Source organism: Chironomus tepperi, unplaced genomic scaffold (genome assembly GCF_022539635.2).
Source record: "Chironomus tepperi strain 1889 unplaced genomic scaffold, CSIRO-AGI_Ctep_v1 contig_223, whole genome shotgun sequence".
NCBI classification, from domain to species: Eukaryota; Metazoa; Arthropoda; class Insecta; order Diptera; family Chironomidae; genus Chironomus; species Chironomus tepperi.
Genome location: NW_027226345.1, coordinates 1,785,568 through 2,073,925, shown reverse-complemented (window position 1 = coordinate 2,073,925; position 288,358 = coordinate 1,785,568). Strand labels below are relative to the sequence as shown.

Below are 288,358 nucleotides of genomic sequence, written 5' to 3'. Positions count from 1 at the left end.
CGACTACGGTGCCTAATAGCGGTCTCATTGCCTGTTAGCGTTTGCTGGCGATTGCTGGGGATTTTTGAGAATCTCAACTTCCCTACCCCCCTAACCTATACTTGTTTTATAAACAAAAAATGACACCCAACACCCCAACCCCTTCTTCAGATGGGTGTCATATAGAGCAGACTATTGCATTGATAGTGCATCCTTCTGCATTTTTATAAGTAAGTAAGTAAGTATAATTTTATTACCACAGAGGTATTTAGATTAAAATCAAGGTAAAATTACATTTGTATCGCTAGCGAGCTAGTTTTAGAATTTTGAGCAATAATTGATATCAGTCCTAAATCCTTGTTGAATAATTTTAAATTTAAAATGCTGAATTCAAATTTTTATTAAGTAAATAAAATACAAGAATTTCAATTGATTCCACTTTTACAATCCATTTCTGTTGAAATTATTTTAAAAACGTTTATAATGGACTTCAATTTTTCATCCATTTCTTCACGATCTGTCACAAAGTTCTCAAAACTTTCTTGTAGTTCCTCTCCTTTTCTTGACATAGTTTGCATATTAGCGTCGAGTCTCTGGATTTCAGAAGTTAGCTCATTTATTTGAAGTTGTAGGTTGGATATAGTTAAGATGAATGCTTGATTTTGTCTGCCTAGAACTTCTATTTGTGTTGTCAGATCTTTTATAACGTTTTCAAGCTTTTGATTGCCTTTTTCTAATTCAGAAATTCTTTCATTTTGATCGATATTAGTGTCTTTTAATTCCTGATTGTCTTCAGTGAGATTGGTGATTTGGGAATGTAGAAATTTATTATCATCTAACAGCAGCTGAATATTTGTCGAGAAATTGTAATTTACAATCGTCACTTCCTGGAGTTTGGTATTGAGTCCTTCAACATTGAATTCAAGGTTTATGACTCGAGCTTTAAGGATACCTGGAAAAATGGGAAATTTAGTTTAATTCTTGGTAACTGGACTAGTCAGACTTAGGACGGACGAACAACTCAGATGATAGAATTTGTCAATTTTGTCATACTTCAGTCAACTTTTTGGCACTTCAGTCACAAATTTTGTCACTTTTGTCAGTTTTCACCTAAGTTGCGGATCTCCTGTCCAACTAGTCATCAGTTAGGTCGTCATAAGCTATGCTAAACATAATTCAACGATATAGCTTTTTGACCTAGTTTAATACCCAAATAGCCAACAGATTACGAAACTAAAGCTCGAAATCTACTCGACTCCATATAAAGTTCAAGTCGACTTCCAGCTCTAAACAAAACTACATCAAACATAAACAATTCTTACGTGTAATCAGCTTCTGATAATTTTCAAAACATTTCTTCAAATCAGCCCTCATTGACACCCTAGACAGCGTATTGTCATAAATATTTTTACTGATACAGACATTATCAGTCATAAAAATAGAAATAAGTCCTGTGTCATCGATAAACTGCTCATCGAATGCAAAAATTTCATTTCCATACAAATTAATTGTTGTCAATTTAGGTTGGACACCGAATGATTCGCAATGAATTACTTGTAGCTTGTTGTTGCTTAATAAAATATTTGATGTGCTTTTTAGTGGCTTGAAAATGTCTTGAGGAAGTTCGGCTATTTTATTTGTGGCTAAATTTAGTGTCTGTAAATTGCCAAGCATTTGAAACCATCCGAATTTGAGGTTAGAGATTTGATTCCAACACAATGACAGTGATTTGAGGTTAAGTAAATTTTTGAAGATATTTTCTGGCAGGTCTGTGATTAAATTTGAACAAAAGTCTAGACTTTGAAGCTTTGATTGATTTTTGAACAGATTTTCATGCAAAGTTGTCATTTTATTTCCGGAAAATTCGATAAATTGTAGCTCTAGATTCTCAGCAAATGCCTGCTCGTGTATCTCACTAATCTCATTATTTTCCAGATTAATTCTTTGTATTTTACTGCAACTTTTGAATGAATTAATGCCAACCTTCTTAATTCCAATTCTATTATAAGAAATTGTTGCAACATTCTTGAATTTTTCACAAAGTATTGACGGAACATTCGTCGACACTGAATTGGAACTGACATAAATTGTGATATTTTTAACATCCTCATCTTTATAGCTTCCGGAATGAGTTCCATTTACTCCTACAAATCCGTCAAAACCATTTGGATTAGAGATGGTCAAATAGCAGGTATAGAATGACCCAGATAGATAATAATTGCAGCTAAGCTTCTCATTTTGTGATAGTGCTGCTTGAAAATTTAAAATGATTAAAGTGAAGAAAATAATTTTTGACTTCATTTCTATTTCAAGTTTAGAGTTTAACTGAATGAGATTGGGATTAAAAATTGTTATTTTTTGCAATTATCAGTTTTCAATTATCATTCGGAAACAAGTAAAGCTATTGTCTATACCGGATATAGATATGGTGGTTGAAATATAAGTCATCTAGGCCCGAGCGACACAAATGAGGAAGGCCTCAATACAGAGCTTTAAAAATTTCAGACAAAACTCTTTTATTATAGAATCCTACTCTATGTGGGAGTCACTACCATGCTTCAATGACCAAAGGTCACCATATTAACTCCCATTTAGTGTTACATGACAGTGAATGCCAAATAGATTCGGGTTCAATTTGGTGTTAATGAACATTTTTTTATGAAACCTTTAAATTCTTAGTGGCGGTATCTTCTTCATTTGCAGAGCTCGAAGTCGATATAGTTATAGTCGACTCGACTCGACTAAACTCAAATGTACTGGACCTTAAGTCAACTCGAGTCGATTCGATTTTTTTTTTTTTTTTGAGACGACTCGAGTCGACTCGCTCTGTTCATTTGTATTGCTTGCCAAAAAGTGTTCCTATTATTGAAAAAAATTGAATACATAGTGACATTTGGAATCCAGATAAAACTCTAAAATCTAATAAAAATCACAATTTTGACTACTTCAGTAAAGACACGATAAAGTAGATTGTTGCTCGGGTTTACAAATTATGATCACTTGAACAACCACTTTTAGATAACTTTTGGTGGTTTCCCTTTTAAATTTGGTCTTACTTCTAGTTTTAAGATTATCATCTTTATACTTTCTTCGATAAATTTAATCAGGATTATAAAATTAATAGCACAGAAAGATTAAAATGTCGAGAGTCTTGGTTATTAATAGATAGATTAACTTTATTGTGAAAATGACATTTTGATAGCAAAATCCCACCAAAAACTCATCTAAATCCATACCAAAATTCTATATAAATAGAAATAAAATTTAAAATTGGAATGAAAAGTTGTTTTTTCATTAAAAATCATTCAATCTAGTTGATAACATTTAAATAGAACACAAACAGTCTCTGCATGTCTTTTAAGCTTTCAATCAACTTTTTCTAAGAATCTATCTCCATACCGACTGAGATAAAATAAATATATATTCAAGTGCAGAACCATCTGAACTTTTTTCTTTCAATTCTAATTTATTTTTTAAAGAATTGCAAAGGTTTCCGCAGACGACACGACATTGTCAACTTTCTCAGTATGAGTTCAGAAAAAAAACTCTTTTTAATCTTGTTATTTCGGAACTGAATACGTGAAATCTATCTGAATGAGGTTTGGATGTTGTCGTGATTCTTTTAGGGATTCATGCAGAATTACGATGAATTTTCTTGAAGTTTTAAATTAATTTGTCTTGAACTACGACTTGTGATTTTCGTTTTTGCATAGACTTCCTCCATATCGAGTTTTTGACAGTCGTTTGTGCATGAGCAATTGCATTAGATGCTTTCATTCTTTCAGATTCTTATTTTTTAGGTCGGAGCAAGCAAAAAAATCAAATTTCTAGTTTCAAAACTACAAATTCATAGTTCAGAATCAGCAAAATTCATTAAATTCTTAATATTTTCATCAACTCACCTTCCCAAAATACATCAAAAAGCTCAACCAAAATCAAGTAAGCTCTACAGACACCAAAAAAGGTTAAAAAAATCACACGGATTAAATTCAATGCAATATTTTATTTCATCTTATTCACGAGCATATTTCTCGCATTCAAATTGAAAGTATTTATTACTCAATGAGAAATATTCAGCCTGCAATGTGAATTATGAGGTGGGATTTGACTCTATATATATACTTTTTTTTCTCGCTATATTCACATTCTTTCTTACTCGGTTGAATGAGAGATTTATTGAAATTTCTTTAATATGATGGAAGCATTTATCAACAAATCATTCTGCCTCATGCCATGAACAGTTAAAGGCATAAAATGAGGCAATTGCTTATCCTATTCGCTATTTTACTTTTGGTTGTGATGGTGAATTTTTTGGATGGTTTTGGGTGCAGTTTTTATGGCTGATGTTTAGTTAGGGAGGGACAGAGTTGGCAGGACTTCATTTTAGAGTCCGAATCCAGTTGAGTCCAGATTCTGCCAGAGTCGGACTTTGGGTTTCGATTGGAGTACAGTGAAATCCGACTCTCAAAGTCCTGTCAACTCTAGTATAGGTTAATCCTTAAAAGACCTAATTTATGGAAAATTCCCACAATACCTTCACATATGCGTCACATACCCATCACCCATTATTACTCCTTAACTTTTCCTGTTTCTTCATTTATTCACATTTCACCATTATTCATTGCCACTGCCTATAGCTTCTTCTTTCCTACTATTGATGCTCATTTCGTACTTTTACTCATTCATTCTTGCCATATACAAGCGCAAAAGAAGGAGGAATAAGAAAGTTACCGATGAAATGAGACAGATAATGGAAGAAAATGATGGAATGAAGAAGAATGAAAAAAAAATTCAAAAGAGGAGAAGAAAAATAAACTTTTTCAATCATTTTGAAGGGAATACCATAAAATGCACATGGATAAATCTGTTTCTTTTCAAAAATTTGTTTTCATTTCATGTGTGTATCAGGAATGTATGATGAGATTTTACTAGAAAAGAGGTAGTAGGAACAATTTGTTGATTTTTATGGCTACACTTAATGTTTCTGACCCTGTAGAGTATACTTGAAGAGAGAACACGAGTAGCTACCTCAAGTCGATTTTCTTGCTTAACTCCAGTCGCTTGAGTAGTTAGTCTAAGTTAAGTAGCTGCATTATGAGCGACTAGCACACATGAAGCTTCATGTTAGACATCATAAAAGTCGACCGCTCAAGTTTTTTAATCCAAAGATCTCCAGAGTACCAATTTCATCTTCATCTGGTACATCAAGCAGTTAAAGACTCTAAGTCCTCTAAAAGATTGCAAAATCCAGGTCAATAATTCAAGAAAATTTTGTGTCAAACCTCCCTCATGAGCTCCAGCATCTGTCATCCTTCAACCTCTTGAAATGTCAATAATTCAATTTCCGCTAAATTATCTAACCCCATCCACCATCAATCCATTCCCAAAAATCATCATCTCAAACAATGAAAATTATATTATCAGAAAAGTAAGCACGAGGAGCACAACAACAAAAAAAAAGGGAAGATCAAGTCAATTTCTTTTCCATTTTCTGTTCGCTTCAACATCAGAATAAATAAAAATAAGGTTGAAACCTCAATACAGCACAATACAGCATATCTTTCAAACGATAGAGCTTTATGTACACAAAGCATCAGTTGGAAGGAAGAAGAAGAAGAATGACGGCAATGAGAGAAGCAAAAAAAAAGTTGGAACTGAATCGGATTTTATTTATTGAATTAATAGCGAATGCTATAAAAATAAATAAAAGGTCGATTGATTATTTCGTATCTTTGATGCTTCTTAACTTCTTCGCTTATTTCTTCTTCTTATTTCTCTTGTGCTGTTCTATTCCATCCCCCTTATTGTGTAGTTCTCACAATATCATGAGCTATGGATGAAGGTGAAATAGAAGAATAAAAGAAGAAAGATTGCGCAATTTTCAATCTTTAAATTGCTAAAGTTTGCCACGAGAAATATTTTCAGATTTTTTTACGTGATTTGTAGCGCGATTTTCGCGTTGGAAATGATTTTTTGGGATTTTTTGGGAGTTTCGGTTGGACATGATTTGCAGTTTTCTAGATTTTGATGCATAATTCTGCAAAATTGCCATTTTTAGTCAAATTGACCATCAAATAGAAATTAGGACGATCCTCAACTCAAAATCAAGCATCAATGCACCAATAAATCACAAAAACATCCCCCAATAAACCCGCTACCCCACCCCCAATCTCCACTCGCAAATAAACTTTCCACTCACACTCTTCCTTTTTCTTCTTTATTTTTATAAAGACATAAAAGGTAATTTACATTATATTCAGGTCGATTTAAATGAGATGTAAAGCTGACAAAAGAGAATTGCTTTTTTCTTATTTCTTTAATGCCTCATTGCAATAAATTTCATTAGAATTAATTTTTCACAAAAAATGATTTATGGATTTAAATTTTTGTGTTGAATTGTTCCACTTTTTGTTTCAGAATATTTTGGAGCAACAAACTTTTTAGGCGAAGAATCATCTACGTCGTCTGGTGGAAATTTCCATGAGTGAGCAATATGGTTAATGTTTAATTTCTGATCGATGTTTAGATAGACTACAAATGGTCAATGCTGTAAATAGTGGGCATACACTTCGTAAAAGGAATGCATGAGAATATGTCAATGCTGGGATTGAATCACAAGTTTGTGACACCGTCCTTGTTTGGTATCCGCAAGTATAAAGATATCCTGAAGCTCCAAAAGCTACTCAATGCAGATCAGAGAAGAAAGTATATCAGCCTTAAGTGCAGACAAAGGCTTTGTTCAAATTTGGTAACAGAGTCAGCAACAGAATCAGATGGAAAGCATTTTGTTGCAAGTAAAGATACACATACAAGCACGGTTACAGTAAGTAGCCCCAACAGACAAATAAACCGCTTATAGGTACCATTGTGGTATTTCTGTACCAAGGAAGTATACTTTTTGCCTGTTAGGTTAAGTTAGTAAGTATAATAAAAATTCCAATTGTGTACTTACATGCATGTTAACTTTACTAAAGCCCATCAGGTTTTAAAGTATGCATTCAACTGTTTGACAAATTGGCAAGCGGTTGCAAGCGATAAAACTAGTTTTAGGCGGCATCTGAGGGATCACAATAGATCTATACGGCCAGCGAAATAAGAAAGTATGCAACTGTATATCTCCATATCTTACAAAAACCACTCCCACAACAAATCTTCAAAAAGCTTTAAAGCTCCCAAACAACCAAAAATCCACTCCATAATCCAGTCACACTCCAATTCTTCAATTGCATCATTTTTCATCAATATTTATCCCTTAATGAACTTCCAGAACAGCATCCAGAGAGCGAAACAGAATCAGAAAAAGCGTGAATGAAAAATCTCTATTTAGGCATCTGTCCATTGCAGACATCTACATTCTCATGAACTCCAGAAAAGAAATTCATTCAATTTGCGAATACAAATTCTAGTTAAAGTTGACCCAGCACAAGCATTTATCATAACAGTGCTTTAAGAAATGAAAAATTGAGAAAATGCGAGGGATTTCATCGTTCATAAAATGAAACGGAAATTGCTACGAATGTCAACGTCTTAAAAAGTCCGCACGCTTACAGTCCGCATTCGCCAGTTTCCTTATCTAAAAGAAAATTTAATATTTGTGCTGAATTTTCTATTTAAGGAAAAATTGGGTCATGGATTGATTTTGGGTTGTTCGATTGACAAAATATAATGATTCAGCGTTCTATTTGATGAATTGAGTGGCTGATATTTCTTATCTATAAGGATATAGACTTCTAATTTTGTATGATTCGTTTGGGAACAATGAAATGTTGATCCTAATTTTGAGTACTGAATTTAGGGATTGTTTTGTGAGGAATTAAATTGGATTATTAAGTTTTTATCAATTTTAGTTAGAGGATGTTCCGTTCTGAGGGGTGAGGAGGGGACGGAGAAGGGTTAAATCTGATTGATGCAATGGAAATTCCGAGAATGCTCTTGTTCATTTTTGACAGAAATTGGACAAAAGGTAGTTATTTTGTAACGTAATGATTGAATGGTCCTTAATGAGTGTATCAAGGGGTATCAAGAAGGGGTTCTTGTCAAGGACTTGCTCACTTCTTCGGAAGGCTTCATGATGTAGAATAGGTGGACAATAAAGAGATAGTGTCACACTTGGAATTGGAAATTGGCAAGCGGTAGCCAGCGACAGTGCCAGCTTCAGGAACTGACTGAGGGAGGCCATGGATCACACTTGATCAGTACGGCCAGCGAAGTAAGTAAGAAAGTTTGTATATTAAGACTTAAAATAGTCCAAAAGAACCTCAAAAGTGCCAAACTTAGAAATGTCCCGATTTTTCTCAAAAGTGTCCCGATATTTTGCTAAGCATGATTTTTTTTTTTTTATCTCCATGCAGTCAACTTTCCGGATTTTTAGGTCTTACAGATCTATTGTAATCCATGGCCTCTCCATTTAGAAATCAACCTCTTATCCAAGTCGATTATTATTCTCAGAAAAATCCATATTTTAGTACAATTCATCATGCAACAATTTGAAAATTTGAATTTAAAAATTACGTTAAATTTTGATTTTGGTTGTTATGTGCAAATTCTGTGAACCCCTCTCGAGCTATATCCATACCGAACCATCAGTTACTAATCAACTTATCCATTTTCAATCGAAATATCCTTCTTGTTATTCCATGAATTCATCAACATCCCCCTCAAAAAGCCTTATTAAATTAAAACAAATCACAAAGTCAATAAGTCATCTTCTAGAAAATTCCTTAATTTCCTTAATTTCTCGTCTCAAATCTCCAGCAACAATTTTTTTTCAGATTTAATAACATCGAAATAACTTCAAAGTGAACTCGAGCAGAGCCTAAAAATTCATAGAAACTCATTCATAAATAAATTGTAAGGCATTTAGGCAGCAGGAAAAAAATATTAAATTTTATAAGCATTACTGCCTTCCCATTTTTACCGTTTACTGTTGAATGTGAAATGAAAATTATTACTTTTTATGAATTTCAAAAGGAAATGAAAAATGAATGAAGATGGAAAAGAAAGGAGGAACGAAAAAAATTGAGAAAATGACTTTAAGGATGTTTAGTGAAGTGAAACGCGAGGAAAATTTATTTGAAGGTAGTTATGAGGGATGTTTTAATAATTTTCAATGGTATTTAATGGACCTTCAAAGGAACTTGGAAACTTTTTTTTCTTTACAAATAAATTATCTGATGAAATTATGCCTTAAAATTTGGCGAGTGGAAAATTGGATTGAGCATGGTTGGATGTCTTAGGAGATAAAGAGAGTTATGGATGATAAAGGAATTTGAGGAAAAAGGGATGAAGAATCCACCTTTATGTAAGTCTCAGCGACTATCTCTTACTTAATATAACCATGGTTCTATGAAGCACAATTCAGGATTCAAATAAAGGTTTGCCATAAAATTCTGTTGCTGGATCTTTTACGAATTCGCAGTTCTCACTTAAACAGCTGTAGCTATATCGTGTTTAGAGTCCGGATCATCTAGCAGAAAATATGCATTCAATCAAATTCATGGAATTTGTGAAATTCATGGATTTTTTGGTCGAATCGATGGATTCCATGGAAATTATGGATTAATTTAGCTGGGGGTGAGACACAAGCTAGCTATACTGCTCTTGGCTGGAATCCACAAGGGAAAAAGTTTTCAAGAGCAACATGGCGTAGGACGATAATGAAGGAATGCCAGTTAGATGTCAAAACAGAGAATCTGTACAAGCTTTGTGATACAGCCAACAGAGTCAGATGGAAAGCATTTTATAACAACCTAGGCTCCAAGTCGTAGAATGGTCTTTTTGGATGTTTCCTTCTCTTTTGTTATAAATTCTTCATCAAATTAGATTTTCATTATTTAAGCTATCACGTATCCCGAGCTATGCTTCATTTCGACTACCGTCCTAATGAGGCTTAAAGCCTAATGACCGCACAATTTAATTATCATATGTCGAAAAATTAAAGATCACAAAGATGGTCATTTGATCGTTGTCAAGGATGCTATGCTGTTATACCAGCATCATCATATTGAGTCGCTTAGGATAATAAAGGTAATTCTTGTTCAATCAATTCCATTTCCATCACAAACATTCTTTTTATAGATATACAAAATACATCTAACTCACTATGTCATACTCATTATAAATATATATATCAGGATTCGTTTCCATTCTATGAAGGTTTGTGTCATGAACAGATCCTTGCAATATTTTGAAAAAAGGCATCGAAAATTGTACAATTTTCTTTGAGATGCACAGTTGACTTTTACAATTTTCTTGTGCAAGTTTCTTGTATGCAAGCTACTCAAATTGCTATAAATGGATTTTTCAGATTTTTCTCTAAATTCCATTGAGACTTTTCCGCTTCCTTGCTTTGAGTAGCACTAGATGAAAATCTTTTGAATATTAAGTTTATTGTAAAGCACATTTTATTTTAACTGACTTGTTTTGGAGCTTTAAAAGACTCAAAATTTTAATTTTTATTATAACTACATTCCATATCTTGCAAACTTCCTTCACTGCTGAATGTTCTTGCAATTACTGGTCGTTCCATGATCCTATTTGCGAAGTGTTGTATGCTTATACATTTAATAAATAGGCAGAGACTAAAATGTATGAAAAAAAAAACTATTTGAAATAAGCATCCTGATCTTCTCTGTAAATAGGTGGCCAGGTTGGACATATGCCAATAGCACATGGAGATGCATGACTTCCAACAATTATAGAAACAGCTAATAAGAAAATTGTTGATAAAAACTTCATTTTGATTGATTTGTTTTGATAAACTGAATTTTATTTGGAAAAACTGCTCATTTTATATTTAAAAAAATTTTAATTGATTTGTAATGGTCAACAATATAAACTTGTTATTAATCACAGATTATGCAATTTGTCGGCAAATTTCAGACTTAATCAATTCGTAACCCTTGAATGGAATTTGAAAAATTTTAAAAGAATTGTGTTGAAAATTACGCTCAGTTCAGCTTTTAACACAATATTTTTGCAGTTAAACAAGCCACCAGCTTAATAAAATGTCATTTCAACCTAAATCTCTCATCTCCAATGGCAACAAAATCACATGCATAGTATTTCTCTCTAATTCTCTCAATTATTTCCCCTCTCTCGAATGTTTCACAATAGTGCGCTAACCAATGTAAACAAAAGTTTATCAAACAAAAAATAGTTCTGAATTTCATCAATTTTTCTAAATTAAAAATCAGTCAAGTAGCAACAACATGAGCGATAAGATTATTATAATTCATCCTGGATCGCTTTATTTGCGGATCGGTAAGGCAAGTGATTTAAATCCTGAAAACATTCTTAATTGCATTGCAAGAAAACGCAAAAGTAATGACCCAAAACATGTTCATATGGATACATTGTTGCCACCGCCAGTCATTAAGACTAAGGAGCTGTCAGCTGAAATGGATGAAAGCAGGATAAGTGTTTCACATTTATTACAAAGTTCATATCAATCGGATGGACGAAAAAGGTACGGAATCTCACCGCAGCAATTGGCGCAATTTAATAAGAGAAGTTTACCGGAAATCATCAATAGTTCACAACAGACTTACTGGCTGACACCAAAAAGTAATGTGAATTATATCATTGGAGCTGATATATTGAGATTAAGTCCAAATAGCAACTTTAATGTTCATTTTCCAATAAGACGCGGAGAGCTGAATATTCATAAAAATGTTGGTGGAAGTTTAACAGCTGCTCTTGAGCATGTCAAGTGCATTTGGGAATTTGCTATTAAGAATTTTCTGGACATCAATCTGAAAGAATTAAATGAATATAAAGCAGTTCTTATCATTTCGGATATTTACAATCGAAAAAGAGTTAAAATGATGGCGGAACTCCTCTTTGAGATGGGATTTAAGTCTATAATACTAAGTAAGTGCTAAATAATTTACTCTAATGAATTTTATTATTAATAAATGACTTTATTTTAGTTCAAGAGCATGTTGCAGCTTCATTCGGTTCAGGTCTCAATTGTACATGTGTTGTGGACATCGGCGATCAAAAAATATCAATTTCCTGCGTAGAAGATGCAATTTCACATCCAAACACAAGAGTATCACTCAAATTTGGAGGAAGTGACGTAACAATGACTTTTTTTTGGCTCCTCCAAAAATGCTCATTTCCATATAAAGAATGTCAGACACAAAATTTTCAAGATGCAGCTCTACTAAATCATTTAAAGGAACAATATTGTCACATTGATCTTGACATTTGTGGATCACAAGAGAAAAGCTTCATAATTAATCGTCCTGATCAGTCACCTGTCCGTTATGTCCTTCAAGTTGCTGATGAACTGCTCATTGCACCATTATCACTATTTTATACAGACTTACTGAAATTCACATTAGGAACAACAAATCGTGACAAAATCATTCAAATTCAAAAGACACTTGGACAGGATTTTGACTCTGAGGATTGCTTTAATGCTGAATTTTTAAGGGAAACTGGAAGGAGAAATGCCAAGGATCAAATTGAAACGACATTTAATATTAATGATGTTAGTAATGCTGATGCGGAGGAAGATGCTGAAGTCGATGACTTAATTAAGTTCAATGCAAATGACTTCCAAACAACAAATGGACAAATTATTGGACTCGATAGTGCCATTTTACAGAGCATAGAACATTTATCGAATGATGACCTAAAGAAGAAAATGTATAACTGCATATTGCTTACTGGCGGTGGTTCCAAAGTTCCAGGACTTGCTAAATGGCTACAAAATAAAATTCGACAATCAATTCCACCAAATTATCGAACGGAAAATGTTGATATAGTAAATACAGTTAAGGATGTTGATCCAGCAAATGTGTCGTGGCGTGGAGCATGTCTTTTGACGTCATTAGAGACAGCTGAAGAATTGTGGATTACAAGAGAAGATTGGCAGAGCTATGGAGTTAGAATATTAAGGGAAAAAGTTCCATTTATTTGGTAATTTTGGATATAGATGTACAAATTCGGCATTGACTATCAGCAGAGTATTGAATGAATTGGAACTGGAAGGAACGAATAATAAAAAATTAAAGTTTATAATTTAAAATTTGTAATTTTATTTTGCACAATTCTGTTTAAGACTATAAGAACTCATTCACGCGTGGAAGTTTCAAAAATGCAGAATTTTCTTCAATGTGCTCCAATATTAAAGTTGCAAAGTCCCAAATAACATGGTTCATAATCTTCGATATTAAAACTTGAGTAAATAATAACTAGCAATAGAATGGCTTTCAAAATTTTCATTTTTTTGTGCTGTTGTTTTCAGGAAATTCTATATATGGTTTTAAGGAATCGTCAAATGAAACACTTTTAAGTCGATTTTTATGTATTTATACTTGTTGCTAGAAAATTAGTCATTGACAGCCATAAAAACAACTGACAACCAGAAAATTACTCAAAATTGTTTATTAACAATGAATTTTTGATTTCGATACGATGAGCAGTTTATGATGTCCGTTTGGATGTTTTGCTTTCCTCAACTCAGTACGCTACATGACCTAGGGTATATCAATGTCCAGCCACAATTTGTGTGTCGCGAATCACTCACAAGTACCAATTTGTGTGACTAGAACAGCGAAAAAGCACCAGAATCCGCCTAGATTTTCCCTGGGATCGAACTTTGGACCTTTGAGTCGATTGCTCGACTTCCCAACTAACTTAATAATTTTTAGTGAAAATTTTGTATAAAAGCAAACTTTTAGAAAATATAAATTTAGTTGAAGTTAAACATTCTCACTGAAAAGAAGTCAAAAACTTTAAAAAGGAAATCATGAATTGTAAAATTTTGTCATTTGTAGTCGTAATTTTCTTCATGGCTTACGTTGCACAACAAAATAGAAAAATATGTAAGAAATTATTAATATTTAATGATTTAAATTTCATTTATTTTTCTTATTTTTAGTTTGTAATCCACCGATTCTACCTTGCGATTATTTATAAGACATTTTAATTATTCTTTTACTTTTTTTTTAATTTTGACAAATTTATTGTTTCTTTTAAATTTTACATAAAACAAAATTAATTTTTTCCTAATTTCTAAGTTAATTTTGAATTATCTTTAATTTAAATGTTGAAAAAATATCATTTTCTTAATATTTTAAATTAATTCATTTTAAAAAATTTGACATGAAAAAATAAAATTGAAATTAAATTTTCTTTACTTAATAAATTTTCTTTAATTTTTCCAGTTTCTTCGCTAGTATTTATTAGGTATAAAAGTAATTAATTTTCAGATGTTAAGAATCAGTTTAAAATCATAATTAAAAGCGATTAGATCTAAAACTAAACTTTAACAATGAAATTGAACATTTTTGCATTTTTTGTTGCACTTTATGCATAATTAATGGAGTTGTATCAAACCCACAACGACCAGGTCCATGTACGTAAAAAGCAAACATTTTAAACCAAAATTCAAATTTATTTTTTTTTTTAAAAAAATATATAATTTTAGGGTGTCGTCCGCCAGTCAAACTGTGCTAAGAAAATGATCTGGAAAGTGCAGAAAATACTGAATATACTTAGATACAGCAATGCATTAGAATAAATTCTTAAAAATTTATAACACGGATTTTAATAATGAAAAATAAACTTTAAAGTTTAAATGGAATCAAAGTTGCAAAACTGGCAAACCTGTAACAGACAAAAATTAAGCAATTGTACGTTGTTAAAAACCATACAAATTATCAAAAAATTGTACGGTTTTTGCCTATGACAGGTGCCTGTTTGGCAACTTTAAAGGATAAAACTAAAAACTTGACAAAAAAAAATCGTCTTTTATTTAAAATTTGAGTATACTGAATTTCTTCACCCGGTACTAAGAATAATTAAAGATTAAATTTGTAGTTTTAACTTTTTTGCACAACTGTATTTCAGGCTATAACAAACCTAGAGTGTGGCTTTCTCAAAAACGACAGTTATTTTTGTTTTTTTAAATAAATTATTTTGTCTCTAAAATTCGAATTTTTTTTGTCCGTTGTTTATACTTTTATTTGTAACGTAAATTTTTATTTCAATAAGTTTAGTTCGATTTCTTCGGCAATCAAATTTAGAAGAATTCGATCTTTAAGACGGCCACACTCTGAACAAACCTTTCACGCGTGGAAGTTTCAAAAATGCAGAATTTTATTAAATTTTAAAGCACAATTTATTAGTTTTTTTATAGTATAAATTTCTTATTTGACAACACGGAATTTCTTCATCCAGTTTCAGCAAGGTTGACCCCATACACATGGTTCTTCATCGTTGATTTTACGATTTACGTAAATAATAACTATCAATAAAATGGCTTTCAAAATTTTCATTTTTTTGTGCTGTTGTTTTCAGGAAAACTAAATATGGTTTTGAGGAATACTCAAATGAAACACTTTTAAGTCGGTATTATTGTATTTATACTTGTTGCCAGTAAATTAGTCTCTGACAGCCATAAAGATTAACAAATATTTTTGAAATTTTCCTATAAAAGTCTGAAATTTAAAAAAATTAATTTAGTTTTAATCCACTGTGCTTTAACGATAATTCATAAAAATGTTTAATAAAAAATTGTGCATGATCGTTGTTATTTTTTGCATTATAGGAGCTGCTTTCATTTATAGTCCAGGTTAGAAATCTTGCTTTTGATAAAAGCCACAATTTATTAATTTTTTTAAAATCCGATTTTAACAGAATGCGCCAGATTGCATCCATTTTATAAATGCTAAATCTAAAGTGTTTTAAAAATAAATGGAAATGAAGGGCAATCAAATAAAAAATTGAAGCTTTATTATCACAAAAACCTTTTTTTTTAACATTTATTAACAAAAAAAAATCTTCACACATTTTTTGATTAACACAGATATAAATACAGCCAGTTAGAATTATTAATAAGTCCAAATTCCAGATATGTTGATTAAAAACAGTTTAAAGTTAAATGCACAGCTTTAATACCACCACGACTACATTCATTTCTTCTGAAAGCCAACAAGAAGTGAGTCACACTTGAGGGTAATGTGCATTTCAATTTCTGGCTCCTTGCCACTTGGAATCACTGTGAATTGTCTCAAAATGTTGATAATGTTGGTTTTGATACTCGTCATTGCAAACTTTTGACCCTGTTGGAAGTATGAAAATTGGAATTTAAATGAAATTTCAGCATAATATCCAGCAGACAAAGAGCATGCTCTAAAGAGCACAGTAAGCATGCTCAACTAAAGCAAGCTCTTGAAAGTATGAGCTTTGGTTGTTAGGGAACAGAAATAATACTTACAATGCAGTTCCTTTGACCCTGAAAATAGAAAATATGAAATAATTTACAATTTTTGATCCAAAAATGAAAGTTCATAGGAACTTGTCGGAAGCTTAGGTACACATGAATCCCGAGCGGCAAATGAAGCAAGCTTTTGAAGAAAGTGTGGCTTTCTCAAAAACGACCGTTAATTTTTTCAAAAAAATATTCAAATTTTTTTTTTACCGTTACTCTTATTTTTCTTCGTAACGGAAATTTATATTTTAAAATAAGTTGAGTTTGAAATGTTCGAATTTTTCGACAATCTAATGTCGAATAATTTGAATTTGAGACGGCCACACCCTGCTTTTGAATTTCCAGGAAAAACTCAAGAAATTGTACAATTTTATAGACAAAAAACGCAAATTTGAGCACTTTCCACAATTCTCAAATGAATATCCGACAATTAATACTTACAGCACTAAATGGAATAAATGCAAATGCCGGCAATTCTTTCAAAAACCTTTCAGGAATAAACTCATCTGGATTCTCAAACACATTTGGATTACGGAAAGCACTGAACAAAGCAATATTGTAATTGGCATTTGCAGGCGCAATGAAATCACCAAAATCAACTTCCTCATACAATCGTCTTGAAATTACTGGTGCTGGTGGGTACATCCTTAAAGTCTCTTTGATCACCAATTCTAGGTACTTGAATTCACTCAGACTCTTGAATGTCAATTTTTCATCTCCAAGCACTTCCTCAATTTCTTTATTTAATCTTTGTTGGACTTCTGGATGTTTTGCAATCATGTGAAGTGTGAAGCATATTGCATTAGTTGTTGTGTCATGTCCAGCAAATGTGAATGTGTCAACTTCTTCCTGAATGTCTTCATTGCTTAAAGGTTTACCGTCAATTGTGGATTGAAGCAAAACATCAAGTAAGCACATTTTCTTCCTAAGTCCAAAATCTTCGTCGTCTAAATTTTTTAAATCTTCTGACTTTTTAGTCATCAAAAGCTTTCGACGTTCTTCGATGATTTTTGTTGTGAAATTTTTAAGGATTTTGACTAATTCGTCTTGTTTACGTTTAGAACTTGTAAGATTGAACAGGAAGTCAAGTCTCTGCCATGGCTGAACAAATCTAGTTGCTACAACAACACCAATTTCCTTAACAGCATTCAAATATTCAGAATCTTTAGCTTTAAGCTCAAATCCCATTGCAGTTTCAACCAATGCATTGAGGACTGAGGAAGTGATGACCGGAAAAATATTAAAAGGATGTCCATTTGTTTCCGTTTTGATTTTCTCAATCAACTTTGAGTTCTGTTTTTGAAAAACGTCAAAGAACTGCTCCAAAATTTTAAAATGGAAGGTTGGTGTGATGATTCGGCGACGGTTGAACCACTTCTGTCCCTTACTGAACAACAGACCATCTCCAACTGCTGCATGCAAAAAACTGTATTGTGAACTTTTTGCTATGCATTTTGGATTTGTTGTTATAGCTTCAATTATTTTGTAGTCATCGACAAAGAGTTCCAAGGCAGGTCCAACCCAGATTTGAACAATATTTCTTTTTTGTGTTGAATATGTTGCAAACATATTTTGAACAAAACCAAACATATCTGTGGAAGATATTGAATGTTAATAATCAGGGTAGGTTAATAATCAGCAACAGAGTCAGATGGAAGGCCTTTTGTAGCAACCTAGGCTCCAAGTCGGAGCATGGTTCCAGTAAGTAAGTAATTAGGGCAGTGATTCATGGACAGAGTTGTAAAACAAGAATTTGAACGGATTAGGTCTATCACAGGTGCCTGTTTTGCAACTCTGCTTTTGGATTGGTTTGTGTCACAGATGATGTGGAAGTTCATACAATATTTGTGATGATTCATTTACTAAATTACACGCAAATTGTGTATAGTCAAATTAATACAAATCATATGATTACTAGTTGTATCATTGTAGACGAGAATCGCTATCTCTATTATCAAATAGATTGTTGCATATCATGAAGTTATTTAGGTTAATATCACATTGAACTGAACTTGTTGATAGTAAGTGATCATGGATGTATCTAGGAGAGGTCAACCCACCCCCTCTCCTTATCTAAATAAATCTGGATATGCGGAAGAATCTGATCGATACTAATAGGCTTTCTCAAAATCCTGGTCCCGATAATTTTCGGAATCTGGATTGAAATTAGTCGGGAAATCCCGATCCCTATAGCGAGAATTATTATTGAATTGTGTGTGTCCTGAGATGTATCCAAGAGAGGCAAAGGTCAACCCACCCCCTCCTATCAGTTAAAATAATCTAGACTCTTGATATCGAATGATATTTATGACAAGCAATAGCATTCAGCTTTTTAATTAAATTAGCCCATTGTTTACAAAGTATAATCTTTAAGTATTTTTAATTCACTGTAGGGAGTGCTTATCTTATCAGATAAGAATTATGAAAGAGTTATCAGAATTCATTCAAAAAAAATTCTAATCGCAACAAAATCACACGATTGCACAATAAATCAAAGTACAAAGATTATGTAATTTAATTTAATTAAATTAAAATTCCCAGAATTCATTCAGTCTTTTTTGATTAATTCGAAAATAATTGACTGTTGTGATGTCCAAAATCATACAAAGTCAAATCTTAATGAGTTTTTAAATTCGTATGGTCGTCCAAATTTGTGTATAATTAATTCTTTTTATTATTTGAATGCACATGAATCTAAATTGCTTAGAAACATTGCCCGAAAATCATAAATCAACAACAAATCCAGATCCAGATTCGGTTTAAATTTGGGACTATCCCAAAATCATACTGGGCTACATTTTGGATCGACTTTGGTCATTCAGATTAACCCGGAAAGCACAATGGTCGAAATTCCAACTTAGAACCTGCGTGACACTGGTATCAGGTCGCGAATCACACAAATCGAGTTGGTGTGACTTGAACAGCGAAAAAGCATCCGAATCCGTCTAGACTTCCCCTGGGATTGAACCCGGGTCGTTATAGAACTGTAGTCCGATGCTCTAACTACTTGACCAATGCCGCTTTTTCGCTGCTAACTGGTATCAGCCCAGTTTCTATTAAATTCGGTCACAAACCAGAGTCAAGTCTTCCATGGGCAGGATTTTCAATCATTTCTACAGTATGTCCCTTCCGATAAATATATATGCGTATCTAGGGAAACTTTGGGTTTCACATCCTTCTTCAAGCCACACCAAAACAAACTTTTAACTCTGCATCACAACTCAAATTAAAACACATCCAATTATCAGGTCTGCAAGCCATATATACTTACCCTTAGCTGACACTCCAACAAATTTGTAGGACCCTCCAATTAATGGAAGCCTTAGTGGGCCATTAAATTGCTTTGATAGCTCAAGATTTCTTTTATTCACAAGTAAGTGATCAAGAATAAATATAAACACGACAAATAACACGACATACATGAACAACATGTTTGAGCCGAATGAAGTTCAGAATGAATTTAAAAAAATATCAATTACAGTACTAAGCCCGGTAGATAAAGAGTTTAATTTATTGTAGTTTTGATAAAAATAGGTGCCAAAAATATTCCTTAAAAAGTTTTTCAAGTTTAAGGAACACACAAATAATTGAACTTGACAGAATGCCGGTCAGAACTGAAATGTTCACGATATCTAATGCTTTGCACAATTGCTCATTGTTTAGTTTGAATGTTTTGATTATTCACTGAAACATTCTATTTCAATTGACCCTTGCTCATATCTCATTATAACGTCATATTCACGCAACTTAGTAATTAACGTAACAAATGAATGAATTCAAAGCATTTAAACCAGTGGTGAACGGCCGATATGAAGAGAAAAGGTTTTAGATCTATCTCGAATTCTTATCACAAAACCTAAAAAAATAGATAAAATTCTAATATTTATTTGGGCTGACTATCTCCTTGGATATTCAAAGCAATGTCTGTTATTTTAGGCTATTATTGGCGGAAGCTAGCGTAGGCTTCGTAGGCGGAAGATAGCGAAATTGGTAGACAATAGAGCCAGCTTTAGGATTTTTTCCAAAAGTGTGGAAATCCTCTATCCACCCTATTATTTTCTGGTTTGATCTGTTTACCTTTTTCATCCAATTCTTTACAAAAACAAAATTCAAACTCAATTTCAGTATGATTCGATATTTTTCTAAAGTTTGATAGTTGTTGTTGGTCAATAAAGTTTGAGAGTCACTGGAATAACACAACACATAGCACTATAGTTATAAAGCTTTATTTTATTATTTTTATAAAAATTTACACATTTTCTTCACAAAATCAAAAATTTTATTCTGCGGTGTTATAAAATTCATCGGTGCAATATCCATGAAGTTCCAACTCCTTAATAACCCGTTTATTAGCCTTAGCATGATCAATCCATGGTTTATATGAATAATCTTCCATTACGCCTCCATATCTCTTTGGTAAGTTACTTGGATCAATGTGTTTATGAAGTGATTTATAGTTAGTTCCATGTAGATAAAGTTTCGATCTCATAGCATCATTGAGGAATGGTTTGAAAAATGCAAACGCTACGTCAAAGAACCAACCTTGATTGACGATATGAATTGCCGTTGTACGGTAAGGAAATGAAGTCTTGAAGAGAAGAAAAAAAGACACCATAAAAAATTTATAAATTCAAGGTCAGCTATTAATACTTACAACCATCATTGCGATCATTTTTTGTGCTATTGTCGGCGACATATGAAGCGTATGATTTAATCCGAAACCTTCCATATCAAAAATTCCAACACCGCCGTTGACTTGAGCACGTGGTTCCATAATTCCAACTTCGAGGCAAATTAAGGTAGCTTTGAAAAGCTCATCGACAGGAATTTTTGATGGTTTCCAATTTCCGAACTGTAAGAAAATGGAATTTTAGATTTTAGGAAGGATTAGACAATTTGGAGCTGAGTTGGTGAGTGATTGGCATGGATTCATGGACGATATGAAGATTTTGGAACATTTCATAGACTGACTCCAATATTTGAAACAGGCACACGGGCAAACTCGTAGATCCCTTCCAGTTTAGTGCCGGCAATGTCTCCATGTTGTGCCAAACGTTCACCAACTCAATAAGGAGGACTCAAATCATGCAAAAAGTTTGAAAAGCACACTTACCCTAAAGATCATCATCCTCTTCTTTGTCTGATCAAGATACGGTGTTATAGTCATAATATCTTCTTCGCCAAGAACTTCCAAGGACAGTGGATGCACTTTGTCAATCCAATGCATGTTATTTCCTCTAAAATGTGTATACCGGCTCAACTATTTCAAGGTTTAATGACAGATTAGTGACTGTTGATTTATTAATGGCTATTGTCTTACCAATTTGTAAGCATTTTCGACCTTCCAAAATCGCGCACGAAGAAACCGTATGAGAAATTCATCGTCCATACGATGGGGATTGCAATCACCTTTTTCAAATATCAAATCTTTAAATTGTTGCATTAACTCGCAGACTCGGTCTGAATCTTCTCCAATATTTCTGGCATTTTCCACGAGATCATCGGGAAAATCGAGCTCTAATGTATGGGAAACTATCACAGACTCTGGCATTTTGATAACTTAAAAGAAAACTGAAATTTTAAGAGAATTTTTATTAGTGGTTTTATGGATTGAGTGATGGAAATAGGAAGTAATAAATTGTAAAGAAGCTGTATCACATGTAGAAGAATTTTGAAAGCCATAAAACAAATTTACGTCACATTTTGCATTTATATAATTTTCAGTATTTTTTGGAGATTCCCGAATGTATGTGTCATCGGAATTGCCAAAAAATATGCAAATTTTGGCAAAAATATATGTGATAAATGAACGCGCCAAATTTAAAATTTGATATTATGACATTTAATTCTAGAATTTTGGGAAGTCCAATTTGTGAGAAGTAGAAGATTTGCTTCATTCATTTGACTAACAATTCATCATAAAATTGTTTAACAAAACATAAAACCATTCATTCTTAATTATTTTAAATGAGACAACGACCTTGCAAAAAGTATTCAAAAGCAGCTAGTCCAAAAAAAATCTCAATCAAATCTAATTCACATTTAATTACCTAACTCAAATTGCTTAACATTTCATTACCAAAATTTAGTGTTTCACATTAAGGGAATGTTCGGAAGTTATGTAGCATTAAAAAGTCTTTGAGCCCCCTACCCTTCCCTCAAAACCTAAAATTCCGATCATACAAGGAGCCTGCTCATGAGTATACTCACAAAATTAAGCATGCTCAACTATAAATATTGAGTATACTCATTGTCTGTTAGGGATTGTAAACTTCCCGAAGCATGACGTAATTTACAGTCGTTCCCACAGACACCAAAAAAAAAAAAAGATTTAACAATACATCTAACGGCTACGCATGAAAGATCTTTACAGAATCATGATTTGCACAAAAAATATATATTTTTGGTCAGGCATCAAATAAACTTGAAACTGAGTATTAAAGAGACACTTAAAAGCTGTAATTTATTTCGAATCATATTGGGCACGCAGAGCTCTTCAGAGTTAGCTTCAATCTTCATTTAATTATATTCCAGAATAGCACATATTGGTTGATCGAAGAAAAATCCGACATCAAACAGGCGTGACTCTGGCTTGGAGTTGGGTTCGATTTAAATTGTCACTTGCCGGATGGGTGCTGGATTTTGCATCGATTAACCGACTTGTTCTATTTTGGATTGTTAACTAAGTGAACAAAAGAACTCCTAAAAAGAAGCTGTATTGACAATGGGGTCAATAAGGTCATAGATCACAGTTGATCTGTACAGTCATCGAACAACAGCAACAACTAAGTGAATAACCCATATCTATTGAAAAGAACCTCTAATATAATTCAAATGTTCAAATATTCCCTGTCCCTCTTTCATTTAACAATCTAGCCTCAGAACTAACAAACTTCATTCATGTACATATGACCTCTAAAGATATATAGCCAAAATTTTTTAAGACCTTTGATTTACCCTTTTCAAAACGTTGAACAAACTCATTATTTATCAATGAGGAAGACAGCAAAATAATTTTTAAGGCAACGAATCTAAATCACATTTCAAGTTCGATAAACTCATTATATCAATGTTTACATTTTTGCAAGACAAAATTACGCAATTTTTGTGTTTACTTCTGATATCATACACACATGCTATTGTCGCATGTACGCCGATTGGTCTCGACATTGACAGTGAAAAAAATCACAATACGTAGAGGTTGAAATAGAAATAATGAAAAATTTAATACATCTGTACTGAATGTTTAATTTGACCTTCATTGCGTGCCTTTGCTCTTGTTGAATTATTCTTCAGGCTATTGATTAATAGTTTTTTGGAAATAATGGATAGTGACTAAGGTGATTTTTTGGAAATTGGTGGTAAATAAGACACATAACTATGATTTGATTTTTTTGGAAAAATTGTTATGGTTGGCATGACTGGTTATTAGGTGATCATCCAATTAATGACACAAAATATGATGAATTGAAGCTTTGGGGGCCTAACAGAATTTCCGATTAAAATCTTAAATTTCAGACCATGCCCTTAAAGCAAAAGGCATCAAAATGACCGAAAATCCGACCCAGCCCGACCAGCATGACTTTGGGTCCACGACAGATACTCCTAAATTCACAAAAAGTCACGCTAACTTGAGACAAGATTTTCGACCACACCGCGTTCCTTCCGGTCTCATTATACACCTCATTATACTTCTTTTCCACTACATGACTCACATCCGATGAAAAAACATTTAAGGTTATGGATTAAAATTCACTTTTTACTTCCAAAAACTCAACAGGTGTGAAAGATCAAATGTAATTAAATCTTTTAATTCAGTTCAGTGTCCGAATTACAATATAATGCAAAAAAAATCAATCGAAAATTAAATTTGAAATGGTTTGTAGCCAAGGATAAATATTAGAAATAATTGGTTTTGTGAATTAAGAAGGCTTTTAAGAAGAAGTTTAGAGAGCTTTTATCCTGGCGTGATTGGTGTTTCAAAATAATTGCGTTATTTTTAGTTTCGGTGAATTAAGTTGAATATTTGGCAATGAGTAGCAATATTTTTGGTAAATAACAGCAAATGTTGCATTAGAATGTCTATACCCGAGCAACATTTACGGCTCTACCAAATTGCAACCGCTCTAATGTGGCATTTGCTGCTAAATAGATTCAACTTTCATTAAGTGTTAGTAAAACAACTTCGGCGGAGTCTTAAAAACTCCTTTGTACAGCCATCTCCATTTGTGTATCTCGGGATCCTTCAAGGACAATACTTTTAAGCTCATAATTTTATTCAATAATAATTGGAAACACAAACGATTTGCTTATTTAAAATAATTTGCAGATTTTAAAATTTAATTTTTTGACAGACACCAACTTGACATCATTTTAAGTCAAAATGTTATTAATCATTGAGCTGAAGTCATTCAATCATTTCTGAAGTCATTCAAATTAATGAATTTTTAAATGAAAATGTCAAGTGATCCTGAATGAAGAATTGTCAGACCAACTTATAATTGTTTTGAATCTTATATTCTGGATATTAAGCTGGTCAAAGTCAGATAAGTAATGAATAATGTGATTTAAATCCCGTTTTATTGAAGTTTGTAGTCTTCAAGAGTTCTTTAATTGGCCATTTTAAGAAAAACGTCTGCGTAATAGTCTAAATTAGCCGCAAACCCGAGAAGCACTTGGTAATTGATCGTTTCCAAATCCGAAAACCAGGTATTCATGACGTTAAAACTGAATAGTGCTTTCTCCTAATCTCGTTCTCGAAGAATTTTTGGGATTCGGGACAGAAAACTGGGACCAGTCCAGGTTTCAATATCGAGAAAGCATAAACCGAATCCAAGTCAGAGTCATGGCGACTTTCGATCGGATATTTCATCGATTAACCGATTTATGCTACTCGAGGAGATTCCATAACCAGCTTCTACTCTAATTATTTTCAACAAATCACAGGAATGAGTACATAAAGTCTTATAATATCATTTGTAAATGACTACATATTAAGGCCGCATCTTCATTAATGAACAAATATTCACAAATAAATTTGTTAACACAAAAACTTCACATTCAAATACGCTTTTAAGCAATTTCATCTTGCATTTTTCAATATTTCACAACAATTCAATTTGCTTACATATCTTAAGCACTGCCGAAAAAAACTCCAATCAACTCTTAAACATTACAAAATCTTTTATATTTCTTTTGCGTAGTTTTTGGGGGAATTTTCGTTAGTGACGTCAATTAAATTTGAAATTTGGATTTTTTGCAATCAAAAAATTGAAGGAAGTGCCACAAAGCTCTAGATTTGCTCTAGACTTGCCCAAAACACATGACGTCATTTCCAAAATACTCAATTTCATTTCATTTAAAACTAATGAAATTGCCGAATTTATTTTTTTTGTAATTTATTTATTTTACACTCTCATGCACAACATTTCGCAATGTCTAGTCAATTTGGTCATGCTGAATTACCTTATATCTGTTAAAACCTATTAATAGCTGATTAATAATAACTTGATCACTTAGTAATATTCTAATGAGCTTAATTAATTCAACATTTAAAAAATCCTCGCGGTATTGACAGCTAGTTTTGATCTACGACAACAATGTTCTAAGCAGGAACGAGAAAATAAAAATTATTCAGCGATGTAGATTAACTGCGTCTTGCTTATTAGGCAGTCGAAAACTAACTACAAATAATTTTAATGTGCGCAATGTTAGAGGAACAAGAAATGAAGAAAAAAATAATAATGAGTAATGATCATTTGAGGTCTTTATGTGGATGTTTGGCGAGAGCAGATGCTTTGGATTGAAGGTTGAGAGAATTTCGTACTTCTCACGAATTATTTTCACTTTCAATTACTAGAAAAACTCCCGGTGTGGCTTTTCTTATTGCTCAGTTACTTTGTTATCAGGTTGTGAAGAGAATAATTCTGAATAATTGTGAAAATGGGGTGAGTTGATTAGAGTTTTTAAGATTTGAATTTTGATTTTGGATTTTTGAAATTTGTGATTTTTCTGGTGGGGTAAGTAATATAAAGAATCCAAATGAAAAGTCCTGTTATGATAATTATTAGGAAAAATTAGAAGATCAAACTCAATTTGTGAAAGAATTTATTGAACGTTAAATTTCAGTTTGTGTGTAGATATTTACCTAAAAGATTTTTAAGAAAATTTGTACATTCTCTTTAAAAGTTTGTAAATTTAAATTTGAAAAAGTGAAAATTTGGATTTTGAAAATTTTAAAATCAGTTTGAATTTCAATTAATTTTAAATTTTTTGGGTCATTTTATGACTTTTAAGCTAAATGTTCTCGAGACCAAAAGCAAGTGATTTGTCAATATTTCAAACAATTCCATTGTAATCTCGGTCATGATTCCGGTTTCGGTCGAAATCGAGACTTTGAGAAGCCTAATTTTAAACTTTATTACTTTAACAAATTAGTTTAAAACTTATGTTAATTTTCAATAATTTTTAAAAATTTAATTTTTTTCTTTTTGTAAATTCAAATTTTTTTAAAGTTTTAAAATTTGTTTTAAATTTGAAAATCTACATTTTTCAAGTTTAAAAAATTTTTTGAAATTTTTGAAATTTGATTTTAAATTTGAATTTTTTTTATTCTTTTAAAAACTTTAATTTTTGAAAATTCGAAGTTAAAAATGTAGATTTTAATGATATCAAATAATCGAAATAAATCTTTAGATTTAAAATAAGTTGAAACTCTTGAAACAAAAATTTATAAAATAAATAACTTAATTTAATTATCCCAAAAAAATGCAAGCAAACACCTGTCAACACAATTTGTCATCACCTTTAGTAAGTAAACTATTAAAAGATACTAAAAGGCTAACCATTACTTCCCCGCAACCCGATAAATATCCATTAAAAGCTATCACACAATAATCTTCAAGAGCTTGTACAAATACCACAAAACAATAATTTCTTCTGCTTGTTATTATTGTTTCAGTAGAAGCGCATTGAATATTTATATTATAAGACCTTCAATTATTTGTCTTCAAATACACTTTTATGACACTCTCCGAAATTGAATGAGAACAAAAAGGTTAAACACAACACATACAACTGAATGGATAAACCTCTTGCTAATATAGAGGATAAAATAATGAATTTACTGTTATAAAATTATGGGAGCAATTTTTAAAACAGACGTTGCTAACTTCTTTGTTTGATCAGTTCATTGGCAAATTCCGTGCCACAAACAACAACTTTTTTTTGCATTGTATAATAACTGACTTTCAGAATGAGTTATAAGGCTGTAAAGACAGCATCCAGGTTATTTTATGTGCATTGAACTTTTCACAAAATGATTTAGTGATGTAATGAAAGTTAAAGGCTTTTGTACTTAACTTGAGAATTCTGGTAGAAAGCTATGGGCCAATGGGCATTTAAATTAGTGATTTTATCCAAAATCTTTAATTTAACATTCTCTTCATCCACTTTCATCCTCTTTCATCCAAGTTCATACAATCTTTCATCCGGATGAAACGAATGTCAATGTCGTGGACATTAAATAGATGTCCCAAAATGTTTAAGATTAACATATCAAGCGGTTGAGGTAACTAACATAATAATTCTGAATAATAGAACTCGAACCAACTTCCAACGATTTTCGGTTAATTGCTTCATTCACTGAGCTATCGCGAGTCACTCAACCAAATGCCAAAGTGACATTTATGATTTATATGATTTCTGTATGGCGAAGTTCCGTTTAGTTCCTGACGCTTGTAAGGGCAGAATGGTAGAGTTGTTGTGTTATCCATTTAGATTTGAGTTAGAGGAGGTGTTAAGATGACGATTTTTCACGTTACTTAATTGATGAACTGTCCCTTTCCCTTTTTACCCTTAATTTCGATTGACACATCATTGCAAGATTCTTATTCTAACAAGTTCGAAGAAAGTTTAAATTCTAGGAAGAGTTTGACTCTAATTGAGTAAATGTATTAAAAACATTTCACATGTCAATTCAACTTGTCCACACAAATTCCCATAATACGACAAATCTATATCAAAACATCTCGCTTATATGAATAATGAATAATAATATGTAATTAAGTAATTTATACTTATCAAATATCTCCTGTCAATAATTGCTAAATACAACTTGATATTTACGTAATAATATTTTAAATAATTAAAAACCTTTTTAAAAAGAATCATTGAGAATAAAAGTCGAGTTGATTCAATGTACCGACTCCCTATACAAAATAATTTATGACGTGCATGAAAGAAAATAAAATCACAAAGAGCAATCTAGAAAAGAACGCGAAAAGAATTATTTATAATAAAATTGCAGAAATTATAAGTTCAATCAATTGATCGTGTGCTATACGAGGAGTTATTTAATATCATGCCGGAAAGAATTTTCATTTGAAGGTTGACAAGTTTAGAATTTATTCTAACTTAAATACTTCTATTGCGCCTATGCATTCATTATTCTTAGCATTTGAAAAATAAAGTTTAAATTATACGGTTTTGAGCAGTGAATTCAATTCCGAACAGACACTGGGATGACGTCATTTGTCAGGAATTGGGAAATTTGGCGCTTAAGAAAGGCGTGACTAAAAAATTCAAGTCATTTTACGTGCATATTTGATGAGCACAGAAACTTGCTCATGGCAAGTCTAGCGTAAAATGAAGATGATATTGCTAGAAATTCGCAAAGATTAAGGCATAAAATTGAATTATTGCGGATATTTTGAGTTCTGGTTTTTGGTAAATTTGAGATAAATTAACACTGCAAACTTCATTTTTGATCCCAAAAATGGATTTTTCATCCTTTAAGTATGCTCTCCCGAAATTCCCGGAATTTTCTGATCTCGATATTGAAAAAGCATACCGCTAAGAACCCTGAACGTCGCGACGTATTAGAACTAAATTGTAGTCCTTAGTGTCAACTTTTGAAATATATTACATGCATTGTCAACAGCACTATATCTGCAGCTATTGAAAAATCGACATCTGGTAGGATTCGAACCTAAAACCTTCACATCAATTATGCTTGAGATTGAATTCATTATTATGCCTATCCAGTCAACCATAGATTGCTAATTCTCACTCCGACAAGAATGCCTACATATGAATAACTACCCAAAGTTCCCATCACACTTTCATGTTAACATCCTCGATCCTATCTTTGTAAATACTACTTAAAATAGCCACACAATAGCTCATATCATCCAGTAGCTCTTTGAGTAATGAACAAAAGCTTTTAAATAATTTATTAATTTCAAAAGCAATATCGACATTTATTCTATACAATTACTGTATACTTTGTAGTTATTTATAGACTATTAAGCTACATTAAAGTCCATATATACGTACATAAACAAATCCTCTTCTTGATCTTCGAATTGCGCGATTTAAATACTGCTTATCAGCAATTTAATTATATGGTCATGAACTGATTCTGTTTTCAAACAACGAATGAATGTTTGGGAGATTGTTTCTGCTTCTCAAAATTGATGATTACTATTGCAATAGTAATCCATAAAATAATAGAATTAAATAATGCAAATTTGCATATTAGAGATGAGAATTCCTTTAGAATGTTATTTGAATGATTCAGAATAATTAAATTGGAGAATTGAAGTTTTCATGGCATAATTAGAGCTGGAAGTCGACCCGGAATTTGCGTGAAGTTGAGTCAATTCAGATTTTGTATGGAGTCGACTCGACTCTGATTTTGTATGGAGCCGAATCGACCAGAATTAACTTTTCAATACAAAATCTGAGTCGACTTCGAGCTCTGGATATAACCCTGGCAGCAAAAGACGTAGAAATGGCAGAAATTAGGTTTCAAGCTGACTTTACTCTGGCTTGAGGCTGAATTTCATTGATTCTTGAACATGTTTTTAGTCGTTTCTACATCATTAGTCTTTCAGATAAGTCAAACAACCAGAATGATTCCGGTATAGAGACAGATTTGGCAAATTCCAGCCCCATGCTAGAGTCACACTTGCCTAGGGATACTATAATACTATGATCCTATTTCCCGACTTTTTTACATCATGTATCTCACAAGTTTATCACAAGCAGCATCCGTCAACACAGAAAATACTGCGTTTTAACTAACAAAACCAGATTCTTAATTAATGCAATAATTAAAGTAATTTCATACTCTATTCTAGAACCCACTAAACACTTTGCATATTTACAACACGGTAACTTCCTAATAAGCACTTGCACTTATTATTAGGAAATCTAATCAGTAGCTCCAATTTTCAATCAAGCTTATTTTTAATAATTAATCAACATGTGTGCAAATTTCATGCACGAAATGCTCAATTGTACCTCAAATATTTTTTTCAGTCATTAAAATCTACAAATTGTGTCATTAAAGCAAATCTTCCAACTCAATATGATTGTGCACGAACAAAAATAAATATTTATAGAGCATCAGCCACAGTAAAAGCACATAAACTTTTATTTTATTGTTTAACAATATTTATCACATGCACTAGCTTCCCGTGATTCATTCCACATGCGAATCTAATGAGGAATTAAAAGAAATAGAACAAAAATAATAAAAAAAATCTTCTTACGTCTATCGAGTGTTGTTTGCAGTAAATCTAAACACCGACTGACTGTACGATCATGTCGTTAGAACATTTTTAATGAGCTTGAAAAGCAAAAGCATTTCCTCTACAGCGATAAAGAAGAAAATAAAGTCTGAGATTATTTAAAATAGCTCATGGATTTTGCCGATGTGTAGCAAGCTCGACTTGCAAAAATGTAGATTATATCAGTGTATGTTATTAAATTTGTTGTTCTGAATTGAAGCATCATGCAAAACGTGTTGAAACAGCATATCAAGATAGGCGATAAATTCACTATAAATTATTTTTGTTTTGATTTAAAAAATGAATCGTTAAAATTCAAAAATGAGCTTTTGATGTAAAAAAAGCTTTTTGAGAGCTTTTGTGAATTTAAAAAAAATAAAACCGTTAATTTTTGGTGAAGTTTACTTAAGTCTTTATTTTACATTAAAATATACTCAAAATTAGCAAAATGTGCAACGATTTTGATCCTGTCCAACCAAATATTTCTTGCTGATTCCGCAATCTTTCAAAATATCTGTAATTTCTGAATTCGTCTCATATGGTGGATATTGAAGTCTTGTAAAGGCATATGCATAGGCTAGATATATTAAATATAAAAAAATTTATCGTTTCACGATTCACACAAGAAGAATTAAGAATATCTTACAGCCAGATCCATCTAATGAATAAAATCCACATTCATTGCACGTAATCAAGATCCAATAATCTACATATTAAGAAGAAAAGTCTGTTTAAAATTCATCATGATAATTAAGATTAAAATTAATGTTACCGTCGCTCAAAGCAATTGTATTGTAAGCGAATGGAAGAAAGACTGCAAAAATTTTTAGAATTAGATGGTTAATTTGGTAGAAGGAAGTTTGTGGGTTGATGATCTAGTTTTTGAATTCTTAGAATTTTGAGTAAAATTGAGCTTTTTGAATAAATTTGAGATTTTTGAACAAATTTAGACTTTTTGAAAATTTTTGAAATTTTGAATCTTTTTAAGCTTTATAAACAAATTTAAACTTTTTGAACAATTTTGAACTTTTTGAATGAATCTGAGCAATTTGATCTAATTTGAACTTTTTTAACAAATTTAAGCTTTTTGAACAAATTTAAACTTTTTGAAGAAATTTGAACTTTTGGAATAAATCTGAGCTTTAAATTTTTTTACACTTTTTCACTGAATCTAAGCTTTTTGAGCAAAACTAAACTTTTTGAGCAATTTTGAACTTTTTGAATGAATCTGAGCTTTTTGAACAAATTTGAGGTTTTTTGGACAATTTTGAACTTTTTGAATAAGTCAAAGGTTTTTGAAATTTTTCAATATATTTGAGCTTTTTGTCCAAATTTTGACCATTCCAATAATTTTCCTAATCATCAAAAAACTACATCAACGTCCACAACTCAAAACATATTTCAGACATACGATCTGTGTAGTAAATATTTGTAGCACCATCCTTAGTATACTCAATCGCTCCAAATGTCTCCCTTGGCTCATTTGTGCTGCATTAAATAAATAATTCAAGTCCATTTGAAATGATAAAAATTTCATATAATTTGTAAAATTTATCAAGAGACACACTCAACTTACTTGTTATTAAATTCATGTTTCACAAAATAAAGATGATCTTCTTCCAATTCTGTGACATTGATGAAAGTGCATTTCATCTCTTCTTCAAAAAAGCGTGGAATACTCGCGTGTAAATACCAAATTCCAGCGAGCTTTAAAAGGATGTTAAAAAAATAAAAATAATATTTGACTTTATTGTTATTTACTCAATGGAAGAAGTTGAAGCAATGTTTGATTGTGAGATGAAGGTTTTTCATGGGTATGTCCAGAAGGGGCCCAAGTCTAGTTTAATCAGTATGAATCCTTCTGGAGATTGAAACTTGAGGCTTCTACGAATAATGTCAAGCAACATCCCTGATTCTGCCCACTTCTTCACATTTTGTCACACAGACGTAATTTAGAACACAGCCAGCGATATAATTAGCTTCACACATCAACCAGGATAGAACATGGATTATCTGTACCAAGTACAGAAACTCAAAATTTCATCCAGAACAAAACAATCTTTTATCCGAACAAAAAATGCCACATAGATGAAATTTAGTGTTAATGTCTGGATCTCTACGGCCAACGAAGTAAATAACTGAGTGTGACATCACTCAACAATGACCCCCTTAATATCCCCCCGACAATTTTAAAACGGAAATAAGTTATAAATAACAAGAAAACAAACAAACAACAAACAAAAACCCATCACAGTAGTGACAGGATAGAAAACAAAAACGAAGACATCAAGTAAGAATCTTCCGAACGTGCAATAAAATATTGACACAATTTTCTGTCCCCCCAATGGAATTACATGGATGGAAAATTAATGTCTCTGACACTCTACACGTGACACAAACAGTTAATTCATCTTACCTTATCATTTGACATTCGAACATTTGTAGCACTACAAGATTCTGGACATTCATCTTGTACAAGTGGCTGTTGGGCTACGGAAATGCCGAAAATTAGAAATCCGATTGCTAAAAATACACAAAGCGAATTCATAATTTCTACTTTTTTGACACTAGATTTTTGATTGAATATTTAAAACGTCTATGCTGAATTTCCAAACAACTGACTGAGTTTATTGTGACTGCATCAAAATTTATACAAAAAAGTAAATCGAATAAATAAAAATAAATAAAATATTAATGGTATCGATTCCGTTCGAGATGTAGATGTAATCGTGATGTGACTATAAAAAGTCAGTCATAAGAATATAAAATATGTTCATCAAGGGCACCCTTCTTGCTGTGCTTTTGTGAAAAAATTCCTCAATCCAACTTTATCAAGAGCGCCGTAAGCTGTTTGTAGAATTTCCTCCGACGGATGTTGTTCCCGTGTCAATAGCCATGAATTTTCAGTATGTCCATAACGACCAAATTCACGGCACGACCACAAAATTGCATAACTTGTGTAATCAGTGTTTAATATGTTAATTGTAGCATTAAATCTCTGGATGATGTCAGGAAGCACTTCAAAATTCAAATAACTCGGCAACAAGTCATACCGAACTGTAAAAACACCGACATTTTCACCTTGCGTTAATTTAAATTTTCCCGTCAATGTTTCGCGCCGTTGTGTCCTAGAAAGCAAAAAAGTATCGGAATGTCAAGTGCCACTTGCGCTTCATCAAAAAATTTCATTTACTCACAATCGATTTGTGTACTCGTTATTGACATAAATTTTTCCATTATCAAATCGGTCGAATGTTACAGATATGCAACTTGCGATATAATCTCGTACTGTATAGAATCGCTCGACCTCAAACCATTGTCCCATAAATTTCAACTTTTGAAAATCTCTCATTGGTTTGAACTGATTTCTACATCTAAATTATATGTGCGAGAATTAAGCCTTTTATAGCCAATTGAGTAGAATAATAAATGAACCTTACCTTCCAAATGCCGGCACCTGTCCATCAACCTTCAAAATGACAATCAAAAAAATTATAGAAATTATTTTCGCACTCATAACGAGGTGAGAAATTGCGCGTGTCACCAAAAGCCCAGATAAAATCCAACTGATACAACAGCATCATGTGGAAGTATCTCTCAATGTTGAGAAATTAATTCCGATGTCTAGTTTTTAGAGGATTTTTGAATGAAGAGTGGTATGAAGGGCAGTTTGGTTGGGTTGAGTAGTTGACGCGGGAGACTCACCAGAAGCACATGGTGGACAAATAGGGATAAATCCAGCTAGGCTGATAAACTCTGAATTGAGGTTAGATTAAGTAAAATCCAGGCTCAGAACAGACGCATGCCGACCTGTGATTCAAATTTCTTGATTTTTTTACCCCGTGTGCCATACATGCCATACATTAATTACTGAAAGCTAGATGGTAGCTTGATTAGTTAGTTGATTGACTAGTAATCCAGACAAGATGGACTACACGATACTGCACAAAAATGTCAGAATTTCGAAAATTTTCTTGTCATTATCTGCATATAACTGCAACATTAGGCCCACTTTCCTAGCTTATTCTTGAAAAATTAGTTCCAGATTGCTACAATCATAAATAACACCTAACTACCTGTATAACTAGATAGCTAATGGACCATATTCCCTGACTAGATAACAAGTAGGTCACCATCCGCAACAACTGGCCTAGTCATGAGAAACATCACACTAATAAATGCGTCTTAGTCACTAAACCAGTAGCACGTTGACTATATTTTAATTTCTATACACATTCACGAATAATATGATTAGAGAAGAAACGGTACAAGTTGTAAAAAATATTTTTTTTTTACACATCTATGATAAACTTTCAATATTTCTCTTCCTCCTTTCTTCTTCTCTTTTCATGTTCATAGATCGAAATTGTTGCTGATGTTGTTGCAAACTCAAGTTTCTCGTGTTTTTGTTTTTTTGTTGTTTTTTGCTTTCTTTTGTCTTAACAAATCTAATAGCGTGAGCGTGTAAAGAATAAATGATGAAGAAAAGAAACACACACGATAAGATTGTGAGTAGGGGTCCGAATGACGGATATCCGTACCGTCCGTTACCGGTAATTACCGGTAATATCCATTACCGTTACCGTTCATTTCTATGGATTATCCAGCGGTAACAGATTTTTAACGAATTTTTTAAAAATTCGTATATTAAGACTGCAGTTTATTTTTTTGTTAAGGGTAAAAAAGTTATTTTTAGAAATTTTTAATTTTTTAAAACTTTTAATGCTTATTACTCTTCGCAGTTTTGTTTAAATTTGTTGGAAAGTGTTTTAAAATAACATATATTGAGGATATTTCCAAAAGAATTTTTAGACTTGTCAATTCCAAGATTTAAATAGATAATTTTCAAAGTCAAATGTAATATTTGGTCACATTTTTTCACAGTGAGCATTGGATATATTTTACAACTTTTATTTGCTTACTGTTGAAAAAAAATACCAAAAAATTACATCTGACTTTTTAGGTACTTATTTAGTTATGAAAAACTAGTTATTTAGAGCATGCGGCTGAAACGAAAACTGACCAAATTTCGGTTAATTTTCAAATTTTTTCTTTTGGAAATTTTAAACTGCATGAAGTCCAATAGTCAAAAGTTTTAATGCAATATCTCTTCTATACAAACCATCCTCTAAAATCATTTACAAATGTCTTTTCTCAAAAATACCAAAAAAGTGACCAAAAATAAAAAAATTTTACCCTAAATATTCGGATATTTATAGTCGGAATATACGGATATTACCGGTAATCCCGGTAATTACCGGTAAATATCCGTTACCGTCAAATCCCGATTACCGGTAATTTTCGGACCCCTAATTGTGAGGTATGAGAATGTTACGACAATAAGAGTAGATGAATGAGACGCATTTTAATGGTGATGTTATGGAAATTTTAGCTGTGCTGTTTGGAGTTGTTGAGGCAAGGGACAAACAAGACGCATCTGAAGAAGAAGTTTATGCAAATTTTATTAGGTTGGAGATATTTACATGAACTAGAACTCATGTAGTAGATTTGATGGGTATTTTGATACTGAATTTTAAATTTTCTTTTTGTAGAACTTCGAATGAACTGTTTTGGTTCAAAAGTTGCGTTAGAACCTACTCCGTCTTTGTTTTAAGGGTAGGGTTCGATTAAGAATCGCTTGCCTGCATTTTAGATGAACAGGTCTGCAGTTATTGGCTGTATCTTGAAACTCTTCCAATTCTGCAAGCCTATAGTTTGAAACTAACCTTATTTCAAGTTAAATTGAAGAATTTTCAATTAAAAAGGAGAATTTGAACCTGGATACACCTTTTTTTTTTTTTTTTTTTTTTTTTTTTTTTTTTTGTTTTATTGACTTATTCATATTTAATTTTTCAATTGTGTTATGAATTAATTTACATTTGTGAAGTTCTCTACTATTTAATATTATTTTCATTACAATATAGTTCAAAAAAATGTTCTCTTATTCGATTTTTGATTATTCCAATGGAATTGAACCGTTTAATTTCTTGTGGAAGTGTATTAAACATATTAAAACCTCGAATAAAGAAATTACAATTGCTGAGTGCAGTGTTACAATTTCTTACGACAAAATTTTCACGATGACGAGTTTGATATAGGTGTATTTGATTCGCTCTTCCTATTTCAATATTGCACTTAAGGAGATTTTTTGATATTTTAAATACTTGTAGGCATGTGCTTACATTACAAAGGACTGATACTGGAAGAATTTTTATGTTATATAGTTCACTTCTACTGCTGAACCAATTTTTCTTTAAAACTATCCGTAGTGCTTTCCTTTGACATACTTCAATTGAATGCATTAAATTTTGTGCAAGAGGTGACCATATATGACTCATGTAGTTGAGGTGACATTGTATATGTGCATAATACATCATCAAAAGGGTTTGATTTGATAATAGGTGTCTTATTCTTTTCAAGGCGTACATAAATGAAGTGATTTTTTTTTGTATTGATTCTATATGACATTTAAATGAAAGCGTTTCATCGATTTCTAATCCAAGTATTTTAGTGCATTCGACACGATTGATTATACTATTTCTGAATTTAATGTTCAATGCTTGTTCAGTAAATGTTTCAAAACGCATTCTATTGTGGAACAGTAGATAATTTGTTTTTGTTATGTTTGGTGCTAGAATGTGATTATCTAACCATTCACTTATTAAATTTAGGTCGTTTTCCATGATATCTTTTAATAGTTGTGGATTAGGGGCATGATTAATCAGCGACATGTCATCACAATAGAGGTATAGATTACCAGACAATGGAAGATCAAAAACGTTATTTACGTAGATATTAAAGAAAAGGCCTGAGATGACGCTGCCTTGTGGCGTGCCAAAAAGTATTGTTAAAAAAGTGCTTAATTTGTTCCCGATTTTAGTAGCTTGCCTTCTTTCTTTTAGATATGATATTATTAGGTTCAAAAAGTTTGTGCTTAATTTTAGCTTCTTTAGTTTCATTAGTAAGATTTCGTGATTTATGCAATCATATGCTTTACTCAGATCTATGCATGTCAGCGAGACTGCTTTTTTTGTGTCTAAATGTGTATAAATCGGATCTAATATATGTGAGATAGCTACTTCTGTATTAGATCGTTTGGTGTATCCAAACTGGTTGGGATTAATTATATTGTTTGCATAAGTATGTTCTTCTAATCTTCTTAACATTACGTACTCGAACAACTTTCCAAAGATGGGATTAATTGTAATTGGACGGTAATTATTAGGGTTAGTCTTATCGCCTTTTTTGTGAATGGGTGTTATTAAGCCTACTTTTAGGCAATCTGGGAAATCTCCTAAGAATAAATGTTTATTTATTAGGGTTGTTAGGCTTGTTAGGAGTGCATTCTTGTGCAATTTAACAAAATTGTTACTGATGCCATAGATATCACATGCATTTGATGCAGCTAAATTGTCGATTATGAGTTTTATCTCGTCTTCTGTTACTTGTGGGCAGCTAAATTCTGTGTTAATATTATATCGTTCTTTTTCATGTATTTGTTTAAGGTGTTGACCTTAGAGTATGATGATGTATCAAACAAGTAGCTTGCAACAAGTATGGACATTACTGAAAATGCTGAATTCTTGGACATTAAGAAGATTTAATGGAAATTAAAAATTATCAGATTATATCGTAAAATCGCATATTTTTAGAATTTCAAATGTTAATGTCTTTCAAGTTGGTTCCTATCATGTATCTGACCCTTGATGTTTACTAAACTGTCAAAAATTGACCCTTTTGCATTGAATCTATGCTTTCTCGATACCGGGACCGGGACCGGGAAATCCCGGGACTGTCCCGTCCCGGTCCCGTCCCGAGTCCCGAAAAACTTCCGGGACTGGTCCCGCGGGACCAAATATTAAAAAAATTCTTATTAATTCCTAACAAAATAAAAAGAATAAAAATAAAAGACTTTTAATTTTTAATCAAAACTTTAAAATCAAAATAAATTAAATAATTTTATCAAAAAATATGAAAAATATGGAACAGTAAATACGAATTTTGAGTGTTTCTGAGTTAAAAATTTAAAATTTTTTATGATCTTTTGATTTTTGTTCTGAAATGTAAACAAATAATAAAAGCCCAAATCAAACAAACCCTTTTAAATAAACTATCGAGACCTATCGATTTCCAGCTAATTTGAGGTTTTTCAAAAATTTAAAGGTTCAATGATTTTTTTAAAAATTAGAGATTATTTCTCATAACTAAGATTTGTTTCTTCATAATCGTATAAACGGTGAATATGATAATTAAACTCAGAATTTTTTAGTATTATTCTATTTTAAAATCATTTAAAACTAGTCAGGTTCAAGAATTCTGAAAATTTTAATCCATCTTTCAATTTTTGACAATAGATATTAAGCTTAAAAACACTGAAAAAACATTAAAATATTGCACTTTTTAGTACATACTTTTTTCGGGACAGTCCCGGGATTTCCCGGTCCCGTCCCGATCCCGTCCCGGTCCCGGAAAAGTTTCGGGACCGGGATTTCGGGAAAGCATAATTGAATCTAACTTAGTTTCCTACGGTAGCAGATATTTCTCAGAATTCACACCAAAAACTCCAACTGAACTTCCATAACTCAACTCTACAACATGTCGTATCCTAAAAAAACTCATCCATATCAATTTAAACACATGTATGCATTATCTAAGCTGAACACATAGAATCACAAGAACAACATAAATGAAAAATTTCTGATGATGTATGCTTCCATAAACGAGAAAAAGGCTTGATAAACTTTCTCATTATTTGACGCCTTTCCAAAGAAAAAAAATTTATTCATTTCTTTTTCTGTTGAGTTATTTTAGCGAGCGACTGAATGAAGTAGCAAAAAGCAAGAAGACAAAACAAAGTCTTTGATAAACAATTTAATGGATAAAGTTTCTTAATAAAAATTCTTCGAAAGTGAAAAGCATGAGGAAATGTTGAATGTTTTTATGCGAGCTGTGGAAACAATTAGAGTGAAAGAAAATTCAAGGAAATTTAAGTCATAATTTTGGTTAATGATGATGTGATTTGCGTGAATATCAAGGAATTCTGAATTTAATTATTAATCGTTTGCTTTGAGATTTGGATGTTGATGCAGAAGAGAAACTGATAGATTTTGGAAGATATGAAGGCAATTCTGGTAGTGGAAGAGTATGGATCCTACTTGAACATTGTTGACTTTATCAAGGACATAGGCATTTTGTAGAAAATTTGAGATGGTACAACAGATCATCGATCGTAGTGTCTTTGCTATAAGCGAACCCTACATTATATTGTATTCTTAGGATCCTGCGGTCGAGTTAACAGATAACTGATTTGAAGTCTGTAGATACAGTTAGTTTGCAATGCTATGGACAGATTGTGGCCGAAAGAGCACAAACGGATTATTCGATAGGGCGACCTTCTGCTGTATTTTTACCGGGAAACTGCTGTACTTTTCACTCTTGCTGTTGTTTCCCGACAAAGCTCGATAGTGTCAAACTTAGAATTGTTCCAATTTTTCCCAAAAGAGCGAAAATCATCTGGTCATTATCGCACCGGGATCGAGACTGGACCGGAACGGGAATTTCCCGGAATTTCAGGACCCGATCCCGGCATCGAGAAAGCATCCTGGGTATTCTATTGATCCTATTAATCCTATATTATCCAAAATTCAATATCAGACTAGATTGAATCTGACATGATGTCGAATATAAGTCGAATCTGGCAACAAGTCAGAATCACAACGGGATGAAGGGCTGAATTTTGGATCAATTAACAGAATTGAGCTCTTCGAGTTGATGATATGACAACATGCTCACAAGCTGTCGACACTGCGATTCTGTTCAAATACTCCAATATTCTAACATAACAATTCAACGCTAAGTATTGCTTTAAAGCGAGATAAAGAGCTCTTCAAAATTAAATTTTAAAGAAGATGTTAAGCTATAGACGTGTAATCTGTTAATGTCTTAGCATTGAAACTTTTTTTTATGTACATATTCTTTCACTCACAATATTTGCACATACATAAAGGAAATTTTTCATGGAAATTGATTCGGGTATGAACAATATTTGACATAAAATGTTATCGTATTTTTCCGCTCACTAAGGCAATTCTTTGTTGCGTACATCTTTAAAATACAATGACTTGACAATGGAGATAACATATAGAACAATATAAATGAGCGTCTGACATTCTATTACATAAAATATAGATAAATTCAATTCTGAATGAAGCAATTTACACTAACAATTTCATTCAACATATAATCCCAAAATAAATGCAAGCTATGCACAGCAACAGAACATAAAGTTGATAGAGATATAAATTTCTATTAACATTTCTTATCGTTACTAAAGTACTTTTTATTATTACAAAACTTGTTTTAAACTCACAATGAGGAATACAAACAAAAAATTATTTTCTTAATTTACTATTGGGGGTTGTTCATTTATGATGTCTATAAATTGAGATTTTATGGCTGGTTCTGGATTATATTGTCAAAATTTCAGTAAATTAGGTTAGTGGCGACTCTCAAAAGGTCTTGACACCAACCCTGCTGGATGTCATTAGTGTCTTGGACAAAGAGTTTGCCAAGAACTACAGTCCTTTACTTTAGATGAGCAGACATGCAATTCTTGACTGTCCAAGGCTGTAGGCCTACATTTCCAGACAATTTAGATAGGCAAGCCTTCAGTTTTCGACTGTCCAGGACTCCAGACCCACGTTTTATGTCCTCTAGACCTGCAATATTAGAACCCAACTTAAACATCATAAGCAAACAAACCCCAAAACTTAAAATAAATCAAACAGTCGCTTCTGTGCTGTTGAATTCTGTCTTCTCTTCTGGAATAATTGTCACATTCTCGGTAACATTTTCAGTCTTTTCATTGTTTTCATTTTTTGTAGCCGGGTCAATTGCTTCTTGAATTGGAGGTAAAGTCTCGCAGTTTTCTTGGTCGCTCTTGACGAAAAATGATCGATTCATTTTGTATTTGTCTAAAACGCCATAAGCTGCTTGTAAAATTTCTCCTCGTGGATTTCGCTGACGGGACATTAACTAAAGAAGATTATGAGAAATAATGGAATGCTTAATTATTGAGGATGAATTAAATTACGGAAGTATAAAACTTTGTTTCTAAATATATCTCTAACGAGTATCCATTAAACTTGATAATTTGTATAATGTAAGTTTACAGCAAACTTATTTTTAGATTCACTCAAATGAAGTTTTAACGACGATTGAATTATAGGATTGTAAATGATGTGATAATGGATGTTATGTAAACATTTGTAAATTTTTATTAAGCACGAATGATTTTTATTAATAAAAGGGAATTGGGAAGTGAAATGGTTGTAGGTAAATGACGTCTTAAACTGTATTTATAAACAATTCGGACCTTATCCTTGAGCTACACATACAAAAATGGTTATACCCGAATATCACAAGTCAGTTAATCGATTAAGTATCAGTTAAGAGTCAGGCGTGGCACTTACCTGATGCCGACATCAGAGTGGTGTCATCCTGGCATAGTACTGGATATAAACTGAATCCAGAAGTAAATCAGAGTCATTCCGACCTTAAATATGGATTCTTGATCGATTAACCAACTTGGACTTTTCAGAACAGTAAGTAAGTAGATAATTCAATTGAGCTAGGTCAGCTACTAAGCCGCCGTCAAACAACGTCCAATTAGACATCTGTTCTTGCCTTCCACACACCTTCCACTTAAATTTCAATCCTATTTCATGTCAACCACTTATAATTCCCCATAAAATATCTAATTTACTCACCCAAGCACTTTCAGTATGTCCTAACGCAGTAACATTACTGCACGACCAAATGACTGCATAATTCTTATAGTCAGTATCAAGCACAACTAAGATAATTTAATAACACACACAAAAAAAAGTTGCAATGTCAGCACATGTCAATTAACATCATCGTAGTAAGCTTACCGAGAGATGCATCATAGTTTAATCATAGTTTAAAACGATTCATATCTGACATTAAATCTGCCTTCGCCTCCCTTTCCAGTGATTGAGAATTTACCCGATATGATACGTTGAACGTTGTTACTGCAAGAAATAAAGTTGATGGTAATTTTTCTGATAGATATTAAGGAACAGTAAAGTTATGTTTTACATCCGATTTGTGTAATAATTTTTGACATAAATTTTTCCATCAGCTCGTCTCTCATAATCAGCCGATATGCACTTTGAAACGACTTCTGTTACCGTAAAATATCGTTCAATTTCATACCATGAACCCAAAAATTTCTCTTTATCAAAATCAGGCATTGCGTCATATTCTGGACATCGTCCAAAACTTGGTATCTGTGCATTTATACAGCATAGCTTTAAAATGGTGAACAAAATCAACAAAATTTTCACAATCATTCTTAACCTATCCCAATGTCAATGATATTATGCACTTAAGAAGTTTGTTTCTGTCTTCACGGACTATCGATTACACCTTACAATGGAACTGATCGAATGCGACTAAAGTAAATTAATGAAATCATCATCGAATTTATACTTTCGAATTAATGTGTTTCACAGCTTGTTGTAGAATTAACGGTAAAAATTCTTTGCCAGGTCGCATTACAAGAATATTGTTCTTTGGCGCTTTAATATTATACACATTGTGTAATCATATCAAGCGTATTTAGATGTTTACACAATTCTTCTGTTTTTCTTTTCCACTTTTTTGTTTATAATGTGTTAGCATGAAGATTGGCTGAGTGGTTAGGGCGGTTTGTACGTATTATATATATTTGTTGAATTTGGATTATCTTATTATTGGATTGGTTTTGTGGAATTTTAGATCATTTGTTTAAGGAAACCGCAAGATTTTGAACAATTTCTCAATCTATTAAATGAGTAAATCAACCAGTTTTTGAACCCTTTAGGTTATTAATACTCAAAATCCTCAAAACATTATCTCAAAAACTTAGTGATGGAGTAATTTAAGGATTTAGTCCAATCAATCATCTACTAACATCGAAGAGAATCTCAAGACATGCAAAATTAACCATTCATAAGCCACCTATCCATCCAATTGTGATGACAGAATCATGGAATATGACTGCTGCAGACGAGCATTCAATTGATGTCATTAAAAGGAGGATACTTGGAGTCATTTTGGGACCCAAAGAAGATGGAGAACATTATAAAATTAGATTTATGTATTAAAAGACCTCCAGAAGCTCCATCAATTAAGATCTTTAAATCTTACTTTTTAAATTGTATATTCCGAACTAGTAGAATATTATGACGGGTATAGTTGTCTTTAGACATTCCCTACGAGCGACAATGGGCCTTCGTGCCTAAGTAAGTAAGCAAATGGTAAAAGAACTCGCGGACGACCTAAGAACTTGTCAATAGAAACAGTAATTCACCTGGTATTGGAAATTTAGAGACGGAAGCTAGGGATAGAGCCATCTGAGAGAGACCGTTGATCACAATTGATCTGTATGACCAGCGAGCGGCACGCTACGAAAAAAATCTAATCGTTTTGGATCAACTCGACGATATAGCGATGTCCTAGTTACAATATTGTGCAGCTCATATTTCAATCTCTAATCTTGGTCATTGTGACTGTAAGATACAACTTCGCCACATTTTTGGCATCATCCGATCATAAACCTTTCAAACTACCATCTCACTTCATTCCAGACCTCATTCCGTATTCTTGTATGATATTGATACATTGATAGATTTCAATTCCGTACATATCTCAACATTTACTGTGGACTGTTTATGTAAATTGTAAGAATAAACATTTTATGTTATTCCTTTCTGTCCGTGGTTCATGTTCAACATTCGGTATCTTTAATTCCAATCAACATTATCTATTGCAAACATTTCGTCCTTGATATTCTTATTCTTCTTCTTACTCCATTCCATGAATGAGCAAGTAACAATAATGATAGACAGAAGGAACGTGATATGCAATTTAAATGGAAATCATGAGAAATAGAATATTCTTTATGTTATAGCCGTAACAATGCAGACCAAAATGAAATGGCAAAAAAATTTAAATTTATGCCACTTTACGTTATCATATCCAAATTGAGTTGTTTTGCCGGCTCATGCGACATCTGTGAGCATTTTCATGAGCGAGAAATTGAGAACTGGAAGTTCAACATTTACCGAATGGAATGGAAAATCCTTCCAGTCGGCACGAGAGAATTGGAAATTAAGGAATAAAAAGAAATAATTTCCACAATTTTGAAAAATGATTGCGAAGCAAATGAGACACTTGGTTCCATTTTCACAGTGTTTTGCCTTAAAGCATCGAGAAAACTTTGAAATTCAATTAATATAATGGTTCAATTAAAGATTTTTAGTGCGAAAATTGTGATCAAATAGCCAATACCTGCTTTATCATCTTGTTTTTAATTATCTTAGTGCCATAATGGTGAAGTTCTGTCCAAATTCTTTTAATTTAATGTGATAAAAATCAAAATAAACAAAAATTTTGTTCCTTAAAAGCGGAAAACTTGAAAAAAGTGAAAAAATTGTGAAAGTTTTTTGCCGTGTATAAAAAAAATTGCGTGTCAGGTTTTTGTAAGGCAAGCAAAGAAAAGAAAGGGAATTTAAATGATGGGCTTTAAATCAGCTTCAAGGACATTTAGAAGACATCATACGGATGAGAGGTTTCCCGACACCAGGTATGCAACTTTTATTTATATTTCATCGCTCTTTGAGCTTATCAAATATTTACACAATCGACAATTGCAAATATTATTAATGAAAAGTCCCATTTGGTGTTAATATGGAAGTGCAAAAAAGGTAAAATTGATGATTGTTAATCGATAAATACAACAAGGAACAAAAAATATTCCATTACATTTATGTTGTAGATAAAGTTCTTCATAAATTTACCGCATATCTGCTTTGAGAAATCATTTTGTCAAATGCCTATGGCACAACACATTAAAGTGTTTAGAGCAATAAGTAGCAGAATTTGCAAGTAATTTGCGGCTTTAAAACGTATTTTGTTTACAAAAAATTTTGAAAAAATGTTCTGAAAAGTTTTGGGACTCACCGTAGATAAAACGCTAAATTGTAGGATAAACAGACAGACATGTTGACATACAGACACACAAATGGATATATTAATAGAAATAGAGATGAAGGAACAGACTGTTGAATGAGTATACAGACAGATGGATAAATAATAATTAAATTAGTGACCGGACATACGACAAATGCTACTTTTTTGGATAAAATCTTCATTATTCTCTAATATAGCTAGAATATAATAATGTATCCTGAATGGGACTCGGACCCATGTTTTATGATTTTCAATCAAATGTTCCTTAAGAGTATTTTGAGACCGAAACCAAGACTTGGCAATCTTGGTCCAGTCTTGGTCCAATCTTTGTCCAGTCTTGATCCAGTCTTGGTCCAATCCTGGTCACGAGATTTGTCGAAATCGAGACTTCGAAGAGTTTTCTTGTAGTCTCGTTCTCGGTCCCGGTACCGGTCTTGATCTTGGTATCAATCTCTAAGTTTCGTCGAACCCAATAATTAAAGACTCCCTAAAGCTTCAACAGGAATCTCATTCAAACATAGGCAGACAAAGATACACATTTACAGACAAACCGGCTAAAGAACGAATAGACAAACTGACAGACTAGACTAGTTATGGCTAAGCTAATAAAATGACAGACATTAGGACAGCCAAGCAGACAATTAGATATAAAAACTCATATTCCCTACAAAAAATACACACAACAAACTATGTATGTTTATAAATTCCCATAAATTCTTAATTCATTTAAAGCTAGGTAGCAACACGTATAGAATGTCGGAAGTAGATTATAGAGCATGAAAAAGAAACCAAAAGTATTTTTTGTGCACATTTAAAAATTCATTCCACGTGTCATTTCATATATAGATTTAGACACTAGATACATATACAATCAAAAAAATAATTCATTGTAGTTTTTTGCACGTCAAAATTTCACTTGTTTTTCGCTTGTTTATTATCTTAATGCTGTTACACACTCGTTCCACCCACGTATACAATAAAATTTCATTTATCAGAGTTATTGACAAGCTTTTTGCATATAATTTAGTCTCAAAAAAAATTTTTCACCCATTTATACAGTTCAGAGTTGTTGTCTAAACCTTGTTGAATGTGCGAAGAAAAAGAAATGAAAAAAAAATCAGAAATAAATGGCTTCGTTTATTGCTGTGTGCAATTATGTTTGACGTCTATAACAATAGCTTTGGTATGTGCTGCAATTATGTATTAAAAATGCATGCGAAAAGGATTATTATGGCTTGAGCTTCTACATTGAGGAAGCCTACGGAAATTTTAATAATTTTCCGTCCTCGTGATGGAAATTTTCCGGAGCATTTATTGTATTTTGCAGGAAGTATTTGGATATTTCCTGAGTGTATTACTTTTAATTGGAACAATTCATTTGATAGACGTGGATTATTGTACAACAAATTGGTATACGGTCTATTAAGGATTGTGGATAAATTGTTGATAGAAATAAATGAGTTATAAATAAACTAAGAAGCCACAATATGTGTAGGAGGAGTAAAAGAAGTCATTTAGACACTTGCAATGTCGACTTGTTGACGGCAAGACGTAGAGTTATCCAGATGGCATCGTGATGAGTGTTTTTGTATCGAAACCGATATTTCTCATTATCGATCTCAAGATTTGTCGAAACTGAGACTTCGAACAATTCCCTTTCAGTCTTAATCTCGGTTCCAGTTTGGGTTTCGATCTCGATAATTCGTCAAAACTAGGGTTTGACAAAATTGGGTTATATATACGCATATATCTGTATACAGTTTTGTCGAACCCTAGTCAAAATCGAGACTTCAGGAATCCCTAATATCCTTTACTTACTCTTAACATTCTCAGCTAATAAATTATCCAAAACTTTCTACCAACCCAGTCTTCACACTTTAAATACAACAATACATAGCTCACTAAATGTATAGAATACATACACAGAAACAATTAGCAATACGACAGCTTGTCCTTAGAGACATATTCAAAATACCAACGTGAGAGCAGCTTTTAATAGTTTGCAAGCATTCCCATAGTGCCAACTTAAACATTAATCAAAATTTTTATGAAATTAAGTGACAATTTTTACCACAAAGGCTGAACTACTCAATCAAATAATATCTACAGAATTTCATACTATTGCATGGTTATCATCTTAACATCACAGTGCTTATGACCATTTGCATTTTATATTGAGGATTTTATCTGTGGCTATTAGGTAGAATTTAGTCAATTACGCGAAAAACCATTTAAATATACCAAGAAATTGTGTATTTATCACGATGACCTAAATGCGCAATTATTCTAAAAATCGATAATAATTATAGCAAGGCTGATTAAAAGTGATTGATTAGTGCTATAACTTTAACTATATATACCAAGATAACAACTCTGAAAATTCCATGTTTTTTAACGTATTCATAGTATCACATATGGAAAAACACTTTTCATATCCATTCATCCATAGTTCCTTTCTTCATACCATTTCTCCTTTTCATACAAATCAGATTTAATCATCATCAAGATGAAAATAACAAAAAAATGGCACTCGAAATCAATCAACATCCAAATAGCGTGCGTCTATGTGTATGTTTATCTATCTCTGTTTCACAATTTTGATTGAATTTGATTCAGCAGTTTGATAAGTTGTTGTATGCTTGTAGAAAAAATAACAAGAATAACAAAACTTAAATATAGTCGAGAGAATGAAAACTAAAATCACCAACAGTAGCGAAAATTGTGAGAATATTACAGCAATTCTTTTGAATTGAAGTTAATTGATATGAGTTAAGTTCTACACTTCTCCCTTATTTTTTATAAATTTGCTTAATTGCTCTCCATTGAAATCTGTCATCAAGTGTATGCATATTTTTCATAATTCTATGGGAACTGTACATAAATGATGTAAGTCATAAGTATGAGTTTAAGTGCGTTTGTGGGTAGGGAGGGTTAGTGTCGTCTAGATCCGTGATTTGGAATTCAATTCGTGAAGTTCCATGCAATTAAAATGATATACTGGATATTCAGTCTTCAATAACACACGAATATGGGGGACTAAGCAAATTTAGGAAACCCTCTTCACAAGGGAGTACCCAAGAGTGTAGGGCCATGAGTATGCTTTCCCGAAATCCCGGTCCCGAAACTTTTCCGGGACCGGGACGGGATCGGGACGGGACCGGGACGGGATCGGGACGGGACCGGGAAATCCCGGGACTGTCCCGAAAAAAGTATGTACTAAAAAGTGCAATATTTTAATGTTTTTTCAGTGTTTTTAAGCTTAATATCTATTGTCAAAAATTGAAAGATGGATTAAAATTTTCAGAATTCTTGAACCTGACTAGTTTTAAATGATTTTAAAATAGAATAATACTAAAAAATTCTGAGTTTAATTATCATATTCACCGTTTATACGATTATGAAGAAACAAATCTTAGTTATGAGAAATAATCTCTAATTTTTAAAAAAATCATTGAACCTTTAAATTTTTGAAAAACCTCAAATTAGCTGGAAATCGATAGGTCTCGATAGTTTATTTAAAAGGGTTTGTTTGATTTGGGCTTTTATTATTTGTTTACATTTCAGAACAAAAATCAAAAGATCATAAAAAATTTTAAATTTTTAACTCAGAAACACTCAAAATTCGTATTTACTGTTCCATATTTTTCATATTTTTTGATAAAATTATTTAATTTATTTTGATTTTAAAGTTTTGATTAAAAATTAAAAGTCTTTTATTTTTATTCTTTTTATTTTGTTAGGAATTAATAAGAATTTTTTTAATATTTGGTCCCGCGGGACCAGTCCCGGAAGTTTTTCGGGACTCGGGACGGGACCGGGACGGGACAGTCCCGGGATTTCCCGGTCCCGGTCCCGGTATCGAGAAAGCATAGCCATGAGTTCAGGAGCATTGTCAAGGACGAGGGGCGAAGGCTGAGTAGAGTATACCTACCTCACTTCCCATCCATTTTCAATTGTATAAGGTTATTCGAAAAAAAAAGTCCTAGACCACCTCCCTACCACACCTCCCTAACCTTCTTCTCAAAAAATATCAGAATACTCCTCTAAGTGATTTTGTATCCAAATCCCACCCCCTCTAAACCTCTCTTCTGGAAATATTGGACCTCACCCTTGCCTCCCCATCCCATAAAAATTAAACATCACTTTCAAACTCCTCCACAACAGCGAAAATTGTTGACTAATGAATGAAACCATAAATAATCTTCATTTGAAAGGTTATGCGCTAGACTCTAGTCATTAAAAATATTATGATGTGTTTTGTTGTTTTAATGGACTTGAATTTATACAAGGCGATTATGTGTCTCCTCGGAAAAGCGTAAGCCTCAACCTTGGGAAAATTAATAAGAAGAAAACATTTCAGTTTTTTATTATTATTCAGTGTTGAAGTCATGAAAATATCAAATTAGACGAAACTTTCAACCCAAAAAATGAAAGTTTGAATAACTTAGCATTCATTTTATGTTCTACGACTGAAACTTTTTCTTCATCCTTCAAGTCTATTCATAAACTGTGATGGGATATTAGAAAATAAAACTGTCTGTGAATAAAAGGATTGTCGGAAATCCTAATGTACTGTGAGATTGTGTTTTGTTGACTAGATGAACGATTTTGAGTTTTAAGAGCATATTTTGTGATGCGAATGGGAATTTGTGGAATTTATGGTGGATTTTGAGGGATTTAAAGTGTGGGAAATAAAGTTATTTTGGATTTTAAAGTTTTGAGGCTTTGGGATATGATAGGCAAGGACTTAATGTACATACCAGATCTTAAAACAAATCAGCACTAGTTGCCACATTATATAACAATTGGCGGCCAAAATTGCATCCACCTGGTAATTTTTATGGCACTTAACATGAAAATTTCTAATTGAATGTCATGAATAATTTGTGTCGATCGGCCAATTTTATATGGAATAGAGTCAAGTTGACTTCTGCATGATCTAAAAAGGTCATTCATATTCATAGTTGTTCTTAGACTTTCGTTGTTTAATTTCTGTTTGAAGCTTTAATATTTCTAAGGTTCAAGGGAAAGAAAGTAAATTTTCCCACAGCAAATCCCGAGTTGGACTGTAACTTACGTCCTATGACTTCCGGTTGCACTCATATCTTCCTTCTTCCATTGAGCTAAAGGGGATTATTAAGAATCGTAGCAAGAAGCACGATTATACCTTCTTTCTCTATCCAATAGTCATTACACAACTCTTATCATTATATTAAACCATAATCTTAAAGTTCATATCTAACTCGAACCAGGAAGTAAAATGTTTCCAATAATAAAGAATAATCATCCCCCACAAAATAATATCCTTCCTTTTTTACAAGTATTAACACTTCCTTCTATGAAATATGGCATAATACACAATCATTAAGAATAATCTTCTTATCACAAAACAAGTGACTCCCTTTTTTCAACTCCCTGTCATTAATTCTATTATCATTAAGCTCCCATCTCTTGGTATAGAAATAGACAAAACATTCCAAAGATAGACATGAGTTACAATTGCTTGGAAGTTTATTTTGGGATATATAATTTAAAATCTAGTATAATTGTGCTTTCTTCGTCTCGACGATAAAACAATGACGTATGAAGCACTCATTACGTAACAAGTGAAAATAAGCAATTTTAACTAGAGTATGAGTAATTTCATTGTTTACATTTGAAGCTTGTCTGGTGTATCGAAAATTTGTGTAGACTCCATAGACTAACTAAAAATGGTAATCAGTTTTGACCGCAACCATTAAAAATCACGCAACAATCCAAAATGTGGTCAAGTTATGGATAATGGAATTGTTTGAAAATTTGACTGTATGCTCGATGCAACTCGTGTGGCTTATTTTGAATTTGAATTCGATATTGAAAAGGTGAAATTTGATATTGTTTTATTTTAGATTTTTGATGAAGTCAATGATGTAAATATTTAGATGAAAAATTATTTTGGGATTTCGCAATTATTTGATAAAAACCAAGATGCAAACTGAATGTGGAATATTGAAAATATTTTGGAATAATTGCAAAATACGTACAATCTCGTGTATGCAATGTGTATCTGAACAATTGTGTTATTATGGCAACTATTGCGAATGAATGATTAACTCTTGCGGATCCATTTAGTCATACAAACCTTAATTCAACAATTTAAAATCTGTCGTCATATGCTCCGAAGGCTATCTAGAACAGCACAGTTCCGCGTATGCCGATCAAAGACGAAATTGTACTTGCTGATTTCGACCGAATTTTTAAGGTTTCTCTGCTTTAAAAATGTCTTTTTTATAAATTTGCTTTAAAAATTATCAAATTAAGCTAAAAAGCAATATCAAAATGTCAAGAAGCTTTCATTTATCAAGTGACTCTCAATTGAGATTCTGAAAAATGTTTTTCACATTTTATCCTCAATAAAAGTGTTGTTGAAAGCTTCAAACATCAAAAGCAGCACAAAATAATTTGATATCTTAATCAAGCTTTTAAGAATTCTCGCAATTCATTGCCACAAAACATTCTCTTCACAGAAAAAATCTTCAATGAGTTTCGTCATTGATTACCAACGCAATAGTATCTATGAGAACATCCTCGCCAAACATTTAATTTATATTCAGCATGAATGCGGATAAATACTGATTAATCTTATAAAGAATAAGAAAAGAAAATGTTGATGAATGAATCGACGAAAATGGTGAGGAAAAATCTCATTGAGATTTATTCTTTGTAATTTAAGAAAGAGAGAGAGTTTCTATTAAATTACTGATTGGTCAGGCAGAAAAGCATAGTAGATGAAGAATCAAATGGTTTGGTGGAGAACAGGGATGGATTCTGGGAGATGAGGTAATTAGGGACAACCTCTTGAGAATTCAATGTGTTCAAGTGGTCCTGCAATGTGCATGATGCACAAAAGAAACCCTAAATTGATTCAAGAATCTGTTCAGGTTGAGACTAAGAGTTCCAAGTGTCGAGACCGAGACTGAGACTACCTGGAAAATCAATTTTTCAGTTAATCGGTCTCGAGAATTTGTTGTTATCAATCCAATCTGTGATACAACAGAAGATAGAGAACGTTTGGACATTACGTAACGCTAAGAATAGCCCAATCTATCCATCGTAACCAATCGATGAACTCCGTAACATAGTTGCATCCTCTCCTTCCCTAAGCGTTATGTAATATCCAATCATATCAATGAAGATACATAACTCCAATATCAGATGTAACATGAACATCCAAAAATCTCATTTAATTTAGAAATAAATTGTTGATTACAACTCCAAACTCCTAAATCACTTGCTACACAACTGCTTCCCTCCACACTCTTAAACATGACTCTAATAAAGAACCACAAAAAAATCTAAAAGCTGTAAATTTTCCATCTTAATTTCTTCATTCACAATTGTATACGATTTCGATTAATTAATATTAATTGATATTCTGAGTAGCTTGAAACAGCATAGAACCAGTTGGTCCATAAATTCATCCCAAATAAAGACTTATAAATGATTTAATGTACCATATCTAAATCATTGTTTTATTTTATGACATATTTTTCTACATCTGCATCCATAATACGTCATAGTCAATCTATTAAAAGCATTTAAGAGTTATTCAAATGTAAAATAATTGTTTGTGCCCATATGATGCATTATTAATAATAATAAACAATATAGCATGTATAGCCATTCAATCAATTACTGTAGAATAAATTTTTTTAAATATGAATAAATATTGTGATGATGACTATGGGAATTATTTTACATGCTGTTATGCAATGACGTAAACAATTTCACTCTACTGCTCTACATTTTGTCTTAAATGAATTGCATTTTAAAATTATTCTGTATTATTATTTATTTGCTTATTGTTCCTATCGTCTAGTGGAGATGATGACGATGATTAAAAAAATGTGATATATTGGATAATACTCTAAACAAATACATGTGCTTATGCTCATCCCTTTTAGATGTTTGCTATGTATTTAGCTTCGATTGTTTGTTATAGCTTGAAATCTGTTGACTGTTTGAAATTGATGGATGGTTTGTCATGATGTGAATTCTTAAATGTGTTTGATGAACTTCTGGATGTATCTTGGCTATGTTAAGTCTAGAAATTTATAGAATTTTCCGGAATTTTTGAAAATCTTATTTGTTTCAGGAAGTTAAAGTTATTGATTATGTAAGAAGGTCAATAACACATTTATCGAGTGTACAAAAATTAGTCATCAACTAGACATTAATTTGCCTTTACCTAATAATATCATATTTATATGGAATAAGCTTTACTTTATGAGCAATTAAGTATATTGCTGGAGGCATTCGAAAGCATAAGTCCTTAGTAATCTGATAAATTGAATAATTATAGACACTTAGCTCGAGCTTTAGCCAAAGACACTGAGCTGATTAACCACGTGTTTATTCGCAGTAAACACAAGTCGGTAAATCGATCCAAAATTCTCCAGGCCTGGCAAGTGTGACCTTGGTATTTTGCCGGACATTTTTTCCACACTCTGACTGTTAGGATTTTTGATAATTTTTGATCATTTTATGAATATTTTGAGCATTTTGATCAGTTTTACACTCTTGGTATAGAAGAATCATCTACATTAGAGCGTAGACAAGGAGGGTCAATTCCCACATTTGAACAAAAATTTACAAAAATGAAACATCGAATAGTCTTTTTCGTCAACAAAATTTTGGATTTTACCGTTAATACAACAATGTGGCAATGCACTAGGGAACACATTGTGCTGTTTGGGAAAAACATAGTATATTTCGAGAAATGACTATCAAATCCCCCTTTCTGTCTATGCCTTTCTAACAATTCAAGAATATACTTCCATAAAATAATAAAAACACAACCTAAAGAACCCCATTTAAGAATTTTTAATAAAAGTCCCAAGTATGCGCTGCAATAAAATCCTGATGTGAGTATCATTTCTGAATAAAAAAGGTACATATATATAAACCCAATATCTGAAAAGTCGATTTACAGAAATAATATAAAAAAGTTGTTGAAATGATCTTGGTATTATTCTCTCAAGTTATATCTTTTACGAAACTTCATTTATGCTACTTCCTTTTCATACCATTCAAGTGACAAAGCTTTTTATTCATAAAAATCTCCAATATCTCTTCCATCCAGTTTCCAATATCAACATTCTAGCACCCTTTTGATCGATAAAAAAGTCAAAATCTGAATTTTATTATATTTTGTTTTCTTCTTGACCCATTTTCAGTTCTCTTACATCTGAATGCTTACAAATGTTGTTTTCTTCTTTCCCATAATCGCTGCATTCTCTCTTTCTCTCTCTCTTACTGCTTGCCCTTCCTTTTATCTCTTTAGATCTAATGCATGCATAGAATTTTTGAGATAAAGTCATATGTACATATCATGTTGTATATCTCTTTATTAAGGGGTGTCCATATGAGTTGGATTATTATCAGGAAATTAAAAATTCCATTGGGAGATTCCTTTGTGAATTTTGGAATAATAAAATAGATGATAAGATAGATGGGTTATTTATGGTTGTTTGTATTTAAGGTGAAATTTTTTTAGGGTGCTTATCTTCTTTCTAAATGTTCAAGTTTTACAAAAAATGGTTCGAAATTTTCCAAAAAAAAAAAGTCCGCTATAATCAATTGGTGATAACGCTAATGGTGATTGTGGGTTGGAAATAGAATTTTATGCTGCCCGGGGTTAAAAATGATATTTAAATAATATAAGACAGTTTTAAAAGTGAAGAATCTGCAATGAAAATTTGGAATAACAGTAAATATTATGGTTTATTGAAGCCAAGATTTCGACGAATTTTTGAATCCGAGATCGGAAACGGGACTGAGCACGCGATTTCAATGAGAATTTTTGAATACTGAGAAGTCTTGGTCTTATTCTTGAGAAACCTTAGATAATGTACGTCCAACTGAGAGGTTCCAACTAAGAATAATAGCTAAAAAGATCGTAATTAGAACTAGAAACCCCTCCCCTTAACCTAAGTCACTACAAAAGGCTTTCCATCTGAATATATTGTTGGCCACATCCCAAAGCTTATACAAACTATTGATGACTTATTTGAATTATTCTGTAATGTTCATCATTCTTAGCTGTAATATTCATTACCCTTCTTCGTTGATGACACCTTAAGCTGACTCAATTGATTGCTACAACTTACCACATTATTGTTTGCAAAATCAAATTCACTCAAACAATCACAAAATTACCATAATCACAAAAAGCTTCAATATCCACCCACTTTCCTCTAGCATTTAATTTTAAATTTATTTTGCACAATTAAGATTCTTATAAAACAAATTTTGGACACCCCAAAATTCACATCCATATAGCCTCTCAGGCTTATTTCTCATCATCCCATAAGCAGCACAATAAAAATCTTTAGAAGATAATATGAGAATTATTCAAGGACCCATCCAAGAATTCTCATTGTTAAGCCAAATAATGCGAAAAAAAAAATATTTTGTGTATGTAAATACAAAGTACGAAGCATGTATTGTACTTATCATATTCATCTTCAATACAACAATCTCATCTATTCATTACGACAGAAGCATGAAAAGCACCATTCAAGTTTCATTTGAAAAGGAAGAGAAAAGCAGGCACTTTTCGATGAAAAACTGTGCATTAATGTCTTTTTTTTCTCTTTCTCATCCAATTTCACCGCCTCGAAAAAAAAGAGAGAGTCACACACAAAAAAAAATTGAATATTTTTTCCCTTAGCCTTTCCAATTTCACATACTATATCAAAAATCATTTGAGCAATCTACTGAGAATGATTCGCCGAAAATATAAAAGCATACAACACACAAACTCTGCTGTATGTTTTTCTTTCCCTTCTCGCTCACAAATTTCATTTTTTTTTTCATATTCATGAGTTGAGTAGAATTTTTTTGTGTTTTCAGTAGTCGGCCGATGCTGCGTGCGTTTGGATGTGAAAATTCACAAATTTTCATATCATTTTTTTTTATTTTTCGTGAGTTTTTCGCACATTTTTCTCTCGGAAAATTTTTGTGTCTTCCATCTGCATCGGAGGATGAAAGTTTAAAGTATATATAACAAGTTGTTGGAATTAGGGTATCATGTGTTCAATATACACTAGTGTTTAAGGGTAACAGACAGAAGTGTAACTTTTTGATGTGACATTTGTTGATTGAATTTATGTGAGCTGAAGTGAATCAGTAGCATATTGGCTCAGTTATTAGGTACTGGATTGCTTTAAAACTAACTCAGCGGTCGTGGGTTCGAGTCTCACTAGTAGGAAATTATTGTTTTTCACTAGTTCGAATTGAATTCTATAAGAAACTAAGCTCACAGAATCTTAATTTCAAAAGTATAGACAGCAATATCTTAAAGTGCTTATCAATAGCCCTCCATATCCAATGAAAATAGTTAAAATACCAAATAATTAAAATACAGAGAAGCAAAGTCTTCTAAAAAGGTGATATAAGTCCCTTCAGTGACAAAATCAACAGATTATTGATAAAGTATATTTTATAAGGAACTCCTGTATTGAGTTAAGTTTGCTCCTAGAGTCTTCAATACAAATATTGAATTGTATGTCATTGAAGAGGGATCATGTCCAGAAATCAATACAATTTAACATACTTCAAAGCAGAGTGGCAAAACAGGCAAAATATGTACAATTTCTTGATAATTTGAATGGTTTTTCTTACAAAACCGTAAAAATTATCAAGAAATTTTACGGTTTTTGCCAGCCATAGGTGCCTGTTTTGCAACTCTGCTTCGAAGTCGACTTGAATTCGCTCTGGTTCACTATAAACCCCACTTAAAATGTGAATGTAGAGGCTTCTGTTAGCACTTGTGAAGTATAACATTTCATACAATTTTCAATCTGTTCTTAGCGAATTATGGTGAAATTAGACTTCGATGTAATTTAATTCCGATACTAAAAACCCTATTTGTCACTTAATGTCGATAGTGTGCTCGAAGCATGACCAAGAAACACAAAGAAGACAACAGCAGCCAAATGAAATCCTCACAGAGCTAATTTGAATTCAAAACTCATTCTAGCTTCTTAATAGCTATTGCACCATAACTTGTTTTACTCAAGATGGGACCATAGTCCTTTCTGAAGTAGATTTGAGCACAATTTAGAATCACACACTCAAAAATTACACTTCCCTCTGTTACAATCACTAACTAAGTTGCAAAAAATAGTTGACCCTCAAGTTCTCCAACCAAAAACAAAATAGCACCGAGAGAGAAAAATAATTATGACACAAAGTAAAAAAAAACTTTTAATTAAGAAAGAGGAACAAAAAGTTTATCGTCTCATATAATCAGTTAATAACAAGCACATTATAATTATTGTTGTTTGAGTGTTAATCAATTGACTCTGATAAGTGAATTTAAGCACCAAAAAATATTTTCTTTGCTTTAATTGTGGATAAAAAAATAAGTGTGAATTTTTTTTTTTTTTTTGTGTCTGCCTGAACAAAAATAAGTGAAAAAAAAAATTCTCTCTAAATAAAATCTGAATATCTATTTTCGGAAACCTTTACATTTTTCTCATCATCATCGGTGTGCTATTAAGACACATTTATACTATTTTTTTTTGTTTAATAAGTACTATGAGAAATTCTCCTCAGTTTTAGTGAGCGGAGAATTCTCATAAAAAATTATTATTTTTTTTTTATTTATTCAATGCACATTCGAATCTCTTTGTGACAGCAGGTCTTGTTGACTTTTTTTAATTTTTTAGAGTTGAAAGAAAGTTTTTTTTTAAAAATTCATCAAAATAGAGAGAATTTATTGTGTGGAAACACTACACAGTTTAGCAGAACATAAAGTGAATTTATTGTGTGCATGCAAAGAGCACTTGTTGCTGCACAAAAAAAAAGTAAACAGTATAAAATTGAGTGACAAACTGCAATGAATTATTGATGATAGAATAAGTAGACACAAATTGTACTAAATTGTATTGAAAAAACCAATAATTTAGAATAATGGGACTTTTCAAGCGACTTGGATTCTCGGGACGTGCCTCAACGTCCAATGACGACGTCCCACCAGAACAACCGCAACGTAAAAAATCGATAATATCTCTTATCCCTTTAAGTGAAGTGACGGAGGCATCGTTGAAAGTTTTTCGACAACTTCCAGCAGCCATCAGACATGATCCGTCAATGATATCCTTCCAACAAGAAAATGAACGATGGAAAGGTGATTAACACAAAAATCTATATATTTTTTTTTTGTTTTCTCCCTCATTTTTATGACTTCATTGTTCTACTTTTATTACTCCCCTGACTTACATTCCTGGTTTATTTAAACATTAAATTTTCATTTAAAGCTACACACGTATAGCTTTGGCTTTAAGTTTGTATTAAACATTTTCCTGCTGTGATGTCGACTAGTTAAGGCATTGACATTATAAGCTGAATTTATTTGTACGATAAGGATAATTTAATCGGTGAGGTGTGTTATGGAGTTTTAAGTAATTAATCCCGAGTTACGAAAAGCAGTCGTCAACAGAGTTCGTGGTCGATTCCGATTTTATCTGGAGTCGAGTCGATTTGAGTCGGCTTTTTGATATAAAATATAAGTCGAGTCGACTTAAGTCGACTTTTCCATACAAAATCTTAGTCGACATGGAGCTTTGGATCGTCAGGACATCGCTATATTGCCTCATTGACAGCAAGACGTAATGGGTCTGTGATGGTTGATTTTGATCCATTTTTATGTTAGTAAATAAAATTTGCCAAACAGCATTCTTTAGGACCAAAGATATTTATTTTAGTCGAGGTGTCTTAAAGGATGCAAAATTTCGGTTTCTTTACTCAAACTTTGTATCTAAAGCCTTAGAATAATAAAACTTTAATCATAGATTTCAACCCAATCCTCAATAAATACGCTTCAATTTTATGTTATTTCGCTGTTTAGTCATAAAATCTTCAAGTGAAAGTCGTTAACTTAGATACACATCAGGAGTGTATCCAGGAGAAGTATTTGACACCAAAACATTTTTTTTGGCAAAATTCTTCAATTTGATTAGGTTTTTCGTTACCAAACTCAGAATTCCTTTACTTATTCCCCTTCTTTTTCTTCTTCTTTTCCTTCTTCCCCTTCCTTCCGTTCCTCCCCATTCTCCCGTTCTTACATTCCCCTTCTTCATCCCCTTCCTCCTCCGACACACATCATCTCACTATGGGACAGAAATGAAATTTTTTTCCAAAAATTATTTTCTTCGCTTAAATTATTGTCCCTAATATCCCATTTATGGAACTGCTTACGAAATTGGATAATTCGATTCCACTGCGGAGAAATGGCTCTTCAAAGTTTGGTTCAAGTGTCCTTTCTCATCAAACTCAAACGATCATCACCAGTCACTGGTTTGATAAAAACTTTTGAAATTTCTTTTGTTTGATAGCTATGTATAGGAGCTTAATTATAAGATAGAAAAAATTATCCTGCCTTGATTCCCTTAGGGGAATTTTTGAATTTTCTCAGAAAATCACATGCATGTTGTGTTTCCGTTTGTCTGAGCCTCAACCAGTGCAACTATGGATTCTAAAAATATTTTTATATTATAGATATGGATATAATCTACAACTTTCATGAACATACTATATAATTTTACTGCAGTTTTGGTGATGAAAAAAATTATTTTCTTCAAAAAAATCGCAATTTTTGGACATAAGTTGCTGTAGCTTTTCAGGAAGACCCATAGTAGTGGAATTTTATTGCATATTTAGATAGCTCTTACTTTATACTATTTAAAAATGCAGTTAGTTGGAAGTCGGTATATCGGACACTTTCGAGCAATTTGGCTTTGAAGTGATAGTGGAACGGATCGACGAAAATGAAAAATTTGAATAACTTTTTTATGGTGTAATAAAAATTTGTGTTATTCATGTAGATTTATAGATCTTATCAAGACGCGTATTTTGAGTATAAATATGTTATGGTTTTGTCAAGTTTTCTGAATAAAATGTTAAATTTTCAATTTTGACCAAAATTTTTCAAAAAAAATCACTTTTTTCAAAAATTCAATGAAACTTGCTGGAATCTTTTTTAAATGTTCTATTTTCATATCGTAATCAACTTTTGTTCAGCAACTTGTCTCAAATTCACCTAATTGAGGTTGAAATTTGTCAAAAACCGATTTTTAGTGCATTTTTTGGGATTTTTTCATACAAATGCTATTATTTCTTATCAAATATCAATTTTTAACATTATATTATTGATTACCTTTATTTTTTTAAGGATGATCTTTCATTTTCCGGACAGAAACTTATAGGTTATTGAGTAAAAATGTTCAAAAAATGGGTTTAAGTAGTTCAAGCAAGGAGTCAAAAATTTTCAAATTCACTTTTTTGCAACTAAAATTATTCAGAAGATTTCCAAACTTTCAGAAACTATAGATTATGATCAAAATTTACTAAATTATTCCAAATTTGGGCTAGTTTACGTTTTAAAATAAGCTTTTTCATCAAGGCTCCCGCAGATTATAATCTTCAATAATCTTTGTATGAAGATTATTAAAGATTATAATCTTTGTATGAAGATTATTAAAGATTATAATCTTTGTATGAAGATTATTAAAGATTATAATCTTTGTATGGAAGATTATAATCTTTGAAAATTTTGTATGAAGATTATAATCTTTAATAATCTTTGTATGGAGATTATAATCTTTTCCATACAAATCCTTTTAAAGATTATAATCTTCAACTTTAATGTCATATTAAGTTTTTAACTCTTACGAAAGTGTAATTTACATTAAACTATCGAAAAAAGCAGAATTTTGCCTTAGTATTCATAAATAGGATGAAAACCTATTCGGAAAAGTCGAATTTTACTTCAGTATTCTTATTTGGGATGGAAAACCTTAGAAAAACCCATCAAAAATGCCAAATTTTGTCTTGATTTCCTTATTTAGGGTGGAAAAATCCACAATAAAATTAAATGTGGCCTCAGTTTTTTAATTAAGGATGAAAAACTCCTCAGTAAAGCCGGATTAGGCCTCAGTTTTCTTATTTGAGGTTAAAAATTCATCAGTAAAGCTGAATTTGGCCATGGTTTTCTCATTTAGGATGAAAAACTCCTCAGTAAAGCCGAATTTGGCCTCGGTTTTCTAATTTGGGATGAAAAACCTATTAAAAATGCCAAATTATGCCTCGGTTTTCTTATTTAGAGTGAAAAATTCTTCAGAAAAGCCGAATTTGGCCTCGGTTTTCTAATTTGAGGTGAAAAACTCAACGAATTTTGGGTAGGATTCCTTATTTAGAGTGGAAAACTCCTCAGTAAAGCCAAATTGGTGTGTAAAACCATACAGAAAAGACAGATTTCTCTTAAGTTTGCTTAAACAAGGCAGAAAAACCCTCGAAAATCTCAATTTTGCTTCAATTTTCTTAAATCCAGGGTGAAATATTCCAAAAAATAAAATTATTCATATCAATTTTCATTGCAATTGAGTGAAAACCTAGTTTGAAACTTGATGCACAGTCCACAGTTAACTAAAAGCGCAGAAAATAATTAATTTCTTATTAAATGTTAATTTTCCTTATAGTTACAACTAAATTCATTGTATTAGAAGATTATAATCTTCTATATGAAGATTATTTTCAAGATTATAATCTTTGTATGAAGATTATTAAAGATTATAATCTTTGTATGAAGATTGTTTGGGATTATAATCTTTGTATGAAGATTATTTCGGATTATAATCTTTGTATGGAAGATTATAATCTTGAAAATCATTTTGTATGAAGATTATAATCTGCGGGAGCCTTGTTTTTCATCTGATTTTAAAAACTGAAATAACTAAATTTTAAAACAGTTTTTCTATAGATATTCCTATCACAGATGCTATAAAATTTTTAATTTTGCTTTAAAAATGATATTTCTGATAATAATAAATATTTTCCTTCAAGCAAATAACAGTAAAATCGCTTCAAATCAACTCTAAATTTTGTGAAAATTTTTAAATAAATATTTAATTAAATATGATACATAAATCCTAATCTGCATTATTAGATGAAACTTTTTTATTGGAAAAACTATTGCAATTACTAAATACGTCTAAAAACTATCAAAACATGAGGTTATGTGATAAAAAAATTGAATTAAAACTATGACTGACACTTTCTATGAAATTGGAAGAAAAAGCTTATTTTAAAACGTAAACTAGCCCAAATTTGGAATAATTTATTAAATTTTGATCATAATCTATAGTTCCTGAAAGTTTGGAAATCTTCTGAATAATTTTAGTTGCAAAAAAGTGAATTTGAAAATTTTTGTCTCCTTGCTTGAACTACTTAAACCCATTTTTTGAACATTTTTACTCAATAACCTATAAGTTTCTGTCCGGAAAATGAAAGATCATCCTTAAAAAAATAAAGGTAATCAATAATATAATGTTAAAAATTGATATTTGATAAGAAATAATAGCATTTGTATGAAAAAATCCCAAAAAATGCACTAAAAATCGGTTTTTGACAAATTTCAACCTCAATTAGGTGAATTTGAGACAAGTTGCTGAACAAAAGTTGATTACGATATGAAAATAGAACATTTAAAAAAGATTCCAGCAAGTTTCATTGAATTTTTGAAAAAAAGTGATTTTTTTTGAAAAATTTTGGTCAAAATTGAAAATTTAACATTTCACTCAGAAAACTTGACCAAACCATAACATATTTATACTCAAAATACGCGTCTTGATGAGATCTATTAATCTACAGTAATAACACAAATTTTTATTACACTATAAAAAAGTTATTCAATTTTTTCATTTTCGTCGATCCATTTCACTATCACTTCAAAGCCAAATTGCTCGAAAGTGTCCGATATACTGACTTCTAACTAACTGCATTTTTAAATAGTATAAAGTAAGAGCTATCTAAATATGCAATAAAATTCCACTACTATGGGTCTTCCTGAAAAGCTACAGCAACTTATGTCCAAAAATTGCGATTTTTTTGAAGAAAATAATTTTTTCATCACCAAAACTGCAGTAAAATTATATAGTATGTTCATGAAAGTTGTAGATTATATCCATATCTATAATATAAAAATATTTTTAGAATCCATAGTTGCACTGGTTGAGGCTCAGACAAACGGAAACACAACATGCATGTGATTTTCTGAGAAAATTCAAAAATTCCCCTAAGGGAATCAAGGCAGGATAATTTTTTCTATCTTATAATTAAGCTCCTATACATAGCTATCAAACAAAAGAAATTTCAAAAGTTTTTATCAAACCAGTGACTGGTGATGATCGTTTGAGTTTGATGAGAAAGGACACTTGAACCAAACTTTGAAGAGCCATTTCTCCGCAGTGGAATCGAATTATCCAATTTCGTAAGCAGTTCCATAAATGGGATATTAGGGACAATAATTTAAGCGAAGAAAATAATTTTTGGAAAAAAATTTCATTTCTGTCCCATAGTGCATCTCCTCTCTCTCCTCAATTCATCCCATGTATGTATGTAAATCCCATAGTTTCAGCAACATTAAAGTTAAACTTCAATTTTTTTATTGCATAAAAACTCAGTATGCGAAAGATAACATACTGTTGATGTCTGATTTTCATAATATTTGCGATAACCAACAGACTGAATCGACATCAATAATCGAGACATTCACTTGAGATTCATATTAAAGCTCTCGACGGTTTTATTCAATTGTATCACACAGAAAACATCTAAAGAGATCTCAAATTAGTCGCAAAATCGTTCATATCTGACCTGAGATTTGACTTTTAAGGGTGATGTTTGCTGTAGAATTTCAATATTTATTCAGCCATATTTCAAGTGGAAGCTTCGCAATTAAAACATAAAATAATTGAGTTTTCAAAAGTGCTTCGAGGCAGTGGCAATGCAATTAAATTCTTAAGAATTCTTATGCTCATTAAATTTTCCTGCTCCAAAAAAGTTAAGTAAAGTCAATGTCACATATTTAACATAGAATACGACATTACATGCATAAATAAATAGAATAAAAATGAACCACATGAAATACTTTAAATGCTTGAGAAACTTTTGAGGTAAATACCGAAGAAAATGACGAAAAAGACAAAAAAATTTTTGATGGTTTTGTTGGGGTTTATGTGTGGTTTGGAAAGGTGAACTTATTTTGGGGATATTAAGAATTTTTGTTGTAGTAATGTCAGAAAAAGTAGGGAAAAGCTTTTTTGCAGAATTATATGAATTTTTTGGATAACTAAAGAAAGAAGCTTCTGAAATATTTTTATCTTTTCGTAGCTAAGTCCATATTTAGAAAGAAAAATATAAGAATGAACACCTCAGGCATAACATCTCATTGTTATAACTCCATGTTAAAAGTTTCTTTTATTTTTTATCAGATTTTACAAACTTTTCTCGAGATTGAAACTCAAACTCCCTTAGAGATATCATCAGTAATTATGTAGCGTAAAGAATCGATTTTTTGGCTTCCCTTCCCTCCCCTTTCTGATCCAAAATCTCAAGGCATATCAAAATCTCAACCCTAAGCACCTACCACCTTAAAAACATTACGTAAGAATTAACCCAAGTTGCACAATACGGCTAAGCGTAAAGTAACGTACACTTATTACGTTACAGAATAACAAACTTTTTTCAATAATGAACAATGGAATTCCTGGAATTTCAATTCATTGTTTAAATAAAACTTACCCCTCCTGAACGTAATAAGTGAACGGTCCCTAATTGTAACCGTAATTTTCGCCCTAAAAAATGGGTCAAAATCAACCAATTTTTTTCCAACGTGCCGTCAGGGCAACTTCTTAGCTTAAAGTTAATACTGTGTACGGTTTACGTCATGAGAACATTCTCTCGCAAAGAACTCTTCAACGTCGATTGTTATCGAGCTTCCATACATTCCGTATACAAATGCGAAACCGTATAAATGCCCTAGCGAACACGATGTGCTCTTCAAATGAACGATTCCTTACTTACATTGAAAAATTCTCATAAAAAAGCTCCTTCAAATCCTTATTAATTTTCACATAACCCTCATAATTCACCTCCAACCATCCATACCCCAGTAAGCCGAAAACAGGAAGTTAAAAAATGATCGAAAAGACATTTTTTCTCAATGAAAAAAATTTTGCTAATATTTTCTCGCCTTAAACTTAATACATGCCAAAGCTCTAAAACATTAAAGATGATATTTTATGGCTTAAATTGTAATTTTTTCCTTACACATTCTTTGATAGTAAGCCACACATTGTATTATGCTACCAAGCATAGAAAAATCGTCGGATATTAAGTAATGTCGTAAATAAAGATTCGCATATGAGAGTCTCTTCCTTATCCTTAGTTTTATTTTCATTCTTATCGATTATATGATGTCATAAAATCATGATCCCTTTTTGATATTCTTGAATTTGTTGCCATTTTTTATGTTATTCCTACATGATTACTATTATTATTCTTTCTGCTTCCAAAAAATATTCAACTATAACTATAAAATAAAATAAAAAGCAGCTGAGCATGGCGATGTATATGTCGATGGAGCACGCAATAGTTCAGAACCAGTCGAACCTCGTTTTCCAGTTGCTAAAAAGCCAGATGATGTGGATAAAATTGAAGATTTAGAGGACTCTGACTCGGATAATGGTGAATTCATAACAATTAAAGTGACCAATAGTGAAGGCAAAACGGAATCTCAGGAAGTTGATCACATTAAAGAGCACTTTAAGCCTAGGTATTGTTGACACATTTTTCTATATTTCTGTGCATGTCAGTAATGATAATTAATTTAGAGAGGAGCCAAAAGAATCAAAAGAAGTCAAGGAAAGTGTCCATTTCCAAGTACCAGCCCCGCGGCAAGGCACTCCACCAAAGGACGAAGAACATCATGAAGACACACATCCGTTCCATAAATATGGCAAATCAGGCTTATTAGTTTTCGTATGGATATTAATGGTCTTCTTCTTGGCACGAACGCCCGAGAAAAAGATTGAAAAACGGCAACTATCGATTCCAATTGACAATGCAAGAATTTACAATTTCCCAGTTTTACCAACCGGATCAAGGATTAATGTGACACTCGAAGGAGCATTTTTACCGGAAGTCCTCGAACAGCATCAAAGACGTCAAACATTATTGAATCGAAGGAAAAACACTGGAGATTACATTGAGAAAGAAAAGGACAAAGACAATTATTTGAGAGTTTATTTGCGTACGGACATAACACATAAGCCATTGACACAACAAAGGATATACGCTATACAACCACCAACTGAATTTGACTTTGCAAATTCAACTCGATTGCCAATAATGTTTGATATTGGTGAGGATAATTTGGACGATTTGGAAGATTCACAGGAACAAATTCAGCTTGTAATTGAAAGTAACTTCACAAAGACACCATTGGACAAGAAACAAGAAATGCCGTTGATATTCAGTTACGATGTTGATCCAATTAATAAACAACTTGGAGTAATTTTTGCCGCATTTGTTCTCATATTTCTATACGCATTAATTATTTGGGAAGTAAGTATGTTTTACTTTATTGTTCCCATAAATGCTAGTCATTTGTTAGACTTTTCGTTCCAAATTGTGGACCGTACATATGAATTAACATGTGCTGTTGAAACACACAAAAGGGTTATCAATCAATTAAGACAATTAATTGAAATTAGTTATTAAGTATACATTGTAGCTACACATATGAAAATAGACAGTGCTAAAATCATGTATAATTTATCATGAAACCCTATGGGCGTTATGGAAACAATTTATCTAGAATTCTAAATCAAAAGTAATAAATGAATGGGGTCTGAAAATAAATGTAACATATGTAGCATAACTCATTAAAATTCTAAACTTTTTTCCTGCAAGTTCATGCACGATTGGGTGGAAAATCAAAATTCATTGCTAAAGGAACTCGAAAATAGGATGAAATTCTTTCACATTCCAATGAGTAACATGCTTTTTAGAAGAAAAAAATCGATTTGATTGATTTTTTGTAATTGAGATTTAAAGGAATAAAGCTGAAGTTTGGAATGTTTTTTTATAGATTTTCGGAAACGATGCATTAAATTAAGTGATTGGCTGAGTTGTCAGGGTTCAAAATGAGTGGAGACAAAGTTCAAAATGGATATAGGCAGGTTTCAAACGAGTAAAGATAGGATTTATGGGGTTAAAATACCAGATTAAAAGAAGTAATCTATAATTAATAAATTGAGGCTTGACCAGAATTTAGACCAAATTTGGTACATTTGATACCAAATTTGATTTTTCGGTAAATAGTACGAGTCGGTTAATCGATTCCAAATCCGGAAACATGGCATTGTCAAGCCGACTTGTTGCCGGATTTGGGATCGATTAACCAAATCCGGCACCAAGGTAACTTGACTTTGGCATTATTCCGGATTTAAATTGAATCCGGCACAAAGTCTGAGTCACGCATATCTAGGACCAGAATAACCGGGTTGTGCTATTCGAGAGGCAATCTCAAACAACAAAACGTACTTACTAAGTCCACGCTACGTAGTTGTATTATAGGGAAGACGTTAGAATTAGAAAAATAAGTCGAAACTAGCTGCCACGGTACCGTCCGGGCAACGTTGCGTCTTTCCATTAATATGGCATCGTACCGGTGTCCTAGCGAACATGTTCTGCACACGTTATTCGCATGTTGCGTATGATTAATCCTGGTATTTTTGTCTAGTCTACACCCACAATGACAATGATACCAACCCTGTCTATAACTTTTTCTTAACATTCGCAATCAAATTGTCAAAGCAAAAATTATTTCAAATCTCATTAAAAAAATAACGACCATCTAAGTATCTCTACCATCTCTAAGAATCTCCCTAAAAAATGAATAAATTTCCCAAACGCAAGCAGTAAAGCGATATAATCTTTACGACAAACAATTAAAAGTCTCCCATTTCAACCCACAGAAAAGCTAACAAATTTCTACATTTATGACAAATAATGTAAACATTATTACAACATAATGAAATTTAGCACAGATAATAAAGTCAATATACCTTCCATTCAGGTTGTTCATAGAACATTTGCAGCAATGATAGCAAGTACATTATCAATTGCTCTTCTTGCCGCACTTAATGATCGTCCTACACATCAAGAAATAATCGGATGGATTGACGTTGAGACGATATTGCTTTTATTTTCCATGATGATACTTGTTGCCATTCTCACTGAAACAGGTGTTTTTGATCATCTTGCAGTTTATGCATATAAGGTATGTGGATTTATATCAGATGTCTTTTTTATGACATCCATAATACTGACAAATGAATTTTTCTATCCACAGATAACAAATGGTAAAATTTGGCCATTAATTCACTGCTTATGTATCATCACATGTCTAATTTCGATGCTGTTGGATAATGTAACAACTGTTCTTCTTATGGCACCAATAACAATCACATTGTGTGAGGATTTGGACTTAAATCCCGTGCCAGTGTTAATGGCAATTGTTGTTCATGCAAATATTGGCGGTACAACGACACCTGTTGGTGATCCACCGAATATTATAGTAAGTTTGGTCAATAATTATGTCCAGGGTGTGGCAGTCTCAAATTCGAATTTTTCGAAATTATATTTTCGAAAAATTCGAACATTTCAAACTTAATTTTAAAATAAAAATTTACGTTACGAAGAAAAGTTAAATTAACGGTCAAAAAAAATTTGAATTTAACCGAAAAAAAATTACCAGTCGTTTTGAGACAGCCAAACTCTGATTATGTCCATTTTTATGAACAAATAATTAATTAAATATTTTATTTCATTTTCTCTTTGTTTAAACCTTTATAGAGTAAGTAAACATCAAGTCACATTGACATTGTCAAAAATATTGATTTATTTAATTTTTTTCTCATTTCACAGTGTGAGTAAACATCATCAAGCATAAAAGATTCGAATATTAAGTCACATTAATTAACAAAATCTTGTATTAATCACATTTTTTCTCTCTTTTTTTCTCATTTAGTGTATGTATAAAAAGAAATTATAAGCTGAATGGATAAGTATTGCATGAGAATCAGTATTGTGAAAATGTGATAGGTCCGTGAATCTTACGACGTCTGAATTAGGAATCGTTAACAGAGTTGCAAAACAGGATCTTGTCACAGGCAAAAATCGTACAATTCCTTGATGATTTGTATTGTTTTGTGAGAAAACTTTACAATTCTTAAGGAATTGAACGGCTTTGTCTGTGACAGGTACCTATTTTTGAATACGTTGGCATTGGACATGGTAGGGTCTTACCATCCCTAGGCTGATTGTGGGGCTTCCATCCTTTGGATAAGGTGCTTTGGATAGGCTTTAACTATATCCTTTAATGCACTTATCCCGGCAAATAGCTCGGTCGCCAGCGGTGTATTTAGGGAATGTCAGGAGATGATCTACACTTGATATTTGGTCAGCTTCAGAGTTAGACTTCAACTTCTCTAATTCCCCCAATTCCCCCAATCATCAACCTTCTACAACTCAATTTTTCGCTTTGTTCAGAGCTGATGATGGCCTTCTGATAGTTTATACTCATACTTTAATCGATTATCTATCAATATTTTATCAGTTCATAATTCCAAAACTGTAATTCGTTTGTGTATTCACGTCTATCAGTCTGTGAATCATTTTTTCTTATCACATTATCGATTAATTGATAATTTTTGGTATTGAACTTCTTGAGTGGAATTCATAAAGGTCGTCAATGGGAATTTAATGTTGTTGCTATAGGAGCTTGAACTTTGTTCGATGGTAATCGAAATTATCGCTGAATGACGAAAGTTTAGGATGACAATTTGGTGGTATCAGGTATTTTAGTAATACTTGAAGTCATTAAAAGTTTTTTTATAAGATAAAAAAGGTAGCTAGGTGATGAATTTGACCCATTTGTGAGTCGCGAATACACATACCGAAATACTATGACTAGAAACAGCAAAAAAACACCCAAATCCGAACAGTCTTTCCCTGGGATCGAACTCGGATTGTTAGGGTCGGTAGGCCGACAATCTAACCACTGCGTCACTGTTGCCGCCAACTTACGTAATGCAATACACTCAATTTAATATACCCAATCAAAGCTTACCAAGCACACTATACTCAATTTAGTATACTCAATACAAAGCCCACCTAATGCAGTATACTCAATTTAGTGTACCCAATACAGTATACAGTATACAATTTAGTATACCGATTGCAAGACTTTCCTAGTAAAGTGTACACAATTTAGTATACAAAATTGAGTATTATAAGACAATTAGTGTACAAAATTGAATAATTTAGTATTCTACGTAAAACAATGTGAGAAAGTATTGTAATTTCAAGCATATTCAATCGCATTCTCATTTAAAGCACCTTAAAGAAAACGGATCTCCACATTTATCACACAAATACAATATCTCATGCCATTTATTATCATCACAAAAATATAATATTCCATTATAATACAAGACTTTATTTTCTCCTCGAATGTAGACATCGAATCCAACCATCCTTGAAAGTGTAAGTTTATTTTTATTTTCTTTACTAAATAAAGAAACTTCCATTTCTCACAATAATAAGTAAACAATTTCATTTCTCAACGTAATATAGGGTGTAACGTTTATAAGCTTCACTCTCCACATGCTAATCGGCGTCATTATTCTTACTATCACGACAAATCTTCATCTTCGTCTCAATTATAAAGATATTAATACATTATTCATTCACGAACCAAAGGAAATAAAAGTTTTAAAACGTAATATTGTCGTTTGGGAGCGTACAGCTGCATCAATATCGCCATTCTCAAAGGACGCAAATATGGTCCGAGAAACCCTCATTAAGAAGGTTAAAATACTAAAACATGAGTTGAAGAAGAAAATGGCAAAAGGTGGAATAGGTGTGGCACGTTACAGATCAACCTTGGAGGAAATGGAAAAGGCATATCCACTAAGGAAAAAAGGATTATTAATTAAGTCGGGAATTGCATTGACCTTCATCATTGTACTGTTTATGGTCGAATCGTTTCCACAAATTCATCGTTTATCACTTGGATGGTCAGCATTACTTGGCGTTACACTTCTTCTAATCATAAGTAATCGTGATGATATGGACGCCATTTTACATCGTGTTGAATTCTCAACACTATTATTCTTTGCTGCAATGTTTGTTCTTATGGAAGCTGTTGAACGTATGGGATTTATAACATGGATTGGATCTGGATGTGAAGATATTATTAAATCTGTATCTAAAGAGTATCGTTTGGCTGTTGCTATTATTATCATTTTATGGGTATCGGCAATAACATCAGCATTCGTTGATTCCATACCCGTTACACAAATGATGGTGAAAATTGTAATCTCGTTGGCAGCAAGAATAAATCTACCATTGCAACCACTCGTGTGGGCATTGGCCTTTGGTCCGTCATTGGGCGGAAATGGAACTGTGGTTGGTGCGTCGGCGAACGTTATATGTGCTGGTATAGCTGAACAGCATGGATACAAAATGAATTTCATGGAATTTTTCAAGTAAATATTTTGAGGATTTGCGTTGATTTATGATAATATCGTGTTTGGGCTTCAAATTTTGCGTGGCATTCAACTTCTTATTCTTAGCATAAAAGGATATTCTCGCATTTTCGTGATTAATGCGTTTCTAGTATTTTCTCAACCAAAAAAAAATCAATAAGGAAAATATTTTCATGGGGAAAATTGTCGGCCATATTTTATGCTCAGTTATATCCTTTAGTTCCGAGTAGTTTTCTATTAGTTTTCTATCCAAATATTTTTCCATTAAATTGATAATACAATGGGAAATAATAGGAAAATATATTTAATAAAAGAGGGATAAAATGTGCCTGTTGTTCAATATCTTGGATGAATAGTTTTTTGTATTATTTCTGTTGATGGGTTAACAACATGACTCGTTGTGACTAGGAAGAAGACAAAGTTGCTTTTGAATAAAGTGATTCTTGAAAAAGTATGCCCAATATTAGTAATCTTTCAAAATTTTACTATTATACTTGAAAAGTTTGAAATTTGAGACTGCATTTTAGTTTACTCCAAGTTTACTCTCATCGGTGAAAAAGCATCAGTAGCCTAAATGGAAGGGTGTTGGTCACACGTACCAAAGTTTCTGGGTTCAACTGCACGTCATGTCTAATTTTAGAAGCGTTTGTGTGCAGTTTTGAGGCACATAATGCATTGGGTTTCTGGAAGCGTTTCAAAAACTACTCTGGAAGTGGAAGTTTTTCAAAAAGTACTCATTTTGCAGTTTTTCAGAAACCCTAATATTGTGTCTCCACTGCTGGGTATACAAGGATAAACTAGTATCTGGTGGATTTCTTTACGAAATCTTGCATACACGAATTGTAACTGAGTACATTGCAGGGTACATCAGGTCTTTAGACGTATTCGTGTCTTCGCAATGTGTTACCTTTCAAAATAGGTTTCTAAAAGGACATGTACTAGGGCACTATACAGTGTACAATACTGTATTAAAGGAGGTCTAACTTCAAACTTTGACTTATCCCCCTAGTTGTAAAGAACTCAAAGAAAACAGAGCCAAAAAGTTTTAATTTCTTTCTTTCTTTTGCCAAGCTTCTTCACATCTTTTTTTTCCAAATATTCAACAAAATTTGACATGACTAAAGAAAGCTATTAATGCAAAACCCCAACACAACATATTCTCTCATAAATCAAAGCATATTTTCATCTCTTTTGTACTATCCACAGATTCATTTTTCTCATTTTCTTTTTCTTTTTCTTCCCCAACAGATTCGGTTTTCCATTAATGATTGGAAGTATTGTCATAACGACAGGATATCTACTATTTGCTCATTGTTTATTTACTTGGCATTAAGAATATAAAACACATATTTTATTTTGTTCTGGATATGAATCATAATTCTATTTTTTGACATTTAGATCAATCTACATACTTAAAATGTTTTTTATTAAAAATTTATCTGAATTTTATTTTTTGGTATTTGCAATGAAATTGCAATAAATATTAAAATATGATGAATATATTTCTTATACATTGAATTATTGTACTGTGTGTTTGAATACAAAAAACTTAAGAAAAATTGTAAATAAATAAAATGAAATTCTACAAAAACGAATAAAAATCAAATAAAAAACAAAAAAATGTTTTGGAGTTTGAATGCCTTTCAAAAACAGATGGCTGTGTCTCTATGTTGATAATAAATACAATTTTTAGTGTATGATTATGTACAATAGCCCTTTAGATAAAAACATTTTTTTGCATGTCATTGCACGTAAACAACACATTTATCATAGCCTTCAGTACCTTTAGCATAGTTAATATATCATATTGTTGCTATTCAATTCAATTGCTTTTAGTGCATTTATGTACATATGCTTGAAGTATAAGAGCTTGAAGTAGAGGTGTAGCTAGGTTAGAAGGGTGTCTGATGTGGTCATTGTAATAGAATCCAGGGTCCAGGGTCAGACATTGTTGCGGTGTGGTCCAAAATGTTTTGGGACACCACCAGGCTACGACACCCCTTAGCCGATACCCCACACTACATACACATGGCATTTCCAACGTTTTGAGCTTTTTCACAATTTTTACAATTTTTCCATGTAATTAAATCTTAAAAATACGATTTCTACGATAATACCTCACCCTTGACTAGTCCTGACTCATACAGAATGACACAAAACAAATTGCACCCCAAACCCACCTCTAACTACATCTTCAACTTCCCTACCACTGCTTGTGCTAATGAAATTTTAATTATTCAACGTGTTCCTTGCATGAAATCTACTTCTCCGACTAGTTATAATTTTCACATTTATTATGTCAAAAGCAGAAGCTGAGAAATAAGTTTTTTCTTGAGCACATCACATCACACTAACATATTTTCATATTATGTAACTTTTACATGAAGCAGTTTGTTGAGCAGAACTTGAGATTTTGATATAATTTTTCATTTAATATTATTAAATTCTCAATTTGTTTCAAGACAACATGTGGAGGGTAAAAGCATTAAGATGAAAATTTACACTGATTCCTTTTACTGGAGGGAGAACAACTTGTTACATTTTATGGTTTTCGCTTTTCAAAGATGAGTTCATTATTTTCGTGTTTTTAACTGAATCACTGGCTCAACATGTGTCAATGAAGCTCAAGTGAATGGGGGGTTTGGAGTCGTGTTTAAGTGACTTTAATGGAGATTTAGCATTTTAGGGGAGAAATAATGTGAGGGTGCTTGGGTCAATAAAATGAATCCAAGTTAAGGATTCTCGAGGACGAGACCAAGACTTCCCAGTTTCGGTCTCAATTCCGGTCTCAGTTCCGATCTCCGTTCCGGTCTAGGTTCCGGCTCCAGTTTCGGTTCCGGCTCCGGTCTCGGTTCCGGCTTCGATTTCGGTTCCGACTCCGGTCTCGGTCCCGGCTCCGGTCTCGGTTCCGGCTCCTGTCTCGGTTCTGGCTCCGATCTCGGTTCCGACTCCGGTCTCGGTTCCGACTCCGGTCTCGGTTCCGACTCCGGTCTCGGTTCCGGCTCCTGTCTCGGTTCTGGCTCCGATCTCGGTTCCGGTCTCATTTTCGGCTCCGATCTCAGTTCCGGCGCCTGTTTCGGTTCCTGCGCCTGTTTCGGTTCCGGTGCCTGTTTCGGTTCCGGTTCCGGTCTCGGTCTTGGTTTCTATTCCGGTTTTGGTCTCGATTCCAGTTTTGATCTTGGTCTCAAAAAGTCATCGTGCAACCGTAATCCAAATATCGTAAAATCGTTGAGTACTAGTAGATACTTCAAGTCAGACATATGACCTACCCCAATTCAAAATATTGAATCTCAACAGTCTATTAATGCCTAATCCCTGAATTCAGATCGAACAATTCAATGACTTTCAACAACAGATCCATCGATGATTTAATGATTTAAAGCGGTACTTAATTCAATAATGTTCATTCAGATCATAATAATGTGGCAACACGTGCTGACAAAAATAAATAAATTGGCATTTCCGACATAATTTCTTCTTGGGCATTTCTAAAATCGACATTTTAAAAATTTTTAGAATGTTTGAAAACTTTGAGTCATTCAATTTTGAAGTTATGAATGAATAACTACTTAATGTCATACTTAAAGCTATAACTTGAACATTTATATTACATAAAAACATTAATCATAAGTTTTATGCTGAAGATCCATAATCTATTCAATAATTTTCCTCAACCAACAAGAATGAACGACTAAATACACAATTCAGATCATTAATCAAAGTTATGATAATCATTCAGTGGTCGAAGATTAAGCAGTAACAGGTTCTCATAAGTTTCATGTTTTATATCAAGTATACTAGTTGAGTTTGTTTAGATTTTGCCATATGTCCAATCATTTATCACTAACATTGAGTCATAGAATCCAAATTACTTTTCCATTGACTCGAGAATGAACTCCGAGATATTCTCAAACTGATAAACTTTGGATCTTAAAACAGTGTTTTTTGTCGACATATTTGAAGTTGTTTATAGATGATGTCGATCTTTTTTAGGGGCTGGAATGTTCACTAAAAGGAGAATTTGTAATGAGCACACAGAAGATGACGATTAGACTTGAAAATAGGGATCGTTCACTTATTACGTTTAAGGGGGAGGGAGGAGGGAAGAGTGGGGAGCTCTGGTCCAGTTCCAGATGTTGAGATAGCCTAGGATGGGGGAAGAATGTCAAGATTACCTGTCCTGTATCATTTTTTGATAGACATCACTTATGAACAAACCCCTTTACCGAAATTCAAGAATTTCAACAAGTTTCACATGAACAGATTGGCAAGTGTGTTATCAGATTACTAAGTCTCTTTCATCTCTTTATGCTTAGCATGTACAACTGTGCCAATATGCAAAAAAAAATAATATCTTTAATATTCCTACTTTCACCGGCTATTTTTGGAGACTATATTTTTTGTGGGATAATACAAATGAATAATTATTTGTTTTGATTCGCGAGTGTAAAAAGAGGATGCAGAGTTGGGAAGAAGGAGAATGTTATGTGGAGACTTAAATCGAATTTTTGGAAACAAAATCAGAGTCGACTTCAAAGTCTGGTTTTTGTCATAGGTGTGTAACTGGTCAGATTATTATTAATTTTTGATCAGTTTTGAGTAATTTGTTGAAGGGTTCTGCATCCTTTGTATCTATAGGACATCCTAACAGACACTAAGCATACCCATACTCCCCTATATGAACGTATACATGAGTATACTCAATCAATATAATTGAGCATACTCAGTTTTGTGATTATACTAATGAGCAAGCTCCTAGGCTGTTCGGGACAGTGCTATGTCTATTTACACAACTCATTCCACTACCTGAATGTCATAAGCCAACAACCTCTAATTAATCTTTATAACTAGATCACAAATTCAATTCATCCTCATTTCTCATAAAGAATGTTTTTGATTAAAGAATATTAAATTGACAAAATGACAAAAAGCTACGAATTAGCTTCATTTCTGTATCTTCACCCAATTTATATGTGAATACATCATCTTGTTTACTCACATGTTGTCAATAAATGCATCAATACGACACAACTACACAAAGTGCTGACATTCGTCCATCTGCATAAATTTCAATTTTGATGACACATTCAATGAATATTGACTGCCAAAATTTCACAATTTTTATGTCCCTAAAATAATAAAAAGTTTTATTGACTGCACAGACATTCAGGACATAAAAAAACTTAAAAAGAAAATTATAAAAAATATAAAAAAATTCATTAATTACTCACAAAAGTATTTAAGGATAATAAGCACCCAATTATAGGTTGTCACTGACTAGTTCATCCACACTGAATGTGCATGTAGCACAATTGAAGTGTAAAATATAATTCTGAGCGAGAAATTTCATGTTAAATATCTGAATATAAATATTTTTCTTCTTCCATCGCTTTTAAAATACAAAAAAAAATAATTTTTTTGGAGAGCAACGCCGTGAGAGAAAGATACAGATGCCATAGCCTGTACACTTTCAAGCATACAAGGCGCTTGTGAGATTGTTTTTGATTCCTAGAGTGATTTTTGTCTTCATGACTTTCAGTCTTTTGACTGAGATCAGTTCGAATGTAGCTAGACAATCTCTTTCGATAAAAAAAAGTATTTTTTTCGGTAGCATTCTTGCGTGGGTGAAAGAATCAGCAGTTTTATTATCATCAATTAAGTTTTGTGGAGAAAAAAAAAACATTCAAAATATTATGTACGCACGTGAACTAGATGTGCGACTAGATATAGACATAATTATAGTTTCCTCAATCGTGTAATTTCCTTTTGAACAAAAAATAATTAATTTCGGGATTTATGCCAAAAAAATATTTTACAATTTTATTTAATCGACGCCGACAAAATTATTGTTTTTGAATACTTTGATGTAAATGTAAATTGATTGTGAACGACCTTCAACAATAAAACCAGCCGATTGCAGTGAACATTTTTTCGCATTTCATTCTTTCCGTTTGTAACGCACACAAAAGAGAGAAATAAAGCTATCAAGAAGAAATTTATACATAAAAAATTTAAGAAAAAAAGTTTTGAAACTCAGTAATTAAAAAAAGTGAGAAAGGACGATGAAATTAGAGTTTTTTTCAAGTTTTTTTTAATATTATTTAAAGCAGTGTTGTTGATTTGATGTTTCTGTGGTCTGGACAAGTGCTTGAAGTCGACTTGAATTTTGTATGGAGTCGAGTCAACAATTCCAAAAAAAATCTGAGTCGACTTCAAGCTTTGATCTGGGACTTAAACCAACTGTCCAAAACAATGGTAAAGATATCCTTAATCACATGAGAAATCACATGGACCTCAAATATATTCTAAATTTAAACACAATTTTGAATTGGAGTAATTCAAACCTCAAGAGTAGAACAAACTGTATTAAGTTGACTGTATTAAGTCTAGCAATAAACTTGAAATAATATAGAAAATTCCGCAAATGTCGAGTTTATAACTAAAGATAAGTTCGATTAATTGCAGACTATAACACTCATTAATAAACTAAACAAACTTTTACACTTGAGATTGTCGCGAAAAATTATAGAAAAGAATTCTTTCCTGACTCAAGTGAGCGTTTCCAAGTTAACAAGCTTAGAAGACCCAAAAGAGACCTCAGCGCTCGAAGATGGTTCGAATTTTTAATAGAACTATGTCAATTTTTTTTATAAAAAATCGGAGTCGGTTTCGAATTCTACTTGGATATATGAGCGCGGTTAAGAAACGCGGTTAATGTAAATTAGGTGTCACTGAGATAAACACTTCCCGGTCTAAGATTCAAAATTGGTCGAGAAACACAAATTGTTTGGCAGTACACCGAAAGCTTGACTCAGATTTAGTGTGGAAAAGTCGAGTTCAAGCTCTGAATACACCTAAAGATTTTGGACAGGGTTTGATTCATGTATCGCGAATCAAACAAATGAAGAGCTTTGTTCTAGTAACCTTAAAACCACAACATATTCATTCTTGTTATTCAAACATCATGTCCAGCCAAAACATTTAACAAAACAACACTGAATTGAATATTAGAAAAAATTTGAAATAAATTATTAATGTACAACCTTAATACAGAACATTTTTTACGGTTTTGACGAGTAAATACGATAAATTTATGAGAAATATGACATTTTTTAAAATAGAAAAACTTTTTCCTATTCATTAGTTTTCCTCATCATTGAGAAAACTCAATTGAAATACATTTTAAATACCAAGTAAGTAAATAAAGAAAAAAGAAAAAAAAAACTTTTTTCATTCCACAAACAAAAAGAGCGAATGAAATTCTTTATTTTTTTCATTAAGTGAGCACTTTGAAATTCCTATAAAATAAATCAACCTTCATTATTCGAGTAGAAAAATCAGTGAACTGAAATTTGTAAGAATAATATAAACACACCAAAAAGAAAATAAGAATCATGGGACTTTTCAAAAGAAAACAAATTGACCCCACAACATCATCTACAGCCACTACAACTACACATGCTACACATGATGATACTGAAAAAAGAAGTCGCAAAAAATCTGTATTAAATTATGTTTTTCCTAAAAGTAGGGTGAGTGAGGCAACTCTGCAAGTTTTCCGTCAATTACCAGGTAAGATCCACATTAGAATTTAAAGTTGGTTTAGATTTTGTATGAAAAAGTTGACACTACTAGTCACAGCTTCATACAAAAGTTGAATCGACTTTGAGCTTTCATCCACACTATATGAATAGCCAGAGCTCGAAGTCGACTCGAATTTTGTATGGAAAAGTTGAATTGAATCGTCTCGACTTCATTCAAAATACAAGTTGATTTCAAACTGAGTGAATAGCTATTTATGTTCTTCTTACGTTCCAATTGAGCAATTATCTCAACTTAAATACTTCATTAATACATATTCAGTTATTTTAATTTCGTCTTGTTGTTTTCTGGTCTTTGTTACAGGTGAAATTCGACATGATCCGTCTATGATAAATTTTCAAAGAGAAGCAGAGCGATGGAACGGTAAGCGACATTTATAAATAATTTTCTTATGTTTTGTTTGGATTTTTAAGACGGGGTTGGGAACTTTTGAGTTTAGTTTATTATTCTGTACTTAAAATTGTGGCCATAGTCAATTTTCCCCTTAGCTTATGGTTTCAAAAATTATAAATTGAATTGTGTAAAAGAACTATATTCACAGTGTACCCTAAGGGACTAAAAGACCGATTTTAGGTATTGTAGTGGCACATCTGTTCCATTATGTAATGTAGGCAGTATAGGGGTATTCCATTACTAAACATTCAACTTTTATGACTGATCAGGGACGTATCTAAGCAGGCGGTAAGGTCTCGGATGTCAACATCACACTTCATCCATGTCTTGTTGGACAAAATTCTCCAATTTATTAGAATTTTCGAGGCAAAAATTTGAAATCCTCGGGGTAGCCCGATGATAAATGACTATCCCGGTTTCAAAATTTTCAAAATTTAACTAATCACGGAAGTAATTGTCTATTTTTTTATGAACAACAATTTGAATTAATTCAATACTTTACAATTTAGCACTTGACTTCATGTAAAATATTACATTTTTATGTCATAAAATGTCATCAATTTCCCAAGCAGATTCCCATTACATTCTCAATGTTGATGACAAATTCCTTTAAAATTCAATTACATAGTTGCATTTGGCGGTATTCCATATTGAATTGATGTCAGAGAGATTCTTAAAACTTGATCCTCATTAAACTACGTCAAATCCAATCTCATTGCCACTCATTGCAATTTTTCCATAACATTTAAAAATTGTTTAAAGTCAATAAATCTCTTATTAGTCTGCCAAATGTCGACTCAATGTCTAGATAATTTTTTATATTTATATTTTGATGCATGAAAATGCTATTTATAATTCTTTGAATTTTCTTCTCGCTTTTCTTAATGACTTTTCATTCTGTGCGAAACTTTATTTATCACAGCTGATGCATGTTGGGGTTATTCACTTATGATGTTGAATATTTTGGTGATATCAAGCTTAAATATCCTATTTTGGGGATTTTACGTCAATGGTTGACGTCATTCACGAATAATCCCCACATCAACTGAAAAAAATCCCCCAAAAACACAAAAAGCCTCAATTTGAGCATACAACAATATTATTGTACGCATATGATTCTCAATAGAAGAGAAAAGAAGCATGTAGGAGATTAAGTGTGAAAGAGAATCATATATTTCATACCAATTGGCCTTTTGTGTCTTAATTTGACACATCAAATGTTCCATTTTATTCCACAATTTACACAATTTCGATTGTCAACTGAATTAATTTGATTATCATTTCTTATTATTCATTCTATCTAACACAAACTGACACATTTGATGATATTACAGCTGAACACGCAGATTCGACATCGGGACGCTCGGTGAAGTTTCATGATGAAATCGAAATGACAGACAATAAGCCAAAAATGCATGTAAAATATGAAGATTACAGACATTCAGATGATGAATCTGATGATGCGCAATTTATTACGATTAAAGTGACAAATATTGACAGTCATCCAGTAGACGATGATGCTGAACGAACCGACTGTTCACTCACAGAAATCGATGATTTAAAACCCAGTCCTACAACTCATAAGAAAACTGTATCAATAGCTGATTCACCACCAACATCAGCTGCTGATCATCATGAACACTTCTCAAGTCATCATCCAAAAGTTGAGAGTCCATTCCATGAATTTGGAAAAATATTTTTCCTCGTATTTATCTGGATTTTAATGACATTATTTCTTATGTCAACACCGGAAAAGAAGATCGAAAGACGACAACTTGTTATTCCAGTCGATGAACCAAAATTCTATAATTTACCACGATTACCAAACGGAACACTTATGTCAATAACAATTCAAGCTCCATTTTTACCAAATCAAAGAGAATTTACGAGTAGATGGAAAAATCGGAGTGTTGAAGATCCGCGACAACGTGACAATTCACTTACCATATTTTTACGTACTGATTCCGATAAAATCCTCACACCAAATAAGACATTTTACCTTTATAAGCCCGGCGAAATTGATTCGGTGAATGCAACAAATATTGAATTTACATTTGACATTACGGAAGATAATCTTGAAGATTTGCATGATGATGACATTATACAGGCAGTTATAGTCAGCAACTTTTCGAAATCATCAAAAGACGAGAAACAGGAAGTTCCAATTATGTTTAGTGTCGACTTTACACCAATCAATAAACAAATTGGCGTGCTTTTTGCAACGTTTACACTTATTCTGCTTTATGTCTCTATCATCTGGGAGGTGAGTTAATTTTTGTGTGATTTTGCAGAGTTGGCTTTGTGACTACTAAGTTGTCATCTAGATGATGTCATTGAACTCCTGGTGAGGCAGTTTATTTTAAAGTTCTCAGCATGAATGTTGTATGAGAGTGTCTACCACATGGAGTTTTGACAATTTTTGGCAATTACCAGAGAAAATCATGATTATTCCAGACTATGTAAATCTGTTTGACTTGATGTGACTAAATGTTATCTCGAGCAGCATAATGAGAAAAGCAGCATTTTCAGCGTAAAAGGGTCGAAATTAGCCTTTATGGTGCTGTCGGGACAGTTTCGCATTCTGCCGGTGTCGTAGCTTAAACGGTGTCGTAGCGAACACGGTGTTCTAGCCAGCACGGTGTGCTGTTCGGGTTCGATTCTTATTTGTGACAATTTTCAAAATGCCACGAGATTTTTCTTAACACTGTCTGTATCTCGTGCTTTTTAAATTAGTTGCACACTTCAGGGCTCTTTATCATCCTAAGGCTTCACCATGCCATTCCTCAATATCCCAACCCAAAGGCTTCATTATACCATACCCCTTAATAACTTCAGCATGAGTATTTTATAGTAAATACGAAAACCTTGCAGCAAAATATTTGCAATACGATGCTTTAATTAACTTCCATATGGTAGCACTAAAATACCGTAGCGTAAAATGAAAATTGGACCTTTTCCAAAAATGAACTTTTAAGAGTCCTCGCCGCAATCCTTTTAAAGTATATAAAATAATAAAGTTTCACGATTTACAACCCGACATTGTTTTTATTCATCCGTACATTTCGATGATTTGATGATTTTCGGAGAAGGTTCGAAAATGTTTAAAATTTATTTTTGTTCATTTAGTGAGCTATGAATCTTAAAAGAATAGCCCCTTACAGAAGTGCTAAAAGCCCTTTAAGAACAGATACAAAGGATGGAATAATCAAAAGCCTTCATGAATATTTTAAGTGCCCTTTTCTACTGAATTCTCTTTTTAAATCAACAGATTGTCCACAGGACATTTGCAGCAATGATTGCCAGCACTTTATCACTAGCATTACTTGCTGCTCTTAATGATCGTCCGACACATGAAGAAATTATGGGATGGATTGATGTTGAAACAATTCTTTTATTATTCGCAATGATGATACTTGTTGCAATCCTCACTGAAACAGGTGTATTCGACCATCTTGCGGTATATGCTTACAGGGTAAATATATCCTCTTTATACAATCCGATTTAGATTATTTTACCTCAAGATATTTCCTCAAATACCTTTTTCTTTTTGTACATAAATTTAGGTAACAAATGGACAAATTTGGCCTCTCATCCATTGCCTTTGCATTATAACTTCATTAATATCGATGCTTTTGGATAATGTAACAACTGTTCTTCTGATGGCTCCAATTACAATAACATTATGTGAAGATATGGATCTTAATCCGGTTCCAATTTTAATGGCAATTGTTATACATGCAAATATTGGAGGATGTGCTACACCAATTGGAGATCCACCAAATATTATAGTAAGTAAATGTTTATTTTAAGTTTGAGGAATAGGAGGGGAATAGGAGGGGTATAGTTGGGGAATAGGAAGGAAAGGAGGGATAGGAGGGATAGGAGGGATAGGAGGGATAGGAGGGATAGGAGGGATAGGAGGGATAGGAGGGATAGGAGGGATAGGAGGGATAGAAGGATTTATACAACTTTCATACTCATTTTAAATTCCAAATTTCCGTTAATGAGTCAAAGCATTAAAAACAATTCATAAATTCCTTCCTTAATTGTTTCAAAGCTAAGAAGTTAATTGTTCGTGAGGAAAGGCTCTTAATTTTGATAAATTAGCATAATCACGAATAAGGCAGACCATAAAAAATTGCGATTCTGAACTTTGTGTTTTCAATTTTTTATGTCTGCAAAAAAATTCTTTTCTTTGCTACTTTTTGACCCTCAAAATCTTCATTACTTTAATAAAATTTCATTCCTTTCTTTTTTTCATTTCAGAGTATGAAATTCTTTTCATGTAAGATGAATAATTCATGTCATAAATTTATTTTTTGTTCTTTTTTCTCTTCCTTCTTTTTGATGAATTTTCATCGCAGTGTAAGTAACCTCAAAGGAAATTTCATACTCGAGCATACTTTTTTCATAATTCTTTATTACTCTAATATATCTTTACAGTGTGAGTACATCCATATTCAAGATGAACGTGTATAAGTATCAGCAAATTAACACAATTAAACTCAATTAACTCTTTTAATTCATCATATGATAAACTTTAAAACTAATTGATATCACTTTGTCATGTTAATTTGACCATTTAAGGTTTTGTGGGGTGTTCTCGGAAGGCACTGGAAATGATGATGATACTTTTTTCTCATTTCTCATTATTTAATCATTAAATTGATTTTATTTATAGACAGTTGGGTCAGGATGTGTTTTTTGGGTCTTATTAAGGAAGTGCAAAAACCTCTGGGATAGAGTTTTGTAGAAAAATTTGTGCAAACATCCCTAAAGCTTTCTATTGATATAATAGAATTATGTCCTTCCTAGAAAAGTATCTAACTCCATACCTGGACGTGCATTTTATGTTCATCCTTTTACTTTCGATGTTTTGAAGATTAATGAATTATTGAATGAATTTACAATTTTTATTCCTGGGAGTTTTCAAGGTACTTTATTTTGAAAACTTTGTATATTACCGAGAATCCCTTGCCGAACGACAAAAATAAAGAAGGGTCCACCATGGAGCTTTTTAGGCTCTGCTAAAGCTCTTTTATTAGCATCAAATCGAAGCAGCTCCTTTTGACATCCATGCGGATGCATATGGCTCTGTAAGAACACCCTTTCATGGAGCTTTTAAAGCTCCGTTTAAGTCCTTTTATCAAGATCAAATGGACTAAATTTGACAGGGTGGCCAGAGAATTTTCACAAAGTATCAGGACACTTTTGGAAAAAAAAGCCGTAGCCTTCTTCATTTATGTCACTCGGTTTTGAATTATGTAAAAAAAATTCATAATCTTGTGAGTTTATTCCATTCAATGCAGTGATTGATTGAGAATATTAATCAAAAAAGGATTAGCGAAAGTTTGAGCTTTTCCAAGAAAATATTGCAATTAGGAAAAGTAGGAAGAAAAGTTAAAGAATTTACAGGCACAATTTTTATCACAATTTTCATCGAAAATTTTGAATTTGATTAATTTAATGTCAATGATTTGCTTAAAATTCTAAAAGCTTTTTTTAATTCAGGAAATTACTTTAGACTTGAAGCTATAGAAGGTAGAAAATATTACGTGGCATTAAAACAGCGTTCTGAGAATTAATTTTTCACATAATTAGCATTATTATTTAAAATTTCTGTTCTTTTATACTTCAATTTTTGGAATATAAAATCAATAATACACGAAAAATTAGGGTTGAATGCTTTTTGTGTCCTCAATTCCTAAATAGTTTCCTAGAACCAAACTCAAACTAGAATTTTTGAAAATTCTCAGATACTTGAAACTAACTTAAATAGACAAGGAATAGCACAAAATTGAAAATGCTCAATTATTCACTAGAAAGTACAAAGTTTCTTTTATGGCACTATGACGGGTACTTTTGACTCATTTTTGAGGCAAGAAATGGGATTCGCCACATTGTGCCGATCAGGTTTACTCATGAGTACACTAATTTAGATAAAAATGCTCATTGACTGTTAGGGACGAATATATTTAAATCCTGTAAAGCTTCTTTAAAAGATGCTCAATAAAATCCTAACATAAGTAGCTTCAAAAAGTGAATAATTTAAAGTCTAACAACACAAGCTTTTGTAAGCATCGCTAAGAACATTCCTCATAGGAGTAACATGACATCTGCTTCAGCTGTGAACACGAGCAACTAAATCCACGAAGAAGTCATGCCAAAACTTTCTTAAAGAAAAATTCTTACATATTTTAAGACTCCTGCTCTACATGAAGCACTTCCATAACTCGACTATTTTTCATCACATATTAACTTTAAATAATTTATCATCTTTTTTTCAGACAACAAATCCCGTTTTATTAGGTCAAGTAAGTATAAAATAAAAAATCTCAGCTAAATTATTCCATTACTTAATGTAATTCACACATGATAAATTTTTTCATTAGGGAGTGAATTTCTTGAATTTTACACTTCACATGTTAGTTGGCACTGTTATTATTACAATTACAACAAATATACATCTGCGCTTTATCTACAACAACATCAACATTCTATTTATTCATGAGCCGAAGGATGTTAAAGTAAGTTAAAGGCAATGTGTTGACACTTGGGATTGAAAAATTCTGAATTATTTGGAAATTCTGAATTGGTTTGAAGGGATGGACCTTATGATGGATGATGAAATGGAGAAAAATGATATCAGTGGTCTAAATAGTAGAGTGTTGGCCTTACGTGCCAAAGGTCTTGGGTTCAATCCTAGGTCATGGCTAATTTTTAAAAGCTTTTTTTCTATATTCCGTTCTAATTGAAAAGCTCGGTTCATGTGTTGGGTGAAGTTTTGAGGCATTTGGTACGAATTGTCAATGGGTACATTTCAGGGAACATTAGGTTTTATGACGTGTTCGTGTCCTTGTAAAGTGCTGAGATTGCAAGTGATTCGAATTCAACTGTAATCTCTAGGTCTAAAAGGTGTGGTAATTACTTTGCTTACTTTCATGGCTAAGCCGTACGAGGGCCCACTGTAGTGCATAGGGAAAGGGTGTGGTACAATAGTCATTCACCACCACAGTGTCTCCATGTCATAAGACTTGAACCCCTCATCAGAGCCCTTTTTCTTCTTCCTTTCTATAGCGTTTGCTTATAGAGAATAAGAGAGTGATGCCCAAATCATCAAATTCCCATAATTCCCTCAAAAATAAATCTCCAAGTGTCAACACCTTGACTCCGCAACGTATATAATGCAATATCATTAACGCGAAATAAATGAATTTATCATCTTCTTTTATTGCTGCTTTTTTATCACGGAAAAACCATATAAATGAAAATATTTATGTACATGTACATTAGATGCTTAAGAAGAACATACTGACATGGGAAAGAGCATTACGCAACTCGATATCACCATTTAGCAAGGATGCTGACTTGGTGAGACAAACTCTCGTGAAAAAGATTAAGGGTCTGCGACAGGAGTTGAAAAGAAAAATGTCAAAAGGTGTTGTGGAAACGACACGTTATCGCTCAACCCTTGAGGAAATGGAGAAGGCATATCCAATAAGAAAGAAAGGATTATTAATAAAGGCAGGAATTGCTTTAATATTCATCTTGGTGCTATTTTTTGTTCAATCAATTCCCGAAATTCATCGATTATCATTAGGATGGTCAGCACTTATTGGAATTCTATTTCTATTGATTATTAGTAATCGTGATGATATGGAAGCAATATTACATCGCGTTGAATGGCCAACATTACTTTTCTTTGCCGCAATGTTTGTCCTTATGGAAGCAGTCGAACGTATGGGATTCATCGCATGGATTGGATCAGGAACTGAGAGCTTAATTAAGGGCGTATCCAAAGATTATCGTCTAGCTGTAGCAATAATCATTATTTTATGGGTATCAGCATTAACATCAGCCTTCGTCGAGTCATTACCCGTGACACAAATGATGGTCAAAATTGTGATATCATTAGCTGCTAATCCGAAACTTGGATTGCCTTTACATCCCCTCGTATGGGCGATGGCGTTTGGCCCGGCATTGGGTGGCAATGGGACATTAGTTGGAGCATCTGCTAATATTATTTGTGCTGGTATTGCGGAACAGCATGGATATCGAATGACATTTATGGACTTTTTGAAGTAAGTTGGGGGTTTTGGGGGAGTTGTTCACAAATGACGTCTTCATCACTTTCTGGATGGAAAATTTACTGGTTGAGTTTTTGACCAGAAAAATGTTAGGCGTCATTCGTGAATGACTCCCTTGTATTTCAAAATCTCTTCAAACTTATTTAATTCCTTTTGTCACTTTCCACAGATTTGGCTTTCCAATAATGCTGACAACAGTGCTCTTCACAAACCTTTACATATTTTTATTCACATTATAAAAGAATTCCTAAATAATAATTTTAATAATTAGTAAAGTAAAGCAATTTAATAGTTTAATGATGATGTAAGTCAAGAACTAAGTTTCTATATGGTAATTATGTCAAAAAAATATTTAATCGGAAGGCGTCCTTGAGTGAAATTTCCTGATGTTTAAAATATAATTTTCTTGATAAATTTTGATGAAAATTGCTTCTGGCAAGCTGATTTTCCTGCTGTTTATGAGAGTATTGTTTAGAATTGTTAAGCATTGCCGTGTAGGAAAATTTAGAGTTTGTTTTAAATCAGTGCTGTCCAAGCTTATTTGAATCTTGGCACATCATGATGGTAAGACATGACCAAAACCGCATACTGTCCATGGACTTTTCGAAAATATCAGTAGCAGCCCATTAGCGGGCCTATTAGTGGGCGGTCCTCATGAGTAGGTCCAGTAGTCATCAACCTCCATTAGTCGCCAACCCCCATTAGTCGTCATCCCCCATTAGTCGTCAACCCCTCTTAGTCGACGATCCCTAATAGTCGATGACCCCCATTAGTCGTCGACCCCGATTAGTTGACAACCCCAAGTAGTCGTCAACCCTCATTAGTCGTCAACCCCCAATAGTCGATAACCCTCATTAGTCAACTATCCATTAGTGGACCGCAACCCACAGTTTATACAGCACTGCTTTAAATAATAAAAATAAAAATTCTCATTTTATAACATAATTTTAAACGAGAAAATTTTGTAACTCGAGGGCAGCCAAGAACGAAGTAATTTGATACCATCAAAAGAAAAATAACAGAATATAACCGACGCGACGAGAACTTGATGGATGGGTTTTACGACAAGAAAAAATACAATAAAATAAAATTGACAGGAAAAATTTTTACAATTTGAAAATAAATTCAGCGGAAAACTTTTTATGAAGCACGACTGAGATTGTCCTCGATTTTTTCATGAAAAATTTATAAAGGCCTTCTTATTGAGCATATGATGAATAACCGGCGGACCAAAAAATAATAATGTTTAGCATTCCGAATTTCAATGATAAAGTGAAATATTTATCAGGTTCCTAAAAATCTGACATGTGTGACATTAGAACGTAGTCGTTATTTTACCCATTTCCATTCAAAATGCCATATAGAAACAGATTCTTGGAGATAATTATCGATGAATAATATAAAATAAAAATTATTTCATGTTGAATATGAATACAATAAGTATATTGAATTTAAGAAGCAATTCGAATGTTAATTATATAGTAAATATAGTCGATCAAAAAAAAACCAATTGGTGCACGCTCTGTCACAATAATCTCAAAAAAATTCTAATAAAAACGTCAATAAAGTCAATGCGAAATTAATGCAATTAGAGGTCAATGTCTTTTATTTTGATCTATATTGAAGTTTTCAGGAGATTCTTTTCAGAAGGTTGTTTGTCTTGCAGAGAGTTGCCTGCTTATTTTTAAGCATTATGATGGTGTTTAAGGTTTATATAGACGCATCACTGAGCATGGTTGTAGTACGTAAGTAAAATGTTACATGATCACCTGCTAATGTTACAGCTAAACAACGGATTAAACACTTTGAAATGCAGCTGATCGTATTTTACGCCGTAAAAATGAGTCGAAATCAGCCGTGACGGTACTTTCAGGACAATATGCGTGACGATATCATAGCTATGCTTTCCCGATATCGGGACCGGGATCAGGTTGAAAAAATATCCCGTCCAGGAAGACTTTCGGGACTGTGGAATCAAGAAAGCTTGTGCTTTTCGCAGAGCTTTTCGAGTTCGTGACTCTTAAAGATGTCCACATAAAGCATTGTTTGGACATCATTGCTTTCATCAAAGACATTTTAAAGAAACTTATACAACAGATCATTCATTTCAGTGCCCATTTTTCTATCAACAACCTACATTCTATTCTATTCAATTCCACAACTTTCTATGACAATCTATGAAAATCGAGATCATTTTGAATTTTGTATCCTCAAATGGTATTTTTGCACCCACTTAAATAACCATACAGTTCATAGATTCAAATGTTCTAGAAAAGTATTTTTAGAAAAGAAACAAAAAGATGCATTAAATTGGCTTTTAATGATTGCATGAATACACATATTCGAGTGCTTAACAAGAACAAAATCTGAGATATTGAGCTATATGAAGACAGCTCTGTCAGTGAATATGGACTCCTGTTGCTAAGTGAATAGACCGGTAAAATGAAACTTTCAAAAATTGTGAGGGTAAAGATTTGATTCCTTCTGAAGTCTCAATAATGTTTAAATATCCTACAATGATTAAATATCCTAAACATACTTACTTACTTATTTCGTTGGCTATACAGATCAATTGTGATTCATGGCCTCCCTCAAATGATGCCTAAATCTGGCTCTATCGCTGGCTTCTGTCTGACAATTACCAATACAAAACGCAATACTCTTTCTATCGAAAGCTTCCTTCTTCTAAGAGTTCTTTGATATTCCACGAGCTCTTTTATCATCTACAAGTCTTCAATAACATAATTCCTTTCTCAGCTTGTTGATCTCTCACAATAATCGCACGGAATTCAGCATTCCGACCAAAGTCCACAGCAACACCGACCCCATCTGGCGGAAACCGAGCGTAAATTATCGATTTTTCCTTAACGAGCACATTTTTCATTCTCAACTTCAATTTTCCAATTTCCACGCATGTCTTCGGGAAAAAAATATTCCACGAACAATTTTCGCATTTTCTACCAACCAAATACAACATTTTCCTGTCTCTCATATTCAGTTGCTCTGTGTAATGCGGATAGTCTAGAAGAAAATAAAAAGTAATATGAAGTTTATTTACACAAAACAATTTTTTTTCGTCTGGAAGCTCAACTGAAGGGAGCTATAAGTGAACTATAGATGAAATTGACACAAAATATCTTTAAATCTTTAATGAATCGATTGAAATAATTTATGTGATATAAATCAATTTTTTAAAATACCAAATATTGTCTTTCCTGTTAACGTGATAAAATATTTAAAAAGGAACACAGTGTATATGTGAGAAAATGACTAGTATCCGTGTGAAAAATGACTTTCTCTATGACAAATGCTTCTTTATACTCTTAAAAAATCGAATATGGAAAAAATATTCCTATAGAACATTCATACAGTCGCTTTAGTGAAATATGAAAAAGAAGTGAAGGTGTAAAGGCCATAAGGAAATTCTTTTGTGTCTGTGTGCATGAAGTGATGAGAGAAATAATTAAGATTATCGAAAAAAAAAAATAAGAATTTCAGATTGAGATTTTTTGTGTCTACAATCATCATAATAGACACGCTATCAGTTGCATTCGATGTTTTATGCCTGCGCGAAATAATTCGTTAGTGCCATAAAAAAGTAAGAATATTAAAATGTTATTAAAATTGTCCCAGGAAGGACTTTACACGTGGAAATAGCTTCACTGTATGATTTGCTGTAATTTTCCACTGAATCGTGTGCTTAGTGAAAATTAAATTTAACACATAGTGAAATTAAAAATCACATTTTAATTATCCACATGACCATGAATTGCTATTTAAAAAAATCAATCCTGTTACACATGCAAAAACGTGTCTGAATCGACTTGAATGTGATGACATTTTAACTTACAATTGCAACAAATTATTCAGCTGCAAATTTGATAAAACTCGACAGTCGTTAATGTAACAATCAATAACAATTTTGTTGTATTTTTATTTGAAAAATCACACGAAAAAAGCTCCGAAAATCATTTATCATCATTCGTAAAGCCAAAAATTCTTGTCGAGTTCATTTCCAATAAAAGTAAAGAATATAAAAGAATATATCAGTTCCCCAACTACAATCATCATTTAACGTCATATCATCAACCGCATCAATACATTAAAAACATTTTTTTCGCCACTTTCGTATCAGATTACGGCATTTACTTTTATTCTTTTACTATAAGTCTCTCTCTCTCACTCTCCCGTACACAAGCTCCTTTTTTACCATACATAACTTTATTTTTTGGTGAAAAAAAAACTAAATGTGTTGATGTGTAAGTAAGGGAGAGCTTAGTGAGTTCAAAATAAAGATAAACTTTTTGCCGCATATGAGCATCATTCATTCATCATTTGAGGCATCATGTCGAAATTTTTACTGCCACCATCAAACTCATCACGATCACGCATCGCATTCGTTCAAGTAGAATCAGATGAATCAAATGCAATTAGCATTGAGACCCTAAAGTAAGTTCAAAATTTATTTTATTGGATATTAGTTGTAGTTCATTGATATTTAATTGTCTGCAAAATTTATATGTCATCACTAAATTTTATTGCATTTAAGCATATTGTGGGGTTGGTTTGGATGTTATGTAACGTTTTGGAATTGGCAACAAGCTAGTGAAAATCGTGAATGGCCTCATGGCCAAGTGCATGGCCTCATGACCAAGTACATAGCCTCATGACCAAGTGCATTGCCTCATGACCAAGAACATGGCCTCATGACCAAGCACATGGCCTCATGACCAAGCACATGACCTCATGACCATGCGCATGGCCTCATGACCAAGTGCATGGCCTCATGACCAAGTTCATGGCCTCATGACCAAGTGCATGGCCTCATGACCAAGTTCATGGCCTCATGACCAAGTGCATGGCCTAATGACCAAGTTCATGGCCTCATGACCAAGCGCATTGCCTCATGACCAAGTGCATGGCTTCATAACCAAGCATGGCCTCATGACCAAGTCAGAGTCACGCCAGCCTGGGATCAGATTTTTGATCGAGTAACCAAGGTGAGCTACTCGGGTCCTTACTTGGGTCTTCTTACTAAATTACCCTTCTCTAATATCCATAACAAAATTTTCTTAAAAATTGGTCTCAAATTAAAGTAATCAGATCACCCATACCCTCGACTCACCCATATTCCTCTCTCCACTACTCAGCGTTACAAAACATCAAAACGACCCCTCACATACCAAAAATTTATCCCGGAGATAAGGCAAGAAATTGAATAATATTGATTTTTCCTTCTTATGCTTTAATTTCATTACATACATGCTACATAATTTCGTAATATGCTCACAGTCATCACAGACATTCATGTCATATGTCAAACAACTATTGGCATGATTGAAAATGAACAAAAAAATAACAAATCGTAAACTTTTGTGGTTTCTATTTACTTCTCCCATTTTAACTTTTCATTGGCGAATAAGATACATAAAAAAGTTTGTCAGTATCATGAAAATGGAGTTATTTAAAGATGATGTTGACTCAATCATGAGCTTCTTGTTTTTGAAAAAAGTAAGAATCCTTGACTTGAGATAGAATAATTTTGTAATTTTCATTACAATATAATAATATTATTAGTAAAGTAGCTGAATAAAATGAAAATTCTTGGAAAATTGATTGAATGAACAGCTATGAGGGTGGAAATGTTTAAGAACAACAGCTCAGGCTCTAAATGAATCTTGCCCGAGCGACACAGAAGACTGCTTTTAGGTACCGTAGTGGTATTCCGAAGCACGAAAACATTCCCATTGCCTGTTAGGAGAGCTTTTAAAGCTCCGACAATACTCGTTTATTAACATTAAAAGGAAGCAGCCTTCGGATGACATCCAATTGGCCTTAAAAGCTACATAATGGAACCTTCTTCATTTGTGTCGCTCTAGTTACGATGTCATGTCCAAAACACAAGGACAACCTAGCTATTCATGACATAAAAGTATGAACAAATTCCTTATTTTCAATCAGACTTCTCTGATCAATCTTTAAATCATATCAAGTGAGAACATTTTTGTAAAACTTTATCAAATTTTAATCAAAAACTTTTTTACATTTTCTAAGCAAATCAAATCTGTAGATTGTCTCAATGTAACAAAAGATGACTACATCTCACATCTCAGTCTATCTATAAAAATAACAAAAATATCTTGTTTTTTTAAAAAAAATCACTAATTAAATTTTCAACATACGAAACTATAAAAATGTGCCATAATGAAATTTTCAATGGGGCATCACCAAAGTAACTAAATAAACTCATCTATGTCATTGCATTGTTCTGCTTTACTTTGCATTGCATTGTAATTTAATTTTTTATTTTTTTTTTTTCACTAACGAGAGAAATATTTAATTAACTTCCTCCTCCTACCTACTTGATGATTTGATTATGACTAGAAATTTAACATTAATTAAAGATGATAGAATAATTAAATTTGAAAAATAACGAAAACACACAAGCCGATTGTCGGATGAGAATCACAAATTACTTTGTTAATTTAAATTTTTTTGCGGGGGTCATTTGCAAGTGATGTTATAGCCTGGAAAGTAGAAATTGGCATGAACAACACAAGTTTAAAATCTGAACAACAAACAATTCAAAATCTGGTACCTGGGCAGTGTGACTCTGGCATGGTGCTGAAATCTTCCAATGAAATCCGACACCTAATCTGAGACACGCCAGTGTGGAGCCGGATTTTGGATCAACTCATAATTGATTCCCGGAAAGCACACAACAAAAATATGGTCAAAAATTTGATCACAAGCCGACTTGAATCTGACATGAGACCGAATTTTATCGAATCTGGGCTTGACCTAGAGCCACATTACCGTAGAGCTGGATTTTCGGCCATTTGTAAGACTTCCAAGAATTTCAGATAGACATCATTTAAGGACAATTTCAGACAAATTTAATAATATTTTTTTTACCCACAAAAATTTCATTCAAAAATGGATTTGCATAATGATTCATTTCCTCATCTTGGGTGAGTTTAAAGGGAAAAAATATTATAAATTTACATATTTTTGTGTCACTTATTTATGACATTAAAGGAAGACAGAAGTAAATGTGATTAAGAGAGACAATTTGAAGAATTTCCAAGAATATCTTACAATAGCAAGACACTTAAGCCTTAAATAATATTTCAATTAAAATAAATTAAAAACTTTTATAGATGCGAAATGAAAAATAAAAATATTTAATTTCATTACTTAACTTCCGTGTCATCACTTCCTTCATGTGTAAAATTATCTAATTGACATTGAACTTAATAATGAAAAATAAAAAACAATTTCTTAGATTTTAAATATATGATAAATGTTGACGAGATGAAGTTTGTTAATAATTAACAGTTTGGGGCATTAAAAACTGACTTTACTACTCATATATGGCGTCATAAAACTGTCAGCAGTAGAAGGGCGCAGAAGCCGATCGCTATCTTTAATTGTTCCCATCAAAAGTGCATAAACATGTTACAATTCTCTATATAAATGAAGCTATATACACGTGTGGCTATAGTTACATCATGTGAACTTGTTACTTTCATTATTAAATTTTAGTCATCCTTTTAATACAAAATTTAAATTTATTTAAAATGCAAAAAAAATCATTATTTTTTAAATTTTAATGTTCTTTCCCACAAAACCCTCCGTACAGCAGTATGAAAATGAATAGGAAATGATTTTATTGGATATAATGAATATTAGCAACATGTGTTCCCTTCAACTACAGCAAAATGAATGTAGATAGGTAGGGATATACAATTTATTAGGAAATAATTCAACTGAGTTGTCTGCAGAATTAATTAAATAAAGTAAGGATTTCCCAGTATTACCTTCGGAATTGGTTTAAAAATGGCATAAGAAGGAGAAGACAGAACATCTTTTCTGATTAAATTCTATTTTAGTTGTTCTTGTGAAAATTTCTTCTTGTTGATGAGGATGAGCATTAGTTAGAAAATGTAGTTAAGATATTTTGTTGAGAATGTAGGCAGAGCCGTTGCCATAAATTTACCTTTTGTATGGAAAATTTAGGGGGATTTTTTGGGATTTTTTTACAAAAGAATTAAAGAACATAAAGAGCACTTTAACGAATTTTTTCAAGTAAACGTCCAAAACTGCAAGTCTGAAGTCCACCTACAGTTTTGGGCGAACTATTAGATACAGCCGAAAACTGCAGAATTTATAAAATTGACCTATGCTCCACATCTGAGCAAGGTTCCAATAAGTAAATAAGTCCGGTCGAAAAGTCAGTCATTTGTGTTACCTAATAAGTAAACGACCCCATACCCACCCATACAAATAACACAAAAAGCTAAATAATATCAAAATGCCATTCTTAAATTTTATCTTCTGACTCATATCCTTAAGACTAAAATAACAACATAATGCTTTTCAATATAACACTCAAAAGAATATGGATTTTAGCAGCAAAATCTCATCCCACACATAGAAATTCTAAAAGTTCTAAAATCCAAACTCAATGACAATATATTTCTTTGCAACATTGTTAGAAAATATTGGGAAAAAATTCACGATACTGTGGGTTAAAGAACTTATTTCAATAGCAATTTAAAGAGCATTCGAAACAAAGATTTGAATACAAAAAAAATTCACGAACAATGAATGATAAAAAAAAAGATTTTTAATAATCGTAAACACTAAAGGTCTTCGAACTAAATTTATGAAGTAGAAAATATTCTTTATTACCCAAAATGCAACAAAAGGTTTACAGTCATGAGTAGTAACAAAAAAGCGTTAAATTTGAAAATACCGCAAAATTTATCAGTGTTGCTATGCTGGATAAGTCATAAAAAATCTGAATGTAAGCTGGTTGGAGCAATTGTTGCCTTGATCTCTTTGAGTAATCCACAAGTATTTAGATCTGAGATTGATAATTCTCTTAATTTCTAGTTATTTGTCAACTAGGGCTTATTATCTAGTCTAAATGCCAACATTTTCTCAATCAGTTATACTGAATCAATGAGATTTTAGGCGAATAGTGATTATATCTAGAAGTGTTAACTGAAGTAGATTCAGTCTAGTTCCAAAACAGGTGTGGCTGAAGTACGTCGGCATGATATCGCAAATCGAAATAAAAAGTAGTCTATAATTTAGTCATAATATCGTCAAATTTCGTCAACCCATTCCCGAATTTCGTCAAGGCTTCCTTGCCGAGTTACAGCATGTCCAATTTTGGACAAAAATACCGACGTACTTCAGCTTGCATATTTTTCAAAACGAATATTATATAGCATGTTATATATCAAAACGCATCTATTAATTTCGTCAAATTTCGTCAATTAAAAATTTTTAAAATCGGAAGTGATCTCCAGGACCTACAGCCTGTTTAAGCTGTACCTGAAGGTAAAATTGTAAATGATAAAATCAAATTATTAATAATTTTACAAAATTTGATTTGTTAAGTTATTCTAGAAAATTTTTTTTACAGCACTTTTAGAAAATTTAGTTCCTGTCTATTACTTTTAACCGACATAAGCAATTTATATAAGGATCAAAAATAAGATATTTTATAAAATTCGTAATTCTTGATGAAAATAGATGTGTTTAGACATATAACATGTCATACACGAAATTTTTCAAATTTAGGCTTCTCTACAGCATTTTAATGGACATAAGCTATTTGAGGACGGTCCAATCTAAAAACTTTTTGTTTATTTGAAATCCTTATGAAATTTAGATATGATTAGACATATAAAATGTCATACAAAAAAACTTTTTGACTTGACTGTACCTTCAGGTACAGCTTAAACAGGCTGTAGGTCCTGCAGATCACTTCCGATTTTAAAAATTTTTAATTGACGAAATTTGACGAAATTAATAGATGCGTTTTGATATATAACATGCTATATAATATTCGTTTTGAAAAATATGCAAGCTGAAGTACGTCGGTATTTTTGTCCAAAATTGGACATGCTGTAACTCGGCAAGGAAGCCTTGACGAAATTCGGGAATGGGTTGACGAAATTTGACGATATTATGACTAAATTATAGACTACTTTTTATTTCGATTTGGGATATCACGCCGACGTACTTCAGCCACACCAAAACAGTTGCTTGGCTAACCAAGGTCTAGGTATGGCATTGTCCAGATTTGTATGCAATATTTGAGAATATTTTCAAGATTAGAGCGAATTGTATTTCTGTTATAAGTAAATCTAACTTAAAATGTATCTAAGATAATGCGAATGTTCGAAAAGTAACGCTAAACAGCTTTTAGATGCTACCACGGCAATGTTTTGGAACAAAATCATGAGCCAAAATGTGTGCACTGTGCCAAAACGGTAAACCTTTCCGTTTTCTTACTTTGACATCAGTTTTTTCTATTGTTCTGTGTAAGGGATGAAGCTTAAAATCATAAAACAAGTTAAGAACAAACTGTTGGAATGGAAAACCATATAAATTTTTTTAAGCCTTTAGGATTTAACTTTAGTGAATTCACGCGAAAGTTAATTAAGTTTACAAACTATAATTGTTTATTTCCATAGCAATTCTCGTGTATATTGTAAATAATTTCTCAAACACTTAATTAATAAAAGATTTATAACTTTACTCAAAAGTCGTAAATCTGTAAAATATTATCGAGTCTATAAACAGATGCTTTAAATATATTTAAGTACCCAAACAAACTTTGAAAACCAGAAAAATTCAACCACAAAAAAAAGTTCAATATTTGCAGTCAATTCCTAACAATCCAAGCAGTAAAAAGTTGTTCTTTATGATCCGATTTGAATTAAATAAATAGTTCAAATTCCACAAGAGCACTAACCGAAAGCTTATAGCTTCTTCTTCTTCTTGTTCCATTTAACGACTTCCAATCCATTATTATTCAGCTTTGTGTGAAATTGAAACAAAAGCTTCCAGATTTTTAGTTCATGTATCTTTTTCTGAAATTTATAGTCATCACTGTATGTTAACCGAGCAGTACATTCCTGTTTTCGTTCTTAGGGTAGCCATTCCCTATATTAGGCTATTCTTGAGGTCGAACCACATTTTTCGCCGTGTCGTCGTGGGTTAAAATCAGTTGAAATCAGCCGTCACGATGCTGTCAGATCAGATTTGCGTCTTATCATCAATGACCCGACATACCAGTGCCCTGATGAACACACTGTACTGTTCGGATACTCACTTGGTTACTGTAGCCATGCTGCTAAGTGGAACTTTGGTTAAAATAACATTCTGTTCGAATACGGCACCATCATAGCATTCCCACGTCTCTATGACAATACAGTGATGCTTTAATGCTGAAGCACATGGATGTACAACCATTTTTGAGCCACGGCACATCTTATCCTATGAAGAAGAATCGCTGCAAACTTGAAATTCTACACGACGAACTTTTATTGCTTCATGGAATACCAATGTGACGCAGCATATAGATTGTCCACCACTGCTCGTGCGAAAACTGTTGTGCAGCTCAAGAGACAGTCATTAATGCTTCAAATCTTCTTTTGTCTCAGTCGAATTAGAAATAAAATTTATGTTCAATTGTCGCAAAATAATAATGGCAATAAATAATTTTAAATTGTTTTAAAATGAACACAAATCAGATGTCTATGGCACTTTACTATGTGAAAAGCGTTGAACTATTAACAGAATGTAAAAAATATGAAATTTTATTTCATAAAAATTATTTCACAAAAGGATTTTTCTCTTTTATTTAATATTTTCATGAATGACATACAAGCATGTCACTTTACTTTGAGAAATAACTCATTTTTGTGTATATGCAAATAAGTATCATATGACAACTGATGCCGTTATATTATTTTCTTCTCTCTTTCATGTTCTGTACGAGTACAAAATTTTATTTATTTATATTTTTTTGCTAAACATTTCATTTAATTTCATTGCCAAGAGTACAAACAGGTGTTTTTGTTGGCGATTATGAGTGACTCTCATTTATTCGATACGCGTGCCTTATACTTTATTGTCTGTATGTTCAAGGAAATTGTATATTGTGATTAATTTTTTTGTAGTTTTAAATTTATTTTTCGCTATTTTGGGAGCTCATTATGAGTTATAATAAGGTATCGCGAGGATATTAGTATGGCTCGTGGGACTAAAAGGTGAATTTAATTTTAATACCATAACCTCTAACTAGTTGCGCAGCATGAAATTCAAACTAAACTCAAAATTTTAAATAAGCTTTATGAGTCCATTATTGGAAAAAGCTCAGTAAGAAGAAGTGGCTCGGCGGCGGAATGGTTTAGTACTTCGGTACCTAATTATTGTAATACCACCCTGTGATTATGGGTTCGAGACTCGACTGGGAAGTTTTTCACTAATTCCTTTTCGATTCATATGTAGTGGAAATGTGACTCACACAAAGGGATTTCAATACCGAATATCGGGGTTCCGGAATTTCACATAATTTTCAATTCTGTAATTTCGGGATTGAAATTTTGAACCTGTATTGAAATCTCAACTCACAGCCTTTCTTTCTAATCTACAGATAGTTCGATGACTTATCAAAGAAGTAGTTCTGATCCAGTTTTAAACTGTAGGTGTACTAAGTGTAGAGGTCAGATGCACGTTCATTCGTCAAACATTTAATAGCTGCAAATCGTCCTAACACAGCTCTGGACCCCAATGATATAAAAAGCTAAAAGTTTTTCATGTAAGAAGCTCATGTCTGTAGTCCCGGATACCCTATATCTGGTACACAAAACGATTTTATATCCAACAACCATAATGTCAAGCTTTTCCACCACCAAAATCTTATCCTCGCCATTCTCATTTCAATATTTCATCCCAAACTCAATATGTTCTCTCCCAACAACTCTGAAGAGCAAAAGTTTCCGTTATTTAGTCCAAAATTTTGAATTTGAATTCATTTTGTGTACGAAAAAATTTACACACACATATACAAATCAAAATTTTTGTCTTTTGTTTTTCCAACTTTTTCAAAGTAATCAACAAGAATTGTGTATCATAATTAAAATTTTAGTAATCTTTAAAAATATTTCTTGAAATTAGAAGACATTTTAATTCATTATTGACACAATTTACAGCAAAAAAACTCAATTTAATTCTGATTGGTCAATTGTGTAAACATTACTAATACATGCAAACACTCACACAACAATAACAAAGATAATTTGTTTTTAATTAATTTTACTACTTTTCTCTTTAGTTTTGTCAATTATTATTCACTTTTCAATTAGAAATACCATTTTTATTTATGTTTGCATAGTTCATAAGTTGATTTATTGCTTAGAAATCATGTATTTTTAAGATTTTGTATAAAGAATTTTAACGGACTCGATGTACTAAAATAAGGAATAAAAAAATTCCTTATTTCAAATTTTAGAACAAAATAAGGAAAACCGTTACGCCTTCAGAGTTGTTGGGTTCTCTCTTCTACTTCATATTTATTATCCATGAATGCTCACAATACCCAAAAATCTGCGTTTATATCCAAAAATAAATATGAAAGCTTACACAACCTTAAAGATTATGAAAAAACTTCTTTTCCCCTTTGGTACCAACAACATAGCTGAATTCTTATTCTTTAAAAAAATCGATCGCCTCTTAGCATTGTTTCTTCTTCCTTTATCATGCGTATGCTTTGCAGCTATTGAGACTTTTAACGTGAAAAAGGGGATTTTTTGTCTTTTTTTCGAAAAAAGTTTTCCGTTTCATTTTGCCAAATCTCAATTTCATCTTCTCGCATGTATCTGTAAAAGGTTGAATTGAGAGTCAAATAAAAGTTGAAATTTAATTCTTATGGGTGCCTTTACCTGTCTCCAAAGCACTCAACCGAAATGATAATTTCTATTGTAAATAAAATGACAACAGAAAAAAAGAAGCAAAAAATTTCTTCCATTCCATAAAGTCTTGATTTACAGGAGGTAAAATTGAAATGAAACATAGGAAAATTCTGTCAATATTTGATGCGAAAATTATGAAACAAATTCAAGGTGACATGTTTGAACGAATGGATAAACGAACATACTTGTAACAATAGTAATAATTATGTGTGTCATGCCATCGGGTTTTAATCGAAAAAATTCCCAAAACTTTGATATCGATAATTTATGTGGAAGGGCCTTTTTAAGGCTGCAAAGGATAAAAACACATGTCAAAGATGTCAGTTTAATGCTTTCCATAAATTTTAAGCTATTTTCGATTGTTCATGAGACTTTTTACGGAACTTTGCACTTTTTTGCGTCTTTTATGGAACATTAGATGTGATGTAAGGCTTTAGACAAGTTTGGAAAAGTTTTGATCGGATTGTGGATAAGTTTGAAGCTTTTTGGGGCTGTTTGAACTTTTTGAGCAGATGATTTACTTAATCTTTAAGTTTTGGCAGCTATAATAATAAAGGAATTTAATGTTTCTATCTAGAAAAGTAGCACAAGTCGGTTGATCAATCCAAAATCCAACAGCAAACCGAAGTGGACTCAAATCGAATCCTGCCAAATGTCAGAGTCACGCCGGCGCCTCGGACCGAATTTTTTATCATTTAGCCGACTTGTCCTTTTTAAGTATCCCCTATCAAGAAGTTTTCCGGGTCCAAATATTAAATTATTTCCAAATCCTTTAAAATACCTCACTTTTCATCAGAACGACACAATATTCCAATTCCAAAACTTTTCTACTACATAAAGTCCCTTAAAAATTCTGCTTCCATTCTAGAACCCTACAAAATTAATGTGATAATATAGCAGTCATGCATGAGCGCATGTATGAAACATAAAAATTGAACCACAAAACCCTCATGTGGCAGGAAACTTTAGCATGCTTTCATATTAATTTTTCACATTTTTTACGTGTAAAAACCCATTTTTTATTCTCGGTCATTATTCATAAATTTGCGTGCTGAAGGTTGCACTTTTTTGTTTATGTTTCTATTTCGGACTAATACAATTAGATATTTTTCCTTTCTGGTAATAAAGTACTACACGTGTGAAGTGTAGAGGTTCTTGAAGTCGAGATCGAAACGGAGACATGGAACCGAAACAAGTACCGGACCGAAAACGGAATAGGAACCAAGATCGTTACCGGAACCAATACCGGGGCCGGAACCGAGGCCCGAACCGAGGCCGGGACCGGAACTAAGACCGGTACCGAAACCGAGATTGGGACCGGGACTGGGACCAAATTCCAAGGGAATTCTTCTCGAAAAATCTCGAGACCTAGACCGGAAAGTCTTGATGATATCTCAATAACGCTTAATGCAAAATAAGTTTCTTACATGAAAAACTAAATATATCCCATTTTTCTAAATTTCCTTGAATTGAAAAACCATTTCCACATTCTATGCTTCGCAACTCATAAGAAGATAAACTTTAATTCACTAAGAATTTCCCAAAATGAGTGAAATAAATTGAGCATGATTTTAAAAATCTCTTTTTCAAAGCCTTACTGATAAGTCTTTTAACATACGAGATGTAAAAGAAAAAATTTAAAATGCAAAGTGGCACGCATATAACATGAGAAAATGTAAAGCACGCAAAATATCAAACATTTTCCTGGAAGATTCGCATTTAAATTTTTGACATGTGCAAAGATTCTTTAAGAAATCGTTTGGGTATTTTGACAAATATTCTCGAGGAAGGGTTCGAGATTTTGTAGCTTGAATGTCATTGATCATTTCTAGTGTCACTTAGTATTCCTACAGCTCCATACGTCTTGTTCCCATATCAAATTGATATGCAAATTTTGGGAATTTATCTCATCTTGTGTGACTTAAAACTCATAAATCGAAGATATTAAGTACACAATTCTATCGGAACCGGAAACATTTAATCCATAACCCTTTCATTACATGCAATAAAATTAATATTCAAACCTGATATTTCCGTTTATAATTGTCAAGTTCATAATATAAATTAGCTACGATAAATCTAAATAATTACCATAAGTACACTCGTAATTATATTATGTTTACTTTGTTAGACGGAGATCTCGTCCATAAATAATTTAGGTAAACAATAGCACCGACCTTGACGTATGAAAACAAAAAATAATTATTGGCATAATTTTACTTAAAACAATTCTATTATTTTCATTTGCATGAAAATTCTAAGCTAATGTGTGATGATGACAGCAATGTGACTTTGGTGGTTTGATGGTGTCAAGTTAGGTTTGGTGATGATTTTTTCTAGATTCATTAGATTACAGAATAATGAAGAGTCATTCTGGTGGAAAGTGTCATCCAGAGTTCTTTTTTGTCATTAACGAAATAATTAAAAGTTAAGGCTGTGTCACTAGATTTATTTGTAAATTTTGGTTGGAAAAATGTTGAGTTAGAAGATAAAGTTAGACATTAGAATATGAGGGATGGTCAAGAGAGTTGTTTCTAATTATCCAAAGTAGAAAGAGGCTGGAGATCTCTATTTAATATATGAGGACATTAAAGGTTGTCAAAAGGGTTGTTTTTGACCATCCTAAGCAGAAGAAAGCAGGAGATCTCTATGTCAAATATTAGGACATGAGGGGTTGTCAGGGTTGTTGATTCTGGTCGTCCTAAGCAGAAGGAGGTTGAGGTTCTCTATTCCAAATACCAAAGGAGGCTTATCGATCCAAAATCCGGCATCAGACTGGTATGATTTTGATAAGATTCCGGAATTCCGGCGAAACCGGCACTAAGTCAGAGTCATGCAGGGTTTTTTGACAGATCAACTGATTTGTGCTGTTTTGGGTCAATAATCAGTTGAATGAGATAGGAATCGTACTCACATCCTTAGAAAAGATAGTCAATTGAGTATTTGCAGTTCTCAAGCTCCGTAGCTAACATCCTAACCTATATCCAAACTAAATGTCAAAAACAAAAACAGTCAATTTTACGTATAGACATATTTTATTTATAGACATCATCAATAAGTACCTTCAATACGTAAACCTTTACGAATATTCCCAAATATTCTTAAATATGAATGTCTTGTTGCTTTCACAAAAATACATCCATATTTTATGAATTTAGTAAAATAATTGGTCCTGAAATTGAAGCCTTATTAACTTCATTTCATAACAGAAATCCCATGGTGCTTTGCGTTATTAAACAACATGCTGTGTCTATTCCCAGAGTTTTGTTAAAGACAAAAAAAAATATTCCTACGACTTTCAGATGCTTATTAAGATTTAAAGCTCGTATCGATGACTCTTAATAAAAATATCTATTTTTTTATTGTTAATGAAGTATTTTACGACTATCAAGTACGTCTACATGCATTAAGTATCAAGTATATCATGTGAGGAGTTGATTTCCTTAATTTTTCTATAAAATTGATTTTATTTTTCCTTAATTAATATTGATCATCAAATGCATACAGATGCATGATAAATTGTTGCACATAAAAATGCATCAAGTGTCCTCTGAAATGAATCAAACAAATGGCGGCATTGAGGATGTTTTTTAATTATTCTCATGGTAGTTTCTCTTAAACGTCATGCGGATTCCGCTGACAATGATACATATGTATTTACAATAAAATAACATGAATACTATAAAAATACATTACTTTAACGCCTTTAAGTGGGAGCCGATTGCTACTGGAGACATGATTCCTATTATATTTATTTATGTCTTGTTCTTCGACTGAAGAATTACCATTGAAATTAAATAAATTTATTCTTTGAGAATATTAAGTTCTATAGAACTGAATAAATTGGATGAAATTTCTTGAAAGATATTGTAGTCTGTTTTATGGTGTGATTAGAATTGATATCGTGAGTCGAGTGGTTCGGTGGTGGAATAGTTGAGTGCTTTGGTATCTAATTGTTGCCATATTGACCTTGGAATTAGAGGTTTGAAACTCGGGATGAGAAATATTTCAGTTGTTCATTTACTAATCATATGTAGGTGTTTCAAATACACAACCACAGAGGCTCACATCCTTCCTTTGTAGGATACAGGGAGTAATACTATCAAAGTAGTAGTTCTAATCTTACTAGAAACTGTAAGTATAAATATTGATGGGCATTAGTTTTTCATAGCATACGGTTCATGGTAGTTCCAAAATTTCTTGGTTACACACTCGTGTGCCGCGGCACTCAGGTTGTCCACCACTGCTTTAAACTCTGAGTCGAAAATAACCAGTAGTTCTAGATCTTAATGATCTGGTAACAACTAATGAGTTTTATATCTATTATTCGATAGCATTTAAGGATAATCAATTAAAGTTCTTCCTGAATTTAATGGTTTAATATTCTAACACTCAGTAATTACGATGTCAACTTAGCCCCTTATCCAACCCTGCATTATCAATACCGAGATTAGACAGATTATTTATCAAAAGCTTCCAATCTGTCCTAATCCTTCCATACATCCATAAAAATAAATTTTCTTATTCTGCATCCTTAAATAAAAAGCCTTTTTTACGATTCTAGGAATAAAATTCGATATATTTATTTTTCTTCGCGGAACATCGCAAAGCTCTAGCGTGGGTTTATAACTTAAATGCATTTGGGGTTAAAAGATCTTGAAACAAATTTCGTGCTTTGATTTGTTAGGACGCAAAGCCGCAACATGAAATGTTTATCAATGAACAAATATTAATTTTGCGTGTGCGTAGGAAGCTTTCGTGGGTGCGTGTATTAAATTATCGCACGAAAATACGCAAAAAATATTCATTAAGTCTTAATCAATTATTTTAATAAAAACCAATTTTGCCACAACTTAGAAAACTTGAAAAATTCTTTTGAGTCAATGAACTAAGACAACAAAGTGTTTGATTTAGGAAAAGTGATGAGTAAAGAGATGCTTTTGGATATTAAGGAAGAAGAAAAACTTCTGAAATTCACACTTTGTTTATTTTTTGGAATAACTCTTTTTCTTTGTGAAATTAGGAATTCAAATAAGCAATAAAGAAGGAAGTTGAAAGTTGTTGAATATAATATCAATTAATAAATTGTAAAAATCGTAAATCTAACAACTTGAAATTTTTAAAAAATTGCGTTTTTAACAATTTTTTTTTTAATTTTTAAAATTCTTATTTTTTACAATTTTTCCAAAATTTTTCTAAAGCTTTTTTTTTTTTTAAGTTTTTAAAAATTTAAATTTTTACAATTTTTTATAATTTTTTAATTTTTTTTATAAAATCTCAATTTTTCAAAATTTTAGAAACTTTAAAAGTCTCATTTTTCAACATTTTTAAAATTTTAAAAAATTCTAAAAATATAATTTTTTTAAATTTTTTCAAAATTATTAAAGTTTTTTCAAAAATCTTATTTTGTATAATTTTTTTTAAACATTCAATTGCTTTTTATGTAAATTTATTCCATCTTCAAGTAAAAGTGAATTGACATTGAAGTTGATGAAAAGTAAAAAGTTTTGTTTTTAATTATTATAAAAGAAATGAGAACACTTTTAATGGAAAATTACTCTCAAAATGGACACATTTTCATGTAAATTTAGCTAATTAATTTTTATTGATAATAAAACATTCTCCCTTATTTTTATTTCTTATTTAAAATGAACATTAAGTGGCTTTAATTAATTCACAGTGAACTCCAAACCAAAAAAAAATATAAATAAATTGTGAAATTATACTTAATTCTTCAAGAAATATCTTTAATAAAAATACATATATACATCATACAGCACAATAACGTCACATGACAATTTATTTAAAATTGAAATCAATTTAATAATGATAAATTTGAATGACAAAAGTGTGTCCATTAATCAAACAAAAGCCATCTTTCATCACAATAGGCTTTATAAATTGGAAATTGTGCACACACTAAAAAAAATAAAGTTTTCATGGATTTGTTCATGATTCGAGCATTCGAAAATGTAATAAAAGATGCTTTTAAATCTCAAAAAAATATACGACAAAATTGAAAATTTTGAAATATTTATTTTTGTGGCCTTCTTATCAATTTTTTACTGCTTGTTACGCATGCACTTTAATCAATAAATATGATATATACGAAGATTATCATGTGAGAACTTTGTAATGCATAGTCTCATCTTGTTTAGTTATTTTCCTTCACGTGACGAATCGTGATAAGAAAATCCACAACTGTCTAATCATTCGGAAGTGCCGATGTAAACAAAAAATCCAGTTATTATGATGTCGACTGATAATTTATAAACGATAATTGATTGGTTCTTAATTGCTCTATCGTAAAGTTATTAGGAGTTTATTTTAAGTCGTGTGTAATCCATCAAAAATATGATAGAAGAGATTAAGTGCTAAATTTTTGTTTATATGAGGAAGTAAGATTGATTGATGGAGTTGTTTGAAAATGACGTCAATAAAAATATTGAAAAAATTGGCTTCTTAAATTGTTATTTTACAAAATATTCGCTATATTAACTTAAATCCGGTTTCAGGTCGGTGTGACTCTGACTTGATGCCGGATTTGACTTAAATCCAGAACCATGAAAGAGATGACAGGGTCGCGCTAGTTCGGAACCGGATTTTGGATCAATTAACCGACTTGTGCTATTCAAATTAGTGGCATATAAGCTGTTACTCCCCCAATCATCCGTTAAATTCAAGCTCTGTCCACCAAATAAACTCCAAAAAATTTCATTTCAATTTTTTCAACCAATTTCAACTTAAAAATCAACAAAATTTCTTAATACAAAATTTTCTCAATCAAGAAATTTCCAGAAATACCTTCACAACTCAGTTCAAGTACGTAACAAGTAATTAAAAATTTATTTTGATCAAAAATTTTATGCCAACTCCACACAAACCACCAACTTACAATATAAACATTCTTACAAAATAAAAATACAAGTTTAGTATGTTACAAAATTCAACACATATTCAATTAAAACACGAATTTTTTCTGCAGAATCAAAACATTTTTTTTTTTCGTGTCTCTCACAAACGGGAATTCCCCCATCAGATTTAATGTAAGAGGTTAGAAGGCTTGTGATCGTTCATTTCTCGAGCAGCACAACGCGGAGAATCGTATTTTTTGGAGTAAAAATGGGTCGAAATTGCACGTCAAAGCAGAGCTTGAAATCGACTCAGCCTGGACTCAAATAGATTTTTCAATACAAAGTCCGAGTAGAGTTCGAGCTCTGCGTCAAAGCAATTTTGCATCTAACCGTTAACAAGTCGACATAGCGGCACCCAAGCGAACAAGCTTTGCTGTTCGGGATTATTCTTTCGAGTTCTTAATTAATGGAATTTTTTGCATTGATAATATTCAGCTCTGGAAATCATTTGCATAGAGAATACGAATATGATATTGTTTGTTTTGAATGATTCAGATCTTTTTTTTGAGTTTGTCGATAGTTTTTCTTGGAAATTTAATGTTTTAATTCTGAAAGGATTGTGTTGATTCTGGCGTTCATTCCTGGGCAATTTTATATGGGGCATTTATAAAGTGACTTGGTTAACTTAATTTGAAATGAAATATTGAGGCAAATTAAAGAAATTCTTGAGAAATTCTTGTGTTGTTGGAGTTTTAACCCTAAAATTTTCAGAAAAATTTGCCTTTTTTACAAAGTCTAGCTCCATAAATTCTTAATAAATTTTTAATAAATTCTTCAAAGTTATCAACTACAGCAGGGGCGTATCCATGGGACAATTAAAAGTTCAGGTCTCATTTCCGAGAATTGGAAATTCCTGTAAGTGCATATGATAGATGACTATAAACAGAACAAGATTCAGAATTTCATTACGTCCCTGCTCCACAGTACCCCACAGTACCCCACAGTAAAATACTTTAAATCTCAAATGTTAACCATACTTGGCAAATGACATGAACATTTTTGTTGACAAAAATAAACAATTTATCTGTCAAGGATGTGTCTCAACCAGGATATCAGAAGAGACAAAAGGAAAATTAAATTAAATCTCGGATTTCTTCTTAAAATTTAATTCCAGCAGCTTACACTATTCATTTGAAATGAATTTAAATACAGAATTCAAAAAGTTTATTGAACTTTGAACCTAACATTCTAACTCAATGAAATTCGCAAGTAAACGTCCTTCAACAAAACAATCTAATAAGCTATTAAACATACATAATTCTACTAATCTCCATGACGTTAAGGATATAAACTTTAAAATTGAAATCCAGAAACTGCATAAGCAACAAAAAAACAATCACTTCAGACACATTAAGCATTCCTCAAAAACCACTTAAACTTGTGTCAATTACAGTTTATTTATTCAAAGCGTTACTAAGCAATAACAATTATTACTCTTAGTGGAACACTTCAAATCACATTTTTAGAATTAAACTACTTTATCAGAAGGAAGGAAAAAACCAATAAAATCATTTTTTTTTTTTGCTTCTCTTTCTCGCATATCGCAAATAACAATGAATAATTCAGTTTAAAGCCTCAAGTGCTATTGTTGTGGGTTTTTTATTTAAAGTTTTTTTTATATTTCTCTTTAAAGCTGCCTCAACAAGAAAGTCTGCTGTGTCATGAATTGATCTGTCAATATTTACATTTTGATACTATATAATGAGAACTTAAATTGTCTGTTTTTTCCTTCTTATTGTTAACCCGACGGCAACTCTCAATATTGATAGCGTCAAACTTTGAATATTTTTTCAAAAGAAATTCATCGAGTGTCACTTTTTGTTCTTAAAAAGCAATTCAGCAAGTTTGTTTGATAATAAAAAAATTTCTATAAATAAATTGAAGAGTCATCGTGATATTATTGATTTACCTACTTACTCCTATAGATATTTGACGTGCTTAATTAATTAGTTTATGTCAGCATTATGAGAAACTTGACTTTTTATTTCATCGGCCCTCAAATTTACTTATTAAATTTTAATATCTTTAATTGGAAGATTGATGAAAATTGTTATGGAATCGAAATGCCACCTATAACTATTGTGGAAATTTAATGACGATGAAAATAGAATTTTCTTTGAATTAAATTGTTGATGGGTAATTTAAAGCTTTTAGGCTTAAGAAAGTTCTATTTTTGTTCTTTTATTTCATTACGACTGTTAATGATGAATGAGCTTTGATGTTCTTCAAAAGCTTACTGACTTACTTCCTTGGCTGGGGCACACGAGGGCCCATTGGAAATGACTTCAAAAGCTAGGGAAAATTAAATTCCATAAAATTTAATTTTAAAGTCCCGAGCAGTACAATAAGTTTGCTAAGACACTGCTACTACGCTGTATTAAGGGTGAGACCTGAAGCTCCCTCCATGACGGTATAACTGACTAAGTTGATTTGAATAGAAATAGCGAAAAAGCATTCCAATCCGACTAGACTTTTCCTGGGATCGAACTCGGGTCGTTAGAGTTGACAGGCCGACACTCTAGCCAACCTGTTGCTTTTTTGTTGCCTCTACTAACCGCACCGATCCATTTTCCCAAACAGACAATGATTTTGCTCATAAGTATGCTCACAAAATTGAGGGTCCTTAATTATATTGATTGAATATAGTCATAAGCACGCGTAGGTGGGTCAGCATGATCATTGTCGGATAGAACTTAGTAGTAAATAATGCAATCCCAATATTGTGCCGTTCGGGAGTATAAACATCAAACTTCTGAAAGTGACCCTTTAGGACATCACAACAATTCTCAACAATCATTATAAACACATGCACTCTGAACTTAAACAATTGAATTTTTTCTAACAAATGATTCCAAAAGTAATTAAAAATTCATAATTTGTATATAACAAAACAATATCTGTTCCTTAATTGTAATTACATTTGTTTTTATTTCGTCACCATATAAAGTCTGTGTTGACTGCGTACAGGTGATTCCTAGGTAGTAGCTGACATAAAAATGTGACAACTTGATGTGTGAACGGAATATTAATGACATACCAAAGCACAGTAAAATGAGATATGTAATAAAAAAAATTCGTACTTTTTTGAGGAGCACTTACTGTCTCTGTGGGATGAATAACGATAATTGAATTGAGTAATTAGCATAATTTACTCAATTATCTTAACAATGCGGAAAGGCGAAAGAAATTGTTTTTTGTGTTTCTGTTCACAACTTAAATTATTCTGCATTTTACTTGTCGAACTGCTAATTCTTATGAGCATTTACAATGAACTTGTCAGCAATGAAATAATTAATCGATTAAGTAATTCATTAAGTAACTTTTACATCGTCATGAATTGATATATCATATTTATGACCGCAAGATGTAAGCTTTAATATTTTCTGTAAGGGAAATCTGACTCGAGATCAGTGGTGCTTAAGTTGATAACTTTAATGGGATAAATTAACGTCATTGGCGATTTAAGATTTGTAATTTGATCCTTAAGGAAACAATCAAGGAAAGAATTTTTTAATATGAGGAATTTAGAGATTGTTTGATATTCTACAATTGATTATTTAAGAATTCCGCATGTTTGCTTTAGAAACAATGAGCACACAAAAGATTCTAAACAATGAATTCTTGTTCCTAAACTAGAAAAAACTAAGTAACTCAACAATTAAATGAATTTTCGCGCCTCATATATGTAAAAGCCCAAAATTAACTTATGTCTCTTTTTGATACATACTAAAGTCTTGAATTATTTACTTGTATTTACTAGAACACATTCAATTTCATAATCTAAAAACATATTGTATCATGTGATATGTGTTTGTATTATGAGGTAATTTAAAATTAGTTTCCAAGAAATTAGACAAAGAATTGGAATTTTTTTAATTTCGTCTATTAAATCTAAATTTACTCTTTGAATAGCTCATAACAGCTCATACAATTAACTTCTTTACAATATAATCCTATTTTCGGCCCTGAAATTGTCGTTGACTCTTAAGAGGAGTTTAGGGTAATTAGGGTTTATTTGAAAAAATCTATCATAACCAAAAAATGTTATCTAATAGTATAGTGAGCTGAATGATATAGCAACATACCCGAACAGAACAGATCGGTTGATCGATCAAATTTTCAGCCGCAGATTAGATCCGAGATAATGCAGGAGTTTTGCTGGCTTGAATTGATTAACCGACTAGTGACTATTCGGGATATCAAACTCCTTACCTTCCTTTCTTGTGAGAACAGTGATTTGATCTTCAATGGTGTCAAAAAGGAATTGACATTCCCTAACAGGCAATGAGCTTTCTTTCATTGTACAAAAAACCTCTATGGTACTTTAAAAGCGGTCTCTTTGCCTGTTAGTCATTATTAATTCTTGTTAACAAAGCACAAGCAAAAATTCTAAATTTCATAAAATAATCAATAAAAATTCAAAATTATCCCATATAACCAGATATCCTTATCAAAAAATAATCACATAACAACCCACGAAACCACAAAAAAAAGTCTCGATTCAAAATTAACAAGTTTCCATTTAAATTATTTACATATCAATATCTCGTTTCATCCTTCCCCCATTTTGCGCGTACGTACATAATTTTTATGCTATTTGTCATGATTCATTAATTCAAAACAATTGTATAAGCTTGATATTATTCTCACAACAAAAAAGAATTGAAACCAATTGAACGATCATCAATATTGAACGAATCTCAGCCATCAACATTGTATCGATTATCATGAATCAGATTTGCTTTACCGTAAAATGCATAAACTCATTGTTAATCTCCATAAAAATAATAAAAATTGTTGAGTGAAAAATTTCTCACTAGAAAATAATTTGCACAATGTGCAATTTACTCCAAAAAAAAAATTAATAAAAAAACTTTATGTAGTGTAAAGAAAGTATTGATAATAAAGAAGGCACTGAGTGCCTCTCACACGCAAAGTGAATTGGACGAGAAATGAAAGAAGAAAGAGCTATCAATACGACTCACTTGAGTCTCACTTGTTTTATATTTTGGGATGTTTGTATGTAGCGGCGCTGTGTGTTTTGTATCGAGGCATCATACATGCTTCTGTTACCTACATCTATATACAAAACCATTCATTACAATTCATTCCGTTTTAAGCGCTCGTTGTGAACGGTTCAGTTCAGTTTCCAGTTCTTTTTATTTTATATAAAAATTCTTTTTTTATTTAAACAGAAATTTTTTTTTGCTAAATTTAACGTTTGTTATGGTTTTAAATGTGAAGACAAATTAGCGAAATTTTTGAATTGAAATAATTTCAATAATAAGAATTTTTTGTTAAAACAGACATAAAAAAAAGACATTAAAATATCAGAGAAAGTAGAAACAAAAAGAAGAGAATAAAAAAAAACTTTTTGGATATTTTGAAGAATTCGTTCATTTACGTACAAAAAAGAGATTATAACGGAATTGAAATTTGCAACAAAAAAGATTAAACTAATCATAAATAATGCTAATAATAATGGGCATTTGAAGCTCATGTACACAAAGTGCCTTTAATTTAATTTTCATCGAGAAAAGAAACTGGATTAGCAATATTTTTTTATATGATTATCATCAAGAAAAAGTGAAAATAATAGTGATATAGAATAATAAAAAAAAGTCATATTTTTTTACATGACAATTAAAAAAAGAAAAAAAGTGAGAGCCGCAATTGCAACTTACATGTTTTCAAATCGATATAAAATTAATTTTATTGCATAATTTCAACAAAAAAAAATATTCAATTAAAAAAATTTAATTAAACCGAAAAGATAAAAAAATAAGTGAAGAACAATGAAGGTCAGAGCAATAAAGAAGTCGTTAAAGATTAGAAGAAGAAGAAAAGATTCCGAGATTTATCCATCACCAACGTAAGTTTTCAACCTACCCAATACTTAATTGCCATTTTTTTGCATAATTCTGCAACTAAAGTTATAAAAATAAAATTGTGCAATTCGAATGGTGTTTGAGTATTTCAAGCTCTTTTTCTTCTCTCGCCGCTCAATTCAATAAAAATAAGCTTAAGTTTTATTTCTGCAAGAAAATTTGAAGCATTCAATTCATTTTCTAATACTTAAAGCGTTTCTGGAAAGCACATGGTGCGGAAATGATCGAAAATCCGGCATCAAGTCGACCTAACTCTAGCCTGAGGTCGGAATTCATCGAATCCAGCTTGAATGTGAGTTCAACTGACTCTAGGCCGGATTTCATCGAATCTAGCTTGCAGCCAGAGTCACTTTAACTTTGTGCCGGATCTCTGGACATTCCTACACCGTGTGCCTTCCGGGGTTGTTCAATTATGACGTCTAACATTCCCCAGCATAGCTCGCAGCTTAAGAGCTTTAAGACATTAAAATAAAAACAATTCGAAAGTCTGCAATCTCGAAATTTCTAAACAGACTTCATTTGTGAACAACCCACAATCAATTTTTATTATAAATTTTTCGGAAAGAAAGTTAATCACTATGATAATCAGTTATTGTATGCAATTTTTTTTTTCATACTCTTTTGCCATTTTTTTGCATTTTATTTATTGCATGTGCTTTAGTTTCTCTGAGTCCAATTAAATACGTAATGTTGAAAGAAAATTTATTGGCAATGTCATTTATATTACGCAAAATTGTCTTGTTTGAGATGACCAAGACGTCTTCAATATTTTCGCCATTTTCGGTCTCGTTATGCGAAACTTTTGTCAGTGTTGTTTTATGATATTTTGTCTATAGATTGCCGGGAGCATTTAAATGAGATTGTCTATGGACTACAAAATATATATTTCGCAATAAGGTCGATGTCTGCATAAATTGTGAGGTTAGACTTTCTAAAATTGTCGTTTGTTCTATTTCGATTTATATGTTTTGCGAATAAAAATGTATAACATATAGGCTTAGTGAAATGTAATGTTATGGAAATCATTGCATAAAATTGATCGTGATTTTTTGGTGGTTTCGATGTTTGATTATTGAGTAGCGAAACTGTTAGGCCGGCAAGGATGATTTGAAGTAATTTTCCAGTATTTTGAGCAATAAATTAAGTAGACTTTGTAGTTAAAGGTCAAGTTATTCTACATACTTCCATTTATACAAAGTAACTAATTCCAAATAATCTATATTCAATGAAAAAAACAGCATTCTAGCATAAAACTTGTCAATACTGACTCAAAATTGTCTAATATCAAACATCAAGTATTAATAGAATCAAGAAACAATCAAAAATCATAGCTTCGAGTTTAAAAATTATGCATTTCAAATAGAATCATAACAAATAGCTTGATAACAAACATAAAAATCTTTTCTAATCATCTCAACAATCAAACAACAACAAACATTTTAAGCCCTCAGTACATTTCTACTTGATTCACTCAAAACAAGTCAAAAACCTTCCAAAAATACAAGCAAAATTTAAAAACAAGCTTAAAAAATCCAAAATAAATATAAAGTCTACATCCAACAACTCTGAATCTCTTCGTTATAGCAAAATGAAAGTAGCATACATAAATAATTTATTTTAATTTGTTTCTAGAAAGACTCTCGTCATTATCAATGTGCAACTGAGTACATAAATCAAACTTGATCATGTTTGCGTCATAAACTTACTATTGGTTTTCAATCTATTTGTGTATTTTAATTGTATGCATATAATTTAGAAGAATAAACACTAAATTGGTTGTTATCAGGAGAGACTTGAGACAATTTTATGTGTATTTTCTTTGTATTTCTCAATTGTCAATTGTCATTCAATATTAATCGGCTATTAAAAGCAGCTGTTCGATTTTGGACATAAGTTAATAAAATATATATTAACCACGCAAGTCAAACTCCTCATATGTCCTCAAGGTTTCCAATAAATTTCTTGCCAATATCCAAAAATGAGAGTTAATTCCTTTCTACGTGAGGAAAGCCCCCATCGATTGCTTTTATATCATTGACAAAATATTTATAAGTAGCTAAATCCATTCACCCATAATGTTCGCTATACTATAACGTGCTATTAATGTGTCACCAAATTAGATGAAATATTCCAAAAATTGAATAAATTTCCATATTTAATGAAACCGTTTTCGAATGTTTTTATAAATAGATATAAGATTCACGATCACGGTTGAAACTGTAAACTTGGATTGATATTCTATTTATATTAAGATTTACATATGAGAATCTTCAATTTTCTCCCATAAAACTCGACAAGTGACTAGAGTCGCAGGAGCAGGTCGAGAATATTTTATGCTACATATAACAAATCAATCTTTCACTTAAAAACCTGCACTTTAATTCATTTGTAATTTACATTTTCAATGAGAATTTAAACGTTAATTTTGTTCATATACATGAAATAGACTAACTTTAATCTGCTTCTATCGACGTTTTGTTACACGTGAGATTACCGCAATCCGCCTGCTTAAATTTTTTCGACATGAAAGGTCTGATTCACATGATGTCTGTGAAGAAGAGAAGAAACAAAAATGCAAAAAGTTTCTCTTGCATTGCAATATTTACTGACCAAGTATAACAAATTGGGAACCTTGACTCAGATTTTTTTATTTATTTTTTTATGTCTTTTTCTTCTTTTCTTTTTCTGTGTGTTGCTTATGCTGGGTCAAAGAGGAAGAAATTACCTGTATTGTGTAAATACCGAGAAGGACATGAATTTGCAAATCTTTTGAATGGATTTTTTTTATTAATTAATTGGCTTAAATTGATTAATTGAGGAAAGGGAAAAACCAATTAGTTTGACTTTATAAATGGAAAATTTTCATTAAGTTTCCATCAAGCTAATAATCTATAATTAAATTAATAGTGAAGAAGTATGGTTGCATAATTCATAAAAGATCCAAATTAAGTCATTAAGCCAAGGAAATTTGAATTCTGTTTGCATTCATAAATCATCTTAGTCGGTGATGTAATTAGAATTTTTGAAATAATGAAGAGAATAATGGCAATAGACTAGAAACTTGCTACAAGGGACAATAAATTAGTGACTGGGGACTACTTACTAGTGACTAGGGTTTAATGAATAGGGGCTAGAAACCAGTGACTAGAGACTAATGACTAGCGACCAGCAACAAGGAACTAGAAATTAGAAACTAGCGTCTAGTGACAAGTGCCTAGTGACTAATGACTAGCGACTTTCAATTAAAATCAAATTTTTACTGCAAACTCAATGCCGGTTTAATGTGCTCTAAAGAACACAAAAATTTCTGCTTAACAATTAAAATCCTAACTATCAGAACTCTATTTTTCCTACTGTTTTTTCAAACTCGAGAGTTTTTCGTTTGACACAAGTATCCCGGAATGCCAGTATGATCAGAAATCGTGGAACAGGTCACCATGACACTTACTTCAAACTAGATTAGATTCAGACTCAGATCAAAGCCAAGCAATCCTTCAGCCAGATTTTCGAGCATTTCTATGTCGTGTGCTTTCCGAGTATCCTCAAGAAACCTCAAGAGTGAGTTTAGATACACGCCGTCAGATAAAGCTAAGTCTAGCATCTACATATCCTGATAAATTCCTCAGTTTACTTCAAACCAAAAGACAATAACTCAAAACAATCTCATACAAAAAATCACATTTTATTCCAGGAAGTAAATCAGAACCATTTCTAATAAAATTGACACACATTTCTTGTTGAGTTTTTCAATGTAATATTAATAAACAAATAATTATGAGAATTTTCTTCCTCAATTTGTGAGAATGAAACAATTAATGGGAAACATGCAATGAATTAACAGAATATGGCAAGATGAATTTGCAAGCAGATACAAAGTTTATTACCTGTTTTCTTTTTTTTTGCATCGTCAACACCAGATGTTCTTCATCTTCCTGGTTATACTGCACTATATACATCTGGATGGGATTTTTCATAAATTTCCATAAATACATTTTTACATCCTTAACATCTGGATGTGATGAGACTTCATAAAAAGTTTAGTCAACCCTGGTCAGTGGGAAAAATTTACCGCAATATTGAAAGAACAAGAACTGATTTCTTCAAAATGACACGATGATGTCAAGGCCCTAGACTTTATGCTCACGATTGTTTTATGCTTACATTTTCAATGCTGTTCGTTCGTGTCATTGTATATGTGTAAATCATGATATGAAGAAAGCGGTAAAATAATTAAGCAATGTATGGGAACAAAATGACGGTCGGTCAATTAAATTGTAAATTAATCTAAAACATCTGACTGGGAAATACTTTCCAGTGCATATAAAAAAAAGAATATTATCAGCTTCTCTCATTCTTCTCATTTTTTGCGAGTAAAAAAAATACCTGATAGTCGAGTATGACTGTTGAATCACCTTGCATACGTTACTGCGTACATTCAACTTTCCCTTGTTATTACTCCTTTTCATACTCATTCTATTTGTACATTTTGTTTTATTTTCTTTGTTCTCGTCCAAGAGAGCATATCGATTTGTAAATTGTGAATATCAAATAGAAAATCAATGAACGAGATGTGATTCAAGATGAATTGAGAAATTATTTTGTAATGTTTTACATGTCAGTACATTAATTTGAATAATCCTGATGATTTTAATGCAATGCAGCATTGAACGAGGTTGAACTGTACGACATCGTAAGGAAATTTACTCTCAAAATATAATTAATTTATCGGCATTTTTTCTGCCGCTTGTTTAACATATTTTTGTACACATCATTATCTTTGATTAATTAATTAATGACTTATAGCAACCGCAAGTCACTTGCTGTTGTCATTAAGATGAGAAATGCATTTTCACAATTAAGTCCTGGTAAAACTGCTAAAAACATTATTGTTGATTGAGTTGAGTTTCGCTTCGAGGAATATTGCAAGTGTCATTCACTATCCTGAGGAGCACGAGTCGGCTAATCAATGGCGCCTCCATCAGACACTAGGATTTTACCGAACGCTACACCAAATCGTAGTCAATCTGGTTTGGGGCTGGGCTTAGGATCGATCAATTAATTTGTCCTATTTTGGTATAATTCCTCTACTAAGTCTCTAATCTAGGTGAAATAGACATAAATTACACCTTTAAGATCGTCCACCAGCCAAGATCTTCTCTTTTTATGAATCCCTTCATAAAAAACACCAAAGTCCATACCAAAAGTCACTATTATATCTCCAGATTTCCCTAACCATCTATCTGACAGCTCTGATAACAAGATATTCAAAAGACACGTCTCATCTTAATTGGATATGAAATTATGAGCAGGAATGTGAAAATTATAATGTAATTTATAGAAATTTTATGATCCTTAATGACTTTTACATCTGAAAAGCGTTCTTAAAATTGATATTTAATGGTTTTTAATGGAAGGAAGTTAAATGTAGAGCGGATCAAAAATCTGAAAATTCAGGTCAACATTTTTTAGCATAGCCAAAAGGTGACAATGTAATCATCTCAAGTTACTTCCCATGAAAAAACTTTCAATTTTAATGAGACTTTATATCCCATGAATCTCTGGTTTATGACTCGTCGCTGCTCACGTGAATATTTCGTGTACGACGATCTTTTTGGATACCCCCAATTATCTTTCACTTGAGTCGATTTTTCAAGGGTATTTTAGTACTAAAATTTTCCTTCGATATGTTTATTACAAGAAGTGAATTTATGTCTTAACCGAAAGCAATTAACTTCCATCGTAACTTTATTCATTGCCTGCATGCTGTGAATTTATGATTATATCAATAATTGATCAAGTATTTATTTAACCATCGCATTCATTTAAACAGACAAATGCATTTTGATTGTGTCAAAAGAATTTAACAGACTAGATTCAAATTACTTTGACCTCAAATATTATTATAAACAATTTATTAACCAAACAATTGTCTTTGGAATTAAATGGAGAATTTCTTCATTTTATGTCACTTTACTTCAACACAATTAATTGTCATTGTCTGTGGTCATAATCGTCAAAAAGGGTTTGGCATGAAACTTTTTTAATAATAATTATGGGAATTCACAGTAAATTTCTCTTTGGCAATTTTTCATCTTACTATGAGGGTCGGTTATTAATTACGTCCATCATTTTTGTTGATGAGAGGATTAAGGTTGTTTGGTGAAATTTATTATGGATGGGATTAAGTAGCAGGTGGACATGATTGCGTTTAGCAAGGATATAGGCATTATGTAAAGGCTTTGGGGAGGTACAACAGACCATCGATTGCTGTGCAGATTTGCTTTAGCCAAACTTAATTGTATTCTATTCTATTGGTCAAAAAAACCTATTTTTAATGGATTTCATTTTCAGAATTACTTACTTACTTCCTTCCTTGGCGAAGCCTCGCGAAGGCCCGTTGTCACACTAAGAGTTCATCGAACCTGGATCCGTCTTAAGATAACTACTGCCAGTTCCTAATTCCCACCATTTTCGGACAATCCTTAAGATTAATGAGAAATTCTTAACGTAATAATCATAAATAAATTTGCGGTCGTGTGGCAATTGTGGTAATCATGGAGAAGATTTTAGTGTCTACAACCGGTTGATACTAATGTGCAGGTGCAAAAATCTCTCTAAAAAATTTCAATGCCATTATTTTAGTTGTTCATTAATTAGAATTTCTTGCAATAAGCGCTAACAACTGGATTTGATTAATTTGCATAAAAAACTGCATTTCTGTAATTTTTTTTTTGCAGTTGCTAAATATGTACACGGAATGATCATAGCAGCGACAAATAAAAACCTTTGTTATGCGCTTTTTTTCCGTGCCTTTGTACAGTCTTATTCATATTTTCTATAGAATTAACACATTTGTAAATTTCATAAAAAAAGTAGAACAATTTACCGGGTTTTTGTATTTAATTCTGTCTCTTTTCCTATATAGTAGAATAAAATAATACTTTCAACAAGCTCAAAATAAATGCACAAGTTTTGATTGAAGTTACCTGCTTAATAAGGTAACAAGTTATTTGTTAGTGTTGCTATAAATAGCGCATTTTGTAAATTCTTTTAAAAAATCATTTAAATTCATTGTTCAAATAAAATAAACAAAGGCATAACGAGTCTAAACAAAATCGGTCATTAAGTCAAGTCTATGGATTTTTCATTAAAGTTTATTGAAACACCAAGTGTCAATCAACTCAATAAATCCTCATATTAAATTCTTAAATTGATGAAAATAAATTATTTTAATAATCAGTATGAAATAAAAAAGATTTGAGCAATTGAACCACATGTTGGCGTCGTATCCTCTCTAGAATTGAGAATTGAGAGAGAAATTGGAAGAGTTGAGATAAATTTTTATTCAACTATTGTTTTCTTAATTCCTGGTATGGCCTCTCACACACCTTTTTTTATATAAGAACAATGGACGGTTATCATTGAAAGTTTACATCTGTGCTTCTTTAGAAATGGCTTTTTGGATGGGACTTTTTTAGTAATAGAATTGTAATAGAATCTTTTATTGGATATTATCAATTGTGCAGGGATTATTCTGTAGTTTGGGAGCTTTGCACCTATTATGTAATGTTTTTAGGAGTTGGGGTTAGTTGAGATTATCTTACAGAGGGGGAAGGGTAAATTTTTAGGGTTACATAATGAATTGTTGACGTTTAAGTAGACGAGATTCGGATGAGGTCCAAACCACAGTTTCATGCTTTTTTCATGGAAGATCCTCATTGTCCATTGATGGACAACCTGTGTGTCGCCAAAAATGTTTGAAAATTTCATGAACCGTATGCCGTGTGTGGTTTCAATGGTCCTGCCTTTCTATCAAGGTTCACCAAAAAAAAATTTATGTTTGCCCACCACTGCCACAGTCAATGCAAAATTAAATAATTTTTTTTTATTGAAATAAAAGAAGAATAAAAAGTCATTCAATAATAAAAATTGTGGAAACATGATATTCCACAGAGAGAATTCTCGAAAATTCATATAATTCAAGTATGTGAACAAAGTGAAGCTAACCGTACATGACTCGCTATAAACTTTACTACAAATGTTTGTAAATAATTAAATGTTTAATAAATTAATTCACTTATTGACATTATATATTAAAATATACATAAACACTAAAATACCTAATCAATTAATGACTCATTATTGTCCACAAATTTTCTGGTCGGAGAACATTACATCTGACACTTTTTGAATGTCTAATGAGATTAATTTTAATATTATGTTATATATTTTATTGAAACTTATCTCTTTACTGGGGCCTTTGTCGTTTCGCGAATGTTCAAACAATGCAATACAAAACTGTTTGAATTTAGAATGAAAGACTAGCTTATTGACTGTATCTAGTTCGTGCCTTTTGTGATAAAACACAATCTAATAATGCCTTGTTGTATTTGAGACTTAATGTCAATTGAAGTTTTTTTTATGCTTAACTCTATTGTAAACTACATTACAAAAAAATATATATCTATATTAGAAACTCACGTAAGCTATTTCAAGGAAAGTGCTCGTTATCTTTTACTAAAAAAAATTCCGGAGAGCCCCCCAAAAAAATAAACTAAAAGAACCATAGAAACGTGAAAAAATAGACTAAAATGTATTTTGAAGGTCAACTCTTTTTGGCAATAAATACAAAAGAGACTGTTTGAATGGAGGAATTCCATTAAAATTATTCTGAAGAGCAAATTGCAAGGCATTTAAACTAAAATAGAATAAAAAGCCAACATTAAAAGAGAAGGCTTCAGCTACAACTGACAAATTGATTTTTTTGCTTCTTGGCTGAGATTAATTAACCTTTCTGATCACGATTATGGCATTACTATTCGAACCAACAGAACGGACCGTTAGATAAATTTATTTAAAGTCTTCTTATTTTGTTGGCATTCTGAATTGGGGCATTCACTTGTGATGTTGAAATTTTGTGAAATGAACGGGATTAAATGTGACGTTTGAGGTCAGGAATGAAGATATTCTTAATAGAACTACATATTTTGCTAGGATAAGAATTGTAAAGAGAGCATTGCATGAAAAAGAAGGTTTAAGTGGGCATTGTGCCACATTCTCTAGCAACTCCCGGTAGCAGATTAGTTATTAGCACCTGACATGCAATTAAGAGAGCGTGGGTGGTTCGAGTCTCATTCGAGGAATTGTACTTTATCTCTAGGATCGATCTCATAGTTGTAGTAAGTTTCCGAACATGAGGATATTAAAAAGCAATCAGTAAAGATTAGTTCTTTATAAGAATGATTTTAATGATTTTAAGCTTATTATAGCTCATCAAATTCACTGTACTATGCGTATAGATGTAGACAAATAATCGATGTAATTCTCTTAACATTAAATCTTATTAAGTCTTTAAGAATAGATGATGTTCAGCTTCAGAAAAAGTCTAAGATAGCTTCATTGACTCTAACTCTTTCCCTAGAATTGCTACAATTCTAAGTCATAAATCAGAATTCAGAATTTCTTAAGAATCTTCAAATTCTGTTTTAACATCAAGGAACACTCAAAAAGCCTTCACTTTTATTGCCCTAAAGTAGCCCAGCAAGACATCAAATTAAAGTAAACAAGAACGTTCATTTTCCACAAAAAGAGAAATTCTTAAATTCATTTTTATTTCAAAGCGAACATTTCAATTTCACTCTTTTTGGGTTCTGGTAAACATTTTTTTGAATAAGCATGAGCCATTAAAAGTCGAAAGCATAAAGAGAGAGAAAAAAAAGTCAATATTTGTGGAGAAAGGGATTTTTTACAGGTCAATAATTGACCATTATTTCTATCTTTTTGCGCTCATGTGCTACATTTTATTGCTCTACAAACTGTAAAAATCCAGTCATGCATAAAAATAAACAGACTTTGTTACAATTTTTTGACATTCAAATTTAAATATTGGCAGTTCTTTTTCATGTTGAAAAAAATGTTGCAAAATTAACGATAAATTTGCGTGTTTAAAGATTTTTAAGTGATGATAACTTTTTTACCCTTTCACTTAGCTGCACTTATTTAATTTTGAAACAATATTGGTGTATGCGGGCTTCTACTTTAAAATTTCAACAGGTTGTTTCATTTTAAATTAATATTCAAAAAATTGCACGAATTTTAAAGACATTTAAATGTTTTTGGAATAAGAATATCAAAACATTAATCATTTAGTTCGCGGTGAATGTAGCTTATGTCAGGAATTGCAAATTTTTCAATAATTAGCGAAATATTCACAAATCAGCAACTAGGCGAAATAGCATAAATTGGTTAATTGTTCCATAATCCGATCACAGACTAGCGTGACTTTGACTTACTGCTAGATTGGGCTGAACTCATACCAGAATCATTCCGGTCTAGTGCCAGACTCCGTTGGAATCGTGCTCCATTAGAATCGAACTTCATTGAAGTCAAACTCCAAAATAAAGTTCATTACCAAAACATATTCCAAGAATTGTTTGCCAGATGTTATGCTTTAGACTTCAAACAATTATATGTGAAATTCGCAAAAATATATTGGTATTTTAAAACACAATAACTGCTCTGAATTAGATCGTGCTCATTGAATCTTTTATTTGAATAAAATTTCGATAAAATTTTGTAATAATATCCATTTTTTCGACATTGAGGATTTTTCCAAATCAGCCATCATGATTGATTCAGTTGCTCAAACAATCTTCTTTTTCCATCCAATCACCAAACTCATCAAGAACTTCCTTGAAAATATAGTTCAGTCAACATTTTGTTTGTTGTTGCTAAAAATATTCAATTTGACATTTTTCTTCTCATAGAAGGTCATTAAACTTTACTCAATCGATTGATTTATGGGTCTTCTATTGCGTATTTTTGGATATTTGGAAATTTCTTTAAATGTTAGTTGTTGCATTTGTCATTTCAAGGCGTATTTTAAGTTTGTGAATTTTCAAAATCGAGCAAAATTTAAAAGGAAATTTCAAAATGAAGCAAAATTTAAAAGGAAATTTCAACTTTAGGGCCATTCATATCTTATCTTAAAATCAAACCTTTTCTCAATAAAACCGGAATAAATTGTCTTATCAAATTTCTTATGCATGAGAAGATTTATATTCATTACCCAAATAATATTTTTATGGCTAGGTTCATAATGAAAAAGACATTTGGCATTTTTTTTTTTATTATTGCAATATTTCCGATTTACAGCCATTACATTTCCATCCATTACATTGATTAAAAATTTTGAATGTGTCAACTATTCATCATAATGTCATTTATGTGTCGACAATGTTTCATCACATTTTTCAAATCGCATCTTCTTGCGATAAAATTGAAATAGCAAATCATAAATTTAGATTAAAATGCGATTTCATACTAAATTAGATCTTCAGCTGTTTTTACATTTCAACTCGGGAATTTACCAAAACACAAAACAAACAAGCAGAAATTATTTTATGAGAGAAAATTCTCCTTGATAGATAATCTTAAAGCTGTAGACGAAATTTGAGTATTATCTTTTAGTGAAATATCATCAACATAAACCTTCTTAAATTTCGCAGCGTAAATTGAAAATATTTTTTTTTGTCGTCATTTTGCAAATGAGAAAAAAAATGTGGAAGGAAATGTAGAAATAAGAGAGCAGATTATGGTTTGAAGATAATAATATATTTTTCTTCGAGGATGAGAAATGAAGAAAAAGGCAAAAATTTCTTAAACAATTAACGGAAATAAATTACAAAATAGGGGGTTTTGAATTTTTTGTTATTCAACTTAGTGGTTGAACTAAGCTGATATCAGATCTTAAGTTAATTTTTACATTTGAGAATTATTTGCAGAAATCTTCGTTATCAGAAAAATTACAACCTGACTTCTGATTGACACAAAACAGTGTTGATTCGAGAATAAGAATTCCAAATTAAAAGCATAATTATTCAACTAGATTCTTTATCTAGTTTCTGTATTTAATCCAAAAGAAGCCTAAAATGCCTAGACACGCAAATTTAATCTAGGTCAAGTTTACGGCGTAATTGGAAGAGTTTACTTAAAGGCTCGGTTATGATGAATTTGAGCTCGAAACCAAGACTGATACCGATATCGGTTTTGGCTCAGACTATCAGTCTAAGTTCGTGAATCTTAAAGTTCTCCCAAAAACAGCACATAATTTAGACAACCCGGTCCTAAGAAAATATGCAAAAAATCACGATTTGGTCTAATTCACTCAATTATCAAAATATCAACAAAGCTGTAGGTTGAATCCATAAAACTTGATATATTTCAATGAAAACTTTTTTTTATTCAAAACATTTTTTCGTGCACTTATTTCACCAACAATAGACAACAATATAATCAAATGACGTCACAACTGAGAGACTTATTCATCTCTCAAATTAGATTATAATTCAAAATTGATGTAATCTTTCAATGTGTTTGTATACATAGTATAATGAAAATGATTGATTGCACTTTGGTGAAATGTTTTAAGTTACAAAATGCGAAATGAGCTTTGGACTTATTTCTTGAGATACTTAAGGGAGGTTTCATCCATTAATTTCATTTTCAATGCCGCCTCGCCGTCTATAGGCTAATAAAAAAAGATCATTCTTTGTAATTTTAAATCGTACCGCAAGTTTGATTCAAGTTTTTTCAACCCGCATGTTAGCTCTCATTAAATAAGTGGTATTCTCTTCACATTTCAAGTTGTTCAAGTATTTAGTTTTACTAAAAAGGCAATAAAAAATGCTAACGGGTCACGACCCACTTCATTTGAAGAATGTTTCAATAAATCTTTACCATTCAAATGTCCTTTTTTGTATGTATTTAAAGGTTAAAGTCACTATCTTATTTATAACCATAATGTATATAATTTCTGGAATATTACGTGAAAATAAATAATCCTCCAAATGGAGAACAGATGATGATGTCATCATTTATCTTGTGTATAAATGAAAACATTCGTTTTCATGTATAATTTTACAGAGATGAAGTGCCTTTATCAGAGAAATATATGCGTGTGTTTATTCAGATGTGAATTTATCACGTGGAATTATAAATTTGGATTAAGTTTCTTGGGGGGATTGTAGTTATTATTGTTTCGTAATGAGTTGAAGGATGAATGGCTAGTTGGATGACTTTGTTAAGGTTGATATTGACAAGGATGTGGACTTAAGCGACACAAATGAAGGGACCCATGAAGCTTTTAAGACTCGGCTGAACCACTTTTATTGACATCCAATGAAAGCCGCCTCCATGTGGCATCTGTGTAGCATCCATGTGACTATCGTTTGGTCTCCACATGGTGTTCATATAAGAAGTTTAGAGGTGCATTAAAAGCTTTGTAGTGAACCTTTTTCATCAGTGTTACTCAAGAAATTCTTTAGGTCAATTTTTTTTTTCAAAGTTTTTGAAAGGCTCGAAGTCGACTCGACTTGGTGACTCCGACATTTCCATACAAAAATCAAGTTGATATCAAGCTTTTGGTTTTTTTGGATTATTGTGAAAGACATCGCAAGTCATTAACCAACAATTCCTTTAATGTCTCAACTTAGTCTTAGCCTTGAAACACTATTTCAATATCAACAATGATAATCGAAAAATTCAGTAGTTTTTGTTCTCATTGTACTTAATGTATGTTAAAGGAAAGCAATAAATCTCTTTTCAAATTTTAAATATTCAATAATTCAATCTAACTACATAATTCTTAATCAAAATGACCAAAATAGCATCCTGTCCTAATAAAATGTCTCTATTTATTTATGAAAATCCCAACTACATACCTCTCAATAGTAATACGACATATCAAGCTGAGGTGCTTTTGAACTAGATTCTATACATCATGCAATCAATTTTATTTATATTGCTTCAATCAATTTCTTAATGAATAAATTAGCAGCATAAATCTATTTTTTTTTCTACAATAGAGAGAGCATGTGATGAACTAGATGTTGGCAATAAATATTTAAATAAGAAATGTCTGAACTTCACATAGCGAAAAAAAAGAAAATTTTTTTATTTTTCGTGACTTTAATTTATATTGTAGAAAATTTATTTGTAAATTTGTTTAGAAAATATGTTTCAAGTTGCCGGCTTTTTTCACAGAAAAAATAAGAAATTTCTCAAATATATAAAATTTCATTTAGATCGCTTTTCTATGATGATATTGAATAATTTCTATTGACATTTACACGGGTTAATTAAACAGAAAACACCCTTTTTTGACATTGGAAGCTATAGATATTTCAATTAGTTAAAAACCAAAGGCTTACAAATTAAATTTTAGTACAGCTTTCATTAATTGACATTAATAATATTGTTAATGAACTTTGACAATGACAAACACGAAAGGAGATAGGATAGATAGGATATTACAATTAGGGGTCGACTGAATATCACGGATAGGAAGCTTAAACGGACAGGCTTTGCTACGTTCGATACAAATATTTTGTAGTTTAACATATTTCATTGCTGGATACGATATGCTCTCGAAAATACTAAGGTTTGTCAAAACTGAACTAGGAATCAGTCAAAAAGTGCAGGTCTGTAGCCTTGGAAGAGCAATAAGGTCCAGTCGATATCTACAGCTCTGCGCTTCTAAAATTCGAGATAATCAGGCATACGGCTATTGTCCAAACCCTTAAGAGGACTAATTTTGACGCTCCATAGCTTCCAATCAACCATAATAACAATCCTATACAAAAAAGGAAAGCAATAACAATTCAATTTTCATTTTGGAAAATAAACAGAGCAAAATTCAGCCTAAGAGTGATTGTAGAGAGTAAAAAAATACTTAAAATTAAGATACATTCTCCCAATGACTATGTGTGAATTGAAGAAACACTTGTATGAATGATATGAATACATGCACGAATTAATGTGCTTACTTTTATAACTATCGAAATACTAACAGCAGCTTGATATTGTTCGACGTATGTAAACATGAGGAATATCGTAGTAAATAAATATAATTATTTTCCATATCCTTGAGCATAATATTGAGCATCTTATGGCTTATGTGATGATAAACACGTAAAATTTAGTAGTTTTTGATAATTTTTAAAATCTTTAAAATTATTACATAAATCCTTAAGATTCTCGGAAGAAAGTGATATAATGCAAATTTATTAACCACACGTGCTCCAAAATAAGCTCAAAAAGATTCATATTTTCCTTGAATTTTGAGGTCGAAGACTCTCGTTATAAGAAATAAAAATGCTCGTTTAAATTGCTAAGAACAAGCGGAGCCCCCTTAAAAAATATTAAACCCGTTCTGGTGTGAGTGGAAATTTCCATTCGTTATGAAATTTCGTAATTTGAATTTCGGTCTGTGACTTTTTAAATTGTGAATTAAAGTTTTGTCAATTTAGTGCCTTTTTAATCACAATAATCCATATCAACTAAAACTTAAAATTTATGAATGATTAAAAACAATAAAAAATCATCAAATATGACAACAAAGATGCCAATCATCTCACATATTCGAAAGCGCGAAGAATTTATTAATTAATAAACTGACTCAATCGACTCCAAACTCGTTACAGCTTGCAATTAATGAAGAAATTGTAACGAATGTATATCAATGGGCGACAAAAATATAAATTGCGAAATTTAACGCTCAACATAAAAAATATTAAATATTTCTTTTAAGAGAGATATAAAAAAAATGATTCATTTAATCGGTGTGACCTCAAAAGGTCCCCAAAAAAAGAAAATTTATATTCATTTCAATTGCCTTTAAAAACTTTTGTTGCTCCAGCAAACGTGTTTGTGATATATGAATAAGAAACAGTTTATACTATTGTATTTTTTGTCACTGACATATCTTTTGTTTACGCATATCGTCATAAGATGATGATGTTGTTGATGATGCATTCATTCGATTAGATGTCGACAGCATGTTTCACATCACTTTTGTAATCTTTTTCGTCTCATTCTTCCTTTTTTGTGATAAATTGTGATGATGTCGTCCTTCTGGTTGTCTGGGTGACTTTGCTCTATCCTTCCTTATTTTAAAAGCTAGCCACATCCATTTCTCGATCTGAATCGAAGAATGCATCTGAACTCCAACAAAGCTACTCTAAATAATACAGAATCTGTTCCAAAAATCCCTAAAATCTCTGAAATGCGCTTCCGTCCTGCATTTTTGACAACTCCATCACTGGTTCCGCTTTGCCTCTTTTTTTCAAAATATTGTGACGACTTGATAGAACAATTGCCTCAATTCATCATATTTCTTCCTCTCATCATGTTTCTGTGTAAGTCTCATGAATAAAGTCGAGCAATTGAATTGAGTTATTTCACTTGTTACAATTAAATGCAACACTGCCAACAATTCATAAATCTTATTTTTCCTTATTAAGTGTGCCTTTATTTTCCTGACAGATTACAACTGTAGTAAATTAGATTAGACATTAGGCTTTCTTTTTTCACTCAATCAATGATTATTACTTCCTTTGATTATTTTAAATTTGGGTATAATTAAGTTTTGACGGCTTCTCAATTAATCACACAGATTTTTTATCGATTATTTTTGTTCGCGGGATTTGATGAATTATTGAAATGTTAAACATTGAAGGATTAGATGATTGATTATAATGGATATGGGGTGACTTTCTTTCAATATTTTAATTTTTGTAAGATCATTAAATTAGTGCTGTTTGAGATGTTAGATGACTTGTGAATTTTTAATTGGATTGAAGGTGTAAGGGCTTGAAAATTCAATTTGGGATGATATTTGAGGTATGACGGATAAAACATGATACTAAAAATTGCAGAAATTATCTTGTTTTGTGGTGTTACTCTTCACAAACATTTTTACCACAAACTGAGCGACACAAATGAAAAAGTCTGCAACGGAGGCATTTGGTGGTCATGCAGTTGCTAAAAATAGATGATTTTCATTTGATATTAATAAAAGAAGTTTACCGGATCCTTTGAAAATCCGTGGCCGAGCCTTATTCATTTATATTGCTCGGAATATTCAATCCACACACCCATGATGTCATTTCATTGTATTCTCAAAAACTACTTTATCAATTAGTATTTTCCGAGAATAATAAAATTTCTCGCTCTCAATCAAACAAGATAAACACAAATTAAATAACACAGAAGAATATCATCCCATCCCAAACTCTTAAATAGAACAATTTGTACTCATTGTTAATATCATTAATATTACAATAACTTAATGTACCACAAATTACATAAAATTTTCATGCCACAAGAAAAAACAAACAAACAAATTGAAGACTTAACCATTCACAAAAAAAGCCTTAATTTGTTTGCTTTTCTCCATTCGTAAAATTTTTCTGCTTCTGTTCATTCAATGAAAAAATGAAAAAAAAAATATCGATTATGTTAATTTGTTTTCAATTAACTCACAAATTTATGAGATGAAAGTAATAGAAAATAAGGAAGAAGAAAAGCTCATTGATTTCAGTAGAAACGTTCCAGAAAGCTACATATCGTAACAAACTCATGTTTCGCTTTCAACACAGTTCAGATTTATATACATAAAAAAAGCTCTTTTAATTTAATACAAACATGCGACTGTGGTCGTTTCAAGTGCTCCAGCTGAATATTTTGTTTCATTTTTTTCATTTCGATATTAAAATTTGTCCTCTTCTTTATTTGATGTCAATGTTTTCATTCAGTCACTACACATATGTGATGGTATCAAATTGACTTTCATTAATATCCATTAATAAAATACCACTAATTGCTCTATCATCAAATAGCCATAATGTTTTCATCGATCTAGTTAATAAATTGCTGTGATTTTTTATTTCAATTAAATCTTGAATATAATGTTCATTAAAAATAATAATGGCATAATTAAATGTGGATTTAGATTCACAATATGGAGCAAAATTGCATTGAAGAAACTCACTCTTGTGCCTCTAACATATCCACACACTCAAAATAAATAATAAATAAATTTCTCTCAGGAAAAGTAAAAAAAATTCGGTTTTTTTTTGTACACACGTTAAATCCAAAGAGAATTATTTTCTACATTTTTTTATCTCATTGCGTGCGAATAGACTCTCTCAATTTGTTGTTGTTTTTGTATTTCTTTGCTTCAACATGTGAAAAATTCTAAGAATACATTTGAACATATACAACAGTTTATTTTTAGATTTTCATAAAAAATATATTATTATGTATCGCATCTTTATCTATTTATAGCATCTGCTGTAATGCAAATGATAAATCAATTATGGAAAAAGATTTACGAATTTTTTCAATTTTTTTGTGAATAAACATTATGAATTCTCAATCAGTGTTGTTAATTCCGATCTAGGAGTCTTCTTGTTGAGCAGACACCTGAACAATCAGTCAGTGGTTGTCCAAATCTTGTTATCCAAACCACCCCAGAATACCAACACTGTAATCTCAGCATTACGCTCGATTTGGCATTTTTTTCACCGACATTTCTATTATTACTAAGCATATCTCTAGGGAGACGAGCAATAAAATGACAACATACTATAAATTATTTAGTGCACGGAAATGAAATGTAAATTGGAGGTGCCATAAGATGTGTCATTTGTTATGTTTATGAATGTTAATAATTTATTCAGTACATATTTTGTCAGTTACAAGTCCATTTCTATTAATTGAAATGCATTTTTAAATTAGTTGAATGACCTTTGTATTATTTAAATGTGTGTGGGTGGCTAGAACGTTTGTCGACCCTAAACAATTTTGATTCTGGGAAAATCAAATTGATTTGATTTAATCTTTTTTAAACTCATTTGCGTTGATCCAAATTCTGGTTATCGGAATGGATAACAAATGATTATCAGCAAGGCTAAAAGTAATTTTTAGGCACGAAAAAAAGATATAAAAACTTTGATTTGCGTCAGAAAATGAGATGATTTTTTAGATTTTTAAGAGAATGTAGATTTGATTATGTAAGCAGTCGAGCCCCTCATGCTTCATCTATTTCAGATTTCTCTAGGTTAGTTTCCAAGCATTTTCTCTTAATTGCTGTTTACTAGACAAAAAATATAAGTTCAAGTACCAAAAAAAAACATTCCTATCGCACGTTTACTGCACAAAAGTCCAACTCGTGATATGTCAATGAGGTAGGCTGCTTACGACATCCAAAATGATTAGATCAAAGATTATTTCCACATCTATAAGTGTCCCTATCTACAAGCTACCGAATATTAAGTGTCAATAATAATTTTACAACCCGCTTTATTATCAACCAATTATTTAACAGCAGTTATTCTTGTTCCTTGATGCCATAAACATAAAAAAATTTAATTGATTCTTTACTATTACTTAAAACCTATCTCATTAATTATTAGCGCATTTTTGAAAATTGTTTTCAAAATGGAAGCTTAATAAGACAAATTGTTCGTTCGGTCGACTGGAGGCGAGATCTCAGCAGCCAGACATCAACAAGAGTTCTGGAATTTAGGTTACAACAGAAGGCTTTCCATCTGACTCTATTGCTAGCTCTGTAACCAAGTTTGTGCAAATTCTCCGCAGCTGACATTATTTCATTACTGTTTTGCGCTTAGTAGTTTTTGGAGCTCCTGGTCGCAGTTTCCCTTGTGGATTCCAATCAATTGCTGTGTAGTTTGGATCAAACTGATTGTTGAGTCAAAAATGCGCCTAATTCCTCGATGGACACGACAACTTTTGAAATTTCTTCTTAAATTTCACGTTATCAATATCTGTTTACATCGAATTAATTTTGTTGTGTTATAATAAAGCTGTCAAAGCAAGCTCACATGATTTACGCGGGTAGGAAAAACTTCAATGATTCAATAATTACTAGACAGCTGTTAATTGACGTAAGACAAATGTTTTCTTCCTATCATCTTATCAACAAAATATTTGTCTTTTTTTCTATGTATAAAGTAGTTACTCATCAGAACCTACATTTATGAAATCACAGCACTTTTTTGTCGTGTATATAAAAAAAAATATTTTCTGTCGATAATGATAAGCTCTGTGATATCTAAATTAATCGCATTCTTTAGTTGTATATGTTTAATTTGGAATTTCATACGACTTTATTATGACGAAACCTTTTTTTCTAAATTAAAAACAATTTCTAGAAAAATATCATGTCGCACAATTGAATTTAATTCCGCAAAAAATATACGCAAAATTGCAAAAATGTAGAATAATTTTAAAATCACGAGATTCATTTTGTTTGCACAAGTAAGTGGGTAAAATTTAAAGTCACATGATTCATTTCTTTTCTTTCTGTGTTTTTCTTTCAGTCGACTAATTTAATGTGGGCTAGTCCTTAAAGTATGAAAAATTTCTTTACTTAGAAAGGGTTTTTTGGGGATTAAGTCGATCTAAATTTATTTGATCTGTTCAATGCTGAATTGATTCTAAATTTTGAAACTCCAAACAGCACAACAAATTCACTAGGGCAAAGTTATGTCAATTTAGAATGAAAACCATAGCTCGAAATATTGAAGTTTTTGACATTTTAGTTAAGATTTTTTGATAAAAATTTGAAAATTGATTCGCGACACATCTAAGCCTGCTCTACAACACACCAGTGTGCCACGCCACACAATTTGGACAACACTTCCTTAAACCTTTCTCACCGCCCATCAAAATCAATTTTTTCCTTAAAATTTCCCACGTTTTCTCCTTAAAAAGTCACATCTTCCATAGAACATTCCAATTTTTTCTCAACAAGTCGTCTAGAATCTCCACATGCACTACATGCCGCCGTAAATTATGCAAATCAACTCATATAGGTTCAATAAATTTTCATAGTACCAAAGCTACTCCTGATTATTTCTATAGACTATTATTTGAGTGAGATTATCAGTCTGACACATCTTTACATTTAAAGTCATTATCAATTCAAATATGCACCAGTACACAAAAACAATGCCTGAATGCTTTACGTCTATCAACAAAAACAAAAAAATACAGAAGTACTTTTTTTTTGCTGGTGTAGTCAATCGGCACTGACTGACAAAGTTCGGTGATAGTAAAGTGGATATGTGAACACGATATGATATGATAATTCACGGAGGCACATGTGATGATAAAACTGTGTTTATAGCAGAGAGAGAGAAAAAAAAGAACACAGAAAATATAACACAAATGTACATTAAATTAATGTTTTACGGCCTCAGTGCCGTACAATATACATTATGAATGGAACAAGTTCAAACTCAAATCAGTTTTAGTTAATCTTTCGCATTGTTCATGTGAAAATAAATATATACTATTTTTTTTTTATACGTCGTCAAGATATTTCATATCATTTAGTCTTCACTTTTTATTGATTAGAGCTTCTTAACCTTCCGTAGCTATTCATCGTCAAATAAAATAATAATTTATGACTTTATATGCTTTTTGACAATTGAAAAATGATTAATTGGCTGTTGAATTGGGATTAATTGATTTTAAGCTGTTTTTCGCATATACACAGTATTAAGTAATCAAGATCGTTGTCAAGTGTACCAGTAGCATTAATAAAACCTTTTTTTTTATATACCAGTTTGAATTGCTGATAAAACAATTTTTTTGAAGACAATTAAAAGTGAATCGAATCAGTTTTTTGTGAACATCGCTTGTGAATACAATATAATCCGTAATTAAGAAAAAAAGGTTCTACCACAGAAATATTGAAAAAATAAACTTTTTGATCCTTAAAAGGTTTTCTTTTTTGATACTGACAAAAAAAACTTTTGCATCTTCACAGATGAGGAATTTTAAGATGTTTTGCTTTAATTGAATTCGCGGGCGTGATTGTGTGAAATTTTTCATAAACAATAAAAAAAAAAATAAATAGGAGAACTGATGAAACTTTAAATAAAAAAGTGTTTGAATTAAATGAGATAATTTTCATTTTTGGATCAAATTATTTTTAATAGAGATGATTCCTTTGGATGCAAAAATTTGATCCCCATTAAATTTTCTTGACTCTTGGGATGGGTTTTGGATTTGTGGATGGAGGAAAAAATGTCTCATGTTACCGTAAGGGATTAATAGCGAGGGTGTTGATGGTTAAAATTTGGTGTATCCTTATGAGAAATTTTAAAAAGTCATGTGATTTATGGGCTGATGGGGTTGCACTCAGAAACATGCTTAGATACTTGAATAATTTGAGAGTTTTTTTAAGGGCTTAAATTTTTTTCGGTGATTTTTCGTTCAAAAACTTGTGGATTTAGTTGTTAACAAGTGGCTCCAAAACTTGTTTCCGAATTGTTTAACAATGTCATTAACATTTTTGGAATTTCCGAATAAAAAATGTTTATGTAATAGATTAGGGATTACTTAAGCTTCTGTTGTGTCAGTGAACTGTAAATTCAAGTGCAATTTGGATAAAAACCTGATTTATTCTCATACATACTTGTTGAGTTCCTATTCTTGTGAATTGAAAATAATTAAATTTATCAATTAAATTAAGAAAAACATACTTTAAACACAAATCCTACTCAAAATAAAAGAAAGTGCAACATTAAATCCAATTACATCAACAAATCTAGGATTATTTCGCCTACAAAGTCTGTCTCCCCCCATTTATTATGCTGAATCGAAAGTAGTGGCTATAAAATGTGTCAATATTAATTTTTTTTCTTTCTTTTTAAAAATAAATTGTGAGAAAAAAAAGATGAAAAAAAAATTATTTTGAGAATAAAACAAGAAAATCACCGGCCTGAACTTTACAATATTTCTGTTTTTATTTTCGCAAGTCACTGAGAATTTTAATGATTTTTTAAAATGTGTGATTTTGTCTTGACGAAAATAAGTTTCGAGGGGGGAAGCCTAATTAGAAATCATAAGCAATTAGCAACGCTTGATAAATTCTCCTTATTCAATCGAATTTCCGTCTTTTAAGAAGGATTCAATGACAAATTCAATTCCTTTATTACAATGTCAATGAAATCTCAGACAAATATCACATTCACATATCAACAATATCATTTGTGAACTTCGACTAGACAGACAATTTTGTGGACGTTCCTAAAAACTCACACATTTTGGAAAATAATTTTCTTCTCTTTTCTCTTATTTTCATTTTGGCATTTGTCCAATGCCTGAAAAAAACTGTTTTTAATTTTTCATTCTCAAAAAATAAAAAAAACTAGTGTATCGGGTAGAAACCCAATGCGGATATATTCACACCGTCCATAAAAAGTCTCGCGGGTAGGCAAATGTTTGAGGGATCAAGCTCCAGCGGGTAGGCCAAGCTTCGCTTGGCAAATGTTTGAGGAATCAGGTTCCAGCGGGTAGGCCAAGCTTCGCTTGGCAAATGTTTGAGGAATCAGGTTCCAGCGGGTAGGCCAAGCTTCGCTTGGCAAATGTTTGAGGGATCAAGCTCCAGCGGGTAAACCAAGCTTCGCTTGGCAAATGTTTGAGGGATCAAGCTCCAGCGGGTAAACCAAGCTTCGCTTGGCAAATGTTTGAGGAATCAGGTTCCAGCGGGTAGGCCAAGCTTCGCTTGGCAAATGTTTGAGGAATCAGGTTCCAGCGGGTAGGCCAAGCTTCGCTTGGCAAATGTTTGAGGAATCAAGCTCCAGCGGGTAGGCCAAGCTTCGCTTGGCAAATGTTTGAGGAATCAAGCTCCAGCGGGTAGGCCAAGCTTCGCTTGGCAAATGTTTGAGGAATCAAGCTCCAGCGGGTAGGCCAAGCTTCGCTTGGCAAATGTTTGAGGAATCAGGCTCCAGCGGGTAGGCCGCTTCGCTTGGCAAATGTTTGAGGGATCAAGCTCCAGCGGGTAGGCCAAGCTTCGCTTGGCAAATGTTTGAGGAATCAGGTTCCAGCGTAGGCCAAGCTTCGCTTGGCAAATGTTTGAGGAATCAAGCTCCAGCTAGGCCAAGCTTCGCTTGGCAAATGTTTGAGGAATCAAGCTCCAGCGGGTAGGCCAAGCTTCGCTTGGCAAATGTTTGAGGGATCAAGCTCCAGCGGGTAGGCCAAGCTTCGCTTGGCAAATGTTTGAGGGATCAAGCTCCAGCGGGTAGGCCAAGCTTCGCTTGGCAAATGTTTGAGGGATCAAGCTCCAGCGGGTAGGCCAAGCTTCGCTTGGCAAATGTTTGAGGAATCAGGTTCCAGCGGGTAGGCCAAGCTTCGCTTGGCAAATGTTTGAGGGATCAGGCTTGGCAAATGTTTGAGGGATCAAGCTCCAGTGGGTAGGCCAAGCTTCGCTTGGCAAATGTTTGAGGGATCAAGCTCCAGTGGGTAGGCCAAGCTTCGCTTGGCAAATGTTTGAGGGATCAAGCTCTAGCGGGTAGGCCAAGCTTCGCTTGGCAAATGTTTGAGGGATCAAGCTCCAGCGGGTAGGCCAAGCTTCGCTTGGCAAATGTTTGAGGAATCAGGTTCCAGCGGGTAGGCCAAGCTTCGCTTGGCAAATGTTTGAGGAATCAGGTTCCAGCGGGTAGGCTGCTTCGCTTGGCAAATGTTTGAGGAATCAGACTCCAGCAGGTAGGCTGCTTCGCTTGGCAAATGTTTGAGGAATCAAGCTCCAGCGGGTAGGCCAAGCTTCGCTTGGCAAATGTTTGAGGAATCAAGCTCCAGCGGGTAGGCCAAGCTTCGCTTGGCAAATGTTTGAGGAATCAAGCTCCAGCGGGTAGGCCAAGCTTCGCTTGGCAAATGTTTGATAATTTTCATACAATGTTAAATGTTTCAAAAAATCGTAATAAACATTGATTTTGAAATTTTGTATGAAAACGAAAGTTTTTTGCTTTTTTAGAAGCAACGGCTGTTCCTGGCATGCCCAAAATCTAATCAGCTCTTCTATAGAGCAGCACGGATCGATAGCAAAAAACTAGAAGTCTCTACGATGTCTCGTTATTGAGATTTCTTGCTGATTAACTTGTTTGCTTGTTTGTTTGCTTGCTTACAGAAAGCGATTTTTTCGATTTTCTCAGCAATGCCCCAACCAATTTCAAATCTGTTTTTTGATTATGGTGAGGAATTCCAGGCACAAACTTTTTGCGATATAACAAAACTTGCAATTGTGCTTAGTTTTGCTGAAAAATCCAAAAAACTGATTTTTCAATCTGAACAAATTCAATACATTCACACGTGAAAACGGTGTGAATATAAAAAACTCTTAATTTACTCACAGCAAAATATATATCTTTTTATATATGAACAAAAATCTTCATTCTCAGTACGACTTTTTTTGCTTATTATTGTTCTTATTTTCTCATATGTAGAATATGAAAATGTAAATTTTTTACTCATAGACCATGAGAAAAAAAATACAAAAAATTATATTTAAAAAAATCATTTCAGTCTCATTTGAAATTTTCACGTTTCAGGTCTGATCTCTGACAATTGTAACAGTCGCGAATAATTTTTTTATTTTGTTCTCTCTCAGTTATAAAAAAAATAAATTAATTTAATTAAGTGAACTTCCACTTACTTGTTATTAAATTTAATTACGTTATAAGTTTAGATAATAATAATTATGGATCCTAAACAGCTATTAGGACCGTCAGTATCATTTAAGAATTTTTTTATATTTCTGTGGTGGTTTTTTCTTTTGTGGATTTTAATGCATGCTTACTTGCCTATTTTTGCGACTATGAAAATTAGCAAAAAAAAAAATATTTTTATATATAGAAACGTAATTTACATAAGAAAAGGAAAATTCCTTTGATAAAAGAAAAGAAAAATGGAAATAGATAGCTTAAAGAAAATGAAATTTAGTGATGAGAAGAAAAAGAAGAAAAAAGCACCACATCGTCCATCGATTGTATCAAATTATTCATTTGTATCCCTTAGTGAGGTGACGGAAGGATCGCTGCAAGTATGGAGAACGCTACCAGGTGAGTGTCAACACTTTACATAATATGTAGTAAAATATCTTAAACTTCAATTGTGCAATATTAAATTTGAATCTAAGCATATTACGCTTAATGTAAATATCACCAATATCTCTACGTTTTCCAAAATTCCATGATAAATTTAAATCAAAACTGAATAAATTGGCGGTAAAAAATTTAAATCCAGTTATGTTACATTTGCTATATTTACTTGAAGCTTCATGAGGAAGCCTTCTTCATTTGTGTTGCTTGGGTTAATGAACTCTTTGTTTAACCATAACTATTCCCCTGTCAATTCGTCAGAATACCTGGACGAATACATTTTGATTCGCCTTTAGGCCTAATTTTATTTACAAAACCCTAGAATCCCCTAGAATATAGAATATCCATATGAATAGAACCCAAGTGGGCAAAAATTCGTTAGAACTTGTCATCAACTGGACATTAACTATTCATCAACCAGTTAAAGCGTTTTTTTGTCTGCTCCTGGAAGTTTAAGAACGATTAATAAAATTCCTTAATCTATTAAATCTTTAACATTATTTTTACAATTCCAGAGAAAATTCGACAGGATCCCAGTCTGGCGTCATTTCGTCAAGAGCACGAAAGACTGCATGGTAAGTTTATATTTCTCTTTATTTATTTCCGTATCATTCAACTTGAAATTTTTATTTTTATTACGTCATAAATCACGAATCACGTACTTATACAGACATGTATAGCATGTGTCTGCTTATGAAAAGTAAAACAACCTGTTAAAACAACCCAATCAATACATAAACTTTTAGAGGATTATTCATCCACAGACTGATTTTTTGCTTCTTTTTACATCATTTATTTTTGAAGTATTTTTCTTTTGCTTCCATTCACGTCTCATTCACAGTTGATTGTAATTAAATTTTTCATAAGGAATGAATCTCACACATGCTCCACATATAAATTACGAAATTAAATTCCCATCGTTTTGAAAACGAGTAAAATGAGAAGAAAAAGTACGGGAAATTCTTCATTTCTCTTTTTTTTTCACTTACCTTAAGACAGCAACAAGACATTAAAAATATTTGAGCTGATCTTCGACTTTTTTGAGTGAGACATTCTTTCAGAGAAAACTTGTGTCTTATCAATGTGTGTTGATGTGTCTGACGAGATATGCAGGCATAAACAGAGAAAATGCGCCCATAACCATCTGTCAACGAATTTCTTAGCCATTTGTTTTGTGTGAGGAAAGATGAAGAAGAAAAGAAAGGAAAAATTACTTTTTTTTGTGTGAAAAACGCAAGTGGAAAATTTCTTGATATTTTTGTTTCATTCACGTAGGGTAATCTGAGAATAGTGTCAATTAGTCCCGACCACTTGCTACTCAATTCAAAGCTAAATGTTCAAATGAATCATTTTTGAATATTCAACCTGGAATCCCTCCAGACAGACATTCCATGATGTCATTTCCCTAAATTTGACGTCATCAATACATGACTCCTACATTAAATTTCAAGCTTACAAAATGTTATTTTTAAATTACCTTCAATAAGAGAAATTCGGTTGATTTCACACTAAAAATTTGCTTACTTGAAGCATGCAAGATTAATAGATATGACCAGGCACGCAAGATCACTAATTTATCTAGAATTTAATTCCATACAACATATTAAAAATTATGAAAACAAAAAAAAATTGTGACAAAAATGAGGAAGTTCATTTAAAAAAAAAATTAAACTACTACCTTGTAATATATATAAACTCATTTGGATGAAAAAACATCTATAAACTAGTAATTTTATTCACTTTATATTGTTTTATTGTGAGAGCCAGTTTGTATCGTCTTTATAGTTTGATGCAGCTTTTTTGCATTCATTCATGAAACTAAAAAAAACTTAAATTTCACATACCGTCAATGATAAATAATTAGCAATTAAGAGGAAAATAGCGACAAGATTTAAATCTAAATTAATTGTTGCTGTTTCATGAAACTCTCACATCTCCTAATAATTTTTCTATTTTGCTATTTTATATCTCTCTTTCAACTCAATGATTGCCTTTCATAGCACCTCATTCAGTGATTTATTGTCGCAATTTTGTTGAAAGAAATTGTTCAAGTGACTGTCACACAAAATAAACATCTAATAAAGATGAGCGGATCTCTTTTTTTTTGTTGCTATTTTAAATTTTCATGTGCAAAAATTTTATGTCTAAAAAAATTAATATTTGTCATGCAGACTAATAAAACTACAAGATTTACTCCGATTTACTGCAATTAAAGCAAATTTTAAATTTCAAAAATATTCAAGGAATTTTCCGGACGGTAACAAAATATAATTTTTTATGAAATAGACTTTAATCTTTTACAAAGTTGTCGTAATTGTATCTGGAAATGTGAATATCATAGTTACCGCAAAATTTTTGTGGAGTGGGGATTTAAAGAGATTAGTTTCTATGACGAAATTTGAGTTTCTTGTGGTTGTTGACGAATATTTTTCTTTTGAAGATCCAGTAAATTGAAAATTGTGGATTTTTACCTTATATTTGATTTAATTTGAGGTTTATTTGATTAAATTCTTAAATTATTGATGTAATTCCACAGTAATTGTCTCTTTAAGCTGTCCATTGACTCACTTTTTCACAAATTTTAACTTGAATCGCGTTTCTCACAAAAAATCAAATTTTTTTCATCACTGTTTACTAAGATTTAAAAATCCAATTCCCGTTAAAATTTCAAAAATCCAGAAACCGTTAGTTCTTAAAGGAAGTTTTATTCAATCAATTACAAATGACAATATATTCTCACATTTCAATTGAAAATGATTCATTTTATTGAGAAACCAATTAACTCCATAGTCTAAAGACGATTTAGCTAATAAATTTTAATTGACTTCTCCATAACTTGGCTCTTGAAAGACAATTTATAAATATTTTCTTCTTTCAATTGTCTCTATTACATTACTCATAGCATCAACGACAATAAAAAAGAAAACGAAATATTTTGTTTATATTTAAATTGAATAACGACGATTTTCCTCAAGAATGCAGATCTCAAGTATCAGATATTAAACTTCCCCATTTCACAGAAGAATGAAACATCAAAAATAATAATGACATGAATTTTAATAAAATGTTTTGAGCGCGCACCTTTAAGCATTTATGAGCTTCCACCTCCGCCGCAAAATATAAATGTGTACTTTGTCTCGTTATCTCATTTCCAATTGTAATCTTTTCATGAAAACGATTTTCCTTTTTTTCTCCGTCATTTCCACGTATCGTCGGCAAATTCGTTTGTTTATTTACTTCTCAATTTCCATCACTTCTCTCTCTTGCTTTTTTCACATGCAAAATTCCATACAGATAAGTATGTTTGTATATCTACGGGGTCATTTGTGCATGATGTCCAATATTTTGACTTCAATTCTCAGAATCAAAATTTGACCTACCTTAATAATCCTTTTATAAAGAACTCAGTCTTATACAAAAAGTCACACAGTCTCAAGCGCCATGAGCAAGGGTCTAGCTTTACCCTTATCAATCCATGATAAAGGGCAAGCTAAATGCAACTTCCCGATAGACGTCATTTTTGAACTATCACAACCAATACGCATCCAGATGAAAGAAAAGCAAATGATGAAAAAGACACAAATAACGGGCATATAAATTAAGTATATTAAACATGACACATTGAGGGTATGTTTGAGTTTCAAAAAGCCTTGGATTATTGTTCTTATTGTCGCATTTGTGCTGTAGTTAAATTCACTCGTTTATATTTACTTTTTATTATTATTATCATAATCATTATGATCCCACAGTCCCAGTAATGAAGGAGAGTTTACAATGATAAGGGAAATCTCTTTGAAAAAGTGGTTTGTGCCGCTTACATCCATGGTATGAGGCATCAAATAACAAAGTCACACGTTTCTTCTAATTGAAGACTTTAAAAAATTGACATTTTAAAGTCTATATTTAAGTGAATTAAAGTCACAAATTATAGTAAACATTGATATCGTTGCTATAGCAGTACAAAGAACGATAATGTCGTCGATATTGATATCAGTTGGGATTACTTCTTATCGCGTAACAACAAAACTCATCATGACGATTAAGAGTTATTTAGAAGCTCTTTTTAAATGGTTTTACACGTTCATCTACCCAAGAAATTAATGTTTTTGTTGTTTCATTGTTGATTAAAATGGAAACAAAAGATAATTTCGATTAAATATCGGAAGACACATTTAGTATCAACAAAAGATTGTCTGCATTGTTGGATAAGCTGAATGAAAATGGATTTATTGAAATCTTTTAACCAGAAACGTGTCGGGAAACTTAAAATTTTAACAATTATTGTTTTATAGGTTTTTAAATGCTTTAAAATGTTGCTATATCATGCAAAACTCAAAACGTAAAATTGAATTTTGTAGCCTTGAACCTGCAACTAATGAGTTTATTGCTGCTAAGCTAACATGCAATGTGGATTGTTTGTTAAAACATTTTAATTTAATTTTTAATTATAGAAAGCTCATTTATTGTTGTAACGTTCATTTGAGATTTGAATAGTATTTATTGTGCATAGTTGCTGACCCCTTTTCGTGCAAAAGTTCAATCTGTTTTTGAACTCCAAAGAATAAACATCATTGTGAATTTAAAATCAACCTAAAGAGTAGTTTTTGAAACAATTGCTCTTTAAAGCTCTCACTTTAATTGAGAAATCTAAAATTAGATCCAAATCCTGTTTCCCATAAATCTAAGACAACCTTAATATTTCGACTTTAATTATCCAACTTTAACATTTTAAGGAAAAAACTCTCAAACCATAAATAAATGCCAACCTTGCAGTAAATCACATGAGAATAAGTAGCTATAAAGTCAGAGAAAAGTATTCACGCAACAAAACCCACCCCAAAGTTAAACAACTCTCTTGGGAATTCCAAATGCAATTAAATGCTATTCTTATCACAAAGTAACCTAAATATCCAAAATTACTTAATTACCCAAGAAGAAAAAATAGACAAGTAGCAACAAAATTACTCAAGCATTAAAACAAAGCAGACACAAAGATTCTTTTCAGTTCGTTCATAAATGATGTCATTTGAAAAATTAAATTTTAAGAAACTAGAAGTTCCTAAATGTTCAAACTACAATTGGCTTATAGATTCAATTCTAGAGCTCTAGATGCTCAAACTCTCATCTCCACCCATCCCATCTTTGTCGACGCCTCTTACAAAAATTGAAATTTTAAATGAACCAATTAAATACTCTCAATTACATCGTATCCAAAAGATTTTTCGTCGTTTCATTTCAAATTGAATTGAATTGTTCCTTAGTCACGTTCCAAAACAGAAGACAATTAAAAACTTCTGGTGATAAAAAAAAAGTCGATTAAGAAAGATAAAAAATATCTTAATTGAATGCGGTTAAATTGACGTAAAACTAGATAAATTTAGATTTGATCGAGACATAATGAAAAGTGGAAGAATTTCATGTCTCGTTTTACTTGAAACATTTGCAACCAAAAGTCAACAAGTGCTTTCAACGATATTTTATAATCTACGACAAAATTCCGATACGACTGATAATGAGAATCACATTACTGCTCAAAACTCAGCACTTATTGATTGGAATTTTTGTGGAATCTGATTCATTTGATAATTTAAACGTCCTTGCACTTGATTTTAACGGCTTTTTGAAATTTAAATGTTAATCGGTTATTGAAAATTTAAATTTTTAACGGTTTTTACCGGTTTTAATGCTGAATTATTTTGTTTTCTATGACTTTATTGCCCTGATTCCAACAAAGCATTATGACATAACTACCATTTTTCAAAAAATGCATCAAATACACGTGAGCTCATTAAATGAAATCAGCAAAAAAAAATTGCATTTGTGGAAATTCATTAATGAGAAAGTCCGAGATTAATGTACATATGTAATGCAAGGCCGCGTATCAATGTACAAAGGCCAATGAGCATTATGCTTCATCAAAAAGCCATAAAAATTAAGCCTTTTTTACAATTTTCACCTTCATGCGAGCATCTCAATGAACAGAATTGTAAGCATATATATACACAAAACTGACCCATCTAAGTTGTATGAAAATGTAGGCACACGAACATATGATTCCAGAACTGCATGTCCCTTTTTGAATAAATTGAATAATAAGCGCAGTCTGAAAAAAATATAAAAACAGGTCGCAATAAAAACAAATCTAAAATTTTTCTGTTAAACTACCCAAATTATTAAAAAATCGCAGTAATATTTGTTCAATTTTTACATTTGAATTTATCCTGAAGATGACAATTAATAAAGGTCGAAATAATTATCGATAAAAAGTAATAGAAACATAATAAAAAGGATTGTAGTTCCTAAAATATTGTTACTAAATAACGTTATTTTGGATAAACATCTGCCATTTGATTTGATTAAATTTTATTATATTATTACTTCCAAAAAAAATACGTTACTAATGTGAGACTCAATTTTAAATTTAATTAACAGGACCAAACGAAAGACCAACGCAAAATCCAAATGCTGAAGATGATCCACTACCGAATGAAGACAACTCCTTATCGGAGAATAATTCAAATGATGGACAATCACACACAGATTTAGTGGCTATTAATGTCACAGACGGTGAAAAAGGTCAAAAGACACAACTTAATGGGTAAGGCATTGCTTTAGTTTTTAACGAATTTTTTAAATTTGAAATAAAGTAACCTTTTGAGACTAAAATTTAAATTTTAAAAAGTCGTTAAATTTTTATTTACATTTTTCTGTATTTATAAATTATGTCGGTATCAATATCTGAAATTTCTGAATTCTCTTGTTCTTTATCCATTAGAGATAAATCTGGAGACATTGGAGATGGCGATATTACAGATATACACCACCATTTAGGAGGACACCATAAAGTAAGTGTGAAAAATAATTAATTTAACAAAAAATCTAATTTTATCTTAATTTGATCATTTCCAGCAAAACAAATATGTTAGTTGGGCGAAAATGGCAGTGCTTCTTATAGCATGGGTCATGTTTACGTTATTCCTTATGTCTAAAAATGAGAAAGTGCTTCATTATAGACAATTAGCAATACCAAAAAGTAACATCAAGAGTAAGTTGAACTTTCTGTATCTTTAAGGCTTTTTATTTCAAGGTGTTATCAGTAATTACACCCGCACACCTTAATCAAGTGGTCTTTTTAAAAACATTCAGTGCCATTTCTTTCACATTTTCCATATTCGGCTATTGCGAAACCGAATCATCAAAAAATAAATTAAATCAGCTTTACTGTAAGCTAGTCTGTGACATTTTTATGATCAATCGTAAATGTTTGAAGGAAAATGAATAAATTTTTAAAGAGAATCACGCTTTATACTGTCATCAAAACTAATCTATAAATCACATTCACAGCTTACGTTCTTGAGGACACTCCAATTGAGCCTCGAGTCGGACTGATATTTAGAGGATCATTTTATGGTGAACATTATGATAATGACTCAACAAATTACATGTACTATTATCTAACAATGCACATGAGCGATGGAAGTGTTGAAAATGTCACAAACGAAGTCTTCAAATTTCCAGTTGTAAATCTAACCGAAATGGATACCGTAAAGGAACTGAAAAGAAGTAAAACGATTCCTCTTGACGATGATCATTTTGTGAAACTTCATGATAACTCAACTCAACTCAAATTAAATTTATATACGAACTTTGATGCAAGCTTACCTGTTAATTTCGCATATGATCCATCACCATTGGACAAAGAGATGGGTATCATTTATGCTACAATCGTTCTACTCGGTCTTTATATTATGATTATTTGGGAGTTGGTTCATCGAACATTCGCTGCAATTATCGCCTCTACTATGTCAATTGGTAATTATTAGATATGACAGCTTTTCCAGTCATAAATCTTAATAAAAATTCATTTCTATTCAAGGTATTCTTGCGGCAATGAATGAACGTCCTCCAATGACTTTGATTATGTCGTGGATCGACATAGAAACTTTATTATTACTTTTTGGTATGATGATTCTTGTTGCCATTTTATCGGAAACTGGTATTTTCGATTATCTTGCTGTTTATGCTTATAAGGTAGACATACTTTATTTTTTTGCACACTTTTCCATGACTAAGGGCTTTTTTTATATTCCACGTATAGATTACTAACGGAAAAGTGTGGCCATTGATTAATTGTTTGTGCCTGTTTACTGCCGTTCTTTCATCATTTTTGGATAACGTGACGACAGTTTTGTTGATGACACCTGTAACAATTCGTTTATGTGAAGTCATGGAACTAAATCCTGTGCCTATTTTGATGTCGATGGTTATTTACTCCAACATTGGCGGCGCATTAACACCCGTTGGAGATCCACCAAATGTCATGTAAGTTGCCCTCATCCTATTTCGAAATTTAATTTGAATTATTGATTATTGTTTATTTTGTATCTCTCTTTACAGTGTAAGTACAGCCATTAATTCGTCAACGACAACAAAAAAATACATCAGTCAGATGCTTTGTTGAAAATTACTTAAATTAAAATATTTATTATGGTAATTTATGGTATTAATTTTACTTTTTTTTATTCTTTTTCTACTTTCAGAGTAAGTATCGTAATCACCAGTGACGCAAATCTCCTCAAAAACTAAATAATTACATAAAAATGCCTGAAATGGTCTGAAGAAAATGGTGTGGGATTATAAAGTTCAGGGAAACAATGAATTTATTATGGCACAGTGTGATGTAGATTGTTTTCTGATTGCTCAAGTTCTATGAACTTAATTGTTACAAGAAATATTACGTCCAATTACATGGCATGCCTGTAAAATTATTGGATTTGTATGGTTCTTGAATCATTTGTGAGGTTTTAACTTTATAAATGCATTTGAATTGGTCGAATTTTTTAGGTATTCGTGGTTTGAGTCTTGACTAAAACCATACAATTTTCAATCCAATAACATTTTATGTGTTTTCAAAATAAATGCATTTATACGGTTTTAATAAAATGACTGTATTCTTACGAATTGTGCAAAATAACAGTAAATTTATACAAAAACCATACAAATGTTTTATGTAAGTTGAAGCATTTGTAACGTTTTTTGACAACCAGCAAAATAAAAATCTCTTCAAATTTCATTCAGACTCATTTCAGTCAATTATGCAACAACATTTAGTCTCTACAAAGTATTTTCTAACCAAAATTCTCATTTTTTTCTCTCTCTTTTCAGTGTAAGTGTTCATAACGCGATAAATTCATTCATAAGTACAAAGAATGAAATTTAAAAGCATAAAAAAAATTTCATCAATTTATTTTTTTAAATAAACTCAATTAACGTTATTTCTCTTTTTATTTTCTTTACAGTGTAAGTACATTGAAGTTGATAAGTATGGGGATGGATTTGTATCAAAATATTCACTGACTTTATGTCGTATTAACTAATTTTTTCATTTTATTCTCAACAGGCTTCAAACAGTCACATTTCAAAGAATGTAAGTAACTAATTCATATCCACATCTGACAACAATGTTAATGCTTTGTATCCTTTATCAATTTAGGGAGTCAATTTCACAACATTTACTCTTCACATGGCAATTGGTGTGTGCATGGTTATGGTTCAAACATATTTCCAATTACGCTATAAGTTCCGCAATATTAACGATTTGAGATTTAGTGAACCAAATGATGTTCAGGAATTACGTCACGAGATATCTGTCTGGCAACGTGCAGCTGCCTCACTATCGTCATATTCAAAGGATGAGGATTTAGTACGAGAAACTTTAGTTAAGAAAGTTAATCGTTTAGGACGACAATTAAAGAAGAAACTTGTGAGCGGAAGTGTACCTGTTGATAGCTACAAAGCAACACTCGACGAATTACAAGCTAAATATCCAATTAGAAATGTTACATTGCTTGTTAAATCATCAATTACACTCGTGTTCGTCATTTCATTCTTCTTCTTGCACTCAGTTCCAAATTTGCAACGTCTTTCGCTCGGATGGACTGCTCTTCTTGGTGCCATTTTATTACTCATTCTGTCCGATAGGTAAGCAGCTTTTAGGTCAAAATATTTTCCAAGTCATTAATAATTTTAAATTTATTTATATGATGTAAAGAGAGGACATGGAAGCTGTTCTTGCTCGAGTTGAATGGTCAACATTACTCTTTTTCGCTGCCCTTTTCGTTCTTATGGAAGCTCTCTCCGAGTTAGGTCTTATCGATTGGATTGGTCGTCAAACGGAGAATATCATTTTATCTGTGGGCGAGGATGCTCGTTTAGCTGTTGCAATTCTCATTATATTATGGGTAAGTTGTTATTCTAACTGTATTCACATTACGGTATCTTGGATGTTATAGACATGACTGCTTAATTAATTTTTATCATTAAACGTTTAACGGAATTGTAAATTTCAAAATTATAACGTCATATTAGTCAAGACACATTTTCAAAAATTAATTTAACGACTTATTCATACATTTTTAATTTAACAAGCAATTCCGTCATCAACAAATAATGTCATAGTCCACACCATAAAATAAACTCAAAAATGCCCACTCACGACATTAATTTACTTCATATAAAAAAGTCTTATCATCCTCATAATCACGTTTTTAATTAACTCAAAAATGATTTATGACATTAATTATACAATTCACAGGTGTCAGCTTTAGCATCAGCATTCGTTGACAACATTCCATTAACAACTATGATGGTTAAGATTGCCATTTCATTGGCTGAAAATGAAGCCCTTAACTTGCCATTGCAGCCACTTGTGTGGGCACTTGCCTTTGGTGCTTGCTTAGGAGGTAAGATAATGAATTGTTAAAGGTTTAATGCATCGCTTGACATATTTTATGATTCACAGGAAACGGTACATTAATTGGTGCTTCGGCAAACGTCGTTTGTGCTGGCGTGGCTGAACAGCACGGCTACAGATTTACTTTCGTTGAATTCTTCAAGTAAGTCACGATTAAAAAATAATTTATGGAATCAAAATTTAATTAATTTCATCCCAAAATTAAATAGGGTCGGTTTCCCAGTCATGATTGGAAGTATAATGGTCGCTACAGTATACTTAATGTTTGCTCATGTCGTCTTCACATGGCACTGATTAATGGAGAATAATTCGTCGTAGCTTTAGTTTCATCATAAACGCGTTTTTTCTTCGATTTCATCAGGAATTTTTTTCGTTTGTTCCTTTATATTTTCTCTTATGAGCCTTTATTGTTTCGTTAAATATTGTTATAGACAAAAAAATACTATTATAACTTTTATCGCCTATGATATACATCATAGAAAATTTTGTAAAAAAAAAAATAATATAAAATAATTATGATTCATTGTATAGAATTAGGACGAATGTGAAAAAAAGAAGTTATAGGTTAAAAATTCTAAACCTATTATTAGTAAATAGCCTGTACATATGAAAAATGAAGAAAAAAAAATTAAAGCTAGGTATAAGACCCCGATTTAAAGGAACAATGCTTTTGACAAAAACTCTAAAAATGTGAAATTATGGAAGGAATTTTTGAATGCTGGATGAGAACCTTACAAATGCTTCAATTTTGACATCTTTAGTCATAACATTAGAAATTTAACAATGAAAACCTTTCAACGGCTTTAAAATGCTTATTGACCAATGAACCTTACAAATGTTTGTCAAAATGAACCATACAACAGCAAAATTGTCATTTTTTCCATTGAAAACCTTATAATAGCAAAAAATGACTTTCTCTGAAAACCTTACAACAGCAAGTTTTGACTCTTTTACTGAAAACCCTACAACAGTAAAAATCTATATCCACCAACTTCGCTTAAATTTGACATCTGCTGATCGATTCCTCTACAACACTCAATTCAACCTCATCGAACATCCAAAAGTCCTCCCATTTCCATTGACATAATGAGATAAGTAGAAAGAAAAGTTTCTATAGTTAAAGAACATAGTTTAATAATTTAAAAAAATTACATTCCAAAATGATCAAAAAAGAGATAAAGAAAAACGATGATTATGATATTTACGAATGTTCATTAAATCAATTTATTTACTAGTTAAAAAAAAATAATAATAAATCAATATATTTTAATTGAAAAGATTTTCATTTTTCTATTTACACTAAACATTTATTCGTTAAAGTTATTAAAAATATTTTTTTTTGTTAACTGCTGTACAAGTCAACACAATGGATGATTCTAGCAGTAGTATGGAGAGTTGGTGGCTAAGGAACAGAGTTGCAAAACAGGCACTGCTTAGGAATGAAGTTGAAAAGCTCATTTAAGCTGTTAATTGTTGCTTCCTGTTCCAATGATATGATAGGGACTGCTGTCCAGTACTGCAAGAGTCATGGCAGCTATATTCTTATCTTGCAAGTTAGTTCCAGATTAACAATAGTATCAGCGTCAAAATTGGCAGTTTTAAGACCAAAGCAACATTAATCAGCTTTCAGATGATAATCCTCGTCTGCTGCTAGAGTACATCCATTAAAATAGTTAACTATTTTTCTATTCTATTGTTCTATTGAGCCGTTCACCTATGACGTCTAATATTTAGTTACATTTGCAGCAGATTGACATTCTGGTCGTCAGAAAACTTCATAATATTAGACGTCATTTCTGAACAACCCCCCAAACATAGAAGAATTCGTTTTTTATTGAGAAGAATCACATGTGCGTTTCTAAATATTTATAGTTTAATTAATGTGATAATTTCTTCTCTTTTAACAGAGAAAAATACATTTTACGAAATGGGAAATCCCAGTTTTAAGCGGAGTTGATTTCACTAAATTGTGTGATAATTTTAAGCATCTTGAAATAATTTTGGAGTCCTTTTCTCATTGATACTCGTTTGGTATGGGGTCTGCAGCTTTATGCTTGTTTAACAGCTTTTGTCCCAAATTTGTTTGAATTCTTCAATCTTCAAATAACGATTTTTTGAATTTTGAATGAGATTATTTGAAGTTGGTAGAACCATACAACAGTTTTTGGATTTATTTGAAAACCTTTCAACAGTTTCGTTTTGGAAAAATTCTGTTGTTAGGTTCCTTCTCCAGTAAATTTTTGAATTTGAAAAATCCGTTATTTTGTAAAATTAGGAAAAGTCTATTACAAAACCATACAAATGCAAAACATTTAAGAATCTGAATTGTACCCTATTAAAATGACTTTTAAAAGTCAAATAAGTAACTAAGGAGGATAAATAAAGCAATTATGTTTCCCAGACAAGAAAAGTCCATTAATGAATGCGCCAATCAATGAGAAATTCATTTTCCAATATTTTATTCATGAATCATCTAAAAGAAAACATCCAAAAATAATGAGCCCAATTAAGAAAATTACCGTCATTTAGTGAAATCGACCCGACAGTTTACTTTCTAGAATCTAGACCGATAAAAAAATGAATGAAAATTGTTTAGGGAAAAAAATTAAGCGTAAAAAAATCTAGAACAGTGGCTGTCCTTATTATTATCTGCAATAATTGTGCCTTAGATTCATTCACGCATATATGAATATGAAAAAGTATGAAAATGAATGTAAAAATAAATATTCGGAACAAATTATGAAATAAATTAAAATTGTACATCCGATTAACTGGATGATGTATCACATTGAACCAATTTTACATATAATAATAATAAAAATGAGAATCAAATTGATTGGATGAGAATGAAAAATGATTTAAAAAAATTAATAAAGAAAAGCTGATAATTTTCTTTGAAAATAAATTCCAGTATTATCTTAATTGTCGTCTTGAATTCATGTCGCAAATTAATTAACCTAGTGTTATCGAGGTCATACTTGACCGACCAAAGCGCATTTTCCTTCTGCAGACCTAAAATTAATAAACTGTCAAATAAATATTAACTGTCAAAAAATATTTGAAAATTAACGGTCAAAAAATATTTGAAAATTTTATCCAAGACACAGTCAGACAGACAAATTTTGAGTAACAAAATTGGAAGATGCGTTATAAATTGAAATTAAAGGAACAAGAAATCACATACACTGTAGATAGATGAGAAATATAAACATTAATGAAATTCGCCTAGTTGTAGCTAGTTATAGTTCTATTGATCCATATAATTTCTATTGATTTTGATTAAAATGCCAAAATTCAAAATTCACCCCACAAATCAATCATCCCCTTGTAATCCTTTCCCTATTGTTAATTAAATTAATATAAATTTAAAAATATTTTAAAATTAAAAATCAAAAAATTACGAGATATGTAAATTGCGATTATTTAGCTCATTATAATGCCTAGTAAAAGAAAATAAAGGCAAAGAAATTTTAATAAACAAAATAAAATTATTAAGCATTAAAGCAATGGGTTAATTGCTGCGGAGAAAAATTATTAAATTAAAATCGTTCATAAATCAAGATAAATCATCAATTTCTATAATTATAAGCGAGATTTTTAGATTATATGAGAATCAATCAATAAATAAATCTTTAAATCATAAACAAATTGTTTAAATCATCATTTAAACTTCTTTTTCAGGAATAAACAATTTTTACAGATTTTAACGATTTTGGAGATTTTTGAATTAGATAATGGTAAGTTAATGTGTCTCTAATAAGTTCAATTGTGATTTAACCGGCTTTTAAAATTCAATTTTTGTATCCAAGACACATTACGGAAGATTCTTTGAAATTTTAAAATTTCATTTATCGAATACACATTTAAACGGTTTCTAGATTTAAAAAACGTCGTTTATCGAAGACAGATCTAGAGATTTGTTTCAAATCAAGACACAATTTACTGGATTTTCACAATTTTAATTCAAATAATTCATCAGAGACACATTCGAATGGATTTTTTGACATTCAAATTTAATCCGTTAAAATTACTTTTACAGCAGGAAATTTGAAAATCTCCAATTTCAGCTTCTTTTTGAGCCTTTTGTAAGTTTTAACATCAGATTTATTCCATTTTCCAGCAACTCTTTATTGTTTTAAAACTCCAGACAGCTTCAGACTCTTCAATCTATAACTCTATATTAAGAAGCTTCCCATATAACAAACCTGAATTAACAGCTTCCATCACATTACTATATTAGTATGTTGCTCTATAATGAAGCAAAAAAATCTCGATTAATGAACTATCTATCATGTAAATCAAGCCTCAATATACACGTGGATTCACACTTATTACAATAGATTGTAATGCAAAAGCTCCCAATAAAACTTACAGCGATGAAAAGAAAAGTTTCAAGGCAAAGTGCTCAGTTAGATTCTTTAATTTGCAGCATTCAACAGCAGATACGTATTGTGAAATTGAAATTCTTCTGTAGCTCTATTTTTGACTTTAATTAATTTCACTCGACCATAGTACGACGATATCATCAATGTGTTAATTGATAATGATATTTTTTACAAAAATAATGCTTTTGCATTGACTTTTGTGATAATTAAATCACGAGATTTATCCAAAAAATATTATTTCAGTGGTTAATATTAAGTCAGTTGCTGTAAGTCATCTGAACCTGCCACATCTCTTAAAGTCACTAGTGAATTAATTTTATAAAATATCCATCAAAAATGAAGGAAAAGGACGACAGTGTTGAGAAGATGAAGCTGACGGATCGCAAGAAGAAGCCGCGATTCCTTAAAAAGAAAACAGCAGCTCATCGTCCATCAATTCAGTCAAATTATTCCGTCGTGTCGCTTAGTGACGTAACCGAGGAAAGTCTTGAAGTATGGCGTGGATTGCCTGAAGAGATTCGTGCGGATCCCAGTCTGGCATCATTTAGAAAGAAGCACGAAAAAATTCTTGATACAAAGCAACGTCATGATTCCAGTGACTATGATCCGTTACCAGCTGAGGACAATTATTTTAGTGATGAAGACAAAAAACCTGGCTTGAAGAAAATTAATGAATTGACTATCATAAAGATATCTAACACAGATGATGGTGATGATGATGCAATTGAAGGACCAAATCATACAACTATTGAAAATGCAATGACAGCGGAAGAAGCGTAAGTACTTGATTTATTCTGTGTGTTTAACGGAAAAGATTCAAATTTTTGTTCAAAGTGTCATGTGTCTTGGATAATAGCGTATAAATTCAAAAAAAAATCGGAAAATTCCTAAAAGCCACAATTTTTCAATGGAAAATATCATTATATTCAAAATTTCATCACATTGTGTCATTTAACAAAAATATCTACAGTAATTCATAAAAATTCCATAATTTGTGTAACGTATTTTAATCATTCAAAAAATGAGCTATCAAATTTCAAAATGAAAAAGTTCGTTAAATTGCATGTAAAATTATTTATTGTAAACAAATACTAACAGATAGTATTTCAATTTATTTAATTAAATCGTAGCAAAAAGGCAGATGATGATATGCGCCGCCAAATTACTGGACATCGAGAAGTAAATATTAATGAATAATATCAATTTAAGCAAGCTAATTAATTAAATTCTCTTAATTTAGCAAAACAAATATGTCAAAATCATAAAAATGACAATTTTACTCATCTGTTGGGTCTTATTCACATTATTCTTAATGTTGAAGGATGAAAAGGTGCTGCATTTTAGACAGTTAGCTATATCAGAGAATGAAACGAGAAGTATGAATGATATTTTTTCATAAAATAACTAATTAACATATTTTTCAACATCCAGCTTACGTATTGTCGGAACAGCCGCTGAATCCACGAATCAAACTAATCTTCAAAGGAGCTTTCTTAACAGATCATTACGATTCAAGTGCTAATAATCACATGTCTTTCTACCTTACTATCCACGACCAAAACGGAGATGAGAGAAATATATCAAAATTGTATCAATTTGCAACAGTGGATCTTGAGGAGATAGACAGTGCGAATCAAATCAAGAGATCGAAGATAATACATCTTAATGAATCTGATTATGATAGTTTATATAACAGCAATTCAACGATGAAAGTTAACATGATGACAAGCTTGCACGAAAGTTTTTCAATTAATCTTGCTTATGATCCCTCACCACTCAACAAATCAGTTGGCATTGCCCTTGCTGCTATCGTATTAATTGGATTATATATACTAATTATTTGGGAATTGGTTCACAGAACATTTGCGGCAATGATTGCCTCAACGTTGGCAATTGGTAATTAATGAAATGTTAATTTTGTTCATCAAAAACTCTCATCGATGACGATTTTGTTTTTCACACATTTAGGTATACTTGCTGCCATGAATGAACGACCGACGATGTCTGTTATTATGTCATGGATCGATACAGAAACTCTGCTTCTACTTTTTGGAATGATGATAATTGTTGCGGTTTTAGCAGAAACTGGTGCTTTCGATTATCTTGCTGTTTATGCCTTTAAGGTACGCGGATACTAATTTTCTTCTATCATCCATAGCTTATTATTATTTTCCTTTAGATTACTAATGGAAAAGTATGGCCTTTGATTATTTGTCTGTGTCTGTTTACGGCTGTTGTATCTTCGTTTTTGGACAATGTAACAACGATTCTGTTGATGACTCCTGTGACTATTAGACTGTGTGAAGTTATGGAATTAAATCCAGTGCCTGTGTTGATGTTGACTGTTATTTATTCAAATATTGGAGGAACCGCAACTCCTGTTGGAGATCCACCAAATTTAATCGTAAGTAACGCTTTTTTGACATTTGAAATGTAAATCCGTACAAATGTTTTTCAAAACCATACAAATTATTTGAAATTCGCTTACCTAATTTAAATTTTAACGGAAATTAATCAATTTTTCATTTCTTCCACAGAGTAAGTTTGCAGCACAAATTATCTTTATTGAGTTCGATTAATTATACAAAATCTTACGATAATTAATAATTTTTTGTTTATTTACAGTGTGAGTAAATCTACATATTACTAAAAATCATTCAACTCTTTAATAAGATTAATTTTGTTTATAATTTCAGTGTCTGTATTTCCAAATGTCTTGGATGAGTATTAATTAAATTTAAAATTGATTTCCTTAAAAAAATTAGAATCGGAACTAACATTTTCATTTATTATAGATCTCAAACAGTTACATCTCAAAGAGCGTAAGTATTCACTTAATATATTCATAATAAAATAATCATAAAGTCACAATCATCACATAGGGCATCAATTTCACAAACTTCACCCTTCACATGACATTCGGAGTGCTTTTGGTCATGGTTCAAACTTACTTCCAAATTCGTTTTATGTTCAAAAAAGTTAGCGATTTACGATTTTCGGAGCCAAAAGATGTTATAGAAGTACGTCATGAAATCACAGTTTGGCAACGTGCTGCAGCAACTCTATCGCCATTCTCAAAGGACGAGGATTTGGTGAGGAAAACATTGGTGAAAAAAGTTGAAAGGCTACAAAGAGAACTAAAGAAGAAATTGACATCTGGAGCAGTTCCAACTGAGAGCTATCAAGCGACACTTGAGGAATTGCAGCAAAAATATCCAATCAAGAACAAAAATCTTCTGATCAAGTCCGGAATTGCATTAGTCTTTGTCATCACATTCTTCTTCCTTCATTCAGCACCGGACATTCAAAAATTGTCACTAGGATGGACAGCTTTACTTGGTGCTACTCTCTTACTCATTCTTTATGACCGAGAGGATGTTGAAGCTATTTTGGCACATGTTGAATGGGCAACATTGTTGTTCTTTGCAGCTCTATTCGTTCTTATGGAAGCTTTATCGGAACTTGGACTAATTGACTTTATTGGAAAGCAAGCGATAACATTAATTCAAATGACTGGCGAAAATTCACGACTAGCTGTTGCAATTTTGATTATTTTGTGGATTTCTGCCATTGCATCAGCATTTGTGGATAACATTCCATTCACAACTATGATGATTAAGATTGTTATTTCATTATCACAAAATGAATCGCTTAATTTACCACTGCAGCCTCTTGTTTGGGCTTTAGCATTGGGAGCATGTCTTGGAGGTACGTTTAAGTTAATTATAGATTTATTTTGCAATAATTATTATGTCTAAATTTTCATTCAGGAAACGGAACATTGATTGGAGCTTCCGCGAATGTCGTTTGTGCTGGTGTAGCTGAGCAGCATGGATATAAATTCACATTTGTTGAGTTCTTTAAGTAAGTTAACTTCAAAATTTAACGTAATTTTGGTTTTTGAATTCTAAAGACACATTATTTTGTGTCTTGGCTAAAATTCAAATACTAAAAGTCAGTTATTTTTTAAATTCAAAACTAAATTAATTTTAAATTATTTTCACAGGATTGGCTTCCCAGTTATGATTGGTAACATCATCACAGCCACGTTCTATCTGATGGTTTGCCACATACTATTCACATGGCATTAAATAATTTTACTATAACGATAATAGTAAACTATTTCTGACCAATTTAATGTAGAACATATACATAGTTTAGTGTCATTAAGTGCATAAAATTACAAAATTTCAATTTTTTTGTGTGTTTTTTCCGTAGATTTGTAATAAATAATGATTATTTAGTGTCAGTATTAAATAATAATAGAATTATCAATGTGTTCATCATGAATATAAATTGTTTGCTGTTCCCAGTGTCAATTTTTTTTTTGTAAGCGATAAAAGTTTTTACGTTAAAAAAATATACGCTCTGTGAGTAGGGTCAGAATTGGAGAGCATTCAATTAAATTAGTCTCTTCATAGCCGCTGATAGAATCAGATGTTATTTGAACAATAAAATATATATATTTTTATTCAAACAATACCGAAACTGCTGATATGCATAAATTCATTTTAGTTTTTTCCGCATTATTAACATTAAGTTCCTCATATATTGTCGATTATGGACCTGTTGTGAAAGCATCAAAAGGTAATTTAATTTAGTTCATGATAGGGAAATGTGAGAAAATTATGCTAATTTCATGAAAATGTGAGCGACGAGTTTGAGGTTCAATGAGTATGAGTCACTGAAGTGCATTCAAAGTTCAAATGCTGCAGATAAATTAATTTTTGGACATTTTCAATTTTAACGTATTTTGAAAATTCAAAATTATGAAAACCGTACAATTTTATAAAAACAGTTGTGAGGTTTTGAAGTAAAAAGCAAGAAAAATCATCAATCAAAAATTAATTAATAAACAAGTAATTCGATACTTAACTTGGTCAATTTACAGTATAATATCTCAATTCATCAATTATTTAAATAGTTCAGTGCTTGTACAGACAAATTTAATAGCTTGTCAGTAAAATGACAAAATGTTCACAAACTCATTAATTTTATTACAATTGTGCTTCCAATTTGATTATCAATGTAAGAGGGTTATTAACATTTTATTTCAATATATTATAAATTCCATAAAAGATAAGGAATTATCAACAAAACAAATTTTATTGTTATTATTTTAGGAGGCATTTGGCCGCATCCAAAAAATATAGTTTCGACTACATATTTTAGAACTTTAAGACCATCGACATTTGAATTTGAGACTATTGGATATAAATGTGATATATTGCAAGCAGCTATTGATAGATATAAGCAAATAATTATAGTACATTTGAGAAGACTGAGATATAAAGCTGATTCCAGTTACAACAATAAATGGCGAAATATATCAGAATTCAACGGCAACATCGATGGACTGCAAGTGGATTTAAAGAAGTCATGCGAGAAATATCCACATTTAGATATGGATGAATCATGTAAGACACGATAATCTTCAATATTGCTTTTATTTCTATAAGCTTGTAATTTTAAAAATCCCTAACTTCCTCAAGTTTTAAACTAAAAAGATCAAATTTACCAAAGTACTTATTATCCAATTATTGGATGTACATGATGTGAAAATATAATATTAAATGTACACATTTTCTCCACTTATAGACGATTTAAACATTTCCGAAAATCAAGCAATGTTGTCAGCTGAATCAATTTGGGGAATTCTTCGAGGACTTGAATCATTTTCTCAATTGCTTTACTTATCACCCGACGGACGTACTGTAAGAAAAGTTTCCATTCACTTCCATAATTTAATAAAAAAATATCATTCAATTTTCTGTTTCTCTCTCATTTCATTCCATTAAAGCTGCTTGTCAACCAGACAACAATTTTCGATGAGCCAAGATTTAAGCATCGCGGACTTTTGGTTGATACAAGTCGTCATTTTATATCGATGAGTACACTTGAGAGAATATTGGATGGAATGGCTTATAACAAATTGAATGTTTTTCATTGGCATATTGTCGATGATCATAGCTTTCCATATCAAAGTATAAAGTATCCGGAAATGACAAGAGGAGCTTACCATTCATCAATGATTTATTCTCAAAAGGATGTTGCTGATATCATTGAATATGCAAGATTAAGAGGAATTCGTGTAATGTCGGAATTCGACACACCTGGACACACAGCATCTTGGGGTGCTTCTCATCCTGAATTGTTGACAAAATGCTATGGACCCTATACCGGAAAACTTGGTCCAATAAATCCAATATTAGATGAGAATTATGACTTCATTTACAGCTTATTTGATGAAATCGTGGATGTTTTTCCTGATAAATATATTCATTTAGGAGGAGATGAAGTCGGTTTCGAGTGCTGGCAAACAAATCAAGGAATATTAAACTATATGAAGGAATACAACATTACATCGTTTGTTCAATTAGAGGAATTCTACATCCAAAAACTTATAGACAAAGTAGCAACACTTAATGCAATTCCCATCGTTTGGCAAGAAGTTTTTACTAATGGCGTTCGACTTCCGAAAGGCACTATTGTTCATGTTTGGACAGGAGACAGAAGGAAATTGCTCTTAAAGGTACGAACATTTTTTAACGTATTTTTAAAATTTAAACAATATTTCAAATTTTAAATGATAAATTTGAATATTTTATAACCGTTAAAAATTTCATTCAAAGATCACAGAACAAAAATTACCGGCTTTACTATCATCATGTTGGTACTTGGATCATTTATCAACTGGAGGAGATTGGGTCAAATTTTACAATTGTGAACCACTTGATTTTACAGTAAAAGAAGATTTAAGAAAGTATGTGCTTGGTGGAGAAGCTTGTATGTGGTAAGTAAAAGCCTTTTCATATTGATTAAATAAACGCTAAGACACGTATATCCCACAGGTCAGAAGTTGTTGATGACTCAAACATTGTACAACGAATATTCCCAAGAGCAAGTGCAACAGCTGAAAAACTTTGGTCACCAATGAACGTTGTGGACATTGAGGATGCCAAATCAAGAATGGAAGAACATTACTGCCGTATGAGAATGAGAAATATTAATGCACAACCAGCAAGTGGTCCAGGGTTGTGTTTAGCTTAAGTAAGTGAACTTTCCTTTATTCAGCAGTTTTCGAGTACATAAGTCAGTAAGAAATGTGAGATTTAGACAATTTTATAAAACATATAAATGATGCACAAAAGAAGAAATAAAATTCGATCAATAATTCGATTGAAAGATTTCATCACGTCCCTTTTCTTGCTTGCTTCCTCAGTTGCCAAATTTTCATCGCTTTTTGCATTTTCTCTTAAATCCGTCGGAGATAGAATTACATATTTGACGATTGAATTACTGTCGGTAATATTTACAATCTTTTGTGTCCACAAAGGAGGCACTGAGCATCGAATTGAAACAGCTTTTACAATTATTGACTCAATTAGAATTATGGTTGAGAGAATCAACATAAATGTCATGGATTTAAGAATCTTTGGTACACTTTTTGATGCTCCATTTGATGGAAATTGCCACCAGACTCTATCCATCAAGCTAAAATGTAAGTAAATATTGAAACCGCACAAAATTAAACGCCAAAAGCTTTCAGGCTTTATCCATAAAATAGCAAGTGTAAAGGCAATAAGGCAATAAATTGGTATTATGACATGCTTGTAAATCATCCCTGTGTAGCGCTCAATGGTGATGAAAAAATGTACAGCATATTTATTCTTTGTATCTATGAGTCCAGTCATTGAAGTAAGCTTCCATTCATTGTTCGTATTCATCACGACCTGCCCACCAATTTCATTCGAATCAAATGTGACATTTTCGTACAAGTAAAAGGTTTTGAAGGATGCACGACAAACATGCTTATCAAATGGCCATTTCTCGTAGTCTGCAATACAATCCAATTCCTGTGTGCACGGTATCCAACATCCTATTTGTCCACTTGACTTGACCAAACATTCTGTTGGATGACAATCACCCAATCCATAATGATGAAATGAATTATTGATAAAAAGTCGCGGAATCCAGATGCTATCAGAGCTAATGTGAAACATTTTAATGCCTGCATAGTCGTTTTCCTCCCATCTCAATCGTAAATCGTCCCATCGATGGAGAATTCTAGCCTCCACAGATATTCTTGATGTTGATTCCTCCTAAATTGTTGGATGGAATTTAAAGGTTTGAATTTGTTTAAGGCAATTTTAGACCTATCCCTAACAGGCAGAGAGTATGCTTTTATAGTATAGTAATACTACTACGATACCTAAATTTGCATGTTAGGGTAAACGACACTATGCTTGCATAGAGCTTGCTTAGTGTTTCGGAACCCACTATAAACGGTAGGTCTAAAGAATGTGGTATAACAGATTTAAATCGCAGTGCCTCTAGCTCATAGAGCAGGGCACTTCAAGCATTTATCCTCTAGCTCTTATCATTCACTTGTTACGTACGCACTTTAGGTAGGAGGGAATGTCGACGACTATGTAACAGGATTAAGTAAACGACACTGGAAATGAATCTCATGTAGACTCTAAACCCTGCCTTTGACAGAAATGTCTTCTAGGGAATGATTCGGAAGTCCCTATAAATTGTGCATCTTGTTCAAATTTCATTTGAGGAACTGACAAACCCTCACTCTTTAAACTGTTAATTGTTATCCTTATGTCGCATATTAATGGATCTTAAATATGGACATCTATAATACTCACATATGTAAATCCTCTAACTCCATAATTAAGCTCAACAGATAAATCTAATTGTCTTGGTCTGTCTTCCACATCATAATGACACAGCAGATCATTCTTTAATTTAACTTCAATATTTTTAGAATCCGAGTTACAGAACGCAGCTGTGTAAAAAGTTCAGAACGTAAGAAAAAGTTAATCATATTAAATATTCATCCACAAAAATAAGAAATTTACCACAACATGCGAAAAATGATATGAAGAGAAATAAATGTCTCAAAACTTTCATCTCTGCGTATTCACGATATAAAGTTTAGTGAAAGACTGAATAAATTATTAATGTAATACAGAGTTTAATAACATATTAGCTGTAACATGATACACAGTTCTAATGATAAAGATTATTTTTGAATAATGAATGTTTTTAGTATCAGTAGAAAGACTCGTAATCTATAATATTTGGCAGAACCAAATTTGTTCCGCTGTTTGGCATTAATGATGAGAACATGAATCCATAAGTTATGATCAACAGAATAACTAAAATTCTATCAATCAGGATGTTGAAATTCTTCTTCATTAATGTCTGATTTATTTCTGGATTATCAGAAGTTTGGATGTTCTCTCTCATTATAAATTGTCCAGGATAGCTTTTGATTGATTTGTCGATGACTGTAAAGACCAACTGGAGAACTTTCCTCATCTTCAGCAAAACATTTCATAAACAGACTTGCCAGCATTAAGCCTATTGTAATGTAATATGAATCACAATAGAACTTGAAGACATTTGGAATTGAGTCACTCTTTGATGGCAACATCCATTGTAGCTGTTCATTGTATATGTAGTGAGAAAATAGGTAAATAGCATAGAGTATCCAACGTTCAGTCATGTCTGCATCCAAAATTAGAGTAAAGATGTTCATCAAAATCATCAGCACTGCTGGAATAATCACTTGCAGCACAAACTCTTTACTATCACGTTTAATGATGAATGTAAGCATGACACATGAATATGGCTCAGGATTATTAGCCATGCCATTCGTTTGATTAATGATCATTCCACTTAGTGTATTTAATTCCCATGCACCTTGTTGGGCTGAACCATCAGAATCAACTTGTAATGCATGTCCAATGAAATTCAACTTCCTGACACTTTTTGTTCTCGACATGAATGAATATTTGCAGCTTGCATAATCGTATGGCCAATTTGAATAATCAGCCTCATTGCAATAGATTGAGAACTCACATGGCATGATACATTCGACGGTTCCATTGTATGAAACGTTGCAGTCTGTTATTGTGCAGGAATTTAGGTCTTCTTTGACATCTCTGTGGGATTAAAGGAATATTTTTTTGGAACTCGATTTTAAGTCCATAATTTGATGACTTACGATTCAAAAAGGGTAATGTCAGGAACCCAGAGTAGATCAAACGGCACATAAGTCTTGTCATAGTCATCATAGTCTTCAACGTTCCATGAGAATCGATTGTCAGTCCAAACTAGAGCAAGCCATGCTTGAATCGTCATTGTCCTTGTGGCGTCGTCCTAAGGAATTGGAAATGAATAGTACAAGCATCGGAAGTGATATTCAGCATAGAAACTTACAAACTCAAACTGCTTCAAAATAGTATTAAAGACCACATTAACAGGACCATTTTGATTCGGTGGCGACACAAACTTGTCATAATTACAAATCATCTTCTTCCTTATTTTCAAAAGGACATCCTTGCTATCTGTGTTTGAACAATCCAAAGATTCTGAAGCATAAAATGTACTAATTTAATTATATGTGCTATAAAATATTTAATTAATTTTTAAATGACCCAAAATAAATTACCACAAAGCCTGAATATCAGGATGAAACATATACTAATTAATATGAGCTTCATCGTGAAGAGACTAAAGAGAACTAATTAATGAAATTAAATCTGTTCACATGAATTGGCTGTTTTTAATGAAATATGATACAGTTGATAATTTTATTTGATTCTCTTTTATCTTATTAATAGACTGTAAAGCTGTTTATCATGAGATTCGGTTATAAATTGGATTAAAATATTGGTTTTGGTAATATTTAACGGTTTTTATTTGAAAATGGTTAATTTGTCAAAACCTTACAAATTCAGTTATAAAATTTCAACTGTTATAAGGTTTTCTAAAAATTTCAATGATAATTTTGATAATACTAAAACTTTACAAATGTCATAATTGTATGCTGTTGAACGGTTTTAGTAAAAGTTTTTATATAGTTTCTGAAAATTTAAATAAAATTCTTCGAACCCTACAAATGTTTTCATAGAAAATTGACATTCATAAGGTTTTAAGCAACTTGTTTCAAAATATCAATAGGATTATATCCATAAGATAAATATCCTTTTGGAAACAGTGAAAAGAACATGAGTGAAAACAAAATTAATGTCAATAATATGAATAATCGATCAACAAGCCTAACAAAGTTCTGCAAAACCAATTTGTCAGAACTTTGTTGTTTAACATGTTCAACTAATTCAGTCGCATTTTCGGGGAGTTTTAATGATGACTGTTCCACTAATAATTGTGATAATGGTAACGTGTTGATTTTCATAATCGTATTAGTCATCCAGACCGGGCATTTTTCAGAGCATGACAAAATTGTTTTTAGAATTATAGTCTGCATAAGTAATAGTGTGCCATAGATTTGAAGGTCATCAAAGAAAGTTAATACTTTCGGTACTTTATCTCCACACCAAGGAACCCTAAACAAAGCACAAATAGTAAATAAAGACACAAAATTAATAGAAATTCATTACGTACATCCAAAAGAGAAACTCCAAAAATAAGGAATTGGCAAAGACATTGGCACCACAAAAAACTATACGAAGTATAGATTCAGGACTTATGAAGAAGACTAACAAATTGCAGATCATCAAGATAATAGCTGATGATATTGTTGAGACTTGATGTAATCCATTGTGCCGTTCCAAAACGAATGTAAACGTGACCGATGGAAATGTTTCGTCCGTAAATGAATAATATCCTTTATTGTATCTTACGGATGAATCGACAAGGTTCCATTGATTATTATCCTTTAATCTTTTTGTGAATAAGACAACTTTATCTGGTATGTAATTCAATTCCTCGCCCACCTTCATCCATGATCCAAATGTGAATGTGCAATTTTGTACATCAAATGGCCAATTGGAGATTCCAACGTCTTTGCAGTGAGCCTTATGTTCACATGGCATTACGCACGAGATTTTAGATGAATTTGTGACGATACAGTCTATCACGTGGCAAGTTCCCATTGACGATGGGATGTGTGCATTATACAATGACAATTCCGGTGTCCATAAATAGTCTGATTTCATATGTATCGATCCAATTCCTCCGTAATCAACTGAATTCCAATTCAATCGTTTATCAGTCCATGATAATGTCATCCATGATGTTATCGTCATTACGTTGTCCTCATCATCATAATCAAAGTTCTTGACATTTAACCGTAGACTTATCCATGTGGCATTACTGCTTTCTCCTGGTCGTATGAAGTTGTCGTACTTGCAGAATAAATCATTTTTAAGTCGCTTTTCGTTGTTTGGTTCGTGATCGGTATTGCCGCATGTTAGGGACTCTGTAATATTAAGGTAATAAAAAATTAGATGTAATATCAATGCTTGAAGTCGACTCGAGTAGACTTCACTCGACTTCTGGACTCGACACTCATCTCTTGTCGAGTGAAGTCAACTCTAATCGAATTCGAGCTTCGGATTATATAATTTGTATGTAGTTCACCTGATTCCTTCAAAAAACAACACAAAACAGTCAAAAAAACCAGCAACAACTTCATAATTGAAACTTTAACTTCAGTTCTGAACGATTTTCAGTCGCAGACTGAAAGATTCATATGAGAATCAATAGAAATTGTAAAATACGCCCCACAGATATGTAGGGTAGGCATTATATTATATCTATTTTACTGATACTTTATTTTCTTTCAAATAAAAATAGTTTTTTTTTATAATTTTTTAAGAATTTTGATTTTCATAAACTTTTTCAAGCATTTTTTAATTAATTATTAATTAATATTATTATTATCAAATAATAGGATAAAATCATCAGTGTCTACTGAAGTTGCTAGGTTTGTAATAAGGGTGAGCAATTTTTGGTGGATGTTGAATCACAGCATTTCGTCCCTTTTCATGACACTGTTTATGTCGCTTTAATGCATCTCTTCTTGAAAACTCTTTATTGCATCCAGGAAATTCACAAATAAATTTCTTAAATCCATTGTGCACTTCATTCACATGCTTAATGAGTTCATGATTATTAGAGCTACTAAACCATGTATCACACTGATCACATTTAAAATCTTTACTCTGGTCATGCTGTGCGATTCTATGCCTTTGTAGTATTTGTTTTGTTGTAAATTGCTTACTACAAATATCGCATATCCAGATGTTCTGTTCCTGATTATCGGATTGTGTCCAGAAATTTTGCTGCATTGAAATTTCTTCAGCAACAAGCGAGAGACGTGATGAATGTGTATGGTCATTGGATGGCTTCTTTAAAATCTCATTTATAATAAAGTCAAATTGATCAGTTTCAGGAATTTCTGTTGGCTCAATTTTAATGCCCAAAGGTACACTTGAATGCTCTAAATTAAGGAATGGTGGGGTTTCGGTGAAATTCCTCCATATTCCAAGCGTTCTTGACGGCTCTGGATAGAAATCTGAACTAGTTGTACTTGATGAGTGTGGATCATGATTTAATAAATTTTCAATTTCAGGCTCTGACACTAATTCAATTGGCTCTTCCTTAATTTTACTTAACGATAAGTCTTCACATATATTGTTATCATTTTTTGAACTGTTTTTCGATTCTTTGGATGAATTATGCGACGAAGACGGTGATGATTCATGATAAGTTTGATGATGGACGCGTAAAAGCTTTGCGGACTTGAACATTTTAGAACAGAAATGACAATACGGCGTTATATGGACTTCTTGATGATCTTTTAAACTATTTTCAGTATGAAACTCTTGTAGACATATGTTGCACTTAAAATCCTTCCGATTCACATCTGACATGTAATGTGACTTTCGTGGATGTCTTACAGAATGGCTTTCTGAATGCTTTGATGACTTTTCCATCCTGGCTTCATTAATTTTTTTTAAGATCCAGTAAAATTTTTACTAAAATTAAAATTATTCATAAATAATTAATACTTTTGATTAATGATGCTTCTTACCTGACAAATTCGCTGAATATATCAATTTATTAAATTGAAAACGACTAAAAACTATAATTACGAGTTTAGGCTTTAAACAATAAATCCATTAAAATTTTTAAATCTAAATTTCCTCAATCGATTGTAAATTTGTCACGTCTTTGTCAATTTTCTTATATTACTTATATTAAAATTAACTTTAAAACATCATTTTATACTGAACACTTATGCTAAAATGCAATAATTAACAAATTTATTATTTTTACAAAAAAATTCAATCGATTTGATTGTTTACAAATTTAATGTGACGTCACTTTTGGACCATTTTTTGAAAAACTTTTTTGACAAATATTTTTTTCACGTTTTATTGATTTTTGAAATATTTTCCAGTGCTATCTTGATTAATTTTCACCAATATTAATTATAATACATTCATTTATCTAGTAAAACACAGGAATCAATCAAGAAAAATGAAAATACTTTAAAATTGTGTAAAAATAAGTTTAACGGTTTTCAAAATTTCAAATTAGGGTCAGTCCGTCGATTCCGTAACAAATACAAGTTAGACGTGTCCAAATAAAATCATCATAAAAAAGTTTAATAAAATTAAATGTGATTAGGATGCGATTTATAGTTATTATATTAGTAAGTGTGTTAGGATATTCGCTTGCGGATATTTTGCAAGTGAAATGTGGAGATGAATTGTGTGAAAGTGAGTAAATTTTCAAGTTATTGCAAAACCACTTTCTATTTGATAATAAAATAATTTTGAAAATTGTGAAAATATTAATTTTAGAGCCATCAAATCTAGCTGTTACGACACTTCGATATGTTCCAGATAAGCCTTACAAATTACAAATTAATTCATTGAATTCGGAAGTTGAAATATTTGGAGCAACGGATGATCTGTATTATGCTCGATATGGCAGGAGTTATGGATTCTTACCCAAAAATCATATACGAGAAAGGTCAAAAGGAAATTTTGTACATCCAGTGGAACTTAATCTTGATACGCTTAGGATTAATTCACAAGTTAAAGAGACAAATTTCCTTCATGAAATATTGAAATCTTCTAGTCAACCAGATCAGCAAAATATAAATGAAACAGTCAACACAGCAGACGAAAAGCACCATAATCATGATGGACACAACCATGGAGAGAAAAAGGTTGAAAATCCCCACCATAATCACAATCATGAAGAGAAAAAAATCGAAAATCCAGAAGAGAGACCTGCTGATTATATTCCAATCGGTACGGAACCAAAACTTCCAGAACCAGAGAAGAAGGAAGAAGTGAAAACTGAAAGTACAGAGCAGAAAAAGGAAGAACAAGCTGTTCAAGATGATTCTGAAAAGTTAAAAGCTGAGGAATTGCAAAAAACAAATGAAATCAGGAAAGAAAATCAAGAGAAACAAGAAGTTCGCGAAGAAAGCAACGATAGCGGAATTGAGGACGATGAGGAAGACGACGAGGCTGACGACGAAGAAGAAGAGGATGATGAGGAAGACGACGAGCCTGATGTCGTAGACAGCAAGGAACAAAATAATGTCACAGTTACAGAAATTCCTGAACCAGCTAAAATTGATGAGCAAAAGGTTGAATTAAATGCCACGACAACAGAGCAAAATGAAGAGAAACCAATTGAAAAGGCTGAAGATATCAAAAATGCGGAACCGGAAGTTGTACAAACTGAAAAAGTTGTTGAACAAGATAAAAATGTTGTCGAAGAAAGTAAAACTGTAGATGTTGATGACAATAAAGCTTCTGAACCAGCAATAATTGAAAATAATAATGCTGAGAATAAAACAGAAGAAGTTGTACAGGTTGAAGCACCAAAGGAACCTGAAAAAATTGAGGAAATTCCAGAAAAAGTTGAAGAGAAGCAAGAAATTCCCGAATTCAAGCAAATTCCAGAAGACTTGACAGAAAAGCCTAGAGATCCAGCTCCAGTAAATGAAGAAATAAATGAAGATCCAATTCCTACACAAACTCCAACTGAACAACCAATCTTAGAAAAATATGAACCTGAAATTCCACCTCCAATTGTTGAAACCACAACTCAATCTTATGAACCAATCACAAATTTACCAGAAGTCAAACATGAAGAAATAACAGAAGTGCCTCCTTCATCTCAGGAAAAACGTGAAGTTAAAATCGACCAAGATTTATTATTAAAACGATTTGATCAGAAATTGGGACAGCGAAATTCAGAAGGTGTAGGAAGTGTCGAGCAAGTTCATCATTCTCATAGCCATCAACATGGTCACAGCCATGGACATTCGCATGAGTCCCATAGCCACGGACATTCTCATGAGTCAAACAGTCATTCACACGACGCTCACAGCCATGATTTACACAATCATCAACACGACTCACACAGTCATCAACATGATTCACAGCATTCACATTCTCACGAAAACATTGATGCACACAGTCACGAGCATCATGATACGCCAAAAGAGGATAATGTTCCAGAGGAAATTATCGATGATGATAAAAAGCCAGGCTTTTTCAGTGGATTAGTCAAGAAAATATTCGGTGATGAACATCCACATTCACATGATGCAAGCACGGAAACACAGCAAACAATTGAAAGTGGTGAGTTTTTAAATAAATTTTTGGCACCAAATTGGTTTGTGTCTTGGATATTCGAAATTTAGAATTTCGTTATTTTAATGGTTTGAGTCTTGAATATTTAAATGTCCTAAAGACGTTAATTCTTAATTTTGAGTTTCAAACATTTGAATAGCCGGTTAAATTGAATATTTTATTTAGGACATACCTTAGCAAAGTTTAAATCAAGAAAATTGAAAGCATTACACAAAAAAGAATTAAAAATTCATCACTTTTGTGCTTTTAATTCGTAATAGTGACGTCATAACTATTGCTTTTGTTATACGTGCCAAAAATGCCTCAAATTAATTTTCATAAGAATATACAATTAAATTTCATTTAATTTCAGTTGACGAAGGTTTTTGTGAGAAAATTGATTCAGAAGACTGTCCAAAGTCTATCAAAAAGGATGTAAAGCGCGAAGTTATTTACGAGCCAGCAGATTCAAATACTGTGGATGATTACTTAAAAATGATTCTCAGTGAAACACTAGAAATGATGGATGTAATTATTACTTTAGGGCTTGTCGCTCTAACTGTACTAATTTTCATCTTTGGACATTATTGTATCAGTAAAGCAAGCAAGGAAGGCAGTCTTATAAGAAAGATGAACGAACTGGAACGTGAATTAATGGCAACGAGTAAAGAGAATGGAAATCTTAAAAATGAAGTTGAAATCACAAAGCAACAGCTTAAAAGCATTCAAGATAATTCATTTGGATCAAATGACATGGTTATTGCTTTAAAGCAAGATTTGGAACTTAATGAGAGAGAAAAAGAGGAATTGTTGGATAAAATTGCATCATTAGAAAAGGAATTGGAAGCGGCAGCTGAAGACGGTCTTGAATTAAATCGCATGGTATCAGAATTGTTGAATAATCAAACAGGAAGTGACTCAATCATCAGTTCTGTCGAGGATTTACAGAAACAACTTAATGAGCAACAGGGTAAGTGGAAACCGTTAAATTTTTATTTAAATTTTCTTCATTATTGTGTCTTGGCTATTTAAAATCTCAGAATCCGTTATTTTTAAAATGTGTCTTTAAATATTTTAATTTATTTTCTCAATTTTAGAAACTATAATAACGATGAATGAAACGCTAGCAGCGAAATCTCGCGAAAATTCGGAACTACAAATTCAACTATCCGAAATAAATAGTAAATTTGGCGGTGAATATGAAAAGTTCCAACAGCAAGTCGACGCAGTTGCACTTGAACGTTCTAATTTACAAATCGAATTAGAAAACTTAAAACGTGAAAGTGACATGCAAGTTAATCAAATAATTGAGGAAAGAAATTCTGAAGTAACCAGATTAAATAGTGAATTGACATCGTATGCTGGAAAATATGATGAAAGTAAAAAGCTCTTAACAGCTGCTGAATCTAAAGTGCAGGCACTTGAAGAATGCATCGAAACTATCAAAAAGACTAAAGGTGGTGATTTTAAAAATCTTCTAGACGTTGCTGATCTTAAGGCTGATCTCCTCGCTGTAACAAAGGAGAAAAGTACAATACAAGAGCAGTTACAAAGTGTTAGAGACTCAAGGAAGTTACTTGAAGATCGCGTAAAGACTATTAGTGATGAGATGTCAAATTTAAAGAAAGAATTTAGTGTTGCTGAAAAAGAGAAGCTTGATGCTCAGACACGACTTGATGTCCTTTCAAATTATTTCAAGGAAAAAGAGACTCAATTGCAGTCAGAATTGAGTTTGAAGGAAGCAAGATGGATGAAACAACAAGGCGAAACTACAAGTACAGTCGAGAAAGTTCAAGCACTTAATGCTGAAATTCAGACATTAAAGTGAGTTCTTATCAATTAATTCTTTTATCGTTAAAAATACTGAATAAATTAATTTTTCTAGATCACAAAATGACGAACTGAAGGCAGAATTTGAGGCACAGATCATCAGCTATAAAGCAAAATTATCGTCCGTGGAAGGACAATCGCATACAGCATGGTTAGCAGCTAAGCAATCTGAAAGAAAAATGGAGGAAGCAAGAATGGAAGCAGCAGCATTAAGACGTCGTTTAACATCAATTGCTGAGAATCCAGGAATGGCCAACGCAGAATTACTTAGTATGTTATTGTATATCGCAATTTATGGATGTTTTTTAACCGTTCCTTTATATCCTCATTTCATTATTAATAGATGGATTACCAGCACCAAACGACTCAATGAATACAATTCCATCACCAATGAGAGTTGAGTCACCAAATAACATAAGTCTACCTCCATTTTTGCCAGGTGCACCACCATTTATGCCAGGCGCACCACCTTTCCTTCCACCTCCTCCATTCATGCCTGGCGATATGCCATTACCACCGATGGGACTTCCGCCTTTGGGTAGATTAATGAGTCCACCGCCAAAGAGATTTACGCCAACAATGCGAGATGATCGTGATAGATATAGTCCAAGACATGGAAGATATTCACCTGATAGTCGATATGATGATTATACACCGTTTGAGACTGAAACGGATATTAGTCCTCCAAGATCACCTGTACCACAACGACGAGGATATATCTCACCATCCGAACGTAATAAGAAATCAAAAGGTAAAAATGGGAGCAATCGATGGTCAGATTCATCAGGTTCATCAACATCCCAATATACTGATGAATCTGATGATTAATCATCATTGTAAATTTTTTTTTTCATTGGTGTTATTCTTATTTTGTAAAGCTTTATGTAGTCATACTTTTTACTGCCTTGGAAATTATTATTTTTGACAATCATTAATTCTTCTCATTATGTACTTTAAAGTGATCATTTCATAGTTTAATTTTAATTATTTTTATTTTGTCTAACATTCTTCAATTTGTCCAATAAGACTAAGTTACTAATGTGTTGAGTGATAATTATTAGTTCCAAAAATACTTTCCATTTACATTTACATTCACAATTCATTATGTTAAAATTCTATTGGATAATTGGATAATAATTAGTCAAAATTGAATTTTTTTTGTAAATTTTTTTTCTAGTCTATAAGTTTCATGGGTTCATAGCATGTTAAAGAAATTATATATCAATTTGGTAAACTTTTTGTCACCAAAATAAAAAAAATTATATTTTCCCTCATTTCTATCATTATTTTCATTTTAGAGTAGAATGAAGTGAGTGAATTTTGAATGGTGAATTTTTTGTGGTTTTGTATGGTTTTTATATTCATTAATTTTAAAATCTAAAATGGTTCATTTTGATTTTGAGAACCATACAATTGTTTTGCTAGTGAATATGGAATTGTATGGTTTTGACAGCTATTTTAACGTTTTGATGCACTATAAAACTATTGCATTGTTCCAAAGAATCGATTGATCTTCAAAATCCCTACAATTCCTCTTTACAAAACATTTGAATGGTTTTTAAAATATCAATTATTTTCAAAATCTCTACAATTCCATTTCATATCAAAACATTTGAAAGGTTTTATATTTTTGAATTTTTTTTGGCCGTTATTATATTGATTCTTCACTTCTTCATGCTCGCAATTACTTTAAATCTCAACTTTCATCAATTAAATTTCTCCTTTCATTCATTAGCTTTTAAGGTGTTTGCTTCTTTTTCTTCCTGTTTTACTATTTTTGAATGGTTTTCTACTTTAATTTATGTATTTATTTATTGCAATGCATGTGCATAAAAAAGACTATTGGATATCTATATCAAGTAGCTCCACCGACTAAAGTGAGTCATTTCAGCACTTTATTCATCTCATCATATTTAACTTTTCATCAATAATGTTACTTATGCATACTGAAATTTTAATGCTTGCTTACAGGAGGACACAATTCAGAGCAACCATCGAGACGAAAATAGTAGTGAATTAACTAGACTGGTTTAATAAATAAAACAAATTACATTTTGAAGCATTTGACAAGTGGGTGAAAATATTTATTATGAATCATAAAAAGCAAAAAAGCAAGATCCTTTCCAGGAATGTTTTAATGACGAAAAAAATTAGGAAATTTATCATCAAATAAAAAAAGATCCTTTTCAGGAATGTTTTAATGACGAAAAAAATTAGGAAATTTATCATCAAATAAAAAAAAAAATTATGCAAAGCTAAATCCTGTCTTTTACATTAAGATCCTTAAAATGGATATTCTGCGTGAGTTTCAATGCCTTTAAAGAAGTCAAAATTACGGAATTCGACGAGTCTAATGCCTTTATCTTGATCTGACAATGCCTTCATATCATCACCGTCCAATGTGAAACTAAAAATGTCAATGTTTGCTTTTAAGCGGTTCTCATTTGTGCTTTTTGGAATTGTTGTGACACCCATTTGGGTGATGTATCTTAAGAGGACTTGTGCTGCTGACTTTCCATGCTTTTCAGCGACTGACTTGACGACTGGATTTTCTAAGAGATCAGGAACTTCAATGCTAAAAAATGGCAACAATTAATATATTAGATTAATTATCACAATTATCCTTCCTACCCAGTTCCTTTCAATAAATCATTAATTCCACGAGATCCAAGAGGCGAGTATGCAGTTACAATTATGTTGTTATCATTACAGAATTTAACCAATTGCTTTTGTTGGAAATAGACATGCAATTCAACCTATTAAAGTGTATATCAACAAAGTTATTAGAATTTATAAACGATTCATCAAAATAATTAATTAATTACTTGAAGTGCTTCAGGCTTGACATCACTGTTATCTAACAATCGTTGTATTTGACTTTCATTAAAGTTGGATACGCCTAAATGTTTGATCAAACCATCGGCCTTGAGTCGTTCTAATTCCTGCAGAATAAAAAAGAATAGAATGTTGTGGATGTGGATTAAATGCAGCAACTCAATTAACATACCTTCCATGTCTTAATATGATCAGTCGGTGATTGCACAATGCTTCCATTTTCATGTTTAAGTAATGGTCCCTCGACATATGGCACAGCAAATGGAACATGAATAAGATACAGATCCAAATAATCACATTGAAGATCAGCAAGTGATTTCTTTAGGGCTTTTTCAGCATCTTCTGCTCGATTTGCGTATACTGGAAGTTTAGTTACAATAAACAAGTCACTTCTCTTAACTTTTCCAGAATCAATCCATTTCTTGAAAACATTTCCGATAGCTTTTTCGTTCATATAAACCGGTGCACAGTCAAAATGTCGATAACCAATTTCCAATGCAAGATTAATTGCAGCTTCTACTTCCTCATCAGGTGCTCTCCATGTACCAAGACCGAGCATTGGGATTTTATCTCCATTTGTAAATTCCAAATATTGCATTTTTAATGGATTAATTGTACTGTCACTAGACAATGAAGAATTAACGTCTGATGTGGTCGGAATTGTCGATGAGACTGAAAGAAAAATTCTCAATTTAAGTCAGAATCAAATGTTAGGTTTTTTGAGAGAACTGGTTACTCCCGTTAGTGAATAATTCATTAATTTCCATATATTCTGTATTTTGTTAAATTCGAGTTTTATACTCGCTGTTTACATTCTTTTTGCCGCTCTCTGAGAATCTTTTTTGCGGCTTAGACATTTGTTGTGTATTATTCATACTGTCTATTGTTTTTTGTGAATATGCATTCATCATATATCTGGGTATTTCCATTTTTGTATTTACTTTATCGATTTAGGTATTCTGATCATCATAAAATTAAGAATTCTAATAAAATACCCAAACTGGTTTGTTTGGAAGAGATTTACAGCATCAAATTAATATGATAATGTCATAATTATCTTAGAGACAACGACCTCAAAGTATATAACCGATCTATAACGAAGATTCGCCTGATATTTAGGCAACATCCAGTCACTCATTTACCCTCAAAATTCTTCCAGTCGTTATCGAATTCTCACAACTTCCCATGATAAATAGTTCATGAATTATTCATGCTTAGCACATAAACATAATATAATTATGATTGCCTTTTCATGTAAATTAATTGTGTGTACAGGCACCTATAATTCATACATAAATGATTCTTATTATTGTACATATTTACATGAGAGGCATTAAAGTGCCAACAGTCTTGATAATTTCTTTTCAAGTTTATACGCTATCGATTTTAGGTGGTCTGAACCGTAGCGAATATTGGATCAAGCTTGGATGTGGTCCTTTCGGAATCAAGCAACTGATTAAGAAATTCTGTGTATTTTCCTTAATTTTTAATCAATAACAATCAATAGCTAATATTACAGTAAGCAGTGCCGCATCCACTGAACGAAAACTTTGTCAACATCCATGTCTATAGCATGCAATATATGAACTAATGATTTTGTCATTAAGAATGGGTAATTAGATCTAGAAACAATTATATCGGTAAACTTGAGTTAATTTTTAAAGTATGGTATGGAACAGGTATGAAGCCACTCATCCGTTCATTCAAAATTGTCGTCTTCAGGCGACGTTCGTCCAAATAAGTTATTTCTGGCTGTCATTAATTTGCAACAAAATCACCACTTTAATTACATGATTGAAAGATCAAACATACTTAATATTGTACATTATGATTGGATGTCTGCTAATGCACACATCAAATTTTTTTATGAAACAACTTTAAAGATTTCATTGAAAGTGGCTCAAAAACCTGTTTGCATCATTAGTGCAGTCATTAAACGAATAATCTTCAGGAAATTGAATGAATTTTTGGATATCCGAGCGGATAATTTGCAAATTCAGTTACAGTCACTTATCTTCAAATTACAAATTGCAATTTTAGGTTATCATTTAATCTTACCACAAAAATCAGCTAACGCGACTAATAACACAAACGGAATTAACTTTCTCATCTTTTTCGGGATGTGCTAAATTGTTATATGCACTTTTATGGCTGCTTATGTTAATTATTTTACTGTTCTTGTTGAGTCAATATTTTAGAGATGTTGATCGTGATCGCGACAAATGAGGACTGAGGATTTTTGTGAGCAGAATCAAGAGTTTATAGAATATTAATTCTTATTCTGATTCTCACTTTTCAAAGCCTTGTCTGCGTTCAAATAATCTCCATACATCTCACTAGACAGATATGTATGGCATTAATCGTATTAAAATTGATTTTTCATGTAAATTCTTTAATCCACACGATCGTCAATATACTTACTACTTGTAAATCTATGCAAAATTGTTGCTATAACCAGCAACTCAACGTCAGTACAACAAAACCTCAGACAGATTTCATTTGAATCTATTCATTTAATGTCGAATAAACGATCTAGTTTTTAGATAGCAGATTTGAAGCTAGACAATAAAGATTTTGCTCTTATATAATTGTTTCTGCTTTAATAACACTTCTAGTCCTGCTTAATATTATACAAAGAAGTACGAAATCATGATGTAGAACAGACGAAAGGAATAAGCAGCAAGAAACATTTGAAATGGGTGAATATAAAAGTTTTGTAACCGTTTTCATAATTTTAAAAATTTAGAAAAACCGGAGTGATCTTTTGACAAATCCATAGTTTTCTCTCCCTTTTAGTTTTTCTCAGAATCTTCATTTAGAAGTCAATTTTCATCCAATTAAGACGTTTAGAATTTGGAATTGAATAACACAGTATTCATTGCTTTATTAAAAGCATAACAATCAAGAATATTGATTCTAATAAATATTCATTTCTTGTTTATTTAAATCAGCAAAGTGTTACATTTATAGTGTTTATAAAACCATGTGTCTAAGAGCAATACTCAGTGAGTCGAGGTGGCTCGGTGGCGGAATGGTTTAGTACTTCGGTACATAATTATTGCAACACCGATCTAGCGATCATGGATTCGAGACTCGGCATGGGAAATTTTTCACATGTCCTTTTTCGAATCATATGTAGTGGAAACGCGGCTCACAGCCTCCCTTTGAAGGCTACAGGCAATAATGTCATCAAACACTGATAAAAATAATTTAATATTTTGTATTAGATTTGTATGAGAAAATCTAATACAAAATATTAGATTTTCCTCAAATACAAAAATATTAGGGTAAACAACCTAATTTTTTGTACAACCTATTTTTTTGTACAACACTGAAACTGATTTTGAAGCACTTTCCAGCAAAACAAATGAAAGAATTATCATTTAAATGATGTTTTAACAATCCTGACAAGTTTTCAGGATGATTAGAGCAGCCAGTTCCTTAAAAACTCAAAAAGAATTTTTCACCAAAAATTTAGTTGCTTGCACAATATTTGTAAATTTTTTACATTTCACTTTTATGGAAAACCCAATACTTTTATCAGTATGTTGTGAGGGAAAAAAGTAAGCTTAATTACAATCGATTTCATCTATCGTTTCATCAACTTACTAGCAGTTGTCTAACAATGGATATTTTGATATTTGTAAAGCTAAATTTCAAACCTATTTTTTTGTACACAAAAACCTAAATATTTGTACGTTCAAAAATAAAATAACCGTCAAAATTTGTGATTCTCGAATTGAGTCAAAATTTTAATTAAGTTGTTTCGATGGATTTCATGCAGTTATTAATCTTTAACTTGATTAATATTATTAGTTTACCGTTAAAAAGTAGTTCTGAAGCTAAATTGAAATTGAAATCACACAAATTATTTATTTTGTAACGGTTATTTTTAATTTGAACGTCCAAAAAATTAGGTTTGACGTGTACAAAAAAATAGGATTTGTGTACAAATATTTAGGTTGAGACATAAAACTGCAAATTTTCAATCTTGTGCTGCATAACAACAAAAAGTATTGGTTTATACTAAAAGTACAATCAAAGAAGTACGGTTTAAAGCAAGTTGTGATTGAAAAAGTTTGCTTTAATGATGAAAATTTTTCATTTGAAGTTTAGTAAGTTGAGTTTGTACAAAAAAATAGGTTGTTTACCCTAGATTTTAATACATTTGTATTAATTTTTTTAACGGGAAAATTTAAAAAGAAAATAACCGTTGTAGTCATTAAAAATTTAATACAATTGTATTAAAATTTAATATTTACATATTAAATTTCTTTAATTTTTTAAACCTGAAAAATCCGTTTAAAATTATTAAATCTAATATTTTTTTATTCGATTCAAATAAAATTTTATTAAACTTTGCTTATAATAATTCCATAATTTATAAAAATGCGTTTATGTAAAATAAGATGTGACACAATAATGGTATGCCTTTTTGTAAAAATCTTTCTTTCCTCTGTGTAGTCAATTAAATGTCCAGATGAATGTCCTAAGTCTACAGCACACTATTTAGAAAAAAATATAATTATTAAAATTAGAATCGTTCATTATATAATCTTAAATATATTATACCTTGAATCATCGATGATATTGAATTTGTCGACTCATTACGATCGATGTCCTACACTTTTCCATAGCATCTTCATCGAACATCCAGTCCAGATCTGTTCGATATTTATTTACTAAAATAAAAAAATTTCATTAGCACAAATTTTTATAAATTTCAATCAAAACTTACCTGGTTATATCTTCACTGTTTTTTATATGTAGATGCTCTTTATAATTTAAAATTTCACTAAAATACTTATTGCACTTTTCTGTAAAATACGGTATTTTAATTGATAAGTCTGAAATTGTAATGACTCTCAAATTGTAATCACATTTTTTCTTACTAATAAAATATATTAAAATTTAATACTAAAATATTAAACTTTAATATAAATTTTAATACTTAAATATTAAATTTTAATACATAAATATTAAAATTTAATATTTTAAAATATTAAATGATAAAATATTAGATTTTAATACAAAACTATTAAATTTTAATACTTAAATATTAAAATTTAATATTTTAAAATATTAAATGATAAAATATTAGATTTTAATACTAAACTATTAAATTTTAATACTTAAATATTAAAATTTAATATTTTAAAATATTAAATGATAAAATATTAGATTTTAATACTGAAATATTAAATTTTAATACTAAATTATTAAATTTTAATATTGTAAAATATTAAAAGGTAAAATATTAAATTTTAATACTAAAATATTAAACTTTAATATAAATGTATTAAAATTCAATAAAAAATATTAAAACTTTTGGATTTTAAACAAGAAACTAATAAAAAACTATTAGAATCTAATAAAAAATATTAGAAAATAGTTTAATACAATTCTAATATGAAAATATTACAATTATTTTTATGAGTGAAGAAGTGGTTCGGATTCCACTATAAACTGTAGGTCTAGGTTTGAGCGAGAGATCTGGGGAATCCTCCCTCGTTAAACTCCCAATAGCCATGAAACGCATATAAACGCGCAGCTATGGACCTTAAGGTCTGCAAAGCTAATGTTTATTTTTTTTTATTTAAGAGCAATACTCATAAAAGATGAATTGAAACTTAATACTTTCTAAAATTATAGATTAACATCAAATCAAAAGATCCAGTCAGTCATTCAACAAACACTTGAAGTTCCAAGACTCATTAAAAGCAATGTTATTGTCATTTGCAGGCTAAAGAGAATGCACTTAAACTCATTATGTCATAAAACTAGACAAGAATGTAGGAAATATGTGCAATTATCTCATTTCAACAGCAATTTTGAAAATGTCTAGTTAAAGAGAATTTTCAAAAGTGCGAAAGCACCAACATAAGATAATTGTTCGGTGTGATTCTTTTTTTACTTCCATTGCAACTGACAGATGAAATGTGAATCGAGGAGATAATGATGTAGGAAGATTTTAAATAATCACTGTACTGACATGTAGGTCAAGTAATTGCCAAAATAAAAAAATATTCATGCTGGAAGCAGTAAACATATTAAAGTAAATTTTCTTCGCCATAAATCAATCAATCCTACATTACATAGTGACATGAAGTAGCGCGCAAAATATAATATCACTGCCGTTAGATCTGTTTCCATAAATTGTTTTCTCTTCTTTCATAAAAAAGAATCTCTTGTTGGCAATAAAATTATTCAATGGCATATTGGAATGTACATACATGGGCGATTCTCAGCTCAACAATGTTAGGAATTATATCTTTTATTTAACATTTCTTACATCTTAAGCGATCATCGGACTTGAAATTTTTCAACGTTAAGTTTTGTCGCTGTTTGCTCTCTTTGATGCTTCATTAGATATAAAAGAAGAAGTTTTTCTTAATTCTTATTATTAGACAGACACCACGTTGACCCCAAGAATGATGTAACTGACATCCAGTCAACAGCCAGTCATCCTTATGATTTATTATACAGTATTTTTTGTAAAGTGTGAAGATGTTTGAGGTCTTTACTAATATAATGACATTAAGGAGTGTATTGACGTCTGAGAGGTTTAGTGGAGTTCTGAATCATCAGTCAGTGGGTATTAATTAATTATTCATCGATAAAATGAAGTTTATGTCCAAAAACAAGAATTTTAGAAACTTAAAACTCCATGGATTCGTTGAGTTTTTAAAGGATCGAGTTTGAATACTAATATAATGGATTATTGCTGATCAGCAGCTCTTGATATTCTTGTTGTAAATCGAGGATGTCTGAGAATCAGTTAGGGGTCATGGAAAGTCAAAGTAGTAGATAATATCAACATTAAATATTCACAAAGTCTTAATCTACTAAAAATCATCAGAACGTCTTACAATAGCACACAAGCAGTTAGCCTAAATCAAGTCAAAATATCTTCACCTGAATTTCTGAAATCAAATCTATGGAACACCGCAATTATTGTCATTTATGTTGAGAACAATCACAGACACGAGAGTGGTAAGTGGCATGTAAAATTGGACAAAATTGAAAAAATTAATTGAATTCAAGAAGGCCTTTTCAAATCGTAAAGAATGAAGAAGCGAAACGCAAAAAAATACAATTTAATGGATCTTGTGCAAATAAACAAGAAATGAGATGATCAACAAAAACAGTATAATAACAATCTCGTATTCCAAATTACAGCTTTCGGCATTAAATCATGATACCATTTATGATGTTTGAAAGAAGTAAAGAATGGAAGACTTGATTACTGCATTTTGATCAATTATAGCAGGTTGTTGGAGTTCATTTGCACTTAAAAAGCTCTTAAAATTGATTGAACCTGAGAACATCCTTGTTAAAGTCAAAACAAATAAATTCAATTTACACTAATGATTGAAAAGAATAAAGTGTTCAACAGATATTCATATCTTGTCATCAGTACAAAAATAAATGCAGTCGATAATGAACATCATTAATCAAATAATATTGCTGAGCAGACGAAAAAGTCATTATCCTATGAATGTAATTAATTAATAATTCACAAAGGACTATACTATCAACAATTTTGGATAAGGGTCAATTCACTTATTATGTCTGATATTTTAAGGAAGGAAGTGAGTAGCTAAGGGAATTCTGGGTGTAAATGTAATTATGAATTCTAATCAGATTTGATTATTTACAAGCATGTTTATTCTTCGAAGTTCAAAAACAGATTGAACATTTACATGAAAAGGGGTATTCAACTATGCCAAATAAATATTATTCAAATCTCAAATGATCGTTACAAAAGATTCCACTATATTTATAGTGTTAGCAACCATGGCGTGGTAATTAGAGTGTTTGCAAAGCTACCATCAGAACACAAGATCGATCCAATTGCGTACAAACTGTAAGTGGCCTGAAACATAATTATAGACATGAATTCTGAGCGATCCCAAACAGTTTTTATTCCACAAAAATCTCAGTGATTCAATGTAAAAACAGCCAATTGATTTATGTTTGACCATTCAAGATATTTTTACTAATTATTTACTAATGTTAACAATTGTTCATTTTAATTTGAGTAGTCAAAGATGTAATTAATCAATCTTGTAAAATGAATGGAAACAGAAAATCACTGCTTAGCACTCGATCAAGTAAAGTCACTGGTGTCGTATGTAATTTTTCAGTTAGTAGAAAAATGCTTGAACATATCAAATTTAATTGGCAATTAATTTTCAATGGAATTTTGCTTCTCTTTCGATTTTCGGGATTGTGTCCAATTTTAATTAGCAAGAAGAAGCATTTTAGCATAACTTTTATGCTTATTATATGGTCAGTTGTACAACTAATTGGAATTGGAGTTACGATACAAGTTATGGTTAAAAAATTCTTCACTAATCCCGGATTAGCTAATGTTAACAATGTGCTTACATTCTCAATAATTATGCTAACACATGCAGTCACAATTGTTGAGTCTTTAATAGTTCGAACAAATTTCATTTACATTTGGAAAAATGTAGCGTCAGCAGATGAATTAATTAAAGGAATGGTCATCAACTTTAATGAAATTATAATGAAATTCTACAAGAGCATCTCAATAAGATTCACTGGCTACATACTAATGACAATATTGTTGGAACTTGGTGTAATTATCAGAATAGTAGATGATGAAGACTGGACATATATGTGGTGCATTTGTATTCTATCATTGACAATTAGTCGTTTAAGACATTTACAGCACTCCTTATTTATTAACGTACTCTCATGCCGCTTTAGAATCATAAAAAATGAACTAGAGGATATTGTAAAATTAACAAAGTTGGAAGGCAATCAACTAATTGTAAAGAATTCTACATTTTATGATGGCCTTTTTGATAAAATAAGCTCTATAAAAAAGGTCTACAACATTTTATGGGAATCATCATTGCTGATAAATAGATGCTTTGGATTCTCTCAACTTGCAAATTTATTGCAAAATTTTATACATTTGACGTGTCTACTCTACTCAACATACTCCTTTTTGTACTATAACAATTTCGAAGATTTATTAGGTAAGTTTTTATTGAGAGGTATTGGGATGAAGGGGTTTGTTTGCAAATGATGTCTGTATTGAGATAAATCAGTTTTCTATCCTCTGAAGATAAGGAGTTGCCATCAAGTCTGAGGAATAGGTCAAAACTGGCTTTTGAGTGGTTAATAGATTCTGTGACCTTGGTTAACCTTTATATCGCTGTAGCTCTAGAGAACGTTATATAATTCAATTGGATATCCTTTGCGAATGGCCCTTTGCATCATCCAGATCCATTTTACCATAAATTTTAACATCTGCATCTATTTTTACAGAACTTGTATTCCAGATCGTCCCAATCTTGAGTGTCGTTATAATGGTCTTAAAGTCATGCGAAGTATGTTTGGAAGAAGTACGATATATCGGCTTTTTATTGCATAATATTGAAAAAGATATCGACGATGAGCGAATCAATACCCTAACGGAAAACTTTTCTCTCCAAATTCTCCATGAGCCATTAATATTTTCGGTGTCTGGATTCTTTGAAATGGATTTTATGTTCTTAAAGACAATGATTGCAAGTATTACAACGTATATGGTAATCTTCATACAATTTATGCCAAAAACAGATGAACCTTCCTTAAATTCCACGAACATCACAACACTGTCGGCAAATCAGACAACCGCAATACCAAAACTAACAGCAACAACAACAACAACAGCAGTTACTTTAATTCCGAATAAAAATTCTTAAGCTCATCAAGCTACGTCATGGTAATAATGATTAATCGATCCTGCTTCATTTCCTATAAAAATAAATTGAGGTAACTAGAAGTAATGAGAAATGAAATTAACATTCAATCGTAAAGTTGATGCACATCATGTCGATAAATCCATGAATTATAGGTGCAATTCTGACCTAATGAATGCAATAATTTTTTTTTACATTTGTTACACGTGATTTGGATCAATTAAAATTTACTTTTAAGATAATCAGTAATCAGCATGTGGTAGGAGAACAAGATAAGACGATGTTACATGCGAGGGGTAGTTTGAAAGTTACGTCAATGAGGAAAGTAGGTTTTGAGAACATCTTGTCTGGTTCTAGCTTCATAATCCACTGAGCATAATCAATATACCAGTCTGTGAGAGTAGTTTTCGCTCCTTAATGCTTGACGTCATTAACGAATGACCCCCAAAGAGCAAATATTTTAATTTTAATAAATTATTAATTCATCTCAAAAAACTTCAAAATTTCACGCAAATATTAAAGCAATTAAATATTTGCCTGAGATAATCATGAGAAAGAGCAGAAAAAATTAATTAAATATTACCGTAACAGAACAAACGAGAGATGGAAGTGATTTTAAAACACTAATGTAGAATATTTTAGTGTTATTAACTTATTGAAAGAATATTCTCATGACAATCAAAAATATATTCATAATTTTTTGTTTTGTTCGATGTACAGGAAGCCTCATCAATTGATGTATTTCATTGGTTTCGCAAATCACACATCTTTATAATAGCTTTTTGACCTGCTCAAGAGAACATGAAACACAAAAAAAAAAAAATTAAAAGTTTTAAGAGCCATAAAAATCTATTTTTATGATGATCACATTAGGGAATCATCTTTACGTATAGAATTATAGAAAAGAACATACATATCAATAAAACGCAAAATTTGTATGGGTTGGTCCATGAATGATGTCAATAAGACTTTAAAGTATCGAATTCCCCCTCCAACAAATTCAATCAATCAGGAATATCAATCAGCTTAGGTTAGTTCTAAACTTACAGGAACCATGCTCCGACATGGACCCTAGGCTACTACAAAATGCCTTCCACCTGACTCTATTACTTGTCGTATCACAAAGCGTGTACAAATTCTTAATTTTGACATCTAACTGACAGTCCTTCATTACCATCCTACGCCATGTTGTTCAGCTTTTGGCTAAACCCTTCTTAAATCATAGACGTCATACATGCACGACGACTAAACATTAAATTAGTATCTAATGCCGAAGCGTTTAACTCAATCCGATATGATTTTATTGTGTAGAATTCTAAAGGTGGTCCCAATTAATTAATTCGTGTATCATCGGTTATGTAAACTGTCACAATGTTGTGAGCTTTACTACTTATCATTCATCCATCATTCCATACATTTTATGGCATCTCACATCTAGCAAACAAAATGTTGATTCTCAATTGAATGTGAAACAGCATAAGAGAAGAAAATAAAAAAGTATGCGATGTGATTTCACTTCTACTTATTATTCTACAGTTTTTCTTTTCTCTTTATCGCTTATAAGTCATGAGTGATTCTGTTTCATTGCATACTTCTTCAATGCGACAATCATGAGTGAAGCTTGCATTTCACAGCAAATTCACTGTAATGAGAATGGTCCATAAAAACAGTAGAAATGAATTATGAGTTGTAAGTGACATTATGAGCTTCTTTGTGCTTGTTATTTTTAGATTGATTGTCTTTTGGATATTAAGTCGATATTTGAGATTGTAAATACTTCACGAAATCACTATATGTATCAAAATTCAGAATATTTACATGAATTATTTTAACTACCTCAATTCAACTTATTATATATCATCATAATTCAGCACATTAACTTAAATTCAGTCTATTTAGCAAATTTAAATGCAATTAAGATATTCAGAAGAAATTGCCCAACTCACCAAATTCACCTTAATTCAGCTAATTCAGCAAATTCACCATAATTGAGCTAATTCATCAAAAAACCTTTCATCTGCAATTAGCAATCTTAAGTATGAATTAGAAAAGAAGATACCTATATTCTGAAAAGCTTAAGAGTATGAACATCCAATAAAAGTCATACTGAAGTCAGATAAGCTCATGTTCTATATAAAAGCACTAAAATACTATATGTGTCGGAGAATAAATATGTATCATTACATATAGGTAGACACATCTCCCGTGTAATGAAAAATAATTTACAATAATTGAATGATGATGTATACATTACATACTTTATTGTCTCATCTCTCTCCCATTACGTCTGGATACGTCGAAGTGGTGTTTTGAATGCCACTTTTTAAGTCACTGACTCACTTGATATCTAATGACTTGACACTTTTACAAGATTATGTATAAACCAATTATATACACTTGAATGAGAGGAACAAATCATCTGTGTAATGAGAAACAATTCATTAAGGCATCATCAATACAATATAGGTATGTGTAGAATGATTACAATAATAATGAATAATAATAATAATATAATTAAAGTAAATAAACATTTTGATTCGTTCCTTCACAAATGTTTGCAAACATACAACTCAGAATACTTTGTTGAATTAATTTCTTTTCTTGTTATTAGATATGTTATTATAAGATAGTTAACATTAATTCAAAATGTTCATGATTATGGTGAATAAAATTTAAAATTTTTAACGGATTTCTGTTTATCATTTACAAGGTGAATGAATTTTGAAAAAGAATTTAATTTTTTTCATTTCGTAACGGACTAATTGGTTCATTCCTTCCTCTCATTCTTGTGAATGTGTATTTCATTTCATTTCAGAGAATTCTGTTTTCAATTTTTACTTTAAAATATAATACATTGGAATAACAAGGTATAAATTACATAAATCTGCTTCGGAAGGCAAAAATCAGTTGTGGGGTTGATTATAAGTGATGTCCAATGAGAGGTCAAACTAGGGTCAATGATTCGAAATCAAAGTGTGAGTTGAAGTGACTCAGTGGTTCGATGGCGTAGTGGTTTCGTTTTTCAGGGCTTCAACATCGCACTCTGACTCAGCGGGCATGGGTTCGAAACTCGGCATGAGAGATTTATATTCAATCTCATTCTTCTCGTGCTAAACCTGTGCTGCTGAGTTTTATTCGATTGAATTTGTGTGTACGAATGCCTCTTTTGTTTTCATTCTTTGTACATGTTGACATCTGAAATAGTTGGTTGTAAACCATATTATCTTTAGTCTGATAGTTGGGCATACCACCCTTCAGACGAAGCGATTTGGATGGTATTAAACTCCATCTTTAAATGGACTTCTCGGTACATAGCCCAAGAAAGTATATAGTTGACATTAGGTCAACTTCGGAATCAGAATTCGGCTTCCGTGTACATAGACCAACGTAGTTCAGTTTATCAAAAATGCTTGGTAATATCTTATTAAATCTAATTTTTAACAGACACCATTTATAGATGACCCCCATAAAAATGAGAAAATTAAATTCTCAGATTTCTGCATTGATTTGCACGCATGTAAGTTCGAGCACAGAATTAAAAGGAAATCGCAATATTAACAGTGCTATTTTATTGAATAAGCCCTTTTATCTGTACCTAAGAACACTAAATAGTATATCAGCACGCACTAAAGAACAGTTGAATCACACATCGTTAAAATAATTACAAAAAATCGCAACAAAATGTGAGAAAAAATGTGATGCGAGACAGAAAGAAAAAAATATACTATAAACACTTGATTCTCTTTAGAAAAAGCTTCAGTACACGATCGTCTCGAACGCGAATAACATCGCAAAAATAAAAAAATACCTAAAAGGAATCGCGAGATTTTGATTTGTTAAGAATTAAGACTAAACATAAAAGTGTGCGAAAATATAATAGTTAACAACAATAAAAAGAACTTCTTTTGTTCTATTTCATTAAGGAATTATTATTTGGCAATTTCCGTTAATAATTCTAAGCATCTTCGTGTTGTATAAATCTTCATTTTTTATACCTTTACATAAAAAATAATTTGGAATTTATAATAAAAGCAAATAATACACACAAAAAGATAATAACATGGCAAAATATATTGTTTTATTTGTAACAATGATCGTCTTAGCCCACCTTTCTGGTAAGATATGAATTAATAATAACATCTAGAGATGGAAACTTCTGTTCAGCAGATTATAGTGTCGTGGTAGACTTTTTGACATGTGATGTTCGTGCGAGTGCAATTTTGCCTTTCTTTGCTTTTTGGGAATATAATCTCTTAAAAAATAAGCAGAATATATTCAGCCATAAAAGTTTTTGTGAATTTTTAGACCTATACCTTAATAGACAAATTGCTTGGTTGTCAAGATAAGCAAGAATTTAATTAATTTATTGGATTATGCTCAATTTCATGAACATAATCGTGAACATACGCAATGTGTGTTATGAGAAAATGAGTGAATTTAGTTTAAATGATATATGAAGTGTCATAGTAAAGTAGATTATGAGCAGTAGCATGGAAAATTTATTAAATTGTTCTATTCCATCTGATATTTGAGTGAGAGTTTGTATTGAATTCTTGATGTTTGTGAATTTTGAATGTCCAAGTTATTGATGTTTCTTCCTTCCGTGTCCTGTTTGGCTCAAAAAATGGATTTTTTTTCTAAGAAATCCTGAAATCCTTACTCTTCATCTGATTTATATATTGTTTTCGAACAAAGAAGTAACATGTTCATGATTATGTTTACAAAAATTAAGAATTCTTAATTATACTGATTGATTTCACTCATTTGCATGTTCTTTCAGATGACTATGCTTATCATCTGTTAGAGAAATCCGTGTATTTCTTTAAAAAACTCAAAAGTCTCAGATTTATTAATAAAGAGAAGCTACATCCTATTAGCACACCCAGAAGTTTAACTATATCTCATTTATCTACAAAACCAACAAAAAACATCACAAAATATGCATAAAAAAATACATTAAATTGATTAAAATCGCAACTCATAAATTTCCGTAATTTGATACAATCCACAAAAAAATTCCAACCCTAGAATAAAATATGATATTCTCACCACAAGATAAACAGGAAATTTATGAGAAGAAATTTAAAGACATAACCAACCTATGACATTTTTGGCAACTTCCAATTTCTCTTTTTTACAACAACTTTTTTATGAAAAGACTTATGAAGACAATCGACTGAATTAAATAATGATAATGAATTGATATTCGATAAGAATAAGAAGACTTTTGTGTGTCAAAGTAAGATCAATGAAAGAAATTTCTTTGTGAAAGGAACACAGAGAGTTGAGAGAGAAAGAAAAAGCCATAAAGGAGATTGTTCATTAAAAATTTGAATGCTCAACAGAAATTTATTACAAATTAAGCTTATGAACTTATCAGGAACAAGGAAATTGTCGTAATTCTAAAATATTTTTAGATGAATCACGTCCCACACATAAAACTATTGTAGCTCTATGAATGTTGTTCTATGCCCGAGCTATAATGATAGTTACGCGACTGTCGATATACTGAATATGTAGTCATATAGCTCATAAACTCTGTTGCTATAGCAATCTTCTCTATGATTACTTAAATAGCAAATTTGATTTGTTGAAGCTCTAACATAGAACTCAAATGGTAGTAATCCATTTAATCATGACTAGATTTTCATATGACTAAATCATCGTCAAATGATAGGATCTATGCTGCTCGGGATGGTTAACGAAAAAAACTAGCTTTTATTTGCGCAAATTACTAATAATTGAAATGATTGAATTAAAAGATTGAAATCAAAGCTCAATGGATTAAAGTATCAGATTTATAATTTTTTGTATGCTCCCTAAATTCCTCTTCATTCATTCCATCTCAAAAGCTGATTTAACAAAGGTCATAATGTCTTTATTGTGTTATTAAATATGTACATGGTTTTTTTATTGAAGCAATAACCAAGAAAAGATTGACTCATATTCTCGAAAATTGTGTGAGAATGAGATATTGCATGCCAAAACGCCAGGAGGTAAATGGATTCTGTTTTTAAGCAAGTACTTCCTGACGGCGTCATCTTCTTTTTTTCGCTGATGCATTCACAACACTATATAGTGTTGTTGATAATTCTAATGTTAACGTATATCGACGTGAATGTAAATATAGTAGGAACATATACTTTGCAAATGCAAATAAGCTTTATATTCATTCATGTAATTGCTGTCAAGATTGAAGAAATTCAATAAATAATTGGCAGCTGATAATATCTCTCGTGATGTGAAAAAATATGGTATGTTGTTGCCTGTTTTCTACCTTCGTCCAATGCACATTTAATAAATTAATGTGTATTAGGCATTTTCTGATAAAAATTCGTGATAAATTCTACTTAAGTGACTCTTCTCTTCTTGTTCCTTCAAACAATATTTATGGTAATTATATAATGTTAACTCCCTTTCATCACATATATTATAAATTAACGTATTACGCTTGTTGTGAGCCAATAGTTTCATTCAAAGTTGTCACTAAAACTGCATATTTACCAAGGTTCTAATAAAAATCGTGGAATGCGTTATTAGTAGGCAGATTAAAGCTTTTCTCAGACAGGTTATTACCTGATTAACACATCCTATATGTTTTTAAAACCTGCACGGCTAAAAATTAGATGTTTGCTTATTGAAATATTAAGAAAAACTAATCGAGTAAACAACTTTTCAAGGGGAAATCAGCTATTTGTAGTTATTCAGATTATTCAAATAAAAAATGACCGTTGGAATTGTTTCACCTCAAACTAAAGCTTTATTAAATATATCCTTAAGATAATCCTTGAGAAAGTCACCCTTATTCATTCAATTTCATCTTTTCAAACAAGCATGTGTGAGCTCAGCATCCTCAGTTAGCTCACCCTGCGGATACATACGTGTATTTAATTTCCACAGAATTAATAAGAAAAAGTAAAATGCAAACAACCTTTGATGTTGTAAGATTTCATCACGATTGAACACTGAAAAAAAAAATATCAATGACTTATTGCGGTGCGGTGATTCATAAGAACAATGTAAGAAGAATAAAATATAATTAAATCGCAGTGCTTTTGTTGGCTATTTTTTACTTCACATGCTAAATGAGATTGATGTAATTTGATGTTTCAATTTATCGTACGTTCTTTGCTTCGTTCACTTTTTTCGTACTTTTTTTCACCTCCGTTTTTAGTTCAATCATACAACCGAGATGAAATTGTCCAGATGAAGTAGACTATTGGTGAAAGGATGAACAAAACGCATTTTAAAGCGTGAAAAATCAATAAACCGTTTATTTGGAAAGAGAAGTTGATGATTGTTTGAGGAAATTGATGGTATGAGGTCGGCACATGAGTGAAATGCGGTAATGCATTAGTCATGGATACAAATTAGCGTAAAATTAAAGACAAATTGTCGAATTTGATGGCCAGTCATTTAGGCTGCATTTCTAAAAAATACTGTAATTCCCGGTATAGCAAGCTACAAATTAGGAGCTTTAATATTCAAAAAGCTACATCCTAGTCATCAAAATTCTTTGTAAATATTTTGAGGTATTACTGACTCATTTATAGAGTTAGATGTCATGTATGAATAATTTATTTTAACCTTTCGTATAACCTCAATGATGTTCTAACAGTAAAGTCTCTAAACATCTCAAATCATCATGCAAAACACAATAAATCTAATTTTTAAGACAAAATGCAAAACAACCAATTCGAAAGTTCCTCAAAAAATTAAACAGAAAAAAGGCAAAATTACAATAGACATCCAGAAGTTCATGACATCATAAAAATGCCAATTGTTGAAGAAGAAAATCGATTGAATGAGAGAGAAATAATAAGAAAAATAAAGCTACGACTTGAAGAAGAATGGAATTCCTGAGGTAATCAGCATATAAATAAATATCCGATTCGCTTTTGATTCTTCATTCCTTCACATATATTCACATTAAATCGAAAGCATCCTTGCAAAATAGATTGCAATTATTGTAATCATTCCTCACTGAGCTGCTGTATGAGATACAGTAAACAAAAAAAGTGCAAGAAGAAAATGAAACAAGATATGCTCAATTCATAAGTATATAGTGCCATTTAGAATTACAAATAACGTTGAATTAAAAATTATTAGTAACGATTGAAGATGAAAATCTTTTGTTGATTTTTATAATTCAACAGCAATCATTTCTCATGCCATATGTAATATAAAATTTATGGAAAGTAAAAGATATGCTCGCGACCAGGCGTATCAATGACATTAAGAATGAAAGAGAAAGAGAAATGGTAAGAGATAACGGATGATCTATACAAAAAAGACTTGAGTAGTTTTTTTATGATCGTCATATGTGCACATATATTGGAACTGTTCATAAATCAGGTCTAGATGGAATGGCATTTTTGGAGTTCCAGGTTCTCACAAGTGTTAAAATATCGGGTTCTCTATGTGAATCTATTCTCATTGTATATCTACACCTACTCTCTTCTGGGAGTATACTTTAAGACAGATACAGGAATGGCTCTATGGTAAAATGTATTCAGAGCTTCCGAATTATAGAAGGTCCATACTTAATGTCAAAATTACATTAGCACTGACAGGTTAGATTAATTCTATCACCCGGATAACACAAGTCGATTAATCAATGCAAATTCCGGCACTATGTCTGCGTGATTCCAGTATTGTGTCAAGTTTAAACACAATCTGAAATAAAAGTAAGAGCCACGTCAATCTGGGCTACCTTTTTGATCGATTAAACAATTCGAGCTATTCAGATCAAAATCATTCAAAATAATTTCACAATCTGAAACATGACTCGATACAAAATCCGACTTCGACATCATAAGACAACAACCCCATACATGATCAAATGATCGTCAAAAGAACATAAATGAGTCTACTGCCATCTCCAACGCTAATTATATAAAATGTATACAGACGTATGTGAATTTTTTACTCTCTCATGTTGCATCTGCATTACGAGTAATGTTAAACAGTCATTAGAATATGTCAATAATGATGCACAGAATTCTCGTTTTCATATCCGTTTCAATGTAAAATAATTGTGATTTTATTATTTCAATAAGACGGAAACGTTAGACATGCTAAAAAACATTCTCGTAAACTATTTAACGGAGTATTTTCTACCAGTTATCTCACGATTAAAAGCAAATAAATATCTTATGGATAATTAATTTGAATTGGAAATAATTCTTAAATGCTCTTAAAGTTTTTTTCTCTCAATTATGATCGTTAAGAGCTATTAGACATATGTGCTTCTTTCTATTACTTCTTTCACTAAATTTCTTATGACTTTTAGTTGATTTTAATCACGTGTTAAACTCTGTTGTTAACACAATGTTGCTAATCAGGTGTGCTCTTTGAGTCAGTTTGGATTTGTTGGTAATTTGATTGTTATTTGGGTCATCAAGCCATATGGCTTTGACCAAGTTTCGGAGTAAGCAATAAAGAATGGACAGGTTTTGACTAGTCAGAACGACAGATTGTGGAGAACCACATATTCCGCAGTTGAAATGGGTCGAAATCAGACATCACGCAACCTGCTCGATATCGTAGCAAACTGATTGTGTTGTTTGGGCAGTTGTATATGGATCCAGTTCTAATGACGACTAATGTTGATGGGAGTTTTCGTCCCAAGAATAAGACATACAGTAATCATATAAAACTCGATCCAATTAGGTTTTGACAATAGTTTGAAGACGAATTACTTGAAGTTGACTTGAATCCAATTGAATACACTCCAATCTGAACTCTACTTTTAACTTTGACGAGAATTTCATTTGAAATATCTAACAAATTTGAACAAAACGGATCAGCACATTAGGATCATACTCTTTAGTGTCTTCCGATCGATTCCATAAATGGAAAGATTAACTATCTTGTCCATACAAACATCATTTGTGAAATTCTGTTTTTTAGGTTACGTAAAATTGGGTAAAAAGTAAATGGCCCCTTTGGCTGCAAATCATTATATCCAACCCAAACGAAGTTCCTTTCTAAAATCTTTTCAATTGTTTGTCTTAATTTTGAGACACGCATTTGAATTCCGAATGACTATTCAGTTTTTGCTAATGAGATACTCTCCATAAAACAATAGAAAATACACAAAAAACTTGAGGCAAAAGTGCGCTCCATCCACATGTCACAAATAATGCCTGCAAAAATTTTCATCACATACTACTTTTTTTTTGATAAATTATTTTATCTGACACACATATTTTCTAATGATCATCATCTATGATTACTTTTTTTATATGTTCTCTCTCTCGTTTTGTACATTTATAGAATCTAAACCAGCATATCAGGTGCTTAAACCAAGAGCCGGCTTTATACCGGTGTTTATACGCTATGGCAATCAGCCATTATCTGAAATTGACCCGCTTTTGGCGGAAGCTTTTGGTGAACATGAGAATGAAATTACCGCACGAAACATTAAAAGCGTAAGATTAGAGCACATAATCACATCTGAAATTAAAAAAAAAGCAATTATAACAAAAAAAAAATCATTCTAATAATTAACCCACTTATTCATAGGACACTGCCATTAATGCACCGTTGCCAGCGATTGGCAAGTCAATTGATGAAAAGAATTCAGAGGGAATAATTAAAGACTCACCAAATTCTATTGGATTTACAACTAGATAAAATGAACAATGATGATGATTCTAAGAAACGCTTACGGACTTATTGTATGAATAAGTCTTTAAATGATCACATAAGATGTGGCACACAAAAAAAAAATCAATTAATTGTTAAGCACGTGGTGCATTTTGTCGATTTAATTGAATTATTTTGGGGGTCCTCGGTTTGAAAAGTTCAAAATTTTTATGAGAAAAAAAAAATTAACGGAATTTTTAGATTCAAATTTTAAGAAATTTGGATAGATTTTTGGAAATAATATTTATTTAAAACGAGGACCCCCAATAAATTGAATCAGTGAATAATAATGATAATAAAATAATAGTTAAGGAATGTCTCATACTTTTTTGTCTCTGTGTCTATAAAGAAGATTAAATTTTTTTTATTCATTTTAAATCGCTTCTAATTTAAGCCTTTCGGCGGTCGAGGTTGTATAAAATTTTCGAAAACGATTACTGTTTCCTACGTTTTTGATGATAGAGAAATTTAATGAAACTTTTCCGAGGCATTTTGAGTCATCAGTTATGTCATAAGTCTTCTTTAGTGATACTTCTTTAAAGTCATTACAACGGATGGAATTGGCAAAGCAATCATTAACTTCCAATGTTATTGGGTTTCCTTAAACAAAGAAGATATTATTAATTGTGTGGATTAAAGCTTATAATTATTTATTTGTAAGACTCACCGATCATTACTTGGTCTTCGGTCAAGAACAGGAAAATTATTGGCACATTCAAAAGTTTTTCAGCAAATTTTGCAGGTATTGAATGGGTGACATAAGTTAATTTTTCTATTTTAAATTCAATAATTTTGCCAGCATCTTCATCTTCATCATCATCATCAACATCACCATTAACATCCTCATAAAAGATGTCCGACTGAACATTAAATTTATTCATTAAATCACCATAAAGGAAAATCATTTGAAAGTTCTCAATTGTTTCATCATTGAATTTTAATGAGGTAAATTCAATCTCCATATGATATTCATTCTCATCGTTTGATGCATCACAGCTGCTATCGTCAGATACTTTAAATTGAAAATCCATGTTCACTAAAAAGATTTTGAAAGACGGAACCGAAAATGTTGAGATTTTTTTTGTGCGATAAATTTTTTTGATGTTTCTAAGTTTACTGAGATTTTATATTTTATACAGAATACAATACAGAAATCATCATCGCATTCGAGGATCGTTAAACGTGCCCTACTATCATTTGACTACAAGGTTTGGATTTACTTTTATTTTGACATGCTGCACACAATGAATTGGATGTGAACTATTATTACTAAGAATTCGGTAAAATTTGAAAAACCGTTGAAGTTCAAAATTTGAAATTTCAAGATTTTTTTTTTTCAAATTTATAAAATCCGTTGAAATTTAAATTCAAAATATCCGTTGCACTCATCTTAAAATCATAGCTCCTTCCAATAACTTTTATTACTTAATCAAACAGCCCTCAAACATGGACAAGACGAAAATGACCGATATGACGGATATGAGCTCTAAAGACATGAAGGATATGCCAAACCTGGATCCAACAAAAATGATGGAGATTCCAAAAAGTCTAATGAGAGAGCGAAGACAAATGCCAAATATCGAGACATCAACAGCCCAAGTCAACAATTTTCAGAACTTTCGTAACTCAACAGACATATTCAAATACTTTCCGTCGCTTCCTAAATTTAATTAGTGTGCAGAGTCAATTGATTTTTATTAAAATGATCAAAAAAGATGGCGAAATTTTATTATAACTTAACTTTATTACAGCACACAAAACTGCACAAATGATTTTTGACAAGGATATTATAGCATGCAATAAAAAAGAAACGAAATCACTGAATTTCAACATAAAAGTGCCTTTTATTATACTTGTATCATAATTTTACACACGTATTTTTTTCCAGTCTGAAATTAAATTTAATGTACCATCTCTTCATCCATCTTCTTTGCAATCCATTCCGGCTCGGCTTGTGTAATTTTTTCAATGATGTTATTTACTTGATAGCACAGACTTTGAATTTGTTTATCCCATTGCGGTAAGAACTCACGAGCTATATAGTAAGTAGAATTAAATAAATTTATATGAAAGATCATAAAACCTGATGATTGTTAATTGTAAATTGAAGTTATAGCTACCTTCGAAATGTACGATGCCATCAATCTGATCGATGTAGCCATTCATACGTCCTTCAGTTATCATTTGACTTGCAATGCGCTCAGCTTTTTTAGGTAGAATTTCAAGCAAGGCACCGAGCTCATCAAATGTTATATTGTTGTATAGTTTACTGGCAGATAATAAATTATGCTCAAACACGGCACGATCCAAAATTGACGATCCATCTGCTGTTTTTGCCTTTTGATGATCCATTAAAAGTGCTTCAAATTCTTGCAATTCTGTACGTTTAATGATCCTATCCATATACATTTTACTTAATATATTGTACATTGGTAGTTGCTGGCATCTTTCGTCTTTAAAAAGTGTTGCCAACATACGGGAACGCTGTTGACCCGCAGATGCAAGGACAGTACAAATGAGAGCTTTTTTAAGTGCTACTAAGCGTTCTTCCTCATCGACTTCACTACGATATGATAGTTCATTGTATCGTTGAGCAGCTTCTATGAACTTTCGTCGATAGTCAAGGACACGAGCATAGCACACTTTATAAAGTATTTGGAGATTTTCATTTTTTGTTTCAGTTTGCAACATTGATGCACGATTTATGAACGCTTCTGCCATTGCTGCATCTTCATCTTCTAGATAAAGTCTAGCGATCTTTAAGTATGTTTCTAGCTTATAATCCACTGAATATTGTCTGAAAGGAAATTGCAAATCCGTTAAATTTTGAAAATTCAAAGAGTCGTTGAAGTTCAAAATGACAGCAATAAAATTTAAATTCGGAAAGTTCGTTAGAAATGACATACCTTTGACCAGTTTCTAATGGAATCAATCCCAAAACATTAGCAGCTTCACGCCATTGCTCTTGTCGTTCGTAAATTCCAGCCAAATGTTGACGAATTGTAGCTACTTGCTCTTCAAAGGATATAACTCGAGGCTGAACACGATCCAAAAGGAAGTGAGAAATTGCTTGGGATGATTCATCTGGAAGTTTTGTTAAGTGAGTGCAAATATCAGTTAGAATTTGCCGAGAAATCACTAAACTGACTTGATCATTCACAACTGGAAATAAACAAAGGACCAATTAGATACAGAATAAGGTATATTGAGGATGTTTCAATGACTTACTAGCTTCAATGAATTGCTTCAAAAATTCTTGGTCATCTTTGTGCGCAAGAATCTGTTCTAATATAGCTCGGTACTTATCAGCTTGTTCCTTATGACCTCCAGTTGTACCACACAAATTTGCCAACTGTTGGCGTAATGTTGCTGCGTTCATTCTAATTTAATTAAATATTTTTGCGAAATTTTAAATTCTTTTGTTGTTTTTTCGGCAGAAATTTTTCGAGCGTGATTTTTGAGGCGAGACTTTTAAGCTGATTTTTCATAAAAATGATTGATTGTGTTTTGTGTCCGACTGTCCAAGTAAAATTTCGGAAATATAAGGATGCAATGTTTTTAATCATGTGTATAACATGATCGAGAAACGCAATTATTATTTTACGCTGCTTCATAACATTCTTAAAGTGATAAATATGCATCCACAGATAAATGCGCTGTTGTTTAAATCCAATGTTTTGATGGCTTTCAAACTTGATTTTTGTTAGTAAACAAAAAATCAAAATATTATCAGTTTCTGTAACTTACCCGGAATTTACGTTATAAGCCAGTGGCTTATCGGAAGAAAAAAGTTTTCAAAATCGCAAAAAAAGGCTTATTAACGAGTAATGGCTTAGTAGAAAATGTAAACAAATGAAGAAAAAACGAAAATTTTCATGGAAATCTTAAAAATTATAAATTTCTTCTAGTCCTTACAGTTTGTTTTTAATCGAATATGTCATTTAAAATCGGAAAAATTATTTTATCTAAATTAATTAATGACTTTTTGGTAGTGGCTTATTAACGGATACAGAATTTTTCCTGAGTCAAATTTCTTTACTAAGCCAGTGGCTTAGTAACGGGTAGTGGCTTATAACGTAAATTCAGGGTACGCAAAAATGAGTAGCTCTATAGTATTTCTGAAATGCTACTTCTGCCAGAAAAGCTTTAATAAAACTAGTTTAATTGATATGAGTGGCAGTTCTGTGTTAATAAATGAGGAAAATGTAGAATTTAGGAATTTAATTTTCGATACTTGCTTTATTCATGTAAGTTGACAGAAGTATACAGTAAATCCAGGTTCCTTGAATTAATCTATGCTTTCAGATAGACGAATCAAAACCCAACCTTATTTGTACAGAATGCAACAATACTTTAGTGTCATTTCACATGTTTAAACGCGATGCCAAGAAATATTCAAATTTTAATAAATTCATTACCTTACTGGAAGTTTTATCAAAGCTGGAGAAGTTTCTCAGTTGTTTTGAAGACATTACAATCCTTAACATAACAGAAAGTTCTACAAAATGGTGTATACAACAAGAAAATATCACAGAATTACCAAAAGAAACTGAGTTGATTATCTATGATCCCGAAGAACTTGACGAAACTGCATGCGACGATTCTTTGGATAGAGATGATGTCAGTATAGCTGAAAATATCACAACATCCTCTGTTAAAGAAAATAATTTTATAGACCACGAAATCAATGACGAACATCTTCAATGGATTCAAAATGAAGCTAATGACAGCAAGATCCTTAAAGATAGGATAAAGCGCCTTAAATGTACGGTGTGCTATGCATCATTGCCTACTTTAGAATCATTAGAACAACATTTAAGAGACATTCATATACTAGCTTATAATAAATTTGAGAGTAATTTAGATATTGAGGAACTAACAGCTTTCAACTTAGTAGTTCAAAAATGCAAGGTTTACATAGGTACAGTCAATAATGAATGCATTGACTCTTTTTATAAATGCCTTCTATGTTCAAAATTAAAATCTTACAAAACAGAACAAACTTTTAAAGCGCATTTAGGAAGTTGTCATCCATATGATCTAGATTTAATAACAATCGATCAGGTTGAGCCATTTGAATGTAATTGGCAATGTGCTGAATGTAATGTTATTTATAATTCTCCGGAATCGTTTAAAGCTCATCTTAGAAACGATCACAATAATGAAAATGAAACAGAAATTCAGCAATTAGAAGTGAATTTAACAGAATCGGAACTAGATGTCTCAAAACCAAAGAAAAGGAGACTCAATACACTTAATGATCTCGATACAGACCAAGTAGAATGGATAAAAAAACAAGTCAGTAACAGTGATTTTCTCAAAGGAAGGAAAAAGTTCTTTAAATGTCCAGAATGTCAAGTTGTTCTTTGCACTCAAGCCAGCTTAATTAGACATCTTCGAGACTTACATCTTCTTAAAAATCCCACAGACGAGAAAGCAATTTTAAAGGATGAAGTAACTAAAAGCAAACTTATAATAGACACTGAAAATGGCCAGGAAACAGTCTGGAAGTGCTCAAGATGTGAACGTGATCGAATTTACAAATCAGAACAATCATTTAAGCTGCATTTTCGTATGAAGCACATCCGGGACAAGAAAATCGACTCGTCATACATTGCCAACTGTAAGACTACAACAATGATTGAGAATGAAGGCATTAAGGATGTCTGGAAGTGCCCAGAATGTTCTAAAATATTCAAACATCGTGACGGATTGAGACATCACTTAAAAAGCGTTCATCCAGGACTTTTTGTTGAGACCAAAAGTGAATCAAATGATATAGCAGATAGAAGCATACAGGACATATCAAGACTGACTGAGAAAGTCATGAATAAAAATGTCAGTAAAGGTGAAAATTTTTGCAATGAATGCGGCGTCAAATTCATTCATGCTAAGCATCATGTCAGACCAAAAATTCACCAGGAATGTCATGAAGTGTTTAAGGTATTAGCACCAAATATGCCTCACTTTAAATGCGACAAGTGCCGAACTATATTTAATTCCGAAATTTCACTCTCTGAGCATCTGGAGTTCCACAACAATCCTGAATTAATTAATTTAATTCCAACAGAAGGATTGATCACTTTTGGTGCTTCATATTATAAGGAAGCAGTTGGCGACGCAGATGAAGCCTGCTTAGACGAAGCTGTATGGAAATGTGGACATTGTACTGTGAGATATTTTGATGAAAATGACTGTGTTGTTCATCAGCTGTTGCTGCATACCACGACTATTTATTGCTTTGTCGATAATCGATATTTTCAAGGACTTTCTGGTCTAAGTAAATATTTACAGCACATGAAAAATAAACATCCTGAGTTCTTTCCAAACATTTCGTACACGTGCAGCAGCTGTAAAATGAAATTCCCAACGATATATGAGAAGCTTGCTCATCAAAAGGTGTGTGATTTGAAATCATTTGAATGCGACTATTGTGGTAAACGATATTCAGCAAAACATCAACTTCAGGCTCACATTCTATTTGAATTGGGAATTTCCGGATTCTCGTGTGAAGTTTGTGGAAAGAAGTGTAAAACTATGAGCGACCTTAAAATCCATCAAAATATTCACACTGGGTTGCGTCCGTACATTTGTAGTCTCTGTGACAAGAGCTTTAAGACGCCAGCAGCAAGATCCAATCATATAGAGAAGCATGTCCTTGAGGAAGGAATAACTTGTGAGATCTGTAATTCCAAACTAACTAATAGAACTCTTTATCAACGACATAAGCGTTTCCAACATGATGAAGAGTTCAGGAATAGTCAATACGAGAAGAATACATGCACAGTGTGTGACAAGTCATTCCTACGGAATTCACATTTTAAGCAGCATTTAAAACAGCATCATTAATTTTGTGGAAAATTTGTATTTAAGACTTTTTGTACAAAAAATATTGTGCTAACTTCATATAAGTCATATGGTAAATTTTGATTTATGTGCAGTTGGCATGAATTTTTAGAACCAAAGCTTTTTGATCATTAAATGACCAAAAACTTCAAAGTTCAAAAAATTCATGCTAACTTCATACAAGTCATGTGCCTTAAGTCACATTGCTCAACAATAAATAGTATAATAAGCATTAATGATCACTCATCGATATCGATATGCAAATATTCAGCTATAAAAATTCGCAAAATTTTCATTAAATTTTCAACTGTATCAACATCGATTGCCTTCCTATCGTCTTCGATCTTGTGCCAAACACTTGGGAATGGTAGCGGAATCAAGTGCAAAATTTTGACATTACGTTTCATAAATGGAATGTGATCGTCTTCAATGCCAGCATGAAGGGATTGTTGTTGGAAATATCTTGGTGGATCTTCTCTTGATACACCTGATCGTGTGTAGCTTTTAAGTAGACTCATGCTTCCTAATGTATCCTCGGTTCTTTCCAGCCTTAAATACCATTTAAGTGATTCCGGATTTAAGCTATAAAACGCGGGATCTGGACTTCCCAAAAGATCAAGCAAAACAAGCATATCCATTTTCGGAAGGAATCCTTCATCTTCATATTTCTTTGCTAAATGTCGAGCACCATAAATTGAATCATCAGCTCTCCATTCCTTAAAAGCTTCTTCACCATCGAAGAATATGAACATTAAGCTAAGATTGTTATTGTCTTTGACCTTGTTTAATTGCGATGACATAGTTTTTGCCATATTTATCAACATTGCACATGGAACTGCTGAGTCAGTTGCACCTGATGAATAAGTCATTGGATTAGGAAAAAGTTCAAGATTTAACGTATTTTCAGAATTTGAATTTTCAAGTTCAATGTTATTCAAATTTTGAACTTCCGTTAATTTTTAAAATATTTTAAACCGTTAAGAATTAAAATTTGACTTACCTAAAAATTCCTCATCAGGGAAGTATTTACTGTCATAGTGACAAGCTAGTACGAGGTATCTATCGGCATTTGGATTTAATTTTGTTATAATATTGGTAAATGTTAAAGTTCCCATATTTGGGGTCTTATCTTCGAATTCATCAAACTCGACTGTCCATTGTAAATCCTTCATTTCTTTGACAATATATTCTCTAACTTTTTTGTGGTTTTCAGTTCCAACAACTCTCGGTATTAATATATTATCCAATATTTCGTTAAAGTGACCAATATCATTCATTTCTGATAATTTTGCTATAGTTGAAAGAGTCAATTCCTTTGGTTTATGATCATTCTGTATATAATTAAGCGATTAGATATCACGTCCATAACAGATTAGATAATTGATTTACCTGCTTTTTACGAATATCAGAAGCATCTTGTAATGTTATGCCAATAGATAAATATAATAAAATTAACTTTAATAAAGTATTACGTGGCATCATTTATGCTATAAAATTATTTTCACAACTAATTAACTCTACGATAGAACTGCAAATGAATTGTGTTTTCCCGTTCGGTGAAAAAACATAAACAATACAGTTAGCGGTCAATATATTGAGTCTTATTAAGCTTTGCTGTGGAATTTTCGTTTCTATTTCTATGGATCAAATTTAGCCGTTTGTGTCTAACAATTTGAATTTTTACCGCTAGCTTCATCAAGTTCAATTTCTGAACAACTTTTCAAATTTTGAATTTTCGTTATATTTTGAATTTAAAATATTCGTTAGTTTATATTTGTTGAAATTGAAGTCAAAACAACATTTTCGTATGGCTATTAATAGAATATTTGCTTTATTTTCTTCTCTCTTTTTAAACATAAAAAAATCGACAAGAAAAACAAAATTTAAAATGCGCAAAAATAAGGAGTACAATAGAGTTAATTAAAACAAAAATATGCAAGTTGCGAAAAGAACTGAATAAAGTGACAATGAGAATTCTTCGTGCGACTAGAAAAAATCCATCAATAATCCTCATCACTGTCGCTGTCCAAATTGTTTCTTCTTCTATCATAATTAACTTTAATTCCAGAAGTTGAACGAGTCATTTGCTGATTGAGTGATTCCAGCAATTGAGTAAATGTTTTATCATCCAGTTTACCACCGATTTGTCCTCTCTGTGCCATTTGAATGATGATATTTTCAACAGCATCTGCTTTATCGGGTTTACTCAATTTTAAATTGTTTAAACGTGCTCGTGCTTCTTGATCCAATAGACTAGCTAACATCATATTCTTCATTTGTACTTGCTCTTCTTTTTGTTCCTCAATCTTTTTTTGACTTTCTGGATCCTTAAAAAAATGAATCATTGTGAACAAATGTTTTGAATTAAAACTTTAATTAACTATTTACCATTTGATTTTGCATTTGTGACATTCCGCCGGGCATTTTTGGACCAAAATTTGCCATTTTTTTGTTGGTGTTTATAGTTTAATTAATTTATTTTCGTGAAAATGTAAAATTCGTGTGTCGATTGATAAATAAAACCGAATACAGGGTTGTCAACTTTTGGGTAATAAATATTTGAGTTTTTATTGATTTATTCGCTTATTTTCTCAATATATCACAGTAGGCATGTAATGTTTTGACAATAAATTATTATTTAAAGAAGTTTAAAATCTTTGTCATTAATTAAATATTGAATAACAATCATTTCGGAGAAGTTAGTTTACACCCCTAAGTATTACCCAAATATGGGTAAATTGGATAATATTGAATTGGGTGATACTGAATCTAAATGAAATTTACAGCAACAAATGCATAAATTTTAATTCTATTGCACCATTGCAATTCACACAACATTAATACTCCGAATTTTCATATTTGAATCTACATCATTGTTAATAAAAATTTAGTGTAACGACCAAAAATTATTCAAATTCATTTTGGGTAATATCTCTTAAGCATTGGGTGATTTCAAGGGACGTCAACAAAGTTTTTGTTTATATTTTCTTAAAAATATTTTCATTCACTCAAAAATTAGATTTTCTGTCGAAAAATCAATTAAAGTTAATTCAACTGACTAGGAAAACAACTAAGTTATCAAAATGAGCCCACATAAGGTAAAATTAGTGACTGTAAAGCTGAAAATTCATTTGAATTTTATTTTTATGAATATTATTATTAATTTTTTAGTCGGCAACTTCAACAAGCAGCAGTAATTCAAGCGGAAGCAGTTCAAGTGGCTCCGATTCTGGTAGTTCTCGAAGTTCCAGCAGTAGCAGGTCCTCAGACTCCTCTGATTCGAGTTCATCAGATTCAAGCAGTAGCTCTGATGAAAAATCTCCAGAAAAGCCAACTACATCAGCTCCAGCCAGTAATTAATTAATATTTTGTGACTTTTCAGATTAAAAAAACGATTTGTTGTTATTTTAGAAGTTCCAGAAAAAGTATTAGCTAGAAAAAGCCAGGAGAAACAATTGCCTGCTAAAGCAGCAATAATTAAGAATGCTGAAATTAAAAGCTCAAAAAGTAGTCTTTCATCAACAGAGGATGAAAGTCCTAAAAGTCCAGTTAAGAAAGCTCCTGTTCAAAATGAGAAAAAGAAGGTACACCCACAACAAAAAGCAACAACACAAGCGGCGGCGGCTGCGGCAATAAACCCACCGACTGGGGGAAAAGTACCTCCTAGTGTTATGAAACAACACCAAGCATTACAACAACAAAATAAGGCACTAGCAGCTGCCAAACTGACACCATTTGCGGGAACTCCAACTACAAATAAATCAAGTGTATCACAGAAATTGATAGCAAATGCCAAGAAGGCATCAGCAGCAAATAAAGTACTCAAAAAGAAGAGCATATTCTCACCAGATAATTCATCTGATGATGAGAAGCCATCAGTTAAAAGTGATCGTAGATTATCAAACAGTTCAACTAGTGGTCGTGGAAGAGGAAGGCCTCGAAAGCAGGCAAATACTGCTAATTCGTCTTCATCAAGTGTTCCAAAAACAACTCCAACTAAAACGCCAAACGATAAACAGAAACCAGAAATTAAGAAAGATGTTACATCAGCTTCATCCTCATCTAGCGAGTCATCATCAGCATCATCAAATTCTGACTCCGATTCAGAAAGTGCGATTCCAAGTAGAAAATCAGCTCGAATGAGCAGCGTAAGAAAATCTAAGCATCTTGGAGGCTCAATTAAATCAGAATCGGAAACAGACGACAGCACAAAACGATCGAGTACAAGAAGTCCAGTCAAGAAAGTTCCTTCATTAATTCCAACAAAAGGAAAATCAAAGCAAAAGAAAATTGAACAAAAACTTAATTTGAATTTATCAAAAGACTCACAGCCTGAAGAAAAAGGATGTCCACTTGAAGGATGTAATTCAAATGGTCATTTAAGTGGCAATTATGATAAGCATTTTACATTAGAAGCATGTCCAGTGTTTCATAATTTGACAATTGCTGAAACTAAGAATAATATCCCGGAGAGGAAGAAACGTAATGAGGAACGATCAAAAGCACTAGCAGAATTTGAGCCGAAGAAGCCAGCCACGCCAGAACAAAAAGCATATCTTCAAAAGATTCGTGATATGAGATCCAAGTTTAAGCCTGGACCTAAAATTCATGACGATTTTCGTGGTGACGATCGTGAACCAATGTTATCAGGAACTGTTTCCGAATATGATCTCCAATTATTCCGTGATGCACAAGCACTTGCAAGTGAAAATATAGAAAATGAACTGAAACAATTACCTTGTCGTGGTAGTGTCAAGTATGTAGTTATGGGAAAACATAATATGGAAGTTTGGTATCAGAGTGTCTATCCCGAAGACGTACAAAGACTCCCCAAACTTTATCTCTGTGAATTCTGTCTGCGCTATCAAAAATCAGAAGTAACAATGAAAAGGCACGCAGCAAAATGTGTCTGGCGTCATCCTCCGGGCGATGAAATTTATAGAAAAGGAAAACTGTGTGTATGGCAAGTTGATGGAAAAAGGCACAAAAATTACTGTCAGTATTTATGCTTATTAGCAAAATTCTTCTTGGATCATAAAACCCTCTACTTTGATGTTGATCCATTCTTGTTCTACATTATGACTATTGCTGATGTTGAAGGATGTCATATTGTCGGTTATTTTAGCAAGGTGAGTACAATTCCTTTGATCATATTTACTTTTTGTCCTGTTGAGCTTCCGAAAGCATTTAAATGATACTTCACAAGTCATTTTAATAAGTGCCATTAAAACAAAATGAAAATGAAGAGCATAACGAGCTGTTGAGAAAGAAAAAAAAACTAAAGAACGAAAGCATACTTCCTTAACAAGCTGAATGGTGTCTTTATGACACTTGCATTAGTACTACTTTGTGAAAAGTACAAAGAATGTCATTAAAATGAAAAATTTATATGATAATGCATGTAAAAAGCCTTTAATTGCTCCCATACACAAAAGTTACTTCCTTTTTTCGGTTTCATTACTATTCAACAATTTCCATTAGTCAGGGTTGGGTATTAGACAAATTGATTGCTTTTTGATAGGAAGAGGAATTAAAGTATGGGTCGCGAAAATTGGTTTATGAATTTGAACTTCTGAATTCCAACCCAAATAGAAGTAGGGTTCCAATCCCAATATAATCCGTTAGTCAACCTCAATAGAATCCGGGTCCCAAACACAAACAGAATCCGGGTTCCAACCCCAACAGAACCCCTACCCTTTCTTAAATCAAGCATTTTAATAACGGGAATCAATAATTAGGCAATGTGAGATGTAAGAACGAGTCATGAATGCTATAATTAGAAATCAGAAAGATAGTTGAGCTATTACTTCACTAGAGATGTGGAACGGACCTGGATATTTTGTAATTTACTGAATAATTGAAAAGGAAACTGACTTGAATACTGGATTCTAAGACCTAAATATTGCTAGAAACTTTGTTGCTCAAAGTTCAATTTAAGCATGCTTCTCTGTTCAAAGACATACTTACTTCCTTCGTTGGCCGTACAGATCAACTTTGATCCATGGCCTCCCTCAGATGACGGTAAAGCTTGCTCTATCACTGGATTCCGTCTGCCAATTGCCAATACCAAATGAGTTTAAAGACATGTCGGTTCAAAAATCCCAAAACTATACGATTTAAAGTCAAAATTAATTTTTCAAACATTATGACCATAAAAGAACCAAGAAATCTGCCTTACCAGCCCTGCGACCAGCTTTTGAAAAGGAATACCATGAGATTGTGTTTATTTAATATTAAATTGTGCATGCATTACATGAACGGCAAACATAAAAAAAAAATTACGTGGGGGGACCTCTTTGTGCATGCTTCAACACCTCCTTTATGACATGAAATGAGTGGAGCAACAAAAAAAAATAACTGAAAAAAAAAACTTCACAAAATGAGCAATCGACAAAAGCTCTTGAAACAATTTTATTTTTTGTAGTCATATGATGATGTGTTTTTAGCATTGTATGTTTCATTGTGCGGTGCTGCCATAATAATAATGATGCACATATTGGTGAATATGTCTCCTTTTTTTTGTTGAAATAAACTTCCAGACATAAAAAAAAATTGTTAGATATGATCAGTGGTATGGGGTATGAATTGAGATGGAAAACAATTTTCCTGCAGTGTATATTCCACCAGTAGATTTGTCGTCTGTCTGTTGAACCTTTATCTCCCATTCTTTTACTTTATTGTGCACAAAAAAACGAACTTTTTTTCATGAGCTGCCGCCAATTTATTCCATCTCATTCTCTTGCCTTCCTTTTTTTTTTACAAAAATTTTACAATGCCTCACAATGAGGGTGAATTGAATCCTGTGTCTGTATACTGGAGTAAAGGAGAGAATGAAAAATAAATTGTTGTTGTTGTTGCTTTAGTCACAGTGTCTGGTGTGTGTAGAACAAAATTTTATGTTTGGGGAGGGGAAAAGGTTGGAGACGGCAGACAACGGTTACACACATATACACACAAAGAATGATGCTGTGCTCCTGCTGAATGATAATTGAGTTCAACGAACTTTATGGCTCGAACAATAAATTGAGCATAATACCTAAATTGGCTGGCAAAAGGGGGAAGGAGCTTTTTTTGTGGATAAAGGATCAAGAGCTGTGCATTTTTTTATTGTTAATTTATGGCAAAATAATTGGTTTTTTACAGAAAATTTGATTAATCAGCAGTGAGTCACATCCATTTCCACTTCCATCAGATCCTTGAAAAGCTCATTAACTTTATGGCTTATGCTGTATTCAATCCATCTAATTCATTTTATATCTATGTATAAATGTTTTCTAAATTTTTTACCATAAATGGACATTGCACTTTTAACTGTACAACCCCAACTCAATATAAATTGTGTCTGCTGCTCATGGGTACATTGTATATGTACATGCTACACACAAAAAAAAAAGAAAACGAGACGCGATGATGAAAATGGAAGGGAAAATTGTGAAAAAAAAGGGAGTGATGTTCGGAAAATTACTGTTGTCTGCGCGCTCCTACTATATATATACGAAAACAAGGACATTGAACTTTTTTCTCCTCCCTCACTCAGCCCAAGCAGCATCCTAGCCTTACTTTTGTTCTCATTCCATTATGTCTGGCGTGTAGCTTTGTGCCAAGGGTTTTGGAAAAATAAAAATTTATTTCTCTCTGTTACTCACTCTTTTTGTTGCTTTTCAATCCTATTCAAACTCAATATATATATAAAGTTTTTGTTCTTCTATAAAATTATTTTTTTTAGAACAAACTGTATAAATATTGGAAATGATGCTCACTGTAAAATAGAGGATAGGAATGGTGAGGAATAAAACTGAAGAAGTATGCCTGAGATTGATAGAGTTGAGCAGATGGGATGATGAACTTTTGATTATTTTTGCTTATGATATGCTGGTACTTATTTTTAAAGGCACATGTGCTTTTGTGAATGGATGGGGGATTGTTGGGAAAATGTCTCGTAGAGTTCTGGTTTGAAGTTACTTTTTGCTGTTAGGAAGTATGTAAGGCTTGTTGTTTTGGGTTCCAAGTGTCTATATGTAGACCAATTCTTGAGGGATTGTCTAGACCGAGACACGCAGATCAGATAATGACCTTTCGTTGCTTATGTCCTAGCTTATTTCCTTGGTTCGGGCACACTGTGACCCATTGCCACGTTTAGAGAACGTCTGCAGATAGCTCTATCTTTCGATAACATCGGCCATTTCGGGATATTGAGAACTAACATGTCCTTATCAACACATCCAATCCAGGAAATTTTCGGTCTTCTGCTCGATCTTTTGTCGTCCACAAAGTCTGCAAATGTTGCTCTATATACTGGTGTATCCTGTGGTTGTCAGTTCACATGACTTGCCCATCTCAAGCGATTCACACGAAGAATAGTGACAATATCAGCATCCTGAAAAAGCTGATAAAGCTCAAAATTATACCTAGATCGGAATACTTTTAGTTTAGCCTGGAAATTATTAAGTAATGTGCAGTATTCCCGAATATCACAAGTAGGTTAGTTGATCTAAAATCCAACATCAGAAGTCGTCATGACTCTTTAAATATTTCCTATGATACTTTGACGATCGATCCGATCTGCTAACTTCAATCCAAAAAGCTCATTATTTAAAGATATCAAGACTCCTTGCTACATGTCTGCAATATAAAAGCTGAGTTTGCTGATCTAAAAGACAAAGCTAGACCTAATAGATAAGTTACATTTAATTTAAATCATATGCTTTACATCGCTTAATCTAACTGGGCATGGCCGTTTAGAAATTCACACTCAGTAATTTGAAGTTAAAGGCATTTTTCTCCTTAGTTGGACTTTTTAGGATCACTTTTGATAGTTATAATTGTAGAAATTCATAAAACCAACATTTTGGCATATAATTTGCTATGGTTAGTGCTTTAATTAATGCAAAAATTCAAAAAATATCTCAATTACTGAGTGTGAATTTTTGTTCCATTTTTTAAAATTTTTCAGAAAAATTAATAAAAATCGCTAAATTTATGTGTTTATTATGATTTAAATTGTGGGAGCATAAAGATTTTATGTTCCTTTTTAAGATTAGACTACTCTACGGAAGCAAATCATGCTTTAAATTAGTTTAATTAACATAAATAGTATTCTGTTTTTGAAAAAAATTATTTTTTTCCGTTGAAATTTTGAAAAAAAATGGAACGTTATTTACGGCTAAGCCCAACTACATTTCCAGTTTAATTACACTGTCTACCCTTTCAAATTATCTAAATTTTAGCCCAGACATGAAAAGTTTTTCTATTCTTCTTCTCAAAAATTGTTCTTTTTTTCACACACAAAAAAGAAACATTACAGTAACTGACTTGTATTCATCTAGACAATTCTTATTCGCTTATAATGAAAACTATGATTTATAGCGATGACAAATACAAAAATTTTTTTATGCGATGTTAAAGTTTCATATGAAAAAGCTCATCCGCATTATTTAGGGAGAGGCTAAAGTACTTAAAATGCTGTTGAACGCACATGTATATGTACTCCATCAGTGAATTTTTGCTTTATATGGGTTGGGGGTTGCAGACATATATGTATGAAAAGTTTAACGAACTTTTTTTTTTTTGGCAATTGGATTTTTTTTCTCATTCTTCTTTCCTTTACGACTGAACTGAATGTACGATAGTAGATGAGGAGAGATTTCATCGTCTCATACCCATTATGCAGTAAGAAGCTTCTTTTCTTTTGTGCTGCTGATAACAAAATTTTAGTCTGAGTAGTAAAAATCTGGTCAATGACCTTGATGGTTTGAGATCATTGATAGGATAAAATGGAATTGATATTATTTTTCCGATTTTTTTTTTCATCAAGATGAGCATTCGAGACTAAGTAAATACTTATCATTTAAGAGAGAGATTTTTGATATTTGAAGAAAATGAGAACAATGCTTGAAACGATTTTCTTTATCTATGATGATAATGAGCATCTAGTTTCAATGAACTTAAACTTATTTTTCCATTCTTATTCGTAAAAACTTTTTTTTTTGCTGTGCATGAACAAAAAACATAAAAATCTGCTTTAACCACAAGAAAAAGTTCATCAACTCTAAGTTTTCTTTTTTGAGACTTTTTCTTTTTATTTTTTGATTTTCTATTGCTTAGCTTGCTTAGAATATATTCAGAAATTTCTTATTTTCTGTGCTTTGATGAATGTGAAATTAAAAGCATTTTAGTGATTTGAATTTTTTGGGGGTTATGGTATTGTTGATGATATTGTCTCGTGGTTGTTTGAGTTTAGTGATTTCTAAGAAACGTTACTTTAGTTGTTCAAAATCTAAGATCCATTTCTGGGCGTTATGTGGGTTTCATGGCAATTTGTAGCTTAACGAGTAATAATTTTCTAAGAAAGACTCGATTAATTCCTTCAAAAAGTATCATTAAAAGTTAGTACTTCATGAAATTGGAGATCAATTTTAACCAAATTTGATGTACTTATTCACATCCTTCCTGGAACTATGCTTCGACTTGGGGGTTATTTTAGAAGGATTTCCATCTATCTCTATTAATGGCCATATCACAAAGCTTGTACAAAATCTTGACTTTTGGTCAGAGACCGAGTCAGATCGACAGCCTCCCCAACTCCCTCCAAATTTGATGCATAAAACCATAACCTTCTCAAATGCTCATTGCTGTCCAATTCCTGATATGCTGTTTATTCATAGAACTTTATCATCTCAATTTCCATTCTGCTTATTGCTACTCAAATCAATTGTTTTGTCTGAGTTTCTGGACAGTCATAAATCTGATATTGCAGAAAAAAGAATGTAAATACAAACAAGTTCAAATAACTTTGGCAGTTAATAACATTTGAAACTTGAGCTGCAGCACAAGCGCTTGTTTTTCAGTAAACAGTATAATTGCTTTGACGATTAAATTCCAATTATGATTTCAAGTTTTATGAATATCTGTGATTATTAGTAGCTATTGGAAAATGATGAGTCATTTTTCTGAGGAGGTTGATGGAAATGTGGAGAACCATGTTGTTAGCTGTTCGTCACCTGTGTTGAACTAAAATTGTATTCATATAAGCTTCTTTAGATCGTTGGACTTATTTTCATTGTCTGACCCAGGGACCTCTTCTCTCCCAAGGACTTGAAGTCGACTAGTATTTTGTAAGGAAAAGTCGACTTGACTCCACATAAAATTCGAGTCAACTTCGAGTTCTGTCTCTCCTCTTGCATCATAGAGAGAAAGTTTAGAGGTTTTTATTGTTTGAGCTGTAACAAAACCCTCCTTCCGCACCTCCTCTCCCCAATGGACCCCATAGAATTGACGACTTTTAATGTTGTAACCTTCACCACATAAGTCGATATCAGAAGCATTTTAAATTATTTCTTAAATTCTGCAAAATTATCAAATTTAAATCTAAACGTGCGCTTCTATCGAGCTTATCGAAATCCTTCCCAACCAATTCCCCTCTCACTTAAAATTGTTGTTCTTAAAATTAAAACATTTCTTTTGATGTTCCAAAGACATACTAGGGAATCATGATATCATGAATAACTTTAAAGTAGCAAAAACTAAAGTTTAATAAGTAAAAGTATCATTTTATTTTATTTTAAAACTTGAGTAAAAAGAAGAAGCCAACTAACAGAATATCATAAAATGTAGTTGAGCTTTATATTTTTGATATAGCACGAATTTTCATTACCGCATCAACTTTACGATAGCAAATGAATTAAAACAAATGAGCTCATTTTTTATTAAGTCAATAAATAGTTTCATCAACAATAATTTTTTCCATAAAAAATAAGAAGCTAATGAATTTAAGGAGCGTGTTTATAAAACAGAGCTACCAATTACTTCATTATAAGGTTTTAATCATCATTCGACGTGTTAATAACAAGAAAACGGGAATGAACTCGATCAATGCCTTTAAGAAGTGAAATATATTAAAAATACTAAAAAAAATCATCAAAAGTCAGATGCCGACACGCAAAACGTTGAAAGACTGTTTTGTGAAAATAATATTGTACTTAATACAGAGAAAGAATCTCCGAATAAATTGTTTTCCGTTTTTGGCCTTGTTCGATTAAAAATGTTGAAATAATTATGAGAAAATTTGGATGAGTAATAAAAAATACTGAATTAATAGCAGTTTACCATCGGGTTAAGCTAAACTGTTCCTGCTTAAATTTTATCTAAAAAAAAATAATAATACAAATCCAACACATGTCGCGATAAAATATCGTACGATTTCTAAAATATCTTTTTTCTACGTAATATCTGAGTTTTAATATGAAATTGGAGACTTGTTGTCACTTTGACTGACTAGGCTTAGGAATCTTTCTGAAGGAAATTTAGGGTTGGAGTCATTTTATTGCAGACATTTACATTTTGGCCTATGTTATATTGTTTGGGTTGTGTTGTCATTGTTAGTCCAGTCTTTTTTACCATCCCTATTCTGATTGTGAGATTGCCACCCTTCAGTCGAGGTGGATTGTCTTTACTCAATCATTTACCGTACTTATCTCGACACATAACTCGGACGCTAGCAGTATTTATCGGTATCGAGATTTACCACTAAAAGGTGTAGTCTTCACCAGTGGTCTGCTTTGAAGGCAGATTACGGTTTTCCCAATCTCCCAAGATTTGGGGTATTTTAAGTCATAAAATGGAAAAACAACGAAAACCATTAAAATCATTTATGAATTCCAGATTGAGCCCATTGTTTCATGCTGAACTATGCCTAAAATATTTTATTCAATTTCAACAATCATCCAATTCCTTAAGCAGACAATGAGTTTACTCAACTAATTGAGGGTGCTCATGAGTATACTCAATCAATATAATAGCGGATGCTCAAGTTTGAAAACATCCTCATGGGAGCGCTCGTTATCTTTTCGGGTTCCTAGAAATATTCTATCAAACAGTTTGATAAAAGAAAGCAGGCACTAAACGCTCTTCCGTCCCCAATCAGCACAGACATTTGTTACTAATTTACGATACGTTTGCGAATTCCTAGAAAAAAAAGAATGTTATTTATGAAGTCATTTATGTGTTAATTTTTTCACGCGCACGTTTCTTCTATTTACAATGTCAATAACTCTAATGAAAAATACGATTGCGGAAAATTATCACATTGTGATAACAAAAATTCTATGTCGGTATTTATGATTCTATATTTAGTCATTTTGATAAAATTTCAACTAAAAATTTCGCTTAGACTTAATTACTAATTACATTATGTGATAAATTTCACCAGAACTAGCGTTACCATGTGAACAAAAATTCAATTCTAAGACGCAATAACGTTCCAGACACAAATGCATATAAAATCCTCATCTTAAATTCTTTATGACCGTAACACACAGCAGCAGCAACAAAAAAAAAATCTCCCTTCGTATAAAATTACAAATGTAAATCAAATTATCGCAAATATTAATAGACATAAAAGAGACGGAAAGACTATTTTGCGTATTTGTTTTTGCATCATGTCTGCAACTTTAAACACAATAAAACAAAACATTGGATAGACTAAAAATTTTTGAATACAAGAGCGAGAGTGAGAAGGAATGAAGGCCAAAAAAAAATTTTATTTAATCCACCCTCATATGGTCAACCGAAAAATTGGCAAGTCTAACGAATGTACTTTTCATATTATGCACAATATCTATAGAGGTAGAAATTAGTGGAATGGCAACATTATTTGATTAATTGTTATTTTATCCGTACGTTTATAGACTCAAAAACGCTACTTTTACTATAGACAGACATTTTACATGTATATCCATATGTAAATACACATAGTATAACTTTTCATCTGCAATATGCAATTTTACCATTTGTTGTGGAACCCTTTTTAATACACAAAATATATATATTCTCCTTTTTTCTGCGTTCAAATTCATAGACTGTTTTATTTATTTTGCATATCTATCATATATCATATATATGCACCAACACTTTGATGAGAGCGGTTATTATTGGGGAGAGTTCAATGTCCTGCAGATAAAAATATTTTCAAAAAAGCATTTTTCCACCTCTTTTGGTCTCGCTTCTCGTTTTTTGTGTATCAAAATCAATCATTCTATGTAATGTAGCGGTGAATAACTTGCATATGCTTTTGGGGAACCAACAAAATAGTCGCAAATTACTTTTTTATCACCTTTAGACTAAAAAATAGAATATTGATGTATGTTGGACTTTTTGAGGGTTGATGACAAAAAAAAGTTTGTATTCCTGCCATGTCCACAGATGTGACATCAAAGATTGATTAATTTCATTATCATTTAATGTCTCTTAAAAAAGTCGTACACAACATAAATTTTATCAATACTTTACAAGTTACAAGTCAGACAGATTCAGGCATGAGAACAAAAAAAAAAGAGTCAACATTTTTAGGAGAAAATAAAATCTGATTCCATTGGCGGCATTTTTCCTCTCGTTTGTCTGCATATATGTGCAGAAAAAAGGGCTGCAAAATATATATATATAAAGTCAGACAGTCAGTACATAAAAAAAAAATTTCATATTGTAAAGAAAATTTATGATTATTATTGTTTCATTTCCCCCTTGTTCATGTTAAATAACTCGTTAGGTGAAATTTTGAGAATTCCGGATGAGGGATGATGATTGTCAACTTTAGAGAAATAGAACTGGAAATAAGGATTTCCACTATAGTTTTTAGTATTAAAAAACATGATGCTTGTGAACTTGTTTTACATGGAAATTTATGGTGATGATAACGCGAACGTTATGGAATTATGGAGACAGATATGACAGTCATCTTTTGTTTTGAGCTTTACTGATATACAACTCACAGTTGTTTGTTTTGAAAAAGGATTTGGGACAGTTATTATAGGATTGGAGACTATCTCTGGGATAATCACTGATGTTTTGAAGCAAAATATACAATTTTTGGCGACATCTGCTAAGTAAGTGAAGCTTTCTCAGTTAGGGGATCGTAACTTTATTAGGTTACGCTTCTGATAAGAACATCATTAGGGAAATGAAAGGGTATTGGGCTGTTTTATTCACGAATAATAATATAAAATTGAAAAACTTTTTCAAAGTGGGGAGCGAACCCCTAAAACCTTCCCCCGTCCTTAAATACACCCCTGGCTCTTTGGGAGGGGGTTGAGATTTTGTTGCGCCTCAACCTAAACAATCCAAATTTATATCCATAGAAATTTTGCTACTGAGAGGGGAGGGGGTGTCAAAATCTCGGTTCCTCATGTTACTTAATAAGTGAGCTTCCCATTGTGTCAAGTTCACTAATTGAAAATCTTCAATTACACATTTGAATTGCAAAGCTAAATGTTAAGCAGTTTCTAATTCGTGAAAATTAAGTTAACAAACAAAGCAATCACTCAATTGAGTAATTAAGCTTCATAAAAATAATATTGCCAGTCTAATAGAACACATCTAGTAAATAAACATATATGCGAATCTCAAAAGTCTATCGACCCCCTTTTCTTCACCAGAAAATTGTAATTCCAATAAAACAATACCAAGAACTAAAATCAAGAACCATTCATGTTTCAAAAGGCTTCAATCATTAATTGGATAAGGCAATCACAACAGATATTCATATTACCTTACTGAATAATGCAAGTACTTTAAAATTTTGTAGCCGTTTCCTAATTGCTATTATGATTGTAGAGTTAAATTAAATTACAATTAAATTTGCACTACAAAAGTTATGTAGAAGTGCTTTCATAATTTAATTAATAAAACTCTGAAGTGACACTTTAGACGAGAATAACTGTAATGTGCGAATAACTGATGCGGACGTTGATTCGAAAAAATTTGAATAATATTTCGATTGTTTTTTCAGAAAAAAGTCCGCCATCTTGAAAAACATCAAAACATTTGAAATTTTTAATTTTTCATAATTTTTAGCTTGATTGTTTCATTTAAATCAAAATAACCAACTTAATTATGTTCAATGAAGCTTTTTTAATCATTTAATCGAAGTGTAAAGTTAAATTTATCAGCTAAAAGCTATTTTTTTCAGAAAATATTCTAAATTTTCGATTTTGTTTTCATTGTTTGTTTACAAACATTCTGAGAAAACAATGAAAAACTAAAATGTCTTTAATTCGCTATTCTTCACTATTTGAGACTTTTAATTTAATTTTTTACAATTATTTAGTTTAGTTTTAGCATAATTTAGCGTTAAAATCTATAATTATAGACTAATTTAGAGTTTTTTTTGTTTGGATTATTAACGTTCATTTGAAGTTTAAATATGTTTCCGAAAATAAGAACCATTCGAAATTGAAATTCCGAAAATAAGAACTCGTTCGCACATTACAGGAGAATAAGATTATTACTGTTATTATTATTGTTTGTGTGCGGTTTGAGTTCGATGAACTGTGTTAAGAGATTATTTTGATGATGAACAACAACAAAAAGAAGGGGATTAAATTTTATTAATTGACAATTACTTGCTCTGTTGATATATTATTAAGAATTATTACAATGAAATATTATTCTCTAATTTATTTCCGAGTGAAAGAAGTCATTCATATATTTAATAAATTTATCCCTAGACAACGGAATCATATACACGTACACAACGAGAAAGTCAAATAAAATTTTTCTTCTTTTGGAGCTATAAGATTTTCCATGTTGAGGGGGTGCTGTAAAATTTCATATAAAATAAAACTTCTTTTTCGTAAGTCTGTCTTCTGCCGAGTTGCTTGTTCTGTTCAATGTATAATGAAAAACAACAAAAGCAGTAGAAAATTGAAAATGCTGGCAGACGATAAGTAAAGAAAGATTTTCATCGTATATAAGCTAAAAAAAAGGCGAATGAACTTTCCATTATAGAAGAAATTGATCTGCAGGTGAATTACTCGTTCCATTTTATATAAATTTTATCGATAGAATTTATACTCTCTTCCTTAACTATATCGTAACCGCGAGCAACATCTTAAATTTTCCGTCTGTGAAAATGGCAACAGCAAAAAGTGAAAAAAATCGTTACAGACGTCTTGAGACCGGAGAATGATGGGAGGATGAGATACGCTTTTCTTAGGCGTATTTCTCGTTTTTCATTCTTAAGAGTCGTTCCATCATAAGAAGGATGATGACAAGGTGGTAATGTGTAGGCAATGAAGAGAAAACTTTTTTTTTTGGAGTTTGGTTGAGTTTATTGCCTGTCTCGTCTGTTCTTGTTGTTTGCATCCGTTTTTATATTTTCTATGGATTGAATGAAGGAGAGAAAAAAATTTCTTAGATTTTATTTCTGTAAGAACAAGAAGAGCTGCATGCGGATTTGGAAGAGATTGTTATTTTGGAGACGCATTTATATGGCATGATGTCTTGAAACCTGTTAATTCGTTGAGTAAGCTTTTAAGTCGCTGATTTGTATTGTTGCTAATCATTTAACTGACTCGATGCAGGGATTTAGTTAGAATATTTTCAAAGAATATCTTAAACTCTGTATGATGCATGACTCAGGGTATATCAATACAACGTATCTAGTCACAATTGGTGCAACGAACCACAAAAACCGAGTTAGAGTGACAAGAACAGTAGAAAGGCACTCAAATTGTATAAGACTTTCCGTGAGAAGAGAAACTTGGATCATTGAGTCAACTGTCTGACTTTCTAACCAACTAGACCATTGCCGCTTTTTCGCTGCTTTAAAATCTTACATAATTCCTATCAAATTCAAATCAAGGATCATCAATTTAATCCTAATCAAGCTTCACAGACTCCCGAGTGCACAGAAATACATTACAGCTACTTAATGGCAAGTCAATGTCCAATTTATGTCTCATTCTAAATTATTATGGTCCACTCGGGACTCAAGCATCCAAAATGAAGGAAGCAAAAGCTTTTCCTCCTAAAATGTCTGGAAATGCTCGTGGGAGCAAAAAAAGTTTTTCGTTTTATTTTAAAAGAGTTTCTCCTTACTTTTCCCATAAAAATAGTAAGAAATGTCTACGACAAGACTGTTTTTATGGGCTGAAAATTTCTTTTTTTTTTGCTTCACATCGTAAGATGGTGGTGTAAGCACTTCTACATTGTGTAATAAGAAGAAGAAAAAGTCTAACAACGACTGCATGATGAGTTTATTGAACTTAAGAAAAAAAAAGTTCTTTTTCGTAAGGATTTTTTTTTCTCTTTTCTTCTTAGCTGCTGAATAGAACGATAATGTGATGGTGATGTTCATGGGATGGAGGGCGCGTCTGAGACGCTATATTATATTTTATACATTATATTTTATGAGTGTCTGTCTGATGATTTCTGTTTTGGTACATTGAACAATCAAATATCCTTTTATAATCATAATAAGTAAGATATCTCTTATTTTTTGTGTGATTCTGTCTACAGATTATTTTGAAACACAAAAATTCTGTTGAGTTGATGGTAGTTAGGATGATCCATTATAATTATGGGCTCTTTTTCTTTACGGTCGGAAGATGATGTCTGTTGTAGCTCGTGGATATTATTTTCAAAATTTACTTATAGGTCATTACTCCTGCTGATTTTGCTTAACGTCTGCTTATTGATATCGTGTTTTTCAAAGGAAATGAATTGAATTTAAACATTTGGCAATTAATAAACCGCAAGAATCCAACTCATTTATTCAAAAAAAATTTTAATCCAATCTTAATTTTGTATAATACTTAAACACAATTCGCCAAAACAATTAGATGTTCCGACAGCGACCGTTTCAAACAAATGCTTTATTTTGATGATTATGAGAAGACAAGGTAATTAGAAAGTTAATTACAGTTGAACAAAAAAAAAATTTTTTTTTTTCTTCTTGCAAGCCGCCGTAACATATTGTTTTGTCGGCGTCTGTTGTTCAATGAGCTATTTAATTCTTCTTTTTGTTTCCTTCTTTCTTTCATCGAAAAAAAAAGTTAGATTTTGCAAAAAACTTTTTTTTCGCGAGTAAGTAACAGAAAAAAAAGCAGTACATGGATAATTTTCTATTTTACTAAGCCTTATTGGAATCAATGAAAATGTATTAAATTACCTACAATGTAATTTTTAAATACATAATTTTTTCACATGAATTCAATACACAAGAACTAGCTCTTAACTTACTTAATGACGCCATGTCAAATGTCTTAAATATACGTCAAGTAACATGTAATCGGATTTTATTTCCTACGTAATGTTTTTTTTTTTGTGAAAATAAGAAGAAATGGGGTTTTTATTGGATCATATTTTATGACTGGGTCTTCGTTCAAGAACGATTATGAATAATATTGAATAAATCTAGGAGAAAATTATGAATGTAAAATCCCCATCGCTGATCTAATCAAGTAGGTTAATGACCATTGGGAAAATTAAAAGTTATAATGGGGATTTTTGATTACTTTACAGAGAAAATTAACTAGTCATGACTTCGGGATCCTTCAATTTGATGCATTTTTAATAGCTTTTATTATTGTTATGGCTTTAAATGAAAATTTGCATAGATTCTTTGAAGATATCTTGAGCTGAATACTGTACAAGGTTTATACTTGTTAAAATCTGTCGACACTGAGAACTAAATTTTCTCAGTCCTGGTCTCGGTCTCGAAAATTTGTCGAAATCGATACTTTGAGAAACTCTAAATACTCCTTTTCCCATGCGATATCTCTTGATAAATCAACAAGTTTCGAACCCAATTTGCCCTCAGACCACTGAACATAGAACTCAGACCTAGAGTTTATAATATGATCAGGAACCACTTCTTTGATGACGATATTATCTGTTCATATCATTATTACTGCATATGACTCGAAAAAGGACAGGCTTAGTCAGTATCACATTAATTAGGTACCGAAGTACAAACCCATTCCGCCACTGAGCCACCTCGACTCAATTACCAACATAAACATATTTAATATTCCTTCAGATTCCACTTTAATAAACGAGCTATAAAAAATATTGCAAATTGTTCTAGACAACACAAAATAAAACATGTTTTCAAGTGGATTACGACAGGTGTGCTAACGATAATAAATCTTAATTGATTAAATAAATATCATCATAAATTCAATAAAATAAAACCGGATTTGCATTATTATCGTCGATAATAAGAATAATTTTCCTGATAATTGCATTTAATGCTTGAATAATGCTCAACAACCCCCGCTGTTATTGCTTATTTTTTTATAAGCTCTTTTTTATGATAAATACTTAACAATTTTTCAACTTGCAACATGAAACTAATTTTCTTGGATATATTCTTACAGGAGAAAAATTCATTTCTTAATTACAACGTGAGCTGTATTCTGACACTTCCACCGTATCAACGTAAAGGCTATGGACGGCTTCTGATAGACTTCAGTGAGTATAAATTTAATTAATTAATATTTTAATTCCCTTTTCGTATTATTTTTTATGTGAATATTTCATTTATTTCTTTCATCTGATCTTTATATTATAATTTATATAATATAAATTTAAAAAAATATAAGAAAATGAAATTGGCATTCCATAGTAGATTGCATGACTCTTTGCGATTCATTCCTTTCTTCTTTCATCTTCATTTTCATAGCAAAAAAACTTACTTCATTTTTTATTGGATATCTTACTTTAAAATGAGTTAAGAAGTCTATGACTAACCACTGGTAAAATGGATGATGGAATTCTTGGAACTGAATTATGTAATAAATTTTAAATTAGTTGTCTACTAAATTCTTCATGTCTAAAGTTGATTATTAATAAAAATATATTATTCAATGGTTGGATGAGTCGATAGTGGTATGAGCATAAGTTATTGCAAATTATTCAAGAATGTATAAATAGACTTCTTAGTGAATATTCACATAATTTATTAGGTATCATGTCTATAAACTAGATTAATCCAGCTGTATCTTTAACTTTATTTTACTATACATCTTCTTGATTATGTTGTTTCAAGAGTAAAACTTGGGAATATCATTAAGATAATCTCAAGGCTGTTTCATGAATAGAACAAGTTGGTTAATCGATCGAAAATGTAGATCTAGGGCGATGTGATTCTGATTTGGTACCGGATTTGGTTGAAAATTGACATCATAGCAAAATCACACCAGCCTGGTGTCGGAGTTTGAATCGTTTAACCTCCTTATGCTATGTGAAATTAGTTTATTGATGTAGCTCGAATTCTATTCGATTTTTGTGTTCAGTCATGTTGAATTATCCATACAAAATGCGATTCGACTTCGAGTTCTGATACAGATCCTGCCAAGAGAGCCAAGAGAGCTTGGCATTACTAAATCTAAAATACTTAAAGTTGATCCAACACGTTTTAGCACATTTGGATGAAACAAAAAGACTCAAATGATAACGTTGTTTAGAAAGTCATTCCTGAATTGTTCGGTCTATTCTGAATCTATGAAAACTTATAAAAATTAAATTCGGTTTGATTCTTGTAGTTAGTTGAATTTATATTCTGCAGAAAAATGGGTTTAAACTGTTAATTTAGAGATGCTAAGACTATTTGCATTAATTTCAATATCTGATTTGATCTACATAACTAAAAATTTTAATAAATTTGGTTCCCATGACTCCAATTCTATAAAACACTTCTGAATTATAAATTATTCAAATTTCTCCTTCGCTACTTTTGCTAAGTTTTGAAGAAAATCACAAAAACAATGACCAAAATCAAAACCTTTTCTAAAGCTTCCTCCATAATAAACCAATCAAAGATCCATTGACAGATTCAAAAGAAATTTTCGCATTCGATAGGTCAAGATAATATTCAGGTCAAACGTGTCAAATATTTCAAGCTCTTCAATTAATAATTTTCATGAAAAAAAAAAAAAATTTGCAAATATGCCATATTTGACATTCTTCATTGTTTGAATGGTGTAGCCTAAATATTCAGAAATATTTAATAAGCAATTAAATTCGTTGAACTTACATCACAAAGAAACGCTTATGAAAAAAAAAAAATAAAATAATAATTTTGTATGCAAAAAAAAAATATGAAACCATTTTGGCGAGACCGAAATGAAGTGCATGCAATATTTCTCAAAAGAAGAAAAAAGAATTCAAGTAAATTATAAATATTTACATAAAGTATCAAATTATATTGCGATTATTCTCCATGTGTGTGAAAAAAAGTGCTTTCTTTGCAAACGACATTACATTCCATAAATAGTTTAATTCTTTCTTTCTTTTTTTTATATTTTGCGCCTGAAAGTAATAATAATATGAAAGAGAAAGATTTACTGATCGCTGACCTAAATACCACAAATGTTTTAAACGTGCCAGTAGCAGTGAAAGAAATGAGAGAAAGAGATGATGAAGCAGAGAAAATTTACATTCCAATCATTGCTAATTGCAACATTCCATCATCGACTTTATGTTTTCATTTTTTCTTGGAATTTTACAAGTAATTTTCGTGTTGTTGATTACTAGATTAGCTTAATCATCGTCATTGACCTATTTTGTCATGTTGAATAATTTATTTTAACACTTTGGCTACCAATAAACAACAAGGAATACAAGATGAGCCAGACATTCCCACTCGTATATGGTCAATGCATCTTATAAATTAAATATGATAATGTCGATTCGATTGGGATTTAAGCTCTAACAAGAGATTCCGAAATTGATTTATCGATTTTAAATCATTTAGATTTATCGACAAAAATTTGCTTTAAGATTTGGGGTCATCAGGGAATGGATACTTTGAGGTTTTTCTGTGATTTACTCGATGATTCTTGATTTTCTTGGTTTTTGGATTCATTTTGTTATGACAATTTTGACAAAAAATTCAGAACTCATTATTTGTAGATAGACTTTCTTTAATTACTTAATCTACTGACCGTACAGATCAATTGTGATCCATAACCACAATCAGATGTCGACTGAACTTGACTTCCATCCCTGGTTACTGTTTGCCAATTTCCAAAACCAAATGACTAGGATATCACTCACGGGTATAGTCAAGGAGGGAGGAAGATACCTGAATAACACAAATCAGTTAATCTGGTCGCAGACCGGTGTTACTTTGATTTGTTAACGAATCGAGTTTAAATTTGACATCGACTTGTGTTATTCTGGATAATTCAGTGCTCAATCTCCCAAGTCACACTCGACATATTAGGTAGCTCTTTAAAAATTACTTTTTCAAAATTCCATCCAGTCACGGGCTCAAGTTTCAAATTATTCAAAAACTTTACCCAATTCACTAAATTTTTCCAAATCAGATTTGAAAATTTCATCAAAAAAAATCTCTGTTTACGCTCATGACTCCCTCGGCTACTCTTCCGTCACGAATCTCATCACCACTTTAAATCCCACTCTAAATCTCATCAATCATTTTGTGAAATATTTCATTTTGTTTAAAAAAATATTTCGACAATCTGCTTTAATTGTAGAGAAATCTATAATAAAAGTATCGATACTTAATGTTTATTATAAAGAAGCTTCGATATTATAAACTTAATTTTGACCATGAACCATATTCATCAACATTTTTTGTGTATTTTTAAGCGATATAGAAAAGAAAATATTGAAAAATGATATCACCGATATATATTTCAAAAAAAGAAAAATTTCAAATATTCGTCGACAAATTAATGGTCATAAAGATTATTTTTATGACCAATATATCTACATAAATACTACAACATCATTTGAGTCAGCTAATTAATTAAATCAGAAGAAAAAAAAAACTTTTGCCACATAAAAAAATAATTTTTTTTAATGCTATAAAGCAAAGAAAAAGAGCCAAATGATGAAGAATGAAGGAAGAGAATAAAAAAAAAAAAGTTATGAGATATTGAAATATTTGCACACACAATCTTTTTTATGGGTGGTCTATCACGAACTCTCTGGCAAAATGGAAAAGCCAATAAATATTAGCGTTGGCGAAATTATTTCTTACTTTATAATGGTATTTTACTCCATCATCGCGAAGAAATAAAGTTATTATCGAGTTCACTCATAATTCGTTAATGCTCATCGAGTGCAATATCTGTTTTATATTCATGAAATTTGCGTTGTTTTTTTGGAAACTCATTTGCATGCGATGCATTTGAGCGCATTTTTAGTAGGAGGGAGATTGCAAGGACTTTAGGAAATTGGGATAAAATCAACCTTTAAAGTTAAATGAAATGGAAATTATTCTTCGAGATCGTTCACTTATTACGTGTACCCCTCATGCCCCTCCGTAACATAACCTCAACACTTTCCCCACCCCCAAATTTATGGAATCATATCCATACAGATTGTTTATCAGCGGATTTGAATAAAATGACGTTTACTTACTTTACTTCGCTGGCCGTACAGATCTGTTGTGATCCATGACCTCCCTTAAGCGTCGCCTTAGACCCAGCTTAATCACTGGCTATCGTTTGCTAATTTCCGACTCCAAATGCAATACTATATCGATCAACAGCTTCTTTATCTTTAAAATGATGCTATAGTTGTGTCAATGAACCCTTAATATTCAGCTTCTAAATGACTAAATCCACAAAACTAGAAACTAATCGGGTTCAGGTCCCGATATTGAAAAAATCATAGTTAACCTTGACTAAACCTTGACCTAGGATCTTACTCATTCCTTTCGTCAAATAACTAGAAGTACAATCAACTGCAATAGTGATCAAATCCCAAGTCCAAAACAAATAATTCAGTAAAACTGCAAGCTCCGACTTAAAACAAATTGCAAACTGCCAATTTCCATACGAACAAATAACCGCGCAAAAAGAGAAGAGCTGTAATTTTCTATAAAAAAAAATATTACAAAAAGAGATACAAAAAAAGCTTCTGGAATAAAGGTCAAGTCACGTTTTGTCCTTCAGATGCCGTTTTGATATTGCACAGACAATTTATTGATGCATCATCAAGTTCATGTTATTGTGTAGTGTAACAAAAGAAAAACAAATGACTCAAGGCAAATAACGAAATGTAATTGACCCCTTTTATATGGACAATTTGAAAAATTGAAGGATTTTTCTCTTTTCATGTGATCAATATTGTGCTAAAAATGAATTTCATTGTAAGATTATTTATGTCCATTTTAATTTAATACGTAATTCGTTACAAGGTTGACGCATCACATTTATCGTCTATTTTATTTGCAATAAAAAAAGTACTTTTGCTGTTAATTTTATTTCCAATTTTCCCATAAATTTTTAACTCAATTTAAAAAGTTTTTACGTATTTATCTCTTTTTTTGCGCATCAGCAATTAGTTTGTACTGCAAATCGAAAAACCCAACGTCATGATTTATCTTAAGCTATTCTTAATTATTTTTACCTCATTTCTGTTATTACGGAATTGAAATAAAAGTTTATATACCCGTACCATATGTTTCCTCATACGTCATTCATTTTTTTTTCACAACTATATCGTCATTCAAGCGTCAATAGAGAGTGTCGGCGTCTAATATTTGCCATGTAGGCGGAAAATGCGATTTTTTTTTTCTTTGCTTTCGACAAACAGAGAATAAAATCTAAATTTAGCAACTGCTTCTCTCTGTTACGTTTTTGAAAAATTCATTCGCATTTTTCCTCCTCGCGAGAAGTCCACACGTTCCTATAATGAATTATTACACTGCAATGTGCAATTTAGAATTCATGAGAATATGTCTAGTTGGAACTTGATGTCACAGAACTTTTCTTAGTTGCATCGAGTTTATTAGTACAGTCTTGATGATTGGTTGTGTGTCCAATTGTCGAAATGATGTGTAGGAAAGGTCATTAATTTGTTTTCTATGTTAAGCGTTATTTCAAGGTTTATTTATTGATGGAATGTGTGTATAGGATGGGATGAAGATTGGATCATTGGGAAGTTTCATGTCGTCTAAGTCTACAGAATAAATTTGACCGAATAGCCCATGAGTAAGACTATAGACTGTTTGAAGACTCTCACTCGAATAGCTCAAGTCGGATAATCGGTCCGAAATCCGACACCAGGGACAGGTTATTTGATAAAGACCTACATTTAATGCATGGGCTGTGGTTTGTAAACGTTTATTCTTCACGGTACATCTTTGTTGTAAGCTTTGACAGAATCCGAACACAGCAATTTTTGGTGACACACAGGTTTCCCACCATTGTCCTGGATTATACCTTAGGGGAGGAGCATGTGTATGTGTAGATTTAGGTGCAGAAATAGGTTAATTCCTAGAAAACGGCCCGTTTAAGGCGTGACGCTGGTTTTGTGTGAGGTTTAAACCGAATTTTGCTATGTCAGGGTCACGCTGTCCTGGTGACGGATTTTGGTTCTATTAACTGACTTGAGCTATTTGGGTGAGTTTCTTCAAACACAGACTATGGTATCATCCATAGATATTACTAAGATATTGTGTTTTAAAACCTTAAGATAAGATTTTCCTAAATTACAAAACAGTATCTCCTTCAGAATTCATGAATCTTTAGAAAATTTACTCAACTTCATTTTCAACCTGATTATAAAATTAGTACTCCTACAAGATAAGTCTCAATTCATGCCAAAAATAACATCATACAATCACAACATTGTTCTGCTTTCTTTATTATTCTCGAAATTTCACCTTTTCATCTATTAATTGTTGTCACTTGTATGACTTGTAGTAAAAATAAAAGAGATAAGAGAAAGAAAGGTGAAAGAAGTAACATTGACAAATGCCACTGAAAATAAAATAGACAATGAACAAGCCGCTTTCAAACACGTCAATAAAAATGTAGAAGGAAAGCTCACTAATTTTTTTTTTTTGTTTGTCGTCTGTGATTTTTCTTTTGTTTGAAAATTCTTTTTTCTTCACTTTTCCATCCGCTTCTTTTTTTGTCGTCTGTACATTTTTTTTTCTGGTTGTGGCATGTCGAATAAAAGATAGAAAAAAAGTAAAAAGAGAGATCGTCTGAGGATAGACAGAAAATAAATAGAATGTGAGAATAATTTGTACAAAAAAAAAAAAAAAAGTATGAAAATTGTGCAAGATGGATCACTTGGAGTGTGTGGGCGACATGCAAAATAGTTTATATCTGTTGATATTTCCGTTTATTTTATGGGTGTTTTTTTGTGTTGCGGTGAGCATTCACCGTCTCTACGATGGCTTTAAATGATAAATTTATGGAAGCATGAAAAGTGGCAATTATAAATGACTGAATCAGATGTCTGTGCAGCAGTAGCGATAGAGTATTTATAGATTGATGATGCATTAGGGACTTTTGGGTGGGTGTGGGTTGGGTATTCCTTCGGATACACCCAGGGATGGTCTCTAAGAGGTGCAAATAGTCTCTAGGTAATGCCTGGAATTTACCTGAGAATCTTATAATTTTCCATAATTATTCTCGATATACAGCACCCAGAATCCCTAATATCAAACCTTTCTAGACAATTATGATGTTACTATGTATCTATTTCCGCTAGAAAAACACCAATTAAGTCTCATCATACAACATTTTGTGCAGCAAAAATATAAAAAATAATTCCCATCTTCACTTTTGCTTACATTTCCTTTTTCTTCTCATTTCTTTTTATTCATAGTGACAAAGAGAAGTGTGTGTCTGTTCATATGTATTAATTAAGTAATCATTTCAAGAAGAGATATAGCTCAAAATGATAAACTGCCTTTTTTTTCGGGTTTATGTCAATACGATTCATGATGGGATAGGTCATGTGCATGGAAAAAAAGAATAAGAACAATTTGTGTACTTTTTTTTTTGATTGCATGTATGTACGTTTGTTGCTATGCTTTATTTATGATTATTGTGCATCATTTATAATTTTCAACTCTTTGTGCTTGCTCATTGCCTTCCTCTTTTTTATATTTTCATTCGCGAAATAAATTGTGTGCAAGGAGCTTAAAGAAGAGGCAGAAAAAAAGGTACAAAACAGCGCTGAATTGTGAATTGTGTTTTTTTTTGTGCTCTTGACATGTTTTAACAAACGAGAACAAAAGGAACATCAGTTTATGAGTTAAATTGATGATGAAATTATTTAATTATTTTTATGATTTCACCATAATGTTGAATCAATAAACAACTTTATATTGTTATTTATTAAGTGCAATTGAGTATTACTGCATTTGTTTCAAAGTATTATAAATGTATTATATGAATGACCTTTAGAAATGATTAGGTCACTTGAGCGCATTATTACCTGTCAATTCCAACTTATCATCCGAGCAACACAAAGTGGAGAATGGCTATTGATGAAATTCATATGAATTCTGAACGAAATGGTTCCAAATGGCTGTCAATAGAAGAGTGTATAGCTTGATTTATCCATTTGTAGGAGTTGAGAGCAATCTGGGGTATTAGGTATATGTAGGGGAGTCTGTCAATTCGAACATAAGACCTTTGTGGTTAAACTGACCAGAAATCTGTATTTCCTTCGCGAGAATGTGGGTTCGATTCTCAAAAAATCATTCAGATTAACTGTTACTGACTTAATTGCTTGGCGAGGGCTCATTTACGCATTAAGAGTTCGTTCCAGTTCCAGTTCCAAATTCCCAGCACTTCTGCATCGTTGCTCACACAGTAATCCCATGAGCTTTTAGGTCTACTTTGAGTTCCTTTCCATCCAGAATTAACTGTTATTCGATCCAAAATCCCAGACACTAGGTTGTCGTGACTCAGACATGCTACCGGATTCAACCTCAATTTTAAAAATCCTTCATCCATTCTGCCAATCACTATCTGTAAAGAATCATTTGCGCATTTATATCACAATACAATTGCATGTGTTAAGTAAAAACGTGTCGTTCCATTAAATTAATATCACATGGGGGAATTACCTCAACGTTTTACTTTGTGGCGCTTATAGTTAAACAGAAACTATTGCAAATCACGATGAGTTTAAAAACAATACGTCACATGAGCTTCTCATGACGTTAAAGTTTGTTTTTTTTTTTTCATTTCCAGCTATTGCACTTGCTCATTATCAAGTGTATTTACAAAGGTTATTGAATTAATTAATTAATTAATTGTAAAAAAATTCTCATCTGGATGCTTTTAAAAAGAGTAAAATTTTTAAGCATTTGAAACAAAAAATTAATATAAAATAAATATGACATTTGCAGATAAATTTTAAAAATGTCAGCAATGACGTCAATAATAATAAATGACAATGGTTTTGCTTACATTGCATAGAAACCCAATTCAATGTATTGTTTAAGCATAAATGCATTTAAAATTTATTATCTTTAAAAAAAACAAGTAATGACATAGAAAAGAAAGGAAAGAAAAATGGGACAGAAATAAATTTTCAATGAAGATGATATAGGTGGCTTATGTGGGTGTTGTGCATGAATATATCATTTTTTTTTGTATCGTCATATAAATATTAGATAATTGAAAATAAATTGTCTGTTAAACTGGGTTAAGAAATTTTCCTTTCCGCAATATCATTAAATTATTCTTTATTAGTGTTTTGACAACGTCTGAAAATATTGCGCTATGCCAAACATTTATTATTTTCATGTCAAATTATATATATTTTTAAATACTTAATTTTTTGAGAATTTATATGTCTGTGAGATGAAATTCGGGATACATTCAAGTTTATATTTATCACAAATAGCTCAAATTGGTAAAATGATCAAATGCCGGTTCCAGATTGACGTGATTCTGACTTACTCCCGGATTCGGGGTTTAATCCGGCACCAGACTGGCTGGTTGCTCGAATTTGAACTGAACCGTGCACCAAAGACAGCCTGTTGTGGTATTTTAGATCGATTTCCTGATTTGTGCTATTCGGGTACGTTTAAACATAAACAAGAGTTCCCTCAGATCCTCTAAAAACCTTGAGGATACTAAACAATCCACCACAATTCCAATATTTATGTAAATCAATAAACAAAGCCAAAACCTTCGCCATTGATCCATAAATAAATCCCACATTCTATATTAAAATAGACATGTCTATAATTAGAGACTTATCTTAAACCTGTCGTTAAATCTATCAAATCTCTCACATCACTTTTTTTTTTGATTCATCACTACCGACATAATCTATGCATTCATTCACACTCATTCATTGAGAAAAAAATAAATGCCATGTGACCTTTCTAATGCGTACACAAACACATCCTATAAATAGATGACTATTATCACAATCTATCGTGACGTCAATTTTTGTTCAGTTAAAAATGAAAAATTTTCGCAACACAATTCATTCAGTGCGAAAAACAGAATGAGAAAAAGTATTGAAGATGAGATTAAAGAATAAGGCCAAAAATCTTCCTTATTTATTGCTACACAAGGTTGATGAATGTGTGTAAGAGAGTAAGTCAGGGTCTGTTTTCTGTGTACTGGGGTTTTCCAAGGGTGCATCTGAAGGGGATTCTTGATTAGTTCTTCATATAAAGAGCTTACTCGACATTTCATGTGATCAAAGGTTTAAAGCCTAAGTTCTACACCACAGCTGAAGTTTCACTGCTGCTAAATCGGATACTGTGGCTAGTTCAGACACTGATCTGACAGAAAAGTATGATCCTGATTAACGGAATGCCAAGTGGGACTCGAACTTATGCCTTACGATTTCCAATTAGCTGAGCAAACTGAGCTATCATGGGTTGCTCGACAATATGGCAGATTTCCTTATATAAATTGTACATTTGCTGTATCTTCCTTACATATCCTGCACTTTCACTGATATTCTGTTGTTAAGCCATTAGAGCGGTTCCATTCAAAAATATATTCAAATAATCTCTGAAACCCTTTCCAAATGAATGAAGCCTTAAAACTCCTTTAAACCAAAATGCTGCTCACATTATAAGCTTTACTAAATCAATCCCCTACTCTACACACATATTCCATACCACCCAAAAACAATACCAACTCTGCTAACATACATATATAGTATGTATGAACGCTATTATTTTACTGTAAATATTTCTCTATTGTGAATCTATTTTTGGAGACCCAAAAAAAGAAGGAGAAAAAAAAAATAAAAATTTTTTAGTCTTGTTTGACTTCAGATTGACGCATGCTGACAAAAATGTGTCTAATTTAGGAGATGAATGAACAAAATTTATGTTCAATTTAGAAATTGTTGTCATGCTTATGTGACGACTTAAATGAATTGAGTTAGACTGAATAGAAAAAATTTATAATCGGGCTCTTGAATCACGTTACAAGGTTGAAGTTGTGGGTGTTGAAACAATGTAGAGTATTTGTTGATCTTAGACTTAATATATTGAATTGAATGGAATTGGATAGCTACATACATATTCCCATTTCTACTTCTTTTCTTCCACATTTCTTTTTTCTTCTTAATGACTCTTTTCTGCAACATTGTATGATGATTGCATTTTCCTGGCGCCTTTCACATTTTGATCTTTATATGCCTTAATGAGAACATGAGAATTATTTTTATCTACCATTTCACGTCTTATATATTTATTTTTCATGTCCCTTTAGAAACACATCTTCGACATTATATTTATTACAATTTTTATTTTTTTTATTGCATTTTTCTCACAATCATCTATGTATAAAGTCATCATATGTCATTGAAACATGCTCCATTCAGTACTTTTTTTCTGTTACTCATTGAATTATGTCTTTTATTGGTGTTCCGGTTGACTGGATTAATGGCAAGTTGATTATTGAGATAAATGTTTTTAATCGCATAATTTTGTATCTCTGTACATGTATAATATTCAATCGGTGACTTTTTGCCTGTTATTATTTGCACTTTTAAACATCAGTTTGTATGATTACACACAGATTTTATGGCATGGAAGTGGTGATATAAAATGTCAATTAGAGTCGTCATCATCTAGAAAGTGATGTGAAGCATAAAATGTTCTGAGAAATGTTCAAATTCTTTGCATATCCATACAATTTAATGTAATTATTGACTTTTTAGACATTGCTGAGTAATAGCAAAGTCACTATAGCCTGGTGCTTGATTGACGGTCGAGTTAGACATTGCTGGATAATACTAGAGTCACTACAATCTGGTGCCGGATTTTAGATCTAGCCAGACATTGTTGGAGACTGCCAAAGTCACAACAGTCTGGTGCTAGATTTTAGATCGAGTCAGACCTTGCTGGACAATGCCAGAGTCACTACAGCCTGATGCTAGATTTAAGATCGTAATAGACATTTCTGGGATTCGAACACTCGTACTCGTTAAAGAGCATTTAAAAGATCTAATGACCAACCTTTCGGCCTCATGACCCTTGTTGTTGAACTGAGCAATTAACCTTCATATATATGACTTGACCCTTCAGATTCCGCATTGCCGCCGACATAATTCCCTCGAACGCAAACTTTCCTCCTTAGTAAGTTATATCTTATTCTTCCCAGCCCATATTCCCCTCCCCCCTCAAGATCAAGACATATCAAAAGCCAAATTGAAAACTCTTCTTTTAATGTAAAACTTTATTTTATCAGAGCAGCATAAAGCACAATAAAATGCAATAAGTTTTGTGCATGAAATTGCGCACTAGATGAAAACTATTGCATGTTACGAGATGGAGTTGGAACATCTACAAATTTCTTGAAACTTTATGCTTCTTGCTCGTGTAAGATGAAATAAAATTGTATATTTTCATGAAAATCTATGCAGCATTAATGCGTCATAGAAACATGCTTTAGCATACACGACCAATGATACATGATTATAATCCACAATGCGATGATAATTTTATTATAATCTGAAAAATTAACAATAAAAATTTTTTATTGCGACATATTTATAATATCCTGTCGCATGACGCCTGGTCTTTATAGCAAGTGTAATGCACAGTTGCATATGACTCCATGTTTTTTTATATATTTTTTGTTATGCGTAGGATGCGCATGTGATTTTATGCTGCATCTACCAAGTTCACAAAAATATTTTATTGTTGAACAATTTCTGCATGAAATGACTTTTTTTTTTAAAGATTTTTTCTTATCCATGTTAATTTTATTAAGCTAGCATAAAGAGCAAATTTCTCTATCTCCATGACTTCTTTGTGCAGAATAGACAGACATATATAGAAAAAAAAAATACTTCAAACTTTTTCTTCTTGTGCATGAAAAATTTTTTTTCCCATTTGATTTACTGCTGGTTAATGATGGTGCATACCATTTCAATCTGCCTTTCTCATCTCTATTCTATTTCTATTCAACAATTCTGATCCACGAAAAAAAAAACTTCATTCCTTTTTTTTTATCAACATCCATAGCCAGTAAAACTTTTTTTTTATTCCTCCATACTCTGAGCACACAAAAAAAAAAATTGTCGAGACAATTTTATCGATCCACCATCACCATCGCTCTCATTTCATTTTCACACACAGTGAGATGACCTATGATGACCTTTTCTCCTCTTTCTCCTTCACTCACACGATACTGCTTTTACTGTTTGATGTTAAAATGACCATTTTATTTAATGAATTATGACCGTTGACCACCAACCTCAAATATTTTGTTTTTTTTCGGGTCTTGTAGATTATTATTGCAGTTTGTGTACCTATATGAGAATCAGTCTTATAATAAAAAAATCAATGAACTTCATGCTGATGTTGTTAAGATGCCGAAAATTTGATTGAAAAAAGAAGTAAATTGATTTTTCTTATTTTTTTAATTTTGTTGCTTACTTTTTCAAGTCAATTTCCTTTTTTGATGAAAACAAATAATTTTTATGAGTGCAGCACACAAAAAAAAAGAATACTTGCGAGAGAATTGAGGAAACATTAAGAGATCATTGCACCGTATGTATGAATGAGAATCGTTGATGATTCAAATATTATTTCAGGTCACAATTGACGGAAGTTGATATTGATGCGATTCCGTTTTTTTATGCAAACCGAAAAAATAATGAAAATGTAGTGGAAATGTCTGTGATTATGGGTAATTAAAGCGCTTTTGATTGTTGGGATGGATTTATGTTGGGCTGAATTGTAAGCATCAATACTACTTACTTATTACTTACTTCCTTGGCAAAAGTACACGAGCCCCCATTGTCGCATTTAGAGTTCGTTGATAGCTAGATCTGTCTTTAGATAACTTCTACCAGTTTCTTATTTCTAAGACTTTTGCATCGTTGCTCACACAGTAATCCAACGAGCTCTTGGGTCTACCTCAAGATCTCTTTTGTAAGCATCAGTACTTAGATGTTACTGAGAATTTGATGAAAAATTGTCTATTTTGGAAAATTTTTAGGGCATTCCTGAGATTGTTCGCATCACATGAATGTGACATATCAGGATGCCGTGCTACAGAGGTTGTCCACTGTTGCCCTACAATATACCCAAGAAACCAAACGACAAATTCATTGCAAACTTCAACATTTAATGCTATTTCAATAAATTAGCAAAATTTTACCTCATTAATTTGATTAAAATCTAATAAACCATCTGTATTAATACATTGTGGCTACCCTCAATATCATAAATATTCAACGATTCAATTGACAAAATGAAACCTTTTGTTTTGGCCAAAAAATGTGAACAAATTAATTTTAAAAATTGCCTTTTCCTTTTTGTGCATAAATATTTCTTTTATCTCTTTTATAAATGCTAAATTTCAATTAATTTTTATGAGCATCAAAGTCAGTCAAATGTTACACGTGATGTCACATATACATCAATGTAAAATGTTAATTGATTTTAATTAGATTGCTTAAGATGCGATTATTATTATTGTTTCTCGTGTTTGACGATGCAATAATTGTAAGAAGAACAAAAAAAATAGTATAATAAATTAATGTAATTACACTTTAAATATGATGAATGTTATGTGATAAAATCCACCTGACACACTGCCTGCATGCATTTAACCATGCACATTCGATATATATTTTCTTCAAAACAGAAACAAACTTATCAAATAAACTTAATGCATGGAATCTATATAATTATTTTAATATAAAAATTACAAAAGTCCTCGTGTTATTGATAGAGGGACTTAAGCGCATTTTTGTCCCAGCGGTCAGTAATTGATTAATAAGTCACTTCCAGAACTAAAACATAAGATCCAGTAAGATCCAGGTCACTTCTAGACCTAAAAACCAAGATCCAGTAAGATCCAGATCACTTCCAGACCTAAAAAGCAAGATCCAGTAAGATCCATGTCACTTCCAGAACTAAAACACAAGATCCAGTAAGATCCAGGTCACTTCCAGATCTTTAAAACAAGATCCATATAAAACTTCCACAAATTCAAGAACTTCATCATTTAACGGATTTTCATAATTCAAACCTCATAACGGTCAAAAAAAATTCAAACATTGTTCAGTAAACACTGTTAAAACATCGACAAACATTGAAAAACACTGTAAAACAATGAAAAAACGTGTTGTTGTTTTTGTTGTTGTTGAATATGAAAATGAAAAACTGTTAATTATAGCATTTATGCGTTGATTTGAGACTTCTAAATGACCGATAACCCAATAACTTGATAAAACGAAGCTATTAAAACAAACCAGAGCTCTCTACGATGTCTAGTTATCGAGATCTCGCGTTCCAGCCGAACGAACGAACGAACGAACGAACGAACGAACAAAGCGCATTATTAAGCTACCTTTTTGAAAACAAGTTTCAAAAATGCGCTAAAAATACACTATTAAGTATTAAAAATTACAAAAAAAAAATATTTGCAACTTCTTGTTAGTAATAACAAGAATGAAAATTTGTGTAAGCAATTTAAGTTTAATGAGGAATGACGTACAAGAACAAGAATTCAACAGCCTTCAAGGTTGAATTTATTTTTGGACTTGTGTGTTGTCATATTTTATGACATTTTTTTCATGACTAACTAACGATTATCAGGCAATGACGTGTCAATATTGATGAAAACAACTTTTTTCAGAGAAGCTCGTAAATGTTTTCAATTTTTGATGGATGTTAATGCACAAAAGTGAATTTTTTAATAAAATTGTTATTAATAATTTTAACGGAAAGTTAAGTAACGTTGATAACAGCAATAAATCCATCCATTTGATAGCACATCGATAAAAAAAATTCAATTTGTAAAAAATTCGTATCGACAGAGACCATCAACGGAACTGAAAAGAGGTTGGCGACAGACGGATTTACTGATTAGACGGTAAATGTAACTCAATAATTGTGACCATAGAGCTTCAATGCAATGGATCAGAAAGCACATACATAATGTTATTAGCAGAAACGTTCTTTGTGCCATTCACCATCAAAAGCACCGAAATGACATTTCTCATGTTAAGGTTCATGATCTTGTGAACTGTTTGAAGAATATGTTGACTTAGTTTAGAACTTTTGCATTTATTTATGATAGAATATGTAGTCAAAATACAGGCAGAGCTCATTAAATACACAAACAATCAAGAGTGACTCAAGATTATTTCTATAAACAACGCATTTATGGATATTGTATTGATATTTTATGAAATCGTCGGTGTTTTTTTTTTTCAAAATGGAGGAGGCTTTGACCCTCAAAAATCCTCCCTGAACACGTCCGTTTGTGTCACTTGGCATCAAATTTTATGAGAACGTTGAATCCTCTTTGTTCAATTCTTAGAAATATCTCTAAGTAAACAGATATAATGTCAAATCCGATAAGCACACCGAAGTACATCGATACGTTCCTTTTCCTAGGCTTGGTTCCCTTTTTGCTCATTTTTATCGCAAAAAATAAAGTTTGTTTCCTTGTTGCCAGTATTACTTACTTACTTCCTTACAGGAACCAGGCTCTGATGTGGAGTCTTGGTTTCTACAAAAGACTTTCCATCTGAATCTATTGCTGGCCTTATCACTAAGTTTGAATAATTTATCCGTTTTTGCAACTAACAGACATTCTCTTAGAACCGTCCTACTCCAAGTTGTTGTCAGTCTGTTGCTCAACAAATCGGTCAAAGACTTCTTACCATCGTTCTGGTAGATTTGCCTACATCTGTCTACATATGACTAAATATTTTACACACTCTTAAATTTTAATTTGCTCCTCAAAACCATAGCTGTTACCATTCCCAAAATTAACACAACTAATTTCACACAAAAAAGTAACCGAAAATTCCACAGACATGTAACTAATAATGCAAATTCATGACAGCTGGACAAAAACATTCTAATTAAAATACCCAAAAAATGCATATCTAACTTCATAAGTCACAGGTGCTCAAAAAAGTGAACAATTCTCAGTTCAAAATACATATTATGACCACAATAAAAATTTATGTCCATTTTCAATAAGCAAAATGCAACTCCTTTTGTTACTAATAGCTATTGTTTTACTTTATCTCACATGTATCAAAAAAGAAAGCATAAAAAACATTATACGCTGATGAATCATAAAAGATAAATACGTAAAAAATGCAGAACTTAACTTCAATTTTTACGCTTAAGTTTTTAGTTAAAAAATAAATTGCATTAAAAATTATCATACTAATGAGGTGTATTTTATGCTCCATTCTATTGTTATCTAAAGTATATCTATGGAAATAAAAATTATTCCTTTTATGTATGTTGCAAAAACTCGTCTTTTTTATGCTCCGAAACAATTCGGTATGTAATAACATTATGTGTCTACATACAGCATATAATTCACCCCTTTTTTTTGCATTATTACATTTTAAATAATTCATGTATGAAATTATTATTAAAATATTTCCTTTTTCTTAAAAAAGTGAATTTCGCGAAAAATTGTGATGTGAATATCCTGACTTAATACAGATATAATTCATGTCAATACATTAACAGCAATTCTTTAGATGAAAAATTTTCAAAAATTTCTATCCAACACACAGAGAAAGAGCAATATAAATGGCAAATAGACTCAGAGAGCGAGAAGGAGAGTCATGCACCATATTTATACATGTATTGAATACGACGACCCCAACATAGAATTTATTTTACGTCTACCAGACAATGTCTGGGCATGGGATGTAATCAAGTATTGAAAATTACAATTTTCATCTGCATAAAGCAAACAAAAATTAATAGCAATAATTTTCATTACTTATTGACAAATCTGGAAACAAAATCTAAAAAAGGCGAAGCTTAGAAATTTCGCGTGAGGAACTTATTGATTTTTCCTTGAATGTGACGTAAGAAAAAAGCATGGCAGAAATGGAAAAAAGAAAGAATTCTTTTAGTTTTCTGTTTTGCAAGGTCATTGAACCAATAAGGTAAATGCTTTCTGCGTCTCACCTTCTTTTTTTTTGTGTGTTTCATTTCGACAATGCCAGAGTCATTGACAAAATTTTTATTTGTTCTTTGTTCTTAATTGGAAATTTATTCGAGACATAATAAATGGATGTTTAATTAAGCGAAATTTCATGAATTGTTAATTTTGTGTGCTGTTGCTGTGGGTGAAAATTAATTGTTAGATAATTATTGAATTAATTTTCATTAAAATCACTGAAATCGTATTGATTTATTGATAAATAATAATTTGCAAAAGCTCGAATGTGCTAGAATATGGTAGACAGGATTTACAGCACCATGCTTTTACTTTACTCCAGAGTACTGTTAGGAGTCGAAAGGAATGTCCAGAGTTTAGTAGGATTTTGAGAATCCAGATTCCAAAAGTTTATAGTCCTACCAAATCATCACTAGTCGGATTTTTTATGGAAAAGGAAACTTAACTCGATTCCATAATATTCAAGTCTACTTCGAGCTCTATTCCCTATGTATTACGTCGTAGGGCCGGCTTAGCAACGGATTCGCTATTCAGAATACCCACTTAACTCTAAGGCTATCTGTTTTAGGATTACTATATTTGCATTCATGTCAAATCCAAAATTTTCCTTCTTTTGCCTTTTACGTTCCAAAACAATGTCTTTCTCGCAATAGTCAGCTATGCTTAGCAATAGTTGAGCATGCTCAAATTTGTGAGCATGCTTATAAGCATGCATCTTGTTTGATCAAGGTCTTACAGCAGTCCTAAATTGAAGGGTTAGGAAGATAAGAGTTAAGATTCAAAATCCTCAAATGACCTCGAATGACATTTCTGCGTCTAACCCACAAAGAAAGACAAAGAACTTCCTTTTCCAACATTCATGTCTCGACTACATCATCAAGTTATTTCAGTTTTCTTTGACATCAAGTAATCTCCGTCTATAATATATGTTAAAGAGTCCTTAGACAAATCCTGCTTCAACTCCATAATTAAATAAAATTTCATTCAATTTATCTCATGAATATAAAATCACACAACAAAAAAGTTTTTCAACAATTTCCACAGCATAAATTGCATTATAATTCGCATTCAAAAACCATTGTAAATCTACAAAATAAACAGTAACGAAAAAAATCTCCCCAAAAATATTTGCAATCAAAACGGAATTCATTAAACAAATTGAAGGAAGAATCAAAAAAAAAAAACCCGAAATTGTCGTAATGTACGTAAGCAATGAAAAGAAAAAGCCTCTCTTCGGTTCTCAATGTCTACGAACTTCTTATTTTCTTTTTTTCACGTCTGGCTGTTGCCAATGAACTTCCTATGTCTCAAGGACACGCACAATGAGATGATATTTGTGTGTGTGTGTAATATGGATTTTTTTTATGCTGGGCAAAAATTTTATGCCGACTATGTTGCTTCTAGCAACCCCTAAATTTGCTGTTCTCGCATCAAACACAGAACAAGGAGAGAATTTTGCTGTAATTTCGCAATACAGACGAGAATCGTAGACATAGAAATGAGACAGTAATCAGCATAAAAAAAAGACTGAATGATGTTTTATGGAGATGAAAAAAAAGAGGAATAAACTTAGTACATTAAATTATATGAAATTCGACACATTATTTATGACATTCAATGTTGTCTACTTGAGATAAGATGAGAAAAGATCCTCTTGGCATGATATAAGAACATAAATATTTTTATTTTTTCTATGTTTGTCTACTGCACAAAAGGAAGTATTTATAGACATACAAATTATGAGATTAATGGTTTATTACATCCTTTTTATTTCATTCTAAATGTCTTTTGCATTTCGCATTCATGCTCATTATGAATAATAAACAAATAATCCTACTGTCGAATACTTAAAATACACTTTTTTTGCTGCTGTCTTGTTGCTACTCGTTCTCTGATACTTTATTGCAATAAAAATTGTATTTTATGATTCATTTATTTGGAAAGTCCGCAATGTGTGAATGAAACGATTGAATGAATGAATGATAATATTTATAAATATCTGACATAAAAAGAAGAAATATTTTTGGTAGGAAATTGATAAACAAAATGACTTAACGTCAGAGACGTAAATATATTATTATTGTGGCGCTTTTGACCGAACAAAATTGTTAAGACTTGAATCGGAAATAAATATTGACTTAAGATATCAAAAATAAGTAGCGCGATTGCGTCGAAATTGTTGGTGTTTTTTGAGTTCAAGGACTTCTTAAATTCTCCAAATTTAATGCTTTTTGAGTTGTTTGCGTTCAACAACGGTTCGTGGGTTGGGTTTAGTTTTGAGGTCTTTGACACATTATGTGCCACCATTGTTAGAACCACAGTCAAGACTCAAGTTATTAAGTACTAGTACTTGAAAGTTTAAGTTTCAACAGTAATTTAATCCTATTAAAAGTTAACAAACCAGGCAATGGAGCCTGAAAATTATCACAACTATCGGGTGCACTCTTAAAATGTGTAATTAATTTAAATGAGTCTCTAAAACTGTAGCAAAAGAAAGATTCAACAAAAATTTTGTCAGCAATTAAATAAACAACTACAATATCTAAGTTCTTAAAAACAAGTCTCATAACTTTTCCCAAAAAATCCACCATTTCTCCATAAAACACAACCATAAAGTTTTTTTTTGTTAAGACAATATAATTTATGATAGCATGTAAAATTTAATTGCATGCTTGAAAGGAAGTTACGTGAAGTTATTCATTCCATTCATTAACCCATCCAAAAAGTGATGCTTAATATTCATTCTATGATTTAGCAATAAATTGGTAAATGACAACCATCAATGACATCAAATTAATAATTCAAAAACTAAGAAGTCTTGTCTGGGTCCTCTACAATTAATTTTAAATAATGTGCTGAATAAAAAATCGTACTTCAAATCATTATAATTTAAATTCATTTTCTTCTCTATAGCGACAAAAAGAAAACATTTTCGTCATAACTACTAAATAACATGTCTATAGTAGATATTTATGTGAAATCTTTCTTTGTAAATCTTGTTCTCCTCATATTTTTAGCTGCATTTTCTTTTAAGGAAAAGATGCTATTGTCTGCAATTAGTCCATCCGTCTGTCTGTTTGTTTGTCTGTCTGTCTGTTTTTGTGTCTGTCGGTCTGTCTGTCTGTTCATCTGTCTGTCCGTTTGTTTGTTCGTCTGTCTGTTCATCTGTGCGTCCGTTTGTCTGTCTGTCTGTATGTCTGTGAGTCTGTCAGTCTGTGAGTCTGTCAGTCTGTGAGTCTGTCAGTCTGTGAACCTGTCAGTCTTTCAATCTGTCAGTCTCTCAGTCTGTCAGTCGTCGAACTCCTCCTCCAGTTTAAGCGGTTTTTGATGCGGTTTTTTGTTTATTGTGTGTGCTTTAGCTTTAGAGAGATGACTGTCGAAAAACTAAATTGATTGGTGCACCAGAAGCTTAATTTTCTGACTCTTTCCTGGGAAAATGCGCTTCCATCGATTACGTGTGACAACGTCTATACTAGTTTTTATTATATTTTTATATATATATTATAAGTAGTTTCGTCTTTTCGCATGATGAATTTTTGTCTCACATACTTGCAATAGCATATTGAAATTTGAGACAAGATTTTTCATGTTCTTAATGTCTTGTCTCCTTTTCATTTCACTTCATGTCTTTTTCTCACTCACTCTACTTCTTTAGCATAGTCTGATTTTTTTTTCTACAAATATTTCTTCTTTATGCTGTCTTTTTTATATTTTATTTTATATATATATATTTAATGTACGGAGAACAATAACCTCTGCTAGAGCTTCATTTTGACTATATAAAAATTTTATATGTATGTCGCTTATAACTTCTTTTTATTTCGTATATGCTCTGAATACTGCGGTTGCTGGTTGCTGGTACATTCATCTTTTGCAAAAAGCTATGGAGTAACAAAAAAAATCTGTGACTTTTTTGCTTCTTCTTGTTCCTCATTTTTAGCAAGTTTTTTGGTTGTTCAACAATGTTGCAAATATGCTTTTTCTTTTGAGGTGAGGGTGGTGTCTGTCTGAGATGATTAGATATGCTATTTTGTGAGTAAGAAGCATGAAATTGCTGGATTTGATGAGAATTTGAATATTGTTGATTAAATGGAAGATTATATAGGAACGATTAGAATAAGTCGCCTAATCGATCCTAAATTCAGTACGAAATTAGCGTGACTTTTAGATGAAGCAGGATTTTTGATCGATCAACCAATTTGTGCTTTTCGGAACTAGGTTTAAACTAGGATTACATAAAGTTTCTCTATAATGTTCAATGTATCCAGGGGAATTGGCACAACCTAGTATCTAGGACAAAGCAATTCCTCAATCTTTGTATTATTGGTAAAATACCACAGAGAACCCACAAAGTACATGGTGCATAAAACGTCTGAAAATTTGACTCACGCCAAGGCTGACTTGACTATGGCCTGAGGTTGGATTTCATTGAATCTGCCGTAGAACCTTAGTCACGTTTGCTGTATTTTCTGACATTTCTACGTCTTGTACCTTTCTGAGAAGTTGCCTTGATGATGCTGTTACAGTTCTAGTGGTAAAAAATAACAGATTAGCTACAATGTGATGGTGCATGATGTCTAATTGATCAAAATGATCAAAAATTACTAAAAAAGATCTTAATTGACCAAAAATAATCAAAACTAACGAGAAGATGATTGATTAGCTCGACATTCTTGGATATCTCTTGTTTTGGGTTATGGGACATTATGACTGACCCTAAAAGAAAAAAGAGCATGTTCTCGAGAACTTGTTTCACTTAATTATACCAGTTGAGCATGTTCACAAGCGTTGCTCTCAACATACTCTGTTTTTAAGAACAAACTCATTACTTTCTATTGAAAATTATTAAACATCAAGTCGAAAACCACAAAAATTCCTATCCATACAGCTTCTAATCAAACTAAAACATGCGCTAATATCTCCCATAACTCCATTATGCAGTATACGCAAACTTTTCCCATTGTCTGTATGGGGTTAGTCACATCTCGGTGGATGCTGTAAAGGATCCTTTACCTCATTTCGAAGCGAACAAATAAAATTGAACGAAGAATATGAAGAAACTAATTTCCACTAAGGAGTTATTCACTTCGCCTTTACTATAGTCATAAAAAATTTCAAAAAAAATTTACAATTCAATTCATCAAATGTTAATAACATCTAGAGATACTTGCAAAAAGAGAGAGATCTCGAAATCATCATAAAAAAAGTAAGGATAGGAAAAGAAAACAAGAATTCAAATAAAATAAAACGAGCTGAGAAGAAGGGGTGCCTGTTCACTTATTACGCGTATGAAGAAGAAGAATCCAAAACCTACAAAATGTGTTCTGGGGTTGAAGAACCTTTTGCATGAGAACGGGATAGACATGTCTGGAATGGAATGGAAAATGTGTATCAGATTTGTTGTTTCATTCAGTCACAGGGCTCGATTTTGTATGTTTGCATGTGTGTGCGGTTTCATAAAGAAAATGTGAAAAATCTTTCTCTCTTCGTCTCTTTCCATTTTTTTTTTGTTGTTACTCATTGTTGTGTGTGTAAACGTGATGGTGTATTATGTGGTGTAGATAACTAGCAGCGGGTGCAAAGAATTTCATGTTGAGAATTTTCTACACGAGAATGGGAAGTGAACTTTTTTTTGTGTTTTTGGGGTGGTTAGACAACAAATACAGATGTAAATGTTTGGTTGTAGTTGTGCGACTGTAAAATCTTGTGAAGCTTTTGCCATACTGCTGTATCTTCAATAGCAGCAAAAAATTTTTAATAATGAATTCAAATTATGTGTAAATCCTTTATGCAAACAATTTATCATATTTAAAATAATTAAAAAAAATTTGCAAAATTTTCCATTTTCACCACATAAAAAATAATTGTTCATTTGTAGTCAGAAAATGCGCTTGTATAAGCACATCCACATGCATAGCCATAATAAGGAAAAAAAAAACGGGAATTTTCCGCTTTTTTCTTTCGGCACTGCTTTTTTAATGTTCATTGCTCTTTGGAGTTTTTTTTTGTCAAGGAAAAACCTTAACCTATGCCAATGCGCAATAACGGCGCCCTGCAACTGAAAATGTATGCATAAAAAAAAACACAAATGTCTATAATCTGATACTTCAGGAAGTGACAATTGCTACGATAAATTTATCATGAGCGCATTAAAAAAAATATGAGATTCCTGAAATTAATGTCGCCTGAAAAAGAAATTGCTCTTAAAATGCATTAAAAACGTATTGAAAGACAACATTTAATTATAATTTTATGTGCATTTTTTGCTGCTTTTTCATCGAAATGAAATACTGCCTATAAAATATGAGATTTAACAGATTTTAATATAATTTATGTTTGCCTCCAACTATGCTATGTTCAGGAAATGTGACGGATCTTATAGTTTTAATATTTTCAAGTTTATTTATTTCCGTTAGAAATTTATTTTTGCATAAAACAGAATTGTTTTTATGAGAATTTTATTTGAAATTATGCTGTCTTGAATTTGTGAGTTGGGATAGATATTTAGAGCGAGTTAGAGAGACGATACTCGTTTAGGGACGGATGTAAAATGTTTTTAGTTAACTTAGGTTCGAATCCTTTATTCCGAGACTTCTTCAATATGAATCAGCCAAGAGCAACTTGTGTTTTCCATGACAGACATTGTGTCCTCTGGTACAATTCTATCTTTTTCTGATCAAAATACACTTTAACTGTACAATCAGTTTCGCAACATATCTGAACATCCTTTACAACACTGCTTGTGTCTCGTAGCACACTGATTGGTCATTATTGATCTAGTACATAATATCCTAATAAATCTAATAATTCTAGTCTAATAGTATACTAATATTCTAGTTCAGTGTTCAAACTATGCGCCGTGGAAACACTAGTGTATTGTCGGCATGATCCACATCGTGTGTTCGGTTGTTGTCAGAGTTAGCAGACCTCAAAAAAGTGAAGACCAGCTTCCACTGAGGCGGGCATCCACTATCAACCGACCTCCAGTCGGAGTGGCAACTAAATGGAGGTTTGCCAACTCTGATTGTTGTTTACCACCAAAGTGTACCGTGATACACAATGTTTTGACAATATTTTTCTCGTTTAATGATAATCGACATTCTGTGTGTCATAGAGGATCTTCAGACACAAGTTTCAAGCTTGTCACGTACAAACTTATAGTACATCAAGTAATACTTCATAGACATAATAATTGTAATACTATATTCATTCATTATCTTACCAATTAACGAACTTTTTTCAAAAAGGAACAAAGGAAGTATCAGAATTTCCTTTGTTCAAATCAGATTCTCTCCTTTTCCCTTTGAGAATATTCTTTTAAAATTTCACAAACTTTCAAATCCAATTCATCTGTCTGCACAAGGTTATTCAACCTACAATCACAATAATTTAACCTTACCCAATGCTTTCTAACTCATCCATTATCCTACTTTTTATGTGGTTGCTATATAAAAAATAAAAAAAAAAAAAAGATTTTTTTTTCTTTTTGTCATGCTCATAAAATATTGATTTCGTTACTTGAAAGATCCTTCAACTCTTATTTGATGAACTTTGACCTTCTCGTACAATAACAATAAAGCATTCTCAAAAAAAGGTCAAAAATTTAATGAGAAAAAAGAGCACAAAACTTTTTCATTAATTTCAAATATTTTTGTGTACAGAAAAATGAATGGGTTTGTAAAGGACTGTAGATTGCCATTCATAATATCGATTCGACGTACAACCTACAATATTGAAAACTCTTAATTGTGTTTGTTTTGTGTCTTTACGTTTTTAATAAATGAAATTGTAAGTTGTTAAAAAATTTTCTGATCCTATAAATTACCAGCACGTAATGAGTAGTATCAAAAAGAATTGCAAAAGTCCTCAAAGTGTTATTGTTTGAGGGATTCAAGCGCATTTTTGTCCCAGCGATCAGTAAATAATTAATAAGTCAGTTTCCGAGCTACAAATCGATATCAAGTAAGATCCAGGTCACTTTCAGACCTACAAAACGAGATCCAGTAAATTCCAAATCACGATATTAGAAATTTAATAATTTCATCATTTAACAGATGTTTAAAAATTTAAACCTTATAACGTTTACGACAAATTCAAATTTAGTTCAGTAAAAATTGTTAAAACATCAAAGAACATTGAAAAACACTGTAAAACAATGAAAACACGTGTCGTTGTTTATCAAAATGAAAATTTGTTAATTACAGTATTTATGCATTGGTTTGAAACTTTTAAATAACTCTATGGAACTGATCTTTTAAAACCATTCCGAGCTCTCTACGTTGTCTAGATAAAAAGTTTTTAATGACAACCGAACGAACGACCAAACATTGTGTCTTATTAAGCTACCTTCTTGAAAAAAAATTCAAACATGCGCTAAAAGGAAAGAAATTTCAAAAATTAATATTTACCTACTAGCAATTTGTTGTTGGATATAAGTACATACATTATTCAGAAAGGAAGCGTTAACTTAATAACACGAATATAGTTTTCATATATTCAATATAAAGATGAAATTATTACTTTTTTTTTTCGTTAGTTTCGATGCATATTATGCAAAATGATTGACAACAAAATTACTCTGCGTAAATTTACTTCTTCTTCCTCTTCCTATTTTCTTTCTTTTTTTACTGTTTTACTGTTTCGGTAAAGATAAATAATTTTTAATTTTTATTTCACACTTTACTTTTTTTTTTGTATTTGAAATAAAGTAAAATTGTTATTAATATTAAATCATTATATCTCATTTTTTACATCTGCTTCTATGAGTTTGAAGTGCTAGTCCGGTAAAGAATTATGAAATTGTGATTGGAAAGCATTTTTGTATGGCTCGACCGAGAACCGCAGTATTGCATTTCATGCATTTTAGATGCGCAGACCTGCCATTTTCGGTTATATCTTGAAGTTTGTTCTAGGCTGCAAAACTACGTTTTATGTCTTCATGTCTGTAACTTCTTTAAATTTTTCATCTTATTCTTACTTACTTACTTTGCTTTCGCTCGTCGGATATATCAATCGTGATCCAAGGCCTCTCGAAAATGGCGCTTAAAGCTAACTGTATCGCTGGCTTCCACATTCTAATTTCCAATACCATGTTCAATTCTGTCTCAAATACCAGCCTTTTTCAAAGGTTTTTTTTGTCATTTTCTTTGTCTTACTTAACAATAATTTGACAATAATATAATGGCTAACCAAAAATTCACGTTTTTTGAGACTTTGGAGAGTTCGAAGTCGACACAGATTTTGTATGGAACACTCTTGTCAATTTCGAGCTCTGGGTTTTGGGCCTAAAAATTTAATATTAACAAAAATTCAAGCTTTGGCATTTCTTCATATAAGAGAAGCTGAATCAACTTCTATACTTTTATTTTGCTACGCAAAATTCTTTTTCAACAGAGCACGGATTAGAACCTGTACGGACAATTAGTACGATTTCTTTCCCATCTATGATAAGAATTCACTGATATCCTCTTCGAACTCTCGCTGGCAAGCCAGCTTTTCCGACCAATAATATAAAAACCAAGTCCTCAAACCAAAAGTATCAAAAGTGACCCACAATTCCACAACCTATGTCACAAAAAAACTTGCTAAAATCCGACTTTTACAAAAAATATCAAAAGAAGTCCAAAGAAAAAGTAAAGTATTCGCAAAATACAATTATTCACACTTCATTATTTGTTAAATTGCGTTTGAAAAAGAAAATTTCGCTAAAAGTAAAAAGAAAGAATTTTAAAATGGCAAAAATATTTACTTTCTATATTTCTCTTTATTCTTCATATTTAATCGTGTATTACAATAGATTTTCGCTTTTTTTGCATCAAATAAATAAATATTATCTAAAAATGGATGGCGCTCAAGCGATTAAGAGAAAAATAAATTTCATCAAATTAAGAGGAACGAAACAAGACGCGAACGAGTTCAAAAAAAAAAAAAATATTTTCTGCACAACTTACTGTTTAAACAATTTATTTTCATCACACTATGAGCTTCCTCGTGGCATTCATACACATAGTCGTGCAATATCTTGTCGTTTGGAATTTCGTCTTAAATTATCAAAAAACGAAGAATAATAAGAAGTTTTAGAGGCAATAGACAACGCATTCGCTTATTTTTATTTTTATTTTATTACAAAAATAAATATCTTGATGTGAAAATGTTTCTCAGTTCCTTCTTCTTCCTTTTTTTTTGCCATTCGTTGTTTCTCTTGTTGATGAGAAATTAAGAGCTAGAGACTATGTTACTCTGTTGGCCCCCAGTGAACATGTTTATTTGAAATATTCCTCTTTAGAATTTTGCATGAGTTAAGAAGAGCACAGAAAGGAGTTGAGAAATTTATGCTGTCTGCTTTGTATGGTGTAGCGATTCGTAGTGAGAAGTCGCGGTATGAGACTTTTTTGTTATGCATTCTTTTTGGTATTTGGGGCTATTAAGTATCGAAAGTTGAGATGAGGTTGTCGGGAATTGTGGAGGCTAATTCATATGCTATTCTAAATTATTGTTAAAGAACTTAAAAGTAACTGGAAATTTCAAATTTTAATATTTAACGGTGAAACTAAATTTGAAATTGGACGTACTAGATTTTTGGTTTGTGTCTTAGCTAAATGAATGTTGAAGAATGTAAACAAAGAAAAATAAACTTAAAAATCAATTAACCTCCAACAAACTAAGCAATTAAGGCTTTAATTCAGTAATCTCTATGCAGTCTGCATTCCTGTTATGCTTTGGTGTTCTCAGGAAACTAGCCATTGAAGGCTCTAGATAAAATATTTGGCAATTTAGGTAATTTAGACAGTTGAAGACTTGATTAAACTGCTTACTAGTTCAAAAGACCTCATAACAACTCTTTCAGTCAAACATACACAACTAGACAATTTATGCATTGCTGCAACTCATGCTAATGCATGTACTTTACTAATAATGCAGATTTCACCTTCAAACTAACTTCAAACTCACTAATTGGCTGCACTACTATGAATTCTGGAATAATTTTGAATAACTTTAGCAAGATTTGCAATTCATTTCACCTTGCAAGGAACATAAACTTTATCATTAAACATATCTACATAAAAACCCATAAAACTCGAGAATCTCTAAACCTACATGTCTGAAACTTACGATTTACTTGAAGAAGTAGAAACAGTCGAGAATTAAAATTCATTTACAGGCATCGTTAATTAAATAATACAGTAGCGTATAACAATTAGTACGCGAAGATATGTAAATAAATTTTGTAGATATTCATCAAAAAAAAAGCCAGAAAAAGAATCAACATCTCAAAAGAAGATTGATGTAAGAGCTGTAACACATATTCATAAACTACTAATGTCTACGACCAAGTGCATAGTGAGTGCAAAAGATCATAGCACAGCAGACAGGAAACGACAAATGCTGATTCCCTCACTCACTCTTTAATTTCAATGAATACTTCGCTAATCATAAAGACTATGACACTCATGAATTAATTAATTAAATCGTCATCGAGAATGACATGAAAGCGGATATTGCAACGAACTCTGTTCCTCCATATTATTTCCATTTCCATCTTTGACTTGACTTGCTTTAGCAAACACTAAAAAGTCAACCGAAATAAAATTCACACTTATATTATAAATTTGAAAAATTATTTTTTATTTTTACGAACCATCCATCTCTTTCACTTTGTTTTCATTGCTTACGTATAGTCTGCGTTCTATAAATAATGTTGCCAATTAAGTACTACTAACATGCAATGCATGATAAATATAAAAGGAAACTTTACTGTTTTTTATACTTTTTTTTTCTTTTTCTAAGAATACATACTCAAAATTAATTTTTTTTTTGTTTTGAGCGCCACTTTAATTAATTTTTAGCGCATTTCTGAAAATTTTTATGGTAGTCATTTGGAGAGAGGGACAATGTCCATTTGTTGAATTAAAAATATATCATGATATTGCAACAGATTGTCTGACTGGACGTGCAAATCTGTACAAATCATGTTTTATGGACGGTCTCCTTTAAGTGCAGGTTGAAGCTGGAATATTTCGTTAGTTACTGCTTATCCTAATATCAAGTGAATACTGTCATCAGTATTATATCTGATAAGATTTGAATCTGGGATGTCGAGTCATATAAAGGCAAATTTGTCAGTTCAAGAGTAAGACCATTTTGGTCGAGTGGTTAAACAACAGATCGGATCTGTTCACTCTTTTGCGAGTACATGGGTTCGATTCCCACCAGAGACTGATCTCTTTATCATCATGTGCAATGAATATGACAAGGATTCTCACGAATTCTCACGAAATTAAAATCGTTAACCAATTTTGAATTTACCTGATTCTCTTACCATCAATAAATTCAGAATTTGAAATCAGTCTTCAGGTCTTTTTAAATTAAAAGAACTAAATTCAATTTACTGAGGGGTTGGTTTCTGAGCTCGAAATCGAGGCGACTCGACTTCAACCATTTCGACTTCGAGTTCTGCTTGGTTCAAAATCACTTTTCTGTCTTAATAATCAATGAGCATGTTAACAAGGTACTCTGATTGCACCATCACCCACGTAAATGATGGAATCACCCAAATTGCTTATATGGCTCTATGATTGTATCACCAAGTGAGCGTGTTCATTGTCCATTATGGTAATTTACGTCTAATCTCGCTGAGATTCGAACCTAGGATTGCTCAAGTCCATTGGTCAATATTTAGATGACAAAGCTTCATGCTAATGAACCATCAAGTAACTCTAATTCACAATTCTATTACGACTAATTACCAACTAATTACTTACAAATAAGTTACATCAAAAAACCCTTTAATCAAATTTTTCATTTTAACCAAAACTTTTTTATGATTAATTCCTAATTTCCAATCAATTTTCATTCCTTTAATAATGAAATTTCACAAGAATTCAATTCTAAATCATCTAAATTTTTAATTTAATTTCAGGTTATTTATTGACTCGTGTCGAAGGTAAAATTGGATCACCAGAGAAGCCATTATCTGACCTCGGTCTCATATCATATCGTTCATATTGGAAGGATGTTCTTCTGGCATATTTATGTTCACATTCGGGTCGGACGCTCAGCATCAAAGACATTTCACAAGTAAGTATTAAAGACAATAAAAATTAAAATATTTTTGCTCAATTGAAATGTTTCAATTTTATTTTATGACTGCACACAACGATGGGAAGATTCAATTATAGCCTTTTGGTCATTCGAAAGTATTTTATTTTCCACCTGTAAACATTTGTTTCAATAACTTGCAATTTCTTTTTATTTGTTTTATTTATTACATTTTATGATGTCTTATTTAAGTTCGTAATTATTGGTCGTTTAAGAAGAAAACATGCGTAAATTACATTGATCGAACTTAATGTCTTCATTAAAGTTTAATCATATACGTAGACATTTAATTCGTTAACGAATACGGTGGTCATACATAAAGGAAGGAGTCTTCTTTTTTTTATTATTGGCTCATTTAAATGATCCAATTTTTTAATCACATTTGGATCCAATGTGCAACTGGATTAATATGTTGTTATTATTGCCATTATCTCTCATCATTTTGTCTGTATATCCGATTGGATCCAGGTGATTTTTATCAATTTTATTGGTTGGCTTTTATAGCTACTTTTAATTAAAAATATTTCACATAAAAAAAGACTTGAGAAATAAAAGGAAACAATGTGCGATGGAGAAAACGACATAAAATAATGGATGAATGAAATGAAATATAAAAAAAAATGGTTTAAACTCATGAAATTGGATCATTAAATTCAGTCATAACTAAGCAACTATAAAATGTTGAGTGAAGAAACTTGTGTAAAAATCAAAGGAAAAAAAATGCTCCCCAATTAAAAGATTAAAAGTTAATTTATTTTCATTTTGATTGATCCTTAACATGAACAAAAAAATTTATGTTCTAGTCGGAAATTTATTTTTAGTCATTTTAATGGGTTTGGGAATTTTTTTTTTGAAAATCAATCGGAATTGAATGATTTATGTTTATTAAAACTTAATGTTGAGGAAATTTGAGTTACTACGATCAAATAGTCGCCGTAAAACGAAGTATTGTTGTGATGGATATATCAATATTAAGCTGCTCCTAAGCGGCAATGCTGTTAAGCAGCTGTAGCTGATTTAGCGGATACTAAACCTTAAGAAATGCATATAAACGCTCAGCTATGGACCTTAAGGTCTGAAAAGCTAATGTTTTTTTTTTTAAACCTTAAACTACTTACTTACTTCGCTGGCCGTACAGATCAATTGTAATCTATGGCTTCCTTCTGTTATTACTTGAAACTGGCCCTGTCGTTGGCTTCCGCTTACCAATTTCCATTACTAAATGAGAAGCTTGAGTTAATATGTCTTAAATAGTTCTCTTAAGCAAAAATGTGATAACTTGATTTTAGATCCGTCCTAAAACGAACTATTGTTCAAAGATTCCAAAGCCACATTCCTTCGCATCAATAATGTAGACTTGAAGTTCATAACCGCAATTTTTATTGATCCGTTCGACACATGTTGAAATGTTGTCCACGCGATAGCCATGCGGACAATGATTGTAATCTAATTATATTGTCTACTTGCTTTACACAGAATTGACGTGGAGAACTAGGAAGTGGGCATATAATACTCATTTTCAAAATTTTCAAAGTGCGACTCACTAAACTAGACCTTTCAAGTTTGAAGTTTCCTTGCAAGTTTAGCACATTATCCAATATTATTTTAATAAGCCACAGTACGCGATTGATGATACTGAGACATAGAATTTACGATCCCGATAAATTTACGATTCCGATTCCGATAACGCTATAAACTAGTTGAAGGCAAGTTATTATCCAGTTAATGACTAGACGTACTTAGTTTTGACTAATTTGGTATATCTCGTATTCAACTATGATTAAAACTGGAATGCGGACATAGAAAACAATAAGTTCCGCTTATAAACTATCAAGCATCATTAAAAATTCAACAATAACTTGCACAAACTCAATCTGAATGCAATTTTTCCTCTAAGCTAAGAGAGCTAAGAAAGCCAACATGTCTATTTTACGGTAATTGACCTCTAATATGATTTCCTCAAACATAATAATGCATAAAATCATATGTCTATCGCCTCAAGTCTTCATATTAGCATAAAATAATAATTTTAATCATAAAAATTAATGAATTCATCATAGATATAAATAGAAATGCAAAAAAGAGGTTTTATTGCAAATAAAATTAACAGGAAATAAATTTATGACACTAATGATCATGACCCGTAAGCATTGTTGGGTGGGAAATTGTCTATTTCAAGGATCATAAAGCGCCCCCATCCACAAGTTCAAGAAAATATGATATTAATCTTAATTGATACCTTTATGGTGTTAAATTTATGGAGACCAAGTGTGTGCAACAATCTTAACTCGTAAATCATCAGTATCCATATTAATATGTTCCTGCCTTCTCTCAGTTCGCTTTTCCATTTGAATAATTTTTATTGATTTCACAGCTTTCTGATTTTTTTTTGTTTTTTGCCCTTCTATAAACAAACCTTATTTTTTTGTTATTGCTCTTAATAATGCCCATAAATTTATATATTTTTGCTCTTGAAAAAAGATAAAGAAATGCAAAAAAAAATAACTTTTTTTTTTCATTGCTTTCATTTGATATTATTTTACCTCGAAGTAAATCAAGCGCCTTTTTTATATTATTTTTAAAGAGAAAGATTGATGACAATGCAAATCAGAATGAAATGTGATGTATTAAGTAGAATTTTGGTTATGGGAAAAGGAAATTTTTATTGTTATAACGCATTTTGTGGTTGGGATTGAATATTAATCTGTAAATTGATAGACAAAAAGGTTGGCAAGACTTGGATACTCGAAATCAAGACTTAGAAATCTTGTCGAGGAGATTTTCATGTTTGTTGGGATCTTTGAGGTTAAAACTGGACTAAATAATTTGAATTGAACTTATCCGAATAAGACGAGTTTGTTAATTGATCTAAAATCCGACACTAGGCGGATGTGAGCTTGATATGGTTAAAACCAAATTTGACACTAAGGCAGACCTTAATTTGAGTGATTGATATCCTTGCATTTACTTAACTAGCGTGCTCGTGAGCGTTGCTATAAGCTTGCAGTGTTCCTAAGAAGGTGCTCTTTGCTAGCTTGGAAGAGTTACGTCGACCAAAGGCGGAATTTTTGGCAATTCATTTATTACCTAACGCGAAAATCCACAACGTTCTCCCACGCACCATCATTCTACAAGTAAAGATTCCTGAAACCATGACTTTCCAGTCTCAATCCCAAGATTTGTCGAATTTTTCACTTCGGCGCTTCAAGAAACACTTCTGACAGAAACTGGAGAAACTACAAAACTATCTGAAAATTCTGTCTCAGTTCCTGGCTCAACAAAAATCCATTTCGCATCCAGTCCTTAAATTAAAACCTTCCATTTACTAAAGTGTTTAAACCTTTCAAAAATTCTAGATTTGCCAGTTCAAGAATAAAATATAAAATATGATTTAACGAGTTTTTTAACCGAAAACTTCAAGAATCAAAAATTCCGACGTTCAAAATATTGCGCAATTTTGGTCAAATTATCACGCACTTATCAGGTATTAAAACGACAAATCACGTTTTCATCCGCAAGGAAATATTAAGGCAGTACCTTCTCAGCTATTAAAATATATTCATAATTATTCAATTCAATCACTTCTAAGAACCATTAATGTCTCGCTAATTCACATCTAAAATGCGTAGGCAATATTTCAATTAACTTTTACGATCCACAAATTTTTGACAGTTTATTGCGTATGGCTAATAACTTTTAAATTATGGATTGCTGTACACGCGCAATATCTAATTTTTTGAATTTAAGCCATACAGACGATCAGACACAACTGCCATTTTAGTCAATGAATTTTTTATAAAATTGCACTATAAAAGAGAAACAATTGAAAGTTGGAATTGTCAATTGTGCACTATATTTATAAACCATATTTATATTCAGCTAGTTATATTTATAATCTCAAATGTGTGAATTTCCATTTGGCGCAGCTGTAGTTATGGATTATTCACTTATTACGTCCGGTAAAAGTGGATTATATTAAGTCTTAACTCTGGGAATGATTGGCAATTATGTAACAGTGAAAATAGAATTTTAAGACTCCCCGTTCCCGACCATATCGCATTATACCTGAATAAACAAAGAGCATGATCTCATGGAGCAGGAATACCACTTGGGTACCTAAAAGTGGGCTATTTGCATGTTTGGGATAACAAAATAGTAAACCAAAATTTGAACAATTTAACAAAGTTGTAGACCTTCCCATCTATCGGATGTTCACTCAGTCCCTAGTCAATGACAATTTCCAACTTTTCAATATTTCTTTAAACTCCCAAATGTATCGGAGCTTCTAATTTTGATTGCTAGCTATCTGTAAAGCACATGGTGTAGAAATTGTCGACTTGTCACTAGCCTGTTGTCGGATTTCATCAAATCTGGGATGGTGTTAGACTCACGCCGTCCTTTTGCTGGAGTTTTGGCCATTTCTATGCCATGTGACTTCTGACTTAAGTGGCAATTTCTTATTCAAAAAAATCAAATTTCCAAGAATTTTTCTTGTTCAAAAATCACAAAATTGACCTCTCAATCCAAAACTTTGAACATCATTTGCAATCGCTCCATTATTTGAATCTTACATGATCTTCATTAACATTAATATTTCATCGATTCCAAGAATCGTTTTGTTATTCTCTTAAAATTACTTACTGCGTATTTCGGCTTGGAAGATTTAAGTTCGTAGACTGAAATATTGTTTTGTTTTGATTGTAACTGAATCAAAACAAATGATTTCTAGTGAAATTGACCATAAAAAGTCCTTCATTAAATCAACAACATACTTATTTAGGCCAAAAAAAAAAATAAGAAATTTGAGAATTTAAATTGAAAATATTCTAGAAGAATTGTAAAATTTCTCAACTTTCGAAATATTTATCTTAAAAAAAAATAAAATTGAAAAATTCTTTATTTACACCTGGACATAAATGAATTGCAATTGAGATTCTGATAATTTCAGTAAATTAAGTCGAAAACACGAATTCTAACGGCATTTAAATATGAAAAAAGAGAGCAAAAAAAAAAGTTATTAAATAACAAGCTGAAGTTATTTACGTATGTCCTATAAGATAATGCATCTTAAACTGTTTCGTGACGCGCGCTGAAAAAGAAACGAATTGCATTCATATGAAAGAGAAATGTTGAAAAAAGAAGATAAAGAAATTGACAAATTGCTCCAAATGAAATAATTGGTGAGGCTGAAAAATTTATATCAAGTCAACCTAATAGCTTTATTGCATCATGTAATATGATAAGAAATATATTTCATCCATTAACACATCATCTTTACTGTGGTGTCTTGCGTCATGACCATCGATAAGTCTTGCACGCATAATTGCCAAAATTAAAGTCTCATCGGTCGATTGAAGCATTGAGCATGAAACTTTGTTTTTTTATTACTTTTATTAAAAATTATTATTCGGTGTCTCATGTCAATTTGTGTATGAAGTCACCAAAATAATTGTATTTTAATAATAATATATATTTACGATGTAAAAGAAACATTGATTATATTAATTTTGAAACAAAAGAGCAGAAAAATAGTAATTATATTAAAGATCGGCACCACGTCACGTGTAATCTAAAATATTTCATTTTGGCGGTTGAGAAATTTGAGTTGGATTGGGAAGTTGGCGCATTTTTGTGAGGGTTTTGATGATTTTTTTGCATGGAGTCAAGTCAACTTTCCATACAGCACAACGTGTTTGATAGGGAACCGTCACTTCGTCGGATTAGCGGCAAGACTGAGAAGTTGTCCTGACAGCAAGATGAAGACAAGGCTCAGACACTCAACAAAAAATTGTGAAAATTGTACAATTTTTACAATTCGTATGGAAAAAATTGTGAAAATTGTAAAAATTGTACAATTTTCACAATTTCGCAATTTTTGTATGAAAAAATTGTACAATTTTTACAATTTTCACAATTTTTTGGTGTAAATATCAAGAAACTAAGAAATTTAGTAATCCAATTAATAGATGAAAATTATAGTTTTCACAGCAGGAAAATTACTTTGTGAAAACAAGAAAAAGACGAAAAATGTTTATTTTGACTGGATTTCTTGAAAAATCATGTTGATGCATAATTCATTGGCGAAATGTGAAATTTTTTACTGTTTTACTTATAAAATGGGAAAAATATCTTGTAAATTGCTATTTTTTGCAATAATTTTCTTAAACTAGGATGAAAACTTCAACGGAAAAACGGAATTTCACCTCGGTTTTCTTATTAAGGGTAAAAAATGCCTCAGAAAAGCCGAATTTTGCCTCGGTTTCTATATTTGGGGTAAATTACCCCTCAAAATTGCCGAATTTTGCCTCGGTTTCTATATTTGGGGTAAATTACCCCTTAAAATTGCCGAATTTTGCCTCGGTTTCTATATTTGGGGTAAATTACCCCTCAAAATTGCCAAATTTTGCCTCGGTTTCTATATTTGGGGTAAATTACCCCTTAAAATTGCCGAATTTTGCATCGGTTTCTATATTTGGGGTAAATTAATCCTCAAAATTGCCAAATTTTGCCTCGGTTTTTATATTTGGGGTAAATTACCCCTCAAAATTGCCAAATTTTGCCTCGGTTTCTATATTTGGGGTAAATTACCCCTCAAAATTGCCAAATTTTGCCTCGGTTTCTATATTTGGGGTAAATTACCCCTCAAAATTGCCGAATTTTGCCTCGGTTCCTGTATTTGGGGTAAATTACCCATCAGAAAAGCCGAATTTTGCCTCGGTTTCCTAAAAAAATCCCTAAAAAAATAAATTATTCTTTAATTTTCTTATTAAGGATGAAAAAACTCTCGAAAAATTCGAATTTCGTCTCTATTTTCTTATTTGGAGTGAAGAATTCCTCGTGTAAGCCAAATTTTGCCTTATTTTTCTAAAATTAAAATGAAAAATCCTCGGAAAAGGCAAACTTCACCTAAATTATCTAATAAAATGATGAAAACCCCTTGAAAAATCATTTTTTCACCTACATTTCCCAAATATGAAAATATTTCAAACCAGTTTATGTTAATTTGAAAATTGTACAATTTTGTTAGTTTTGTATGAAAAAATTGTAGAAATTTTATAATTTTTACAATTTGTATGGAAAAAATTGTGAAAATTGTAAAAATTGTACAATTTTCACAATTTCGCAATTTTTGTATGAAAAAATTGTAAAAATTGTAAAAAATTACAATTTTGATTGAGTGTCTGAGCCTTGGATGAAGACTGATTTCAACCCTTTTTTATAGTTATGCTTCGTGTCACTTACTCGAACTCCGATCTCTGACCCATCCTTACTTTAGTGATCTTGCTAGTCAAACGTACTTCATTGTCCTTCATGATTGGCGCCTGATTTTGCAAAATTGTTGACTGTGTCTTACCAAGTACCAACACCATCCATACTAAACCCTTTTGAGGTTTGTTACAGACAGAGTCAACGGATTCTATTAAACCTTTGGCTAATCGGTACTTAATGACACCTAAATGTTACCTTTTTGATAAATTGGACCTCCCTGAGTTGCATAATGCCAAAAATTTATCAAACCATTACATATGCTCAACATTAATTCAATTTAATTTATTAATTCCTATATCATCAACCAAAAAACATGCAAAATCATTCATCTTAAAGCAACAAAGCATGAAAAAACACGCAGTAAATTGAAAACTCCATCTAATACCTCCTAAATTACAATTTACAGTGCATAATCACCAAGATTGTTGTTAGTTGAATTTATCATGAGGTAATTGTTATTGCAGACTGTCAACAAGCCTATTAATAATTCACAAGATATTGTCGAAATTTCCCGAATTTGTGGAATTACATTTCTCATCCACATGCTGCCTTTTTTTTCAATTAATTGCTCGAATTAATCAAAATCAAATTTTTCCCAACATTCAATTAAGCGAGGAGTTAGAAAAATGTTAGTGCGATAAGCATTTAAGACAAAAGAAAAGCAATATAACATTATTTCCAAAATATTCAACATTATGCAACATATATAATAAGTGCCTTCGATCGATAGACATTCTTCGTTCTCAATATTGTATGTATGTTAAAGAACAGAAGAAGAGATAAAATGAATTATCAATTGGTAATCATCAGCAGGTGGAAGCAAGTGCTTCAGAAAAAAAAGAATTTTTTTTCTCTCCTTTTCTTGCTTCTTCCTCGTCTTCTTCTTTCTTGATCTCTTTTGGCAGATCGCACGAGCTATTAATATTTTATTCTCGTAATTTTTATTTTATTTTATTTTAGTATTTCCTTTAAGGAATCAAGAATGTATCTCTTAGTACTTAATGTTAATAACACTAAAAATTTAATTATAAGAGAAATTAATCTAAGTTTAGGAACTAAAAAATGCGCGTTTTCTTGTTAGATATGAAAATTGTCGTAATGTCGATCATTGAGTCGAAGTGGCTAAATGGCGTGGTGACTTCGTTCGCAGAGTCTTAATCATTGCAAACCGACCTAGTGATCATGAGTTCGAGACTCGACATTGGAATTATTTCAAATGTCCTTTTTTCTAATCAACGCGGCTCTCTCTTTTGGTTTCTTATGCAAGGAACTGGCAGTAATGTCAAAAAAGATTTAAACTTTGATGAACCGTCACTCGTTCAAACTGTCTGTCCAGTCCTGTTTGCATTCAGTTGCTTTCTTTATACATGTTGGGTTTAGAGATGGTAGAATGTAAACTTTACCATTCTTATCCTAATTGTGGTGCTGCCAACCGTCATGCAGGGTTGTTTATGCAGCCTTTAATCGATCATTTCAAGTACATATCCCTACACAGAGCTCGGCCGCCAAACGATACATTTAGTGATAATAGAGAATACCACAAGAAGATATGCATTTGACATTTGGTCAGCTTTAGAATCAGACTTCGACTTCCTCAATTCCCCTTCAACGAATATCGAATATGTCACCAGACACTAGGATTTGACAGTCAAGACAATGTGTCATCAACATCACCATTTTCTACCTTAGAATTAAAAACTACAAAATATCATAAAATACACTATTTTATATACAGGAATTAAAGGCTGTGATGCGTTAGATCATAAAAAGAGAGACGCAAAGAGTTCAACATATAAATATATATATAAATTTTTTCGAAAATGCGATAGACGAGAAAGAGCAATTAAAACATCATTAGAAACATACAATTTAATTCAATTAAGATTTTAGTGGGCATTTAACGTGATAAATTGGCATTATATTGACGGATATACTTAACTATGCATGCACTATATATTAATTATATGTGAACAAATGTTTCCGATGAAAGACTCGTCTCTTGAATTCGATCCAAATGGGATTTTATTTTTTTCTTGCTTAAAGTATTTTTCAAAGAAAAAATTTTACATCTGAATTATGATGAATGCACTCATTTCATCAGAACCGAGAGAGTGAGAAAGAAAAGGCTTATTTTGACAGGCAACCAGATGACTGGCATGATGCAGAAAAGGAATTAAATGTAAAAGAAGATGAAATATAATTTAGATTTAAATTATGCACATGTTGTACATTTTTTTTTCATAGCAGAAGATATGCACACATTTTGCATGCATTTTTTTATTTTAAAAGAAAATATTTTTTTATTTTTATGCTTAATATTGACTCTTTTTTGAATGTGATTAAGAGATCATCGAACTCGAAACATTTTTTTTTTGCCTTTTCTCTTTTAAATTGGTTACTTTTTTTATTGGTGCAATTTTTTATTGGATTTGGTTAAATTGTTATGATAGATAATTGGATATAAATTGTAAATTTACCCGTGCAGCATGCTTTAATCGCTGAGGCGCCATATTACCGACAAGATCAGAGGATTCTCAAATATCACAACTCCATTATTCGATCAAAAATTCGTACCTTAGGCTGGTGTGATTCTGAATTGGTCACACCGACCTGGTGTCAAATTTTGTATCGATTAACCGACTTGTGCTAATCGGGTTTACTTGATGGTAACAAACATGACGGCTGTTTTGCCTCTAGCCTACAAAGGAAGGCTGTGAGTCGTATTTGCACGTTGAGTAAGGACAAATGAAAAATTGCTCCTGTCGAATCTCGAACCCATGATCGAAGGGTCGGTAACCTAAACTATTCTGCAACCGAGACACAAATGGCTCACACGATCATAAACATCGCGTAATTTCAAGATTAACCACGAGTGGACAGTTTGACATAATGTATTATTATTCCATACAAATTGTCATTAATCGATCCTTGCTGATCTAGGTTACCTTCTTCATCCTATCTTAGATGCCATAAAGCTGAGGTAGGAGGGTTGCCCTAGGAAAGCTCTACCAACCCGGTTAGGGTAAAGTATCACTGGTAGATTAAGAAACCGGCCCCTGGTTATTAACTAGACGTCATGTCAATTCCTCCACTCAGGATAATTATTTATTTGAATCCATATAAAGCTTTATAACTTTCAAATTTCGATAAATCGTAACTAATCGACCTTAAACTTGATTGTGACCTCAATTACTCATCACTGATCGCATCTAAATCTCTACAATGAAAAACGATATGCTAAGTTATGGCATTGTTTAAAGTTAGAATAAATTGATGATGACAGTATGTTGAATTTGATCATTTTAGACAAATAAAACTGACAATACAATTGAATTTAATATAAATTATTTATAAGATGATTTGGATGCAACAAAGTATGATCTAGTGAATTTTATGCTTTTGCAGTTGGTTGTAGCTTAAAAATATCTTGAAATTTGCATATTGAATTGATAGAATCTAATAAAAGATTTATTTTAGAATTGTCGATTCAAGAGATTTCAATTTTGATGAATAATATAAAAGATGAATAATTGGTTGAATCCGAGTGGACAAAAATACGTCATAGTTAGTTAATGGCAAGTTATTGTCTAGTTGATGACTAGTTCTAAAAGTTTTTTAGTCCATTGGATGAAGTAGTCACATAAATTAAACTCTACACCACTGTAGATCACACACTACAAGGAGCTAGGTCAACTCTTGATCGGCAATTGATAAAATGTTGACATCCAGGCTGTAATATATTTAGAACTGGTTTTTTATGGTTCGCCATAAGTGACTTTTTGAATTTTTCCAATCTGCACATTTGCATGGCTAAGGATTTATCCATGCAATGCACCTGGCCACAATTTGTGTGTCGCGAATACACAAATCGAGTTGACGTGACTAGGCTCCCCAAGGATCGAACCTAAGTCGTTATAGTCGGTAGGCCAACACTCCAACTACTACACTTTTGTTGATTTTTCGCTGCCTTAATATTTAGTATCAAGTGGCAGTAATTTGCCTCATCGCTGTAGTGGCAACATTACAATATATTCCGATCGGATCTCTTTTATGAAAAAGTTGTTCTTATCAAGATTAGGAACTAAAATAAGTTACAAAATTCTCAATTTCCTTAATAACTTTCGTTAGAAATTACGTTGATAACATCGTTTGTCGCACATACATCAACCCGAATTGTCGATCAAATTACCAAAATATGATATATTTAGAGTTAAAAATAACACAACACCAAAAATGCTCATGTTAAAAAATTAATTCATTAATGAACTTTTTTATTTTTATAATGTTCGTATATTGTAGATCTAAAGATAGTTGTAGCCTCGAAACAGGCTTAATGTCATTTCCATGCATTGACAATTATAGTCGATGTACTTGAATATGTGAGAGAAAATTATATTGTGATGTTGTACCTTAATTGACGATATTAATATAAACACATCATTTGGTGAACAATTATGAACCGTATGAATATGCAACTTACACTATCATTACTGGATAAGCAGTCATTTTAAAATTGTGACACAAAAAATTCTTGTAAAAATTCCCACCAAATGCGAAGTAAAATTGATCATATCCATTTTATTGAGCTCATTTGTCAGTAGCTATTCGTCTGTTATTAACCAATTTTCATTGTAAAAGAGTGAAGCATTCCTCATTAATTCAATACTAAATGCCTGTCTTATTGACATTAATAGTCAAAATTGGAGATCGTTAATATTTTGGACACAATAATGAGTTAAAGGAAGAGAAAAAAAATCGATGAAATTTCATTAACTTTGACGTCAATGTCTTACAATTTTTTCCATTACCATTTTTAAGCCATCATGTCGTCGCGCCATCAAAACTTTAAATTTAACAATTCATGTAAAATACACAACGTAAAAAAAATTGCCAAAAAATTGATGGATGAACAAGACATAAGTTTTACACATTTTTAATGCTCTACAAAAATTATTCATCAAGTCAAGGAAGCAGTGAGGCAAAAAAAGAGCGAAATACTAGTATGGATGTGTTTGGTTATTGGTGAACTAGGCGCAATATCTTACTGCCAGAAAACGCAACGAAACCTCGGAAGACTAAGGCGGTGTTGTCCAAATTACTTGGCGCCACAGCGCACCATGGTGGTCAACCTCGATCGAAGCCACACTTGTCATGCGCTTTGTGGCATTTTTCCGAGGAACTCAGTTTGGACAACACTGCAGTAAATCAAGTATTGCTTAAAAATGGGTTTGCCGATCGTAACGCTTTGTAGCAAGATCTTGAACAGGATCATGAACCAAATTGGCACTTCATAGCCACTTTAGATTCTCTAGACTCAACTCCCCCTCCCCTGAACATTACTTAATTTCCGAATGTCGCTTAATCACCTTTAAGTTCTATTTTTGAGCTCTTTTTTATGAGTTGACTATTTTTAGTCCACCTGGCTCTTGTAAAGAGAATTGGCTGTTCCTGATGTTCATTGAATCTCATCAAACCCACACTTTTGACTCCCCTTGATCCTCCTTTAATCCTTACCACACGACAGACAGACAAGTTATGAACAACACCATAATTCCTGTATGCCAAAATGCTCCAAAAAAAATTAATTGGATCGTCGTGTCAGATTCGATAATTGTTTGCATAAAATTGAAATAAAGACAGCATTTGTTATGATGATTGATTCATGATTTTTCCTTCATCTATTGACGTATTCCCTTTATTTTTTTCTTCTTCTCATTACTTAAGGAAATGGCCATCAATTCTTATGACATCGTCAGTACATTACAAGCGTTGGGAATGATGAAATATTGGAAAGGCAAGCACATCATCTTAAAGAAGCAGGTGAGTTTAATTCTTTATATTGACTTAAAGCGCTAAAAATATAATTTTAAAAAGATGATTACCTCAACCATCCGTAAGGGCAATAAGGGAATATTTGTTTTTCGGTGACGGTCACTATCCTTCTAGCATTCTTCCTTGATTGCTTCATGTTGTGTACACTTTTGACATGTAATATTAATTTAATTTATTTTGACTCTTATTTTACGCTTGTAAATAACATTAATGATTATTACTTTAATTTTAAAACATTTTTTTTACGACCATACTGATTGCATAAATTGCAAAATATCAAGTCAGCAACTATGTATTTGCTTTGTCATAAATTTTTATGACTATTAATAGTCCTTATGTCTTGCTTCAATCCAAATTTTGGCAAGGATATTCGTTTTAATTTGATAAAATTTCATTTTTTTCTTGTTGTTTCGATGAGTTAACGGAAATGTCTTATTACAGGTTATCAACTTCTTCACATTTAATTTCCAGTTCTTTAATATTTTTTTGTGTCTGGTATTTGAACTTAATAATTGATCGTAAAGATAATCATGAAAAAAGAGTTTTAAAAAATGATGTTAATGTGACAACAATGGGAATTTGCTGGTTATGGGTGGGAATGAAATTGTGTTCCTTAACTAGTTATTTAAAATGTTTGTTTTTGTTGAATTTGAACATTTATTTCTTCCGCAAATTCAAGGTTTTATTCTTAACATGTTGTTTATTTATTTGAAATTCATATGCATATCTTGTGCATATCCTTAATTGCATCTGGTTTAATTGATTTTCAGCATGTTGTTTAGTCATTTTTTACGATGGATTGTAAATGTCTTAGAATCACGAATGTCTAACTGACAATGGTTAATTGATCTTCTTGCTAAATCTAACCAAGATGATCTATTTATTACTTACATAATCACTTACTCATCTGTTCGCCAGGGCACCACTTCGTCGTTGTATTAAGGGTAAAACTCAAAATTGTACTAAAGACACCGTTACGGTTGATGTCGAAACAAAAAATCTTGCAGCATTGTGTCACTCGGATTTAATCCAGATTATTTCTTTAAAACCTTCTGTTCTAAAGCTCGTTATGTTAAGGACTTGTGTCAGTTCATGAAATTTTCATATTACAAATTTTGGAATTTTTACCAAATTATCTATAAGTTCTTTGAATATTAAGACTCAACATAGTCCAAAAGAGCCCCAAAAGTGCCAAACTTAGAAGTGACCCGAGTTTTTTCAAAAGTGTCCCGATATTTTGCGAAAATCCTCTGGCCACCCTAGGTATTCGTCGTTGTATTAACTATAAGACTCAAAGTGGCCCTGATAGCAAATTGACGGCTGACCATTTTATAGTAAAAAATTAGGTCCTTTGCATTGTGTCGCTCTTGCAAAGTTTCACATACCAATTATCCATCCCATATCAAGTTATTAACTCAGCAAATTGGAATAATGTCATAATCCTGAATAAAGTTTATATCCTACAATAATAAACCTTATTATTAATTTGACCAAATTTGAATTAAAATGAAATAAACAAATTTTCAACCCATTCATTTCCTACATTAAAACTGATGTTATCAAGCAACAATTGCATTTGATTGAAGATTGCATGCAATCAAGAAATCCACTTAATTCACGCTAGTTATTACATTTGATGTGTTAAAAGCTTCATTTACATAAATTCACCAACTTGTTAGTGCTCATCCAAATAATAAAAAAGTATATGATTATTCCTTTTTAACTGTTTATGATGATTCCATTTCGAAGAATTTTCATTTTTTATGATCCAAAAAAAACGAGCATAAAGCTGATAAAGAATGCATTCTACTCGATGTTCGTTTCATGATGATGATTAGCATTGTATCGTGAAAAATTGTAATTGAATTTGTAAATCAGCCGAGCATTTACGTGCTGATCATTTTACTGTATGTCTCTGCTGTTTCATACTCATTTTCAATACAGTATTATGACTTATCGTAACATCATGTAATTGCATCCCAAAAAGTATCTCACATAACAATTGTTAAATTACTTTAATTTAACTCTTACTCTTCATATTTCGTATTTCTCGTCTTGATCATATATTAAACACACATGAGTATATTTATTTCATTGCTGTGCGGCATTTACATTTTTTTTTTTTAGTTGATCAAGCGGATGTTTCGTAAATTACAACAAGCAATTTTGACGTGTGCGCTGCTAAAGGTGCATGGTTTGCTGATCGAATTGCAATTTACATGTAATTGAAATGTTTTCGACCTCAAACGGTGTACAAGACACATACTCAACAGTGAGAGTTAATAATAAAGGCAACAAAAAAAAATATATGTATATGCTCAGCTTTGTTTCTTGTTGGAATCGAGGCGAAAGGAAAAAGAAATGGTATGAAATCATTTTGCAAGATGATTTATGAAATTACACCGTCCGTCGTGTGCATCAACATCTTTATTACCGATTTTTTTTTCGGGGCGCTTGTCTTTTTACTGTATGGATGGCTGTAGAGGACACTTGTCAATTGATGTTTATTGTTATAGCTTTATTGCAGTCTTTGATGATCAAAAAAGTACGAAAAATTAAGAAATTCTTCAAAAAACATCGATTATTAATCTTCCAAAATTACTTATTTACATTAACTGGGATTCGAACCCACACCATTTAAGGAACATTCCTATTTATCACCTTAATAATTCATTCAACCATTCAGTTATTATATCACTTATCTTAATAATGGCTATATCTTGTATTTATCCTTTTCAAAGCACAACCCCAAAATTACTGATTTCTGCAGATATTTGAATAGCGTAATAATGAATATAATCACATGTTTCTCCAACACTTATGCTCGAAAATAAGTTAATTGCAAAAACAAATGCTGAAATTTTGCAAAACCAATCATAAAATGCTGCTTAGCTTACTTCCATTCCCAAAAAAGTCTGTAATTTTGGGTTTAAAAAAAATTCATTTATCAACTTCATTTGCAAAACAAGAAGTTTATCCATGTGTATTTTACTTCCACAGGGCGCAATTTCAATGAAGTTTTGTTTTTATTATTTAATTAAAGATCAACCAATTTATCATTTATTTATCATTTAGCCGTAACTTTTAACATAATAAATTATAATTTTCTTCTGCACATTTAATGAAATTGAAAGGGATGCATGTTTATAACAAGAAAAGAGCCAATGCGTGCCAACATTTCATAATTGAATTTACATTTTTTTACCTTCTTGTACTTTTTTACTTGTGCTTAACGCTTCTAAGGTCCGATGATCAAATGGAATGAAAGGGTTTTATTGATGATCGCGTTTTAAATTACTTATTTTTTTTTTCATATTTTTATGTTCTGTTTTTTGTGCTTTCTGTTGAGAGAAGATCAACGGCACAACACCTGTAATTGATGATTCGATATGGATGAACCAATTAAAAATGAGTTTGAAATTTAATTTTTAGTTTATTAGTTTGGGAGAAACGCAGTTTAAGAATTTTAAATTTGAGGGCTAATCAGACTAAGATGCCGTTCATTAATTAGGCTCAAGGGAAGACGGTTGTTGGGTAGTTTCGAGGATTATATTTGAAGAAAGCTCGATGATCTGTTACGTAATAAGTGAACGATCTCTAAAGTGGATTATCATCGATTTTGGTTTCATTTGCATTCGCCTTTAAGCGAAATGTGTTATTAAGTAGTCTAATTTGAATTTCTACTCTTAAGAGATTTCCCTAGTAGTACAAATCGGTTAATCTATTGCAAATCCAACGTTAGGCTAGCGCGACTCTGATTTGATATCACAGTCACAATGGACTGATGTTTTTTGGGTAAACTAGCAGATTCTGCAAGAAAGCTTAACATTCAATAGTTCTAAAGGAAAAAAAACAGGTTAAAGCTGAATAGAATTTTCACATCTACGCAACTCTTTAATAAATCTTAGTTAGAATATGTCAAAAGGTACAGGGTGGTAAAAATATGATCCCCAGACCTACCTAGAGTATTTATGCAGAAAAATAAAACCAAAAGAACAAATTTAAATTTGAGATTAAAAAAAAGGGGAGTAAACGTTCGATACATGAAAATTCGAAGTGATTGGATTAGGATTTGAACCTACATTCTATGCTTTATTTTTCCGTTTTTAACGTAATTTAGACAATAATGTTATATGAAAAATGACTAAAACTAGTTCATTATTCTTTTGAAATCCATTCAAAAAACTGCCCCATTTTGAATTCCTTAAATATGTACATCAATTCATTTTGTTAATTTAAGGTAATATTGATGTACATATTTAATGATAAATTCATAAAATTATTAAAATTGAGTGATATTTGATATGTATCTTCAGAATATCTGTTCACTCTATATATGCAGATGAGAACTTTAACGTCTTTGTAATCTTAATAACCATTCTGATTAAGTCATATTATATCCATTAAGCAATCATGATCATCTTCACATTTTTTACTACATAATCCTTCAGGTTATTGCTTCTTTTATGCAAAAAAAATTTTAATATCAACCTTGATAAGATTATTTTTAACAGTAGCTGTGTAATTATATCATAAAATTTTATGTCAAACAATTATATGGCAAAATTTGGTTCCTATTAAAAAATAACACTATTAACGCACAAGAAGTCAACAGCTTTTCATTAATTTTAATTTTTATTTAAAAAAGTGAATTTGCATACTTTATCATTGAAAAGATCTCAATAGCTTACTGCATAAGCAAATATGTCTCACAAATTCCTCAATGTCTATTAGCGTCAATTTAAGTCAAAAATCACCTTAAAGAATAAAAAAACGTGTGCGGTAATTTAAAGAAAATTTCAATTTAAAGAATGCATAAATTAGTAAAATTTGCATTTGAATGCCTTTAAGTCAAATTCATCATTTCGTTCGACAATTTGCGACATGCTGTCTAATGTCTTTAAGGACAAAATGAAATTAATTTTGCAGCGGTGCTGATGAAAAATGCAATTTTTTTCATTCAGACGTGCAATTATACATTTTTATTTGTTTCTTTAATGCTCAAAACAATCTAATGACTGTCAATTCATGTCGAATAAGCACAAAATTATCATTTTTAGATTTCATTTTCATCTTTCAAGTCTTAAAGTTAATTGCAATATTTAGTCTTTAAATGGTCAAATATTGCAGTTAAAGTTATGGTAAACATGATATTGAATATTATATTATGACTGCACATATCTCAAATGATAATTTTTAAGTAACAAAAACTGTCTGAGTCATTTTGTGAACATGTGCTCGATATTAAATTACTATGGAAGAAGTTGAAGCGATAAGCATGCAAAGTTATTTAAAATACATAGAAAAAACAGAATGAACGATAATAACTTGATTTTGAACTTGAAATTTGTGATCATAAAATTAGCATTTTACAATGAGATACTTGATAATGTTAAGGTACATCAAAGTCATGTCAATTTTTTGCGAAAATCATAAAAAATAATGTGTGCTGCGGTCTGAAAAATCTAACGATACCAAACAAGCAAAGCACCTGTTGTTGTTGTGCATCAAAACGCCTCATTTCAGCTCCATACGCCACTCTCGTGTGTGTGCCTTCTTTAAGCCAATTCATATTTTAACACGATAATCGATGGTTCTATTACTTCTATCATCATTTTCCATTCGAATTCTCTCGCACATCGCCACTGAAAAATCATGTTAGATTTTTTTATGTGAAAATTGCATGATTCAGTGCGTATATCTACTTTACTTGTGCTAAAGCTAACAAGCTTCACTTATTTGTACTTAATTTCATTTATTACTTTTGGCACGTATGCATACTTAGTGAATTACAGCGGATCTTAATATGAGAAAAATTGATTTGATTTATTTTCTTGGGATATGAACCACGGAATTCCAGAGATGAAGTCATCAATTGAAATAATGGCGATACTTTCAAGTCCGTTCTGTCTGGGATTCTATTAATATTCCATTTGGAATTTAATCCTGCAAATTCCGATTTTGTTCTTGCTGTCACACTTCATGTTCTTGACACGTTCCTTAATCCAACGTTATCCAAAAGCTCTAATTTCGTCTTATTTTCATATATTAAGCAATTGATGGATTTAAACCAGAGTTGGCAGGACTTTTGGAGTCTAAACCCGAAAAGATCATTAAATCGTTTCCACTAGATTCCAGTGGAAGTCTGTAACATTGAAGTTCTGCCAACACCGATCTAATCTTCTGAGTAAACACAAATTTGGAAATTGCAGGATTCGAACCGATTCACCGACTATCAGGGCTACGACACCAAATTTGAGCAAAGTCCCTTGCCGATTGCTTCACAAACGCAGTTAGTTGCTTAAAACAATTTAGCAATAATACTTTTTGACCTACCTCATTCTAACACATCAATCTCTTACCTCCCAACCTACAAAAATGCTCTTGAATCTAGAGCACATCTTGACTTAAGATTAGATTCAAGACATTGACCTGCAAATCTGTTACAACCTGTTCATGCATATATAGTGCTTAAGCAGCAGTGGCTTAAAGTCATTTTCATCAAGTCCTTCAACTGTTCTTGCCATTTTCTACAAATTTTCATTTCTAACATGAAGCTTACTTTAAGCTTACTAGAAGCTAACATTCAGGACAAAAATTAGCCCGTAACATAAAAACATAACAGACACTGGTCTAGGGATGTAATGCATCAGTAATTATTGCATCTCGCCTAATAATTCATTCAAGTTCTATAGCGTGTACACACAATACTAAACTCTGATGCCAGCTAGAGCTGCAGAAATTTAATTTATTATCTAATTACATGCTCACATTATTTATGGAGTCTCTCAAGCTTTATGCGCTTCTTACTTAACTTTATTTTTTTTACATTTTAATGAGATTGTAATTTGTGATATTTTATTCTTTGTGACTTGTCACGGTGATGAATTGAGGAATTGTTGAGGATTTTTAGTGCATTTAATTTAATTTATTAATTCTTATCATATCTCATTTCCACAGGATATATTAAAAGATTATGAAGAGCAGTCAAAGAAGCGAAATTCATTGAAAATTGACCCGAATTGTCTGCAATGGACGCCTTTTGTGACGCCGCAACAAGCTCAACAGGTCTCAAAATCTCAGCCAACATAAATTTTTAGACTAATTTTTTTAGGAAGTAAGGTTCAAAATTATCTTAAACGACAAGGAAGTGAAAATGATAAAAAAAGTAAGTTTTAATTAAGAATAAGAAGAGTATGAAAAAAAAAATGTAAAATAATTAATACATTTACGTTACAAATTATTTCTTAGATAAACTGTACATTTAATTATTTGAGTGTAAAAAAAAAAATTAGACAAGAAATGAGTTTAATGATCTTTCTGTACTCTTTTTTCTCTTAGAGCATATGAAAAAAAAAGAAAAACTTGAGTTATATAATTGATGCTTAACATGCTAACAAGTAGAAGTGAAATTGAGAGAAAAAAAGTTATTTTAGAACCTGTAAAATTGTTCACTTTTTTGTATTAGGGGTTCCATGTGTGGATTAATTTTTTTGGGAAATTGGACTTATTTCGAATTATGTCCAATTATTCAGCCACAATTCGAAATCCACTTGATTTTTGAATGTAAAAGTCGACTATACATAAAATTGAAGTCGATTTTTAAGCTCTGTTTCATGCAAAAAAAATTTTATGCAACCAACATTTCGAACTAAAAGTTTTGGGACCTGAACCACTGATTTATTAGTTATTGTTATGAAATTACCATTTACGTTCATTAGCTTGGCTTGAACTATTACTGAAATTCTATACGTGTATTAAAAACTTGGTGATCCTTCAATGAATGTAGCCACTTTCTGGCTACCTTTTTTGTGCCCCTTTATTTGATTTATTGATTTATTTGTTATGGCTACGATATTGAGTTTTGATCTGTGTGCTGCAGTACATCTATGTGCACTAAATTATAAAAAGTATAAAACAATCGCCAGAGAATCTTTTTCATTATCATGGTTAAGTAGGGCAACAAACCTGTACATGATTTTCAAATTGCAGGCGTACCACAAAACTTTAAACAATGATTCTTAACAAAATTTTCTCCAATTTTCTAGTTCAAGAGTTTATTGGAACTTTTCATTCTCAAATTTATTCAGAGATAAATTCAAAGGGCGCGAAACAATTTGGCGAATTCCACTTTTCACCAAAAAAGCTGCCAAAAAATGCGGTAAAAGTGGCGCTAGAGTATCTTTACGTTTTGCCAGCAGTGTATCGATCTAGCATTGTCCTACCGACTTTGTGCGACTTAATTTGACTGTTTAATGCTGTATCCGAGTCGACTTCATGCTTTGCTAGCGACAGTATAGCACCGCTCGGGACATTTTGACTCTTATTTCAGTTAAAATTGAATTGAAACTATAGTTGACAGGAGTTTGTGAATCCCCACACTGGATATGTACTCAGTCATAGCTTTCCCCAACAGGCAAAGAGTATGATTTCAAAAGCTCGCTCTACAAACATAAATATACTAGTTAAGTGTGCTCGCGAGATAGTTCTCAGCTTATTCTGAACTGAGAGTTTACTCTTAGCTTGCAAAGGTCATAATTCAGACTATTTTCGTATTTTAACCCTATTGACATCTCTCGATAGACTTCTACCTGATTCCAACGAATCCCGACCCGCACAGGAACCTCTAATCCTCATATGCATAACTAGCAACAACGTCAGCAAAATGTTAAAACAATTTCTCTTCATGTTCATTAGCTGCTTTTATTTCTCTTCCTCTTTCTAAGACGTATGTAATGTATGAAATGCGAGAGCAAGACGAAAAAATAAAAGATAAGTTAGCTAATTTATTTAAACTCGTGCGCGTTCATTTGAGAGTGCATTATGGAATCTCATTATGTGTGGAATTTGTTATTATACTTTTTTTTGTTAAATATGCCGAGAGAGAATAAGAAATGCTAATTGGAAGCTGCAATATAGTGAAATCTATGAATTTATGATATTTTTCAAATGGGATAAGAATTAAAAAATAATAAAAAAAATATTAAATCCCCCATTAGAGAGTAAGCATAATATGTGTGTGTATGACATTAATAAATATTTAAAATAAAGCCAATTAAATTAAATTCAATTTTTTTTTTTGCCTTTTACTTCTGTTCTTATTTTCTGTTTGTTATAATAAACGTATGCCAAAAATAAAACAATGCGAAATGCAGTTGCAAAAAAAAAATTGTGTGTAAAAAGAAGTAAGCGCCGCAAGCTCAATGCAAATTACAGCTTTTTTCTTCTGTTCATACTTAATAAACGCAAACAAAAAACAAAAAAAAAAAATATAAAAAAATAAGATAAAATTTTTTTTTATCTAATTAACACGAAATTTACAAACGGAAATATCATTTTCGGACAGTGGAATAAATTTTCAGTTTTTTGTTTTTCTGTTCTTTTCTTCTCAGTTGCACAGGCTTTGGCCGCAATATGGACATGGCAACATTTGTAAGAATTTAATATTGTAGGAACCAAATAAAGCTGGTGTTTAAGTAAAGAGTTTCTGACTGGAATCAGCGCTTTTCTTGGAAGATAAAGTAGGAATGCTTGATTAAAATGCAATCTAAAGGAATTATTTGAAAGTTAAGAAAATAACGGTCAAAAAATATTTGAAAATTGTCGATCAAGAATTATTTGGAAAATAACGATCAAAGAATATTTTAAAACAACGGTCAAAATTTTTTTGAAAAATAACGATCAAAATTTATTTGGAAAAAAACGGTCAAAAATATTTGAAAAATAACGACTAAAACTTTTTTCAAATAATAACGGCCAAAAATTATTTGAAATATGACGATTAAAAATTGTTTGGAAAATAACGATTATAGATTATTTGAAAAATTTCAGTTCAAACTTATTTGAAAAATAACGATCAATTTGTTATTTAAAAAAAATAACGGTCAAAATTTAGTCGAAAACTAACGATCAAAAATTATTTAAGAACTGACAGTTATTAGCTGAAAATTTTTAAATTTCAGAACAGACAGACAAAACCATCACCCAACTTCCCTTAAAATCGGCTTCAAAAAAATCATCCCAAAAATAAAGGAACACAAAATTCAGTGCAATTATAACGGATCTTCAGGGAAGAATGAAGTCAAAATAAATAACACGACAGGAAAGATCCTTTGAACCTCTTTCCGGCACATTAGCAATTATGTTTTATCCAACATGCACCTGATCTTCAACTTTAGCACTTTGCACAGTTGATCAATTCATGCGTGGAATATTCTTGTACAGTTGTCTTTCTCCCTAACGTTTTGGACTAAAGTGATTATGTAATTTAAATGTCATAAATGTGTCTGATGTGTGTGCCTCTTATGATTGTTTGCTCTTTGCAGTTGCTCGTTACTTTTTTGGTAAGTGTGCTGTTGAAGTTTTTATTCTTATTAGAAATAATTGAAGATTTTTTGAGGTTAATTACATTTCACCTGTTTTATCATTAAATCTGGAAATTTCAGGAACCAACACTTGACTGATCACATTTGTCATTCAAGGTGTTATAAATTCTTATGAATTACATAAGTCACAGTTCACAAGAAACTCAAATTATGACATGAAATCTGTCATTAACTAAACGCTTATTGGATTAACAAAACTTGATAATTTCGATAGGTTTCTTAATGCTTATGGCTTCTTCTTTTACACAACATATTTTCGAGTTATACGAATAAATTTGTTGTTACACGTGCGAGTTTATATTTCATAATTTAAGAATTAGATTTTGATTACTAAGAAGTGATAGAAAGTAGATTGTGTAACATAATCAGACATAGTTTGAATTTCCAATTGTCATGGATTTTTTGGTAGGCATGTGTTTAGCTAGAACTTGATTTTGATACTTAAAGACTTTTGAATTTCGCAAATGATTCAACTTGTAACGAATGGATACCCAAAAGGTTAACAACAACGGCTTTTTAATATAAAAAATTTTCAACGGTTTTCAATTATTTGAATTGTATTTGAATAGTTTTTGCCCTTCGTTGTTTTGAATTCAAGCAGTGTAAAAGGAAGAAAATATACAAAAAAGTTTACTAAAAACTAATTAAAAGTAATTGAAAGTTATAAAAGATGCTAAAGATAATCCAGGGACACATTTAGTGTGCAGAGCATCGAGTTCAACATAAGAAAGACGGAAAAAATTCATCAATAATAATCACTGGATGTTTACAATAATTGCATAGCCAAAGGAAAATAAATTTGAATATTTGCTAATTTAAGGCCAAATTAAACTACGGTTAAGTTATCTGCATTATGATCAGCTGTAGTTCTTCTCATTTCAGTGCATAATAGATAAAATTACACCGGAACAGGAATTTAATTTACAATCTTAGTTCTCAACAAAATATTTCTGAAAATTCCCATAATATCCTCACCATTTCCTTATAACACTTAAAAGACCATTAATTCAGTAATTATTACCACAATAACCATACTCATATGTGTCATAAAAACCACAATATATGAAATCTAAAGCGATCTTTAGTACACAAAACTTGCTTAATTCTGACATAAAGAATTATTTGCTTCACTCTCACGAATATAAAATATAATAAAAAGCAACAGCGAGCAATGAGAACATTAAACGGTAATTGATTTGATTTGAACAAAACAAGCATAAAAGTTGGATATATTTTAATTTCATGTTAAACATCAAACTCGATTAACGGATTTTCATTCTTTACTGTCTTCAATTGGCTGAAACAATCAATTTTTGAATGCAATTAATCAGACGGAATCAGACCGCAATTGATTTTTTTTTGTGTGTTTCTTCACCTTCATTCTCGTGACTTTTTTACATTTATTTAATTCCGTCATTATGCTAGGCACTAAAATAATTTTTATGGATAAAGAAGACGAGTTGGAATTTCTCTTGAGTATGAAACAGTTCCTATAAACAAATGGACGCAATAAATTAAGATATTGAAATTAAAATTACTGCAATAATTAAAATTATTATTGGCAAATTATATGAGAATAAGAATTACAGACTCAATTAAATTTATTATAAGTAATTGGTGAAATTTTTTACAATTTTTTTTAAATATTTGGACAACCTGTGCACTGCGACACATGAGGCTAGAGGAGGTCTTGAATCCAAATCAATATAATATCGAACAGACTTACTATATGAACCACAAATTTATGAACATTTTATGTTTGAAAAGATCGAAGTGAGCCGTGGCACAAAAAAGGTTGACAACTATTGCTTTAGGTGCTTCAAGACTTCTTGATCGTGCAATAACATCCTTATGCACAGACTGAGAATCTACTATGGACTGAACATCACAACATGTGCCAATCCGTGCTAATAAAAAGTGCGTTGTTCAAAAACCTGTTTCTCGGTTAACTGAAGTGCATCTAGTTGTACTAAGCAGCCCGACCAAGTCTTGAAGGTAATAGGATGATCTACAGCAGTACAGGCCAAACAGTGTCCCACGGCACACTCGTGTTTTGTGGGAATGCCATGAACCACATATCGTTTGTGATTTCGATCTAATTTACCACCAAGGTGTGCCACGGCGCACAGGTTACCTTTCCTTAACTAAAAGGTAAAATCTAATTTCAATCATTAATCAACTTTTCATTCAAGGATTGTTCAAAGTACAGAAAAACTTTTCAATTAACAAAAAAAAAATCAATTATGCTTAAATAAGATTACGTCAGTAGTCTCAAGCGTCATTAATGATTAGTTTAATTCTTCAGCGAACAAGTTGACAGAAAGGTTACATTGAAGTTAATAACACAGTGAACTGATTGGATGTTAATAACAACAAGTTCAATGACTTGCGTGTGTGTGTGATGTGAGGATAAACAATGATTTTCGGAAAGGAGATTGACCGTTTGGTAAGTATTTTGATTCTGATTTGAATGGGTTCTTTGACATTTGGGAACAATTGCTTTGTAAATGCAGTTCTTAAGCAGATACTTACCAAAATCAGTAAAATTCATAAAGAATGTTAATGTCAGAGGAGAGTTGAGGGTGAGGTCCAGATGTAACATTGGTGACCTGACATTATCGACTCTTGTCAATTATTCCTCAAAGGACTTTGGATTCATCAAATGAAAACAGTTGTTAATGTATAACTAGAGTAGCTAAGTTATATGTAGAGATCGAAATCCACGATCAAGACCGCATACGACTTACGATTCATGACGTTTCTGCAGACAGTTTAGACAACACTGCTATACAGAGTCGAGTAGACTTGTGCTGACTTCTCTGTACTAAGTCCAAGTCGACACCAACCGGTGTCCATTTGGAATCCATGGTAAGCTCAGAGTTCTTATAGATTTCATATGGTTACCTTCTATCGACATCCATTCAATTTATGCCATCGCGGCGCCAAGATGGACACACAATTGACCCCAGGCGTCTATTCAAAAATTCTCAGAAACAAACCTTCGAATGCGTCTATCCCCAATTCTCTTATTCAATTCAATCCTCAAAAATTAGCAACGTTTGTTATAAACTAAAACCTGGAATTTCCCAACCATCTCTCTTACCTTACATAAAAATTCCATTCCACTCGCATGACACTGAAAAATTGTCAATTCCATTGTAATCTTGTGAGTGATTGCTTGCTTCCTTACATGTTAATGTATCATATATGTATATTTTTTATTAGTATACATAATGTTATGCCTACACATAAAAAATATATATACAGTCATGTAGATATAGAAAGTAAGATGGATAGATAGGAGAAGTTAAAGATAAAGAAAGAATCAACAAAAACAGAATTCCAGAGTGAAAAAAAAATAAAATATTATTTTAAAAGAATTAAAGAAATCACGCAAGCGGCCACAGTCTGGTAATTTTCATTTCGGTACAGAAATCGCTCCGCAATTCTATTTTGCACTAAGTAAAGTTTTTCGTTCTCATTTCATTCCTTCTTCTTGTGCCTTTTTCTTCAGTTCTTTAAGACATCATGGAATAAAGAAAGATAATGTCTGATTGTCTAATAAATAAGAATAATCCGATATTATGATAATAATGTGAGCTGTAGATTAAGAAATTTGATGCGCCTCGTGTACTTTAAATGATCGTTGATGGACACAATGTGGATAATAAAAATCATCATCATTGCATGTCGCAAATTTCTTAAATGGCTGCTTAACATTCATATTTGGAGTTTGCAATTTAAATTTTGACATCGATGGACTTTTGATGCAATTTATTGGATGGAGTCAGCTATGGAAGCATTCTTTGGTTTATTTGTTTTGACTGTTTTGTGGTTTTTAGTGAGCTGAAGTTGCTCGGTATCGCTTAGAGTCATTAGTCATGTCACTCTTGCTGTACATGCTATGAACGCTAGTTCAACACATTTTAGAACGGATTAAAACAGTTGTGGGACGCTAGTGTGCCACCAAAATTGCTTCAAAATGTCATGAGCCGTACGCCGTGCTCGGTTTCGATTAAAATTCACCACCAAGATGAGCTGCGAAGAATAAAAGGTTGCTCACTACTGGTTAAGAACTTTATTTATTGATCAAATTAACGAATTTATGCAATTTTAATTATTTAACGGTCAAGAAATATTTAAATTTTAAGATCTAAAGAGTTCTAAAGTTTAATACAGAATGTAAACATTCAGAATTTGTAAATAATTAAAAGTGGTGATTTAATTGAGTTAAATGTAGAATTTTACGTGAATTAGACTATTCTCTGCATCTTGTGCTAGTCTAGAGATATAAGTAGGTCTAATATTAATACTAAAATAACATTTAAGCTCATTTTTCCATGTTTTCAAATTATTTTTCTTCATTTTACGTAGATTGTACAGAAAAATACTGAGTAACCTGAATACAAACACAGCAACCTTCATACAATTGATCCAGATCTTCATTTAGATCAAGGCCAAACATTAACTATCTCACTGTCACAGTAAGTACATTATTAAGTAAACTGCTTGACATATCTTGTCACCTGTCATTTGTATGTCAAATTTAGACATTGAAACATCAATGTCATAAATATTCCGATCTCAAACCAAATTTCAAGATAATAACACTGCTGTCTCCCCACAGCTTGATCAATAAAACCTTCAAATAAAGAAATTATTAAAACATTTCAAAAGAAAGCGAAGAAAATTACCCAAATAAAAGAATTTAGACCCATCATAATGTTTAATTAACCTAAAAAAGGCAAGTCTAATGATTTGATTACATGATGTCATGTAATTGACTTCTCCGTTGTCATTGCATATTCATATTATCTACGTGCGTGTGCAACTTCATGCCCGTACCATTAACAAATTATATAATTCTTACGTTCATCATGACTGTCCTATTTTACTTCCATATGTTTTTTATTTGTTTGCTTTCATGACCATGAACCCTCAATGATGCCACATTCAATTACAAAAAAGATTAAATTTTTGTAGGAATTTTGAAGAAACTGCACATTGAGTGGAATTATTCTAAAATTAGCAATTTTACAGTTTAAGTACAGAAAAAAGTTAATTAAACTTCAATCAAATTTAAAAATATTCAGCTAAGACGTTATTAAGGTTAAATCTCATTAAATTCAATAAAATTTTCGTCACTTACGTTAATATTATGCAAATCAAATTGATGACAAGCTTAAAATGTATTTTTGGCCAACCAAACAATTAATTTTTGCATTATAATTCATTTAATTCATCGCCTTTTAAAGAAGAAGGATCATCAATGTGTTTTTATATGATGTAACATATATTATAATACTTTTTATATTAAGTCAAGCTGTGTTTGTCACTAAAAGCCTCTTAATTATGTAAAAAGTATTATAAAAACATGCATGTTGACGTATCATAAATTTGATACAATTCTTTATTTTGAAAAGCAATTTAAGATAATAATTTTGAAGTATGTAGACTACACACTCCAAATGTACTTAAGGAAACGAATTCTAATACAAATATAATACAAGTCGATTGATACAAGTTGACTGCAGTAAGTTTATTGTTTTAGATTATTTAGAACTAGGGTTTGTTGAAAATTACAGGTCTGCAGCCTTGGACAAACTATAAGATACAGCCAAGAACTGCAGACCTGCGCATTCAAATTTCACGAAATGAAGGCTTGCGGCTTCTGGCTGAGTTCTATTATCTCGATTCGAATTTTATATGGAGTCGGGACAACTTTTCAATATATAATCAGAGTCAACTTGACAAAAACACATAAAACCAGAGTTGCCAGAACTTTTGGAGTCCAAAATCCAAAACGGCGCCTACTTTAGAGTTCAGATTCCAAAAAGAAGTGGATACGTCACTTGTCAAACTGAGGAAGCCAACGTGGTCCTGAGAACTCTGCATGAAACATATGAGCTTGGAATGTCCAAACTGACTTTTCTTAGAAACCTTTAGCTAGCTCGGAATGTTCTAGTTTCCATTAATTTCAAATTTGTTTCTTAAACTAATACTTTTTGAGTAAAACATTTCCTAGACCTCCTGGTATAATACAATGAACGATTTAAGAAGTAATACACATGACACTGACCAATTTCTCAATTTATTTCTGTGATTTGACCGTCAAATGGTGAAATGATCAGTAGATTATTGCGAATAATCATCAATAATGAATCATATTTTTTTTTTTTTTTTTTTTTAAAAAAAAACGTTATATTTTATTTCTGTATTTCATGAGTTACATTTCAATTTTAAGAGAACTAGCCACAGGCTATTACAACTTAATTCTGATTTTTACATAATGATTATTGATTTCGATGCGATGAACATTGAAGATGGTGATTTTTGTCGTGAAGACGGTTTTTTGTCGTGATGACTGGTTTTGTCCGTATGGACGTTTTTGCTTTCCCCAACTCTGCACGCTGCATGACCCAGGATCAATGCAACGTACCTAGCCACAATTTGTGTGTCGCGAATCACACAAATCGAGTCGGTGTGACTAGAACAGCGAAAAAGCATCCGAATCTAACTAGACTTTCCCTGGGATTGAACCCGGGTCGTTAGAACGGTAGTCCGACGCTCTAACCACTTGACCATTGCCGCTTTTTCGCTGCTTAATGAATCATATTGCCATCATCAAAATAATTTTATGCATTTCTTTTCCAACGATCACTATCGCATTCAGTTGTAAATATGAGCATAAAAATAATTTCCTTTGCACACACTTAAAAAATGATAGAATAATGCATGACATATGAATCATCGGAATGCTAGTAATTTCCTGAACAAGCAAAAATAACAAAATGTTTTGTTTTCATTCTCCTTTGCAATTTCCTGGGAATTTGAGATCGTTTGCAAAATTTTTTCTAAGATCTCACCAGATTTTATTCAATGATGACTAATATTCATGCATAACCAATTGTGCGAAAATTATTTAAGGTTTAGGTGATCAATAACATAGTAATAGTCATTGTAGTTGATGTTAATCATTACTGGTCATTTATGTGCATGGAATAAAAGTAAGTTTAAATGTAGATTTAACGTTTTTCAAAAATTCAAAATTTAACAGTATTTAAAAATTCAAAATTAACAAGTTTCAAATTTTTAAATTCACCGGTTTTCAAAAATTCAAATTTGAATAATTTTTAAAAAATTTTCAAAATTTCTCAAAAGTCAACGGTTTTTTAAAATTTAAAACAGTTTTACCAAATTAAAATTTTTAATTTTGGGCATTTTTGAAAAAAATTTTAAAAATTTTAAAAATATCTCAAAGTCACTTCTTTGAGTATTTTAAGTTCAATAACTCACAAAACTCCAACAAAAACCAAACTGCACGAAAAGCAATTAAACGATGAATGAGGAACCGATCAGATAAGTTTTTACCTAATCAAATATAATGACTTGAACATTTCATTCATTTAATCAAAAAAAGTAATAAATTGCAACCCAAATTTTAACTTTTACTCAAATATCTGAGATATTCATCTTCTTACCATCAAATTGACTGCTATGCGATATTTAGATCACATTTTGTGTAACTATCAGCATCGGAAGACATTAAAATAAAAAAAAAAAAAGCTTCAATTTCAAAATCGAGAGTAATTCAATTTATGAATTTAATTTCATAGCAACAAAGAAATTGCACGAGAAAACTTTTAAGTAGATTTCATTTCTCCAGCAGCACAAAGAAATGATGCTTTTAACTAGAAAAGAAAGAAAGAGGAAGGAGAAAAAGAAGAATGGAATTCATTTCAAAAAAAAAAAGCATAACAAGAAGAGAAAAAAAAAGAAATTTATTGAATGCATCAACCGAGAGGAGAGAGGAGCGGTATCTTTCAACCTTCATATTACACCCGTTAGAAAATTGGCGTGAGTGCAAAAAGTCATAAACACAAAGAAGAGAAATATTCTCGATTATGCAAGTATTTCGCGAAATTTTCATAATAAGGAAAACTAGCATAGACGCAGTTATAAGGAATTGACTAAAACGCCTATCGAAAATTCAAAATTCGTTTCAAAAGTAACGGTCAAAGCTCGTTTGAAAAATAAAAAACCAAAAATTATTTAAAAATTAACGGTCAAATAATTTTTGAATCATCCATTGCAACCTCAATTTTGGTCTGTTTTCAATCAATTCTCTTTCTTTCTCTGTGCTAACCATCGACTCCTTCTAATCCTCATCAAATACAAGATAGACAGGAACAGGAAGACAAAGCACAGCCATAACCATCATTTGTACTGAAGAATCAACTAAAAAGAGTGAGAGACGAGAAATTGGATCAAGGAAAATGCAAAGAAAATTTTCCATTTGATGTCATGGAACGTTCTTTGTGTGCTTATGCTCTGCTCTTCTTTTTCCCTCTCTTACTCGCTCGTTTCCTAACATCCTTGAAGCTATGAAAAAAGTGCAATGAAAGGTCATATGAAGTTTAAATAATAAACCTTTTTTTGCTCTCAACGTCAAAATGGCTTCTTGTTATACAATGTTATGGATCGTAATAGTTATTGAAATGAAGTTTTCTATTAGAAAAATACCAGGAAAATCGTAGTTCGTGTAAGGTTGTTCATGAAAATTATATGCTTATTGTGCTGATAAGATTTCTTTATGCAAAATGTCGTATAAACGGATTTTGAGTTTATGTCCTTTGGTGCTCTAGTTTTGGAACTTTCTTTTAAACAAGTAGGAAACTTCTTCAAATCATTCAATTTCACAAAAATATTGATTTTGTAACGGTTTTTTGAAATTCAAAAGTAATCTTTGACAATTTTTTTGAAGCGTCGCTTTCAGTTTTTGTTTACAAAAGTTTTAAAATTAAATTTTCATTCAAATTGACAAAATAATCTCAAATATTGTGAAACAAGGAAGTTAAACAATGTTAAACTAGTTACAAAGTATCATTAGACCATAAGAAATAGCAATAAAGTGTAATCAACATAATAATAGTCCAAAAGGAACAAAGAAAATGTGATTGTCAACAAATAATCCAAAATAACAGCTTAGCAACTCAATCTATGCATTGTTCTACATAATAAAGTCAACTAATGAATAAGGAACAAAGTTTTATCAAGTAATATCCATTCTACAAAAATTTCAACATTGCACATTATTATCAGAATGACACTATGACCTCAATTTTGAAATTTAGCACACGGAATGTGATGTGTTTTTATCATCAATTTCTTCTACACTATGGTAACAGATATGCAATGTGCATTAAGAGCAACAGCAATATTTTCCAAATGACTTTTTTTTTATGCTATGACAGGAGAAAAAAAGAAAGAAACTAGAACAGATACGAATCTCAAGGAGAAACGATGTTTGCATGTTTATTAAATGAATATCTCTAAATTTAGAGCTGTAATCAACAGATATGATGCAAAACAATATTTTTCTAGGTTGAGTCCTTGTGGAATTTTTTTGTGTGAGAAATTAACGGATGAATTATTGAAGTTATGTGGATATGAATTTGAGATTATTATTGAGGTAAGTGATTTCAAATTGACCACTGAAATGGCACAGATAGCTTATGTGTCTTGACATCTGGATGTTGTCCAACTAAAGAATCATTAAATTAGTTAAAGCAGTGGTTGGCAATCTTGGTTCGACCAAGGAACAACTTTGTGGTTTGACCAAAGAACATCTTTGTAGTCCGACCAAGGCCTTAGTGGTCAGATTAAGCAAAACCTTTGTGGTCCGACCAAGACACATTTTTGTGATCCGACCAAGA

At 31.7% G+C, this 288,358-nt stretch overlaps 22 protein-coding genes and 1 long non-coding RNA gene across 28 annotated transcripts; 11 read left to right on the top strand and 12 right to left on the bottom strand.

The window, feature by feature from the left end:
• The first annotated feature begins 11,113 nt into the window (after window positions 1-11,113).
• Window positions 11,114-13,020, top strand: Arp8 (Actin-related protein 8). Its single transcript, XM_070640872.1, has 2 exons — window positions 11,114-11,850; window positions 11,910-13,020. The coding sequence occupies exons 1-2, from the start codon at window positions 11,190-11,192 to the stop codon at window positions 12,908-12,910; spliced, it is 1,662 nt and encodes a 553-aa protein (XP_070496973.1). The 5' UTR covers window positions 11,114-11,189; the 3' UTR covers window positions 12,911-13,020.
• A 2,703-nt stretch (window positions 13,021-15,723) lies between these two features.
• Window positions 15,724-19,806, bottom strand: LOC139091048 (cytochrome P450 4d2-like). The gene is made up of 4 exons (XM_070640979.1): window positions 19,476-19,806; window positions 16,646-17,796; window positions 16,211-16,228; window positions 15,724-16,055 (listed from the first exon to the last, which is right to left on the bottom strand). The coding sequence occupies exons 1-4, from the start codon at window positions 19,633-19,635 to the stop codon at window positions 15,906-15,908; spliced, it is 1,479 nt and encodes a 492-aa protein (XP_070497080.1). The 5' UTR covers window positions 19,636-19,806; the 3' UTR covers window positions 15,724-15,905.
• A 608-nt stretch (window positions 19,807-20,414) lies between these two features.
• On the bottom strand, window positions 20,415-30,808 carry LOC139090929 (alpha-tocopherol transfer protein-like). Of its 3 annotated transcripts, none has more exons than XM_070640818.1 (5): window positions 30,760-30,808; window positions 21,525-21,775; window positions 21,318-21,464; window positions 20,859-21,056; window positions 20,415-20,792 (listed from the first exon to the last, which is right to left on the bottom strand). In XM_070640818.1, the coding sequence occupies exons 2-5, from the start codon at window positions 21,753-21,755 to the stop codon at window positions 20,484-20,486; spliced, it is 885 nt and encodes a 294-aa protein (XP_070496919.1). In that variant the 5' UTR covers window positions 21,756-21,775; window positions 30,760-30,808; the 3' UTR covers window positions 20,415-20,483. The 3 variants fall into 3 exon arrangements, with proteins under 3 accessions (XP_070496919.1, XP_070496921.1, XP_070496920.1); XM_070640820.1 differs by lacking the exon at window positions 30,760-30,808 and adding an exon at window positions 26,986-27,003; XM_070640819.1 differs by lacking the exon at window positions 30,760-30,808 and adding an exon at window positions 25,670-25,881.
• A 1,393-nt stretch (window positions 30,809-32,201) lies between these two features.
• On the bottom strand, window positions 32,202-77,345 carry LOC139090934 (uncharacterized). Its single transcript, XR_011544470.1, has 3 exons — window positions 77,254-77,345; window positions 32,354-32,484; window positions 32,202-32,265 (listed from the first exon to the last, which is right to left on the bottom strand). It is a non-coding gene; the product is annotated as an uncharacterized lncRNA (long non-coding RNA).
• On the bottom strand, window positions 41,484-43,151 carry LOC139091045 (apolipoprotein D-like). The gene is given in 5 exon segments (XM_070640974.1): window positions 41,484-41,811; window positions 42,546-42,631; window positions 42,711-42,741; window positions 42,743-42,830; window positions 42,898-43,151. Coding segments are annotated over 5 exon segments (714 nt in total). The 3' UTR covers window positions 41,484-41,556.
• On the top strand, window positions 58,527-73,682 carry LOC139090933 (P protein-like). The gene is made up of 8 exons (XM_070640822.1): window positions 58,527-58,987; window positions 66,250-66,472; window positions 66,531-67,263; window positions 68,780-68,983; window positions 69,056-69,289; window positions 71,224-71,250; window positions 71,341-72,254; window positions 73,503-73,682. Exons 1-8 carry the CDS (start codon window positions 58,771-58,773, stop codon window positions 73,585-73,587), a joined length of 2,637 nt encoding a protein of 878 aa, XP_070496923.1. The 5' UTR covers window positions 58,527-58,770; the 3' UTR covers window positions 73,588-73,682.
• A 462-nt stretch (window positions 77,346-77,807) lies between the features above and the next one.
• On the top strand, window positions 77,808-89,919 carry LOC139091125 (P protein-like). The gene is made up of 12 exons (XM_070641068.1): window positions 77,808-78,303; window positions 79,399-79,447; window positions 79,504-79,826; window positions 80,160-80,219; window positions 81,584-82,512; window positions 83,518-83,721; window positions 83,813-84,037; window positions 84,516-84,693; window positions 86,388-86,563; window positions 86,642-86,776; window positions 87,543-88,330; window positions 88,506-89,919. Exons 3-12 carry the CDS (start codon window positions 79,649-79,651, stop codon window positions 88,573-88,575), a joined length of 2,943 nt encoding a protein of 980 aa, XP_070497169.1. The 5' UTR covers window positions 77,808-78,303; window positions 79,399-79,447; window positions 79,504-79,648; the 3' UTR covers window positions 88,576-89,919.
• A 46,430-nt stretch (window positions 89,920-136,349) lies between these two features.
• Window positions 136,350-152,697, top strand: hoe1 (OCA2 melanosomal transmembrane protein hoepel1). The gene is given in 15 exon segments (XM_070640821.1): window positions 136,350-136,442; window positions 140,423-140,628; window positions 141,183-141,242; window positions 147,100-147,265; window positions 147,443-147,512; window positions 147,577-147,712; window positions 148,012-148,479; window positions 148,544-148,698; window positions 148,766-148,993; window positions 150,068-150,094; window positions 150,161-150,648; window positions 150,719-150,908; window positions 151,262-151,409; window positions 151,469-151,562; window positions 151,630-152,697. Coding segments are annotated over 14 exon segments (2,469 nt in total). The 5' UTR covers window positions 136,350-136,442; window positions 140,423-140,474; the 3' UTR covers window positions 151,715-152,697.
• Window positions 152,698-156,079: 3,382 nt separating this feature from the next.
• LOC139091007 (P protein-like) lies at window positions 156,080-160,294 on the top strand. The gene is made up of 10 exons (XM_070640926.1): window positions 156,080-156,581; window positions 156,936-156,984; window positions 157,046-157,181; window positions 157,237-157,701; window positions 157,774-157,928; window positions 157,985-158,209; window positions 158,601-158,627; window positions 158,688-159,513; window positions 159,576-159,669; window positions 159,812-160,294. Exons 1-10 carry the CDS (start codon window positions 156,142-156,144, stop codon window positions 159,894-159,896), a joined length of 2,502 nt encoding a protein of 833 aa, XP_070497027.1. The 5' UTR covers window positions 156,080-156,141; the 3' UTR covers window positions 159,897-160,294.
• LOC139091000 (beta-hexosaminidase subunit beta-like) lies at window positions 160,262-163,004 on the top strand. Its single transcript, XM_070640920.1, has 6 exons — window positions 160,262-160,392; window positions 160,929-161,222; window positions 161,404-161,519; window positions 161,606-162,337; window positions 162,438-162,598; window positions 162,657-163,004. The coding sequence occupies exons 1-6, from the start codon at window positions 160,302-160,304 to the stop codon at window positions 162,853-162,855; spliced, it is 1,593 nt and encodes a 530-aa protein (XP_070497021.1). The 5' UTR covers window positions 160,262-160,301; the 3' UTR covers window positions 162,856-163,004.
• On the bottom strand, window positions 162,841-164,773 carry LOC139091002 (acetylcholine receptor subunit gamma-like). The gene is made up of 3 exons (XM_070640922.1): window positions 164,676-164,773; window positions 164,463-164,602; window positions 162,841-163,907 (listed from the first exon to the last, which is right to left on the bottom strand). The coding sequence occupies exons 1-3, from the start codon at window positions 164,725-164,727 to the stop codon at window positions 162,918-162,920; spliced, it is 1,182 nt and encodes a 393-aa protein (XP_070497023.1). The 5' UTR covers window positions 164,728-164,773; the 3' UTR covers window positions 162,841-162,917.
• Window positions 164,774-164,894: 121 nt separating this feature from the next.
• Window positions 164,895-166,333, bottom strand: LOC139091005 (neuronal acetylcholine receptor subunit beta-3-like). Its single transcript, XM_070640924.1, has 4 exons — window positions 166,274-166,333; window positions 166,042-166,193; window positions 165,827-165,981; window positions 164,895-165,764 (listed from the first exon to the last, which is right to left on the bottom strand). Exons 1-4 carry the CDS (start codon window positions 166,323-166,325, stop codon window positions 165,041-165,043), a joined length of 1,083 nt encoding a protein of 360 aa, XP_070497025.1. The 5' UTR covers window positions 166,326-166,333; the 3' UTR covers window positions 164,895-165,040.
• Window positions 166,334-166,620: 287 nt separating this feature from the next.
• LOC139091001 (neuronal acetylcholine receptor subunit alpha-4-like) lies at window positions 166,621-168,292 on the bottom strand. The gene is made up of 3 exons (XM_070640921.1): window positions 168,208-168,292; window positions 167,230-168,046; window positions 166,621-167,171 (listed from the first exon to the last, which is right to left on the bottom strand). The coding sequence occupies exons 1-3, from the start codon at window positions 168,260-168,262 to the stop codon at window positions 166,757-166,759; spliced, it is 1,287 nt and encodes a 428-aa protein (XP_070497022.1). The 5' UTR covers window positions 168,263-168,292; the 3' UTR covers window positions 166,621-166,756.
• An 80-nt stretch (window positions 168,293-168,372) lies between these two features.
• Window positions 168,373-169,817, bottom strand: LOC139091006 (zinc finger protein 112-like). The gene is made up of 2 exons (XM_070640925.1): window positions 169,664-169,817; window positions 168,373-169,607 (listed from the first exon to the last, which is right to left on the bottom strand). The coding sequence occupies exon 2, from the start codon at window positions 169,563-169,565 to the stop codon at window positions 168,531-168,533; it is 1,035 nt and encodes a 344-aa protein (XP_070497026.1). The 5' UTR covers window positions 169,566-169,607; window positions 169,664-169,817; the 3' UTR covers window positions 168,373-168,530.
• A 385-nt stretch (window positions 169,818-170,202) lies between these two features.
• On the top strand, window positions 170,203-176,132 carry Tango1 (transport and golgi organization 1). The gene is made up of 7 exons (XM_070640919.1): window positions 170,203-170,354; window positions 170,439-172,241; window positions 172,606-173,202; window positions 173,330-174,056; window positions 174,118-174,332; window positions 174,406-174,813; window positions 176,034-176,132. The coding sequence occupies exons 1-7, from the start codon at window positions 170,264-170,266 to the stop codon at window positions 176,069-176,071; spliced, it is 3,879 nt and encodes a 1,292-aa protein (XP_070497020.1). The 5' UTR covers window positions 170,203-170,263; the 3' UTR covers window positions 176,072-176,132.
• LOC139091003 (1,5-anhydro-D-fructose reductase-like) lies at window positions 176,110-179,135 on the bottom strand. The gene is made up of 5 exons (XM_070640923.1): window positions 178,956-179,135; window positions 177,070-177,569; window positions 176,888-177,004; window positions 176,694-176,818; window positions 176,110-176,637 (listed from the first exon to the last, which is right to left on the bottom strand). The coding sequence occupies exons 1-5, from the start codon at window positions 179,005-179,007 to the stop codon at window positions 176,346-176,348; spliced, it is 1,086 nt and encodes a 361-aa protein (XP_070497024.1). The 5' UTR covers window positions 179,008-179,135; the 3' UTR covers window positions 176,110-176,345.
• A 6,280-nt stretch (window positions 179,136-185,415) lies between these two features.
• On the top strand, window positions 185,416-187,172 carry LOC139091071 (putative gustatory receptor 2a). Its single transcript, XM_070641007.1, has 2 exons — window positions 185,416-185,908; window positions 186,201-187,172. The coding sequence occupies exons 1-2, from the start codon at window positions 185,431-185,433 to the stop codon at window positions 186,617-186,619; spliced, it is 897 nt and encodes a 298-aa protein (XP_070497108.1). The 5' UTR covers window positions 185,416-185,430; the 3' UTR covers window positions 186,620-187,172.
• Window positions 187,173-190,381: 3,209 nt separating this feature from the next.
• On the top strand, window positions 190,382-197,575 carry LOC139091015 (uncharacterized). Its single transcript, XM_070640936.1, has 3 exons — window positions 190,382-190,731; window positions 196,895-197,049; window positions 197,144-197,575. Exons 1-3 carry the CDS (start codon window positions 190,677-190,679, stop codon window positions 197,252-197,254), a joined length of 321 nt encoding a protein of 106 aa, XP_070497037.1. The 5' UTR covers window positions 190,382-190,676; the 3' UTR covers window positions 197,255-197,575.
• Window positions 197,576-199,086: 1,511 nt separating this feature from the next.
• On the bottom strand, window positions 199,087-200,713 carry CSN4 (COP9 signalosome subunit 4). The gene is made up of 4 exons (XM_070640935.1): window positions 200,495-200,713; window positions 200,173-200,428; window positions 199,387-200,063; window positions 199,087-199,301 (listed from the first exon to the last, which is right to left on the bottom strand). The coding sequence occupies exons 1-4, from the start codon at window positions 200,643-200,645 to the stop codon at window positions 199,168-199,170; spliced, it is 1,218 nt and encodes a 405-aa protein (XP_070497036.1). The 5' UTR covers window positions 200,646-200,713; the 3' UTR covers window positions 199,087-199,167.
• Window positions 200,714-200,971: 258 nt separating this feature from the next.
• On the top strand, window positions 200,972-204,967 carry LOC139091032 (PR domain zinc finger protein 5-like). Of its 4 annotated transcripts, none has more exons than XM_070640959.1 (3): window positions 200,972-201,110; window positions 201,353-201,513; window positions 201,572-204,967. In XM_070640959.1, the coding sequence occupies exons 2-3, from the start codon at window positions 201,364-201,366 to the stop codon at window positions 204,113-204,115; spliced, it is 2,694 nt and encodes an 897-aa protein (XP_070497060.1). In that variant the 5' UTR covers window positions 200,972-201,110; window positions 201,353-201,363; the 3' UTR covers window positions 204,116-204,967. The 4 variants fall into 4 exon arrangements, with proteins under 4 accessions (XP_070497060.1, XP_070497061.1, XP_070497057.1 ...); XM_070640960.1 differs by having other exon boundaries at window positions 200,986-201,090; XM_070640956.1 differs by having other exon boundaries at window positions 201,020-201,090; window positions 201,175-201,513.
• Window positions 204,112-205,683, bottom strand: isoQC (iso Glutaminyl cyclase). Its single transcript, XM_070640961.1, has 3 exons — window positions 205,502-205,683; window positions 205,113-205,443; window positions 204,112-204,965 (listed from the first exon to the last, which is right to left on the bottom strand). The coding sequence occupies exons 1-3, from the start codon at window positions 205,592-205,594 to the stop codon at window positions 204,352-204,354; spliced, it is 1,038 nt and encodes a 345-aa protein (XP_070497062.1). The 5' UTR covers window positions 205,595-205,683; the 3' UTR covers window positions 204,112-204,351.
• A 229-nt stretch (window positions 205,684-205,912) lies between these two features.
• On the bottom strand, window positions 205,913-206,661 carry PDCD-5 (programmed cell death 5). The gene is made up of 2 exons (XM_070640918.1): window positions 206,501-206,661; window positions 205,913-206,439 (listed from the first exon to the last, which is right to left on the bottom strand). Exons 1-2 carry the CDS (start codon window positions 206,555-206,557, stop codon window positions 206,113-206,115), a joined length of 384 nt encoding a protein of 127 aa, XP_070497019.1. The 5' UTR covers window positions 206,558-206,661; the 3' UTR covers window positions 205,913-206,112.
• A 411-nt stretch (window positions 206,662-207,072) lies between these two features.
• chm (lysine acetyltransferase chameau) lies at window positions 207,073-277,302 on the top strand. The gene is made up of 7 exons (XM_070641005.1): window positions 207,073-207,210; window positions 207,284-207,464; window positions 207,524-209,241; window positions 224,266-224,359; window positions 254,978-255,135; window positions 268,150-268,245; window positions 275,218-277,302. Exons 1-7 carry the CDS (start codon window positions 207,196-207,198, stop codon window positions 275,347-275,349), a joined length of 2,394 nt encoding a protein of 797 aa, XP_070497106.1. The 5' UTR covers window positions 207,073-207,195; the 3' UTR covers window positions 275,350-277,302.
• Window positions 277,303-288,358: the final 11,056 nt, after the last annotated feature.

What these genes read in the sequence shown, in the direction of transcription:
- Arp8 (XM_070640872.1), top strand. Translation starts at nt 11,190, where the DNA reads ATGAGCGATAAGATTATTATAATTCATCCTGGATCGCTTTATTTGCGG. An exon ending in ATTTAAGTCTATAATACTAA is followed by an intron (nt 11,851 to 11,909) that starts GTAAGTGCTAAA and finishes ACTTTATTTTAG; the next exon opens with TTCAAGAGCATGTTGCAGCT.
- LOC139091048 (XM_070640979.1), bottom strand. Translation starts at nt 19,635, where the DNA reads ATGTTGTTCATGTATGTCGTGTTATTTGTCGTGTTTATATTTATTCTT. An exon ending in TGTTGGAGTGTCAGCTAAGG is followed by an intron (nt 17,797 to 19,475) that starts GTAAGTATATAT and finishes TATCTTCCACAG; the next exon opens with ATATGTTTGGTTTTGTTCAA.
- LOC139090929 (XM_070640818.1), bottom strand. Translation starts at nt 21,755, where the DNA reads ATGCCAGAGTCTGTGATAGTTTCCCATACATTAGAGCTCGATTTTCCC. An exon ending in TCGAAAATGCTTACAAATTG is followed by an intron (nt 21,465 to 21,524) that starts GTAAGACAATAG and finishes ACCTTGAAATAG; the next exon opens with TTGAGCCGGTATACACATTT. An exon ending in AGAGGATGATGATCTTTAGG is followed by an intron (nt 21,057 to 21,317) that starts GTAAGTGTGCTT and finishes ATTTTCTTACAG; the next exon opens with TTCGGAAATTGGAAACCATC.
- LOC139090933 (XM_070640822.1), top strand. Translation starts at nt 58,771, where the DNA reads ATGGGACTTTTCAAGCGACTTGGATTCTCGGGACGTGCCTCAACGTCC. An exon ending in ACGCATTAATTATTTGGGAA is followed by an intron (nt 67,264 to 68,779) that starts GTAAGTATGTTT and finishes CCTTCCATTCAG; the next exon opens with GTTGTTCATAGAACATTTGC. An exon ending in CGAATATTATAGTAAGTTTG is followed by an intron (nt 69,290 to 71,223) that starts GTCAATAATTAT and finishes CCTCGAATGTAG; the next exon opens with ACATCGAATCCAACCATCCT.
- LOC139091125 (XM_070641068.1), top strand. Translation starts at nt 79,649, where the DNA reads ATGGGACTTTTCAAAAGAAAACAAATTGACCCCACAACATCATCTACA. An exon ending in AGAAGCAGAGCGATGGAACG is followed by an intron (nt 80,220 to 81,583) that starts GTAAGCGACATT and finishes ATGATATTACAG; the next exon opens with CTGAACACGCAGATTCGACA. An exon ending in GAGATCCACCAAATATTATA is followed by an intron (nt 84,038 to 84,515) that starts GTAAGTAAATGT and finishes TTTTCATTTCAG; the next exon opens with AGTATGAAATTCTTTTCATG.
- LOC139091007 (XM_070640926.1), top strand. Translation starts at nt 156,142, where the DNA reads ATGAAGGAAAAGGACGACAGTGTTGAGAAGATGAAGCTGACGGATCGC. An exon ending in TGCCTCAACGTTGGCAATTG is followed by an intron (nt 157,702 to 157,773) that starts GTAATTAATGAA and finishes TCACACATTTAG; the next exon opens with GTATACTTGCTGCCATGAAT. An exon ending in GAGATCCACCAAATTTAATC is followed by an intron (nt 158,210 to 158,600) that starts GTAAGTAACGCT and finishes CATTTATTATAG; the next exon opens with ATCTCAAACAGTTACATCTC.
- LOC139091000 (XM_070640920.1), top strand. Translation starts at nt 160,302, where the DNA reads ATGCATAAATTCATTTTAGTTTTTTCCGCATTATTAACATTAAGTTCC. An exon ending in TATCACCCGACGGACGTACT is followed by an intron (nt 161,520 to 161,605) that starts GTAAGAAAAGTT and finishes ATTCCATTAAAG; the next exon opens with CTGCTTGTCAACCAGACAAC. An exon ending in GAAGGAAATTGCTCTTAAAG is followed by an intron (nt 162,338 to 162,437) that starts GTACGAACATTT and finishes TTTCATTCAAAG; the next exon opens with ATCACAGAACAAAAATTACC.
- LOC139091002 (XM_070640922.1), bottom strand. Translation starts at nt 164,727, where the DNA reads ATGAAAGTTTTGAGACATTTATTTCTCTTCATATCATTTTTCGCATGT. An exon ending in ATCATTTTTCGCATGTTGTG is followed by an intron (nt 164,603 to 164,675) that starts GTAAATTTCTTA and finishes CTTTTTACACAG; the next exon opens with CTGCGTTCTGTAACTCGGAT. An exon ending in GAGTTAGAGGATTTACATAT is followed by an intron (nt 163,908 to 164,462) that starts GTGAGTATTATA and finishes CCAACAATTTAG; the next exon opens with GAGGAATCAACATCAAGAAT.
- LOC139091005 (XM_070640924.1), bottom strand. Translation starts at nt 166,325, where the DNA reads ATGAAGCTCATATTAATTAGTATATGTTTCATCCTGATATTCAGGCTT. An exon ending in CCTGATATTCAGGCTTTGTG is followed by an intron (nt 166,194 to 166,273) that starts GTAATTTATTTT and finishes TTTATGCTTCAG; the next exon opens with AATCTTTGGATTGTTCAAAC. An exon ending in GACATTACCCTTTTTGAATC is followed by an intron (nt 165,765 to 165,826) that starts GTAAGTCATCAA and finishes TTAATCCCACAG; the next exon opens with AGATGTCAAAGAAGACCTAA.
- LOC139091001 (XM_070640921.1), bottom strand. Translation starts at nt 168,262, where the DNA reads ATGAAGTTGTTGCTGGTTTTTTTGACTGTTTTGTGTTGTTTTTTGAAG. An exon ending in TTGTTTTTTGAAGGAATCAG is followed by an intron (nt 168,047 to 168,207) that starts GTGAACTACATA and finishes TTAATATTACAG; the next exon opens with AGTCCCTAACATGCGGCAAT. An exon ending in TTGGAGTTTCTCTTTTGGAT is followed by an intron (nt 167,172 to 167,229) that starts GTACGTAATGAA and finishes TGCTTTGTTTAG; the next exon opens with GGTTCCTTGGTGTGGAGATA.
- LOC139091006 (XM_070640925.1), bottom strand. Translation starts at nt 169,565, where the DNA reads ATGGAAAAGTCATCAAAGCATTCAGAAAGCCATTCTGTAAGACATCCA.
- Tango1 (XM_070640919.1), top strand. Translation starts at nt 170,264, where the DNA reads ATGCGATTTATAGTTATTATATTAGTAAGTGTGTTAGGATATTCGCTT. An exon ending in GCTGAAATTCAGACATTAAA is followed by an intron (nt 174,057 to 174,117) that starts GTGAGTTCTTAT and finishes TAATTTTTCTAG; the next exon opens with ATCACAAAATGACGAACTGA. An exon ending in GGCCAACGCAGAATTACTTA is followed by an intron (nt 174,333 to 174,405) that starts GTATGTTATTGT and finishes CATTATTAATAG; the next exon opens with ATGGATTACCAGCACCAAAC.
- LOC139091003 (XM_070640923.1), bottom strand. Translation starts at nt 179,007, where the DNA reads ATGAGAAAGTTAATTCCGTTTGTGTTATTAGTCGCGTTAGCTGATTTT. An exon ending in TCAAGCCTGAAGCACTTCAA is followed by an intron (nt 176,819 to 176,887) that starts GTAATTAATTAA and finishes ACACTTTAATAG; the next exon opens with GTTGAATTGCATGTCTATTT. An exon ending in GATTTATTGAAAGGAACTGG is followed by an intron (nt 176,638 to 176,693) that starts GTAGGAAGGATA and finishes GCCATTTTTTAG; the next exon opens with CATTGAAGTTCCTGATCTCT.
- LOC139091071 (XM_070641007.1), top strand. Translation starts at nt 185,431, where the DNA reads ATGAAATTCTACAAGAGCATCTCAATAAGATTCACTGGCTACATACTA. An exon ending in CAATTTCGAAGATTTATTAG is followed by an intron (nt 185,909 to 186,200) that starts GTAAGTTTTTAT and finishes CTATTTTTACAG; the next exon opens with AACTTGTATTCCAGATCGTC.
- LOC139091015 (XM_070640936.1), top strand. Translation starts at nt 190,677, where the DNA reads ATGGCAAAATATATTGTTTTATTTGTAACAATGATCGTCTTAGCCCAC. An exon ending in CGTCTTAGCCCACCTTTCTG is followed by an intron (nt 190,732 to 196,894) that starts GTAAGATATGAA and finishes GTACATTTATAG; the next exon opens with AATCTAAACCAGCATATCAG. An exon ending in CCGCACGAAACATTAAAAGC is followed by an intron (nt 197,050 to 197,143) that starts GTAAGATTAGAG and finishes ACTTATTCATAG; the next exon opens with GACACTGCCATTAATGCACC.
- CSN4 (XM_070640935.1), bottom strand. Translation starts at nt 200,645, where the DNA reads ATGAACGCAGCAACATTACGCCAACAGTTGGCAAATTTGTGTGGTACA. An exon ending in GAAGCAATTCATTGAAGCTA is followed by an intron (nt 200,429 to 200,494) that starts GTAAGTCATTGA and finishes GTTTATTTCCAG; the next exon opens with TTGTGAATGATCAAGTCAGT. An exon ending in TGGCATCGTACATTTCGAAG is followed by an intron (nt 199,302 to 199,386) that starts GTAGCTATAACT and finishes CTTACTATATAG; the next exon opens with CTCGTGAGTTCTTACCGCAA.
- LOC139091032 (XM_070640959.1), top strand. Translation starts at nt 201,364, where the DNA reads ATGAGTAGCTCTATAGTATTTCTGAAATGCTACTTCTGCCAGAAAAGC. An exon ending in TCGATACTTGCTTTATTCAT is followed by an intron (nt 201,514 to 201,571) that starts GTAAGTTGACAG and finishes CTATGCTTTCAG; the next exon opens with ATAGACGAATCAAAACCCAA.
- isoQC (XM_070640961.1), bottom strand. Translation starts at nt 205,594, where the DNA reads ATGATGCCACGTAATACTTTATTAAAGTTAATTTTATTATATTTATCT. An exon ending in CTGATATTCGTAAAAAGCAG is followed by an intron (nt 205,444 to 205,501) that starts GTAAATCAATTA and finishes AATTATATACAG; the next exon opens with AATGATCATAAACCAAAGGA. An exon ending in CCCTGATGAGGAATTTTTAG is followed by an intron (nt 204,966 to 205,112) that starts GTAAGTCAAATT and finishes CTTATTCATCAG; the next exon opens with GTGCAACTGACTCAGCAGTT.
- PDCD-5 (XM_070640918.1), bottom strand. Translation starts at nt 206,557, where the DNA reads ATGGCAAATTTTGGTCCAAAAATGCCCGGCGGAATGTCACAAATGCAA. An exon ending in CACAAATGCAAAATCAAATG is followed by an intron (nt 206,440 to 206,500) that starts GTAAATAGTTAA and finishes CATTTTTTTAAG; the next exon opens with GATCCAGAAAGTCAAAAAAA.
- chm (XM_070641005.1), top strand. An exon ending in TTGTCGGTTATTTTAGCAAG is followed by an intron (nt 209,242 to 224,265) that starts GTGAGTACAATT and finishes ATATTCTTACAG; the next exon opens with GAGAAAAATTCATTTCTTAA. An exon ending in GCATCAAAGACATTTCACAA is followed by an intron (nt 255,136 to 268,149) that starts GTAAGTATTAAA and finishes TCATTACTTAAG; the next exon opens with GAAATGGCCATCAATTCTTA.